Below are 267,670 nucleotides of genomic sequence, written 5' to 3'. Positions count from 1 at the left end.
GGAGCGAGTGAGAGGAAACCTCGGGGTTCAGCCCGCAACTGCCTCCTCGCCGGTTCCTGGGGCTCCTCCGTACCTCCCTCCTCAAGCGAGAGCGGCCTCTCTCCCGGCCGACGAGGCCTCGCCTTCCCCGGCCCTCCGGACCCACCCGCGTGTTCCCTGGCGCCGCCCATCGTGTTCCTGTCCCGCTAAACTATTTGGGAGAACCCAGTTTGAAGGGATTCCCAGTTTGAACCCGGCGGTTACGGGCAGGGCTGGGCCCGAGGCCAAGGCTAAGAGTGGATTGCGACTAACAGTGAAGCCACACAAGGGAGGGAGAGGAGAGAGGGAGGGATACCACATGCCCAGGCCTGTGACATCATTTTAGTTACAAATAAAAATGAAATAAACAGGAGTAAGATCTGACGAAATAGGGTGGAAGGCCCATGGTGCTTATTTGAGGCAATGTCGCCTGAGCTCTTTTACCTCGGTGGAGGTTGCCTTGGGGTCAGTGTGTGGCCAAGGCTGTCATGGGGGTTGTTTTGTGAGGGCTGTTTTTTTGCGTTTTTTAAAATAATAATAATAATTGCACGGGTATTTTTATTTTTCCGTGAATGTGAATCTATTGTATTATATGTATGTTTTAAATATGCTGCGGAAACCTTCCCCCCCAACAAACAGTTAAGGAATATAATAATCTTAAGAGGTGAAACGTGCAACTGAAGCATAATTTGCTGCTTTTCTCTCTTGTCAGAGAGAGAGAGATCAGTCCAGAACAAGTCACTATGCTACTTATTGTGTAAGAGTCCTGAGTCCTTACTGTTAGGCCAAGCAAGGCAGCCGCAGGAAGCCCAATTTTGCCTGTCATGAAATGACAGCAACTTTTTAGTTATTATTGTATTTTTACTTTGTGGGATGTTCTCCTGGTGCCAAAATAACTTGGCTAGCTACTATTGGCTTTGACATGAGGGTAGCAAAACGGTCTTTTGCACCAACCTGTAATGTTAAAAAATGTGAATAACCATATCTTCCTTTTTTTAAGGGCGGAAAGCAGTTCATTTCTTTAAAAAGAGAGAGAGAGAGGTGCTCTTCAGAGGCAGGGCACTGCTCAGCTAGGACCTTCTTTCCATTATCTACTGTACATAGCACATGTGAGGTTTTTTCCTTCCATCAAGGAACCCAAGATGGCATATCGTTTCCAGTCCACACATTGACCAGACCAGACTCAGACTTTCAACTAGATTTACATGCCTTAAGTTAAGACTTTACTCCCTCTCCAAGGGAGAGGTGTAGAGCAGTGTTTCCCAACCTTTTTTGGGCAAAGGCACACTTGTTTCATGAAAAAAATCTCGAGGCACACCACCATGCCAGATGGGGAAAGGTCACTTTTTACTTATGTAAAAAAAAAAAAAAATAGTAACAGCATAGAAGGTAATGGTTAGGCTAGCATCCCTCTTCCAAATATGCTAGGTTTTTATTTGCAGGGACTGTTCTACATGGGAAAGCATTCAGCACTGTCATTCTCCCATCTGCCATCTGAATTGGTACTATTCTGGGTCAACTTACTCTGCTGCATGTGTAGATGAAAATGGCACCAAGTGTGGGGGAGGGGGCAGAACAGGTTTCAGATACAGGATATTAAGCATACACGTACTTCAGATTGAACTGGTTGCTTGCTTTGCAAGTTTTCATTTCCCAAATGTCTGCCTTGACAAGCGCAATACCTACCAGGCTCAACGCCGGTCTCGCGCTGCTGCTTCCCGCGCTCTCAAGGACCCGGGAGGAGGAAGGCATGAAGGGAATCCCGAAGGCGCGAAAACCTCGCGCATGTGCAGGCCTTCCGCCTGCGACAGTCCAGTAGGCCGGCCGAAGCGAGTGGCGATGGGATGTGGGAGGGAGCTCGCTCGCCGCCCCGCGTGTGCCTATGTGGGGCACGTTACAGCCCCGTGACGTCAGCGCCACGCAGGCAGCCAGGCAGGCAGACGGCGAGAGCCCCGCGCTGGGCGGCCTCTCCTCACCGCCGCCGCCCCGCCTCTCGCCGCCCGACTCGCCCGCCTCCCTCCCACGGCACACCAGGCAACGTCTCGCGGCACACTAGTGTGCCGCGGAACACCGGTTGGGAAACACTGGTGTAGAGGATAGTCACACAAGAACAGGCCTTTTCAGTGGTGGCTTCCCATCTGTGGAAGCACACTACTGTCTCTTGGCAGGAACCCAAGCAGAAACATTTTTATTTATGCAGGTTTATGTGTGTTTTTTAATTGGGAAGGTAGTTAGACATGACTGTATCCTTTGTTGCACTCATCCTTTAACAGAGGTGGGGTTCAGACTTGTTCCTTTTAAATGCAGTAATATTGTTGTATGAGTATTTCTGGTTTTATCTGCTTTTGATACCTTTTTAATTTTAGTTTTACTGTGTAAATCATTTTAGGCACTAGAGTGCAAAAATGTGACTAATACCCTGGGATCACAATCATAAAAAAGACTGTCTCTAAATATGTGTAGTCTTGACTTCCCCCTCAAGTACTAAGTGACCAAAACAACTCTCAGACTCAGGCTACTTGGGAAAAGGTTGGCATGACTTCATTAGTGCTCATGTTCGGATGTGTCTTCCTTCCAAGATTTAAGCACTTGTCAAGGGACAAGCCTGCCTTGAGGGCACTGCCCAGATGACCCTTATCTGCATCAACACCCCTGAAGTCTTTTTATTTTACAAAAAAAGTCAGGAGAGCAATTTGGTTGAGGGCATAAACTTTCACCTCTTCAGTTTCCCTGCTCAACCTCCCTCCCTCTTAACTTCCCGTTTCTGGAACAAAGCGCTGCTAGGGAATTCACCTGGAAAATTGTGTGTGAAGGCTTAAGAAAACATCTGCCACATCGTCTACACCACATCCCAATCCAACAAAAGAAAAAGACATGGGAAGTCCCAATCAGGAAACCCAACAGTCACAATTCTTTGTCCCTAATGCTCCAATCCTATCTCCACTTACTGTGGGGGAAATTCCAACGAACTCTATGGGACATACTCCTAACATAAACATATCTAAGGCTATGTTGTAATTCTGTGCTTAACAGGCTTTCAGTCTTTTAAGATGGAAAATATTGCAACCATCTTCACATTTGTATGGCCGAACAGGCAGAAAGAGGATTTGCTTATCGATGTTTTATTTTTTGGAAAGCGGTTTGCAATCCTTTTTTCATTCATTTTCACAACATTTCCAGTGAGTGGTGCTTGCTGGAGACGGGCTTGCTGGAGACGGGCCACATCTCCATGGAAGAGTACATGTATTGCATGCGGAAAGTCCCAAGTTCAGCTCCTGACATTGCTGGCTTAAAAAGGATTACTAGGAGCAGAGCTAAGATATGGAGCTTTAATAATAGTGAGCCAATATAGGCTGTCGTCCTGTCATGTAGAATCCATCACTACCCTAAATTAACACTGTGGCTGCTGCTTTACATCATGGTGTGTGCCAACAATTTACCCATTCAATTGCTTCAAGCAAGTTAAAGCTACACAACACTACAAATAACCTAAACACTACATATGACCAACACCCAACAAGTTTGGAAGCCTACTAACATACTAACAAGGGACGCGGGTGGCACTGTGGGTTAAACCACAGAGCCTAGAACTTGCCGATCAGAAGGTCGGCGGTTCGAATCCCCGCGATGGGGTGAGCGCCCATTGCTCAGTCCCTGCTCCTGCCAACATAGCAGTTTGAAAGCATGTCAGTGCAAGTAGATGAATAGGTACCACACTAGCGGGAAGGTAAACGGTGTTTCCGTGCGCTGCTCTGGTTCGCCAGAAGCGGCTTAGTCATGCTTGCCACATGACCCGGAAGCTGTATGCCAGCTCCCTCGGCCAATAAAGCAAGATGAGCGCCGCAACCCCAGAGCCGGCCACGACTGGACCTAATGGTCAGGGGTCCCTTTACCTAACATACTAACAATGTAAAGCAGTCACATGTGCCCAGGATTTGCGTGAAACACCTCCAAAGAAGTAAGTGCATGTCTGTATGGAACATTTACTTTCTTAAAGGGGAGGAGTGGGTTCTGAAGAGCTAATTTACATTTTGTATTTCTTACAACTTTCATAATAGCCCTCACAATAGTATTGGGGTGCATAAAATGACTGAAATTGATATGAAGTAGGATGCTATGCAATTTAAAGGCCCACACATGAAGGCAACATTGCCTAGCTTTTGTTCATTCATCTGAGATTTGCTCAAGACATCTTCACAGTTGACAGTTGCTAATTGTATGGGTTCTTTGTTGCAATTCAAGAAAGCAACTCATTTGCCACAAAGCGAAATTCAAAAACTTACTATTTTAATCCAGGGGTCAGCAAACTTTCAGCAGGGGGCCGGTCCACTGTCTCTCAGACCGGACTATATATTTTGCGGGGGGGGGGGATGAACGAATCCCTATTCCCCACAAATAACCCAGAGATGCATTTTAAATAAAAGCACACATTCTACTCATGTAAAAACACCAGGCAGACCCCACAAATAACCCAGAGATGCATTTTAAATAAAAGGACACATTCTACTAATGAAAAAACATGCTGATTCCCGGACCGTCTGCAGGCCGGATTTAGAAGGCAATTGAGCTGGATCTTAGGGGGCGATTGGGCCTTAATTTGCCTACCCATGTTTTAATCAATTTCTCTGTTTACTGCTGTCTTTCCCTGGGGGCAGGGAAAAACAGAATGAACTCAATGTCTTCTATATGTATCTTCTTTTTTCAGATGAACACTCATATCTTAGCTTGCAGAGTTTCCTGTATGAATCTTGGATGATAAAAATGTGTTTCCCCAAGATACCAAGTAAACTGCATACTGTAATTTCAGGGGAAAGTCCTAGACATGACTGTATGCAACCAAGCAGAATTCTAGAGCTCACTTAAAAACAACTATAGGAAAAGCCAGGGGAGGGGGGTGGAAGTGTTTGGTGCTGCTCTCTGAAGGCACTTGAACACCACCTGCTCCCCTTTGCTTCAGAGCTCCAACCATCCAACATGTACAGAGACAGAAAAGCCAAATAATTTTAAAGTGGGAAAATGTTTCGGGCCAAGAAACAGCAACAGCCATCCGGAGATGGAGATGGTTAAACGTACCACAAAATACTGTGAGCGTTATTCTTAAGGAAAACTGTTTTTTAAGTGGTATTTTACTTTTATTCAACTGCTACAAGCTGGCGGGTATACCAGTTCTGTTTGGGATATATGCCAAACAGTTGGAATTATCATTGCTAGCAAAATGAGAACATTAAATGGTAAAGGGCTTTATTCAACAGGATCACACTTCAATTTTCCGTGCAGCATTTGGAAGCATACATTAGGGCAATGAAAGGGTAGCTGAAAGGACTTCAGGAAAGTATATATGGAGTCTTGGATAAATGGTGTGGTGAGACAGATATGCATTTCTACTAAATAGACTTCCATTTAAAAATGAGCACTTATATCCATTTACATTGTTTTTGGTCTGTTCCATTATCCTAATTACAATGCAGGGAACAAAATATAATATCCCTTTGCCCAAGCTTTAAAATTATGTTCTAAATAAGAGCAAATATTTGAAGTCATTCCACTCACTGCTTATGCATGGGCATAATGCAACACGGATATATGAAAAAATGAGATTAATAAATAATTTGCTAAGAAATGCAGGTTAAAGTCTCTCGTGCCATGGTCTCAATCTGCTTAGGACCTCCCACACAAGCTATTTGATTTTTTAAGAAAACAAACTACACTATAAAAGTCATAGTTTGAGCCTGTGCAAGATATATTCCAATTTATGGTCTGCCTCCCTGCTACAGAGCAGGACAAAATCGCAATACTTCCTTCCTGTTACTGTTTCTTTATCATTCTACAACAGAACACCACAATCAACAGAGAGAAACTTCAGTAGGAGATAAGTTGTTTTTCCATTTAGGATGAATAAAGCATGCAAGCTGTGAATCAGGGTTTCTTGTCCACTATGCTTCTTAACATTTCCATGAAACCAGTGAGGAATATCATTTGGGAATTTAAAGTGTGGTGCCATTAGAATGCTGATCACACCCAGTTCTCTCTCTTTTTCACCACCAAGCTCAGCAAAACAAAAAACCACAATGATAACACAAAATGAAACAGCTAAACGACAAAATTGAAAATATAGTCTTAAGGCTGCAAATGTTTCAATGGCCTTACTTAATGGTGGTTTGACAGATGAGGTGTACCTCTCTTTGGCCACTGAAAGCAGGGGTTCAAAGCTGAAATAAGACTGTATTGGGTAAGTTCACACCTAGTAAACTGATGGAACCAATTAAAAAGTTTCACCAGCAGCCTCTTGAATCTCTGTTGGCTTGAATGCGTTTGAGGGATGAGGGTGCTGATGGCTTGAGTCTTTCTCCCAAGGAGGTGGAGAAAATCTTTGTCTTCACCCAAAAGGAAAGCCCAACCTGGTGTTAACAAAATAAATGATATAAGGAGGGAGCTGCAGCCCCAATATAGGGAAAGAGGTAGTAAGGGAACACCTAGCTACTTTAAATGAATTCAGAACTCCAGGGCCTGATGAGCTGCATCCAAGGGTTCTAAATGAGCTAACAGATGTAATTTCAGAACCTTTGTCTATGATCTTTGAAAAAATCTTGGAGAACAAGTGAGGTCCCTACAGACTGGAGGCATGCAAATGTTGTTCCCCATCTTCAAAAGTAGGAAACAGGAAGACCCAGGTACATGGGTGTGGCCAGAATTTTTGTTATGGGGGGCAGGCTTTTGTTGGGAGGGCAGAACCAGATTTGTATTGGTTTTGATTGAATTGGGTGGTCAGCTGCCCCCTGCCCCCCCCCTTGGCTACACCCATGCCCAGGTAACTACCGACTGGTGAGCTTGACATTGATACCAGGGAAGGTGCTAGAACAGATAATTCTACAGTTGGTCTGTGAGCATTTAGAAAAGGATAATGTGATTACTAAGACCTAGCATGGGTTTCTCAAAAAATAAGTCATGCCAGACCAGTCTGATTTCTTTGTTTTATGGAATTACAAACTTGAAGGATCAGGAAAATGCTGTGGACATAGTGTATAGTGTCCAGAAGTATAGTGTCCAGATCAAGGGAAGTAGTAAAGGGACCCCTGACCATTAGGTCCAGTCGTGACCGACTCTGGGGCTGCGGCGCTCATCTCGCTTTAATGGCCAAGGGAGCCGGAGTACAGCTTCCGGGTCATGTGGCCAGCATGACTAAGCCGCTTCTGGCGAACCAGAGCAGCGCACTGAAACGCTGCTTACCTTCCCGCCGGAGCGGTACCTATTTATCTACTTACACTTTGACGTGCTTTCGAACTGCTAGGTTGGCAGGAGCAGGGACCGAGCAACGGGAGCTCACCCCGTCACGGGGATTCGAACCGCAGACCTTCTGATCGGCAAGTCCTAGGCTCTGGTTTAACCCACAGCGCCACCCGCGTCCCTAAGGGAAGTAATAGTCCCATTCTATTCTGCCTTGATCAAACCACACCTGGAATCCAGTTCTGGGCACCACAATTTAAGAAGGATGTTGACAAGCTGGAACGTGTGCAGAGGAGGACAACTAAGATGATCAAGGGTCTGGAAACTAAGCCTTATGAGGAGCACTTGAAGGAGCTGGGTATGTTTAGCCTGGAAAAGAGGAGAGTGAGAGGAGATATGATAGCCATCTTCAAATATCTTAAGGTCCATCACATGGAAGAGGGAGCATGCTTGTTTTATCCTGCTCTGGAGGGTAGGACTCGAACCAATGGCTTCAAGTTACAAGAAAGGAGATTCCAACTAAACAAACATAAAAACAGTAAGAGCTGTTTGGCAGTGGAACAAACTCCCTCCCAAGGGTGGTGGACTCTCCTTCCTTGGAGGTTTGTAAACAGAGGTTTGCATCTGTCATGGATGCTTTAGTTGAGATTCCTGCATTACAGGGAGTTGAATTACAGAAGAAGAAGAAGAAGAAGAAGAAGAAGAAGAAGAAGAAGAAGAAGAAGAAGAAATTTATACCCCCACCCATCTGGCTGGGCTTCCCCAGCCACTCTGGGCGGCTTCCACCAAAATATTAAAATACCGTAATGCATCAAACATTAAAAGCTTCCCTAAACAGGGAAGATGTTTTCTAAAAATCTGGTAGTTGTTCTCTTTGACATCTGGTGGGGGGGGGGGGGTTGCTACTACCAAGAAGGCCCTCTGCCTGGTTCCCTGTAACTTGACTTCTCGCAGTGAGGGAACCGCCAGAAGGCCCTCGGCGCTGGCCCTCAGTGTCCAGGTAGAACAATGTGGGTGGAGACTCTCCTTCAGATATACTGGGTCCCTTCCATCTCTAAGATTCTGTGATTCTGTGAATCTAAGTAGTGTAGCAGCACACCCAGCTTTATGGCAGAGGCTTCATGGAGCTCGAGGAATGCAAGGGAATCATTCATTGCTCGAGTGGTTGATAGCAGCTTGCCTGATGTTTGGGGGAAGATAGCTGAGATGGAGATTGAGGACAGCAAAGTTTAAGCTGTGTCAGATAGGGAGGGGTAGCGGGAATGCCCTCCAGGAGGTTTCCTGAAAATGAATATGGTGTGTGACTTCGTGCTAGCACTAAGGGAGAGGCTATGGCTAAGGAGCCTAATGTGCTCTGGTTAAAATTGTGGAAAAACTTGCTCGGAGAGAAGCAGTATGTTACAAAGACCCTGTGCCTTCTGCTCCCCTCTCCGCTGAAGAGGGGGATGATGTCCCAGCTTTTTCACTAAGAAGCTGTATCCAGCATTAAGGCATGAGCAGTAAAGCTGTTTTGCGGGAAGTGTAATTGCCTCCACTTGTGTTGTAGCAACCAGCAGTATCAGTTGCCAGAGGGGCAAGGTGACATTTCCCAAAGTGTAGATGAATTAGCTAATGTCTTTTAAAATATTAAATATTGCCCTTGAGTCACAAGACCATTTTTTTTTTCTTGGCAGGGGACACAAGGGATGTACTAAACTCAATGTTTTTTTTTCCTTTCCTTTTCTTATTGTATTCAATCGAATGAATATCATATTAATTTCTGGTGCTTTATCTTCTTTGGAGTGGTGTGTTCAAGATTTGCTAAACCATCTGCAGTGCCAAATGGCTGGGCAGTAAATCCTGCCAAAGTTCAATGACAGGCAATAGAAGTTGAGGTTTCTAGGCATGACATGGTCAGGTAAAAAGTATACAGCTCTTTGAAGGAACCAATACCTGCAAGATAGCAGACAGGTGTTGTGTATCATGCATTGAAGCCACAAAATGCATTAATGGATTACTGGAATAGTAAATCCAAATTGTGAGTCACCCAAATCCCATAGGACCCCTATGCTGGAAGATGCATTCCAGCTGCCAAACAACAGGCAGATTGGAAAGGTATTCCCTGTGGAAGAGCAAAAGGCAGGATAATGGGTGCTTCTCCAGTACTTTGAGTGTGAAAAGTGCACCCGGCTGTATGGTTGCCAACACAAGCCTCAAAAGGTTCTACAGTGGTGCCCCGCAAGACGAATGCCTCGCAAGACGAAAAACCCGCTAGACGAAAGGGTTTTCTGCTTTTCAATGCGCTTCGCAAGACGAATTTCCCTATGGGCTTGCTTCGCAAGACGAAAACGTCTTGCGAGTCTTGCGATTTTTTTCGCTCCCCCCCTTTTTCTAAGCCGCTAATAGCCTTTAAGCCGCTAAGCCACTAAGCCTTTAATAGCCGCTAAACCGCTAATAGCGCTAATCCGCTAAGCCGCTAATAGGGTTGCTTTGCAAGACGAAAAAACCACTAGACGAAGAGACTCGCGGAACGGATTATTTTCGTCTTGCGAGGCACCACTGTATAGGGGTGGATTGATGTGCCTTGAGTGAAGGAGTGATAGGCACAGCTCCTACTCCTACTGACACTTATGGAAAATAGCCCCAAGATCTGGGTGGACCCTGGAACGAGTTGCAAGTTCTCAGGGTTGTGATAGACTCCAACTACCAAGGAGAAGTAAAAATGGTGCTTCAGGCCCTGTGGGAATTACCCTACCAAGCAGGGGAAAGGTTGGTTCAGCTGGAGAAAGTTGCCTACAGTTGAACAGAGAGACCCTAACCCTATGGAAAAACAAAGGGTTTGGGCTCAAGAGGAGCTTCTGTTTGGTGACAGGAGCCCTCTAGCTAACTGCAGGCAGCTGAAGTGCTGAGCCCGGCTGAGACAGCTACTAGTACAATGTTGGTGCAAAGCGAAGATGTGCCCAGAATTGTGCCTAACTGATATCAGTTCGCTGACTAATAGGCTGCCACCCGAGAGGATTGTGGCAGTCGCAGTTATCATGGTCCTAAGCTTCCTCTACTGACTATATCCATCCAACTATCTGTAAGACCTGGGTACAGTGGTACCTCAGGTTACATACGCTTCAGGTTACAGACTCCGCTAACCCAGAAATAGTGCTTCAGGTTAAGAACTTTGCTTCAGGATGAGAACAGAAATCGGGCTCCGGCGGCGCGGTAGCAGCGGGAGGCCCCATTAGCTAAAGTGGTGCTTCAGGCTAAGAACAGTTTCAGGTTAAGTACGGACCTCTGGAACGAATTAAGTACTTAACCTGAGGTACCACTGTATTTGTCCTAGACAAAGTGACATATGCTGCTTTGTGTATAAAGACACTTGCTTGTTTGTAAAAAAGCCATCTCTTTGGTATGGTGTTCATCCCACATACGCAAAGGCTAGGAAACCTGCCAGGCTGCTTTACTGTAAGTCTACACTTTTCTTTAATAAAGCATTAGAACTGATCATTCCAATGTTTTTGACATCATTCTTTGGTATCCCTACACAAAACCACTCCCACGAACCCTTGTTTGGGCCTGTGGTTCAGAACAATATCCACCGGTTATATTGCAATGCTGAATGATAGATATAGCTAGTAGATAAATGTATAGCAGTGTGAGATAGCCTCTCCTGAGAAATGGTGCCATTTTTCTCTTCTCAGTATGAGTCACATGAGGTGTGAATGAACATCTGTGCCATTCCCAAATCCCAGTTATTATTTAGTAATTCCACTCAGTTCAGCTGGACCTTGGTTGAAGGACTAATAGTTATGCACAAGATATTACTAGATGGTGTCTGCCCAACCTCATAGAAGAGAATGCCACATCCTTCCTGTAGGAAGTTTCATAGAAGATAAAAAGTTGGGTCACTTCTCCAGAACTGCCACCTAGGTCTTCCATTCAGTGATATGGATCTGTTCCCATCCTAAATGAATATGGTTTTCACGCATCACACTTAAACAGGGTAGGAACTGGATTGTGAAATGTAAGACATACACACTGTAAGCATTCATTGTGGATCCCCTAGAGATGGAATGAGTCTTGGTTATATAATTTAGAAAAACAAACTATTAACATGAATTATTTTTTGTTTGTTTTTTTAGATCTGCCAACTTAAAACTTAACAGAAGCATCAAACTGTATCAGCATTTTTGCTCGCCTTGTTCTTTCGTTGTTCCCATTTTTTTGGTACTCCACTCACTCCAAAACTTCGAGTCATCATGAGCGCACCGAACATCAACAGTATAGGTTGTACAATCCCACAGATTAGTGAGTTCAATTGTTGCGCTGTCTTCTTCCATGAAGTAATCTTTCTGGAAATTGGACAGAATAACAGTTTTCCTTCAAAGAACACAGCAAATATCATAGGAGGCAAAATATAAATACTGTGGTCTCTCTTGCTATCACTTGCATCCATATTCTTACATTCCTCACCCCACACCCCAAGTGTGGCTCAGATGGTAAATTCTGCTTGCCCAAAATTGGCATGCATTCTTGGCTCCTTCAATAAAATAACTGCTTACCAAAAGACAGGGCACGCACGCACGCACACACACACACTTATGGCAAGTACATGGAGAATGGAGAATGTGGAAATGGAAAAGGTTCAGAAAAGGGCAACCCAATTTATTAAGTGGATGGAGAAACTCTCCTTTGAGGAAAAGTTAAAGCATTTGGCACTTCTTAGTTTAGAGAAAAGGCAAGTAAGAAGAGATGTGATGAAAGTGAATGTTCCAGCCAAAAGTTGGAAGATTCAAGATGGAGAAAAGGAAAGGGAAAGGGAAAGGGAAAGGGAGAGGGAAGGGAAGGGAAGGGAAGGGTAGGAACTATGGAACTCGCTGTTACAGGCAGTATGTCTCAGAATATCTGTTGCAGTGATTCACAAGTTGGGAGGGTAGTGTGGCATTCAAGTTCTGTTTTGGGACTTCCCATAGGCTTCTGGTTGATGGACTACTCTGAGAAGGAGGATACTGGACTGGATGGGCCCCTTTGGCCTCATCCAGCAGAGCCCCTCTCATTTTCTTAGCTATTCTTACTCTTCTCACAAAAACTGACTTATCTGCCTTTCACCTGGAACTCCAAGAAGGACTTATTCACCAGGAATCAGAATAACAAAATGTCACAAAGGACCTGGGGATGTGGCAGTCATGCCTTTGACTGACTTTGAAGCTGTGAGACACCAGACAAAATAGGGGCACAATTGACAGCTTAAGAATACAGTCAGAATGTCACCCAGATAAGGATGAGCATCTACATTCCACTACCTCGGTAAACTACTAGCTGATACTATGAGGATCAGACTGAGAAGTTGAGGCCAACATGGACAGCAACACCGTGTGGTGGCCTCCCATGCTGTTTTTGAGATGAGTGTGGGAAGTGTTCTAACTGTGTGTGCAGAATGAGGCAAACAATTTTATGATAGAATACATAAAAAGATTCATTAGAGGTCTTGCCCACTGCCTGTAGTTATATGAGCTGGAAAAATTGCTACTCACTTACAATTCAACTTACCATGCCCTTTTCCTTTATGGATTTATAACGAATTTGGCACCTCGTATTGTTCTCGGCACTTGGTGGCATTCGAGATTTTTTCCAATGAACTCTTAGCTTTGGCGGCATCCCTGGAACTGTTTCTATTTTAGTTATCTGAGGAGGATCAGCCTTCACTGGAATTGAGAAAGAAAGCTCTCATGCTTTCAATGCTAACGATTTTACAACCAATCCTACCGGAATGGAATGGAGAGTGGGGTAGGCTGCACACTTGAACCCCATTGCAGAATTTATATTTCATTTCTAAGCACAGCTATAAAATGATAATTAATTTACTTATTTTCGATGGAGGGGGACTGATGAACCAGATCAATGTGATGCAACACTAGTGTTTTCATTAAACGTTTTTTGCTTGCGGAGAGGTTCAACAGGCAGTCTTATAGCTGATTAGCTGTAATATATTGTAATATATTGAAGTGAATAAAATGAAGCAGGGGGATTGGAAGTGCTTTTACCTTTGCTGTTAAGATTACGGTGTTCTCTGTTTGCTGTGGTTTTAAGCAGTTTTAAATGTTGTAAGCACTGAACTGTGGCTAATATAGGCCACACCTCATTTATGTGTGGTTTACGTTCTGGACCTCTGCATCCGTCAGCAAAATGCACATAAATGGAGAGTCCTAATGGCTTGCAAGGAGACTCTCTTCTGGCTCTGGGGAGGGTCTATTTGCAAGCCAGGAGGACTCTCCAGAGTGCTCCCCACTTCTGGGTTCTGGGCACCATGTGTGTGTGCGGTCACACAAAGATAGAGCATACACAAACGGGGCACTGCTTGTACATCTAATACAAATATTGCCTCTCTAGGGTCTGAGGCAAAGGTCTTCTACATCATTTGCTACCTGATCCTTCCACAGGAGATCTGAAGGATCAAGCCTGGGACCTGCATACCAAATATGTACTCTGTCACCAATCTAATGACTTTCCAAGACAAAACCATTTGACCTTCAACAAGCTGATACTCTAGTGTAAGATGTGCCATCACAAAACGTCACTAACCAAAGCCAGAGTACATATTGAACCCCTAATCCTAACAGCCATACAGCAGGTATTGCAGTCACCATGAGTTCTGAGGCTGTTCAATCACAGAGATCTCAGCCATCTGTCATGGATGCTTTAGCAGAGTGTCCTGCATTGCAGGGGGTTGGACTAGATAACCCTTGGGTCCCTTCCAACTCTAAGATTCTGTGAATGTTGGAATTTCCCACTCATTCAAGTTGGGGGGTTGGAATTGGCTTGACACCTTGATTGCGTAGCGGAAAACCTCATTAGTTTTCTGTGCCCTTCTACCTTCAGCCTCCCTCCTTGTATCCTACCCTCTAGCAGTTTTAAGAGCTGTTTGAAAGGCCTTATGCATACATCAGAGCTGGACTACAAAACAGTTTTTTAATTCAGGAAAAAAATAACCACGCCAAGTAGACATGAAAGTGACAAGTAGGCTTGCCTCCTTCAAAAGGCAACTGATTTGTACTGCTAAAGGAAGAAGCGAGATAATGTGGAAATGTAGCTATGCATTATATTATGGCACTGCTTATGAGCCATATTGCAGGAAACTATGGACCACTTAGAAACAAAAAGCTGAATTTGTCCAAAGTGGTAATGCATATAAATGAAAGCATGGAAAGATTTCCAAGAGATGAAGCTTTTCAAAATCCACATAGGAATGTAGATTTATGCAAAATATAATTCTTCAGCAGGGTGCTGTCAGTGTACCAGAGAGACTGGGCTGGTACCCTAAATGTTCCTGGTAACTTAAGAGTATTAAAGTATTAATGCCTGCTGCCTCCTTCTCAAAGCCTAGGAAGCTTCTGCTCTGCTTATGGAGGGAGGTGCAATGCTCCAAGGGGGTCCAAGAGCCCTTCTACCATCTTCCTTAAGCCCACTCGGCTTTGAGAAGGAGGCAGCAGGGCTCCAGTATCCTGTCAGAGGCTGACAACTCCTTCCCAAAGCCCGGGAAGCTTCTTCCCAGCTTAGAGAGGGAGGCACAACATTCATGCGCATGGCGTTGTCCTGTCCCAATCACACTTGGAAGCTGGCACCTCTGGCGCTAAATGTTATCCTACGAAAATGTTCACTGCATGCCACTGGAATTCTTTTATCTCTGCAGTAGCAAAAGATGTATTGCATAAGAACTGATTGTTCAAACACAGTCTATGTTTCTCATATTTTAAATTGCTTATGAACTTACAAATTGTTACAGAAATTATGCAAACAGGCTCTGAGGTTGCTTTCCCCATGCTATTTCTTGCCGTCACCTGGACACGATATTCCCGAGCAGAAATTGGTTGATTGAATATTGTACACAAAGCACTTTTGGTTGAGCAGCTTTGTATCTTATCGCCTAATAATGTTGAAGCCCCTTTCATTGAGCAGTTTTCTTCCTCATTCGGTGCTAACATCCTGTTTGTGAAAAATGCAGGCGGTGGGAAAAAGAAGAAAATTAGTAAATATTTTTTGGGGAAGAAGTGGTTAAGAAGCTCACTTTAGAATCAAATCCAGGACTGAAATATGTTGAGCACAATTTAGAAAAGAACAGCAAAAGGTGAATTATGCTTTTAATAATGACAACCGAAAGTTGAGAACATTCAAGTGCCACAGATTTCAACAGAAGGAATTTAAAGCATGGGTTTTTCCTCCCATAGAAATTAATAGGATGAAAATATCCTGCAGCCAACCTAGATGCAATACGAGATTCTTGATTAAGATCTTACACGCGTATTTATTTTATTTTATTTTTAAAAATATCTTTGTATGCATTGGTAACCACACACAGCTACTTTGAAGATTAAAAAAAAGTGTTCTGGGACAGTAAGTTAAACTTTTTCCTCTCTTACCCCTCTCCCACAGAGCTATTAGTTCTACAGGTGAAAAATCAGACATGGGTGGGAGTTAATTTAGATCAAAGAAAGGGCAAAGGAGAAAATGATAAACTTGCTCTCCCAGTAGCCATCTAAGGCTGCTAACCTGAGAGAGGGCGTGCTAAAAAAGAAAAAGAAAACAACCCTATGGGAGATCTACATCACAGATGTCCCATGTATCGTCTGAAGTCTCGTTAGGCCTGGGTCACCACCATAAAAGTGCCCAGCTGTATACCAGCCAGAAAACCCAACGTCCCTACCACTCACCCTGCTAAGGACATGGAGGTACCTTGTGCTTAGCAGCTGGAGCTGAGTATTGCCTCTTACTGCATCTTCCTGACCACATATCCCCAATTAATAACAAAAATTATTATTTGCATTGTCAGTGTGGAAACACTACGGATAGTAATAAAGTTCTAGGCTGGATATAGTCAAGGGTTTTTATAAGCAGTACAGGTGGCAAAGAGAGAAGCACAATTCCTTTCCCTATAGATATGAGTTAAGGCTGTACCACCATTGTCATTTGTCAAGCACATATGGCCGTTTTTGGAAGCCTTATTAAAAACAAACAAACCTCAGAACAAAAGCTGACTTTGAGATACATATGGAACAAATATTATTTCTTTCCCACTCTGAAAAAATGTTATCGCAGTGAATAGATATTGAAAAGAATACAGTGAATGCACATGGATGAAGACTTTTTGTGGGCTGTATCCATCCTTTGTTATAACTACAGACCCATTGAAATTAATAGACATAAATGGATAGATATATGACACATATGAGTGCAAAGAGGGGCAGAAAGTAAAACTTTATGGTACAGGCCACCCCCAAGCCCTGCCAAGCTTGTGCATGGGATTCCAAGGGTCTTGGTCCTCAACCATGGTATGTGCTCCTTTGGAGAATTGAATGTGTAGCAGAGACTGTCATAGCTTTAATAAATATGATTTATTCACATATTAACACCAGAGTTTGGAAGGAAGGAGTGCAGCACTTGAGCCCAAGGCATCTCTCCCAGCCTGCTTTCAGCCAACCTGCCCAAGATGGATCTCAGTCTTTTCCCCCCTCACCCTTCTTCTTCCCAGCACACCTTGCTCTTTTCCTGTCACCTCTCTCACACACAGTTACGCTGGCAGCCTTTGTCTGCCCAGGCCCAAGGATTCCTCTTAGATGGGTAGTCAACACTCTGCCATGTTAACAGTTTTGCTCTTCACTAGCTTGGCCAGGCTGACTGCATAAACCAGCATAGGAATTCTTTGTCTAACGCAGTTCTGCAGCTTGTATTTTCATTCATATCTCAAATAATCAAAATCCTACCATTTATAGGGTTTAGGGCAGTCCCCGCCTAAACTTCCAGCTATATATAGATATATATATCTATGCAGGTTTTGGTGTCTTCGGGTGTCTTCCCGTGTAAGAGTCGGGGTGTCTGGGCGACGTTTCGACGAGGTCTCACTCGTCATCTTCAGGCTGGTGCTTTCGGCTTCTTGTTACTGGAACAGAGCAGAATCTGGTGTTTGAGTTCCTATAAATACTGTTGAGGGGTGTGGTGTATAGCCTCCAACGTTCTGGGCAGAGAGGAAGTTCCTAGATTAGTGTGCCTTTTCTTCTTTTGTTCCTTAATTACCTTGAGGGATATCTTGAGTGATTTCATGAGTGATATTCTGAATACCACTGGGTGGGTCATTAAGTGTAGATTAGTTGCTAAAGCTTTCGTGTCTTGACCTCTTGAGCTTGTGAAGAGTTTTTCTGAGAAGATGGCTGTGCTGCATTTAGTTGTGCTCTGGCTTGGCTTCGTGTATAGGGGCGAGCTGTGATTTTGTGCCTTGTGCCAGCCATATCCCTGTGTAGGGATTGCAGGGGGGTGCAGCATCCGGAGGTGCCACTATAGTTTGGCTACTGGATGGAGTCTGTAATATGTCTGTGGAGAGGGTCTGGGTTTGGGTCTGGTGTGGTTGATTGGTGACGGCGTTCTGTGTGCCTCTGGTTCTGGTGTCGGTTTTTGTGGGGAGGGCTAATTTCCAGATGTCTGGCAGGCGGGACGTGTCGTCACGCTTGTTCATGTTGTGAGGGTGTTTCTCTATCTCGATGGCTTCCATGATTATTCTCTTGTGGTGATGTTCCATGTTAAAGAGCAATTTGGAATCTGCAAAATTAATTTCGTAATTAAATTCGCGAGCAAATTAATTTTGCTCTTTAACATGGAACATCACCACAAGAGAATAATCATGGAAGCCATCGAGATAGAGAAACACCCTCACAACATGAACAAGCGTGACGACACGTCCCGCCTGCCAGACATCTGGAAATTAGCCCTCCCCACAAAAACCGACACCAGAACCAGAGGCACACAGAACGCCGTCACCAATCAACCACACCAGACCCAAACCCAGACCCTCTCCACAGACATATTACAGACTCCATCCAGTAGCCAAACTATAGTGGCACCTCCGGATGCTGCACCCCCCTGCAATCCCTACACAGATATGGCTGGCACAAGGCACAAAATCACAGCTCGCCCCTATACACGAAGCCAAGCCAGAGCACAACTAAATGCAGCACAGCCATCTTCTCAGAAAAACTCTTCACAAGCTCAAGAGGTCAAGACACGAAAGCTTTAGCAACTAATCTACACTTAATGACCCACCCAGTGGTATTCAGAATATCACTCATGAAATCACTCAAGATATCCCTCAAGGTAATTAAGGAACAAAAGAAGAAAAGGCACACTAATCTAGGAACTTCCTCTCTGCCCAGAACGTTGGAGGCTATACACCACACCCCTCAACAGTATTTATAGGAACTCAAACACCAGATTCTGCTCTGTTCCAGTAACAAGAAGCCGAAAGCACCAGCCTGAAGATGACGAGTGAGACCTCGTCGAAACGTCGCCCAGACACCCCGACTCTTACACGGGAAGACACCCGAAGACACCAAAACCTGCATTCCTGTACCCGTGAAAATCTACGAAAGCATATATATCTATATATATATATATATATATGTAGATATATATAGATAGCTGTTGTAGAGGTATTTTTTAGCAGGTTGTATGGCTTTATTCCTCTTAATCTCACAGTATTTCTGAAAATTTAATTATATTGGTGTACAACCCTGGAATTCATTTTTGGATAAAATGCATTTTGTGTTCTGCCACATCCCCCATGGAAGCCATTTTGTACTGTGCCACAACATACCCATAGCAACCACTTCGTGACTCTTAGCACTTACTGTTTAGTGAGAGTATAGACTGTTTCAGGGTCCCTATCATATGTCCAGACGCAAGTAAGAGTTGAACCACTTTTGTAATAAAATAAGCAGGCAATAATTTCAGGAGGCGGGGGAGGAGCTGCAAGCAAGAAAGGAAAAACAACAGATTTCTCAGGCATTTGAATGACCAGTTTCGTTTGGTAAAAAGACTTTAAACTACTTGGCATCAGTAAAATCTTACAATTTATATCTTTTAAAATATTACCCCCACTAGGATCCCATTCTGCATAAATATTGTCAAAAATTTCAAGTATCGTCTTCATCTATTTTTAAAGAAAAATCATTTAGATCAGATATACTAACAGCAAAACACAAAACAACACAATAGTGATGGAAAAATGAACAAAGAAGGGTTCTACCTCGTCCCTTTAACATATTCATACTCCTCAGACTTGACATACACATTTTTTCTTTAAAAAGTAATTCTTATTAAAGATTTTCTTGGTTTACAAAAGTATGTGCATTGTCTCTTTTTTCAGGTTGTAAAGTCTTTTCTACAGATCAGTTACATTTCTTATGAGACATTAGTGTTGAGTACAGTATAAGGTTGGGGAAGAAGTGAGGGGCAGGGGTGATGGTGAAATTTATATTTTATTTTTGGGGGGGTATGTGTGGGGTTTTGTGTCAGCATCAACTGGATAACATGTTTTAATTCCCCACATAGTTTTTCATAATATGGCATCTTGGACTTTTTGCCATTATACAATGACTGTGGAGCCAGTTTAGACTTCATACATTTGACAGCTTTCTTTGTGCCACTCGGGCCAAACTAGACTCAGCGCTAAACAAGTCAGTGGGAATCACATCAGTGTGCATTTTTCTTTTTGAAAAGCAGATATGGTTTTGGACAGCAGCACACAAGGAATGCTCACTCCCAACTGTGGTATCAACAGCTTGCCTAAACCACCTATTTGGCCCTAGGAGGAAGTTCTCTTATTTGGAGTTTAGTCCAGTTAAATTAGATGTTTTAAACTGTTTATAGTGTATATAGATCGCCCACCTTCATTCAAGTCAGCAGGAGGAAGTTGATATTATTGATTTCAATAAAAAAAATTCTGTAGGCTTAGGATTGCAGTCTAATAATAAGTGCAGAAAAGGTTCAACTTACCTAGGGAACAGAATCCACAAGGCATGATCAAGATCCAAAGTGAGGCTTGGAAGATTTTATTTACAATCATTGTGTGGGCGCAGAAAACACTGTAACAAAATTAAGATTGTTTTCTCCGTTCAGGTCTGGAGCACTCCTGAATTATATAGTACAGGCATCATTCCTCCTGCCCCCCCCCCCACTTACACATGTTTCACTTGCGCATGACCACAAGTCTGCACCGTACCGGGAAAGAAAGGAAGGAAGGAAGGAAGGAAGGAAGGAAGGAAGGAAGGAAGGATAAACTCATACCAGGAAATGGCAGGTGAGAGCTGGAGAGTCCTTGTGGCTTACAAGAAGACCCTCCCCAGAGCCCAAAGAAGCACCAGTATGGGTGGGAGGAAGCCTTGAAAAGACCTAAGGTGCACTGAGGGCTTTGTTTAGGCTACTAGCCAGCAGCCTCCAGCCGGAGACTCTAGATATTTTGGTCTGGATTGGAGAGATGGTGGGAGAGAGAGCCTGGAGAACAGGGGGAAATAGACATTTAGGGGCTTTTTAAAGAAGTGCCCCCCACTTTATGTAATTTCACTTATGCATGTGGGGCCCCGGAATGTAACCGGGGTGGGATGTGCATGGATATGCTGTAGTGAAATTAAGATTTTTATTCTCCAACCAAGTCAGAAATGCTCCTGCATTATATAGCATATATTTCTATCTGGTGAGCAAACAGTATAGTTTATAATGAAAATAAAATTGTTTGACATATCTTCCCTCAGCTAAATTTCCAAAGGAACCAGAAACCATCATTCTACTATTACTTCACACATTTCAGAGTTGACTCCTGAAAATAGATTTCAGAGCTGAATTTTTTTGCTCTTTTGTTTTTTGAGAGTCCTATTGCTGTAACACAGAACTTGTGAAGCGGGCTTCCTCTTTATTGGGATCAAATGATTTAGGAAAAACCCGCAAACCACAAAGCAGTATTGCCACCAGTGCCACTCCCCACAATCTCAGTGATCATAGCCAGTTTTTCAACAGTAATGCATGTATAGTATAGTATAGTATAGTATAGTATAGTATAGTATAGTATAGTATAGTATAGTATACAGTGGTGCCTCGCAAGACGAAAATAATCCGTTCCGCGATTCTCTTCGTCTAGCGGTTTTTTCGTCTTGTGAAGCAACCCTATTAGCGGCTTAGCGGATTAGCACTATTAGCGGCTATTAAAGGCTTAGCGGATTAGTGGCTAAAAGGCTATTAGCGGCTTAGCGGCTTAGAAAAAGGGGGGAAAGCGAAAAAAAATCGCAAGACTTGCAAGACGTTTTTGTCTTGCGAAGCAAGCCCATTGGGAAATTCGTCTTGTGAAGCGCATTGAAAAACGGAAAACCCTTTCGTCTAGCGGGTTTTTCGTCTTGCGAGGCATTCGTCTTGCGGGGCACCACTGTAGTCTAGTCTAGTCCCTGGGATCTTAGTGGTTATAATGGTTGTTCCCTCACCTGTTGCTATTCAGCTGCCACATCCCATTGGCCCCTCCTGCCTATGTTACACGACGTTAGTAGGATCTACTATGAAACGTAGTTCTTGACAAATGATGCACACTTCTTTCCAACTCTCTTTCCAGGATATAGCTCAGTAGGTAGAAGTTGAGACTCTGAATCTCAGAGTGATGGGTTTGAACCCCACGTTGGGCAAAAGATTCCCACAAAGTTTCTGTCTGAACATAACATTACAGTTTAAAATAAGCTTTCTTTTTGCTCCCTCGGGAAGCACTGGGGCAAGAAAAAAAGTATCCGCTGCCAACACTGCCCTACATTTGGCACCAGCATGGATGCAGGAGTTGCTAGGAGGCATACAACATGCCATCCTTAAGGACTCTACTCCAGATTTGTTAAATCCATTATGGGGAATGGAAAAATCAGGTTGCTACCTCCGTGTATAGGGCGGTATATAAATTTACTAAATAATAATAATATTTTTTCCAGCTCATTGTTAATTCATGAGTCAATTGCTTCCATTCTATGATGTTCACTATTTGTAGGAATAATAGAATCATAGAATTGTAGAGTTGGAAGGGATTCTACAGTTCATCTAGTCCAATCCCTTGCAATACAGGAATCTCAGCTAAAATGGCCATCCAAGCTCTGCTTAAGAACCTCCAAGGAAGGAGAGTCCACAACCTTCTGAGGGAGACTTCTCCACCATTGAACAGCTCTTACTGTCAGAAAGGTTTCCTGAAGTTTTGTCAGAATCTCCTTTCTTGTAACTTGCAGGATTTAATTTTCTTTTCTTTTATACTATCTAATGCAAAAAAACCCCAACCCCTTATAATTAAAGAAATCCCAATCCAGGACTAAAAACTGAATGAAGCTTACTTTTGGTTACTCCAAGCTTTGATCATGACAATCACGAGGTGGTGAAAGGCATCCTTTTGTTGCTGTTGTTAAAAAATCAGTCAGGAACACTTCACCTACTGCAAAGCTTCAACAGACTTACCAGTAGAACTCGACCTACTATCTGCCTACTCCTGGTAGAAGACAAATTCCAGTGTGGAACAGGCTGCCTACACATCCCCCCTTCAAGACAACTTTGCTTTGTTAAGGGTTGCCGGGAACTGGGATAAACTTCGGTGCCCAAAATTCTTAGGTGGGAAATATGTTCTTCAAATGTACTTTAAAGATATTGCACATCAAGTTGAGAGTTATTGAAAGATAAACAACATGTGCACATGGGTCAGACCAAAACCCTTTAAAGCCACACCTGTCCAAAAGTTCTTAAAGATAATTTATGTCCTGTTTTGAGGGTCTGGGGGTCAGGAATCCGAAGTTGTGAAGGACGAAACGAAGCATCTTCTCTACCATAGCTGTCAACGTTTCCCTGTTTTTTAAAGGAAATTCCCTTATTCTGAATAGGATTCCTTGCAAGAAAAAAGAAAAGTTGACAGCTATGTTCTCTACCCAATGGATCTTACAAGTCGTCCACTGGAACTGTTAATATCAACAGCACAAAGCAAACAAAAAACCCCGCTGAGTTTGGGCACTGTGAAAACAGCCTTTGAAATAAATAAATAAATAAATAAATAAATCTGGGGAAGTGCAGGAGGCGGGGGTGGAAAGAAGTGTACAATGATGGGGAGTGGGAGAATGAAAAAGGAAATGTGGCGCTCGAAGCCAAAGGACTATTGATGGCGTAAGTTGAGTAAGAAGCTGCCATTGTGCAATAAAAGATGATGAAGAAGAAGAGTTTGGATTTGATATCCCGCCTTTCACTCCCCTTCAGGAGTCTCAAAGCGGCTAACATTCTCCTTTCCCTTCCTCCCCCACAACAAACACTCTGTGAGGTGAGTGAGGCTGAGAGACTTCAGAGAAGTGTGACTGGCCCAAGGTCACCCAGCAGCTGCATGTGGAGGAGCGGAGACGCGAACCCGGTTCCCCAGATTACGAGACTACCGCTCTTAACCACTACACCACACTGGCTCCTGCAGGAAAGGAAGAAAGGGAAGTGAGAGGAGCATCTTTTCGGTTGCAACAACTGCCTAGAAGCAAGGCGGGGAAGGGTCAGTCGAGCCAGGGAAAGGAGTGTGTGAAGAGGGGGAAACCTTGGGGCACAGTCCACTCACTGCTCCTGGGGCTCCCCTACTTCCTCAAGCTACAGCAGCCTGCCACGTGGTCCACTCACTTGGGGCACAGTCCACTCACTGCTCCTGGGGCTCCCCTACTTCCTCAAGCTACAGCAGCCTGCCACGTGGTCTCTGCCAGAGGCTGAGGCTGAGCTTTATATGTCTTCCCTGCCCACCATGTTCCTTCTCTCCCTCTAGGTGGGCCTCATCGGCCTCCAAACTGGGAGAATAGTTGCGGAGACTTCCAGTTCTAACCCACGCAGAGCCCAGCTGAAATTATTGAAAAGCACTAAAAATGTACTCAATGAACTGAGGTTCTGCTCCCCACCCACCCCGTAATGTCCTTTTTTCAAGGAGATGAAAAGATGGGCTAGAATGCATTGCGCCTAAAAGTGTATCTACTTAAGGAGAGGGAGCGAGGAACACCACCACATGTGCAGATGTGGAATTATTTTGTTATAAAGTAGAGTTGTGCCCATCACCTCAGACAAAATGGAGTGGAATGCCACATAGACTGAACTCCTAACTACAGAGGGCATGCCGATTAATCCTTGGTGGACTTATAAATGATGTTGCCTTCCCGTTTTGGGAGTTTGTAAAAACATTAATTGCATAGCCTTGTTTGGTTTTTGGTGAATGTGCTTCTATTGTATTATATGTCTATTTTTAAATATGCTGTGAAGACTTTTCCCCTAGTAAATCATGGTCGTCTAAAGAGGTGAATGATGCGACTGAGGCGTTATTTACGGCTTTTTGCTGTCATGTTCTTTCAGAAAGAGAAATTCATCCGTAACAAAATTGCTATGTTGCTTCTTGTGAAAACAGTCCTGAAAGTCCTCCTTGTGAAAGTCCCCTGAGGGCTAGTCTTACTACAGTATTGGGCCAAGCGAGGCAACCACAGGACACATGCAAGGACCTCAAATTCTTAGTTATTATTGTATTTTTACTGTGAGGGGAAAGACAGTTGTCTTTTGCACCAGCCTGAAATAATAATAAGTGTCAAGAGCCACATCCACCTATTTTTTTAGAGCACAAAGCAGTTCATTTCTTTATAAAGAGATGCTTTTCAGAGACAGGGCACTGCTCAGCCAAGAACTTAAACATATTATTGTGTGAGAAATTTAGTTATATTCAGGGATGCCAACTTGAATAAAATATTGGGGGGGAGGCCCACCCCACATAATCAAGCACAAGACATGGCACATGAACCCCATCCGAATGGCAATGCCGATCAACTTTTGGCTGGCAGCCCCCTCACATATTTCAGCTGGGATGAAGGGACCTTGGCCCTTAGGAGTTGGCTCCTATGGTTACTTTGTTGGTTTTCTCTGATTTTAGTATCTTCTGAATAAGTTCTGAAGGGCTAATTTATTTTATGTAGTTCTTACAACTTTCATAATGGCCCTCACAATAGTACTGGGGTGCATAAAATGACTAATGGATATGAAGTGAATTACTATGCAATTTACAGGCATGCACAAGCATCTTACATGAGGTTAACATTTGTTCATTCCCCCAAGATTTGCGCTCAGGAAAACTTCAGTGTTGACTGTGCTAACTGTATGGATGCTTTGCTGCAATTCAGGAAAGCAAGCTGTATTTCCTTGAGAGCAAGGGAAAACAGAAGGAATTCAATTGTTTGCTTCTGTATTTTTAAAATGAGCAATCGTACCTTAGCTTGCAGTGTTTCCTATAAGAACCTTGGATGGTATGTTTCCCTAAGATACCAAGTAAACTGCATAATTTCAGAAAAAGGTCCTAGACATGACTACATGCAACCAAGCAGACTATAGGAAAGGCCGGGTGGTTGAGTAGGAGTATTTGGTGCTGCTCTCTGAAGGCACTTGAACAGCACCTGCTCCCCTGTAAATTAAAGTGGGGAAATGATTTGGGCCAAGAAATACCAACAGCCGTCTGGGGAGGAATCATGGCGGGCTAGAAGTTCCCTGTTGACAGCTCATCAGCAGAGATAATTATGTGGTGATTAATGATAACCAAGCCATAAATCATGGTTATCACATTATCTCTGGAGAAAAGGGCTGCTTTTCCATGGCAGGGACTGAGAAACTTTCCAGGGACCCATACGTGGGGCGGTGAGTTGACCAACAGCGGAAGAAAAACAATTTGTCTAAATGCTACATGCTAGTCCTAGGGGTTCTTCCAAATGTTAAAAAAGGAAATGAAAGTTGTACTTAATCCAATCTATTATAATATCAACAGTTGCAACTCATTCAATGGGGGGGGGGTTACTGCAAAATGCAACTATTGACACATCATTCCGCTTTATTTGTGTAACTAGTTTTATGAGTATCAAAGAAAAATGGGTGAACATCAAGAACTGAACTTAACTGCAGCTTACAGCCACTCTGACCATTACTGAATTTCAAGCAAGTTTCTTTTTTCACATCCTCAATCATGGTCAGAGTGTTTGCTGCTGAAAGTGTCACTTTCAGGCTGTACTTATGTATTTTTTATTAGATACAATTACTGAAAATGTCAAAATTTTGTCAAGCTCACCTGTATGTTCTCACATCCAAGTGTGACAAAACCATACATGTTTTGTGAAACTTTTGCTCTGGGCACCAGCTCAATATGCTAAGGAAACAGGGTGATGTGTATATGCAATGTCATCAAAGGGAAATGCCTGCACAGTAGCAGCTGCAGTTGTGTACAGTACTAGATGAAAGTTTTAATTCCAATGTACTTTCAATGTAAGAGGGCGAAAAGAACACTGTGCAGCAGGGGAGAACAGAAAATACAGGGTGTATTGCCAACATTGACGCCAATGTACAAAAGTCCACTTTGATCATGAATATTGTTTGCAGTCAATTCGTAACCATCATACAAGCCATGATGGTACTATTTTTTGAAAGGTTTGAGGGAATTAGGGAAAAGCAGGAAGTGTTAAGCTTTCTCCTTGCCTTAATACCTGAATGTCAAAAAGCACAGGGCGGTGTGATTATTATGTACTGCACAGAACATGATCCTAAGTTTTTATTTAGTGTTTTTACAATAATTTACAACAGTTCCTTGTGGCAAACTGGTGTTATTTCACACAACCATTGAACAGATCAGAAAAATAAGTAATTCAAAAACAAATTAAAACTCCTGTATGCTTATCCCAATCACCTTTCCTGAACAATAGGGAACAGAACATTAACAATTTCTTGAACATTTTAAAGTCACAATCCTAAGCACATTTACTTAGAAGCAAGTCGCACTGAAATCACAGGGATTTAATAAAATAAATTTTAGAAACCAGCCAGTTTCACACATGACCATCTTGTTCGGAAGATTTAGCATGGTAAATTAAGAACGTTGTTCCATGACAGATGGTAGCCTCAATCCCATGACTCATCAGGTGCACTTATATTTGATGCTGTAAATCCTCCACCTCCTCCGCTGTGGTGATTCTCTTTGCCATGGTAAACCTACATTAAATCAAAGTTGAGCAGATTTTCAAAACTATATATTGCAATGAGAAGGTATGCAACAGGATTACTTTTCTTCTTGAAGTACCTGCCATATTCTGGCTGCCCAGAGATCAGAAAACCTATAGCCATCAGTACTGAACACCAAATATTCTGAAATAAATGAGCTCTATAGTTCACTTCCACATTTGTGGTCAGAAGGACCAGGTGCGCAGCCTGGGAGTCATTTTGGACTTGCATCCATGGAGGTGCAGTTTAATTCTGTGTCCAGGGCGGCTGTCTACCAGCTCCTTCTGGGACGCAGTGCCTGCGGACTGTCTCGCCAGAGTGGTGCATGCTCTAGTTATCTCCTGCTTGGACTACTGCAATGCGCTCTACGTGGGGCTACCTTTGAAGGTGACCCGAAAACTGCAATTAATCCAGAATGTGGCAGCTAGACTGGTGACTGGGAGTGGCCGCCGGTCCTGAGAGATCTGCATTGGCTCCCAGTACGTTTCCTAGCACAATTCAAAGTGTTGGTGCTGACCTTTAAAGCTTTAAACAGCCTTGGTCCTGTATACCTGAAGGAGTCTCCTTCCCCATCGTTCAGCCCAGACACTGAGATCCAGCGCTGAGGGCCTTCTGGCGGTTCCCTCATTGCGAGAAGTGAGGGAACCAGAGGGCCTTCTCGGTAGTGGCGCCCACCCTGTGGAACGCCCTCCTATCAGATGTCAAGGAAATAAGCAGCTATCCTATTTTTAAAAGACATTTAGGGAAGTTTGTAATATTTAATGCTGTATTGTTTTTAACACTCGATTGGGAGCCGCCCAGAGTGGCTGGGGAAACTCAGCCAGATGGGTGGGATATAAATAATAATAAATTATTATGATGATGATGATCACAATTTATCTGTTTAATCTGTATTCAGAGATATACAACATTACAAACTGGTCTTGTGCACAATAGCCCTAAGAAAATGACAAACTATGCCACAACTCAACCAATACCAATACCATTGATACTTTCATTTGGTAAGTTGTCAGATACAAATTTACTTACTATACTTGCAAATACTTGTTACCCTCTTGACTGATGTAACTGCAGCATGTTTATGTCTATAGAGAACCTGAACCTATGGACTGTTGCCATTGCACAGAGTGCTCATATCATATCACCAAGAAAGTCCTGTAACAATATGAAGGCTCTCTATGCTCCACTCAAGATATTACATTACTGCTGAGAGATTGAAAACTGGCAACACAGGCTTTTTGCGGTAGCTGCCACAGAGAAATCTTAACACAAAACTAGTTTTTAACACCACATTAAAGGGAGTTAATTCCCGTTCCCACTGCTAGTTTTAGCATCTCTACGCAAGCGAGAACCTTGTTTAAACTTGCATTATTAAACCAGAGCCATGAGAAAATAGCATCTGTATACAGAAAACGCCTGAGCCCCTGCCCCACTCTGGCAAATGTGATGAGCTCCCACCCACCCCTGATCTAGAACCTGAAGTGGTAACAGTGGATTGCTTCTAACCTCACAGGAAACAGCAGAAAAGCACTGTCTGCTTGCTTTTGCTGCATATGCATATTCCCTGGGAAGAGGTGTCTGCAGAGAAAGCAAACAATGTCTTTTCCCCTTGCATCCCCGGGGTAGAAGAATCGCTTAAGGAAGGCTGATCCTTGGAAAATGGGTTATTTCCCCCCACCCCCTGGAAGCACATGCTGAGCAGGGGTTAAACTTGGCTCAGGTTTGCTGAATGCAGCTCTCAGGGGGGATAAAAAAGCAAGTTTTTGAAAGGATGGGCTTTCCTGTTTTCCCTCTTTTCTAGGAAGCACCACTTACTTGTGCAGCAGCTGAAGCAACCTTTAGCAGAGGGGCCCTTCAGAGAGCAGTTTGGCTCTCTGATGCACCTTCCACTCACCATCAAACCTCCCTGGGGCTACCTTTAATAAAGGTGGTACTGCAGAGAGTGGCTGGGTAAACTGCTCCCTGAAGCACTCCCCCCCCCCCTTTATTAAAGCTTCCTGGAGTGAGAAGTTAAAATGGGGAGAGGGGGCTGAGGAGCTTCAGAGAGCAGCTTGTTTAAAAGTGTTCTTCAAGACTCTAAAAACTTTCAAGATTATCCAAAATAAAGTTTTTGGATCAATCATTATCAGTGGTTCTGCTTAAGATTTACCTTTCGAGAGTCAACAGATGCAAACATGTTTCCCCTTGGATTGCTAAAACCAATTCCACCAGAAGTACAAGCAATCTCTTCTAGCCACACTGGCACTTCTTGCTGAGCCTTCAAAGAAATGTGATAGTGTGTCATTTGTTTTGTGACTTTCAGTTTAGTAGTAATAATAAAAGCAAATTTCCAGAACAAAACACTTACATCTGCAAGTACTTTGACTAGAGGCTGTGCAATAGGACTGTCTGAATTAGCATCAAAGAAAGAAGTTGCTTTGCCAATATTACCACAACGCCCAGTTCGTCCAATCCTATGAACATACTCATCAATTGTGGAAGGGAGATCAAAATTTATGACATGTTGAACGTTTTCAATATCCAGACCTCTTGCTGCCACTGATGTAGCAACAAGAACAGGGCATTTTCCAGAACGAAAATAATAAAGAGCTTCTTCTCGCTCTCTCTGTTCCCGATCACTGTAAATAGAAAAATAATTACATCTCTTTCAAACGTGAGTGAAGTTCAGCGATTCTAATACACAAGCAAACAACACCAGGAATATTCTTATTCAAATGCATATTTGCCAAGTTAAACATGTAACTAAAAGCTAATATGTAATGTTAAATGGCAGGAGAGGCCAGCTTTGCAGATATTTAGGGTCATTCAAAGTTAGCAGCATATACGGCATGGCAAAACACATTTCATTTGTTCTGAGCATAAGTTAACATATATTCTATTACAATTTTATTGTTACAAAACTTTACAGCTAATGGCTTTGGGGGGCATTTCTTACTGTTTATCATAAAGTTTAATTCTTGTCTCAAATAGTTGTGTGTTTCTACAGAGCTCAGAGAAATAAAGCAGTCTATGAAAAGAGGAAAAATCTAAAGAGTGTCTATCAGCTCATATCATGACTACTTCAAAAGTCATTCCATGAAATATTTATTCCAACTTTTAGAATCCTCTATATGGTAAGTTCCAGCTTGTAAGAGGCTGGGAAACAAGTACATGAAACTTACTCTTCAGCTGTAGTTACCATAAACATATTGACAGTTATTAATAATATACAATAGTTATTTAATTAAACAAAAGCATATCTCATCTTTCAAAAAACAATGTTTTATTGACTTTGTATCAAAATACACAAATAAAATAAAAGTTAAAACCATTTAGAAGATCATAATCACTTCAATTCAGAGACCAGCCAAGATTTATACTCCAAACATCCCTATGTATTCTCTGATGCTTTGGAGGCCTTTGGGTACAAGAGCAATCCTCCAGACTCTTCACTAGCTTCAAACTGGGTGGGGAGCTGTGGCACTCCTCTCTGTCAAGCTCTCTGTTGAACAACTGGAAATATTCAGGGCAGCAGGAACCTCACTACTTTTAGAATTTTGGAGAAGCTAAAAACATTATCGGGGGCGGGCGGGGGGGGGAGAACACCTACCCTTTTTCCAAGCTCAAAAGTGTATGAACCTCCACTAGGTTTGAAAGTGGTAAATGTGTATTAATATGCATGTAACCTGCTGGTGATTTTGCTTCGTGTACCAAGCTGGGAGCAAAGAGTACATTGTAAAAAAGCAGCTGAAGTCCAGTATCATGCCACACTTTTGAGTTTCTGCTCAGATACAGCACAACCCACTGTTGCTTGTGCACTTGTGGCAATGTTGCCTTACAAGAAAAACAGGCATGCACAACTGTTTAACAAGTCTTTTGCTACCAACCTTTATGCATGGGAAGTAGCCATACATCCAAAATAAAACAGGAAGTAAATTCAGGAAGAAAGAAATGAAACCAACTGAGAACGTAGGTTTGGATTAGTATAAAGACCATAGAGTTAAAAGTCCAGATCCGACTGCAATCTAAAATGTTGAAAGCAATAGGGAGAGAAACAGGAAAACAAACAGTTGTAAAGAAGATACCTTGTGTAAGTTGCTTGTGTCATGTGCTCTAGCCTATGTACTGTTGAAAAGATTTCCTTTGCGTCTTTGGGCTGGTTTGGTACATAATACCCATAGAAGTTTGGCCAACACTCTTGGCTAACATTCAGGGTTTGTTCTTGGGTTTGCTTTTGCAACCTGTGTCTACTCTATATCCATTTTTTTGCAGGTAGGGGGAAGCAAAACCTCCTCAGAGCAAGTCTTTCACATAGGAGAAAAGGAGAATTGTACCCACAGTGTGACATCCACTCCAACAATATTTGATTAAGCGAGGCATTCTATCCATGTCACATGTACCAATGACTTATGATATGGTGCTATATGGATGAGCCTTAACTAGCTTCCCTCCCCTTCCACAACCAGGAGGTGGCATACTGCTGAAATAAGTTTCACTTTAAAGAAACTTATTTCAGTATTATGTTCAAACCAGAGATGACAGTTCTGTAACTCATGGCATGAAGCTTGTTTTAAACAAGCACCTCTGATGGGAGCATAATTCTAAGCTAAATTACTTAAAAAGTAAAAATAATATCAGAAGCCCTTCTCCTTACTGTACGGGAGGAAGTGGAAGTGTGCACGTCAGACTTTTTTTGCTCAGGGTTTTGAGCACATAGCTGTCAACTTTCAGATTTGAAAATAAGGGATCAGCAGCCTCACCTGTCCCAGGGACAGTCTACGGGATGTCTAACAATCCGGGATAGCAGCAGGAAACAGAGTTGGAATAAGGGAATTTCCCACAAAAAAGGGAAGGTTGACAGCTATGGATGAGCACACTCCAATAATCCATGGTATGGTACAAGGTGCAAATGCAGTTTTCAAGTCATCTAGATACAAAGAAAATTCTGCATTGCATCCTACTATGGAATGGTGCACTTACCAAGTTATGCAAGCCCAGACGTTTGAAACAATGCCTGAATGTTTTTCTGTGTTTGAAAAAGACCACTTTAGAATTGACAAAGAAATGATATGTCATGATACCTTTTTATTGTATGGAATAGCACACTAGTTGTACTGATAAATATATCCTCGTATGTTTACCGTGAAGCTGAGAAAGAACACTATTCCAAATAAGCTGAAGCCACCAGTCTCATACCTTACAAAGCCCCTCCTGAACATAAAAAAGCTACCTCAAGTGCAATAAAGACATGCTGCTGCTTCATTAAGACAGTATACTTCTGAAACCAATACTTTTATATAGTGTGCTGAGGCTATACTGAACTGGCATCTCCTTACTAAAGAATGGTAGGATAGATTGAAAATAAGGGCAAAGTACAAATTGCTGGTTAGGATAATTAAGAACAGACATACCATATAATGGGGCAAGTAAAGAACCATCTTGCCCCCATGGAAGGAAAGAACTTTCTCTCTCTCTCTCTTTTAAAAAATCAATGCAGTTAGCTATTTGAATGTCACCAGCTTATAGGGTGCTTTAAAAGTAATTGAATCATGATTTACTATGAATATATACTTACCCATGAATACTTGTTGTTGCTATGTTTTCTTGGCAAAGGAATGTTGCAATAAAGTCTGCTTTTTTCTTAGTTTCCACAAACACCATGGTTCGCTTATCACCTTTACAAAGGCAGATATAATGTTAAGATATATCTATTCAAATAAAATAGTAAATCAATAGTTTTCAAGTGCCAGTAGTAATTCTGATGCCCATATTAGTAAGATTGTTAAAAATCTAGTTTCTTTGCTTTTCAGTATTTTACGTTAAGCTACCAGACATTTACTCATCCCAGCTTTTCTCAAGTAACCCTCCTTAAAATATCATCTTTAGCTTCAGATTGAGAGGACTGCTTTATTTTTAGCTTTCTGGAGAATGGTTTAGTAATTTTAGGCATTTTATGAGTAGCAGTTATTAATAGTACTTCACCATATAACTTTCTACCATTTAGCACAGAGTATGCTTGGAATGAAGCCAGTAGTTTCTAGTAATTCCCACACTATATTAAGGAAAGTCCAGCTAGATCTGGTTAAGGGTCCATCTAGTCCAGCATCTCACAGAGGCCAACCAGATTACTCTGGGAAGCCAAGCAATCCATGAAGGCACATACACTCTCACTCTCTCCTGTTCTGGCTCCCCAGCAACTGGTACTGAGAAGCATGCTGCCTCTGAAATCTTCAGACAGTAACTACTAGTCATGGTAAGATGCAAAAGCAAGACTTGTAGCCTATACAAATAGGTTTTAAGGGACACACAGCAACAATCTTAAACGTTAACCAGTATAAAGTCAAATAAAAGCATAGAAAAAAATACAAAATTCCAAATTGCACTTCCAATTAATTCTGTAATAGCTAGACAGAGAATGGATATTAGAATGATTGGCAGTAATTAAGGAAAGGACAATATTTTTGTCTGAGATCAAGGTGTTGCGAAACCCTAAAACCCAAGGCGAAATTGAAAATTAAAACACCTCTCTCGTTAACTTCCTAAATACAGCAATCTGGATTAAGCAACATTACACTTGGAACTGGGCAATATAGTGGGGTTTTTTTTAATGTACTATGTGGAATGTGTAGATGAGATCATTAGAGAGATAAGGATAGCCTGGTCCAAAAAAGTTTGGTTTGACCAACAAGCAGGCTATCCTTATCTCTCTAATGATCTCATCTACACATTCCACATAGTACATTAAAAAAACCCCCACTATATTGCCCAGTTCCACAACTTTTTGGTTTCAAGGGGCTTAAGAGTTGACAACTAAAGTGTAACAAAATTCTGTGTCGATTGGTTACATTTCATTATCTTTCTAAGAGAAGAGACCAGTTACATGGTAGTTACCTGTGCCATTGAGAATCTCAACAAGCTTCTCTCTCTTGTCATACTGATTCACTTTAAGTATTGTCTGCTGAACATCACTGCAGGCTCCACCTACTTGTCCAACAACAACAAATAAGTACTCTGTCTTCAAGAATTCTCCAGCTAGCCTTTAAAATGAACAAATAAATCAAGTTAACTTGGAAGTAACAGTTAAGTTGAGGAGAATCAGATAAATAGCTTGGATAGTAAGGTGTATATGCAAGAAAGTGTATATGCAAGAAAGTGTATATGCAAGAAAGCAGAAGTTAACTATCAGTCAGCTAGTTCTACAAAACACATTCATATGTTCATATTACATATAGTGCATGCATTTTCCAATACTGTGTTCCAAAACATAACCAACCTGCACAATTGACAGTGACTCTTCATATGTGTAACAGTTAGATAAATAAATGCCTCTCGTATTAAATGTGCAGGTGTGGACCTTTTGGAAAAACTCATGTTGAAATGTTCCCACTCTTATTAGTAATTTAAAATTTAGGATTCATGTTTTTAAAAAGAACATACCCACTGGCAGAGGAAGAGGAGCGCGGGGGGAGCGCACTGCCTGCAGCAGCGCAATCCCAGTAGGGTGCCATTGCGGCTGCCCCCACCACCAGGTGCTCCACCCCCCAGTGCTGGAGCATGAAGCTCTGCCACTGAACATACCTCTGGATTTCTTCAGGGAAAGTGGCACTAAACATTAGTGTTTGGCGGTTTTCCTTTGATGGCATGCCTGGAGATGAAATTAATTTCTTCATATCTGGGCCAAATCCCATATCCAGCATACGATCTGCTTCATCTAACACCAAATATTGTAGCTTCCTCAGCCCAATCTAAAGAAATTTAAAGTTAACCCAAAAATGAAGAAAACTGACTTCCATTGTATGTGACAGCTATACAAACTTAACATGGTACAGTATTAAAAAAACACATCTGCAACGCTTTTCATCCTACTCCCTTCGCTATAATGCTCAGCATAATTAAACTCCAGATGAAAGTATACATTAACTTCTACAACATGGTTGCCACCTAGCGGCAGCAGTAGATTCCAGGTGTCAGGCTGCTACATTTAGACAGGAACTGGTTCACTTCACGCACAGTACAGCTACATCAGTGTTACCCGCAGAAAACTCCTCTAGTTACTCCACTAGAGTTCTACGACAGCAGGTGCTTCTGCAACAGCACACTGACTCAAGAGATTACAGCTAACACATGCACATTTCAGCATCAACCTTGGTAAGCATTTTATTTTATCACAGGTAACCAGGTTGCAAACAGCATCTGTATACTGTACATTGCCAACATAGATAATTTAGTAATGTAATACAGTAAAAGCACAGCACTTGTTCTTCTGCCTAGGTCAGTGCTAGGCCACCCTTAACAAAATATTTTATATTTTTTTGTGTCTATGTCTGAGCGCTTGTAGTAAACCAGTGCCATAAAGACAATTAAAATGTATTTCCATAATACTTAGTTGATGGGTCCCCAATTGTAAATTTTCTGTGTTTTGTTCTAAATATTACTATAAACCACTTGGATTTTTTAATTATATAGTGGATTATCAATATTTGTTGTAATGAGAAAACACTTCAATTTATTGGGGGGGGGGATTAGCACACAGATCTCACCTTTTCTCTGCCTATGAAATCCAAAAGCCTTCCAGGGGTAGCACACAATATATTACAACCTTGCATTATCTGACGAAGTGAATGACCTGTTTGTGTTCCTCCGTAAGTCACAACTGGTCTTATACAAGTTCTAGGCACAAGAAAATATATTGCATTTCTCATTTAGTGATAATAGTGAACACATTTCAATGTCTCAATACCCACTTACATATTGACATAACACCATGGCCTTAACAAAGCTACATTATCTTCTTTTTATTTTATATTAAGTGTTATCTCCTGTACTACAAATTTAATATATCAAATATAAAATCCACTGAACAACCACATGCCCTTTGTGCATTTTAACAGGGCTTGAATTCCACATGATGAGGAAAACTCACTGAAAATGCATGGAGACTGTACTGCAGGAGTGTTTGATGGATTGAACCCAAAGTTACATGATCACATTTTAAACTCCCCCTGAATTTGCAAAAAGCATTTTGCTAATCAGATTTTGGAATCAAGTAGGCTATTTACTCTTAAAAACACAGCTATCAATATTTGAACACTATTCAATTTTAACAGAGACTGTTGAATCATTTCTGAAAAAAACAAATAAATATAAAAAAATACAACACAATAGCTGTTCCCTCAAGACTGAATTCCAGAAGAGCATTAAGATATATTGCATGGTAAAGATAACACTGTCACTCTAATAAGATGTTAACCATTTTAAGTACTGCTTATAGAACAGGGGTTCGGCTATATAGGAATTGAATCTGGGATATCTAAAGATATCCAATATTAATTTATACCGGAGTCAGTATATTTCTCTCCAACTCAATTTCCTGAAGGTATGAATTAAGAGTTCCTGAATGGTTATTACTTTTACACATCAGTATGATGTAGCTGCTGTGGGGTCACCTGTGGTTTGTTTGGGAGAAACAAACCACAAGCTCTAGTGTGCACATCAATGCTAAGCCAATGCTCTGCTTTGTTTTTCTCTTATGAAATACCAGAGGAGGGTTTGACGAATGAGCAGTATGCATCAGCATATATCTGCAATAAAACAGACCATGACTTTCCTACAGATCATGCCTCAATGCTTTCAATACTACTTTATTTCTGATGAGAAGTTTCAGGTGTTTACATTGCCTTCCATAGACCAATGCAAACAGGCCTAGTAAGTGCATTCTTATAAGGTCAGATCCATCATTTAACATGCAGCTTGTGGAAGCTATTCGCTATGATGTTTAATCTTCAAGAACACATTCAGAGTCATGCAAAGCTGGTAATAGGCCCAGGCTAAATGGGAAATGTAGGTCCCATTTAACCAAAGCCCCCCACCCCATTGCCTCTACCAGGGGTACTCGGGAGTAGGCCTCCTCAAAATCATGGGCCTATGCCAACCGGCCCACCTATCTCCCCCTCTGGTTTTTGCCCTCACATGTTTATCATCAAATTCCCCTTTTCAGTACAGTATACGTATTTATGAAGCAAGCATTTTGCTCATGTCAGAGTAATAAAAGTCAGAATACATTTGGCAATTTGCTTCACCAAACAGGTTCACATTTCACCACACCAACTTTGCAGGGGTTCCTTAATTACACAAACAGCACTTTTACAACCAAAATTCACTTACTAAACACACACTACTATCTTTGAGATTTAGCTTGTTCAAACACTTACCCATGTGCAAATTTTCTTGATTCCAGAAAGATCTGGTTTATCAGTTCTCTAGTTGGAGCTACAATTATACATTCTGGTTGTTGCTGTTGTTCAAATTGAGTGGCAGTAACTCCATCACGCATCATATGAGCCAAAATTGGTATAAGAAAAGCTGCCTAAAGGGCAAATATATTATAGTTGACAAGTTTCTCACCCCCCAAAAAAGGAAAACCCCAGGATGTGTTCTCTAATCTCAGTATAAAGAAGCCCACAGAAAGGAAAATTAGCAGAACACGTTCAAAAATAACTAGGTGACTATGGTCCATCATCTTTCTTTTCCCTCCTTCCTATCAATAAATAAATACATTTCTGAGAGGCAAATTTAGGATAATTCTTGCTTGAATCTTTGTTCCAAGTCCCATAATGAGTAGATCAAAGCACAATACACTAATACGCCAAAAGATAAGGCTGTTTATTCACTTCAGATGGAACTAAAGTATAGACCTAAAGGCAGCAGCAGCAAAGGAGATGTATTAAAATATTCAACCAGTATACCAAATATGCACATTTTGACAACAAATTAAGATATTCACAGAGCACCTGTACTGGGAAATATGAACCATTGCACCAGTGGACATGACAGGATTCCCCCTTATTTTCCTTCTCCTAACGCTCCAGAACAGATTTTGGGAGGGAAGCAGAGGGTAAGAGTACCAGTAAGTGCTATGTGCCCAAGCAAGGCACCACAACTGAATTTTTTAATGCTATCTGTAACATGCTTAAAGTAGGAAAAACCCAATTTAGCCTGATGAAGTGTTTGTTAAGTGAAAGCAACTCTTTTCACAATGAATATAGTTTCTAGTATTTCTAGAAAGTGAAACATATTTTCTTATGTTTGTACGAAGCGAACTTTTTTCTAACAGGTTTTCATAATATAAATTAAGATGAGTTATAGGCACTTCAAAAATATGTTTTTCAAAGACAAAACCAAAATGGGATTTTGGTTGGGACCCAAACGTAACATTCACAGAGAACTTATTTTTGTTGACCCACCATTTAAGACTCTCACAGTTCATTAATGGATCCCTACCAGTGATTCAGAAATCACCGCTTCAAGTCCATCTTGGGAATGGATTGAAGTGCCAAGACAGACTCACCCACTGGGCAAAGTAAATAACCTGGAAATTAAATGCTTAAAAACCAAGTGTCAGATTATTATTGCGGCCCCAAATCCTCCACCTCAAATAGCAGAATCCATCATTTATACTTACTGTTTTTCCAGATCCTGTCTGGGCACATGCCATTAAATCACGCCCTGCCATTATAACAGGAATACTGTATTTCTGCACTGGAGTAAGTTTAAGATATCCAGTTCTAGCAATGTTCTTCATCAATGTTGGACATAGATTAGCTTCTTCAAAGGTCTAAGAACAGAATGGACATGTTAAAAGCAAATAAAATTGAGAAAGCTAAGCAAATCAATACTAGCATCAAAAAAGCACAAAAAGAACATAAAGTAGCATTTTCTTGTTATCCCTAGCAACAAATAAGTAGAAATTAAGTGAATCAGTAGGTCCTTAAGTACTGTCCTTGAAGTACAGAAATATTTTTAAAATAAAAAGGCAGTTCAAAAGTTTTGCACTGTCTCTGGAATAGCAAGGCAGAGGCTAAAAAACATCTTTTCTAGGAGAAAGAGTACCATAACCTAGGGGTTACCACTAGCTCTCCTTATGTGCTCTTATATTTTTAACACAACCTGCAACCTCAAAACTGAGCAGGTGGCCAGACTTAATGATACCTCTAAACCAAGGACTTTTGGATGAATCCATTCTCTTTCTTAAAATAGCAAAGTATTTGTAAACTGTAACCATTCACTGCAGTTTGCAAGACAGGAGGCCTCCTGCAGATAACATCTCTCCAGGAGGTCCATTCTGTATTATGTAGGAAGCAGACCTTTAGCAGGGCAGCACAAACTCTTTGGAACTCCTCCTTGTTACACACAACAGCTGCAATCTCAATGCCTACTGAAGACCTCCCTTTTTCAACAAGCCTTTTCAGTGAAAAAGTCTATCCCAGTCTGTATCAGCTTTGAAACGGTTTACATATGCCTTATTGTTTATGTTTTTATTGTTCAGATGTTTTGAAGCATTTCATAGGATGTAATTCATAAATAAAACAAAATAAATTTAAAGTATGTTACTGAGGGCTTCCCTAAGCATCTTTTGTATCTACACAGTCCAGACAGTAATATAAATGTAGGTTGAGCTAATCAGTTACAGGAACTAATTAACACTCTAGGTCTTACAGATTCTTTTTTGTATAACTATTTTTGAAGCTTATAGGATCAAGTGGGGCTGGGCAGACTAGGGCATGGATCCACTTTTTAAAAATAAAACAAAATCACTTATGTCACTATATTTCTGAAATCAGCAAAGGAGAAAATAGGTTGCTGGTACATGAAATTTCTCTTCAAATCTGCAGAGTCTGGCAAAAAGAGAACTGTACACACAAAGTGGTTTCTTTATATGGCATCGCTGAGCATTTAAAAATGAGATGGCAGAAAACGGTAAACATAGCACAGGACACACTAGTAGTTACCATTTTTCTTTTAACCTTGTAACATAAAACCAACTGCGAGTACAGCTGTTACCAATCAAAAGCATTCAGTCTGAAAGGTACCTTACAATGGACTTTCTCCACGTTAATATGAGATAAAAGGATTACAGTTCTAAAGGAGTTCAAGAAGAAAATCTTGACCTGCTAACGTCTTTAAGATCAAGAAAAAACAAAAGTCAAGCTGAATTGAGGAGTCAAAGCAGCAAGTGAGCCTATGACTATAGTCCAATATTTTAAGTAAGTAGATCGGTATCAAACAACCCAAAACTTGGTGACTTTGCACAACTGTTCAGTCTCTTGAGGCTAACGAAGTTACTTGTTAGAAATATTTAAAGCAGCAGCACTAACCAGTATTGCTGGTGGGGGGTCATGTCCTGAAACTTCCACAAGAATGTTATCGTATTTGTCAAAGTTTATCCCTGTCTGGTAATGTGCAAAGATGGCTTCTTCTTCTTCTGGTGGTGGTGGTGGTACGTATGTCACCTTTGGACCTGCAAACACAAGAGTATATGTTAGATTTAATCCTTAAGAAGCAAGTGTGCTAGCTATACAAAATTTCTCCATTTCGTTATGTTTTGGGCAACATGGTGCACTGGAAATCTGCTTGCAGAATGCAACTTCCAGTTTCAATTCTCCCCCTTCAACCCCCACACTCTGCTCTAGAGTGTCTCCCAAACTCTGGAACAGATTTTGGGGGCACATTATGAGCTGCAGGGAGAATAGGAGATGAAGGATAAGCCCCACTGTGCCAGTACATGTCTACAAGCATTAAGTTGGATGCCACCATCTGAGCACAGAATTTCTAGTAACATACATTTTGGGTACAACACAACCATATCTTCATTTTCACAACCACCACAATCATTTTGTGACAATGCTTTTCAGATTGTTTTACTTGCATTAATTTTTTTTCCTCACTAAAAAACTTTAGTGACAAAATCAAGATTGTGTTTTTTTCTAAAATAAAATAGCCAGTGGATTCCTTGAATCCTATGAGCTTCTGGCAAGAAACAATATGGATAATAACATGTACTAGTACACTCTAGTCTTCTTCCTTTTATAATACATACATCTCCAATTATATGCACTATTTTAAATGTATGCATGACAAGGAAACAGTATTGAATACTGGCTGTAGTAGCAAAACTTATCAGGAAAGAGTGAGAATAATTGGTGATTTGAGAATGGACTCACAAAACTAAGTAATTAAATATATTACTTATCATTTTTAAGTACTATTATATTTAAAACCTTTTTCTGTGAAAAAGCAAGAAACGAAATAGCCACCTGGAAGTGTGACATCTGGATGTAATCGTAGCCATTTCATTTTTATTCCCAAGGGTAGGTAGAAATGCTCTAGATATTTCCGTCTTAATGTGCCATTAGGTATTTTAAAAGTTAAAAGTGTGAGCTGTCTTTACGTTCATGAACATCAATAATCAATCAATTTTCTTAGTATCTCTTGCCACTTAATTTGCTCTAATTTAACGTACCAGCGCCATCACCTGCTTCTGAATCACCATCCGATTTCCACATACCTTAAGCGAAATGAACGTTTGGAAGAAAACACTATCAGTAATAATAATAAATTTTTATTTATACCCCGCCCTTCCTGGTTCAGAAAACCAGGTTCAGGGTGGCTAACAACAAATTTAAACCACTTAATTGATGCAACAAAAAACAGCATAAAATACAGTATAAAACGTGAATAACAATAAATTCAGAATTCAAAAATCAATTTTTTTGGGGGGGGGGGATCCATCCAATAAACATTAGATGATCACCAGGGCTAGCTGGCTAAATTAGTCCTACTTGGGCCAGCGAGGAGACCAGGGGAGAATTGGCTGTGGGATCCAAGAGCAGGTAATCTTCATAAAAAGGGGAGGGGGAGGGGAGGAAGGGGAATAAAAGATCAGACTAAGTTCAAATTGAAAGCCAGGCAGAATAGCTCTGTCTTACAGGCCCTGCGGAAGGAAGTTAAATCCTGCAGGGCACTGGTCTCATGGAACAGAGAATTCCACCAGGTCGGAGCCATCACTGAGAAGGTCCTGGGCCCTGGTGGAGGATAATCTGACTTCCTTAGGGCCCGGGACCTCTAAACTATGATTATTCATGGACCTTAAAGTCCTCTGCGGGGCATACTAGAAGCGGCGGTCCCGTAAATACGAGGGCCCTAAGCCACAAAGGGCTTTAAAGGTCAAAACCAGCACCTTAAACCTGACCCGATACTCTACTGGGAGACAGTGCAACTGGTAAAGCACTGGGTGAATATGCTCCCATGGCAGGGACCCCGTGAGGAGCCTCGCTGCAGCATTCTGCACCCGCTGGAGTTTCTGGGACAGTTTCAAGGGCAGCCCCACGTAGAGCGAATTACAGTGGTCAAGCCTGGAGGTGGCCATCGCATCCATCGCAGGGATCACTGTGGGCAGATCAGGGCCGGAGAGGTAAGGGACCAACTGCTTAATGCGGCGAAGGTGGAGGAAGGAAACAGCCAGATTTTTTTTAAGTTGCTTATATCTAAATAATTATTATTGCAACGTGCATACTGTTTTTCATTCAGAAAATACAGAACACTTTACACAACAATTAAAAAGTACAACACAAACAATTAATATTCCAGAAAGCCATTATCACTAAATTCAAAACTGAAGAACTAGCATTAGCAACTAGGAAAATACCACAGTGAAGAGTCTTTAATCGTTAGTGAAAGCATGTAACAGTTTATTGCCACCTCTCCACAGGGAATAGATAGTTGCTGCCACAGGGAATTCCTGCTGATATAAAGCAGGTCATAGCACAGCCAACAGGCCATCTCCATAGACCTTAGTGACCAGATGGGAAAAAGTAATTTGAGTAACCTAGTCCTGAGCTGAACCTGTTAAAAGGAAATCCCACACAATACATTACACTAGTTGAATCATCCAGTTACCAATCCATGGATCAAGCTATTTCTGTTCAGTAACTGGGCACAGTGATCAAAATCAGTAGGTGCTCCTAGTTACTGAGGTCACCTGGGCCTCTAGTGACAATGATGTCGCAAGGACCACCCCTAGAATGCAGGCCCCTCCCTTCTTTCCCATCCAAAACAAACAAGTTCCCACTTGCTCACAGGGTCTCCATCTTATCAGGATTCCCTTTGAGTTTATTGGCCCTCATCCAGGTACCAGCTCAGGTACCAGCATGGTTCCTCTAAACTTAGATGTGATAGAGAAATAGAGCTGTGTGTTGTTAGCATACTGGTGCCTCAAATGTCCTCAGGTTCACTTTCAATGACTTTATATAGATGTTAAATAGTATTGGACACAATGTAGTATCTTGTCACCCCCACCCCCATATTACTTTCTGGAACCCAACATGCAGGAAGGAAATGAACCACTAATACAGTACAGTGACTCCAACACCCCATTATCAGAGAGTCAGTCATGGACGATACCATGGCTGAAGGTCTCAAAAGCTGTTGAGAAATCAATCAAAAGTAGATGATCCAGTAGCTAAGGAATCAGGAACCTAATAGGACAGCCAGAAGAGGGAATGGCCTGCACACATATATACCCTCTACACTCACAGTGACCTCCTTCAAGCACCATATATTTCTTTGCCCGTCGTGACTGTAACAGGGACACCGTACCCATTCTCCCCCTGCTCACCTTGCCCTGGTATATCCCAATCCAGAATCCCAGCCTGTGAACACCCAACCACACACACCAACAATGCTACACTTCACACACCCAAATATATACCTAAAACTCAATCGCACCAGACACATACCTCTTCCAAAACCTCCAATTACTTCTTCGTTGCTTCCTTTGTAGCCACCTGTTTAAAATGTTGAAAGGAATTGTTAAAAATAAAAGCAGTTTTAACAACACAATTAGAAAGGATCAGGCAATTATAATGCAGATCCTTATGCTAGGAATTCAAAGTGAACAGATATGGGACTTGGCCAGATTGAGACAAATTATCAGGCACCAAGGTTAGTAATAAACAAAATAGTTATGCTTAGAGACAAAAAAAAGTCAAAATAGAAATGTTTTATGTGAACAATGGATTCTTACCTCTGCCTCCTCTGCCTCTATTTTCAGAGTCACCTGAAAAACAAATGCATAATTGGAAGAATGTGGTTACAAATGAAGCGCAATGTAAAACCAATCACCAGTCAATTTATTGGTTTCTAGATTGTGCATGTCTATAATCTATTATTTTAGTCACATCAACTGTCAACAATTCCATGCAATTTTCAAATCCATACCACCACAGAGACAAAGGGAATAAAGCCAACTATATATATCAAATTTCACTTTTAACTCTTACCAGTTGAAGCACCAAACCCTCCTCTTTTGGAACCAAATCCACCAAAAGTCTGTCTTCTATCTTGTTTCTCTGTTTCATCATCTGTTATAATTGAACCCAAACATAAGGATTTCTTCTGTTTTACAAGATGAAAAGGTTTTCATGCAATGGTAGAATATAAATATTTTAAATGTTAAAAGCAACTTTTCTAAAATAGCACTCTCCAGCCCACATGAACTACTAGTATTTAAAAAGCAAATACTGTATTAGCATTAAAAAATACATCTTACCAAGTAAACGAATTATAATACAGACTGATATTAAATGAATAAAAACTTAAATCATACCTACTTCACTCAAATACTGAAAAAGTGTATTTTTGAATGTGTTGAGTTCCATCGTTCACCTTACATTAATTACCAGGGATAGATCAATTTGAAATAAACTTGTACTGTGATTCTTTTTTTATTCTTATAAAATGCATGGGTTTAAGTAATTAAGAAACACTGCCACATTTTCTTCATACCACTCATTTGTAGGTGAGTTCTCTCCTAGATGTGCACTGAGATATTTTCCCCTATATCTTATGCTCATTTCACCATGTATCCCTTATCCTCTTCTGGTCCAACATTACAATTTAAAAAGTTTATATACATCTGGGATAAAAACAAATATTGGTCTTAATCTGTTGGTAACTAATGACTCTTCAAGACAGTGAGTCCATTTAAAGGTTTTTTTCCTCCCCAAATAAGTGTTTGTGTAAGTTATCAAAAACAAAATCTTAACCACAAAACCTATCTGAGATATTTTCATTTCTAGACTCTCTAGGCTAGACTGAATAATTACATTTTACTTGGTTACTAACACAATTAAAAACTATAGAGCTTACTTCCAAATCGCCCAAATCCTCCTCTGCCAGATCCTCTTCCACCCCTATTGCCACCAGCAATCATTCCTTGAGAACAAAGATACAACAGTATTTGATCAATAATTTTCTGGTCTTAAAAGAACTTATGTTCCAAAACCAGCAAGGAAGAAAACGCAAGCATGGGAATTCTAAGGTTTGTTGTTTTTAGGGCTTTACCTCCTCTCCTAGGAACTTCTCTGTTTGGCTGGCTTTCTTGGTCATCATCAACTACTTCTATGACAAAAATAAAATAAGGAATAAAAAATTCTCAGTTCTGCAGATACTTAAAAGTTATCTTAAGGATGTAAGCAAAGCTCACATTTATCTTTCAATTTATTAAAAAACAGGTGTTTTTTATTATTATTAAATTTGTACACCGCCCTTCATCAGACAATCACAACTTATTTCTCTATACCAAACATGTGCAAATATTATTGTACTATTGCTGGGGTTGTACATTTCCTCACAAAAGCAACAGCACGCTGAGGTCCTGAGCTGTATAATGCTATATGGTCAAAACTAGCACTTTGAACTGAGCCTGGAAAATGATAGGCAAGCAGGCATGTCAGAATTGCTATTTTATGTTCAGACCGTCCTGCCACAATCAACAATCTGGCCAAATTCTGCATTTTCCAAACCATCTTCAAGGGCAGCCCCATGTATAATACTGTACACTGAGGCTGCATTTTAATGTTTCAATATCTTAATGTTGTATTTTAATCTTGTTTTTAAGTTGTATTCATTCAACTTGTTTTTATTATTGCTTGTTAGCCGCCCTGAGCCTGGCCTTAGCTGGGGAGGGCAGGGTATAAATAACAACAACAACAACAATTACATTGCAGTAATCAAACCTAGATTTCCAGAGTTTAGCCATCTAGAAAAGTATCATGGTCAATTTTATCAAAAGTTACTGAAAACTCAAGGAGAAATAACAGGGGTGCACTTCTCCTGTCCCTCTCCCAACAGAGGTAATAATACCAGGCAGCCAAGGCAGTTTCCATGGTAAAACGGGGCTATACAGTACATTATAACTGTCTTGCTTTGTATTTAGTCTAGAACATATATTTTAATGGTATTTTAAAGTATATCAACAGATGGAGGACTCTGGGGAGGTTTGCAACCGTACCTCTATCAAAGCTTGAAAACTTCCTTTCTTCAAATCTATTTCCAGATGTAGCTGTAGAAAGCAAGAGAAAGGCAAGTGTTCTACAAGTTCATTCACTCACATTTCAAAGCACACATGAACATTTTAAGTAGCCCTGAGGAACATTAGCATTTATTCCCAGAATTTCTATCCCTCACTAGTGCCTGTCCTTCCCTCTTCTTGGCCCATTGTCTTCACTGGCCGCCTATAATTAATACATATTTAATATGGCAGAGAAACAGGTAAAGTCACATGACTATATTGCATGCCAAAAGTAAACTGCTTATTTTCTACTTTTTGATACATTTTTAGCACAATCCAATGCAAATCAACTTAGAAGTAAGCCCTACTGGATTCAGTGGGGCAACTCCCAGGTAAATGTCCATAGGGCTATAACCTCAAATTGATATTTCCCTCCCCCTTCCCTGCAAAAAAGATCCTACAATACAATGCAATGGTTCCCAAAATGTGGTCCGAAGAAGAAGAAGAAGAAGAAGAAGAAGAAGAAGAAGAGTAGTAGTAGTAGTAGTAGTAGTAGTAGTAGTTTGGATTTGATATCCCGCTTTATCACTACCCGAAGGAGTCTCAAAGCGGCTAACATTCTCCTTTGCCCTTCCTCCCCCATAACAAACACTCTGTGAGGTGAGTGGGGCTGAGAGACTTCAAAAAAGTGTGACTAGCCCAAGGTCACCCAGCAGCTGCATGTGGAGGAGCGGAGACGCAAACCTGGTTCCCCAGATTACGAGTCCACTGCTCCTAACCACTACACCACACTGGCTCTCCATAGACCACTAGAGGTCTACGAGCTTCATCCTGGTGATCTGCAGCATGTCTGCATTAAATATTTATGTTGATTTTAACTGTATCTTTGTTTTTATTTTATTACAAGAAATAAAAGCAGCAATAAAAATTAAATTAAATTAAATTGACACAATGTATTACAATTGCTACAACTGGCAGAAAAATCATTAAGTGGTTCAACAAGAACCTCAGCAATTTTCCAGCACTCCGTAGAGGGAAAGGTTTGGAACCATAGGTAAAAAGATATAGACACACACGTTTCAGTTGAACCAGAATGAATACTCGAAGCATCCTCATATTAAACATTACACTGATTTCAATTATCATGATTTACATTTACCATTAAGAATATTTTTTTATCAAATTACACTATCAGCTCTCTCACAAAATGCCTTAATTTTTATCAAATAACTTTATGCACACTAGAGCTTTTTCAAAGTTACTGAAGCAGTTAGAACTGTTTGACCAAGTTAGTTCAACATTTAAAAGCGTGGTTAGGATTAAGATAAAATTGCAGATGCCAGCAACAACCAGCACCTGCATGTGACAAACACAAGTTTGACCAAACAATCTACCTCGGTTTCCAAAAGTCCTTCCACTTCCAAATCCACCTGCTGGTTTGTCTTCTCCATTTGGCTTTCCACCAACACCTAACAAATGTCAAAAGATTTGTTTACCACAGACGATTACTTTCTTTACTTTGTTTAGATATACAGTGGTACCTTGGTTTAAGAACAGCCCTGCTTACGAACTAGTTGGTTTACAAACTCCGCAAAACCGGAAGTAGTGTCCCGTTTGCGAACTTTACCTCAGTCTAAGAATGGAAGAGCGCTGGCGGCAGGTGGCTTTATTAGGGAAAGTGCACCTAGGTTTAAGAACGGTTTCGGTTTAAGAACGGACGTCCGGAATGGATTAAGTTCGTAGACCACTGTATTGAAGACTGTTCAGTATGAACTAGTTTGCATAAGATGGTATGCCAATGTGCAGGCTCCCAGAGGGCCCTGCAGTCACTTTGCTCTTCAGTTGTCTTTTTCACTGTCAAGCTGTGTTGAACTCAACTAAGACAAGGTTTACAGCTTGTGGTTAGCAAGAAGGGAACTATGAACTCTAGCTTTAGCTCAGCACAGCACAGCAGAAAGGACTAGTGAAGAGCAACGCTGCTACAATCTCCTATGAGAGTCCAGACATTGGTGTGACCTCAACAAGAAATAGTTGGGCCTACTGTGTGTTGCAAGCCTGCTGTATGGCTCAGTTCAGACATTGATGCAAAACAATTTCTGTACTCACCTCACTGCAATGCTTCCTTATTACAACATATTGCTAAACTTTGATCTAGTACTGATCTAGTACTAATAGCAGAGATTAGCAACCAACTTGTGTGCCTGTCTACCCTTGCACTGCCCAAATACTTCCATCCTTTGCTTAGTGGGAAACTTGCTTGTACTTCTGATAATTATTTAATGTTATTTCTGAATGCAGTCAATGGCTGCATTTAGTTAGGCCTTATCTTGACTTAATACAGCCATTTTTCTCTTCCCTTTACATAACCCAGGAATTTCTTTTACAGGCAACACTGCAATCCTAATGTTTGCCTTCTCAGAATGCCTACTGAATGCAATGGGGCTTACCCACAGGTATATGGAGCTAGGATTGTAGCCCAGGTTTCCCTTCAAACTATGATGAATGGCTTCCAGACAAGCCAAACTATGAAGCCAGAGCCTAAAACTGGCTTTATATTCTTGCTTGTTTGAAGTAAGGAACAGTGAGCTTCCAAATTAACTAATGACTTCTTGGCTCACCTGTGCAGTTGTTCAAAGGTATATGTGTGCACACCTGGCTCACAACACAATGAAAGAACTCACTAAGTGATGTTACCCGCCCTGAGCCCGGTCTTGGCTGGGGAGGGTGGGATATAAATAAAAAAATTACTTACTTACTATTTACTAAGTATCTCCTATGCCCTTTCCCGTACAAAGCCATCTATGTAAATGCTCTGACCCACATACCAAAGGGATCTCATCTCCATATCTGGCCAGCAGTCATTCTCGCAACAGCCAAAATTAGGCTTCATAAAACTCACCTAGTACTGCTGATCAGAGGCTTTTTTCTAAACTAAACACTGCATGGGCAGCCATTTCAGGGGAAGGGTCACAGCTGAGATGGTGATGGATGAAAATGTTAATCTTCTTTCACCCTGTACTGTGACTTCCGTCTCCCAAAAATAGGCACCCCTGTTAAGCTTGTATTGGCTCCAATAAGAACACCTTTTCCTAACCTAATTGTAGCAGAAAAGGGAAATTAATGGGCAATACTGGATGTGTGTGTGCATGCATGCTACGTGTGTTTGCATGTGTAACACAATGTAGGGTGGCCCCACCCATGTTAATTTAGACCATGCCAGCACTGGCATATGGCCCCCAGAAAGCTGGTCTTTGGGGAATGCAGCCTTCAGGCTGAAAAAGGCTCCCCACCCCTCCAACAGGCAAAAAGAATTTTTAATTTTAAAGTGTTCAGGGAAGTATCATAGCATCAATCATGGACACAACTGTTTTCCAAAACCACTATACATACAGTGAAGACACATACCAACATTAAGTTACATTACTGTGCCCAATGAAAAGCAAAAGGTGTGAATGCACAACATTAAGAGACATATTTAGAGAGCCCGATATGATTTATATTTCCTAGAACACAAATGGGAATATACAGAAATATATACCTCCAAACGTACGACCCCAAGGAGCTGCATTTTCAGTGGAACCACGTCCTAAAAAGAAGTTATTACGTTGGACATTTTGAAGATGTTCATAAGGTACATGTTCAGAAGTACAGTTAAATATTAACAGATCTGCTGAAAAGTCAAATACTTATGAAAATGTAAGCATAAAACTATTAACAAGCTGGCAGTGCTTCAATGCACAAACTTTCAAATGACAAAATATAATAAATTATAATGATGACAGAACCTTCTGGCTTTGCATACTAAGTATCTTAAAGCATAAATACCCAACAAAACATCTATTTACCTTTACCCACTTTGCCAATATTCTTGGGGGGTTAATTTAGCTATTACCTGTATTCTTCTATTGTGCTGAGTATTTAAATATTAAATATTCATGCAATTAAACATCTTGGAAACTAAATTCACATTGGTTGCAATAAACACAAGTAATTATCCGTAAACTGCTATAATGGGGGAAGGAGGGAATCCTTAAGAATTACTCAGCATTCTCGACAAAAGTTATAAATATCTGACTCTCCATTCAAGGAAAAAATCCTAGATGAATGGACTTTTTAGGACCAACAAAAAATCAATGTGCAGACTACTTCACAAAGTCCGTTTGTTCTCCAGGTGCAGTCTAACTCAGTATGCAGCACACTTCTATACAGGTTTCCTTAGAAGTGTTCAATGACGCTTTGGACTGTAGCTCAAGTCCACAAACTATGTCTACATTGTTAAAAAGTGCCAATTCATGTAACCGTGCAAATAGGGGCTGGTACTAAATAAATAATAACTCACTTCTTACAGAACACAGAGGGAGAAAACTGAGTTTCGTAAGTCTGATCTTTTTAAGAAGCAAACATAATTTATTCAAAACGTACATTTCATCAATCTAGATCAGGCATAGGCAAACTCCGGCCCTCCAGATGTTTTGGAACTACAATTCCCATTATCCCTAGCTTACAGGACTAGTGGTCAGGGATGAAGGGGATTGTAGTCCCAAACATCTGGAGAGTCAGTGTTTGCCTATGCCTGGTCTAGATGGTAGCACTGATTGTAGGTAGCTGGCTACAGTGTTCCAGATTAATCAGAAAGTAGTTCTTAATGACTTATTTTTCTCCTTAATAGAAGCAATCAAAGTAATATAGGTAGCAGACTTGGTACTGTAGAAGAGGAATTAATTTACCCTTTCTAACAGCAGGAAAATTGCCTCCAATATATTTCCTGCTGCAAATAAGTTTCCTCTCTTAAAAAGTAAAAAATGTTTTCTTCACCATTACTGTTTTATTCAATTGCAAATTTATGCAGATCAATTAAAAAGGATCAACAACTTATATTTAGCCCAATTCACTCTACAGCCCAGCTGTAGGGCTTTCAAACCCCTCAGGTGAACTTAATTTCAACAATACCATAATTAAACTCATAGCTGATCTCATACAAGACTTCATAGTCAACCCAATTTAACAGGCTTCAACTGTTAGGAACACTTGACTACAAAGTTTTTGGTACCAGCTTTTTTCTAGACAGAATATTCCTTTTTAAAGTCTTATCACATACCTGGGGGGGTTGCATTCTGATTGAAATTGCATGAGGTTTCATTTGCTCCTGTAGACAAGCTGCCCTACAATAAAATAAAAATAATTTTACTATTTGTACCTCACCCATTTGACTGGGTTGCGTGAAGAGTTAAGACCATGCTGGAACTATTATACCAGCCATTCCCCCCGCCCCAAGTATAGTCTACTAGAGCCTTGCTTTTAACCACTCAACTGTTCACCAGAGGATTTCAGAGTCACATTTTTTAAAAAAATTGGTAGAAGGATAGTGTGTCCAAGCCTTACTCAAGCAACCCACAATGTGTCTATGTTTGGCATGGAGAAAGACACTTTTCCTACTCCCTGCTTAATATAGCAGCGATGGAAAACTTCTGTAGAAAGGGATGGAGCATTTGATGCCTCCAGCTGTCTATTGTGTTTTTATATTTTTAGATTTCTTTAATCAATTGATATCCCACTCTTCCTCCTAGTGGAGTCCAAAGTGGTAAGACTCCTCATAAGCATCCAGCGGGCAAACCTTCTGCATGAATAGCAGAAAAACAAGGCATGCTAGTAAAGATGGGGCAAAGCCACCTGTGCATTTGACACCAACCTAAGCATCTATGCTAGAAGCATGCAAGGCACAGCAGCCCCCTGCACATCCAGCCCAAGTACAAGCAGAATGACTTGCAGCAGAGACACAAATCACATCATTTCTCCACTGCACTTCTACACTGCACATGTAGAAAAATGAGGCCTCTTCCTGCATGCTCAGCATATAAACATAGAAGAGCTGCTCACATGGATAGTATAGTACTGGATCAAATATGAAAAAATATCCCCTTCTATTCCATGAACGTTCAAGCCACCATCCACATAACAGATGCTTGGGGCAGGGGGAGAGAGAAGAGGAAGAAAATAAACCAAGGTGACAGCGAAGTTCAGCGACAAAATAAGGCAATAACTCAATCCTCTGCATGCTTGCTTCTAACAAAGTCAAACTCAAATAAAAGTGTCGCATTCTTAAGTTAACTCTGTATAGAAGTGCATCCTAAAGCTGCATCCAAAGAGCAGCTTCCGATCGTGATTATTGCTCCAAAAAGCAAAGCGAAAGTACCTAAGAATTAGGCTTTGTCTACATATGTGTAGCATGAAGTAGGACTGAAGTACAAAAGTAGAATAGCCTGTGCCACTTCAAAAAAAAACCCCTTTCCAGCTAATAATAAGATGACTAGGCCAGAATATCTCTCCTTAATGTACACTACTTTACTTCCAGGGGAGATCAGTTCATATTACAGTCAAGCAGTATCTAAATGTTATCAAAACAAAGCCAATAAATAAAAACACGGCACTCTCAAGTGGGTCTTAAAAAGTCCTGGAGCTCAATCAATAAAGTTGCCACGCGCCCAGGTTTTCCCAGAAATAGCCAATCGGCTGTTGGAAGCAGTGTCTGGGCACAATTCGCTGAAACTTCTGGGAAAATCTGCATGTATGATAACCAATGTCGACAGTGTCATTTTTGGCAATTTTTCTTTAAAATTTAAAATCTCTCAAAAACTTCAAAAAAATAAAATAAAAAGCTCAAAAACTTTTCCGTCTGGATTTTCACTTTTTGAAATATGGCAACCCACTGGAATCTCCCCTCCCATTTTTCCACCAACCCACTCACACCCAAAGAGACACATTTACAGGACTACAATGCAATGGGTATGTTGGCCAGAGATGAGGAGGAACCTCTTCACTCATCCTGATTTGTGGATTCCCTGGGCAACCCACCAGCTTTTCGAAGCTGGGCTGAAAGAGGGGCAAAGCAGTCCTTCCACCTCCGCCCGTGGTACTGCTCCTGTTGTCATCTGTGATCTCCTCGTCCCAGTCTTCCTCCTCCATAGTGGTACCCTCAGATATAACCTACTCCGAATCGGCCCTGTGATTTGGGAGAGGGGAGGGGGAACCAAGAACACGTGAAACAAGAACAGAGGAAGAAGCGGCCTCTCTTGAACCCCAACGCCACGTTCGCATCACCTCAGACTGAACTACTGGCTGCAGTCCCGTCCCCCCATGGGCGTAGTCAAGGGGGGCAAGTGCCCCCCGGAATACTTAATTAACCAATTACATCGGTCCTGCTACGCCCATACCCACCCCGTCCAAAGCCTGCCTCACCCCGCAGTTCTTCTCCCCACACCTGTCCCAGGCCAACGCCCCTTTTCTCTGCCTTCTCACGCCGGCTTCAAGCAGCCCGCCACGAGGCGGGGCCCCGGCGACGGACCTGCTCCCGCCCAAAGCGCGGCTCACCCGCTACCGCTACCCGTCTTTCTCCCCCTGTCGGAAGGGGAGAAGGGAGGCCAGACCGTTAACCCCGCCCGCGCGACGGCTCTATTAACGCCTCCCCTGACGCGAACGGAACGCCTCGTCACCTACAGCACGTGCCGCAGCTGCCGCCGCCGCCGCGGCTCTCGCTGCTATTGCCGCTTGCCCTCCTCAGCCCCTCCCCCCTCCGTGCGCGCGCGCGCACTCGCCCTCGCCGCTGCTCCAGCCCCTTGCCGGGGCTCCGGTCACGTGCCGCTTTCTCCTTCGCTGCCTTCCTCACCTCCCTGCAACACCCCCGCCAATAGCAGGGCCGCTGGGGCTCAGGAGAGCTGCTCAAGGCGCGGGAGAGGGGAGGTTAGGGCAGTAGCGTAAAAAAAAAAAAAAGGAGCTCCCAGCCTGCGCTTCTGACGTAGCGCACTTCACCCCCGTTCCTTTTTTTTTTTTCCTGCGAGAGTTGCGGTTTGTCGCCGCCGCCGCGCGCGCGCATTCGGGGGGGTGGGGAGACGAAGACTTTGCCCTCAGGGCGTTTCCTAGAAAACTTTGTTTGTTTGCTTGCTTGCTTGCCTAGGACGCAAAGCGTTCTCAAGACGATCAAAACACACGTGTGCTTTATTTGGAAATCAAGCCCCGTCGAGTTAAGTTGGACTTGGTGCATCCGCTCTTAGTTAAGTGTCCGTAGCACAGCAAAGCCTTTGTACTTTTGCCACCTTTCCTGCTACTGCTGGTGGTTTTGGTTTCGTTTCTTTTATTCCTGGAAAAACGAAAGTCTCGCTGTGTCTGAAGTTTCGTTACTGGACTTCGTTACTCCCCACAGGCTTCTGGTTCATGCTATAAAAACTTGGGAGTTCATTCCGCCCCATTGCAGGAAGGGCGTGCGTGGCCGTCTGAGGCAACAGGAGGGGACAGCTTAGTGCTAGTTAATTATTTCCAAGACTCTGAAAAGTTCCAACTTTCTTGGCTTCAGTTCTACTTCACCTTTAAAAAACAAACCCCAAACCTGCTGCCACAATAGGGCTTGTTTGTTTTAATTTTTGGAACCTGCCAGGTGGTATTAGTCGACGTCTCAGAAGGAAGTCCCTCTTTAGTTGCTCCCAAGTTACGCACAGGATGGTAGCTTCAACAAGATAAGACCTGCTGAGAAGTGAAGTGGGAGACATGGTGTGCTATTGAAGACAAGCTGGGCTCAGCTACATCTGGTACAGTATTCCCAAATCGGCCCCAAAGTTGTGAAAGGCACATTTGTTATGGGAATTCTAAGGTCTTTTATTTATATATAAAAAATAAATGTTCATTACAAGGCAAACACATACATAAGTATATAAGCCATAGTACAGAAATAGTACAGGAGAACAATCCTGAAGCCATTTTGACTCTCCCAAATTGACCTCAAATGTTTCTCTGCAAGGAGGAAGGAAATGGGAAAAGCTTTCCAGTTATATTTGAATTGTAGGGGCTTACACCTCCCTGTGGTGGGACGCGGGTGGCGCTGTGGGTAAAACCTCAGTGCCTAGGGCTTGCCGATCGCATGGTCGGCCGTTCGAATCCCCGCGGCGGGGTGAGCTCCCGTCTTTCGGCCCCAGCTCCTGCCCACCTAGCAGTTCGAAAGCACCCTTAGGTGCAAGTAGATAAATAGGTACCGCTTTATAGCGGGAAGGTAAACGGCGTTTCCGTGTGCTGCGCTGGTGCCGGCTCGCCAGAGCAGCTTCATCACGCTGGCCACGTGACCCGGAAGTGTCTCCGGACAGCGCTGGCCCCCGGCCGCTTAAGTGAGATGGGCGCACAACCCTAGAGTCGGACTCGACTGGCCCTTAGGGCAGGGGTACCTTTACCTTTTTACACCTCCCTGTAAATAGTCTGGCAAGTATCTGTTAAGCTGAGCACACTATCAATATCCGTAAAGGATTCAGGAACTAAGTATTTACCATCTCAAAGGAATGGCCAGGATGCCCAGAAAAGGCAATCTGATAAGGCATTATAAGGTATCCTGGCAGACAGGAAAGAAGCTACACTCTTTCCTGCTGGGGACCACCTCTTCCTGTGATGTATGTATGATGTTTTGGGGAATGGTCTTGAGCTACAAGGTAGGCAATTTCAAAAGTCTATATAAGAGTGGGGGATCCTGTTTCAGTTTAATAAAGATAATACTTACTAGCTGCTTTGCTTCTCAATATTCTCTGGTTGGCCTGTTATTTTCTCCTACCGATAGAAAATCTACATAAGGACTCTATTCAGGCTCTTGGATACCATAAGGGATAAAGGAGCAGTTTTTCCTTATAACACACTAAAACCGCAGTTTAAAGCAGAGGCAGAGGAAACAGCAGGAGCAAACGTGAAAAAAGTGAAAATATAAAAAGGACCAATGTGCAAGATCTGATCTACTGTATAACAGGGAAGGCTCATGAGTGTGCTTGTACCCCACCACTTCCTGTTGTGTGAAGGCTCGCTGCAGACGTGTAAAGTCACTATGCCAATAAACGCAACTTCTGGTGAAGGGAACAAGATAAGACTTGCTACTAGGTGCAAAAATGAGGTGTTCCTTTGTCCTAACAACCCTCAGCGCAACCTGAAATAGTTTGGGAGCTGGGCTTAATGCTGCCAGACACCTGCGTGCACTTCATTAATAATACAAACTATAAATGTTGGAACTTTGACATGCCCAGGTTTCCATCTCCCCCCTTCATCTTTGATTTACCTATAATGTAGGTAGTTAGGAGGTCTGGAGCATTCAAAAGCTTGTTATTTTGTGATACTTTGGTTGAACCTAATGAAGGTATTGCTTTACAATGGTTTTTTAAATTATTTCTACTGGACTAGCACAACTCCTTTTGATTCTCCGCCATCCACCCTTCCCTTCTTAGGCCTTAGCTTGGGGTGGGAGGGTATTCGTGAGGAAATTCATGGGGGAATTCTTGGACTTATCTTATTGAAGTTAGGCTTAAAGGAGTTCAGCGGTTTCCTCAGCTTCTTTGGCTGTGTCCGGGAGCCCCAAGGTTATGAGTCAGTGTAGCTGTATCAATAAGCAGTGCAACGGTAGACGGGAGAACAATAAAGGTAGAACAATAAAGCAATAAAAGGATAAGCTAGTTAAAACAAGGCGACAAGACAGACCGCCGATAGTCCTTAAGGTCCTTGAGGTGTAGTTTTGAGGTCTTGAAGAGGCTAAAACTGATAAAACTAATAAAAATGCTTAATTGAAGTCGGAGGCTCTAATTAGGCTGCTACCTCCGTCGCCATCTTTGCTTGATCAAATACCACCTTGCAAAATAGTTTTTACCTGTCTTCCACAAAAGCCAGATGCACTGCAGGGCCATATTTTGCCAGTAATAAAGGCGCTGGCCACGTTTGTTGGCAGACTGAGCGTGTGCCTTGGAACTGCAACTGCTTTGCTAAGGAGGAAGTTATATTTTGGGAAGGTTTGTCTTCTATAAGTTCTAAGCAACCTGAGTTCCCCAGAACTCAGTTTGAAGAAGTTTGTATAAACTTCTTTGAACCGCCCTGAAATCTTGTGATGAAGGGCGGCATGTAAATTAATTGATTAAATAAAATTATTAATAATACTACTACTAAATTTAATAAATAAATAATACAGGGGTGAAAGTATACCTAGAGCATTTATTGTTAGGAGTGCCACCTCTTTCAGGTAGGAGAGCATTTCAAATTCAAGCTACTACGTAAAAAACGTTCTGCTGGTTAAGCATTTATTTTACTTTTAGTACATGTTCAAAGGCATATGACTCATTCCAGGAAAATGTGACAATCCCCTCTATGCCTATTGAGATGTCAGCTTTTCAAGCTGGACTCCCAGGAAGCATTTTCTAGTTAAGTTCTTTGGCAGGAAAATCTTCACCTCACAGACTGCCACTTGAAGGGGTGAGAATCCTGCCAATAAAAAGATTGGTAAGCCTAGGGGTAAAATGGGTGGGGTGCCTATGGTTATAGCTTCAATCAACCTTTGTCAAACATGTGAAAGTTCATATATTGAGGGAGGATATGTGTCATGATAATGTCCCTGGACAGATGTTGCAAAAGATTGCGGAAAATAATTTTGCAGTGTTAAAGAGTCTTTTACTGTAGCACATGACACATTTAAGAATTGCTGACACGGATGTAATTTCCTCCTAATCACAAAAACATGTTCAGAACTATAGTTAGTATTGCAGACTTTAGCAAATGGAGCCCTAGAGCCTAGAACAGTGGTTCCAAAACTGGTCTGGGAACCATGGTTTGTGAGCTTCAATCATGGGATCTGTAAATAACAGTTACAATATTGAATTACAGTGGTACCTCAGGTTAAGTACTTAATTTGTTCCAGAGGTCAGTTCTTAACCTGAAATTGTTCTTAACCTAAAGCACCACTTTAGGTGGAGCATGATTTCTGTTCTCATCATGAAGCAAAGTTCTTAACCTGAAGCACTATTTCTGGATTAGCGGAGTCTGTAACCTGAAGCGTATGTAACCTGAAGCGTATGTGACCCGAGGTACCACTGCATATGGAATTTAAAGTATAATACAATAAAATGCAATTTTAACAAATAAAAGAAGCAATTAAAATCATCGTACATCTAGCACAGGCATACATAGGCAAACTCCGGCCCTCCAGATGTTTTGAGACTACAAGTCCCATCATCCCTGACCACTAGTCCTGTTAGCTACGGATGATGGGAATTGTAGTTCGAAAACATCTGGAGGGCTAGAGTTTGCCTATGCCTGATCTAGCACATTGAATGACAATTGCTACAACGGGAGAAAAACCGTTTGGTGGTCTGCCAAGTGGCCCAGATCAGTTGAGAGTTTTGGCAGACTATTTCATGATATTTTCCTGTTTGTTGTAATGTGCTGTGCTTGATGCTATATGATTTTTACTCATATTTTTACACTAAATTTTCTGGTTTAAGCTACTAATGAATATGCAGTCTTAATCACCACCATCCTGATTATAGCTGGTTTCAGCCAGACAGCAGAAGTTGATGGCTGCCATAGAATTCAAAGCACAATTTTACAAAGCAGTTTAGGCAGCTCAAATTAAATATAAGACCTATTAAATGACCCAAGGTAAACTATTCAGTTCTGATATTTGACAAATCTGTTCTTTATAAAATGCTTTAAAAATGTCTCTGGCTTTGCAGGAGTGGCTGCATATATGTGTGGTATGGATCTCTTCAGCAATTCAGTGCTCTCTATTACTACTTTGTCTCTGGCCATCTGCTGCTTTTACTCACTTTTGGTTCTGACTGGCTTCTTTTGCCAGCTAATTGGCAGGAAACAATTCAACTGGCCAAGGTAGCAGTACTGTGATGGGAAAGCATGCACAGTTGAATTTCTGCCAGTCATGCAAAACTTAAAGCTGGAGATGATGATGATGATGTACGCATAAACACCCACTGCTTATATGCCAAAATGGCTTCTAAGCAGTTTACAACAATAAAACCAGATCCTCAGGTGGGGGTGTTATCATTTATTGCATTTATATACCAACTTTCTGCCAAGGTGATGTACAGTTTTGTACTAAAACAAAACATATAAATATAGCCTGGGGCTGAGGGTGCAAACAGCTCAACTAAAGCAGACCCTGACACTGTATTGTCTTTACCTTTCTGCCTCACTCTCTTCTACTTACATTGCAAGCATATTTGTATGTGGCACCCAGGGGAGAAAAAAGCATGACTGCTTCTTGCACGCAGCTAAAAGTGCTCTTCACCAAGAAGGATTGTGCTTCACTTGAAAAAAATCATTGGTTGCATAACAGATTCACCATGGCAATTCTCCACAAGAAGCAAAAGCAATGTGCAAGTTTGCTTTTCAGCTCTTAAATCTGGAGTATATACTAGAGTCTGTACTTTTAGTATATTCAAGTGTCAGCTCAGCTGAATGGTGGCGGTTAGTCTATAAAAAACATGTGTATGAGTGTGCTGCATAATTTATTGATTTATTAAATTTGTATACAGCCCTTTATCTACAGATCTCAGGGTAGCCGGCAATATAAAAATACAAAATACATAATAAAAGCAAGAATTAAAACGACAACAACCTCCTCTCCCGCATCCTACATTTAAAATGGGTATCGGATAGTAATCAGCCAAAGGCCTGGCTGAAGAGGAATGCTTTCATCTGGCATCTAAAGGTATATAATGAAGTGTCAGCCAAACTTTCCTGGGGAGAGCATTCCACAAGTGGGGCGCCACTGCAGAAAAGGCCTGGTCTCATGTTGCCACCTTCCAGAACTCTCGTGGAGGCATGTGAAGAAGGGCCTCTGAATATGATTGCAGGGTCTGGGTTGGTTCACCTGAGCCATTTAAGGCTTTATAGGTCAAAACCTGCACTTTGAATTGAACCCAGAAGCTAATTGCCAGTCAATTATAAAATGCATGTTGCTGTTACAAATAGGTCAAATAAAATTAATTCAACTGAAAACAATAAAACAGCAAAGAAGACATTGTAGTGGTGGCTTGGTTCACCAAGCACTGTAAACCAGACTAGCTGCCTGGGGCCATGTATGGGGTCCTAGAGAGGAACCTTCAGCTGATTTGTTTTCTTCTCCCTGGTCTTTTTAAAAAAATGAACCTTGGCTCAGTGTGGTTGCAAGTACAAAAAGGTCCAGGGAGAAACAAAGCAGCCATGAGTTCCTTCCTGGGAGCTCACATTTTCACATAGTTCCAGTAAGTCAAAGTTTGACTTCCCTTGTTGTACAAAACAGGCCAGTATAGCTCTTCCTTTCCGGTGTTGGTCGCTGCCTGCAGAGACGGGCGAAAATGGCACCTCGTAAGGGCAAGGAAAAGAAGGAAGAACAGGTTATCAGTCTGGGACCACAGGTGGCTGAAGGAGAGAATGTGTTTGGAGTCTGCCACATCTTCGCTTCCTTCAATGACACTTTTGTCCATGTAACTAACCTGTCTGGCAAGGAAACAATCTGCCGAGTACCTGGTGGCATGAAAGTGAAGGCTGACAAGGATGAGTCTTCTCCTTACGCTGCTTTGTTGGCTGCCCAGGATGTAGCTCAGAGATGCAAGGAGCTGGGAATCACTGCCCTTCACAGTGGCTACAGGTGGAAATAGAACAAAGACTCCTGGGCCTGGAGCCCAGTCAGCCCTCAGAGCTCAATCTGGCATGAAGATAGGGTGCATTGAGGATGTCACCCCTATCCCTTCAGACAGCACTCACAGAAAGAGTGGTCGCCGTCTGTAAACAGTAGCTGTTATCTTTCATCATTAAAGCTTTCCAATATTATTATTAATTAAAATAGGCCAGCCAGTACATATAAAAAAAGATTAAAATACAGAAACCCCAAGGCCAGAAATAACATAGAACATAGGACACTTATTTCTGTAATTTAACATAATGTAACATAGGACAATTATTTCTGTAATTTAGAAACTTAACAGGAATCCCTCCAGACAGAAATAATGCAATAACACGGGGAAGGCTTTGCAGAACAACTAATAAAACAGACTGATGTGCTGGCAATTATAAATCCACCACCAATGCGCTATTAATGTATCAATGACATGCTGCAGAATACACCAGCCAAAGCAAAATAAACAGTCTGGAGGGATCCTGTGTAGAAATCCACGAAGATTTTATTGCAGTTATTTGCAAGGAGCACATTTACCCACAGACTCCTCAAAAAGTAGAAGCAAAACAGAAGTCTGCTTGTGTGGAAAAAAGGTGAGGTTTTAAAGTTCTTTTAATTTGTGAATGCTTCCTGTGCTAGAAGGTAGAGTCCTTAAGTAGGTTCTTTATCGGTAGGAGAAAATAACAGAGGCCAACCAGAGAATATTGAGAAGCAAAGCAGCTAGTAAGCATAAACTTTATTAAACTGTTGCAACAGGGTCCCCTGCTCACCCCACATGGGGAGGGAGGAGAGGAACCTAGAACAATGGTATGAAAGCTCTTATATAAACATTTGAAAATTGCCTCCCTTGTAGCTCAAGACCACCCCCCAAAACATACATACATACATCACTGAGGCCTACAGCAGAAAACCTGTCTGACAGGATACCTAATAATGATCACTGATTGCTTTTACCTGGGCATCCTGGCCATTCCTTTGAGATGGTAAATACTTAGTTCTTGAATCCCATACGCATATTGATAGTGTGCTCAGCTTAACAGATACTTGCCAGACTGTATTTACAGGGAGGTGTAAGCCCCTACAATGCAAAGACAATTGGAAAGCTTTTCCCATTTCCTTCCTCCTTGCAGAGAAATATTTGAGGTCAATTTGGGAGAGTCAAAATGGCCTCAGGATTGTTTTCCTGTACTATTTCAGACACGTGGTTTATATACTTACCGGTATATATGAGACCTTAGAATTCCTATAACAATATTATGCCTATACAGTGGTGCCCCGCAAGACGAATGCCTCGCAAGACGAAAAACTCGCTAGACGAAAGGGTTTTTCGGTTTTGCTTTGCTTCGCTAGACGAATTTCCCTATGGGCTTGCTTCGCAACACGAAAACGTCTTGCGCTTTTTTCTTAAAGCCGCTTGAAGAGGCGCAGTTGTGACGGACCGTGCTTCGCAAGACGGAAAACATCGCAAGACGAAAAGACTCTCAGAACGAATTATTTTCGTCTTGCGAGGCACCACTGTATCGCAAGGGTGGGAATTAACAGTGGCATATAAAAACCCTGCAACATTGTTTGGCATTGTCATCTCCTTATTGCAAGCTGAATGGGGTGGAGGCTGTGTCACATAAGAATAGCCTTGAAATACTGTATTCCACTTTCTATCTTAATTTTTAAGATGGTGGGGGCACTGACAGATAGCTGCTTACATTAAATACCTGTTAATGTAACAGAGTTTTTAATATCTTAGTGAAGATTGGGAGAGGGGATGCAATCATCTAGTATTGGGGTGGGGGGGTTGAAGTAGATAAGCTGACAACTCGGGGTGGGTGTGGGTGGGGAGAGTCTTTTCAGAAATGTCTGACCTGTATAGGTGAAATACATCTCCACAACCGGTCTCCAGTACAACCCTGCACATTTCCCACATTATCAGGATTTCTTTCAGTGTTGTAGTTGCATTTGGGAGCCTTGTGGCACCTAACAGATTTCCTTGCGCAAGCTTTCGAGGATATCGCAGGCCACTTCCGTGGTGATGTCCCAACCTGTGTGTGTATGTCCACAATTCACATTGTGTGTGTGTGTGTCAAACTTGGGTCTTTGATCTGGGTGAAATAAAGCCTAGCTTCGCCAGTGTCTCCTGAAATCACCGCACAGGTGGTACATGCATTGAAACCAGAGAACACGTCAGAAGAGGGTTTTTTGAACATAGGAACGGACCAGGCAAAATAAATGACCAATTTCTGAAGCAGAAATTACAATTTGGCTGGTGCCATTATGAAACTGCTGGCATTTTATCATGTTCTTAACATAATATTGCCTGTCTATTGATGTCAGAAGAGATTCCCTTCCAAAACAACTCCAGATGGCACATCTGGCAAGTCACCTTTGTAAGGAAAGGACTGGAAAATGCTAATCACTGTATCTGCCATCTCCCTCTCAAAATGAACGGGTTGCACACGCTTCGCACCTTACACAGGCGCGCCGCCCTGCGCTTCCACCCCTCCTAGCGGTGGGAAATAAGAGACCTTAAACTCGAAAAGGGAAGCGGGCGTGTGTCACTCTTGAGATGTTATATCTCTGCGGCTGGCTTAGCTCTATGGGCGCAGAGTGGGAGCCGCTCTATGTCGACATCTCTATGGTGGATCCCATGCTTCAGATCCCGTTCGTTTGGATGGCGGATGTGCCGATGGAGGACTGAGGGAGTCCGCTCTATCGGTGCTGAGAGCAGCAAAAGTTCTTCCTGTTTACAGCTTTCGACTGGAAATGACTCAAGCGAGGCAGCAGCCTCGTACCGGTGAATGGTGGCAGACTGAGATCAGGCGGAGCGGAGTCCAGGTACAGAATCTGCATTAGATTTCAATTAAACTTGTGTTAAATATATATATATAATAATAACACACACACACCGATCACCAGCCTTTAGACTGCAGTCCCTGTGCATCCTTACCTAGGAGCAAGGTCCGCGGAACTCAGCGAGACTTGCTACTGAGTAAGGGGTCAGTTGCTCGTGTGGTCAAGTGCCTGCTCTAATATAGCAGACATTTGCAAATAAATGGGTTATCGGTTGTCAGAAGAAGGCAACGGCGTCATTTAGCTGGAGAAAACAGGAGTCCGTCTCTTTCTTGCTCTCTCCTCAGTCAGATCTCAAGTTAAAAGAGATCTTCGGGATTTTGGTAGCGCAACAGAGGTTTTTTTTTTTTTTAATCGCTCCTTTATTTGGATGGGTGAAGGAAAAGAATCCAAGTTTGAAATCTCAAGTTCTGTTTGTGGTAAATGCTCCACAGTAGCGACAACGTCAGCCTGTTGGCGCTGATGAGATTTAAAGTTTTATCAAGGGAACTGAAAACTCTGCCTATGGTGTAGCCAGAAGTAAAGAATCTTTAAGTCCCACTAATTTCGGGAGAATGTTAAATATATCCCACGCTGCCCCATTGAAATAAATGGAACTTAAGCATCTTTTGTTTGGATAATCGTCCTTTAACAAGGCTGGTTTGATTCTTCTCGCTGCCAGTTCCTTAGATGCTTTACCCCACTGCAGGGTCTTTGTACCCAGAAATAAGCTTTGGGAACCCCCAGATCTTCAACTGCTGCCGCTCTGCATGTTTTGGGGAACAAAACTCCATATGAGGGTCTTCATGTCTGAAATGCATTGTAAGGAATAGGTTTTAAAAGCTTTGGCACAGGGTAAATGTGGCCCTCTGTCCACCCCCCCCCAAAAAAAAAAGCTGAGAGATCTTTTAGGGACAGCCTTCCAGCCAGGGGAATAGATGATCTGGGCAGGGGTAAGCATTTGTTTTTGGTCAAAGGCTACATTATATCAAGAGTAATCTGGCTCCTACAGATTAGAATTTCTGATTCTATGCAGGTTTGCTCAGAATTAAACCCTATTGTGCTTGATGAGGTTACCCTCAAGTAAACAGAGAATATTGTTTAAAATATATACAAAAAAGCAGAGCAGCTACTGTTCTGGAAATCAAATAAAAATAATTCCATGTTGTCTTTAGTGTGTTGCACATACAGATTATTAATTTATGAAAATAATCATGAATCACCTTTCACTCCAGAAGGGGGCACCAAGGTAATTTAAAATTTACAGAAGCCTACCCATTTGTTTTCAGACACCTATTGGTTTGGAGGGATATTTCTCCCAAAGCCATACAACTATGGAAAGAGTGTTTTTAAAATATTTTAATCAAATAAAATACTGTTATTTCCAATTGTTCTGAAGCTATATAGAAAGAGAACGAAAGCACTGTTAAGTATAAAATTACAGGGGAAACAGACAGGGGTGGAAAGCATGGGGCAGTTTTAGATGGAATCAGGGTCGTCTGCCTGTGATTTAGGGTGTTCCAAAGCTTATTTTGAAGAGCAGATATTTGCAAATGTGTTTATTCAGATCGCTTACACACATCCGGTGTTGAACCAAGCAGCAACTTCCTCTTTATTTGAAACAACTGAGATTTTTCCAACTCAGATGTTGACCTCAGTTTTATGGGTTATGTCAGTTAAACTTTCAGATACTATTGTGAAGATTATGTACTAACATACTTAACATAGTAGAGGATTAGAATGTATTCAAAGTGAACATTATTAAATGCAAATCAGGAACAGACCTACAGGATATTGCAGCTAACAAGCTTTGAACTTGCAACTCCAAAATAACTCTACGCCTCCTCTCAATGAGATTTCCCAGAAAAAACTACTACTATACATTTTTATAGCTTTATACAATCAGCTCAAGATAATATAGCTTCCTAAATTCTGTGACTGGTAAACATCAGACCAGTAGTTGCTTTGTTATCTTTTAACTTCCCATGACTCTATTGAATCAGCTAGTTTCTGGGGGAGAGGTTTCTTATCAGTTAAAAATATGCTGGGCTTTCTCTGGAACATGGATTTCTATTTCCAGTCTTCCACTTCTCCTGTAAAAACAATACACTGAGACCTAACCTCTCCTGATAGTATGTTAAATTTTCCACACTGTTTTTCAGTCATTGTCCCACTTGAACATTTTACTACTTAGGCTACGATCCTGTGCACTCTTACCTGGGTGCCATTGATCTCCGTGTGACCTACTTCTGTGTAATCATGCACAGCATTGTTCGTCCAGAACTTCTGTGGTTTAATTTTTGAATGAAAAATAAACCAGTGTATTTTAAAGCCCAGCCAACGGGGAACAGTCATATAAATTGTTCATTTAAAGCAGGCATGGGGAATCTCAGGCCTTCTAGTTGTTGCTGGACTTCCAGTTTACATCAGCCCCAGGCAGCCTAGCCAATGGTCAGGATAATGGGGTTTGTAATCCAACTCCTTCTGGTGGACTACAGTTTCCCCACCCCCAATTTAAAGCATTTTGCCAAATAAATGTCAAAACATAAATCTTAGATGCTTATTGAAAGGTTATATAGTTAGGCAATTTTAGACTCAGAGCTTAATAAAGTTAAGGGAGGTCCTGTCTTCCTGAAGAAATAATATTTTGAGGAAATGTAGTGATGATCACTTGCAGTAACTTACTTATTTCACTTTCTTTAAGGTTATAATAATTTACTACATTTGGTAGAAGATCGTTCTCCAGATATGGAAGAAGATACTAGTCCTCTTCTGGTCCCTGTTGGAGGTGATGAAAATGACATTGGAGCCCTTAATATTCAGTTTAACCCAGAAGACTTTAAATACAAAAGGTGAGAGGAAATAAATACTTAAGATCTCTTTTACTTAGTATTTTTGGTCTGGCTTCATATTTTCTTCATTTTGATGCTACTTCCTGCAATTTATCCTCCAGCTCAGTAACCTCTTAACTTGAATGTTACTTGTAGAATGGCTATGACACTTGTGTTGCATCAGGATATCTGCTGGATTTAGGTAAAATGTATTATGATTTGAACTGAATAGGTGTCTTGCTGCTGTCCTCTGTAATCTAAACGAGTTCCTGAGTTTCCCACATGCTGTAGCAGTAGCATTGATTGGGAAAAAGTCGAAAGGCATGTTTGAATATTTGCCTGAAGACACAAATGCTAAACTTGTCCATAGAGACGGGGGCAAGCTCCATCTCCTATTACAATAATCTTTATTGTCACTGTCCGATACAGAACAACGAAATTGAAAAAAATCTACATTAGACATTCAAAAAACAACAAGCCTGATATCCTAGCTATCCCAGCCCCCTAAAAACACTGATAAAAGGTAAAGGGACCCCTGACCATTAGGTCCAGTCGTGGCCGACTCTGGGGTTGCGGAGCTCATCTCGCTTTATTGGCCGAGGGAGCCGGCGTACAGCTTCCGGGTCATGTGGCCAGCATGACTAAGCCGCTTCTGGCGAACCAGAGCAGTGCACGGAAACACTGTTTACCTTCCCGTTGGAGCGGTACCTATTTATCTACTTGCACTTTGCGTGCTTTCGAACTGCTAGGTTGGCAGGAGCAGGGACTGAGCAACGAGAGCTCACCCCGTCGTAGCGATTCGAACCGCCGACCATCTGATCGGCAAGCCCTAGGCTCTGTGGTTTAACCCGCAGCTGATACCCCATAATTAAATACAATATACTCCCATAGAGACTACCTTACACTGCATTTAAAACCAAAATCACATTTGGATAAAAAAATTCCTTCCAGTAGCACCTTAAAGACCAACTAAGTTAGTTCTTGGTATGAGCTTTCATTTGCATGCGCACGAAAGCTCATACCAAGAACTAACTTAGTTGGTCTTTAAGGTGCTACTGGAAGGATTTTTTTTATTTTGACTATGGCAGACCGACACGGCTACCTATCTGAAACTGGAACCACATTTGGATAGAAACTGTTTCTCAGGTGGCTAGTCCTAGTCTTTATAACCCCGTACCTTCTTCCAGAAGGCAGAAGCTGAAAGAGATCATTTTCCTGGTATATGTTTCCTGACTGCTCAGGCAGGCAGGAGTACTTTGAGCAGGAGAGGTCTGCAGGTGTTTTTTTTTACTCTCATTCATCTGAACATGAGTAAAACCCTTTGTGTTATCAGTGATCCTGACAAAGCAGGCTCCCCTGATCTACTCACATTCAAGCAAACTCCCCCACAGACCTTTATTGCTCAACACAGACAAGGTCAGGGGATGGGGCTTGCATGCATGTCCCCACCCCCACCCCCCTTACACAGATTCAAGCAAACACACCTAAAGCTTAGGAGCACTGAACATGCCCTTAAGTTAAGTGGCATTGTGTACAGTGGTGCCTCGCAAGACGAAATTAATCCGTTCCGAGAGTCTCTTCATCTAGCGGTTTTTTCGTCTTGCGAAGCAACCCTATTAGCGGATTAGCGCTATTAGCGGTTTAGCGGCTATTAAAGGCTTAGCGGCTATTAAAGGATTAGCAGATTAGTGGCTAAAAGGCTATTAGCGGCTTAGAAAAAGGGGGGGAGCGGGAAAAACGGAACACTTGCAAGACGTTTTCGTCTTGCAAAGCAAGCCCATAGGGAAAATCGTCTTGCGAAGCAGCTCAGAAACGGAAAACCCTTTCGTCTAGCGGGTTTTCCGTCTTGCGAGGCATTCATCTTGCGGGGCACCACTGTACTGTTCCAATCACAGCTTGCAGATGCAATTTGCAAAGTGCAATATAAAGGCATGTTGACCCTTCACAGGGTCAAGCTCCACAAAGAAGACTTTGCGATCAGCTGTGATTTGGGATGGCTTGATGCGAAGAGAAGGCAGTGCTCCTGCACCTTTAATCCTTGTGTAGAAGAGGGAATTTAGGCAGGTGTAGCTTGTCACAGGACCTGATAAATTATGTGTGTGAATCAGCTCTAAAAAGCAGCAGAGGTGGGGAATATAATTTTGCAGTAATAATTAGTTAGCAGTGTGTTTTTGGAAAGTTAGGAAGCTTGTGGCCCACCAGCTAATACTTTTTGAGAATACTTGTTCTTGTAGCCTTAGATTGACGTGTGCTTGGGGGGTAATTTGCTATATGTTAAAAGGGCATACAGTCAGGTAATAGAAGTCTGCATGGGAGCCACTTAGTGCTGTCTCAGTTTGGGAGGTCTTCAAGGTAATGTTTAATCCATATTGTTCAAATGTTGATACTGTTCCCTTGGTTTCCTTAAGTAGAAGCTGCTCGAGTATATGTAAATTGCTGTTTTGGGGGACAGTTTCATTGGTATTTAGTTAGCTGGCGTGACACTGTTGTGGCTAAAAGAAAAAGTGTGTGTGGTTTTTGTGGTTCTTTCCTTCCATAATTGATCTTTGTGGTTATGATGTGGACCCATGCAACAAATGATACAGAGCAAGTGAGATTGTATCTTTTCAAATAGGCCAGTTGATTTCTAAACATATGAGTCACCTCTTGTACTCTTTGTGTCTTTTAAAAAACTATTATGATTTTTAATGTGATTTGTAAGCGATGTTGAAGTTTCCAGTCAGTGTTGCTATCTTTTAGGCAGGATTCAAGCCTAGCCACCTCCCTGACATTTTTCTGTATAGAGGAAATCTTTTCATACAGAGCCTGTGAAAACTTAGGCCTTAGTAAATTTGTTAGGTGCTACAGAACTCTGTTATATTTGTATGAAGGGAATATTCAGCCATGTGAACCCCATCTGCATTCCCTCTAAATAAGCACGTGGCTGAGAGTCCACCTGGATCCATCATTGCTGCTGGAGGTCTAAGTGACCCCTGCAGCTAAGAGTGTCTTTTACTAGCTTTTACACTTGAGAGCCAGTGTGGTGTAGTGGTTAAGAGCAGTAGACTCGTAATCTGGGGAACCGGGTTCGTGTCCCTGCTCCTCCACATGCAGCTGCTGGGTGACCTTGGGCTGGTCACACTTCTCTGAAGTCTCTCAGCCCCACTCACCTCACAGAGTGTTTGTTGTGGGGGAGGAAGGAAAAGGAGAATGTTAGCCGCTTTGAGACTCTTTCGGGTAGTGATAAAGCGGGATATCAAATCCAAACTCCTTCTCCTTCTCCTCCTCCTCCTCCTCTTCTTCTTCTTCTTCTTCTTCTTCTTCTTCTTCTTCTTCTTCTTCTTCTTTAGCTGGTGCACCAGCTGTAGTCATTCCAGGCCATGGATAGTGTGGCTATAATGACTCATGCATTGGATTACTGCAATGTGCTCTAAGGGGCTGCCCTCAAAGCTGCTTTGGAAGTTGCAGCTAGTGCAGAATGGCAGCTAGATTGCTGAGGAGGAGAGAATTTGCAGAGTAGGAGAGAGTTTCATCATCATACAACATCAATTTTGATGGGAATGCTCTGGCTGCCTGGGTGCTGGCAAGCAAAATTTAAGGTGTTTTGGTTAACCTAAAAGGCTCCATTCAGCTTTAAGCAACTACTCTCCCAAACAGACCTGCTCACAAATTGAGATCTTCAGCAGAGGCCCAGCAGCCAGCTAAGGTTCATTATGGCATCAGCCTGAGCTTTCTTTGTGATGACACCTAAATTGTGCTTCCAGTATTAAAGGCAGTGTACTGGGGGACATGAGCAAGAAAATGCTACTTTACTCATATCTGACTCACAGGCTTTTGATAAGCATCTGGTTGGGCATTGTGGGAATCAAATGCTGGACTATTTTGTTCCATTATCAACCTCTAATGTTAGTCTTCTGTTGATTATGGCTTTAAAGACTATTATGTTTTTTATTTCTCTTCCAGGCCATTCCATATAGAACCTACAAATATTGTTACTGTGAATGATGATACGCAGAGAATTACAGATGAAGCTTCAGCAATGAATAAGCGGATTCATTACTACAGCAGGCTTGCGTCGCCCTCAGATAGAGCACTGGTAAGCAAAAGACAAGTTATTGCAAAACTCCCAGGTGTGGGAGCACCAAACAAACTATGAGGTGTAACCAAGGTTTGCTCGTCTTACCACTCATTGCTTGTTTGGCCAAGACAAACCCCAAGTTCAGGTTCACATAAAACACTAAGCTGGAGTAAGTCCCAGTACTTAGTCCCCAGTAGTGCAGCAGGATGGGGAGAGAAGCGAAGAGGTAGCAGCTTTTGTAACAGTACATCAGCCCACTTACTCATTCACACTCAACCATGGTTTGGCTTATCACTGGGCTGATTAACACCATCCATTCAAAGCACATGGTGTCCTCCCCAAAAAATAATTATGGGGACTGTAGTTCAAGACTGCTGTGAATTGTAGTTCTGTGAGGGGGTAAACTACAGTACCCAAGCTGCTTTAAGGAGAAACCATGTGCCTTAATTGTATAATATGGGAATGAGTCAATTGTCTTATTATATTTTATAGCTTGGGCTACCATATTATGGACGCTCACCTTAATTCATTTGGATTTACAGTACTTTTAGGATTGTAAGTGTTGGACAGCAGACATAGGCACTTAACATTTCTCTTTTTTTCATTATTTTACTTTTGCCAGGTTTTTTTCCCTTTCAGTTTTTAAAAGCTCCCCTCCCACACAACATAGAAGCTCAAATATTAAATAACATTTGCACTGTTGCATTTCAAGTAAGCTTTGTTGAATTCAATGGGCAGAACTTGCTTAAAACTGGGATTGAAGTGCCTTCTTGAATTCTTCTGCGAATACAGGAGTACTGCATTGCAGCACCAGAGACTTACACTGTCACTAAGGCCTTGTGTTCTCATCTTTTGTTAGGTGGCTCCTGATCACGTACTTCCTGCTCCAGAAGAAATCTACGTGTATAGTCCATTAGGAACGGCTTACAAAATAGATGGCTGTACAGATGGTTACGGCAAAAACTCAAGCATAGTAACTATGTATGTGAAATGCTTTCCAAGCATGGTAGATATGAAGTACATTATTTGTCACAAATTCATGATACGTAGAAAAAGCTTCCACGATCAGTTTTAGTTTCTCATATTTTTACGTGTGCATGTTTTCTCCCCTCAGATTTATGATCTGGAATACAATGATGGGTACATCTATATTAAGTATTCCCTGGGGAATAAAACAGGTAAGGCAACTTACAGGTGTGTCAAGGTCAATCTTAATGCAGCAATGTGTGGGTGTAATTTAATTTGCATCAATGTCACAATATGCTAATCCTTTTTTTTCATTTTAAAAAACAGGCTGGATTTACCTCTGGAATTGTTATTATTTTGTTAATGGGAGTATTGACACTTTACTGTTGCTACAGAGTTGTGAAATCGAGGACAATGATACGTAAGTATGAGTTTCAGTACTATTTATCTGTGTGATTGTGGTGTTCTGCTACAGGGACTTATTTCCACATTGATTTTTGCAGTGTAGGCAGTCGGACATGTTCTATAGCGCATGCTCAGTTCTCATGATGCACCGATCCTAGAGCTATTTCGCCTAGGTGTGTATAACTGAAAGTGTGCATTAAAACACCCAATTCCACTGTGGCTGTACACAGCCAGGGAAGACTGCTCACTGCTTCTAGTGCTCTTTCAATAAGAGAAACATTCCTGCTATCCTGGAGTAGCTCTTAAACAGGCCTGGCATTGGCACATGACCCTCTTGGGCAGCTGCTGGCTTCTCAGCAGGGCCCACCATCAAGGCCCTAGAACCTGCCCTTGTATCCTCTCTGGGAGCCACCATCTTAATGTATTGCTGCGCCCTGGAGTTGAAGACATTGTAGTTCTACAATACTCATACTTACGGGACCGCCTCTCCTGGTATGTCCTGCAGAGGACCCTAAGGTCCATGAATAATAATAGCTCAAAGGTCCCGTGCCCTAAGGAAGCTACACTATCCTCCACCAGGGCCAGGGCTTTTTCAGTGACAGCTCCGACCTGGTGGAATGCTCTGTCCCACAAGACTAGGGCCCTGCAGGGCCTGTAAGGCAGAGCTATTCTGCCTTCAATTTGAATTAGCCTGATCCTCTATTCCCTTGTCCCTTTCCTCTTCTATGAAAAAACCCTTTCTGGGGCCCCACATTTAAATTCTTCCCTGGTTTCCTTGCTGGCCTTAGTAGGACCAACTTGGCCTGTTAGCCCTTGTGATCGTTCGATGTCTACTGACTGGTCCCCCCCCCCCGAAGTTTTGAATTTTATTGATATTGATGCTGCATTTTTGTTGTATTTTATGCTGTTTTAAGTTGCATTTTAATCAATGTTTTATATTTGATATTAGCTGCCCCGAGCCTGGTTTTTAAACCAGGAAGAGTGGGGTATAAATGTTAAAAAATTGTATTTATTTATTTATAAAATAGTGACCCTAAGCTATTCCTGCCTGTTGTAGGGTGGGTTCCATCTGAGAACTCCTTTTCATCAGGAGCAGTTCCAGCTGAATCTGCTTGATAATGGAACACTTGCTCTGTGCAATTCCACTTTGTTCTGAAAGCAAGCTATTAACCTTTTGCCATAAATGGCAATGAATAAGGGCTACTGCATGTGAGCAGGCTGTGTGGCAGGGACGCAGGAGTCTAATGCAACAGTGAGGAACCTTTGGCGCTCTAGGTGTTGCTGGACTCCAATTCCCATCAACACCAGCCAGCATTGTCAATGGCTAGGGTTGATGGGAATTGTAGTCCATCAAATGTTTGGAAGCCCACAGGTTCCCCAATTGTGGTTTCGTAGACCTACACAGAGTCACATTTCCTGTAACGCTGGCCAAAGGTTTTTGGTTTCCCTTTTCTTGTCACATACTGCAGTGACAGGAAAAGCCACAACTGATCTCACTGTTGTATCTGCCCACCTTATTACTGTTAGTTCCTTACTGTTACTTTTTAAAGATATAGCCTCCCTCTTGTGTGTGGGTGCGCCGTTTTTACTACAAAAGGATCCCCAGTCAGAGACTTAGGGTTGTATCCATGAGTAACTTAGGTCCATTAATTCCAGTACTATGCCTGCTCATCAGTTGGATACACTCATCAAGTTTGCTATTGATACAAAGCTTTAACTTAATGCAATGTTTACGAGGTCTCTGGCGCTTAATACAGTGGTGCCTCACAAGACGAAATTAATTCGTTCCGCAAGTTTTTTCTTCTTGCGAGTTTTTCGTCTTGCGAAGCACGGTTTCCCATAGGAATGCATTGAAAATCAATCAATGCGTTCCTGTGGAAACAGCCTTCAGACCAGGTCCGGGGACAGTCTGTCCCCCGACCTCTTCTGAAGGCTGGGGGGGGGGGACAAGGGCTTTTCTTCCCACCCCCAGCATTTTAAAAAACCCCGGGACAGCGGAGGACTTCTCCGCTGTCCGGGGCGATCTTAAAATGCTGGCGGGCGGCATTTTAAAATCGCCCCGGGACAGCGGAGGACTTCTCCGCTGTCCGGGGTGATTTAAAAGCCCCTGGGAAGGCAGGCAGGGGGGACAAAGACTTTTGCCCCCCGCCGGCCTTCAGAAGAGGTCCTGGACCTCTTCTGAAGGCGGGCGGGGGGCGAAAGTCTTTGCTCCCCCCCCCCGCCTGCCTTCAAAAGCCGTCCGGGATAGCGGGAAGCGCTTCCCTGCTATCCTGGACTGCTTTTAAAATGCTGGCGGTGGGGAGCAAAGCCTTTCGGCCCCCGCCGGCCTTCCTGGACCTCTTCTGAAGGCCGGAGGGGGGGGAGGCTTTGCTCCCCACTGCCAGCATTTAAAAGAGGTCCCCGGAGATTTTCCTATGGGCTTGCTTCTTGGGAAATTCGTCTTGCGAAGCAACTCGCAAACGGAAAACCCTTTCGTCTTGCGGGTTTTCCGTCTTGCGAGGCATTCGTCTTGCGGGGTACCACTGTAATTATTAACTTAGCAGAAATCTGACTTCATGTTTTTCTGTACCATTCCTGCAACCTTCACTTGGCAATCCTATGCGCAGTCCACCCAATATCTTAAAATCAAATTTATAAAGCCCATCTATACACAAGGTTCAGTTCAGGCCTTTTCTGGGGCCTTTTCTGGGCAAAATTTTCTCACCATGGGCAAACAGATGCTTGTGGGAAGCCTGCAAACTGACCATGAGCACAACAGTGCACTGCCCACCTGCGATTTCCTGCAGCTGGTATTCGGAAAGACATTACTCATCTCCCTTGTTTTTAGAAGGCAAGTGAAAACATGCCTTCTAATACGTCAACAACCCTTCTTCTGCTTGCTGCTTGGTGGTTGCTTTAAATGCTATAATTGTATTTTAGATATTTTTGTTGCTATTTTAAAAACGTACGCTACCTTTATTTTTGCAAATAACTTTAAAAGCAATAGGCTTTTATTTCACTTTGTTAGGATGTTCAGCATCAATTGTTGAGAATCTGTGATATCTTAATGTTTAGGAATCTTCAGAATGCAAAGTATGTGTAAGCAGTAATGATTAGATTATTGAATTCTAGTATTAACTCTATGCTTAATGTGTCCCGTCCCCCCCAGCTTTAATAGATACCTCAACTTGGGAATTCCCAGATGTTTGCAAGTATTACTTTGGATCATTCGGTCAGTGGTCTAGCCTTTTGTTTTCGTTGTTATCTCTTATTGGAGCCATGGTGGTTTACTGGGTCCTCATGTCCAATTTCCTTTACAACACGGGGATATTTATTTATAGTAAGTGTGAACTTTTCTTTTCATTCCTTGCAGCTGGGCCTTGGTTTTTCCTACCTGGCAAATAATATGTAATAGTTCATAGCAGAACTCATGGCTGCATCTGTTAAAAGCTGTTTTGGTCTATGTTTCAGTGTGTGTAATTATGTGAGTGTTTATTGCAAGCCACTTTAGACACCGTCTGCTGTAGAAAAGTGTCATATACATAAAATAACTTGCAGTGCAATCCTGCACATGTCTTCTCGGGAGGAAGACTATGAGTTTTCTTCTTACTATTTTTTGTACTGGCCTTGCTTGCACGTCGCTTTGAACAACAGCTGCCACATTGCCAGGTGCTCGGCTATGATTTGGCTTAGCGTTGTGTCTGAAACCAGACTTGTGGTTTGTCTCTCTCCAAGCAAAGCATGAGTGGGCCAAGAACATAATCTGGTTGCAGCTCATGGTTTGTCCGAAGAGAGACAAACCATGAGCTCAGGTGTGGATGTAACGCTAAGCCAAACCATGCTTTACCTTGAAGTAGCATGGCATCACGACAAATGAAGCAGCTGTGATTGTTTTCCTGTGCCCCAGAATGCTGTGCATTCCCCTTTAAATCATAGTTAAGGTTAACTGTGGTTTAAAATGACTTGTAAACCAAACCATCGTTGTTCATTTTTATAATCATCCTGAGAATATACTCAAAGGGCACTATAAAAATACTCTAAATAAATTCGCCCTTTAGAAAACCTGCTTATAAAACTCAAATATCACACTGAATAGACTGTTACAGTGTGCGTACTAAGATCTCTGAGAAAACAAACTTCTCTGTATAAACAAATGCACAATATTTGAAATAAATTATTATAGTAGTGCCCTTTATTAAGCATGCCGATTCCTAGGAATCTCTTCAACATTGCACATTGTGGTGCCCTGGAACTAATTTAAATGTTATGAAAACATGCAGGTCCTTATATTTTTTGGCTATCTTTTGAGATCTGAGCATCATTCTCAGGTGAGCTTCCCTCACCTAGTGCTCTCCAGATGTTTTGGGTTACAGACTGACTTGGGTTACAGTCCAAAACATCTGAAGGGCAGCAGTTTGGGGAGGCTGTTCAATGTTAACATTTTAATTTAAATATATCTTACATATATGCTTCTATATACATCTTAAATATGTTTCCATACTATCTCAGATGCATCATAGGAGTATATTTTAGAAGGCTGTTTAAATGGGTTTGGTGTTTGCACTAATCCTAAACATGTAAGCAAGTCTTAATTTGGCTTTTAGTAAATCGGAGTAGGCATAATTGGCTGGTGTTTTAAAGTGGGCCACAGTCTTTCTTCATTGTGGAAACAGCAGGTGTTTTAAGCCATTTATCCAGCAGATGGCAATGTAGTTCACTATAGAAAGAAAAGTTAGCCCAGGCTAAGTTGCAGAATCACAGGTTTTTGGTTTTTAAAAAATGCTCCTTGTACTCTTGTAAGTATCTTTAAATAGATTACGCTGTTGTTGTTTTTTAAAAGTTCTTGCTGCCTAATGATTGCAGAGATATTCTGGACAAAGTAATGACAAAAACACAAAAGGGTTTGGAACAGGCTTGCAAGTGAGCAGAGGTCTAGACATAATAAGAGCCAGGATTGCAGCAAGATCAGGCTCTTGTCCAGGTCCCACTGATCTGGTGCAAACCTGATAGAAATTCCTTACTGCTTTCCTGAAACTTGGGAGACAAGCAAGGAAGGATGAATTGAGGGTAATGGAACTGATGCAAATGACATATTCTCATTGCCTGGACACAATTTTACTCTGAAAACACCAGATCCAGAAATTTTGCAGAGTGCTTGTAAGCATTAATTCTTTGGCTAGTTTATAATTTAAAAGTTGTATTTGATGTGAGACTTTAATGTGGTATTACAGTATAAGGTTAGGAGAGAAGAGGTGGGGAGAGAGAAGGAGGGGTAGTAAACTTACTACCGTATTTTTCGCTCTATAGGATGCACCCGACCATAAGACGCACCTAGTTTTCGAGGGGGAGAACAAGAAAAAAAATTCTCTCCCTCTCTGCCCAGCGCCCCTTCAGCGAAGCGGCAGGAGAAGCGGAGCCCCTTCCATTTCTCCTCCTGCTTCACTGAAGGGGTGCTGCGCAGAGAGGGAAAGCTGTGCAGCGCCTCTCCAGCAAAGCGAAGCCAGGAGAGCAAGAGGGATCGGTGTGCACTGATTCCTCTTGCTCTCCTGAGGCTTCGGGCGGCTATCCCTGAAGTCACGAGAGCAAGGGGATCGGTGTGCTGCGCTCCGGAGGCTTTGCGTTGCTTTTGCCGAAGCCATGGAGCCTGCATTCGCTCCATAAGATGCACACACATTTCCCCTTAATTTTTGGAGGGGGAAAAGTGCATCTTATAGAGCGAAAAGTATGGTAGTTTCCATTGGCATTGAGAGAGGTTGTGGAGGCCCAGGGCATGGTTGGTTGCCTTCAGTGGACTGCAGTGAGTTTTGTTTGCTTTTCATCACTCCGCCCCACTGGCTTACAATCCCAGGTCTAACCTGGGTGCCCTTTTTCCTGACCTGGAAGCTGCCTCTCCCAATTATTTTGTTGTGCTTACGCAGAAGCAAGTGGGAGTTGCTGTGCATGTGAACCTCTCACTTCATATGCCCAAGGGCATTGTAAACAAGGTCCAGTGGTGGTGGTGAACATTGGCACAAATTCAGTGCTGTAGATCAGGGATGGGGAAGCCAGTGCCCTCCAGATGTTGTTGAATTGATTGGGCTTGATGGGAGTTGGGAGTTTACCAACATCTGGAGGAGTAGAACAGAACTGTGGGAAGGTTGTTTTTTGTTGTTAAAACCTAAAACGAGACTGCAGCTTCAGAAATAGTAGTCCACTGGATGTTGCTTTCAGCATGCATCCTGTTTGTTCCAATATACACCTCGGAAGAAACTAGCTGCAGGGCTGAGATGTTCCTAAGTTGTTTGTCTTCCTTTCCCTCTTTAGATTATGCTCATCATATTAATGTAACGGATATTGTTCCTGGTACAAATGGGAGCACTAAAGGTAAGTTTCCAATCCCCCTCCCCTAATTCTCTCTCTCTCTTTCAATAAATAGTATTTATACTAAGATTCAAAGCATCTTTCTGTATTTTAAAAACATTATTTTGGAATATAAAGTAATGAAAGCAAACTGCTTAAAAGTGATAGATAAAATACTTTTAGAATCAGAGGGATGCATCTCCAAGAGATTTTATGCAGTAGTTAGGTCTATCCTGAATGACTAACATTAACCAAAAATAAAATTGGCTGAAAATAGTAAAATATTGCAGAAGTTTCTTTCCCAGGTTTATTTAAAAACCACATTAATAACAATCCTGATTGCAAATAGTAACTTCCAAAAACATAATTTATAAGGTTCTGTGTTTGCGTCAAAAGCTGTGTGAAAAATAATAATCGGTTTGTCACTCCCTTCCCCCTCAATCCAGAAAAGAGTTTCATGTGAATTACTGCAGTACTGTCAACTTTCTCTCAAAACAGTAACTATTATGCAGACAATGGAGAGTAAACAGACTTGCAAAAATAACGCTGATGACTCGGTCGTGTCCATTGGCTTTTCTGAAACATGACCAACTGCTTTGTGCTTAAGGGCATTGTAACCGGCTTGGCATGCAGCCAGTGCGGGATGAAAAGATTTGCTCTAGGAAAATTCCACAGAATACTTAGTTAGACCATGCTCTGCCCATAAATCACAGCTGTTTACTAATGACAGCTGCTTGCATCAGACCCCAGAAATGGTAATCTTGTACTTCACAGGTCACTGACGAAGGTCACATGACAATAGCAGGTTAGAGTGCTTTAACCTGAATCTGAATCAATCACATCTAAAGTGGGTGGGGACAGATTGAATGAGTAAAAGGAATTTGCAGGTGAGCCGTACTGAAATCCCTCCTTGCTGTTTACCTCTCTATTGTCGGCATCCTTCTGTTTGAAGAGAGGGGTGTGCCTCCGGGGGAGAAGTCAAACCGCTGCATTAGCAGCACTGATGTGACCTCCCTGGGCATAGCCTCACATAAAGCACAACCTGTTCAGGGTATCTGTTGGGCCAGCAACTTAATTAAAAGAGGCCCTTAAACTGTGTGTTGGCTGCTTTGTTTGGCATGTTCTCATGTCAGCAATCCATAGTCCAGGAAGAAATTACACTGACATGGTGAACGCTGTATACCAATAGTTGCCAACATTTTTGGGTTCAGGGGCACATGTGGAATTTTGAGAATGGCGGATGTTGGGGGTGCAGTGGTGTAGCGTGGGGGGCAGGGGGGCAGCCGCACCGGGCGCAACATCTGGGGGGGATGCACTCGCAGCTCTCTGTCCCTATGGGTTAGGGGGCGCAAATTACTTGCCTTGCCCCGGATGCTGACAACCCACGCTATGCCACTGCGGGGGTGTAGCTTAATGCAGTGGCATGCGGTCAGTGGGCTAGGCGGACCAGGCTAATTTACTCCTGGTAAATTAGAGCAGAGGTCAGCAAACTTTTTCAGCAGGGGCCAGTCCACTGTCCCTCAGACCTTGTGGGGGGGCCATACTATATTTTGAAATAAAAATAAAAATGAACAAATTCCTATGCCCCACAAATAACCCAGAGATGCATTTTAAATAAAAGGGCACATTCTACTCATGTAAAAACACGCTGATTCCCAGACCGTCTGTGGGCTGGATTTAGAAGGCGATTGGGCCAGATCTGGCCCCCGGGTCTTAGTTTGCCTACCCATGAATCAGAGTATTAAAGCCTCATTCTTCTCAAAGCCCAGGTGGCATCTGGCTGGCTTAGGGAGGCAGATGCGATGCTCAGGTGCGCAACTTTGGAATGTCGCAATGTCACACGTGAGACGTCGCGCCATCTCAAGTTGGCACCTCTGGCCCTAACTGTTCCCTTATGAAAAAATTCACTGCATGCTACTGGTTTAATGCAAAATGGCTGCCCCCTGCAGAAGAGGAGACTTTCTCTGTCTTCTTAAGAGAAGCAAATTCCATAGATATTCCTTATATTGTTTTCTGCAAAGTGGGTGAGGGTTGTGGGTGAGCGTGAAGAGACAACATACAGGTATTCAGCAGCCAAAGCGGTCAGCTGTTTCCCTAAATTACGGACGTGGAATCTGACTCTCTAAATCCTGTTGGACTCATGTTCCCATCAGCCCCAGGTAGCATAACCAGTGGTCCAGGATGATGGGAACTGCAGTCCAAGATCTGGAGAGCCACTGGCTGCCTTAAATGGAGAACCCAAGTGGGTTGCTCTGTTTATCGCTAAGTCACACCACAGTAGGCATCTTACTCATTTTGATGTTTCGGCTCTGATTTCTCCTCCTTGTTATGCTTTCCTTGAAGTAAACCACTGCTTGTTTCCCTTTTGGTTCTACAGTAATCTGCCCAGGTGATGCAGGCAAGGAAGTCCCAGGAAACAGAACCTGGGCGCTTTCTTCTACCGGTGATTCAGGATTTGAGGAATTTGAACGGCTATGGAGCAAATCGAAAACTGTTCCTCTTTACTTGAGCATCCTTGTTCTGCTATTGAATTTCAAGTCTCCCTCTTTCTTTGCCAAATTCAACGTCTTAGGTAGGCAATGCTTTGACTGGAGAATGTACAGTCTGTATTGGGGCAGAATGCCCCACATTTACCACAAGACCTGAAATGTTTCCCCATTGGATATCCACTGTTTTCACTTAATCGGTTAGTCAATATTGCATCATTTTCCCTGAACTGAGGGCCAGGCTACACTTTACACAACAGATCTGTGATCAGATCTCTCCCAATGTCTTTTGTAAAGCTTAAAACATGGGTGGGCAATCTTTTTTTCTGTTAAGGGCTGCTTTCTGTCAGGGATTGCATACTCATGGTGGGCAAGACTGAAGCCAGCAGTGGGCGGAGCCAGTGCCAAAAGTAGGTGGGGTCACTCCTTCTCTTCGACCTGCCCTGCTAAATAGGCTGTTGGAAGATGGGCACATCGCTCTTCCAGTACCTTTTTAATACAAGAAGCTTGTGTTAAAAGGCAACCAGTTCTTTTTATTTATCCTTTGCTCTTCAGTAAATTCATTTCCCAGAACCTCAGGGTTTATAAATTTCATTCAGGAATTTTGTTATTTTCTCTCCCTCTTTCCCCCACCCTTTTACAAATTTCTTAGATTTAGAGCAGCCAATAATAATAATAATAATAATAATAATAATACTAATAATAATAATTTATTATTTATACCCCGCCCATCTGGCTGGGGTTCCCCAGCCACTTTGGGCGGCTTCCAACAAAATATTAAAATACAGTAATGCTTCAAACATTAAAGGCTTCCCTAAACAGGGCTGCCTTCAGATGTCTTCTAAAAGTCTGGTAGCTGTTGTTCTCTTTGACATCAAGTAAACTTGCATTAACATGATTTTCTGACCCCTCTCCATGTGTTCTCTTGTTCGAACCTGGCTGAATAAGATGCAAAATAATTTTATCTCAGTTGCATTAATCTCAAAGCTGATTTGCAAATGAAAAACAAAACACAGAAAAGGGCAAGTGAAGAGGGAAGGATCGGAGGCAGGGAAGCTGGTTTGGGTTGGTCCAAGCTAGAGATCAAAAAGCAACACTTCTGCTCCTACTTAATTTAAATGTATCTGAGTGACTTGTGGTTTTCCCTCTTCCCTTATTGCAGGTACCGTTTCAGTCATCTACCTAGTTATCCTCGTTACTGTGAAAGCTGCTCTCTTGGGATTCCATTTAGAATTTGACTGGTTTAAATCAACCACATATTTTGTTCCAGGTAAACTTTATATATATATATAAAACAGCCATCAGTATTGACTTTAAAACACTCCATTTTAATCATCTGATAAGATGAAAGTGGTTTCGAAAGTATTCTTCAGCCCCTGTATGTAATTCCTTTTGAATTGGTTACCAGTACAGTTCAGGCTACTATATCACTATTGGAATTAATTGCAAGAAACGTAGATTGAGTTGGAACAGTAGGGTGTAGGAGACCATTTATACACTGGTCATTTGCAATTTATAAGAGCCATTAACCAAGGAGCGAAATGCTCAAGCATGCCATGCAGTTTTAAATGAGGCCTTTAAAGAAAATGGGGATTTTCCAGGTGTTGTCGGACTCCAACTCACAACATTCAGGCCCTTGGCCATAGTGGCTGGAGCAGATGGGAACTGGAGTGCAGCAGTAGCTAGGGGACCACAGCTTTCCCATCCCTGATTATAATTTATTGGACCCAATATCATTCTGTGGTGGCTAATCTCAATAATAACAGTAGTACTTAAGAAAAAGAAATTACCGTATTTTTCGCTCCATAAGACACACTTTTCCCCTCCTAAAAAGTAAGGGGAAATGTGTGTGTGTCTCATGGAGCGAAAGCAGGTGGGAGGCTCTGCTCAGCACTCCCTTTAAAGAGCTGCGCCTAGCGTGTGTGCGGCTCTTGGGGGCTTTTCCGCGAGGTGGGAGAAGGGACTGACAGACTGCCCTCTGTCCCTTCCCACACCTCCCAGAAAAGCCAGCAAGAGCCGCTGCCGGGTTCTGCTAAGCGCTCCCTTGTAAGGGCTCCCTTCGTCGCTCCTCCCGCTTTGCTGGGAAGCCAGCAGAACAAGAGGTACTGTGCAGCTATCGCTCTTGCTCTGCTGGCTTCAGCGAGAGCTGCGCAGTTTGCTCTGCTGGCTTCTCAGTGAAGCGGGAGGGGCGACGGAAGGGTTTAAAGCAAGAAAAGCGAGCGCCGCTTACATGCTCTGCGCAGAATTTTTTTTTTCTTGCTTTCCCCCTCTAAGAACTAGGTGCGTCTCATGGTCAGGTGCATCTTATGGAGCGAAAAATATGGTACATTAGTACCTAGTGCAATTCTTGTTGCATAATCCTTACAACGAGCCTGTCAGGAGGGCTGGTATGTTCACCCTCTATTACAGGTGCAATAATTTTAGTAGTAGATAGGTAGCTGTGTTGGTCTGCCATAGTCAAAATAAAAAAATTCCTTCCAGTAGCACCTTAAAGACCAACTAAGTTAGTTCTTGGTATGAGCTTTCGTGTGCATGCACACTTCTTCAGATACCAATCAGATATCAGATATCAGATACGTATCTGAAGAAGTGTGCATGCACACGAAAGCTCATACCAAGAACTAACTTAGTTGGTCTTTAAGGTGCTACTGGAAGGAATTTTTTTATTTTAATAATTTTAGTGTAAGCAATTGAGGTTTGACTAAGGCCACCAAGCAAGTTTCATGACTGAACTGATTTCCCCTTCCGCCATCAAGTTGCTCTTTCATTTATGCTCTTAAGCACTTTGCTGGCACCAGCCCTGCAAACATCAGGCCACCAGAATTCCCCCACACACCAGGGCCCCATCTGCTTTGCTCTCACACCTGCATCCATATATGGCTTTTCCTCTCCTTCAGCTTCTCAGTTCTGCCAAAGGAGATGGAGGGGAGAGGGATTGACTACGGTATTTGAATGGGTAGAGAATTCCTTTCCTCATTTGACACAGTCTCAATCCAGGAAGGGCATCAGGTGGAACAAGGGCTGTCCTCTTCCCCCCTTTTCTGCGATCCAGGCCTCTAGCTGTGTGGGACCAACTAGCCCTATTAACCTTCTTGCCCATAGTGATGCCTAGGATGATCAGTGTGGGGAGGAAGGAGAAGAGCTCCATCCAAGACTTGGCAACACTTTCAGGGTCTCCCCCATGCAGCTGAATCTACTCAGATGTGGGGAAATGGTTGCATAAGAAGCACATCCAGGTCTGACAATTCCAGAGTGATTTCAGCACAGCATGATGGTTGGGTTTTCTGGCCAGAGGCTGTGGGTGGGTTGACTTTTCCAGCTTGCTAGCACCTGGAGCTTGCATTGGCACTAGTCAAAATGCTCTTGAGGCTATTAGCCTCTTTTTCTTCCTCCAGAAGGCTTGTAATGAGGCATCAGGGACCTTCACTAGGAGTCTCATTCTGCTGCCAAAAAAAAAAGAGCTCTGAAGAACTTGCTTTCTTCATGTGGTGTCTGATTAGAATTAGGTACTCTTTTCACCTGGGGAATCGTTATGTCAGTTGCTAACATTTAATTAATTCTTGCTGGGGGAAGTAGAAACACCCTTTCTGCCCACTCCCCAGTGAATTTCAGAGGGGTTCAGCCCCACCCTACCCTGGTAATTCATTTGCTTTAGAGAACAGTTCATCTGTTCTCCAAGTCACAATAGATCAGTTGTCATAAACCCAAAGAGAACTTCTGGCGACTGTTCCAAACACAGCTTTCCTCCACAGAAGAACACATGTGGAAAATATTGTACAGTGGTACCTCTGGTTGCATACTTAATTGGTTCCGGAGGTCCGTTCTTAACCTGAAACTGTTCTTAACCTGAGACACCACTTTAGCTAATGGGGCCTCCTGCTGCCGCTGCAATGCCGGAGCACGATTTCTGTTCTCATCCTGAAGCAAAGTTCTTAACCCGAGGTACTATTTCTGGGTTAGCGGAGTCTGTAACCTGAAGCGTCTGTAACCTGAAGCATATGTAACCCGAGGTACTACTGTATAAGAAGTCCCTGTCCATATTGTAGTGAATGGAACTAATTCTATTCCAACATCGTCTTCCTGCAAATGCCATTGTCATAAGTTTGTTTATCTGTAAAACTTGCATCCTGTACTTCTGTCAGAAAACCCCAGAACACCTGCTGCAAATACATACATAAAGCACAATAATAATAAAGCACCACATAGGTTGTCTTTTCACTGCAGAGGCTAATATTGCCGTCTTAAAAGCCTGCACAAAAAGCAGGTCTTCAGGGAACGCTAAAAGCTATGCTGCGCCAAATCACAGTGAAGGGAAGGGCCATAGCTCAGTGAGAGAGAGAATCTGCTTTGAATGCAGAAGGTCCCTGGTTGAGTCTGTGGCATTTCCAGGTAGGGATAGGAATGTCCCCTATCTGAAACCCTGGAAAGCTGCTGCTAGTCAGTGTAGACCAGGCTTCCTCAACCTCGGCCCTCCAGATGTTTTGAGATTACAATTCCCAGCATCCCGGACCAATGGTCCTGCTAGCTAGGGATCATGGGAGTTGTAGGCCAAAAACATCTGGAGGGCCAAGGTTGAGGAAGCCTAGTGTAGACATTACTAAGCTACATGGACCAGTCATCTGCCTTGGTTTGAGGAAGCTGGTACCCTTCTAGTTTTCAGAGGAAGGGCATACCACAACTGAGGTGCTCTTGCTAAGAAGGCCATCTGATGGGCAGTTGATGCTGAGATTTCACCTAAGGAACTTAAGGAACTACCAGCAGGATATCAAGTCATGGGTTAGATTATGTGTTTGGTTGAGGGGGTGCATTTCAACAGATTTGAGGGTCCCCCCCCCCTTAGAATTAGCAGTATAAAAATTTTATGAGGTAAATAGCAGAGTTCCTCTACGGAAGGGAAGAAAAAAGCTGTGTTAAATTGAAAGGTATTACAGGAAGAAATGTTTTGAATGGGGCAATTGAGGAAAACCAGACTGTAGGTGCGGCTGGTTGTGAGCAAGGAGAGTTTCTTTCTCATCTTAAGTGTGAGCCCCACACAAAACATCACATGAAATCTCGAGTCTCGAGATAGCAAAGCGTACCTATCCACCAGCTATCTCCTCCTCCTACCTGTTTGCAGTTATTCATTAATTTATATTTATGTCCTGCTCTTCTACCAAGGAACTCGGGGTGGCATATATGGTTCCCCCCCCCCACAAATGCCTTTTTATCCTCAAAACACACCTGCAAGTTAGGTTAGTCTGAGGGATGGTGACTGGCCCATGCTCACCTGGTAGGCTTCATGGCTGAGTGGGAATTTGAAGTTGTTTCCTCTGGTCCTATAATCCATTCCTCTGGTCCTATAATCTGCCCAATCATACTACTCTGGGTCTCTCAGCTGGCTTGCCCCATAACAAGATTGGCAGGAAGTGGATCGGAGAAAAGCCCTTTCCCCCTCTCAATCCACTCCGTGGTGGGACGGAATACGTGAAGGAAATACCGTATTTTTCGCTCCATAAGACGCACCAGACCACAAGACGCACCTAGTTTTTGGAGCAGGAAAACAAGAAAAAAAAAAATCTGAATCTCAGAAGCCAGAATAGCAAGAGGGATCACTGCGCAGTGAAAGCAGCAATCCCTCTTGCTGTTCTGGCTTCTGTGATAGGTGCGCAGCCTGCATTCGCTCCATAAGATGCACACACATTTCCCCATACTTTTTAGGAGGGAAAAAGTGAGTCTTATAGAGCAAAAAATACAGTAATTCTCTTATATTCCCAGGTTGATTTTTCTTATCTCTCTCACACACATAATAATAATAATAATAATAATAATAATAATAATAATAATAATTTTATTTCAGTGTTCTAAAGAGGGTAAAAATTAGTATATGAACATGTTCCGCAAGTTATTTTTCTGGAGTCCTCCCACTCAGTTTACTTGGAGAGCGAGCCAGGACAGAAGCAGACTAGCCCAACTCCCTGAAGGCCACAGGGCTGCAGCTGTTGAGGAGAGAGAGGAAGCACTGCATGCCTTTGTTCTATTATGTATAAACTTTAGCGCAGTTAAAATACTATTTAACAAATGCTTTCTCTAATCTACTTTCAGTATTCTTGTTTCCCGCCTTTCTGTCTTGTGTGTCTCTCTCAATAGAGGAAGGAATGCTAAGGGGCTGTCTTCATGCAGGCAGTTGCCCCATGGTGCCAATTCAGAGGCAACCGTGTGCACATAGCAAAGTTAAATATGTGACATTTATATTATCCCACCAATACAACCACCTCCTTTTTGTGGTTTCAGTTGATAGGGAGGCAGTTGGAATGCAAGAAAGCTGGCTTGTGCCGTTGTCTGTCACAATCGTTGTCTGTTAGGCTGTGCACTTGCAAGAGCTGATGTAATTTAGTGACCACATAGTTTGAGCTCCCAACTCAGATGCTATGAACTCCCTAAGCAACTTGCTCTCTTTCAGCCCCTCCCATTGAAATGGAAAATTAAACTTCCAGTTTATGATAAACTGCTTCCCCCCCTTTGCGAAGCTCAGGGTGCAGCATAAATTAACCTGTCAAAAATACTTTCGCCTTTTCAGGAGAAACTTGAAATACTGATTTCTTGAGCTTACCATGTAGAAAAAAGGAGTTACAGTGACCCATTTTTTTTGTCAGTCATGTCCTGCTTTATAATTTAAGTTGTACAATTTTGTAACATACCACCATTTAGAGAAATAGAGTATTACAAAACTGGGCCAGATTTATTACTGTCCCATGTAACGGTAAGTGCCGCAGCTTTAAGTGCTTCAATACAGATGGCAGAACCTAATATGGTTCTGTGTTCCTTTTTTTGTATATTTTTTATAGGCGATGGACAAAATTCATAAAACTAAGGTCATTTCTCATTAAGAGCAAAAAGAGTTGCTGCTTGCTATAATGCAAAACATATGTAACTTTGACGAATTTGTAAGGAGTCCATGCCGAGATTCCGGATTTGCGGTTTGGAAAATGTTTCTCCCCTCTTCTCCCATCCCCTATAATAGTGTAAATAATGGCGCTAAAAAGGTTTCCTAGTCAATGGCTGACCTTTGCGGTAAACATCATTTCCCATCCAAACAATGAAATATGGAGTGATTGAGCTTTAGTTTGACAGCAGGGATAGGAAAAACCATTTGCGCTGCTAGAGAGATGCGCACTTCTCTTAGTCCTCCTTGGTAAAGATCCAAATAGAAAAGATGCCTCAGGGACAAAACAAGAACAGTTGCAGACAAATAGCTTGTGTGGGCCACAGTGGCATGCAAACTCCATGGAGATGGTCCAGTTTGTGCCATGTGCATATTCATACCTGAGAGAGTTCATTTTACCTGCGACTGCAGTTGCATCGATTTCAGCTTAGCTTGATTTACAATGCAGCACAGAGCTGTTCCCTGACAGCCCTCCAGATGTCCTTCGTCAGAAAACACTGCTCAGATTTTGCTGTTTACTGGCACACTTAATCTGTGAATGTTTATAGTCTGCATGGTTATCCAAACAGAGCAGGGTAGCGGGTGGAGGGAAGAGGGCTGGAGAATGATGCAGCTTTGATGAATTGTTTGTGAATTGGAACAGATGTCAAGCCAAGCAAACTGCATTTTGGTGAATCCAGATTTTTTTAACTTTAATCAGACCAGTCCTACAAACTTTGCAAGTTCACCCCTGGCATTCTGTTAGATCGTGGGTGGGCAAGTTGTCTCATCTTTCAACAGCCATCCCTGAATCTGAAGCAGGCAGGGCAGTCACCCCATGTTTCTACCCATTTTTATGAAACGGAAAGAGCACACTGGACACAATCTGCACAGCCACTAGGCTAGGGCAACAGTAAAAAGAAAAGGGTGGTGGTGTTTAGAATAGTAGTCTTGGTGGCAGATTGGTGCATTATTCTGCATAAATTTCCTAGGTTGTTGTTGTTGCTGTTGTTTTCCAAAATACAGGCATTTTGTCAGACAGTCTTTTAAAAATCGTTTTTCTGGGGGTTTTTAAATAAAAAAAAGTATTAAACCATTTATTTATTTAAATAACCCTGTAACCCATGATACATCATTTTCACAATACAAATGTAGGGGGAGAGCAATCTTGGTTCATTTCATGAGTAGAAAAACAATGCCTCTTAATTATCCCAGCAGGATCAGTCCACAGAGTCCTATGGGTGGATGGTGGAATCCCACAACCACCTTGTCCATTGAATAAAAGTATACCATTGAGCTCATGGTCCTCATACTGAGCTATTCTCAAAGCTCGGCTTGTTTAGTTAGTATTTCTGGCAAAATGCTTTGCCAGATGTAATAACACTCCCCCCCCCCAAGCAAGCCTGCAAAATGGTTGTGGCATTTGTTGAAGGAGCTAGATGAGCACTCCAACACCCAACTGGTACAGCAAGGAAACGTTTAGCCACAAAATTACATTTCTGTTACTCAGCAGTAAAAAACATAATTTTTAAAAGGTATGTAATATGAATTGGGTGGTGAGAAGAAGAAACTGGTTGGTGTTTTTGGCTGTTAAATGAGAAATGGAAAGGTGGCACTCACCAAGAAGCACAAAAAACAGGGGGATTAAGATTATTGATGGTTAAAACATGAAACAGAACTTCTAGACGTTAAAAATCCTTGTTTAAAAATACATGTTGGGGTTTTTTGTTGTTGTTTTTTTTTAAAAAAGGTTGATAAATTTGTGGCTGTTCAAGTGTTTAAAGCGAGGGTCAGCAAACTTTTTCAGCGGGGGGCCAGTCCACTGTCCCTCAGACCTTGTGGAGTGCTAGACTATATTTTGGGGGGGAATGAACAAATTCCTGTTCCCCACAAATAACCCAGAGTTGCATTTTAAATAAAAGGACACATTCTACTCATGTAAAAACGCGCTGATTCCAGGAATGTCCGCAGACCGGATTTAGAAGGTGATTGGGCTGGATCCGGCCCCCGGGCCTTAGTTTGTCTACGCATGGCTTAAAAGTTTAGTGAACCTGTTGACATCTTTTCTCCATTGATCAGCATCCCCCTCTCAAAGCTTGCATTGGCTGTCACTAACCACTATGCCTGACACTAAGGCAGTCAAATTTCAAATAACAACCATAACCATAGCAGAACACTCTTGCGGGGATGGAATCATATTTTCCCAACATGCAAACTGGGTTTTCCTGGGGGAAAGCTATTTCCTTGTGATAGAAGTGCTTTGTTTAAAAAAAAAAAAAAGAATTGTGCAGCAACTACATAATAATTTTGTTCCTCCCATCCTCCATAGAGACCCTTACACTCAGGGTTAGTGTTTTGCTGCTGCCTACCAATTTCTGAACTTCAAAATTCCCATGCCTGAATTAGTGTCATTTTGCAGGCGGTATAGTGGGGCGGAATAATATGATGCAGACCGTAATGAGTGGTTACGAATCCATTTGGATGATTCTTACTTTTAGGACAGAAAAGCTGAATTTAAAGTAGGCTAAACAAAACGTATTTTCCCCATGCATGTGTTTGTTGGTAATCAAGAAGAGAAAACTTCCAAGGGCAATTAGGAATACAGTATCCTGGAGACAGATGTGCATTGTATTGTGTTAAGAGGAGCCATCTCCTTGCAGTAATAAGTGCCAGGACAGAGCTTTATCGCATTTGAGCAAGGGCAGAGAAACAGCAGGAACTCTGAAACAAATGACCTTCTGCAGCTGACATCAAAAGCAGCAAACTAATCCAATATAGAGCACAAATGCTTATTGGAAGGCATTTCTCTGGCTCCTCTCCCATTTGCCAAAACTGATTATATCCCACCCTGAACCCATTTGTTCCATCATGTAGATTGAACGGTGTGTTCAGAGTGGTAAATAGAACAGAGACAGTTAAAGGGAGTTACACTGAATATATGTGTCAGGGAACTGCCATCAGTACTGGAGGGGGAGCGCAAAAGCCAGAGGGATTCCAGAGAGCGTCCAGGGATCGGGAGGAGCAGCCCATCTTCTGGGGAAGAGAATCAGCGTAGCACCAGTGGAGAAGGGGGGCAGGTGGGGGAAGCGGCGAGGCGGTCCCATGACTCCTTGCCTGGGACCAGCGGGGAGAGTAGGGGTCCTCCGTTGCCCACGCCCTCCCTGCGCAGAAGGCTTTCGCGCAGAGATGGTAGGCGGAGACTAGGCGTCAAAGAACTTCTTTGCTGGAAGAAGTTTAAGAAACGCCCACTCACGGATTCTGCCCGCGATTGAGTCAGCCACGGGTGAGTGGCTGTCCGGACAGAAGAGGTTCACTTTGGCTGCCCGGCCAGGTGTTTGCACCCAGCCAGGGAGATAGGCACCTGCTTTTAAAAAAATGCTGCCTTGGACCTCCATATTGGAGGAAGAATGTAAGTTAGACATTCTGCTAATAAAAGGAATACAGGATTTATATTTAAAATATACAAGGTGTCAGGTCCATAAGTAATTCCCTGTTTCCCGTCACTAATTTCATAGAATCATAGAATTGTAGAGCTGGAAGGGACCACGACCCTGAGATTAATAGTCTCATGTTGTACGGACTATGCTATCAGTTTGATGTTAATTACCAACACGTTGTTGCAATGTGAGTGGATGGTATTCAAACCGGGGGGTGGGGGGTGGATATTAAACACAAAAGTTCCTCCCTCCTCTGCCCAAGATCAGGAATTGATGTTGGTTCAATGCATTCTCTCCTCATTCGTGTTCCCTTCATAACATACAGAAGTGTTTCCCAGAGTTTTTGAAAGTAACCCAGGATATCAAATCACTTTTCTCTAGTGGTTTCAGTATTCAGAAGGACATATGAGAAAACATGTTTACCCAAGAACCATTCTTGATCTCATGGCACAGGATTAAAGAATTCAGTTTTCTGACATCCTTCAAGCCTTTGTTGCAATTCTAAAAATTAGAACGCTTTCAAGACTTTGTGCCAATACTGCTGCTTCTTTTTTGTAACATCTGAGCAGTATACCCAATAAAAACAGTCATGTTGGAGCACTGGTATTGCACATGTGCTATACTACACACACACACCCCATTCATAAAATTTTGTGAGACCTGACAATAAGCTTTCAAGTTGAAAAGAAGTGCTTTAATCCCTGCTTCAGTAGTTCCTTATTTACTTCCTGCGCTACTGAATTCGGTATTTAATTTTTCACGATAGATAACTTTATTTTAGATTTTCTCAACTGTCAGAGGAGATTCAGGCCTTGGTCAGATGCAACAACAAAGCAGGGTTTGTTTTGAGCCTTAAGGCCGGATGCTTCCTTCCCTACTCCTAAAATAATTAAAGTACAGTGGTGCCTCGCAAGACGAAAAGAATCCGTTCTGTGATTCTCTTTGTCTAGTGGTTTTTTCGTCTTGCGAAGCAAGCCCATTGACGGATTAGCGCTTTTAGCGGCTTTTAGCGGCTTTTAGCGGCTTTTAGCGGCTTATTGGCTTATCGGATCAGTTGATAAGCGGCTTAGCGGCTTAGAAAAGGGGGGGGGAGGAAAAAAAACCTGCAGGAACTTGCAAGACATTTTCGTCTTGCGAAGCAAGCCCATAGGAGATTCGTTTTGCGAAGCACCTCCAAAACGGAAAACCCTTTCGTCTAGCGAGTTTTCCGTCTTGCGAGGCATTCGTCTTGCAGGGCAGCACTGTACAGACATACCTTGGAGGTTGAAGGAATCTGTTCCAGAAGTCCATTCAACTTCCAAAACGGTCAACTTCCAAGGCGTTGGTTCTGATTGGCTGCAGGAGCGTCCTGCAGCCAATTGGAAGCTGCGCCAGACGTGTGTCTTCTGAAAATCGTTTGAAAACTGGCACAATCACTTCCGGCTTTCTATCGTCCAGGAGCCAAAACGTTCAAGATGTAGAGGTGTCTGGCTTCCAAGTTTACACTATTCATTTCTGCCAATGAGCTGCATCAGCACTCAGCAAATGGGTGGTTTGCTCAAATTTGTTAACAAAGCAATTGGTAAAGCTGCTTGTTTGATATGTGTTTGGCTACTACTGTTCCTCTTCCTTTTACCATGCTTCCCCCTTCAAGAAATTATTGGCGTTTCTCCTATATGGCGCAGCTGGAGCCTTAAAATTGGCCACAGAACCAGGCCCAGGAATCAGTAAAGTGGGAGAGCAGTGGTACCTATTATAGTGGTGTTGGCAGCCATTTTTGTTAATTGTAATTTATTTTTGTTTCTCCAGAGTTCAGGACTCTGTTTCCTCAGCTTACAGGGGTGCTGACTCTGGCCTTCTTTATTCATAATTGTGTAATTACACTGCTTAAGAACAACAAGAACCAGGAAAGCAATGTAAGTACAGCACGAGGGATTTGTATCTACATATAATGAACCATTCTTGTATGAGGTGCTTTTGCATACTAGATGTGATGTGCACAGATATAAAAGAACTTGCATTCTTGGTCCTTTCCCCAAGATTCTGCCCTGCTCCTTTATGCTGCATCGCTTGTGCGTATCTTAACCGTTGGCTGGGTGAATTGGTGGGGAGGTACACACAGGAACAACCTGTGCATACAGCAATTGGCTACTGTTGGGGTTAGATCCACATCTGAATCCTGAAGTTAGAGCCATAAGACAGGGAGTGGCAGCATGCATATTATGTAGGTGAACGGAATGCCTCAAAAGAATTTGAAACGTAGATGGAACGTGTTTTCTTTTCACATGTTCTCTCGAACAGACAAAATGGCAGCCCCCAAACTAAAATGCATGAACTAAAATGGGTTGCAAACCTTCGCCAGGGTTTAACATGGGTGGCCGACTTATTTTGCTCTGAGGGCTACTCTTAATTTGTTCATTTGCATGAAACAAAGACATCCTGCATATCGTTTTCCTGAGCATGCTAGATAACTAATCTCCCCTAATGCGTGTGCAGTCTTCTCATTCTGAAATTATTATCCTCAAGTCTGGGAAAGTTAGCATCACTTCTAAAGATAAGCTGATATAAACAGCCAAAGAGTTGAAAAAAGCATTAGGAAATGGGGCTTTACTGCACTGGCCTTTTCCATACTTCAAGCGTATTTGTCATTACGACTCTAAGCTTTTTTCTACAACCTTGAGTTTTAGACCATGGAGGGGAGGATTAAATTGGAGGCTCCAGTAAGATGCACAAAAATCTCTCAGAAGGTCCAGGTTGCCTGCAGTGGTAGATCTGGTCTCCATTGTGAGCTACATGATCTTTGAGCTGAAATCTCTGGCTCAGATCTCAGCTCAGCCATAAGGTCACCGTATGACTTTATTAAAGCCTGCGTCTCTCAATCTGCCTCAAGCCCCCGCCCCTGCCCCAGTCTGTAATGTGGGGATAATATTACTGCTTAGTGCTTACAGCACTTGACGTTGCTGTGTGTGACCTAATGTGAGCCACTAGTTTGAAACCACCCTTCCCACCATCATCAGTAACACGTAGATAATAATACTAGCTTGAGGTTGTTATGAAGGCAGCAAAAGATAGTAGCTGAGATAAGTGTGGAACATTTACTGATCAGGCAGGGTTCTTTTTCGCCCGTGATGAAGTATGTTTGGTTTTTATCATTTATATTCTGAGCAAGCACCTGTTCTGATAAGTTAATTATGACCCTGGTTCCATTTGTTTTTGGTAATGCCCAATTCAATTTCCCACAAAAATTAGCATGTTGGGGAAATGCTAGGTTTCTTCTCCTGGACATCTTTGTGTAAGAATTATATTTTTTTAGTTGTATGAAGAAGTACTCAATTGCATGAGTTGCCACCTGAAGTCTTAAGTGGAAAGTCAGATCACTTATTCTATTGTTTGCAAGAATTAGGCTGTTAGATGCTTCAGGTCTGTCCATCCCACGCCCCACGCCCCTGGTAACATGTTTAAACCATGTCTTTGACACAGATAAAATCTCTACCTTGTTATCCAAGGTCTCGTATGGAGGGTTTATTTAGCAAACTGAGCCATAAGATAGCCTTTCTTTATCATCCTTCTCTGTGTGGGGTGAGTGGGGAAAGATTAATCAATATAACAACTGGAAGAGTATCCCGTTAACATGCTGCAGGTTTGATAAGTGAAAATCATAGGCGTGCTCTGAAGTTGCACTTTTATACAGTTTCGTACAAGAGGATTTTATAACAATGATTTTGCTCTGTGCCAGTTTCTATGACATCATAATGCCTCTTGAGGACTGGAACTGGAAAAATGATTGAACTGAGCAACAAAAATAAGCAGGAGTATAGAATGCCTTCCATACGTGGAGAAGCAAAAAAACCACTGGGGTCCTTGAACTTAGAAAACGAATGACTAAGAAGGGATTTGATAGAAGCATATAAACCCACAAATAGGTTGAAATGGATAAATAGGGAATGCAAGAGTTTTTTTCCCTTTGCTTTGCTTCATACTAGAATTAAAAGGCACCAAATGAGATTTATATGCCGCCAGTTCCAACTTCTCCATGCTTTGACCACACTGGCGCTTCTAACACTTTCATAAACTAATACTAACAATCAAATGACACAGTTCATAATCTGTGACACGGTTCTAATTAAGCTAGTGTGGGACAATGGTGAGAGTTTTGGAATAAGACTAGTGAGACCCAGGTTCAGATCGAGCAATGAAGATTACTGGGTGACCTTGATGAAGCGTTCTGGGTGACTTGGTGTAATCTGCTTCAAAGGGTTGTTTTGAAGATCAAATTAGATAGGAGCATGCCATATATTCTGGCTTCTCCTGCCTTCCCTCCATGGAGTTCATAAATATAATAAAACAAGCAAGCAGGCCCAAGCCGGTTTCCTCTGTCTGTTCCTTACATTCTTTCATACTCTTTAGTAATTTTGGCCAAATCCTGGAAGTCGTTAGTTTACATCTAGTGCTGTGAAGCTCTTCCGGTCAGAGTTTCCGACTGTGTCCACCTCTGAGGAAAACCTGTGTGGCTCATGCCAATTTTCCTCAGTTGTACTTGTCATGGGGATTACAAACAGTGACTCACAGACTTTTACCAGCTACTTATTTCTTCTTCTCCTCCTCCTTCCTTGATAATATATTCTCCATCTTATATCAAGACAATACCTTCACGCTCCCTCTTCCTGCCAGGCCCAAGAGCCCTGTTTGTGGGGAAGGCATTAGGAGAATGTGTTCCATAACCACTGCAGGGATTAAGTGGGAATCCTGCGTTTTAAGGCTGCCTATGTATTCTTCACATTTTTATTCTCTTCCCCCTTCCCTTGATTCCATCTCCCAAGGAATGCTTACACAATGTCTTGGGCCAAAGCCAGCGCTTTATGATGTGTTTGTACAGTTCTTTGCATGGTGGGCTGCTGATCTGTGTCTGGCGTTCTAGACGGTGACACAATACATTGTAATAACAACAGTCAAGGTCTGGTCACTCGGCAGGTTGACTCCTGTATCCTCCATCAGCCTTGTAATTTTAAACAGTTGCCCGTGGTGAAGAACAATGGCCTCCAGGCAATGAGGCACAGGCGCTCTTGCTTTCTCCACCCTGCCACATGTTTCCCACCTGCATTTCTTTCTTGTTTCTCCCACTGTTCAGCTGGTAACACAATGCTTGGGTGGCTTCAAGAGAGGTTTGGACAAATTCATGGAGGATAAGGGTGATCAATGGCTGCTAGCCCCAGCGGTGATGCTTGGTCAGAGGCAGTACAGTGGTACCTCTGGTTATGAACTTAATTTGTTCCTGAGGTCTGTTCTTAACCTGAAACCATTCTTAACCTAAGGTACCACTTTAGCTAATGGAGCCTCCTGCTGCCACCACCATGTGATTTCTGTTCTCATCCTGAGGTAAAGTTCTTAACCCGAGGTACTACTTCTGGGTTAGCGGAGTCTGTAACCTGAAGTGTTCATAACCCGAGGTGTTTGTAAGCCGAGGTACCACTATAATGCTTCTGAGTACCAGTTGCTGGAAACCACAAGAGGGAAGAGTGCTCTTGCACTCAGATCTCGCTTTTGAGGGTTTCCCGTAGGCAGCTAAGTGGTCACTGTAAGAACAGGATGCTGGACTAAATAGGTCATTGGCCTGATCTTGTTGTGTTCTTAATGTCAAGAGAGGAAAAGAATGCTCTGGGATTAGATATGTGCAGATTTTATTTTTTTAAAAAATCAATTTCAGTTTATAATGTATATATTTTCTTACTGTTGATCTTATTCATACTTTTTTTAAAAAAATGCTTATTTTAGCCTTGACCTTTATTAACTATCACATTTTTCGCCCCATAGGACGCACCGGCCCATAGGACGCACCTAGTTTTTTTTGGGAAAATAAAGAAAAAAAATTATTCCCCCCCCCCAGGTGCGGGGCTGGGGCGGGGGAAGCCCGAGCTTCCCCCGACCCCAGCCCCCAGAACAGGCTGCTATCTGCTAGCTGTGGGAGAGCCGCGTGACTTCGCACGGCTCTCCCACGGGTAGCGGAGCGCTGCGCGAAGCCCGAAGCTTGGGGCGTGCTGAGCTCAGCGCGCCCCAAGCTTCTGGGTGCAGGCAAGCTCTCCGCTAGCTGTGGGAGAGCCGCACGACTGCGCTGCGTCTCCCACGGCTAGCGGATAGCTTCCTGAAGCCTGCATTTGCCCCATAGGACGCACACACATTTCCCCTTCATTTTTGGAGGGGAAAAAGTGCGTCCGATAGGGTGAAAAATACGGTATTTAATGGGTATTTTAAATGTTTTGTAAATTCTGGAAAAAGAAATGTTTTATGACCCATCCTGTTCTTCTGAATTGTTTTTTAGCTAATTTTAATATTGTATTTTTGTATTGTTTTGACCAGCCCATAGTGAAGGGTGGATAAGAAATCCAGTGAATAGTAGGAATAATATTTAGTAGAGCTGGTGGTAGGCAATCATACCTCTGAAAATATATTCACTAAGCAGGAAATGTACTGTGATTGTCTTGTCAAGAGTGCAGGCCCATAGCTTCAGCTCCGTGTTCAGAAGGACTGAGGTGTCTCTAGTTAAAGGAACTCGGGTATCAGGACTCAGAATGACCCAGGATCAATTACTGAATGGACAATATCAGGCTAAATGGACTTGGTCTAAGCCCGCTTCACTTACGTCCATAAACATGCTTACATAGTCAGGGCTGCTAACTGAAAAACGTGTCTGAGGGTGAACTTCGACAGAATTTGACAGCTTTTACCAGACACTAACAGACCCTGCTATCTTGTTTGATCTTTTGTTTAGTTTCTAGCTCTCATCATTGCAGAGGTATATTTAAAAACACGTAGGTGATGTTTAAAAAGGCATTTCTGTTTGGGGTTTTGAGGATGTATGCCATCTGTGGCTGTATATGTTTGTTCCTTGCTCACAGCTGCTAGTCAGTTTTTCCTAACTGTATACTCCTCTTCCCCATTACTGATCTGTGTTTTCTCTTGCTACTACCCATTGCTACAATAGCAAAATCCACAATAAATGAAGCATTGAATACAGTTGGACTGGACTTCCAATTAAACATGCATGGGATTGTGGCCTCTGTATGTATCCATCTCTATCAAATGTAAAATAAGCACATTTGCTGCTATGAGGGTAGTTTTTTAAAAAAATGATTAAAATGCACTATTTGACTCCATCCAAAGAGGTTTTTGTGGCAAGATCTGTTTGTGTGGTGGGTGCTTTTAACTTATTTTGTTTTGTTTCCTGCACAGCAACTCTCTTGTGCTCCTTGTACAACTGGGGAGCTCTCTCTCTGTGTTTTAGTGTTAGAAACAGCTTCCAATAGGTTTAATATAAAAGTACAGACTTTTTTTTTTTACTTTCAATACAACTCCTCCCATCATGGTTTAATTATTCTGTTAACATTTACCATTTCTTGTGGAGCTGTGTTCCTATTCTACATATTACTGGAAAATGTTCTTTTCTCAAAGTACCGTCATTGCATTGTATCCTCATAATACTTAAAATTAAGATGGAAAACAATAAGTTCTGGTCTCATTTACCCGAATGGAAATAGGGATATTCAAATCATATGCTTTCATTAACTTTGGTGGTGGTGGGGATAGTTAATTTGAGAAAGGAGCTTCATATGACTAAAGTTCTGCCAAATTACGCAGTTTTGTCTTGGCTGATTTCCCCCCCTGCTTTGTTTTCTTTAACTGCAGGTCAGAGATCTTTCCATTGCCTATTTTCTGGTGGGTTTAACTTACCTCTATGTTGGGATATTAATCTTTGCTGCCTTTCCATCTCCACCATTATCTAAAGAATGCATAGAACAGGTAAGGAGGAACTTTATTGTATACTGACAGTATTGTAAGGTGCATAGAATGGATATTGCTGCTTTTCTTGTTCTTTTTAGTTCCCTCTCTCTTTTCAGTTGATTCCAATCTCCCTGTCATAAACACTGCACACATTTGATGGCACTAAGCCAGAATTGTGGACACGGGCACACATAAAGCAACACTGGGTTTGTCTAGCTAAGGCGGGAAAACACGTTTGTGCGGAAACAACACTGGGTTAGTTTCTTTAACTGTGAACTGATTCTGGTGATTACATCTTGGCTTAAGAAGCTGATATATGAACAAGCCTTTTCCTGGCGTGCGGTTAGTTACCAGCTTCAGAGAAGCCACAATCTTTTTAAATCTTTTTTTAGTTATTTTTTCTTTGGTTTTTAAACAACAAAAACAAACTTCAGAACAGACATTCAATATTTTACTCTGATTAGCCTGCCAAAAATCCAGATTATAGCCCACATTCTAGGCAAGCCAGGGACTTAAACCACAGTCTGAAGTTTGTTTAAGTTCCCAGTTCAGATGAAATGGGACAGCGTGGCACATTAAAGCCTTTGGTTTAATTGTGGCTCATGGGAAGGGGAGGCAAGCATGGGCAAAATATTCATTACATGTCTCTGCCTGTTCAGGTGAGATATGATTGTCCAAAGTGGCTCACTGTCTAAAGTGAGACAAGAGTTCCTAGCAGTAGGTTGAGTTTTATATGGGCACCTGCAGCTGCATATCCAGGAACAAATCAAATAATCATAGAATTGGTAGGTACCACAAGGGTTGTCTAGTCCAACCGCCTGCAATGCAGGAATCCAAAACAATACTGTCTCTGAAAATGAAAAAGTCAACAGAGGGAATATTAAGGGGAAGTTCAAAATAGGAGGACTAGTCACTATGTGATTTGCCTTAGCCAAGAAAATCCCTCTTCCTTCCTCTAAACCAAGTGTAAGACCTGAAGTCTGTAGCCTGCAGAAAATAAAGGGACCAAAATTCACTTGCGTGGAGTTAGCATAATCTAGCCAGACATTGTTGGACTCCAGCTCCCATCAGCCCTAGTCAGCATGGCCAGTGGCCAAGGATGATGGTACTTGTAGTCCAAAATGTTTGCATGGCTTCAAACAAATATCTGAGGTGGTCAGGAATGGTCAGTTTGCTTTGGCATGGCTGCCGTTGTGTAAGCAAGACCATAACTTTCTGGCTTGTACCACATTTACAAGAAATTTCAAAGCAGGCAATAGATAAGGATCTTGCCTCTTGTTTTGAGTTAGAACAGCCTATTCTCAGTAACACTCGCGGTGCCAAACAAATGGTCCCCAAAATAGCTATTTATTTGAATTCCCCTGCCATCTAGAAAAAAAATAAAGCGGCAATTTTCACTTTGTTTTTATTCATATGAAGTTGTGATGCATGTATAGAGAAGATGCAAGAAGATACACTGGAATGGTTTTGTCAATGTCTATATGCTGTTTCTAATTCGATCCTGATTTGTGTGTTGGGAGCTAAAATGGCAACACCACTACATATCTAAGTGCACTACATATGCCTCTTTAGCAGTTTAGTCATGCCAGCCACATGACCCAGAAAACTGGACAGATGCCAGCTCCTTCGGCCTGAAAAGCAAGATGAGTGCCTCACCCCATAATTGCCTTTGACTGGACTTAACCATCCAGGGGTCCTTTACTTTTTTTAAAAAAAGTACATATGTACTGCTAGTATAGCGTATGATACACCACTAGGACATCTATGGGCCTCGGAGTATAAGAATTTGCCCCAGGTAGTAACTGGATATTATGACCTTCTTATATATGGGCTTTATATTCACTTTTTAAATTCCGGTCCGCCAGAAGCGGCTTAGTCATGCTGGCCACATCACCCGGAAGCTGTCTGCGGACAAACACCGGCTCCCTCGGCCTATAGAGCGAGATGATCGCACAACCCCAGAGTCGGCCACGACTGGACCTAATGGTCAGGGGTACCTTTACCTTTTTATATTCACTTTTTAAATTCAGGGAACTAAACTACTGTGACTAATTGGGTTATGTTTGGGGTGTATGCGAGTTCTGTTTGAGAGAGAGGGTTTTAGCTGGGGCATAAGCATCTCCAGTACAGGAAACCTAACAAATATGGATGACGATTGTAGCATAGCCTGTACAAATTGTATACATGAGAATGACTGCTGTTGATTTAGAAAATCTGCATTTGCATAATTGTGGAAGCAGGAGAAGGTACACACTATAACTGTTATTGTTGCTATCTCATTAGCCATTTTTTCTGTCAGAACTTTTTAGACAACTTCCCCAGTAATGACATCATGTCATTTCTGGCAAGAATATTCCTGCTGTTCCAGATGGTGACTGTGTATCCACTGCTTGGATACTTGGCACGAGTTCAGCTATTTGGACACCTCTTTGGAAATGTTTACCCAAGGTAAAGACAGCTCTCTTTGCATGCATCTGCCTTCTGCTTGACCACGATCACTGCTGTTCCTGGACACATCGCTGCTTCTCACTTGCATCCATCCAGGCAATCATTTGGTATTGAGTAATAGTACCTTCCTATTTTAGTATATGTGCTGCCGAAGCGAGCACGAGTAATAGTAGCTTCCTACTTGCAATCCTTCTGCAGCCCAGGATGCGAGTGGCACTGTGGGTTAAACCACAGAGCCTAGGGCTTACTGATCAGAAGGTCAGCGGTTTGAATCCCCGCAACGGGGTGAGCTCCCATTGCTTGGTTGCTTGGTCCCTGCTCCTGCCAACCTAGCAGTTTGAAAGCATGAAGTGCAAGTAGATAAATAGGTACCACTCTGGCGGGAAGGTAAACCCTGCTCTGGTTCGCCAGAAGCAGCTTAGTCATGCTGGCCACATGATCCAGAAGCTGTACACCGGCTGCCTCGGCCAGTAAAGCAAGATGCGCGCTGCAACCCCAGAGTCGGCCACGACTGGACCTAATGGTCAGGGGTCCCTTTACCTAATAGTAGCTTCCTACTTGAAATCCTTCTGCAGCCCAGGAGCTGCATCATGTTATGCAGGAATTCAAAAGAAGTAATCTGGTACCTATTTAACATTATCAGTGGCTGCTTTTGAGTCACCTTTCAGACACTTTAAGAGTGTCAAGTGACTGGCATCTAAACCTCCCTGGTACAATAAGATGCAGTTCCCTCTTTCAGAGACTGAAGCTGTTCAGTGTGGGGCAGTCCTTGGTCCTACCCTACCCCGTCTGTCAAGTCTGCTTTAAAACGATGCACCCATCTTCAGACTTCATTTGCTTGCCTTCAATGTTATGTCACGCAATGGACTCCGTAGTACATTTTCCTATCTTCATCTTTGAACTCCAGCATACTTCCTGCAGGACAGTCTGCCCTGATTTTCATAGTCTTTGCAATTCAGAACCAACGTTTTCTTTTAAGTCCCAGAACTTGCAGATGTGGAAACTGCTGTTTTATAGCTGCTGGCAACAGAACTCTAGAAAAGATGTATGAAAAGCAGATAACTGCAATTTTGGAGTTAAAATGCAGTTTTTTAACTACCCCTATTTGGCAATAAGTTCAGAACCCATCTTAGTTATATCTAAGGAAGAATTAAGCAGTTTATCCACTGCTCAGTAACACATTACTGACAATTTAGTTTTGTTTAGAAACACATTGTTCCTGGTCTGATTCCTAAGTGGGGTCTGTCAACTGTCCAAACGTTTCAGCTTTATCGGATGCCAAATATAAGCGTCTACTTCCTGATGGGGATGGGATAACTGGAGTATATTACACCCATGTTTTGGCATCTATACAGGCATTGTAATGGTCTTCAGACTCAACTTAGACTAATGGGTATGGAGGCTTTAATGGCTTGGGCTCCTCTACGTCCTAACCTAAATGCTAAGGTCTACCTAGTGTATGCTTACAACCAGGCATCCTGAAGGTGCCCCAGTCCCCTACTGTAGCATAATAACTAACTCATAATTAGCTACCCTTACATGGCACCCAATATCTGTTGCTCGAGGCAGTCACAGTCAATGATGTGGTGCTATGGTTGGAGTGTAGGGGCAGTATTTATCTAAATAGTTGTGCTACTGCAAGGATTAGGGCTAGTGCAATAGGATGTCCCCCTCTCCCTCTGCGCTCACCCCACACCACCTCCCAAGAACCAGAGACTACCTTTGCATTTTAAGATGGGAACAGGGGAGGGAGTCTGATTCTTTCTAAGTCTTAATACAGTGCAATATTCCAAAAAAGTGAAATTAACACCTTGGGAGGAAAGGTTTTTAAAGGATATGTTTCTCATGTTCTGAATTTGCAGAGACTTAGGAAGCAACCTAGTAGATTTTATATATAAAGGTTTTTATCTTTTATTTAAATATCAAAACATTCAATTTTTAAGCACATGTCATTCTAGGTTTCCTAGAAGTTTCTGAATCAGTATTTAAACAAGTTCATTGCTTTGCTTGCATTCAGAGATTGTTCTTGTTGAGAATGTGAAAATTCTTTCTAGTTAGAAAAAAAAATATCTTTCCAGTTAAAGAATTCAGAGGAGTACAATAAACCTTCCCATTTGTACCATAAGAGATCTAGTTTAATGAACATTGTTCCTAGTCATGAACCTTGAAAAGCCAAACATTTATTTAATCTAAGAAAAAATGCTCAAGATCTGCTTGTGTAGTTGCATTTAGTGTAATGCTTTCCACTCTTCCGAAGATTCTTCCTCTGGTACTCATTAGTCTGCTTGCTCAGCTCAAATCATTTCCTGGATCGAAAGCACTGCTTTTCATGTGGGAGTTCTGTTCTAGAGTCTTTGGGTTTGGAGTAGTTGCGGGGATTGTTTTCATGTTTTGCTTTTTTTATATTAAAAAAAACCTGCGTTCAAAAAAACAAAACCAAAAACCCACCACCGAACCCTTGGGGTGCTGCATATTCCACAAGCTACATTGTTTTCAGAAGAATTGCCAAATCATACATACCCTATTTGGGAATGAGCTGGCAAGTCCAAGCATTCAAGAGAACTTTTTAGGATCTGGCACTTGGTGGCTTCAGTAGATGTCAGGCTTGTTGCGGGTAAAATTAATTGCCTTTAGCATATGAGTCATAGAAATGGAAAGACTTTCACAAGCTTACTGAAGCGAGTAAAGAATGTTGTTCTTGCAGCAACACACAATGTAGATGACTTGATTTTCCTCTTCTCTTGCAGTTTCCTACACGTGCTGGTTTTGAATATAGCCATGGTAGGAGTTGGAGTCGCGATGGCTGTGTTTTACCCAAACATAGGAGGAATCATAAGGTACTCCTGTATTTTGCATTTGGTCATTATGCCATGCAAATGGCTTCCTGAAGGCAGGTACAGACTGCTGTTCAAAGTGCAGATTGTAAGTTTGTAATAGCAGCAGGCAAAGTCAGCATTTGTTCAGGGAAGCCTAAGAAAACAAAGAATCATCATGTCCTGTCGTCAAATGCAGTAGAACGAGAAGGCAGAATTTTTAAGTACTAGAGTAAACTGTACAATTTCAGTCCATTGGGGGATGGGGGTGCCACTTTTAATGAGCGAATTCCTATGCCCCACCAATAATCCAGAGATGCATTTTAAATAAAAGCACACATTCTGCTCTTGTATAAACACCAGGCCGGCCCCACCAATAATCCAGAAATGCATTTTAAATAAAAGGACACATTCCACTCATGTAAAAACATACTGATTCCCTGAGGGTCCACATGCCAGATTTAGAAGGCAATTGGGCTGGATCCGGCCCCCGGGTCTTAGTTTGCCTACCCAACGTACAGACCATTCTGTCACCTCAGAACTCCATTTTCTTATTCCTCCCTAATTCAGCTGCATGCATAGACGAAGCATCACATTGCAACCATCACTTAGAAGAGATTCACCGTGAAGCCCGTAAAGACAACCATACTAGCTGGAGCCGGGCAACTCTTTTGCCCTGGTATAGTTTGGTCAGCTACATAATCCTCCCCAGTGGCCAGGTGGCTTTTGCCACACATCTGCTTTTGCTGTATAGTAAAATATATGGTAGGACGTGTGATAAAATGGTAATCTGCATGTTACTGGGGTGGCCCATTGGCACACTAGCATCAAAAGGTGAGCAGGTGAGGAGAGTCTCCCAAAAACTAGTACAGTAAGCCTGCAACATATGTGGGGGATTGTGTTCCGGGGATGGTGGCTAAACTGAATGCACACAAGTTACAAGAGCTTCCTGTTCTTTGTAGCTTATTTCCTTAGATCTTGGCCAAGCCTTTACAGAATCACTATTGAATAAAATGGAGTTCACACGAGTAGAGTTACAGTTCAAAACCAGCGGCCTTTTCCACATTTTCCCAGTTGCATAAGGCAGGGGTGGGGAACTGCAGGCCTTGGAGCCGAATGCAACCCTCTAGGCCAGTGGTGGAGCAAGCTGATCTGGTGCCTGAGGCAGGGCTGGCCGGGATAGGACTCTCTGCGGGGCCTCTGAGGAGTCTGCCTGCCTCCTCCCACTCAGCCACCCTACAGCTGAGGGGGAGGCAGCGGGGGGACTGTTTGGGGCAGCGCAGAGCCTGCGGACGCCCAAGCCACCATGTATTCCCAGAAGAGCCGCGTGGCTTGCGTGTGCTGCAGGCCCTGCGGTGAGTGCTGCCCGGCATTTTGTCACCCCCCCCAGTGGTGACACCCGGGGCGTCCCACCCCCACCACACACCCCTTCCTCCGCTCCTTTTGTAGGCCTCTCTGCCTGCTCTCGGCCCTCCCCAGACCACACCCCTCACTGACCCTGCTCAGCACTCCCTCCCTGAGTGTTTTTGCCTGGCTGGAATGTGTCCCTTAACTCTGATAATCCCTCTTCCTAGTTACAATGGACTGTGTCGAAACTAGCCTACCCTACAAAGGTACAATTTTACTTTAATTGTCCCACCCATTTTTGGCTCTGGCTCGGCCCACCACTGGCATCTGGCCCTCAGATGATTTCACAGGGGTGAATGTGGCCCTCTCTCTGAAAAACGTTCCTCACCCCTGCTGCAAGGAAAGAGAGGGGCAGCTGAGAAGAGGAAACTGAAAGGATTTTGCTATATTGTTCTGCCCATAGCAGCCATTTAATATTTAGCCATACTTCAACTGCTTCTCCTCTCATTGTGGACTGAGGGCTGGGTTTTTTCCCCTACAATAAAATTTCTAAGGCAGAAATCCTGTGCCCACTTACATGGGAATAAACCCCCGTAAACTGAGGGGAATTTACTTCTGAACAGACATCTAAAGGGTTGCACTGTAAAAAGGTTAAGATCAAACTTTGGGTTTTTCCCCCCTCCTCAGGTATTCTGGAGCAGCTTGCGGCTTGGCCTTTGTATTTGTGTATCCATCACTCATCTACATGATCTCTTTGCATCGGGAAAATCGGCTGACGTGGTTGGCTATAGTTGTCCATAGTACGATAATCCTTCTGGGAGTGGCTAACTTAATTGCACAGTTCCTAATGTGAACATAAATCTTAAGGTCAGTTTCTTTTTCAAGAGAAGATTCAATAGGTTACCTTGAGCAACAGCATTGTAAAAGCTGTGGACTGCCTATCAGTGGGGGCCGAATTCTTCCAAAGAAAAGCTGTACTTTAAAACAAAACGTCTCTTCAAGAAATGGATGGTATACATTGGAACACATAGTACAGCGTGGCAAACTGATCAGCCCCAGTGAATTTCTGATGAAACATCAAGTAGAAGTGCAATTGGGATTAAGTTTAAGTTCTTAGGTAAATGCATATATTTTTTTCAAAGGGAAAAAGGCACATGATAAACTTTATATATAGAAACGGTTGGTTGACTTTTCTTGCAGCATAATAGAATTAAGGGACTCTGCTGATCTTAAAAATTATATATCATATTTCACACAGTGGTGACATCAGTATTATATGTCGAAACAAGTGGTTTGAAATCCTTTGCAAGTGAAATGTAGCACAGATCAAATTGAAGAACATAACTTTTTAAAAAGCTGTAACTGTTGCCTTTTAGAAAATGTAATGTACATGGTTCTTGAAAATGGACTGTTGCTGTACTATACCTGGATATGCATAAGAATTCTTTTTTTCAAGCCAAGTAGAAATATGTTTTACCTTTCCAACCTGGAAGGGATTATTTGTAAAACTCTCTAGTGTTTGTGATTAGTACTTGAAGGCCGTTTCTAGGAAAGTTGACCTTTCTGAGCCAAAATCTGGGAGGGGATGGTAAGATTGGCATGCATGCATGCACAAAGATTGGTCACAATGCTCTTCGTACATTTCCAGCCACAGTTCAGAGAACTAGCTTGACTTTTTAAAAACCTGTGCAATCCAATAGTTACCATACACTGAATCAAGAGATCTGCTGGCAGAATGGCCACTGCACTCCCAGTTTGCTCAGCCCAGTAGGGGAGGAAGTAAATACAGAAGAAGAAGAATCTATATGAAAACAATTGAAATTGGCATACACAGTTGTACCAATCCCAGAAGCCTAACTGCAGCCTACACCACCACTTGCATGCTGCCTATACTCAGAGGTTGCCAAAGAACCTGCCGTGATCAGGGTGGATGTCATCAGCCTGCCTCCCAGCATCACAGCACTCAACACCAGAAGGCACCTACTCCAGTAGCCCTAGTGACTCATTGCCTAAGGCACGGGTTTGGGAAGCAGGAGATGGGAGTTTGAGCCTCAACAGGAGCTGACATTCCCCTGTTCACCTCTTGCACACCTGGGGTGGGGTGGGGAGAACCAAAGCAAATGTCAGGGGCAAAAGAGAGGGAGCTGTTGTGCAAGGAGCTGGGCACTCCGCTCACCCTTCTAATAGTGGCTAACGGGGAAGGAGCCCCATACAGCTGCTGCACAGTCCAGCTACTGGATTCCTCTGCCGAAGTGCCCTAAGAAGCTTATGCACCTTGTCCTGCTGTCCAGGGCAGCAGATGATCAGCCCAGGGAGCTCACAGAGAGGTGGGCAGGCTCCTAGGAGCCAGAGCGAAGAGGCACAATTTTTGTACCTCCTGGACCTGCACCCCCCGCGGGGGCCAATCTAACCAACCCCTGCCTGGGGACAACCCTATTCTAGGAAGGGAAAAGGCCTAGCCTACCGTATCTCAACCAATCACCAAGAGTGTTGCATGAGCCAATAGCCTGCTCCTAGATGGGCCAACCAGCCTTTCTAGCCCACCCTCAGCAAGCCATGTGACTAATCCACTCTCAACACATGATGGCTGAATAGGAAAGCCATGCCAGGTAACATCCCAGCAGGGACTCTTCCTCTTCATACAAAGTTTGGGGAATGAAAGAGTCTCTACCCCGATAGCCCATGAAGTTCCCTGCCCTCCCCAAGTCCCAGCCTGAGACCAGCTGATGCCAGGGTGAATTGCTTCCTAAACAGGGTCTCTTCCCCCCTCTATCTCTTGAGGCTCTTCTATATTGACTATTGATAGACGGTGAGAGGGGAGGGGTAGTTGTGCCTGGCAACCAACCAGAAAGGACCTTGTACTTTTCTCTCTGTTCCTCTACTGTGGGGCAGAATGGCTGGCAGCTGACATACAACCTTCACTGCCAAGAAGAGATGCTGATGAAGGCCACTAACGACAGATCACTTTAGGAATGGATACAAATTAATGGAGAGAGAGAGTGTGGCTCTTTGTCATGATGACTACATGCAACTTTCAGGTTAACTGCTGGAGGGTAGGAGCAGGAGAGAACTGTTGGAGTCGTGTTCTGCTCATGGGGCTCCAGGAGGCTGCTGATGTGGCCACACTGGGGAACAGAATGCTGATGATATTTTGGTTCTGATCCAACAGGACTGTTTATGATTATCTTATACTCTTAACAGCAGCAAGGTATGCTCAAAGTAACAAGAATTGGCTGCAGTTATACTTCATATCTAGATTCCTCTTTCACAAAATCCATTATTTAAAGGACTCTGCTGGCGGAGGCCTTGTTAGTTTCAATACACTCTGCACCAGTTTGATGTTTTCAGGGTCCACATGCCTGTCTTCTGGAGTAAATGTCAATGTGATTATTTTTTCCCCATAAGATCCGGACTTTTTAAAGTGTGCTTATGTTGGACACTTGTTGTGACATGATAGCATTGATGCACATCCTGGAAAAGTTCCAAGATTTCCTAGATCAGGAAATTCCCTAAAGTTGGGAAACTGCTTTTGTCACCACTCTATCCTCTATCTATGCACTCTATTTAAACGTAATAGAACTCACATATACGTAGGTGGAAACTTGGGACAGAAGGTGTGTGAACAAGTGCCAGGTGGGTTTTTTTGCTGGCACAATCTGCTGTGCTGCACTCAGGAGGCAGTTGCTGCAACCTGGGATCTTTTCCTCTAGTCCTCAAGGAGGCCTTCAATAGAAACAGGGAGCAAATTAGCCAGATTATTGCATAGCCTTGTATGCGCTAATCCAGGATTCTTAGGCATTGCCAACAGATGGAGACAAACTCCCTAGTGCAGGCATCCCCAAACTCGGCCCTCCCAGCTATTTTGGGACTACAATTCCCATCATCCCTGACCACTGGTCCTATTAGCTAGGGGTGATGGGAATTGTTGTCCCAAAACAGCTGGGGAGGCTAAGTTTGGGGATGCCTGCCATAGTGCCACTGCTGTTTGGTTCCTTGGTTTGGCATTGGTGTCTCTTCAAAGAAATGACATGAAACAAGAATATGAGAAACTGTAAAGAAACAGACAATAAAATAAACTGGTGCTATTTTAATGGTTTAAAAGTGTACTTTTATCTTGTGTGCAGAATACAGTTTTGATTTATGTCATGTAGAATGGAAGATGGATAACCTGCACCCTGTTGTTACATGTGCCAGCAAAAGATAAGAATACCTGGGTGGTCATGTGTACTTTGCCATTGTTGGAACACATTTTACGCATGTGCGTTTTGAGAAGTTTGGTTTGCTAAGCTACAAAAATTAATAATGAGGTTCTGTCTCTTGAGAACTGTACTGAAGTCTCAGCACAGCTGGGACAAACCATAATTAAAGGTTATCAGATTTTGGAGGATGCTCTTTCCATTTAAGTTAACGGCTCCTGAGTCATTTTAGTGGGAGGGGGAAGTGCCCTCAAACTTTGCCTATGTCTCCCACCCAAAGCTCTAATAATTGCCCTATTATAATTCCCTGAAAGGGGCATTTATTGCAAGTAATTAAACAGCAACCTCTAGGTTATAGATGTAAGCAAGCTGAGCAAAAAAAAAACCCATTGATGCTATTCCAGCCAGTCCTTTTACTGCAGCTTCTTTGTGATAGAGCTAAATGCTTTGCATCTTAATTTGACTGGGATAACCAAATCAGTTGTACTTTGGGCTTAAGAATATGATCTACTGCCTGTTTTGTTTAAGAGGTTCCATCTGCTGCTAAAACCATGTGTCTTTTGTGCCCTTTTCTGATTCTCTCAATGACTGGTGTTTCCTCAAAATTTGACTGACAAATACCGGTACATGAATGTGGGAGAAGGCCATCTACTGTATATTTTGGGAAGTTGTTCGCTGTACATTTGGAGACCTCTTAAGATAATTGTAACCAAGTTTGAATGGCTCCTCCCAAGACTGAAGAGCAGGTTTTTGTCCATTTGGTTAACGTTGGATGCCACTTCAAATCAAAATGGCAAACTGAGTCCTTCAGAACTGCACTGCATTTTGTTGGTTTCTTAAAATTGCTGGTCAGTGTTGTACACAAGGCTGCTGGCTGACTATAAACTGAAGCATAATGCTGCTTGCTTCTTATGCTGTAAATGTGCACACGTAAAATATATATATATATATATATATATATATATGCAGGTTTTGGTGTCTTCGGGTGTCTTCCCGTGTAAGAGTCGGGGTGTCTGTGCGACGTTTCGACGAGGTCTCACTCGTCATCTTCAGGCTGGTGCTACGAAATCTACGAAAGCATATATATATATATATATATATATATATATATATATATATGCTTTCGTAGATTTTCACGGGTACAGGAATGCAGGTTTTGGTGTCTTCGGGTGTCTTCCCGTGTAAGAGTCGGGGTGTCTGTGCGACGTTTCGACGAGGTCTCACTCGTCATCTTCAGGCTGGTGCTTTCGGCTTCTTGTTACTGGAACAGAGCAGAGTCTGGTGTTTGAGTTCCTATAAATACTGTTGAGGGGTGTGGTGTATAGCCTCCAACGTTCTGGGCAGAGAGGAAGTTCCTAGATTAGTGTGCCTTTTCTTCTTTTGTTCCTTAATTACTTGAGGGATATCTTGGGTGATTTCATGAGTGATATTCTGAATACCACTGGGTGGGTCATTAAGTGTAGATTAGTTGCTAAAGCTTTCGTGTCTTGACCTCTTGAGCTTGTGAAGAGTTTTTCTGAGAAGATGGCTGTGCTGCATTTAGTTGTGCTCTGGCTTGGCTTCGTGTATAGGGGCGAGCTGTGGTTTTGTGCCTTGTGCCAGCCAGATCTGTGTAGGGATTGCAGGGGGGTGCAGCATCCGGAGGTGCCACTATAGTTTGGCTACTGGATGGAGTCTGTAATATGTCTGTGGAGAGGGTCTGGGTTTGGGTCTGGTGTGGTTGATTGGTGACGGCGTTCTGTGTGCCTCTGGTTCTGGTGTCGGTTTTTGTGGGGAGGGCTAATTTCCAGATGTCTGGCAGGCGGGACGTGTCGTCACGTTTGTTCATGTTGTGAGGGTGTTTCTCTATCTCGATGGCTTCCATGATTATTCTCTTGTGGTGATGTTCCATGTTAAAGAGCAATTTGGAATCTGCAAAATTAATTTCGTGTCCTGTTTCTTTCATGTGTTGGAAAAGAGAGGAAGTTTTTTCTTCTTTTTTGACGGCATTCTTGTGTTCTGCGATACGTGCATTTATTCGTCTGTTTGTTTGTCCAATGTACGTGGCTGGGCAGACTTTGCAGGGTATTTCATAGACCCCTTGGTTTTCCAGCTGGATTTTGTCTTTTGGGTTTCTGAGGATATTGGCTATTTTTTGGTTGGTGCATATCAGGGGATGATTAGCTGCTTGTGCTTAAAATAGTGCCCCTTCAGAGTTTGTGCGACCCCACAAACCTCTGTGTGTGACAGAGCTCCTCAGACATGTCTGCTCTAGTCACTTGTAGAGTCCGACAGTGGCTGTCTGCGGAAGCGCTTCCAGCAAAGAAGTTCCTTAACGGAAACGCGTCTCCTGGACTCACGACGTGACAGCTTCCGGCGAAGCATAGGTCTCCCTGCAGTTGCTTCTGACACCTCCCCGCTATTTTCGCTCGAAGTGTCTCTCACCCCTTTCTCTCCCCTGCTGCTTCCTGCCTGGGCTGCTGCGTCTCTCTCAGCATTACTGAGATCCTCCTCCAGAGACCCCGCGCTCCCCCTGCTGGTCCCTGCTTTGGCTGTTGACTCTCTCCCAGTCTCTGGGAGCCCTACCACTTCCCTTTCCTCCGATGTCAGTTCCCTGACATCCACCTCCCCTCCAGGGCCCCCCTCTCCCCCGCCCCTACTCTCTCCTCTGGGCGGTGAGGAGCTGAAACCCCTAAAAGAATCCTCTTCATCTTCCGACGTCTCGAACATCTCCCTCCATCGGTCTTCGTTCCGACTCGCTGAATCCTCCTCCACCTCGGAATCAGCGAACCCCTCCAACTCTTCTTCTTCGTCGGTGGTGGCGAAGTATTCCCTCCGGAACCTCGCCACTGGCTGGGGTTTCCGAGGGAATCTCTGATGAAAAGTTTCAATCAAAACCTCGTCATCTACATCCTCTGCCCTGACCCAGGTGTTTTCCGACTCCGGCTCCCCTTCCCACATTACCAAATACTCTACTTGCTCTCCCCTCCACCTGGAATCGAGAATCTCCGCTACATGGTAGCTGTGTTCTTTTTCCTCCATAGCTGGTCCCCTATTGACCCTCCCCTCTCTGTCCCCTATATACGGTGACAGCAATGATCTGTGGAACACTGGGTGCAACTTCATGTGGTTCGGTAACCGGAGTCTGAAAGCCACTGGGTTGACCTGTTGCGTGACTTCAAATAGGCCCAGCCTTTTGGGTCTTAACTTCTTACAACCTCCTTTAAATGGTAACCCTTGGGTGGACAACCACACCTGGTCCCCCACCCTAATGCTTTCTCCTTCCCTTCTGGTTTTGTCTGCCTGCCTCTTATATTCCTCCTTCGCCCTGTTTAAATTAAGTTGGAGCTGGCGATGGATCGCTTCCATTTCTTCAACGAACTGTTCTGCGGCTGGAACGCTCCAGTTCTCCCCCTCCCCCCCTGGGAAGGCTCGGGGATGACACCCGTGATTGGCCAAAAAAGGGCTCATTCCCGTGGACACGTTCTCCGCATTGTTATAGGCAAATTCTGCCAACGCCAGCTTCTCCACCCAATCATTCTCTCTGTCATTCACATAACACCTCAAATATTGCTGGAGGACACCATTAGCTCTTTCCGCCTGCCCGTTGGTTTCTGGATGGCGGGCAGTGGAAAAATTCACCTCTACATGCAATAAGCTCATGAGCTTCCTCCAGAACCTGGAAGTAAATTGTTTCCCTCGGTCCGAAACCACCCTCAAGGGGGCCCCATGCAATCTAAACACATTTTCCACAAACAATTTAGCGGTTTCTTCTGCTGTGACCGCATGTGAGCAGGCTATAAAGTGGGCCATCTTGGTTAACAGGTCTACCACAACCATAATGGCTGTCTTCCCTTTGGACCTGGGCAGATCAGTCATAAAATCTATTGCCACTGCCTCCCATGGTCTTTCCGGCGTGGGTAGTGGTTCTAATAAACCTGCCGGTGCCCGCCTCTCCCCCTTGGCTCGTTGACATCGGTCACACCCTCTCACATACTCCCTCACATCTTCCCTGACCTTGGGCCACCAGAATTCCCTGGTAACCAGCCACATGGTTTTGTGTTGCCCAAAATGCCCTGCTGTGGGGCTATCGTGCAGTTGCTTGAGTACCTTTTCCCTCAATTCTCCTTCAGGTACGTATAACGCTCCCTTGTAGTACAACGCCCCGTTTCTCTCCTCAAAACCCCCGGGTTTGTCTCCCTCCCTCCTGAGACCCCTGAGTTTGTCCTGGGCATATTCATCCTGCACCGTTCCCTCTATCAGTTCCCTTAGCCCCACCAATGCCGCCCCACACACCCAGCGGTCCTCGGGAATGACATGGGTCTCTTCGGGTGCACCCTCTCCCTCCAAATATTCAGGTTTGCGTGAGAGAGCGTCCGCCCTAACGTTCTCCGGGCCTGGTACGTAACAAATCTCAAAGTTAAATTTGGAGAACTCCTGGGCCCATCTCAACTGCCGTTGGTTGAGCACTCGCGCAGTTCTCCAATACTCTAGATTCTTATGGTCCGTGCGCACTTGCACCTTCTGTTGTGCACCAATTAGTAGGTGCCTCCATCTCCGGAAGGCCTCATAAATCGCAAGAAGTTCCCGGTCGTACACCGTGTAGTTCCTCTCAGATTTGTTCAGCTTTCGCGAAAAGAAGGCACACGGTCGCCACTCGGACCCCTCCTTCCCCGGCTGCAGAAGAAGCACCGCCCCTATGGCTCTGTCAGAAGCGTCTGTTTCGACCCTCAGCTTTTTTTGTAAATCCACATGTAGAAGTTGTTCGTCAGAGGCGAAGGCCTTTTTCAGTTCCTCAAACGCTCGCTCCGCCTCCCCCGTCCAAACAAACTTCTTTTTGCTGCTGAGACAGTCCGTGATGGGCGCCGTCAGGTGAGCGAAGTTTCGGATGAACTTACGATAAAAGTTTCCAAACCCTAGGAACCTCTGCACATCCTTCTTAGTCTTGGGTGTTTTCCATTCCAGCACCGCTTGAACCTTGCCGGGGTCCATGGCCAACCCCTTGTCTGACAAGCGGTACCCCAGGAATTCCACCTCCTTGGTATGAAACTGACACTTCTCCAGTTTCACCCACAGTCTGTTGGCTTGCAGCCTGCTCAACACTTCTCTGACGTCTCTCACATGTTGCTCCTCATTCTCCGAATACACCAACACGTCATCTAAGAAGGCCACGCAATTCTTGTAGAGCAAAGGCCCCAGTACATGGTTCATAAAGGCTTGAAAACACGCGGAGCCTGCTTGTAATCCAAAAGGCATAACGAGATATTCAAATGCCCCCAAAGGGGTGAACATGGTGGTCTTCCATTCATCCCCTTTCCTTATACGTATCAGGTTGTACGCCCCCCTTAGGTCCAGCTTTGTAAAAATCTTTCCTTTTCGCACCCTGGTCAAAATATCATCAATCCTGGGCATAGGAAAAGCCACCGGCTCTGTCACTGCATTTAGGGCCCGAAAGTCACATACCAGCCTCGGCTTGTCCGTGTTTTTTTTATCCACAAAAAACACTGGGCTACCCCCCGCTGCCTTGGACTCTCTGATGAAGCCTCTCTTCAGGTTTTGTCAATGAACGCTCGCAACTCCTGCATCTCCCTGTCTGACATGGCATACAACCTGCCTACAGGAAGCTGTGCTCCAGGGAGTAAATTGATCTGGCAATCAAAGGGCCTATGCGGGGGTAGTTGGTCAGCTTCCTTCTCGCTGAACACGTCGCTGAGATCAGCATACTGTGATGGCACCTTCCCCTTCTCCATCACTTCCGTCCCTGCTAGGGTGGCTTGGGCCCCTGCTGACCCCTTTTCCCCCCTGCAGTGTTCTAAGCAATGTGCGGAACCGAAGGAAACCACTCTTTGATGCCAGCCCACCAGCGGATCATGTAGGGCTAGCCAGCTCATTCCCAAAATAATGGGAGCGCCTCCCAAGGTGGCCACATTAAACGCTATCAGTTCTGTGTGCCTTGCCACCCTCATTATCATTGGGATGGTCTGCAAGCTGACGCCTCCTCCCAACAGTTCTCTGCCATCGATCGTGGTCACCTGCAGGGGGTTGCTTAAGGGGATAGTCTGTATCTGGTGTTCAGCAGCAAACTCCTTGCTCATGAAATTGCAGGAGCTGCCTGAGTCCAACAGCGCCTTTATTTTTAGGGGGTGTCCATTTTGCAACTCTAGCGACACTTCAATCACTAGAGCAGGTCGAGGAGCTTCTGGCACTGGCACTTGGGGAAGGGGCACTTTCACTGCTCTTTGGCCTGGCTGCAGTGCCCTGCTGGCAACCAGGCGTTGGCTTTTACCTGCTCCGTTTCTCCCTGCTCTTCCCCCTCAACAGTTCCCACCATCCCTTGCCATTCCTTCCTCTGGGGGCAGACCCTGGCAAAGTGGCCTGGCTGTTGGCAGAGATAGCATTTCCGGGGTCCCCTTCCCTCCTTCTTCGCCCCCTCACTGGGCTTTGAAACTGCGCGCGCGCGGGCTGTTCCGATTTCCATCGGCTCTGCCGGCGGGAAAGCTGGCTCAGGAATGTCTGGAATGCGTAACTCCTTCCAACATTCCCCTCTCCCTTCCCGCCTCTCCAAGGCTCTTGCCTCCTGGCGCGCTCCAATGGTCAGCGCAGATTTGGTCAGCTGATCCATAGACACCGCCCTGGGGCTCCTGGCCAGCTCGTCTTTCACAGCTGAAGAAAGACCTTCTTCAAATAGCATCTGAATGGGTGCTGCCGATAAATCCCACCCCAATCTGTGAATCAGCATGGTAAATTCAGTCCAGTACTCACGGACAGATCTGCTTCCCTGCTTGCAAGCCATTAGCTGTCTGCGCACTACCCCCTCCTCAATATCGCTGGAGAACATGATATCCATTGCACAAAAGAATTTCATAGTGTCCTTCAGGATATCGTTGTGCGTTGCCATCAGGGGTCGAACCCAATCTCGCGCCCCCTTCTCAAGATGCCCAATTACGAAAGCAACTCGGGATTCCTCATCAGGGAACTCATCAAACTGCACATTCAGGGCATATTGCATTTCAGTCCTAAAGGCATGGTAATCCTTGGGGTCCCCCCCAAACTTCTGCACTAATCCTGGTACCTTTCTGGGGAACTGAGTGGTTCTCCCCTTCTTGTCTGCATCTTGAGCCCTCCTCTCCTCGAGCCTCGCCGTCTGCAGCGCAAGTTGGACCTCCAATGCTCGGTATCTGTCTTCCAAGCTTGGACCAGCTCCACCCCCTGCGGCTCCGGCTCCTGCTGGGTCGCTCATGATGCCTTCTCCTGCACAGGCAGCGTACAGAGACTGTCGGACTGCTATCAGGGGATGATTAGCTGCTTGTGCTTAAAATAGTGCCCCTTCAGAGTTTGTGCGACCCCACAAACCTCTGTGTGTGACAGAGCTCCTCAGACATGTCTGCTCTAGTCACTTGTAGAGTCCGACAGTGGCTGTCTGCGGAAGCGCTTCCAGCAAAGAAGTTCCTTAACGGAAACGCGTCTCCTGGACTCACGACGTGACAGCTTCCGGCGAAGCATAGGTCTCCCTGCAGTTGCTTCTGACACCTCCCCGCTATTTTCGCTCGAAGTGTCTCTCACCCCTTTCTCTCCCCTGCTGCTTCCTGCCTGGGCTGCTGCGTCTCTCTCAGCATTACTGAGATCCTCCTCCAGAGACCCCGCGCTCCCCCTGCTGGTCCCTGCTTTGGCTGTTGACTCTCTCCCAGTCTCTGGGAGCCCTACCACTTCCCTTTCCTCCGATGTCAGTTCCCTGACAGTGCAGAAGGCTGTTTTGATATTGTGTTTATGGAGGATTTTGCTGATTTTGTCTGTAGTGCCCTTGATATAAGGAAGGAGGGCCATGCCATTGTTTTCTTCTGTGTCTTGGTTTTTGGGGGGTGTTTCTTTTTGGATTAGCTTCGTAACCCTGTTTTTCTGGTATCCATTGGCGATTAACACATTTGAGAGATTCTGTAACTCAGTTGTCAAGTGGTCTTTGTCAGCCAGGCGTTTGGTTCTGGAGATGAGAGTCTTGGCTACGGAGTTTATTTGTGCAGGGTACACCCCAGCCTACACCCCAAAATACAATTCACTATGGAAATAGAAGACAACAACCAACTCCCCTTTCTTGACGTCCTAATCTACAAAAAACCTGATGGCTCCCTAGGACACACTATCTACCGGAAAAAAACACACACCAACCGCTACTTACATGCACAATCACACCACCACCCTGCACAAATAAACTCCGTAGCCAAGACTCTCATCTCCAGAACCAAACGCCTGGCTGACAAAGACCACTTGACAACTGAGTTACAGAATCTCTCAAATGTGTTAATCGCCAATGGATACCAGAAAAACAGGGTTACGAAGCTAATCCAAAAAGAAACACCCCCCAAAAACCAAGACACAGAAGAAAACAATGGCATGGCCCTCCTTCCTTATATCAAGGGCACTACAGACAAAATCAGCAAAATCCTCCATAAACACAATATCAAAACAGCCTTCTGCACCAACCAAAAAATAGCCAATATCCTCAGAAACCCAAAAGACAAAATCCAGCTGGAAAACCAAGGGGTCTATGAAATACCCTGCAAAGTCTGCCCAGCCACGTACATTGGACAAACAAACAGACGAATAAATGCACGTATCGCAGAACACAAGAATGCCGTCAAAAAAGAAGAAAAAACTTCCTCTCTTTTCCAACACATGAAAGAAACAGGACACGAAATTAATTTTGCAGATTCCAAATTGCTCTTTAACATGGAACATCACCACAAGAGAATAATCATGGAAGCCATCGAGATAGAGAAACACCCTCACAACATGAACAAACGTGACGACACGTCCCGCCTGCCAGACATCTGGAAATTAGCCCTCCCCACAAAAACCGACACCAGAACCAGAGGCACACAGAACGCCGTCACCAATCAACCACACCAGACCCAAACCCAGACCCTCTCCACAGACATATTACAGACTCCATCCAGTAGCCAAACTATAGTGGCACCTCCGGATGCTGCACCCCCCTGCAATCCCTACACAGATCTGGCTGGCACAAGGCACAAAACCACAGCTCGCCCCTATACACGAAGCCAAGCCAGAGCACAACTAAATGCAGCACAGCCATCTTCTCAGAAAAACTCTTCACAAGCTCAAGAGGTCAAGACACGAAAGCTTTAGCAACTAATCTACACTTAATGACCCACCCAGTGGTATTCAGAATATCACTCATGAAATCACCCAAGATATCCCTCAAGTAATTAAGGAACAAAAGAAGAAAAGGCACACTAATCTAGGAACTTCCTCTCTGCCCAGAACGTTGGAGGCTATACACCACACCCCTCAACAGTATTTATAGGAACTCAAACACCAGACTCTGCTCTGTTCCAGTAACAAGAAGCCGAAAGCACCAGCCTGAAGATGACGAGTGAGACCTCGTCGAAACGTCGCACAGACACCCCGACTCTTACACGGGAAGACACCCGAAGACACCAAAACCTGCATTCCTGTACCCGTGAAAATCTACGAAAGCATATATATATATATATATATATATATATATATATATATATATATAACAAAATAAAGTAAATCAAAAGTTCATAAAGAGAAAAAAGTAAAAAAAACCAACCTAGGTTTATTATATCCCAAACAAATACAATTCCACATATATGTTTGTCTAGTATATGTGTATATAAGTGTTATTATCATCCCAATACATATATGGTAATTTATACCCTACTTTTTTTTAATAATCGCATTCCAAATACAGTCGTAACTTGGAAGTCGAATGGAAGTCGAACAAAATGAAATCTGTTCTGGAAGTCTGTTCGATTTCCAAAACGTTCGGAAACCAAAGCGCAGCTTCTGGCCACAGAAGCCCCATTGGACATTTGGCATCCAAAAGAATGTTAAAAAACCGGAACACTCATTTCCGGGTTTTGATCGTTCGGGAGCCAAGATGTTTGAGATCCAAGGTACGACTGTATCATCATACTTCTCGATACAAAGTCTACGATTGTAAGCAATCTGTTCATAAGTTGCAAGTGTTGTCATATCTTCAATCCATTGACTCAAGAGGGCCATAGATTTATCTTTCCAGTGCATTAATATCAGTATTTTGGCTGCAGTAAAGGCACGAAGGATCCATTTATGTTGTACCATTGTCAGATCCTATGTAGTAGGTACGTAAGAGAGAGATGTGAAGTGGGAGGAGCAGAGACAGCTGCACCAGCAGAGTCTCATATTGCTTGAGAAGGACGCGGGAGATGAGAAGGCATAGGCAGCTGTGGGAAGCTGGGAACCTTCAGTTCCAACTGTCATAGGAGCAAGACCTGTGCTGCTTAGGCCTGGCACTACCGAGCAGCCTTGTTTCTTCTAATAAAGAGTTCACTTGCTCCGTGTGATTTATTGCTGACCTGCTGCTGGCACCAATATTGCAGGATCAGGACTGTGTCTGAGAGAACGAGCGATGCCAGCCTTGAAAGCAGCTGCATGTTATATTCCTTTTTTCTGGGGAGAGAGGTACAGTGGTGCCTCGCAAGATGAAAAGAATCCGTTCTGTGATTCTTTTCGTCTAGCGGTTTTTTCATCTTGCGAAGCAAGCCCATTGACGGATTAGCAGATTAGCGCTATTAGCGGCTTTTAGTGGCTTATCTGCTGATCGGATCAGCTGATAAGCGGCTTAGCGGCTTAGAAAAAGGGGGGAAGGAAAAAAAACCCGCAGGAACTCGCAAGACATTGTCGTCTTGCGAAGCAAGCCCATAGGAAATTCGTTTTGCGAAGCACCTCCAAAACGGAAAACTCTTTCGTCTAGCGAGTTTTCCGTCTTGCGAGGCATTCGTCTTGCGGGGCACCACTGTAGTATATGACAACTTTTAGTTTAAAAGTTCCTTGATGGATGATGGCTTATCTATTAATCAGCATTGTTAGTTTCCTTAGCCTTACTCCAGCCTTCACCGAAGCCCATAACTTTTCCTTGGGCAACTCCAGTGGATCGTGTCCCAGCTTGTCTTCTACCAACATGTCACATGAGTTCTTTAGTTGGAGGGTTTTTCTCTCCTGAGAACCAAATTACTGCCTTATTTTTAAAAATAAGCCTACAGAAAATGAAGTAGAGAGCTTGCACTGAAAAAAAAGAAAATCATATGCATACAGGGCAACTGAATGCTCCCATCAGATGCAAACGCCTGCTAACTAATGCAGGTTACTTTGGCCTTATGAAAACAAACAGAACAAGAATGGACCCAGAGCTGATGTGACATTTTCATTGTAAGTGGGGTTTGGCATAATTAAGAAAATGGTGGTGATTAGAAGCTTTCTTGGCAGAAAGCTCCTGCTTCTTGCCATGTCAGAAGCCTTCAAAGTGCTAATAGTTAAACAGAAAATGTCTGTAGTGAGGTATTTATATCTGCATGTTATTTCTTATTTATATCTGTATGTTACTTCTTGGCTATGCACAGGAAAAAAGCATACACATCATGCACACAATGGCCTAATTCAGTAAAATAAAAATGTGTAACAGATTGCTCAGTTTGCTCAAGAAAAGCTTTGAGACAGCTGCTGCAATGAAGAGGTTTAAATAACACTGCTGTCTGTTTTTTAATTTGACAGGCCCTGAAGGGGTGCATAAACAAACCTGTCCCTTTATTTTTGCAGTTTCCTCCAGATACCCATGGAAAGTCTACAGCCAGTGGTATCTCCCTCGGCAACAAATCTCCATGTCTGAGAGAGTGTAGTACAACTGGGAATTTTTTGAACAGGTAGTGACACAGGGTTGGTTTGGGGAATCAGTTGATTCTTTAAACCTGGAAGCACCTGGATTGTGGTGTTTGTAGCACCTTGGCTTAAACTGCCTATAGTTCCCTCCTCAGCCCACTAGTCCCAAAGAGATGGAGCCAGTGCCTGACTCAACAGTGCTCTCGTTTTTGAACGCCATGACCCGCAACACATATGCATAACTGGATCAAGGTGACCAGGTTTAGATAATTAACTTAAAACCTATCACAAGGTCTTCAAATGCGTATGTTTCAGAGTTGATTGTTCTAGGATAGAAAACAGTTTATACTTGATAAAGCAGTGTGCATTTGCATTCTCCCTATATCAAAGGGGTAAATGAGAGACAATGTGCCCACTCATTGGAGAATGATGGTCAGTCTCTTCCCCCGGCCTCCTAGAAATACCAGCTGCTGGTGCAGGACTTACTGTACTTATGCACACCTTAGCAGCCTGACTTGCACACAGTTCTCTTGAGTATAGAATAATTAAGCATGTTTTGGGGATGGTGCACATAGCTGTTTGTGAGTTATGGGCAGGGAGACCAAATCCCAATGCATTCATAAAGCTCACTGTGTAATATTGGGCCAGTCACACACCACTTCAGCCTAACCTTCCTCATAGGCTTGTTGTGAAGATAAAGTAGGCAAGAGCTATGCACACCATCTTGAGTTCCTTGAAGGACAGGTAGAACGTACATGTAAAAAATGTATTTTAAAAAATCACAGAGAGCAGCAAGCCAGGCAAAGCAGCATCCTTGCAGTTTCACATAAGCCTTGTGCCAGCAGCCCAATACAATAAGACACATTCTGTCATTTCATATTGTTGAAGCAGGGAGAAGAGCTGCCAAGACAGGTTTTCTGTACCTCCATTTCTGAGTGGGATATACTGGCCGACAGGTGAGAGCTTTGGATTTCAGCAACAGTAAACTTCAGGTTTTGCAACCATTCTTTAAAAAATGATTTTAAACTCTTAAAAGCAATGTCCAGGTTAAGTGCCTTCTTGACCATAACTCTTGGCCACCGTATGCCCTTCAACAACAGGCTCAAACCATGTATCCATCCACTTTGCAACAGATGATAATGATGGATTTCACAGAGTTAAAAGCAGACCGCTGTTGCGAAACCCATTTATAACTAATTTATTGCAGTCGCAACGATGTGGACAAATTTAAAATGTTTCAAGCAGTGGGACTGAAAGCAATACATGTGATTCAGCTATGGTTTTGGTTTGGAACCAGAGATGGGATTTAATCCTTTATTGTCTGTGTGTCTTGTCCCCCCCGCCAATCCTCTTGCCAAATCTTATTTTGCCTGATCAAAATATCCAGAATAGGGTGTATTTTGAAGCTGTAGTATCTGATATACAAAACAACCATGATATTTGGTGAAACTCTGAACTTGCTTTGCCAACCAGGTGCTGTCCAGATGTTGACATGGCCATGCTGACTAGGGCTGATAGGAGTGGTGTAATCTAAAACATCCGGAGGTCACCAGTTTGGTGAAGGGTAAAGTTCTAGGATCAAGGATATCTTAGTAAAATAAGGGACATGTGCCTAACGTGCAAGTTATTCCCTGGACTGCTATGTCCTTTTATGATTTTTTTTTAAAAAAAAACAATTTACAGCTTTTGGGAAGAACAAGTAGTTCCAGCAATTAATGAACTCTCTGCCTGTTTTTTATTAACACAATGGGCTGCAAACTAGGTGACTAGTGGTAGATTTTTCATAATAATAATAATAATAAATACCAGCCTTGTAAAGCCCAGAGCGAAGGAGGAGGAAATAGATCCAAACATAGTTGGAAATCCAAGGAAAGGAAAAATGCCATCAATAATACACCCTTAAGAGAAGACCACCTCTGCTTCTGTCCTAAGGCTAAGTGACCCTGCATGTAAGTGACTTTATTCCTCCTTTTTACAGGCATATCAGCCTCTCTAGAGAGGCAGGCAGTTTGCTGCTATTCCCTTTTACAGCATACAAAAGATACTCCTCTCTCCTGGCCAGAGCTGAAATAAGGGCATCCAGGAGCAGTTTTGTACTCTCACTGGCTTACCCCCCATCTTCTAGTTGTATGACGGGGGGAGGAAGGATTGCCATTTAACCAAAGAAAGACCCTGGAGCTTAGACAGGTTTTGTTTAGGCCAATTTTCAGAAATGTAAGGCTGACTTCTCATTTGCCAGTCATTTTATTTTCTTAAAGCTGTATATACTGTAGAGATTGTAGCTTCTGAACTGGACTTTACACCTAAACCCACCTGAAACTGCTAGGCTCTGCTTCCTGGCCCTGGCCTGGTGTTAGGTTGACTGATGTCATCTGCTAGCAGTCCCAGGACTAGTGATGGTGATACAGGCTTAGTTCATGGGGAAGCAGTTTGCACAATCAAATCGGATGCATAAAAGCATTGGGGCTCTGATTTTTTTCTTTTAATTCTTGGCGTAAGTTAATCCATATGCAAATATCCCCTCGACGGCCAGCTGGCTAATTGTTAAGATGCTTTTGTTTTGTTTTGCTACTATCTGTTTTGTGTTTCCATTAGGACAATCCCTTAAGACTAGTTAATGAGCAATTTAAAATGTGTAATGGCCTAAAATTAATTGGCATAAGCCCATGATCAACACCCACCCTGAAGAAGGAGATACCGCAAGCTGATTAATTTACTCTGTAAATTGGCTCAAAAGCAACTAGATCTCCTTCTTCCTAGTTTTTATTCTCGATGTTTCATCTCTTCCCCCACCTTCCAGTCAGCATCAAATGTCACACACTGTTCCTAGTTTCCCTTCTATAAGCTGCAACCATTTACAGAAAAGCAAGGGAGAAAATAAGTGATTCTTTAAATATACTATATATGTTGCTTCTGTCGACCAAAGATGCAACATCTGAAGCCAGCATGAAGTGCTGTAAGCCTTGGAAGCAACGTTGGGAGGCCAAGGACCATGTGGACATGGAACCGTTTCTTTCTCCAAGAGCCACAGATGTGGAGCCTGCTAGACAGATGGGAGAGGGATGTGTTGTTGAACATTTATCTACTCACACAAAAGTCCCAAGGCAACACAGGCACTTGGGATCATAATGAGGATTTGGAAAAAATGTTGGAATACTTGGATTGCATGAAGGGGGAGGGGGAATAGTTTGACAGTTAGCGACATACACAATCCAGCATTAGTTCCAAGAGAGAGAAAATTGGCTTTGCAAGGAGTCGGTCCCACCGAGCCAAGATCCTTCCTGCATCCACAACTGCTGCTGCTCTAGCCAGACTATATATAAAGGCTTAAAATCCCTAGTTTGAGTTTTTAGGAAACTTCTTCAGATGTAACCATCAGCAACCACCATTCTTTATGGCTTTGTAATTCTCTTGAGGGACAGGTGTGCCTGAGATGGCTGCTTGCAAAATTAAGTTCATATTGCACAAGGAATGCTTTATCTAGAAACTACGATAAGACACAGATCACTGTATTTGGGAAGCGCCCTAAAAAGCATGTTTGGCACCTGGATGAACACATCATAAACCAAGTAAATACGTTTAAATATCTGGGATTGATTTATTCAGAAACGGCATCTTGGAATACACAGCTATCCAACAATAAATTGCAAGCCTTTTCTCTCTTTTTCGGTTGGGGAAACTTCTCCTTGTTTTCTCCCCACGGCAACGCTATGCCTGCTAGTAAACGCTACAGGGACCCAGAGGATGTAGCTCTCTCACGGGTTTCCAAACAATCTAAAATAGAGGACTTTTTAAACAAATCTGCTTTTATAGTTCCAACAAAAAAGGTTTTCTCCCCTTGAAGATGATTGTGAGTGTGGGAAGAGCATTCAAGGTGAGAGCGTAGAACTGGATCCAGCAATGGGGCAAGTTGATCCTGTGCCGCTAAGAGATGAAGGAATAACAAGTAGGGAGAGCACCCAATTAACTCTAATTGCAAGAACGGTTGAGCATATCTTCCAACAAATTAGAGGTATTGCCTCTCAAATAACACAATTATCCAAAGAGGTCCACAGTTTATCAGTTAATAACAAGCAGGCATTAACAGAACATCATAGTACCAAAGTGAATTGGCAACAACCAGAGCAGACCCCTAAGCTTGACATAGAATGTGCAGAGGCTCTTAAAACAAACTCTTTTTATTTAACCTTCCAACCAAAAAAGATCTGCATGACAATTTGTGGAAGGCCAGATCAAACTCCTAACTGGAAAGGTGCCCAGCGTTCCAAACGACATTTATCAGACTTACTTGGCATTGGACTTACAGAGATCGACTTAGTTAGGACTTAACCATGAATACCACAAATCAAAATCAAAAAATTTTGTTAACTTTTTCCTCTACTAGACTGCCCTCACTGATTCACAAGCTAAAATTCAGATTGTCAAGCAGAGGAGTTTTTCCAACCCGGGTATTTCGCAATTCTATTGTTGCACCCTTATGTAAGATGAGGACTGGTGCTTCAGAGGGGTCCACAAAACCAAAGCCTGGATCCCCAATGGAAGTAATGACATCACACAAAAAACTTGACAGGTGGGGAGGAAACAGACATGCCTGAGTTGAATTCGCAGGATCATGCCCAACATCAAAATAACCAGGTTAGCCAAAAGGAACAGCCGATCCCTCTAGACAATCATCTTCAGGAATCTGAGCACTCTGTAAATCCTTTGGAAGAGGATTTTCTCAGCTCATATATGTTATATGTTGCATGTTGTCGACATGCAAATGGCTTGGTTACAATCTACTGTTTCTAGGGCAGCAAGGTAGGAAATCACCACACAGATGCTACAGGAAAGGGCATCACAAACAAGTTTCTCTAACACACTTGCAAAGGTGCCATTTAATAGCCCTTCACATTGTCCGCTGTTGCCAGCAGCAGTCAGGCACATACGGTGAGGACATAGCTACTTGCTACATGAGGTAAGAGCATCTGAATGTTACGGCTTTTTCGGAGGTGAGGAAATCTCCACAAGGATCCTGCTTTGGGCAAGGGTAGCACGTACACCAGCTTTGTGTTCTGTTGCATTCAGCAGGGCTTCCTTCTGAGTACATCTGTGTTGGATCAGGGTGTAATTTCAAAAGCAGAAAAAAATGCATGCCAAAAACTCATTTTGCAGCCAAGATTCGTAAGGTATAGATTTCCTATCTTTGCAACTTCGAAGGTGGCCAGATGCAAACGAGAGATGCAAGCCTGGAGAAGAGGAGGTTAAGGGGTGATATGATAGCCATGTTCAAATATATAAAAGGATGTCACATAGAGGAGGGAGAAAGGTTGTTTTCTGCTGCTCCGGAGAAGCGGACACGGAGCAATGGATCCAAACTACAAGAAAGAAGATTCCACCTAAACATTAGGAAGAACTTCCTGACAGTAAGAGCTGTTCGACAGTGGAATTTGCTGCCAAGGAGTGTGGTGGAGTCTCCTACTTTGGAGGTCTTTAAGCAGAGGCTTGACAACCATATGTCAGGAGTGCTCTGATGGTGTTTCCTGCTTGGCAGGGGGTTGGACTCGATGGCCCTTGGGGTCTCTTCCAACTCTATGATTCTATGATTCTATGAGAGCACGGCTCCTGTACTTTTAAGAGTTGTGCAGAAGAGAGGATTTCAGAATTTGTAGATGGCAAGTGTCACCTGCTGATAAAGGTGCAGGGACCCTCTAACCTTTTGCATCTTACTTCCATTGCACTTCAGACTGTACCTTTCATTCTCCCACAGGCAAACTCCCTATGGTGCCTCTTATCCATGCTAAAAACAACGAGGCAGCAACAGCTGCCTGTTAAAAACTAGCATAGATGAACATAAGGGGTCTTTTCTACATGGAGGCATTATGGCATAGGAACTGGCTGTCATGTCTGGAAGGCTCTCAGGCAGAGCCAAGCGGCACTCCTGTTGAAACATCCGCCTTCTGAGGCTCAACACTTGGTAAGTGGAGGAAAGGCAAAGTCCTGCATGCTATGTCTGCTGAAATTCTCTCTTCTACACAGCACTTAAAGGTGCAGGAGCACAGTTCTCTTTTGCACCTGGGCATGCTATACAGAAGGCACACAATCCAGCATCTAATCAGAGGCAGATTTAGGGCAGTGCTACCGGTTCTGCCTTTTATGGAGCTGGAGGAGACTCTTGAGAGTCCCATGGACTGCAAGAAGATCAAACCTCTCCATTCTTAAGGAAATCAGCCCTGAGTGCTCACTGGAAGGATAGATCCTGAAGCTGAGGCTCCAATACTTTGGCCACCTCATGAGGTTGGTAGTTCATAAGAGAAGACTCCCTGGAAAAGACCCTGATGCTGGGAAAAATTGAGGGCACAAGGAGAAGGGGACGACAGAGGACAAGATGGTTGGACAGTGTTCTTGAAACTACCAACTTGAGTTTGACCAAGCTGCGGGAGGCAGTGGAAGACAGGAGTGCCTGGCGTGCTCTGGTCCATGGGGTCACAAAGAGTCAGACACGACTAAACAACAACAACTGATTCTGCCGCACTGAGTGCCGAATCGAGGGGGCACTGCAGGGCATCGCAACTATGGCATAGTGAATTGAACAGAACAGAATGCTAGAGGTGTGGGGCACCAAATTTTGGCCTTGCACAGGGTGCCACAAAAATTTGGAAGACCAAAGTCTGCCCCTGATCTGTAGTTCCAGCTGGAAACGGACCTCTGGCCCAGGGATTTTGTCTGAGCAATAATGCAAAGCAGCAGCTGATGATTCCTGTCTTCTGCTAAAGAGAGTTCAGTGTGGAAAGCAAGGAACTTGGCTGCTGAAAGGTGACATGTAGCGTTTGGGAGCAAGTCCAGCAATGACTTTTTCATGGTGAACTTGGATTAGTTGAGTGGAGGTGTTAAGAACATGAGGCTAAGGCAAAAAAATTCAATGAGCTAGTGTTAGGGTTGCCACCTTTTTTATTTTTCTGGCAAGGTTTCTGTGCCTTTGAGCAGCTGCATGGACAGGAAAGAATTCAACATGGACTGTTTCCCCCCACACCCAGCATGGAGAGGCCGAATTGAGCTTTTTAAATTATTATTATTCATTAATTTCATGCTGGTGTCAAACAGAGTCAAACAACGTCTGAAAAGCCACAGGTTCCTCATCCTCTCTCTTAGGTGAAGGGCTGTAGCTGAGTGACAGAGGACATGTTTGAGTAATTCCATGAATTCGTCAACCTACAGATCTATTTTTCATTTTCATATATATAGTTAACATGTTTTACGTCATTTTAAAGATAATTTTTCAATGTTTTGTGATCCGGCAACAGTTTTTCCAAAATGGAATTTTAGACATGAATAAAACAACCAAAAGCATGACATGCAAGATGATTCAGAATTCTTCATTTCCCACCCCACTAAAGTTCTGTTAAAGACCTCTCCAAAAAATAGACAAAATGTTAATGACTTTGTTGCATTGATCATTTTGCTTTCTCAATTGATGAACTGACAAAATATGTTAGGATCAAAATCAGATGAGCTCACATTGGCTGATTATGTAACATAGGTCACAAACCACACACAAATGAAAAATCTATATCTTTTTAACTTCATTCTCTTCTTTGATGTTCTTAGCATTAAGAAAATGCGATGTTACCTGAAATGTGTTTAATGGCAACATTTCTTCTGACCAATGTAACACCATTTTACATAGCATCAATGTGCTGTCATGTGTGCCATTTCAATCTCTTGCTAGCTAGGGCTGTCATAATTCATTCCTGAGAATATTGTGATTCTTAGGCCTTATTATTTTTACCATACCATCAGATGTAGGGTATTTTATGGAGTTTCACAAAAATAAATAGGTGTGAGTAATCAAGAGGCTTAAAATATTACTAAACCAAATAATGGTAAGGCTGTACAGTATGTAGCTACTAGCTGCATTGACTACAGTGGTACCTCAGGTTACATATGCTTCAGGATACATACGCTTCAGGTTACAGACTCTGCTAACCCAGAAATAGTGCTTCAGGTTAAGAACTTTGCTTCAGGATGAGAACAGAAATCGTGCTCCGGCGGCGTGGCAGCAGCAGGAGGCCCCATTAGCTAAAGTGGTGCTTCAGGTTAAGAACAGTTACAGGTTAAGTACAGCTATCCGGAACGAATTAAGTACTTAACCCGAGGTACCACTGTACTGTATATTCTGCCTTCACAGCCGGAGACGGTATATATGCTCCTGAATTCCAAGTTGATGAAAATCACAGAAATTAGACTGCTGTTGTGCTCAGATTCTACTTGCAGGCTTCTCATGTGTGAGAACAGGATGCTGGACTAGATCGGCATTGGCCTGATCCAGCAGGATTCTTCTTATATTTTTATGTTCTGTAAGAACTAAAGTACAGTACTGTCCTTTGCTTCTTTTGTTTAGGTTTTGAACTTCACATGCTTTCACGATAACATAAAGTATGCTAACATTTTCAGTATAGTTCTGCTCCCAATTAGCAAGAAAATCCAGTACAGCAATACAGCCAGGATTTCCCCCACTTCTCAGCTCATCAGGTTTGTTTCAGTTATGCTGAATGTAATATAAAGACAAGTACTGCAGAATGTAATATAAAGACAAGTACTGCAGAATGTAATATAAAGACAAGTACTGCAGTGCAGACTATGGGTAGCTGAGCTTTCAGGACCAATTCAAAAGGCAATTTGCAAAACTGATTTACAAAAATGGCTTGAGCATTCATCCTTATTGCCAAAGGATGTGCAAAAGAGATCAAGTCATTGCAAGGCAAATGTAATATTTCTGTGCCATCTTATGCAACATTGTATATGTAGTGCAACTGGCAAGGAAGTAAAGATTGCAGCTCAAGATTAATAAGGAATCCATCAGGAAATGACTACCGGTAGCTACGTTAACGGAGTTCAGGTCTGCTGAATTACGGTACTTCCTAGGGAACAAAAAAAATAAAAAATATCTTGCTATCAGAACCTTTTGAGAAATCTTAGAAAGCAGATAAGGTGTTACAGAGCTGGAGACAGACAGATGTCTCAATCTTCAAGAAAAGGTGATCCCAGGGAACTTGAGACCAGTCAGTTTGTCTCTGAAAACAAGGAAGATACTAGGAACAGATGACAAAGAAGTCAATTTGTAAGCATCTTATTAGTGGAGTGATTAGCAGGAGTCAGCATGGATTTGTTAAGAAGAAATCTTGACAGATGAATCTTATCTCTCTCTCTCTCTTTTTAAGAGTGCTTATTAATGGTGGTTCATCAACATGGAGGAAACACAATAGTCTTCAGTGTTTTTATCAATGACAGCACATTTCACACCCACATCCCGAGAATTCTGGTTCGTTGTACAGTAGTACAATTCTCAGCAACCCTTAACAAACTACAACATGGAAATGGCTTATTGAATACTTACAAATACACTGTAAACAGATAAGAATATTAGCAGGATTATTGTAATAACCTGCAGTTTTATAAGAGTATATATTTAAAGTAGATGAATAAATGAGCAAATTAAGTTAATTTGGATATGCAGAAAATATTAAAAATAAATTTAAGGAACTGTGGAAAGGGGGAACTAAGTCGAGTTTTGAAATGTTAAATTGATTGTAACATTATTGAAATGTATAAAACTCAAAATAATAATAATAATAATAATAATTAATTAATAAAAAAGAGGTGGTTTAACAACAACTCTCATCATCTTTGATCATTGGCTAAACTGACTAGGAAGTATAGGAGTTCTAGTCCACATCTGGGGTCCCAAGATAAAAGAAAAATAACACTGCCTAGAGGAGTGGTGGGCGCTCCTTCACTTGAGGTCTTCAGGAAGAGGCTGGATGGCCATCTGATGGGGACAGTAGCACCCTTGCGATGGGGCAGAGCTCCTCACACTGGCAATGCTGCAACTTGTCTGGATGGCGATGTGGCAGGGTAGAACAAGGTTGATGAATGGGTGCACCGAAGGAAGTACCAGATTGTCTCAGCCAACTCACCCACTCAGCTCTGACGTCCTGCCCTGCCCCACCTATGTAAGCTGCAGTCACTTTGGTGTCATGATGACATCTCTGCCCCACTCCACAGCCTGCTACCTGTTTTGGAGTGCTCTCACTTTGGACATGAGTGGGAGGTTGGGTTAGGTGACCCACAAAACACCCTCCAACTTCTGTCTTAAGTCCCAGTGGGGGAAGTTCCTGATCCCAAGAGGAGCTTCATATGCTCGGTGATTCACATCCTCAGTGTGATTGTGTAGGCTGGTTCCCACAATAACTACATTTGGCTGAAAGTGGATTTGCACTTTTTTTGTAATGTAAATGCTTTGGCATGTGACCCTTAAAGTAGTTTCCGAACAAACCGTAGTGGCTGATCCAACAGAGGACTGTGAGAATCACATTGTGAAGTCTGTTTTTAACTTAATCTTGTGGGTTTCCTCCCCCACTGCATCCCGTGACGTCAATTTTTATTTTGATATTGTAACAAAATTCAGCGAGTGCTGGGAGTTGTATGTCCACATATGAGAAGTTTGAGTTTGGTTCAATGGACTTTTATTAGTGTTTTAAAATGAAAACTGTTGTGAACTAATGAGTTCCCTTGGTACAGCTGGCAATGGGAAAAAAATATTGTTATGTTTATGGCTCAACACAAAGCATTGCTGACCTCTGTGAGCACAGATGAATAGTATTATTAGAAGCTCTGAAAATCCTGCCCTACAGAGATGCTTCCCATAAATTTTAAGGCTGTATTTATCAAAGTATAGTATATGCTTCATCCGTACTTGTTGCAGTTCTCTAGGATCTTACAGATGCTGGGTTGCGTTTGTTTTGCAGATATACATATGCTAATTCAGTGAGTGTAATCCAGATGTCATCCTCTCCATAAATACTTCCACTCCAGGAGAATGGCAGTTTCCCAGCACCAAATGTTTGCGGGAAACAATGGACCATATTCAACTATATAGTTTTGCTAGTGGGAGCCTGTGCAAGAAGTTCTACTAGGGCAATTGGCGCTTTCTTTCTCTCCTTCTACCAGGTACACCCCCCCCCCCATCATCTCTGTGGGGTTGGGAGATTCCCCCCAGAGCACTGTCAGGGAGGAGGAGAAGGGAGATTGTGAAAATACTTGTTCTGGTGGAGCAGATGCAATACTGCAACATTTACATAATCTCACCTACAGATTCTTGCTACGGTAAACACAACAAAATTGTTAGTATTGAAGCAGTGGAATAGCACTTGTGTCCTAGCCTCTTATCAGGCAGTGCCTCTGACATCACTGCAAGAAGCATCATAAGCCTTCTTACTGGAGCCATTTTAAAAAACGCATCATCATTTCAGAACACATCATCATTTCAGAACACATTTTTGCTTCCCCCTCGCTACTCTTACCACTCAAGGATCTGTGCCTAGAGTTTAGACCTATCTTTTATGCAGGTTTAGAAGCCCCTCTCAAAGTGATTTCTTGTTTTGCCTTATGAGCAGTGTAATTTTAAAAGCTTTTAAGTATTTGAATCTGTGATAACTTGTAATAGAGTAGAGTGTTAGACTGTCCTATATTCTTCAAATAAATAAATAAATTCATGTTTTGTAATATTTGTATTATTTACTCTTTTGTAAGTAGTCTTGGGAATGTCAAGTGGCCCTTGAAGGGTGAGATATAAATGTCAGAAATAACTAAAGTGTGATTAGACAAATCTACCTGGGACTAAGTGTAGTTACCCAGAACTCATGAATCGAAATAAAGATTGCAAGCACTTAATAGTTTAACTCCAGCAATCTTATTGTAATAGTATGCACATTGCATAAACTTCTTAATTATTATTTTTTTACAATCCAAAGTGATTCTTGTAATGTCCACTAGATTGTATGCCATGATACTGACTCATTATCTGAGTGCCTGTATAGCTAAAACATCCTTGCACAAGAGTGGAAGTATCAGCAGGTTTATTAAAATGGAGAAGTGGAGGGGAATGGTAATGGAATGACTGGTTTAGTTGGATGCAGGAGCACTCCGCACTGCAACATTTTGTTCTACGGCCCACTAGTGACTAGTCATTTAGATATCACATATAAGGAAAGGCAGAAGAGAAACTCGGCTTTGTAGAAAGTGCTTGAACAATCATTTCTGTAATTTTATTTGCATTTATTTATTTATTTATTTATTTATTTATTTATTTGCATGGAGACCTATAGTTGTTGTTAAATTCTTTTTACTGTTAACCCATGTCTCTATTGTGTCATCCTAGTTTACCACCTTGCCAACTGAGCTCCATTTTCACAGCGCATGAGGCCATTTTCACTTAAACTAGATTCCCCCCACATATAATTCAACTGCAAAATGTTGGTTATTGCTAGAATGCAATTTCAGTCATGTAATATTGTAATTTTTTTTGCTTTCTATGCCTTACTAACAATATTAACAAGTAGCATATTCCAGACTAAAAAGCGTTCTTAATGACACACTATGGAAAATGTCCTGAACCTGAACTCAAAGGATCAGGAAACAATACAAGGAATCTTTAATATTTATAATTCGAGAACTTGTCAGTCTGCTAAATCCTGTTTGACATTGCTCTGTTGCCTTGTAGGTTGACAATCTATTGCTCAACTATTTCTTGTAAGTGTCAGTGAGGTTGTAAGGTGAAATAGTTTGGACATGATGCTTGAATGCTGAGAATGTTGCATTGAGTAGTTTTGTTGTAGCACAGGGGTTGGCAAAGTACGGTTCGTGGGCTGGATCAGGCCCGCGAGGGTCGTTAACTCGGCCTGGCCGCTGTCTGAGCTCCTTGGGAAAAAAGACAAAAAAGAGTGAAGCTGCCATGCGTTTTCACACGAAGCCCTCCTTCAGGAGGTGCAGGAGGAGGAAAAGGAGGCAGAGTTGCCCCTGGCGGGAAAAGAGGCACCATCCAGGGTGGGGGAGGAGGCGATTTATGGGGGGAGGGAAAAGAGAGAGGGTGGGGAGAACAGGCAGGAGCTCTCCCTGCTGGCTGCGTGGTGGTGATCCGGCCTCCACTGCTGGCAGGAGGGCCCCCATCCCACCCCCGAAGTGTGGAAGTGGTGCCAGCAGCAGGAGGCCCAGCAGGCCACAACACAGCACCAAACCCAGGTGATGACCCTCCCCCCATTCAAACAATGACTATCATCAGTGCAGGTAAGAAAAAAATTACAGTGGTGCCTCGCAAGATGAAAAGAATCCGTTCTGTGAGTCTCTTCGTCTAGCGGTTTTTTCGTCTTGCGAAGCAAGCCCATTGACAGATTAGCGGATTAGCGCTATTAGCGGCTTTTAGCGGCTTAGCGGATAAGCGGCTTAGAAAAAGGGGGGGGAAGGGAAAAAAACCCGCAGGAACTCGCAAAGCATTGTCGTCTTGCGAAGCAAGCCCATAGGAGATTCATTTTGCGAAGCACCTCCAAAACGGAAAACTCTTTCATCTAGCGAGTTTTCCGTCTTGCGAGGCATTCGTCTTGCGGGGCACCACTGTATTTTTAATTTTTATCATCTACAATACTGCCTGGCCTGCCTGGTGCTCTTGCATGGAATGTGTCCTTTTAAAATGCATCTATGGGTTATTTGTGGGGCCTGCCTGGTGTCGATATTGTGCATAGGAATTCGTTCATTCCCCCCCTTCCAAGAAATATAGTCCGGCCCCCTACAAGGTCTTAGGGACAGTGGGCCGGCCCCCTGCTGAAAAAGTTTGCTGACCCATGTTGTAGCATCAAAGGACTAAGTGGTAGTTTTGAAATGCCAGTAATAAATACATACTCAGAAATATAGAATAATGGAAAAGATTGAGATTATTATTATTATTAAGAATTTTATTTAAATTTTTAAAACCAGTTACCAAACAGAGTGTTGTCTTCCAATACAAATACATATTCAGGTGTTAAGTCCTGTATGCAGTCAATTCTATATGTTACATAACCATATTCTGTATAACAATTGCAGTGGAAGCTTCAAACTGGGCCAGGGGGTAAAATTTTGGGGCAAAATATCATTTTTTTATGTTGACAACAACCACAGCAACAACACCCTTCCTTAGGGAAAAACATAGTTCCCCTGATATAGTCATTGAATTGGTGTGTATGGAACAGCCTTCCTTTCAGCTAAAATGCAGTATTTCCAGATTGTACAGTGTTAGGTCTGTTATTATCAGTGAGTGAATCACTGATCTCTTGGTTTTATAACTGATTTGCATACTACAATCTCTTGCATTCAAAACAGATAATTAAGATGTCAAGGCATGGGTTGCAAATCATTTTAATATGGGTAATCAACTTATTTCCACATCCCACACACTTTTCCAATAAGGTTTTAGACAATAAAATCAGAGAGCCAACACTTCCTGGAATTTGAAAGCACATTTGAAATATAATTCCTTTTGTTATATATAACAAATTCAGAGTTGCATACACATTTCGGACTCTTCTGCTGTCCCACTATGTCAGTGGAGCAATTTGTGTATTTTATATCTTATTACAACCTTATTACAATATAGGTTGAGATATAAAAGTTCAGCTAGTAAGTTCCAGGGCTTTACAGTGATTCAGAGTCAACGTTTCTGACTAAGACCCGTCGCAATCCATTGCAGCTGGGACTCCCCAGGACATGTTGGGTTTTATTTAATGCAAGTGTAGCTTATATAGACAGATGTAATGGAAAACACGTGTCCAATCTCTCCCTTGCATAATTTTATCACAATTAAACCACCTCCCTGAATTTTATTGTTATTTTTTTTTAAAAAAATACTTCTTTCATTTGTATTTTTAAGAACTGACAGACAGGGCGAGGCGAGGGGAGTGAAGAGAGCAAAAATCACATCTCCTCCTTTAAATGCCCATGACCGCTTCCGGCAAACTGTGAGGAGAAAAACCGCGCGCGCGCGCGCGCCCATCTGGAAAGCGTAGGGGGCGGGAAATGAAGGGCGATTGCCAGCCTCCTGGTGGAGAAACGTACTTGAAACGTCGGAAAGAGAGCTCTGATTGGCCGCGTCGGAAGTCAACAAAAAAGAAAGATTGGTAGGATGAAGGGCATTGACGGGGGTGGGAGAGAATCGCTCGGCGGCGTCGCCGCGAGCCGGAGCACGCCGGCGGTGTGGGCGGAGCCTGCGCGAACCCCGCCTTCCCCCTCCCTTGGTCGCTCCCCTCCCCTCCCTTAAAGCACCAGCCCGTCGTCCGCGAGGGCCGCATAATAGTGGCGGCGCCTCAGGAGGCGCTTTGTGGTGCCGTCGGGGAGAGAGGGAGCGTGCTCTGCGAAACCCGCCACCCCCTCTCTCCTCCTCCTCCTCCTCGTTTCCTCCCTCGTCGCCTCAGCCGGCCCTGTGGCTGGATGCGGCTGAGCTCGGGCTCCCAGCCTCCGCGCCCCTGCCGCTGTTCGTGAGCCCGGCGCGGTCCAGACGGAGTCCCGGGCGCCGCCGCCGCGATGTTTGACAAGACGAGGCTCCCTTATGTGGCGCTGGATTTGGTGTGCCTGATACTGGGTACGTCCCGGCCGGCCGGCCGCCCTGAGGGGAAAGGGGAGGAGGGAGGCGGCTGCGGGGAAAGGGAGGCTTGACGCCGGGGATGCTCCTTCGCTACGCGCTTCTTTTCCCTCTCCCGTCCCCCCCCCCTTCACACAACACCCTTGTTTCGCGGGGCGGGCGCTGCTTTTTTGCGAGCTGCTTCGCGAACTACGCCTGAGAGCAGCATTCGCATATGTACATATATATCCCGTACCTATATTGATATCCGGTGTGTGGAGTTTCACATGCGGTAGAAAAAAAAAACTCGCGTTTAATACGCGCTTGAAATATGGGTGCGTGTGAACATACATACATATGCGATACGTGTGTCCTGGTCTGCTTGGCTTCCACTGCATGTCAAGGGGCTAAACTTCGCTTTTCCCACCTCCCGCCGCCAAGGCTGTGAGGAAGGCTTGGAAAAAGAGGGCGGTGGGGCAGTGGGCTGCAAATACCATACTTGCTTCCCCCATGTGCTCTGCCATCTTCCCCGCTTGCCATCACATTTTATTGTCACTGCTCTTTTCTCTGTGCTTCTTCCATCCCTAAACTCACCTAAATTCGGAGGTCCACCCCCAATTGTCTCACCTGAAGAAACTTGGTCACTGCAGCTTCTTCTGTCCATAGCAGGATTGTGTAGAGTGGACTGATGTAAGAATTGGTTTGAATCACTAGTGTACACCGAAAATTAAGAAACCTGCCTCTGTACACTGATAGTAGGTAGGACAGCGCTGGTAGGGTTTGTTGTCATGAAGCTGAAGTTTACTGAAAAACTGGTGATATCATTTCCCTCCTATCTGGACAGGCTTGTATTTTTTTAAAAAAAGGAATAGCCGTGAACGGTTGTTCAGGTTGTTGATGTAAAAAAATGCAGATTTCCTTGGTAACCGCGTCCAGCTTTCTTTGTCTATAGCTGCTGTTTGTCATCCTTACAAGCTGTGAAGAAATAGGTCTTCCCATTTTGGTCACAAGATGTGAACACTCATTTCTAGGCTTTATTTTCTGAATATTATTTTCCCTTTTTCTGATCAAATGAGGAAATGAATATCCATTAGAGAGCTAACTGGGAAAAAGTGAGTAGTGTGCAGGTTTTCTTTTCTCAAGAATGGTAAGATTTCTTATCCTTTTGCATTAGGCAGTTTTATGTTGTGTGGCCTTAGAGAGCCTTGTTATGATAAGGATTGTGACTTAAATGTAATTTTGGTACTAAATGATCAATTGCCTTTATAACTAAATGTTTAGAGACTTTTCCTTGGCGAGTGGTACTTTTAGTTTGCTAGACACTCATCATTTAATTACTAGGAATGATGACTGATATCTATAGTTGATGAGTACTGGCAGTTTGACCAATGCTAAACATTACAGATTAAAGTACAGTAGTTGAAAATTTGTCACAATGCAAGAAGAGTGAGTGAGGGAACTTCTTGCTGTGTCTATTCTGGCATTTAAATAGAAAGAATGAGGGAATTTCTGTGCAATTGTCTTCTGTCAAAGTTAACGTAAGATCTTGAGCTATGTCTTACCTTATCTATTTGAAATCCTTTCCAATTCTGACAGCAAGCAGCAAAGAGGCAACAGGCCAATTTCAGTGTGACCATTTTTCTGCATGGGAGAATATATGAGAAAAATCTGTACCTCTGAATACTGTAAACGAAAAACCTGCAAAGAGGAGTGAACAGGAAACTAGTATCCTGTTTGTGGCATGCTGTTATAAAATCCATGCAGGTTTCTTTCTTTTGCTAATAAATTATATTGCTAGTGGTTATGCATTTGAAAGGCCTTGGTTTTTACCATGAACCCAGTAGCGGGCTTAAGGCTAGTTTGTACACCGCTTAGGTAGTGGTTTATAAATCTTCTAAATAAAAATTCAATCTCAGATCTCCATCTTTTTTATATTGACCTACTTTACAGGGTTACTGTAATACTTTCAAGTTCATGTATATGTGAAGCTTCTTGAATTAAGTGCTATACAAATGCTTTATAGTAATAATGATATACATTTCTCCCAATGGAGAAAAGTTTCTGGAACTGGTTTTATATCTGCCAGCTAATGCATCTGAATAAAAAAAGGATGCATGCAGCATTTTTTATTTTTATTTTTAGTACATGCTCCTTACTTGAATACAGTGTATAGTTCATGGATGACCATTTAACTGAAAAAGGGAGAGTTCATGAGTGGTTTTCTTCAGGTTCAGTGGCGTTCAACATTTGGATGAAATAGTTGATACTTCCAGAAGCTCAATTCAGATATGTCAAGCCATGTTTAAGCAAGTTGAACAATTGTTGGCAGGGCATAAGCAATGGCTTCTGATGAGCTAGCAAACCAGAACTGGGAAACATGGAAAACATGAACCAGGGTTTGTGATAACGAAGATTGCATTTCCCCAAATATAGCCAAAGAGAAGCCCCAGCAGCAAAGAGTGGGCAGAAGGTAATACAGTAATTCTTTGCAAGCTGCAAACCTGAGATTCCAAGGGATTATATTAATAATTTACCTATGTATACTTGAGGTTACGGTGGGTGATTTGATAATTATATCTCAAGCGGTGATGTCAGTTGTATCTTGCATCATTCTGTTTCAAGCATCAAAGGTGGTTACAGTGCTGTAGATGATCTCTCATGTCTTACGAAGTGAAATGGTAGCTCCTATTGGGTGGCACCACTATACAGGTGACACCCAGCTGTATTTCTTCTTGTCATCAGAATCAGGTGAGGTCATGCAGGTGCTGGACTAGTCTCTGATCACTGTAATAGGTTGGTTGAGGGTGTATAAATTAAAACGGAATCCTGATAATACAGATGCTTTAGTTTGGTGGTTCCTGGCTCCAGGAGTTATGTGAATGACCTGTTCTTGACAGTGCTTCTTTCTGCTTGAAAGAACAAGTGTGTAGGTTGGGAGTGTGTGTGCCTGCGCACTGTTGGATTCTACCACGTGACACTACATTGCAGCAGCAGCATGGAATGCTTTCCCCCAGCTATGGCTGTTTCTGCATAGGGATACTCTGGCCACAGTAATCTATGCTGTTAATAATGTCTCATTTGGATTACTATAATGCTGTCTACTTGGGGCTGTTCTTGAAGATGACCTGGAAACTCCAAGTAGTGCAAAATGAAGTGGCTTGGCTTCTGAGTGGAGTTCCCACATCTGTTTTTAAAAGATTTGCACAGGCTGCCAATACATTCCCAGTCTCAATTTTAAGGTGTTACAGATGACTCATAAAGCCCTGAACGGTTTGGTATCTAAATACTTGAAAAAGAACTTCTCCCTATTTAGTCCTAATTTACCAGGGTTGCTCTCCTTATCGTCCTTATTGTGGGAGCTTTATAACTGGAGCTGACTTGAGGTGGTTCCCCTGCCTTGGAACTCTTTGCTTTATGAAATCTTGCTAGAACATGCACTGCTGTTATTTCAGTCTGAGCTTAAAACCTGATATATTTGGATTTCTGATCTTTAAAAATTGAATTTTTACCTTCTTTTGTGATTTTATTGATGCTGATAGGGTTATTTGGCTGAATTTGGTGTTACCCTGTCCTGAGATATTCAGATTAAGGGCAGGATATAAATAGCCTAGCTATGGGTCTAATACCTGACCTGCTTCTTACATTACTTAATTTCAGAGACATGAAATAGCAGGATACCTATTTCTGTGTGCTCGAGAATACTGAATGATTTTTTGTTTTTGTTTTTACAAGAGTGGTTATGATGTTAATTCAAGAGAGTGGTAAGAGACAAAGAGCATAATAACATAAGAAGTGTTTGTTGAATCAGATCAAACCTACCTCATCCTGCATCCTGGTCCTCATAGTTGCCAGTCGCCCTGTGGCATGCCTTTCATGTAGTAGCTTGTAGGGTGATCTGATGTTTGCATGAAATTCTTGTTGCTTGTCTGCCAGGCTCTCTATATTTTGGCTGCTGCCAGCAGGAATCTGATAGGGTGAAACCAGTGGGAGATCTGTGGTTGGTTTCTGTTGGAGCGCTTTGCACAGCAGTCCAAAAGGAAAGATTTTTAAAGACAGGATTGGTTAAATCACTTAGAGATTTTTGTGTTCTACGGGTGTTAGCCTCAGTCTTTAAACATTGTGGGTATTTTGTATTGCAATCTCAGATTCTAAGTGTAGAAGTAATGTAGGGCAGGCTCCAGCAAGAATTAATCCAATTAAAGACTGATTATGATAGGATTGCTTTTATTTTGTGTAGTTCTCAGTTAAAGGAGACCTTTGCCTAAAAAATATTCTGGTGGGTTGTGCTCCATGTTCTGTCACCCAACACCCAATCACAATGTATTTTCCTTTCTGGAGATTTCCCCCCAAACTAGAACTTTCAAGATCCACCAACCACAGCCAAGCGCTAGGTAATGGGTTGTGTTGTGTTGTGTGTGTGGACATATATTTATGGCGGAAAGCCTTTTAGTTGTTGTGGGTGTTGTTGTTTTTAAAAAATACTGGGACTCGTTAGAAACCCTTGCTGATCTTACTGATAATCACTCATAGATCTACCAGTACATGCTGAACTGCCTTTTGATTACCCCTGGTCTGAGTAATCAAAAATCGATGCTGCTTATTCTGTGTTTTTAAATGGTATGTTCTTAATTGGAACATGTGGAAGTGGCTAATAACATTTGTGTGGATATCACCCATTAGGGCCATGTGTTAGGAAAGCTGTTTGATCAGCTTCAGTATCTCTACCTTGAAGTCTGGCCCTTTGGATTAGTCAAAGTGCATGCACAGTGTGTTATCTGCTGCCTTGTGGGGCATCTTTGGGAGAAGAAAAGGCTAAGAGTAAACTCTACAGAAATCCGGAGTAGAGTTTTTAAGGCAGTTGGATGTCTTGTACGCCTCCTTCCGGCAACTCCTGCAGCCAAGCTGGTGCCAAATGTATTGCTTTGCTTTGTTTTGGACCACATCGGCAAGGCTGAGGGGGGGGGCAATCTTGGAGTCTGGGTAACCTAGGACTTCCATACACACAGCCCAGGCCTCTGCTTCACAGAGGAGATGCACTCCATTGTCTCTCAAGACAGACAGGTGCCAACAACAGTGTGAAGTGTCTTGAACATTCAAAATGCTAAGAATTATAAACTCTTAATTTATTGCTGAAAGACCATATTTATTTTTAGCTGAAGTCCCATGTTACATATGTTGTTCAGTAGGGAAGTTATGAATCCAGGATTTTGAAGGATACAAGTAGAATAATCCTATGTGCCATTTTCTAGAAAACACAAAGACTCACACTATATTTAGCAATTGGGGCTATAGTTCTACCCTATAGAAACACTTGGCTCTAGGTGCAATGAGGAAATGCATTTTTCCTATTTCCTGTCAATGACTCTAAATTACTGCTCTCCTAATACAGCTGATGAAACAATTCTGGTGTTTAATTTACATTTGGCTTTAATTATGATGTTTGCTTCCAAAGCTGTGAGTAATTTAAGTTCCGCTGCACTTCAGGTTTGCTTGCCTACTTTCTGTAAAAATGCTGCTGCAGGGTGACTAAGGCTGCGGTCCTATACCCATTCACCTGGAAGTAAGCCATACTGAGATCAATGGGACTTCTGAGTAGACATGTCTAGTGTTGTATTGTGGAATACTGCTGATGGGGCCCAAAAAACAGGTTGTAACCAAATGTGTGTTACGGCTGCCTGATTATCCTTTCAAGGGGGTACAGTAAAGGAGAAGCAGTGGGGAGGGGCATCTAATCCTTTTCCAGCTAGTTGTTTCCCTTATTCTGCCCCCCCCCCCCCGGTAACTTCTCCCATAGTGTGTTAAGTGTGTATGCCCCTTCCCATTTAAAATTGTGGCAAAAAACCAGGAGGTAGCAAAATTTAGTTGCCCCCACTTTCTGCTGCATTTCCACTCCCCAGCACTGCAACAAAAAGTGATTTCCTTCCTTTATCTGAACAAGAGCAATGTGTAGTTTAGGTCTCTGGCATAAACATTACTTTTAGTTAGTTTGATCCTCCAGTCATTTGACTTCTTTTCTCTGTAGGTAGAAGGTTACAGCTTCAATACAGATCTGAGATTGCTCCAGTTCTCTGTGCTCCTGCCAACGTAGCAGTCTGAAAGCATACCAGTGCATGTAGATAAATAGGTGCTGCTTCGGTGGGAAGGTAAATGGTGTTTCCGTGCACTCTGTCACTCATCATGGTGTCCCACTGTGCCAGAAGTGGTTTAGTCATGATGGCCACATGACCCGGAAAGCTGTCTGCGGATAAATGTCCACTCCTTTGACCTGGAACGAGATGAGTGCCACATCCCATAGCTGCTTTTGACTGGACTTAACTGTCCAGGGGCCTTTTACCTTTTTACTGTGACCAGTTCTCTGTGGGCCTGTAGACCAGTCTGCATTGCTTGAGTATTACCACTCTCCTTGTTCACTGTGAGTCCCAAGGTTCTGTGTAATACCACTTATCATACCATCACAGGGATAATAGACTTCTGAGGCAGAAAATGTTGCTTTCTTTTCTCTCTGAGCCTTTATAGATACACCAGATGACAGAACTCTAGATGTCTAGTGGTAGAACTCTAGATTTCTAGGTGTAGAAGCTGATGGCAGTGCCAGCAGTTTCTAAGGCTTCTAAGAAGTTCTCTCTTTTGGGTCAGAAAGAAGAGCATAAATGGGCCGTATAAAAGGTTGCCATTTCTCTTCTGACAGGGTTTCTTCTAACAGATACGTAACACACAGAAATGTTACGTTTAAATGCTGGGGGAAACGACAGCACTTAAGACATAAGGTGCATGCCTAATAAAGGTGGCAAACTAATTGTGCTGTTGCCCATGTGCCTTGTCATTCTTCTGCTGTCTAATGCTTTAGGCAGCCATTGTTTGTAGGATGCATTCTTGATACAGAAGATATCATAAACATGCTTTCAATGGACTGAAATCAATGGGAAAGCTTCTTGGTAAATGTGTTGGTGATTGTTGTACAGTTTTTTAAAGATGGGGAGTGATCTTAAATTGGAAAGGCTTACTTTCAAAATATTGTTGTAAATATTCCCTAAGTTCCCCAAGGTATTAAAAGATCACATTTTATTGTGGAACAAAGCAGAAGGGCTTAAATTGCAAAATCGCCCGCCCCCCCTGGTCTGGCATAGTTTCTCAGTGGTTGGTCATGCCTGTGATACTCTTGCTGCCAAGAACAGCACTGGGGAGCGCTGTCATTGTGTAGCATAATGGCAGTCTACCATACCCAGGCCCAGAGGCAGTTAACCTTCATCATAATTCTGTTTGCTGCAGAGGAAGTGAAAGAAACCAAACTATGCTTTTACTAAGCCAGAGTTGGTTTTGGGCATCACACTAGTTGTTTTCTTTTGAAAGCAGGGCAATAAGACAGTTTAGCCTGAAGTCATCAAAGCCTATCTTACCACCAATTAATTATAACAGTTTTCTATCTAATAGGAAGTTGTACAACTATACTTGAGGGGTTTGTAGCTTTTATTCCCATCTGTAAATCATGCATTAAATTGTTAAGGACTTAACAACTGGGGCTTCTGTTCTGGCTTTTTGTGTAGATACTCAGATTGCTGTGCTAGACAGTCCAGTTGTTCTGTAGACAAATTTGCCCCTTTTATGGAGAAACAGCCCATAAATATGGCTTGGAGAAGAGCTGGAGGTAAGGGCAACTGAAACATGTTCTCAGAGTTGTTGTTGAGAAGCACTTTTACAATTGGTTGACTAAGGAACATATTTTCAATTGGCTTGACCATGTGGGAAGTATAGAAATTGCTTTGCCTCTTGCATAGTTTTATATACCCAAATCTGTTATCATGCAGTCTGGCATTTTTCTCTTGACAGCAATTATTTCAACCATATGAAACCTTCTTTGTATTTGCGTGTGTGTTAAAAAGTGTAAAACAATAAATAAATAGCAACAAAAACAATGATATTTCCCCCTTCCCCCAATTTTCCCCATATGGACCAAATCTGGATGACTCTTGATGCCAGAACATATTGGTGGAATAAACTTTGAATATGTAGTGAAGATTTAAATCCCAGTAACTAATGTTGTATGTTTACAAGTAAAACAAAATGGGCGTTTTAAACCAGTTTAAACAATGACCATCAAGTGATGTGACAAACTGATGAATTGTGTGATACAACACTTTTTAGTGCAATTAAACTGGCATTTGACAGTTAAGTGGTATGTTTGGGTCTGTGAATTAGGAGACAGTAAATAAGAAACACTGTATGGAACAATTTTGTCTGCTTTGTATAGTCTTCCTAGTATTCTCTTAAAATATGAATAAAATCAGAAATAACTTGTGCCTATTCCAAATTTCGAAGGTTTAGAGAGAACTGTGATTTAAATAGTTCTCTGATAAGCCTAATGCCATGCTTTGTATGCACATGTGTCTAATAAGACCTCACAAACTGGTTGCTTCTGTTATGTTTTCTTGTAATACTGATAGTCCATCCTTGGACCATCTGGGAATCTCCTGGCTTTACCTTGGAAACAACAGCTTTTGTCATCTTTGTATTTAGTGGGTGTGTCTCTTCTTGGGAATGATTGAATGAGTCTCAAGGTGGTATTACTGTGAAAAAAATAAAACTCCAAAATGCCCCTTGACTCTTTAATTGACCTATAATTGATAGGATTTTCTGCATGAGCAGGCCTGTAGTAGTTTAGCTACATGTGTTGCCAAATGGCTGCAGTTAACTCTCATAAAATATAGTTGTACTGTCCTGAGCAGCGTCCTTATGATTATACTAGTATTTGCTACTATATTAGATCAGTTAGATAAGCTGACAGCAAAGATTGACAGTAATCCCTCATCTATGCATCAAGCCCAATTCCATATACATGGAAATCATATATAATCAAACCTTTGGAGCTACCCTGCAGTTAGCAGGTGTGTGGGGTGGGGGAGAGAAAGAGCATCCCTAGCACGCCCAGATCCAGTGCACTGCGTGGGCCTGTGAATGGGCTTTTTGAAAAGTAAGAGAAAACCTGGATGAAGTCTCCATCTTCCACACTTGTTGCAAAAATTAAAGGGTACTTTGACTGGCATAGTCAAATGTTTTTTAGGGAATTTTCCATACTCCATGAAATGATGGTTTGGATTGTTACATAGGAACTTATTGCTTAGCGTATATTCACACTTACGGCATAACTTCAGAAGTGAAGCTTCTCAAGGAGAATTACCATGTCCTTCAAAATACAGAAAGATTTTTATTCTGCAGGAGATTCCTCTCCCTTCAAGAGTTGCTTGCATTTGCTTTGGCCAGAGCTGTGGCTTTTTTAAAAAAGAAAATTTTATAATGGTTATTCTCACATTTTGCTGGAAAGGATGAAGGGTTAGTTTTCCACCCAAGAAAAATCCCAAACTGCCCTTCACATTTGTTAAAACGTGTGTGTGTGTGTGCGCGCGCGTGTGTGTACACACACACACACACATTTTAGGATGCCCATTACTGGAGCTCTTTGCTACCTTAGAAATATGAGCACCTATATATATTCTATTAAAATATTTTACTACTTAAAACATACATTGCAATTTGGTTTATGTCCCACAATATAAAAATGACATGGTTTTAAAGTAAGTTCTGGAAATGTTTCCAGTCTTGCATGCTATGGAAACTCCAGTGTGCCAAGGGAAAGGATGGTTCCCATTATATCCAGAAGGGCTTTATGTTTAGTACTTTTGTTTCACGGTGCGCTTCATGTAGTACGAGGTGATAGTCTAGTCTAGTTCAGTATTGTGCCAACTCTGGCTTATGTTATACAATAATGTGGTTATGAAATGGCTATTAGTTTGTCTGTCCCCAGTTTCCCACTCCCATAGTCCTATTGAAAGAAGAAGCGTATACTGGAAGGAGAAGTATTTGAATGTTCTTCCTGTTACTCAGATGCTGTGTACAAAGTTCATGGTCATTCACTCCCTTTTACTTCTGCTTACGCAAAAGTGACAGTAGTGTAATACTTTCCATTAGGTACCATCAAAATTTACAAAGTAGTGCACAAGCTTTCAAGTTCAGCTTTTCAGTAGTTGCTCAGTATTTTGTGATTTTTGTGATGCTTTAAACACTCCTCTTTGCTTTGGATTTTCTCTGATGGACTGGCATAGTTACCAGTTTCTTTTTCTTTTTCATTTAGTGTGTGCACACCAGTTTAGGGTGGAGACAGGTTTTAAATAATTGGCTGATTTTACAGGCTTTATATGGAATAGAAAAATGCTAGATTATAAAAAGAAGTCTTTCTCATGTGAGAAAGTATGCCTAATACTTGCTTGTCAACATAAAGTGTTGCTTAATAAACCTAGTGACAATCTGTTAAACTTTCCAGTGTGAAGATTAAATTGTCCAGCATAAAATGAAATGTGCTTTTTAAAAGGCCTCATTTATACCTGTACTCTAGATGAAACCATGATGTGTGACTGATTCTGAAGTGCTTTGTAAAGGGGCGCTCTCCTTCTCCAGTATTTGTAAAAAATATTTCCCCACTCCACAGTATCTGGTATTCTGTAACTGATTTTTGCATTGGTTTTTCTGCCATGGGATGTTCTGCCATAAAATGTTCTATATAATCTAGAGGCAGCCTTCTCTGAAGCCGCCTTATGAAGCTTTGTTTTCCCATCTTGCCCTTTTATTTATTTTCTTTGCACGGTTGATAAGACTTTAAATAGCCATGGTGAAAGTGCACAAGATCAAAGTAATTTTAAGCAAACAGACCTGAGATCCACGTTGCAATAGGGGAGGAAGTTGGCTGACCCTCTGAACTATTGCATTGAGAGAGGGTTGACATGTAAGTCCTAGGTTCAGCACCTATCATCTTGAAGAAAAAGGTATCTGGTTGAAGAGTAAGGAAGAGTTGCTTTCTGTGAACTTTGAGACCTGCTGCAAAGCTTGGTAGATAATACTGGACTGAATAGACCAGTGGTCTGATGTTTTATAAAGGCAAAAATGTCTGTTCCAGGTGTGGGGAACCTTTGGCATTGCACTGTTGTTGTATTACAACTCCTGTCAGTCCCAGCAAACATAGCCAGTGGCCAAGGGTGTTGGGAGTTGTAGGTCAGCAACATGTGGAAGACCAGAAGTCCCCCATACATGTTTTATTCCCATAGTACTTAGGTAGTAACTTATTTCTTTGCACTGGGGCCCAGTCCAAGGGTTGTATTCAATGCTGTCAGTCCGCTGACTCAAAGGCCCTTGTGCTAGTGATGGATTCCTGTGTTGCACAGCATTGAGAAATACCGGTAAACCAGCACAATAGGTCTGCTGGTGAAACCAATGATTTGATTAATTTATGTTGCATATACTGTAGTACTTAATAAAAGCAATCTAAGTGGTTTGCAAAGAAACCTACAGAGATACCCAATAAATATTTAATCAAAGACCTATGTAATTCAACCAAATTAGAAAGTGAAATAATTAAAATTGCACTAGTGGAAAGGGCTCATCAACCTTGGGAAGGTAGCTTATCTAGGAGAAGGAAACCTCTGCTACTGGAAGAAGTGCTAAGGAGTAAACCCTAGACAAATCTGGAGTGGAATTCCTAAGATGGTTGGATGGTGCCTTGTATGCCTCATTTTGGCAACTTCAGCAAATTTTTTGCTCTGCTTTCCTTTGGACACATCAGTGAGACCAAGAGAGGGTTCTTGTCGTCTGGGCAGCCCAGGACCTCTATACACACTGCCCAAGCTTGTGCCCCAGGGATGTCACTTCAGTGCAGCTAACACAGCGGTTTGACTTCACCCCTGGAGATGTACTCCATTGTCTCTCAAGACAGACAGATGCCAACTACTACTACTACAACTACTACTACTAGTGGAAATATTGTGAAGCTATTTTTTATTTTACTGCCCTGTATGAATTATACATGCAAATGCAAGATTTTGGGAGAAGTCCTGTTGTGCAGTTGGGAAACAATGCTAAGATTGTATATTTATTATTATTTCACAGTGTTTATGTACCATGTGATTGTAATAAAACCTCATAAACTGAACTATAATACAGGATTGCTATTTTAACCTACAGATAAAGCAATTAAATACTTAGGAATTATTTTTTTGTGAAGGATCGCTTTAATTGATGGTACTGAGAACACACATGATTATTATTTTTGAGACTATTTTGTTTCTGGTTTGTTATATCTGAGAATGAAATAAAATATGAAAGATGGCTTTATTAACATTACCGTGTGCATGCTTCAGTATCTTTTAAAAAACCTTTTATTAAGAAAGCTGGAATATACAATTTATTTAAATCCAACAATTAATTAGTTGTGATCACCTTTTAAAAAAAAAAAATCTGTTCACAACCTTCTTATGTTTGGTTTTTGATTGCCTCTGCTGTGCTGCTGCTGTAATCTAACTTCTTGCTTCCTTTAGTGATTTGAACTACAGAATACTGTTTACCAGGAAAATATTTCTGAAACCAAAGCTCTCTTTGTATCTATTCAAAACAAAAGAAAATGCTTGAATCTGTGAGCAAAGTTGGAGGGGGCTCTATTGCTAGAGCCTGATGCTGTTCCTGCCAAATAGCATTTATGGCTTCTGTCTGTGTTCTGCAGTAGCTCTTTTCTATGGCAAAGGATACCAAGCTTCCTGCTAGAAAGCCACATAGCTGCATGCAAATTCTCTTAAATTCAGGAATACTCCCTGTGCACCCTTTGTACTTTCCTCTGTGGTTAAAAGCGGAAATGTGAGCTGATTTCACCATTGAAATGCCAACTGTTAATCAGTATCATGACAGAAAAAATATAGCATGGATCAATGTGGTGGTTTCAGCTATGAAGTTGGCTTTTGTATTTGCTGCATATGCAAGAGATCGTTGAGGGACATCATGTTATGTTAACAGAACATCTTGTTATGCTAATCGGGCATGGTTGGGCTATTTTTGCTGTGTGTGGTGCTTTTCCAGGGCTTATAAAAACTTCAATCTTAGCTGGAATATTTTCCTAATGTAAACCGATTAATTAAAAAACCAGGCATATTTTTGCCAAGGGAAGCACATTTTTCAACTTTGGATATTAACATGTTGGCACTCCTTTTCCTGTGGACTTTAACTTTCAGAACGGAGGATTTCCTTTTGGTTCCCCCGCCCTGCTTGTGTTTCCTTCCCTAAAGGCTTCTAAGCCAGGACAATTGTGTCCAATTCTCCCAACTGAAATGCTTGGCTTTTTGGCTAGCGGATGCTGTGGTTAGATAAACTGGTGTTAATTGACCGAAAGTTCACATTTGTGTTGGATACAATTCCAAAAGTTTTAATTCTGTAATTTATTTTTAATCTTGTCATTTGGTACTTTGAAAAGGATTATGATAATTTTTATTTATGTATATTAAGGTATTTTATATGGCTTTTCAGGACTGTGTGACCCTCTCAGGGTGGTTCACTTAATAAAATAATAGATCTCTCCATATAGCAGCAGTGAATAAATTACTTTTTAAAGCCTGGACTAGCCTCAAATAGGTTAAAAGTGAATGTAATGCAGCCAATTTCTTTAAAAGCCACTAATGAAAAGAGCAAAGAGCACTTCTGTGGGAGGGAGTTCCATAATGAGGATAACAAATGCCCCAAAATTAGGCTGGAAAACAGATTAGAATTGAACTACTGTAAACAATCAGTATCTTAGAGCAGTGTTTTTCAACCACTGTTCCGCGGCACACTAGTGTGCCACGAGATGTTGCCTGGTGTGCCGTGGGAAAAATTGAAAAATTTGAATTTTTTTTTTTAAGTCAATTTTTCACCCACTAGGCGGGCGCCGGACTGTGTCCACCCTATTTTCCATCCGTCCTGGGTGGGGATCAGATCGGATGGGATCGGATGAGAGCGGACAGGCGGTCCGCTCTCATCCGATTCCCCATAGAGAGCAGCGGGGCTCTGACATCTCCCTCTCCGCACACAGTGGTGGTGTGCCTCGTGATTTTTTTCATGAAACAAGTGTGCCTTTGCTCAAAAAAGCTTGAAAAACACTGTCTTAGAGAAACACCTGGAACCATGAAACCACCCTTTCCAGTATCTTATTGAAGAGTGGAACGTGAGATACTGGCTAATAGTTATTAATAGCCAGAGGGTCCACATTTCCATATTTATTTTTTTTTGGAACAGGTGTCTAACCATTGCTTCTCTGAGATCAGTAAGCATTGCACTCTCAGAGAAGCATGAACTGCCACCAAGGTAAAGGTGATAAGCCCTAACCTGGCAGATTTTAATAATTAGGTAGAGTAAGGATCCATAGGCAGATGATAGGCCTTAATTCTCAACTCTCCAATACATTTGTCCACGTCACCAACTGGCATAAGCTGCAAAGCAGCCAGACCACCTCTGTGACTCTTCCTGTAAGCTCAGACAAGGAGATTGTTAATCAGCAGGGCAGGTGGTACAGCAGCAGAATCCAAGGCTTATCTCTAGTCCTTGACACCATGTAGAGAGACTGAGAGCTAGCTGTCTGGACACACATTTGCTTTCCAGCCATGTTTCAGTAATGCAGCAAGAAGTTAACAACTTCCCATTAGTTGATCTAACATTCACAAAAAGCACCTTGAAATTGTGGGTGCCTACAGAATGGAGAGGGAGCACAGATACCTGGCTCCCTTTCATCTACCACGTCTACTTCTCACATGCCATAGCATCCTCCGCTCCTTAAAATCCAAATGGTGGCCTCTTCTTCCTGCCCCCACTTCATTCCTTATCCCTAAATTCATTTTAGCTCCAACTGACCTAAAATTCATTGATAGAACAGAGCCACCAATTCCAATTAAATATAATTATATCGTTAACGTAGGTGAGAAGAGAAATATTTTCTTTGGCTTTGTGGAAGAAAAATGATAAAGTTGGTGCACCATCTTGCATTTGTGATTCTTCTCTCTTGTTGAGTGCCGGAGCGGTTAAGATATAGCACTCCACCTGGCCAGGGTATAGTCCCTTTAACCCAGAGCCTTCCAAACTGTGTGTTGCAATACAGTGTGTAGGTGTGTCGCATGAACACTTCCTGCATGCCTCCCAGGGCTAGAAAGGGGTTAGTTTAACCTCTGGTTTGCTAGTAAAACTGAATTACTTGTTTCACAAAATGATGCATGTCTAAAAACTGTGCCACCAATATGAAAGGTTTGGAAAGCTCTGCTTTAACCCAATCTGCTTTGACTGACAGCAGTTGTTTAGGGTTTACTTATCCTTTGAGTTGGGGATGACAAGGTGAAGACCTTCCTGAATCCAGAAAGTATGCCATATCATAGGAATCTTGTCTTAGTTTAGACAAGATGAATCATGAGCCTGATGAAAATAGGTAACAGCTTCCTTGTCCTTTTATTTGTCAGGTTTAATCAGACCACAAGGATTAGATCTGTACCTCAAGGCTTGTGACTTCTAGTCTCAGAACTGATTGTATGCTTGTAATTTGGTTGTGAGCATTATTGACGTCTCCCCTATAGGTTGTGCCTCCATTCCTGAGAAATCAACAAAATTGCCTCCTTCTCCATCACTGTTGAGATTGTTCATGAGCATTAGTGGCTGTGTCATAGAATGGTAGCTGTGAATCGCAGACAAGAGCTACAGTTGTCCTTACTGAATGTCTGCACAATATTTGGTGTATTTTAAAATATTGTATTTATGCCCCCTCTCCTCATAAAGGCTGCTTGAGGCAAATGCAGGGTGTTGATGTTTTTTAAATTCTGGTTTCCATGATTAGTGCTTCCTGCTGTATCACATAAGTAAGGGGCGTGAAACCTTTTTCAGTCTGAGGACTACATTCCCTTACTGGCAACCTTCCAGAGGCCACATGAGTAATGGGTAGACAAGTGGATGTAAATTTTACCTTCATACAATAGACTGATTTCTATTCACTGTCTCACACCCCTCTCTATCTTATATCCAGGCAAAGAAGATTTAATACCACTTCAAGGACAAATTCCAGCCAGACAAAAACACTCAGAGGCCTAGCTCCACAACCTCCTTTAAGGAGTGTGGCCTGTGGAGAGCCGAAAGGGCCAGACAGAAAGGCCTGGAGGGCCACATTAGGTTCCCCTTTCTTGACTTAAGTGATATTGTATCTTTCCTTTTTTTAAAATGGTAAATGAGGTCAAGATTCCTTCTCTCCCAGATCAATGTTCTCTTGTTTCCAGTATCTCATATGGTCTTTATTTTTTAATAGCTCCACAGCCACTCCCAGTTCATATTTCTGAAATGTTATGAATGCTAATATAGGACACACTAGAACTTGCAATGACTTGTTTGTAATTGCTGCTGCTTCTAGTTGCATATTGTTGAGAGTGAGCAATGTTCAATTTATAGGACCTGTCTCACCAAGCTCCTTTAGCAGTTCTATTTTCCTAATGTAAGATAGGCTTTTTATTTGGTAATTTAGGAGGGGCAAATAAGGCACACCTTCTAGTAATTCATTGGCTTGCATCCAGAGATGTTTTCTGATAGTTGAAAGGCACTTCCATGTGCACAAAGCAGCCCTGCTGAATTCTCCTGATTCCCCGTCCCATTGCAGCTCTTCATGTCCCATCAACCCCTGTTCCAGATGGTCCCTGAAGCTTCTGAAGTGGCTATTTGGGGAGGCCCCCAGCTTGTAGTGGAAGAGATCAGCAAGGTCCTCTTGTGCTAATGGAGTTTCACTTATCCAGCTCTGGCTCCAACACTTTATATGAAGTCTATTTTACAGTTTCCCCCCTCTGATTTAGTCTGTTTTATCTTGCTCAAGATCACCGAGTATATGGGCAAGCTGGGGTTGCAAACTTGAAGTTGCACCTGCTGCTTGAATGGAGCTCTGTTCACATAGGATTTCCCTTTCCTTTTCACCTCGCTGTACACCCCCCTCTAAATCTCCTCTGAAGAATCCCTCAGCCCTCTGGAATAGTTGTTGAGGGTGGGCTTTAGGGGAGAGGAGGAAGTTCCATTGTGCAAGTGGAAGTCTGTTACATGAGTGGAATGGTAGTGTTGGATACCACTTTACATCTTGCACAGATCAACCATTCAGTCTGTTGGACTAGCTCTTATGGTACCCTAACAATCTATAACTTAAATTTAATAAATTTTGTCCATAAACTTTTAAAAAACTTATTTAAAAATCTAATACAATTTTTAAAATCATGGTTTTTTAGAGAAAACCTAAGAAGAAGAAAAATTAAGCATAGGGATATGGAGTAAAGAGCTGTTGAGTTGCCTTACTTAAGGCCATTAAGGTCATACATGCCACTTTAGAGCACTTCTGCAGGTATGTATTTATGTCTTGCCCTTCTGTTAAAATGTAATCAAAGGTACAATAAAGGTAAAAGAAAAAAGTAGCAGAAGTTTTAAAACAACACATGAAAGCTGGCAAGGAGAAGAGGAGATGTTGGGAAACCCGTGAAAGTTCAGCAAAAGGAAAGCAACTGAGCCTGTCAGTGTTTTAAAAAGGCATTTGTGCATACCATCATTGGAATGTGTACTGGTATTTTAAGGTTTTTGAACTGGCATGGAACAGTAGAGGTGCAAATGACAATACTAGTTGCCTGCTAAGTAGGTAATGTAAAGAGGCTGCAGTATGCAGTGCTTCAGTTCACGCATCACACCAGCTATGGTTTTGCAACCAACAGTTCTGAGCTTGCAGACTTACAGCAGGTAAACTATGGTTTAGGCCTGTTTGTTTGTTTTCATTTCTTATCTGCTTAGCACTCCAGGCTCACTCCCATCTTCATGGTTCACTCCCCGCATTGGCAGGAAAGACTGCCTGAGACCCTGAGAGACACTCTATTCCATACCCTCCAACATTTCTCTGATGAAAATAGGGACACCCCATTCCATAATGATGATTTTACTATTTATACCTCACATATCTTACTGGGTAACCCCAGCTACTCTGGGCAGCTTCCAACATATATAAAAACCACAATAAAACATTAAAAAACTTCCCTATACAGGATTGCCTTTAGGGGTCATATAACCCCATACCCTCCAACATTGCTCCAAAGAAAATAGGGACATCCTAAGGAAAACTGGGGCATTCTGGGATCAAATCAGAAACCGGGACAGCTTCTCTAAATCAGGGATGTTCCTGGAAAATAGGGACACTTGGAGGCTCTGCTATTCATATTTCTCTCAACATTTCCCCCTTCCATTTACCGGGGGGGGGGGGGGAGACATAATCAAATAGTTCTTTTGAGGTGTATGTTTTGAGGCAATGTTTTATTTGTATTTTCTTTTCTTTTTGTGTGTTGCCCTGGAAGCTGTGCTGAAGGGTAGTATAGAAATCATTTAAACAATTAACAAACAATTCCCATGGGCCTTGACGTATTTGCAGTAATCTGTTAAAATTGAAGGTGTGCCTGAGTCCCATGGAAATTAATGGGACACAAGCACAATGTTAAACACTTGAACCCAATGACTTCAATAGAGCTTTTGTTACACTTGAGAAGAACAGTCTGGCTGGATCAGATATCCTTCAGTCATCATTTGGTTTCCATTAGGGAGCCAGCTAAATACAGAGAGATCACAAAGATGATAGCCAGCACTCACTCTGACCCAGTATGTAGTATTGCTAAGAGAAGCATACTGTTTCTCTATATGAAGATTCATTTAGCTGTCATAGTTAATTGCTTTTGATGGTTTTATAGCCATTAAAGCTAGTGGCCATCATCACATCTTGCGGCAGTGAATTCCGCAAGTTAATATATCTGTCAGTATGTTTTTATATGCAGGATCCTACTTACAGAATTGGTATAATTATTCTCTCCTGAGTGAATCTTTCTCCGTGACTGTCAATGACCCTGGTTTCTATTCTGTAATTTAGCCAAATATGAAGGGGGAACTTTCCAAGGCTGCTAAAAATGAAAGTGCAAGAGAAGAGGTTACCCTTGAGAAGGAACATGGCAAGGCAAAATGCTACTGATAAAAGCTTACTCCTAACCATAAAGTGAGTGAGTGTGGATGGTAAAAACAAAAATGTTTTAATACTACCCAAGTTAGAATTGTTATCCTGCACAGAGTTGAATGGTAGCCAGAGTCTTGTCCCTCCTTTGTCACCTTGGCATTATTTCTTTTCTGAATTGCCTTGGGGGAATCAAGTTACCCTCCCTATCTAATTTTATAGACTACTGTTAACATTTCTAAACTTGCCATGTATGCTTAATAGAAACCAGACATCCTCATTACTGAGTTTTTGCTGTTGTAGCAAAAAGTACTTTTTTGCCCTTGGAAGACAGTGGAAAAAATGGTTGCGAAAAGCTAGGAACCCTGGCAGGGGCAGTTTGGCAAGGAGTGTGGGGACATCATTCAACAGAACTTTGAGTTGACTGGTAAGGGTGTTGTGGAAATTAAATGTGGGGCATCTGTGGAGCAGTTGGCATAGTGAAAGACTGAGTATACATATTGAAAAACGGTGCCATGTTTTGAATAAACCTGTAACAATTTATGTGCATGTCCATCAAATAGCAAATTCAGGTTGTTCACTTTTCCCTGAATAAGCACTGACTATACTAACCCATAAGACAATTAAAATGGAGCATTTGCATATAAGCCAAGTTAGTGGCACTTTATGCATTCATGGGGCTGCAGTCCTATGTTCACGTGAGAAGTAAGCCCCATCTAACCCTGTCGGAACTCCTTCTGAGTAAATATAAGCAGGTTCAGGTTGTATATCTGCAGAAGTCATTCAGCAGAAATAGTGTTAAATCTAAGCTTGGATTAGAGTGTGAACCATGCTGCCAGATCCTGTACTTCTAGGTAGTTACAGCTATAATTAGAGTAGCTTTGAACCAATGCTTGAAAGGGCACAGAGAACCTTTTATTTTTTTAACTATCCAGGAATTGGTATAGGTGAAGATTCATATTCTAAAGCAAGGTAGAATAACAAACACTTGTGTAAGATTATTTCTTTTACTAACTTGGTTCTCTCTCCACCCCTCAAAAACTGCTAAATAAGTTGCTGGATAAAATGAGATACCACTATGCTTAAGACTTGACATGGGCTGCTTTCCATGTTAATGTTATGAGAATTGCTTTGAGTTTGCCACACCCACGACTTTCCGTTCTTAAAGTTCTGGTAAGCTGCAGGTTCGCCTCTGTTCATTTCATCCACACTGCTTTGGCACCCTGACCTGTCTTATTTTACTCTCAGACCCTTTATCCCTCCACTCTGTTCGCAGAAATGGTTATCTAGGATTATTATTTTTTAAAAAAGGTTGGTGTTTCGATCAAAATGTACAATTGAATGAGCAGAAGGCTATTTTATTATTTTTACTCATTAAATTTGTATACTGCCCTTTACCTGCAGTTCTCAGGGTGTTTACAACATACAGTGGTGCCCCGCAAGACGAATGCCTCACAAGACGGAAAACTCGCTAGACGAAATAGTTTTCCGTTTTGGAGGTGCTTCGCAAAACGAATCTCCTATGGGCTTGCTTCGCAAGACGAAAATGTCTTGTGAGTTCCTGCGGGTTTTTTTCCCCTTTCCCCCCTTTTTCTAAGCCGCTAAGCCGCTTATCAGCTGATCCGCTAAGCTGATAAGCCGCTAAAAGCCGCTAATAGCTCTAATAGCGCTAATCCGTCAATGGGCTTGCTTTGCAAGACGAAAAAACCGCTAGACGAAGAGAATCACAGAATGGATTCTTTTCGTCTTGCGAGGCACCACTGTAAAATCACAATATAAAACACCAAATGCACAATAAAATTGAAAACCAAAATAACCCAATAACCCCCATTCCCTTTCTGCTAGTGCAACACCCTGCACTGTATCCCTTACTATTCTGTAGCCCGCCCAACTAATTATAACCAAGGGTAATCTAATCTCATTATAATCAGGGGTAATCAGTAGTTTTACTCTTAGGAGTAATACTCCCCATATATTACATTGCAAGGTGCTGAAGGCCTGCGAGAATTTATTTACCCTTTCCTTTCAAAGGAGTGTATGTGGTTTCTCCAGCCAAATTCTACCTTTAAGAGTAGCCCTGTGAGGTAAATAAAGATGAAAGATAGTGACTAACCCAAGGTCACTCAGTGAGCTTCATGGCTGAGTGTGGAGAACTTGGGTCTCCCTGGTCTTAGTTCAGCACTCTCACCACTGCACCACACTGGCTTTCGTGGGTCATGTAGGCTTTTGACGTAATCTTGAACCAAAAAGCAAGAATGGTTTTTATTTCTGTGGTTAGTATGACATTTGCAGTAGTGCTAATCCTGGGATTCTGTCTCTGGATAATGAATGGTAAGCAGCTTTGCTGCGGAAGTGATGGTTTCACTGTGGTATCCTGTAAATATGTGGTTGTGATTGTGGGGAAGGGGGATGGGGAGAGCAAAGAGACTGAAGAAGTAATGTCCTATGGAGAGAGGGTTTTACCTCACTTACCTCACTACTATTCACAATTTTTTTAAAAAAGTTGGTTAGGGTTATTCCTCACTTAAAAAAAAAGTTGGAAGAGACCTTTTTTGTACATCTCTTTTTGCTTTGGGTGCTTTTCTCATTTTGGAATTTACCTTGAGATTAGAGTCTGGTTCAAGCAGTCATCAAATGATAGGCTAGGATACTACAGTGATTCAATAGACACAGTTAGTTCAAATTGTCCTTCTAGTCTGTAACTTCATTAATAACCAGTGTTCTTCATCAAGCTTTCAGAAAATTCTTCCGTTTTTTCCTGGCTTCAGAAAACATTGTCTCATAAAAATAAGCCCTACATTCCTTGCAGTCATTCCAGTTCTTATTTATATTCTGTCCAAGTTTCAAATTCTTTCCCTTTTGATTATTTCCATTCCCACGTTATCAATCCAAATAAACATAGCAGCTAAATAATTTGCCTCATAACTTGCCTTATGTGGAAAGCATCATTCTGGTATCTGAACTCTGCACTATTCTCACTTCTGCAGTTGGCAGGCCTGGTTGCTGGTATCTATGGGACAGATAGGTAAATGGGGCTTGGAAGTCTAGGCAGTTTGTGTGCACTGCATGATACTGAATACGCTACACTCTTGAGTTTTGCATGTTGCTTAGTAGTTTCGTCCATGCTTGATAATACGTATAGATAAATATTTAACTGTGTATCTTTTTTTCCCTTCCCCCAACAGCTGGCTTACCCCTTGCTGTTCTAAACTTGGCAAAAATAAAGCCGTATCAGAGGGGCTTTTTCTGTAATGATGACAGCATCAAGTATCCGTTCCATGACAGTACCATCACATCCACTGTCCTCTACGCAGTGGGGTTCACACTGCCCATTTCCTCTGTAAGTAGCTGGCAGCTGTGTGGGGAGAGTCTGAAGTGTGTGCTGAGAGCTCATTATTTGACCAAGTCTTTGAGAAAAGAAAAGGAAAAGGCTTGGCTTAAATGTACTTGGCTGACTAAACATTTGTAGTAACAGAACGAGAAGCCTCTGTGAAACGCATTAATAAAGCAGGGATGGTGAGCCTGCCCCATCGCCCCATTTCATTAGCCCCAGTCAGGGATGATTGGAGCTGTATTCCAAAACTTCTGAAGGACACTAGGTTGGGGAAGTTGCTCTGTTTAGTTGTAAGGTAAAGGTAAAGGGACCCATGACCATTAGGTCCAGTTGTGGCCGACTCTGGGGTTGCGCACTCCTCTCGCTTTATTGGCCGAGGGAGCTGGCATACAGCTTCCGGGTCATGTGGCCAGCATGACTAAGTCGCTTCTGGCAAACCAGAGCAGCACACAGAAACACCGTTTACCTTCCCGCCGGAGTAGTACCTATTTATCTACTTGCACTTTGACGTGCTTTCAAACTGCTAGGTTGGCAGGAGCAGGGACTAAGCAACGGGAGCTCACCCCGTCGCGGGGATTCGAACCGCCGACCTTCTGATCGGCAAGTCCTACGCTCTGTGGTGTAACCCACAGTGCCACCGTGTCCCCTATTTAGTTGTAAATCAATATAATTGTTGGCACAATTAGTATGCACTGTTAATATGTATGCTTCCTTGGGAAATGTGTGCATTTCAAAATGGGAAGCCACTTTAATCGCTTATTTGAATATTGTTGGGAAATTTAAATTGGTTATGTTATTTAAATTTTCTTAATTGTCTTGATTTAAAGCAATTCACCTTGGAACCAATTAAGAATTTCTGCTTTGGTGTTGAAGGGACTGCTGGGTGAATGAATGAATGAAGTGAGTTTAGAAAAATGTGTTCAATTAAATAGGTTAGCTTGTCTTTGTATTTAAAATTATGCTGAATTAAGAATGTCTGTATGAGGTACGCTCAGTTAAAATGACCATTTGAGAGCCTCAATACTTCCTTAATTTAAATGTAAGATGTTTAGCATGACCCCTTTGATATAAGATTCACTGAATTAAGTTGTGTTTACTCCTAAATAACTGTATATGGGATTTTATCCTTGGGATCATGGGGGTGTTTGTGAGAGATCCAAATCCATTTTTTACTCATGCACAACCTTTTATCGTTGAAATACTGAGCTACATCTATTGGAATTGCTCATTAAAGGCTCTTGCAAATATAGCAAAGTGTGTTTTAAGAGTCTTGCTGTTAAAATAAAATGAGGACCACCATTGAAATACCTTGAGCAGTTGAAATATGCCTAACTGCTAAGATCACACTAATTTGTTATAGTAAACCTCTTCTTGGAAGTAATATTTCATTTTCAGTCTACACTACCCAAAGTCAATAGTGCTCATATGTTTGCTCTTTACTTCAGACACATAACATTACAGTGTTAATACTCCAGATCTCTCTAAAAGCAAATAAAATTCTTGCCTCTTAAGCTTGTACATGCTGCTGACACTTAATGCCCAAATAGTTTACTTCAGCTGAAAAATGCTGTTGGGATATAGGAATGTCATTTGCTTTCTTGTATAAAGAAAACCACTTCGGTTTAAACTGTACATTAATGTACAGTCTTGCCAACATTATTGTGTATAAATACACACCTCTTGTCATATGTAAACCTAGAAAGTAAGAAAATGATTTCATCTTTGTCAAGAACATAGAAAATATCATTTAGTTTCAGTACAGCATATTTGGAAAACAAGATTATGCGCTGAAAGGATTATGCGCTGTGAGGAGAACTAGATGCAATGTCATGTATGGGTCATTCCATGTCATGTCAACGTGGTCATGTCACCCACCATCTTGGATTTTGATGAAACTTGATGTACATCCTTCCCTTATGGTTGAAAGAAACCCCCTTAAATTTCCCCCCTTCATCTCAAATGGTTTTAATTTTATAGCACTTACATTTTCATGAAATCTGAGTTGTCTGTCCCTCTTGAGACCCTTGGCACATGCACATTTTATGTTTTTTCTCCATAAACAATGATCAGATCTCTCTGAAATTTTACACAGAGCTCAATAAGAGGATGAGGATTTCAGGAAAAAATACACCAGCACTCAAAAGATTTTACAAATGCCTATTTTATATATATATAAATGTACTTTCTTTAGTGGAAAACCTCGGTTTAGAAAACCTCAATTTTCAGCTTGTGGGCATGCATGATGGAACCCCAAGTTTTTGATGTTGAAAATTATTGCACAAACATGCTCTTTCTCGACAAAGAATGAAATTTATGGGTGTTTTATTCCTTGTAATGATTTTTTTTTGCTTTTTGGACATTGTGGGGAAAAATGGCTATTGGGTACAACTTTCCTACAACCCACAGCTGTAATAGAAAAAAATAATGAAAGCAAGTTGTTCATTATAGAAATTAACATAATATTGGTTATTATAAGTTTTTTTTTTAAAAAAAACCTTGTTTTTTGCGTTGATTTGATGTGGAATGACCCCATGGATAAATTTGCTACATTATGTAGCGTAATAGAAAATGGATCTAAATTATGCAATTCAAGGATTCTGAGAAGATAAAACTTAGCTAAAAACATCAGCAGCTGTCGTCCTTCAAAATATTAGCAAGTGTCTCTAGGTTCTGGATAGGCTTGAGCTCTGAAACAGAAGGCTTTCTGCAGTGGTTTACATTATAGTTGCTGTGACTTCTGAATGAGAATTGATATCGTTCAGCTCCTCACCTAATCTAAGGTATTATCCAAACCATATATTTAAAGCACTCTTATACCACTTCAGCAGATATGTCTTCCCCCAAAGGACTCTGGGAACTGCAGTTTACCCCTCACAGAACTGCAGTTCTGAGCACTCTTAGCTACTTTGGGGGGAAAGCTATGACTGTTAAAGTAGTACATGAATGCTTTAAATGTATGGTGTGAATGTGACATAAGATTCCCCCACCTCTTCCAAGGTAATGGAGAATAACGTCTGTGAATGTGTGGTTATGGTTTCTTAGCAATTCAGTTTAGAAAACAACACCAATGAGTGACTTGGATAACACAACATGTTTCAGATACTCGCCTATATACCACATGGTTAATAACTCTGCCTTGTTCAAGAGCACCATTAACTTTTCCCGAAGGGTATCCAACTTGGTCTGTTGTAGCATAAAACAAGAGTCAAGAGCCATAAGAAATGTGTTAGTTTTTAAGGTGCCACAGGATTTTTGTTTCTTTATCATCTTTAAGCTAATCTGACGTTGTGGGTTAGGTTTTCCATCAAGACTAATCTCCAAACACGATCATACCAGTTAGTTACTGTAAATGCCAGGGACATTTTCCATCCTCCCGCTACTGTCATTCTGGCAGCTACTAATAAAAGAATAATGAAGTCTTTATAGAGCACTTTGGAAAGGGAGAGTAAGGCTAATCTAGGCACAGTGTGATTCGTGAATATTGGAAAGGTGATTAAATCTTGGATCCCAAAACCAATATCAATCGGGTATCCTGATTAAGCTAGAAATGAATAAAGATCAAATAGCAAAATTAGTCTCTGTGTTAAATAAAGAAACTTGGCATTTGCCTATTGAGCCATTGGCCAGTCTTTTTCACTATTCTGCCAGCTTTGATTGTAAAGCCATTCTCAGGTGCTGCTGAATCAGAATCTCTGGTGCTGAACAACTTGGAAAGCTCTTGATTATTGTTTAGCTAATACCTTGAGGGCCTGGGTTTAGAATGCACTGCACATGAAAGTACATTCTGCAGAAAGGGGGGGGGGGGGAAGCATGGCGAAAGGGAAGGGAAGGGAAGGACCAGTGATTTCCCTGGGGCTGCTGCTCTTTTGACTCTCGTACAATTCAAAATGAGTCACTTTGCTATTATTCATTAAGAATTTGAACAGCTGAAACCATCTGTTTAAAATGCACAAACATGGAACATTAAATTGCATGTTGTGAGCCAGTATAACTTGATGTTGATGTCTAGATGAGCCCATTTGAATGCTGTGGAGTAAACGCCCTCCTGAGCTAACTATGACTTTATGTTGAACTAACCTTTACGTTAGACACACAATAGTGTGTGTAAATGATTAAAGGTAGCATTTTTTCCTATAGCAACCTGGCAAGAACAAAACTGAACAAACATAATATCCTACCATTTTGCTTCTTCTTCTTCTTTTAAAGTTACTTCATAAAAAGAAGGCCTTTGTAAAACTTTATGGGTGTAATCTGTATATTGGGTGTATTCTGTCTTGTTCTTTATTTTGTTCATTATTATTCATCTGTGTATAATGAAAGGTTTTATGTTCTGAGGCTAAAAAAGCTTCAGAGGAATGACTATGTTTGGGAAGGGCTATTCCCCTCCCGGCCCCACGCTTGTGGTCCCAATCCTTCTTCCTGCCTAAGATAAATAGTGCCCCCTAAATCCTTCCTGTGTTAATTCCTTACGCACAAGTAACATGTCTAGTTGCTGTCTATGTTCAGTGCTAAGATAACTAATTCCAGGGACAGTACTTGTATGTACATGTACATGTGTGACCTGCAGTAAAATGTAAGAGTGTACGTTTGCACCATAAGAGGAGTGCCGCTCCCTTAGCAGGCATCCCATCCCTCCTGATTCCTCCGCCCGCCCCCATAGGAATGTTGACTGTTGCAGGTCTAGGATCAGGTTGAAACTAGGAAAGTAGCTTATGGTAACCCTGCAATGTTGTCTGTTGCTTTTATCCCCTTTGGAGGCTGAACCAAGTGAGTAGTATACAGCAGCCTTCACCAACCTGGTGTTCTCCCAATGGTTTGGACTACAACTTCCATCAGCCCCTGCCAGCATGGCTGTGCTGACGGGGGCTTATGGGAGTTGTAGTTCCAAACCATTTGGAGGGCACCAGGGTGGCAAAGACTGGTATAGAGCAACCCTCTGCATTGTAGTTTGCTGTTATGCACCTATTGTTCATTGGGCTGTTCTGAGACTGTAGCTTACGGCAGCCCTCAAATGTATTCCATAGTTAATACTGGAGATCAGGGGCAGGCCTAACACTGGTTCAGAATCACAGTCAAAGCTCCCTCATGCCTCTCAGTTTCCAGCAAGTCAAATCTATTTAAATTGCCCTCTCAGATTTTTTAGCATGCCAAATCCAGCACTCAGTTGTGTGCAGAAGCCTCACCCATCAATGACTTACAAGCAGACTAATTGCAGTTTTAATGTCCCAAAATGAAACATACAATAATTTTTTTGCACATGAAGTAGAATCTGAGTTAGAGCAGAGTGCCTGAGTTTGTTGTTAACTTTTGTTTTCTCAACCCCCTCAACCACAGGCTCAGGAAACACACACATCGCAGATACACTGCAACATTTTGTTGCAAGACCGCACTTGTATATACTAAAAATAAACTCATTCCCACAGTGCCTGCCCTTATGTGGCAAAATTGCATCGCCCACGAATAGGAGGGAAGCATTGGCATGCGTGGGTGAACCCCAAGGTTTGCAGAGGTACGAAAAATCTTTAGAAAAAACTCAAAAGGGGGCTGCCTCCCCCCATGGTTTGTCAGTGATTGATTTCTCTCCCTCCCTCTTAAAGAGTAATTACATTTGCTCTGCCTGTGGCAATAAAGATGTCTACTATTCTGGGACTTGCTTTAATTTATGAACTCTCATTCCTGTATATAAGATGTATGCTCACAAAATTGAATGTGCACATTACAAACCTCCCTTGTGCAGCCTTTTCCTAAGGAATTTAGGCTGTGCCTTTAGAACCTGTTTCAGGGCTGTGCCAGGATGTAAACATTACTGCAAGTGGAAGTAGACTGGGTTTCACAGGTGTAAGAGCAGGTTTTGTGGGAGTGGTGAAAACAAGATACATCTTGGTAACATGACTGGCTTAAAAAAAATTACCTCTATTTTCTATTCCTTTAAGTAACTTCCTGTTGTTGTTGACCATAATGAGCTTGTGGCAGGCAGTGTAGCCCAATGCATAGAATAATGGTCTTGGATCTGAAATATTTCTTCATATTTGAACTTAGCTGTAATCTGCCTTGTGTTAGTAATACGTATCTTTCTTTTCCTCCCCATCTCCCCCCACCCCAAAGGTATTAACATCTTTAAAGTATCAAATAGGATTTAAGGCTGCTCCACAGATTGCAAAGTGTGAATTCGGTACATATGGGTGATATCCAACTAAGTTATACTTGGAGTAGACCCGCTGCAGTCAATAAATTTAAATAACTTATTCAGCTATGACTAATGCATCTGGAAGCAAGGATTGGCTTTAGCTCCCTCACTAGGTGTCAAACCCACGTTTGCCTTTAATGTGCGAAGCTGTTATTATTGTAAGGATAGTCCAGACAAGATTGTGTTTTGGCACATTATTTATTTTTCATTTTAAAAGTGCTATATAAATGATCTCAAAGCAGGCCTTGAAACACTTGTTTAGGCAGCAATGTTGAAAAACAAGTTTGAGAAGTTTAGATAATTAATGTGGTTAGCCAGATGGGCAGTATTGTGCACTTGTTATTGTTGGGTTTGCATGTGGCACACAAACCTAGGTTCAAACTCCTGCCTCCCATTCATGAGTGACCATACTTGAGTGTCTTTAGGTAAGTTACAATCATTAAGCTCACTATAGGCTTGTTTGTGAGGCTAAAACACTGTCTTCAAACTCCTGCCTCCCATTCATGAGTGACCATACTTGAGTGTCTTTAGGTAAGTTACAATCATTAAGCTCACTATAGGCTTGTTTGTGAGGCTAAAACACTGTCTTGAGCAGAGAGTGGAATGCAAATGCAAAAAATAAATCAATTAACATTTCCTGTCAAAACATTTCTTAATTAAGGAGTAAAGACTAATGCAAACAGACTTAAGCCTTACGTTTGAACTCCCTTTAAAATCTTTGCCAAACTAATTCAGTTACTGATTTGACCAGCCTGATCCTCAAAAGGGCTTGTTCAAATAGAGCTTGTTGCAACCTGAACTGAAGATGGAGCATGCACAAAACATTGAAGTGCAAATAGAAAATGAATATGAAAGAAGCTGGAGGTACATTTGCCATGCCGAGTATTCCAGTACTACTTCTGAACTAGTTTATTTTGTTCTGTGCTATCTGCACTTGGGATTTTTAATTCATTCTACTGCTCCCTCCTCCATGATGAAGACAATAAAGTTTTCTATATCTAGGGTCTGGAAAATTATGCAGAGATCACAGAAAATATCAGTTTGTAATTGAGTCCAAAGTTTGGCATGAAAATCTAAACTCTAATTTAAAACAAACAAACAAACAAACAAACAAACAGGAAAGATAAGTTTTAAAGTGTATGAATAATGTACTTTAAACTAGGTGGTCACTGTAAGATTGATAGTGATCAGGATGGGTAGGTTTTGCATAGCACTTTGTTCCTTATCCACCCCCATGCGTGGCTGCATCACAAAGCTGCTTCTGAGAATTTCATGAGTAGTTTTCATTGTGTAGTGTGTATGTATGTGGGTACTGTGCATTCTCAGACATCTCTTAGGGCAAAACTATACAAGGAATTAACATTACTTCATCTCTTTCCTTCTGTTCTTCATAATGTCTAAATCTGTCAACATAGAATTAACATATGTGATAGGATTATTTATTTTGTGGTTTTATATTCTGATTTTACACTGTGAACCACCCTGAGACCTGCGGGTATAGGACACTATATAAATTCCATAAATAAATTCATAAATAAATAAAAATAGGATGTGATTTGACATTGTGTGTCTTGCTCTGTCTCATCTTATTGACTGGTGGCACAGTGTCTGATGGGATGTTGTAATGTCATGAATTGGCTTGAATTTAGGCATTATGAGGAAGAGAAGGACAGAGGCTGGTCCCAGCTGAGAGGAGAGTCTCATCTAACTCCTTTTTCTTCCATAAGGTCTTCCTGAATAATGGCTATTGAGAAGTTACTGACAAATTCCTACCCTGGGTAGATTGATTAATTCTGCCCATCTTCATTGGCAGGCCAGCTTTCAGCATTTTGGACAGAGGGAACATGAGTAAAATAACAGTTATTGGAAGATTTGGTACCATGCTGGAATATTTTCAGTGTTAGATTAGAACTGGAAATGTGCAAATCTCTTTTAAAGGCATACTGATTAAAAACTTTGTGTGACTATGCCTGGAAAAATTAGAAACAAATGACCTTGTTCCCAAGTTCTTGGGCGTTCAGTTGAAATATGCAGATTATGACAGGAGACAAGAAAGAGATAACAGCAAAAAGAGCAGACGGTTCTTAGACTGCAAAGCTCCTCAATGTGAATTTGCAGAGCTCCTATTTGTATTAGTGAAGTTTACTTATTGCTTGGACTTTGTGCATGCCATACCACAGAAAGTTTGGCATGCAACATGGAGCTGTCTTCCTGAGACTGTTTTTGTTTTATAAAAGTGTAGAAAAATTATAATCTTAAGAAACATGGAACAGTTTTGAAATCTCTGTACATTGTTTGCTGAACTGCTATGATTGATATAGTGGTGTGTGCAAGGGAGGCAGCAGGTTTAGTCTTCTGTGCCTACTTGTCTCTCCATCCTCCATTAGCATTATAAATGGGAAGATTCCCTGATATAATTATTAAAGTAGATTAAAAGTGTTAGGCTTCCATGGCAGAGATTTTTGTTGTAGAATACGTATATGTACCTCAGTTCATTGTTTCTCTGCTTACATTTGAGCTCTGTACTTTGTTTGCTATGGACAGTTGATATTGGGCAGATTTCCTTTATTGGCAACCTTTTAATGTTTATTTTTTTGTTGATGAACAAAATAGGTTTCAGCTACTAATTAGGACTTTTTTATCAATTTACCCCACCCTCTTTACTGAGGTGTTTAAAAAGTCCTGTTGAATAGGGGCCACAACCTCCAGCATTCCTGAAAGGACATATATTAATCCCTATATATTTCTGACCACTATGGAATTTTGCAATTGAGGGTTTCTGAGGGCTGATCTGAGCTCATAGCGCTCCCAATTCTGGAATTAGTTTTATCCAGTGTTTTTTTTTTCTGAAAAAAGGTTTTGGGGTACTCTCATTTTCCTACTCATATTGATATACTGCCCCTCAATGAGGCCAAACTTAAATTCGCAAAATGTTTAGGGTTATGCGTACTCCTACACCCTCCCAAAGCACTGATTTTATCCAATCTCATCGCATTACGTTCATTTCTAGAAATAAGTTGCAAGCCTAGATGTACTTAACTGACTATGTGGTCTTACCTGCCAGCTTCATGGCAAATTATGCCTCCTCTGAGGTAGTATCTGTAGGTTGAGCAGGTCACAATGTGATTCTCGTCACTACCCCTCCCTCAGATTCCAGCTGCAGCAATGAAGTGTGGAGCATCCCAAAGTTTATAAGATTAAGGGACTAGAAGGAGTTGAAGCCTGTGTGTCCTTTTCATTCCTACATTTCTTTTGCTTATCATTCCTAAAATAATTGTCTTCTGATCTGTTGTTTGGATTTAAACCTGAGTTTGCTTACTTACATCATTTGACAGTCTTGAGCCTGCCTCAACTAAAAATAAGTTAAAATGTATTCTAGCTTAGGCTTTGAAATTCTGCTTTATTTTCATTGATGGATATTTATGGATTCTTGTGGTGAAGATATTTTCATATAAGGTGAGTGTGTAGAAGGCAGAGTTTGAGGCAGAAGTCAGCGATAATGCTGGATGCTTTACAGAACAAGCAGTGACCAAGTTATACCAGGTTCCTCTACATTGTCTCCTCCTGCTTTGGCATCACTTATCATTCCATTTCACAAGTGTCCCTGTGTAGAAAAGTTGTCCTGGGATGAAGTTGCAAATCTGGTCTGCTTATGGGCAACAAGCTAACACTGAGGGCACTGGAGTTGCCATAAAACTATCTTGAAGAGCGCAAATTTTACAAATTGAATGTGCACTTACCACACTTGTGTGGGTGGAGAGATGCTGGAAAGCTCTTCCTGTTCCCTTTGTAAAAAATTTATTCTTCTAAAAGCCTTTAATGCATCCATTAAATCAGCATGTAAAGGTGAAGTACTATTTGCTGCATGTCTCCTTCACGCTCTTGCTTCCTGCTCTGGATGGAAAGTGCTTGGGGTTAAACCTTTTTGAAATACCCTGTGTAAAATAATTATCTTATTCTTTTTGCTAGTTGGCTTGCCTTTTGCAATTCTGACTGCGAGGAATACTCCCTTCAAACGAGGAGTGTTCTGTAATGATGAATCCATCCAGTATCCTTACAAAGAAGACACCATTTCATATGAATTATTAGCGGGGATAATTGTTCCCTTGGATTTAATTGTTGTAAGTTTCCAGCTCATTTTCCTCCATTACATTGCATTTTGAAAAGTTGTCATACCTTGTTTGCTATTGGATAACATGATGTCAAAGGAGAGCACTCTTCCTGACCTGGAAGAAAGAAGTTTCAGTTCTCAGTGAAAGCGAAACTGAGCAATAATACTGTAATGACATTGCTCCATGGCTAAGCATTTATTTAGAAAAAATTGCCTAATGTTAAGGTGGGTTGACATTCATCTTCAGACATTGAAAAACAATGTTTATTAATGCTTTTTATCTTACTCATTTGCATGTAAAGCCTGCTCCATTCTAAAACCTCAGAGCAGCTAATTCAATATTTAAGCACCCACTCACATATAGATACATACACTATCTACTTTCTTTAGACTCCAAATGGAAGAATTGAAAATCTAGACCCACTGCTTGCTCTTAAAAGTCAGCTGAAATAGGATAATCCTGCTGTGTTTTCAAAGCATGGGTAAGGGAAGAAGTTCTAAAGTTCTGAGACATCTGGGGAAACAAAAACAGCCTCATGATAAGAACATGTTAAAACTGGATCCAACTAAAGAGAACAAAAATGAACCTTGAATATTTTGCTTTTTATTTAATATTTGATTGGTAGTCTTGAGCTTGATACAAACATTTTTTATCTATGCAGCCGTCCACCCTAATTCCATAACATTTCCATTAACTAATATATCCATCCCAACCTATCTTCCTATGGCTCCACACAGGCATGAGGAGAATAGTTTAAGCCCCCTAATGGTCACTAAAAGGCAGTTTTATGCTTTTAGATGGTGCCCTTAGGCCAGTGGTGGCCAAACTTGGCCCTCCAGCTGTTTTGCGACTACAATTCCCATCATCCCTGACCACTGGTCCTGTTAGCTAGGGATAATGGGAGTTGTAGTCCAAAAACATCTGGAGACCCAAGTTTGGCCACCACTGCCTTAGGCAGTTTGATTCTATCTATCTTGCTCAGGGCTACAGAGCAGTAAAACAATTGAGATAAGGTGAACTTTCTGCAGGAACCTAGATGATATATGTGCTTTCTTTCTGGGGCACCTCAATTTTACATGGTATGGATTTACCTTGTATGCTCCCCCAAAGGTCCGTTCCCCCACTCAAAAGGCCAGTTTGCCCACAGGTGTCAAGCCTTCTGTTGACAGGCTGCTTTCCTGATCTAAATCACTACCCAAAGCTGCTGTTCCCACTGCAGATGAAAAAATGCAGGGATAGCACTTCAACTAGTGTTCTCTACATCCCTATAAAGCTAATACTGTTCATGTGATTTTATTTCAGGAAAAATGGCATAGAGGAAGGGTTAAACACGCCCCCCCACCAAGCAATTCATCAGGGTCCTCATGATTGCCTTTTTTTAAAAAAAATGGACATCTTATCACATTTTTTACATGTCATATATGTTTGCTATAGACGAAGCTATTTCTAGTGAAGTTTTTCCTTTACTGGGAAATTGATTGTGCTATACTTAGCTAGAATGTGGTCATTTGCTCAGGTGTACTGAGCAGTCAGTGCTAACTTGCAAAAGTAGAGCCAAAGTTGCTATTTAGACAAATTACTAACTTGGTTGCAACACAGATGAGAAGGTGAGTTTGTAATTCTTATTTTTCTCTCTCTCTCCCTGCCCCTCAGTTCAAGCAAAAATAAACTTGTCTGCAGCCTTCTTTGTTCAGAGAACTCATTTCCTTCCAGTGTCTCTAGTTATTTTTAATGCTCCCTGTTCTAAAAGCAGTTTCAAAACTTTTCAGCCAAGGATGATCAGTGCTCCATGGGCATGATCAAGAGTAAAGGCAGTGTCTGGTTATTTCTTGCTTATGCTAGACAATTAAAGAAACAAACCTGATGGATTTCTAGCCTTTTTTTGAAAAAATAAATGAAGTTTTTACACTTATCTTATGGAAAGCCAGTTACTTTCAATATGATGCTATTATAACAAAACAACAACAGAAATGTGCATGCAAGCCATAGATGCAGGGAGTACTTAACACTCTAAAAGTGCATTGAAATGTGTCAAGCCCTGATGACTTGTTTCGATCCACATGTGTTGGAGGGAGAAAACCCAGAGAGAGAGAGAGAGAGAGAGAATATTCTATCCAGCTCTTCATTGCAAGCAATTTCAGAGCCGGTGAAAAATTAAAAACCTAAAACACCTGCATAAAGCACTATAACAACAGAGCCAAGCAAATAATAGCCAAAATCATTTTTTGATGGAGGTGTGCAGCTGGTTCTGGATAGAGCTACACTCCCCCTGAAGAGTCAAGTACACCACCTGGGACTTCTCCCAGACTCACTGCCTTCTGTTTAAGAAAGTACAGGTGACATTGGTGGTACTTCTTACAAGCTTAGTGCTGCACCTGTCAAATCCATGGATTTAGCCGCAGTGACATACGTCTTGGTTATGCCCAGGCTAGATTGCTGCAATGAACTCTTGAATACTGTTTGGAAATAGCACAGAATGTGGGAGCCAAGCGTTTGGATTATATTACACCAATTCTGTTCTGGTTACAATATGATGTAGCTCTGACTCATTCAGTTGGCTGCATCTTTCAGGTATTCTAGAATGAGTGATACAACTACTAGGGCTTGCGTATAATACACACGCAGGTTTAGTCGTTTGAGGACTATCCCTCCCTCCGGGTCTGGTCTTGACCGGACGGATACTGGAATCAGCAAGAGATACCCACATGACCTGAAGGTGCTGCTGTGCAATGCCAGGTCAGTGATTCAAAAGACCACTGCTATCCATGACTTGATTGTGGATGGAGGACTTGACCTGGCATGTGTAACAGAAACTTGGTTGGATGAAGCAGATGGGCCTGTCTTTGCCGCTGCTTGTCCACTAGGTTTCTCTTGCGCACAGCAACCCAGGCCTTGTGGGCGGGGAGGGGGGGGGTTACAGTGATTTTTAGGAAGTCATTAGTTTGCACCAGGCATCCTATTGGGAAGACCCAGTTCTCTGAGTGCATGTTCTGAAAGTTGGGCAATAGGGGCAGTACAGGATTCCTTTTGGTGTACCGACCTCCCCGCTGCACCAAGGATTCGCTGCCCAAGCTGCTTCAGGTTGTGGCGGATGTTCTCCTGGAGACACCTAGTTTGGTTGTCCTAGGGGATTTTAACATCCATGCTGACACAACCTTACAAGGGGCCACTCGGGACTTCGTGGAAAGTATGGCCTCCATGGGGCTGTCCCTGAATAAGTCTGGCCCAACTCATGCCTTGGACCTGGTGTTCACCTCTATGGATGTTGGTGATCTGACACTAAGTAAAAGCGAGACTAAAGAAGTGCCATGGTCAGATCACTTCCTGGTGCAACTGGACTTCTCCGTGACCCTTCCCCTCTGCAGGGTGGTGGGACCAATTCGGATGGTCTGCCCCTGCCACTTAATGGATCCAAATGGTTTCCAGAGAGTGGTAGGGGATGCTTTATCCCATGTTGATGACCTTTCAGCTGATTCCCTGGTGGCCTGCTGGAATGTGGAGTTAACCAGGGCTATTGACTGTTTGGCTCCAAAGCACCCTCTCCGATTGCATGGAGCTTGGACAGCCCCGTGGTTTTCCACAGATCTGTGGGCAATGAAACAATTGCTGAGACGGCTAGAGCGCCGGTGGCAGATAACTCATTCTGAAGCTGACCAGACACGGGTTAGAGCTCAATGCCAAGCCTACCAAGTGGCGGTAGCTACGGTGAAGAACACTTTCTTCACTGCTTCTATTGCATCTGCAGAAAACAGCAGCAGGAGACTCTTTCAGGTGGTTCACAATTTAGCAGAATCACCTGCTCCATCAGGGCCCATATGGACCACATGATCTCCTGCAATGATTTTGCAAAGATTTTTTGCAGATAAAATCACTCAGTTTTGGGAAGAGGTAGACTCCACCGTGGGAGCAGGACCAGGGCGGGATAGTGCTAGAGTTCTGTCTAGTCAAGTTGAGTGGGATCAATTCCAATCTGTTACCTCCGAGGATGTGGACAGGCTACTTGGACGAGTGAAATCAACCACCTGTCTCTTTGATCCTTGCCCATCCTGGCTTATAAAAGCTAGCAGGGAAAGGCTGGGCTATGGGCTTTGCGGGGTGGTGAATGCTCCACTCTGTGAGGGAGCCTTCCCAGACCCACTGAAAGAGGTGGTTATCAAACCGCTTCTTAAAAAAACATCTTTAGATGCGGCCAATATGACCAACTATCATCCAGTCACAAATCTTCCATTCTTGGGCAAGGTGATTGAACGAGTGGTTGCTGAACAACTCAAGGCACGCCTGGAAGAACCATTTGGATCCCTTCCAGTCGGGATTCAGGCCTCATCATGGGACTGAAACTGCCTTGGTCGCACTGGTCAATTATCTCCGGCAAGCTAGGGGCAAAGGTGAGAGCTGTTTCCTAGTTCTGCTGGATCTTTCAGCGGCTTTTGACGCCATGGTCCAGAAGGATGTTATGGTCAGTCTAGAGGGGCTAGGAGCTGGGGGCACTGTTATACAGTGGTTCCGCTCCTTCCTCCTGGGCTGTGTTCAGAAAGTGGTGGTGGGGGATGAGTGTTCAGACCCCTGGGCTCTCACTTGTGCGGTGCCTCAGGGTTCTGTCCTCTCCACCATGCTTTTCAACATCTACATGCAGCCACTGGGAGAGATCATCAGGGTGTTTGGGTTGGGTGTTCATCCGTATGCGGATGATACCCAGCTCTACCTCTCTTTCAAATCAGAACCAGTGAAGGCGGTGAAGGTCCTGTGTGAGTGCCTGGAGGCGGTTGGAGAATGGATGGCGGCTAACAATTGAGGTTGTATCCTGACAAGACAGAAGTACTGTTTTTGGGGGACAGGAGGTGGGCATGTGTGGAGGACTTCCTGGTCCTGAATGGGGTAACTTTGCTCCTGAAGGACCAGGTGCGCAGCCTGGGAGTCATTTTGGACTCACAGGTGTCCATGGAGGCGCAGGTCAATTCTGTGTCCAGGGCAGCTGTTTATCAGCTCCATCTGGTACGCAGGCTGAGACCCTACCTGCCCGCGGACTGTCTCGCCAGAGTAGTGCATGCTCTAGTTCTCTCTCGCTTGGACTACTGCAATGCGCAGTGTGGGGCTACCTTTGAAGGTGACCCAGAAACTACAACTAATCCAGAATGTGGCAGCTAGATTGGTGACTGGGAGCGGCCGCCAAGACCATATAACACCAGTCTTGAAAGACCTACATTGGCTCCCAGTATGTTTCCAAGCACAATTCAAAATGTTGGTGCTGACCTTTAAAGCCTTAAACGGCTTTGGTCCAGTATACCTCAAGGAGCGTCTCCACCCCCATCGTTCTGCCCGGACACTGAGGTCCAGCACCGAGGGCCTTCTGGCGGTACCCTCGCTGCGAGAAGCCAAGTTACAGGGAACCAGGAAGAGGGCCTACTCGGTAGTGGCACCCATCCTGTGGAATGCCCTCCCACCAGATGTCAAAGAGAAAAACAACTGCCTCATTTTTAGAAGACATCTGAAGGCAGCCCTGTTTAGGGAAGCTTTTAATATTTTAATATTCTGTTGGAAGCCGCTTAGAGTGGCTGGGGAAACCCAGCCAGATGGGCGGGGTATAAATAATAAATTATTATTATTATGCACATAATCCCCGTAGCAGAGGTTGCCAACATAATGCCTACAAATGCCAGTGTGCTCGCTAGTACCTTCTGCGGTGCCTGCAAAAGGGCTTCGTAAATATCTCCCGAACACTTTACAATACATGACTGTTAATTCAGTTCCTGTTTGTGCTTGCTCAGCCTCTCCTGCATTGAACATGTCTTCTTAAACATGTCCACATTTTATTACATACCACCAGCTTGTCCTATGCGATGTCCCTTCAGCAGCCATTTTCTTAATGGTGCCCAGGACACTTTATCAAAATTTCAAATGGACTTACTGGCACAAAAAGCTGGCAACCGGTATCTTACAGCCTGCTATTCAAAACTGAGAACATGAAAACATTAAGGCACATGGCATCTTAAAGCTTTTAAGAACTGAGGCTCCAATTCTGTAGAGCCACCATTATCATTAGCATCACTTGTTGCCTTTTAAGTCCAGTATAATTAGGCTTGCCATTGGGGCTGGCCTTACCATTGGGTGGAGTGAGGCCACTGCCTGGGGTGGTAGGGAGTGGCGGTGAGATGTTGGAGGACAGGTGTGTGGGCCACATTCATTGTCTTCTGTGGTGGCGCCCGCCCTGTGGAATGCCCTCCCATTGGATGTCAAGGTGATGAACAACTACCTGACATTCAGAAGACATCTTAAGGCGGCCCTATTCAGGGAAGCTTTTAATGTATGATATTTTAGTGTTTTTTGGTTTCTGTGGAAGCCGCCCAGAGTGGCTGGGGAAACCCAGCCAGATGGGCGGGGTACAAATAATAAATTATTATTATTATTATTATTATTATTATTATTATTATTATTATTATTGCCTCAGCGAACCTGCTGCACTCAAGTATCATCATCAGTGTTGGAGTAAAATTCAACAACCACCAGTTATTTTCTGTATATGGAGTTTGTTGGGGTGCCATTCAGTCCCTGAGATACCAAAAATACAGTGGAACCTTGGTTGTCGAACGTAATCCATTCTGGAAGACCGTTCGACTTCCGAAATGGTCAGCAATTTCAATGGAGAAAATTGAGAAATTTGCCTTGGAAGCTGTTCAACTTCCAAGGCGTGTTCGAAAATGGAAGCAATTACTTTCGGGTTTTCGGCGTTTGTAACCTGAGATGTTTGTAACTTGAGGTACCACTGTGTTTACTAGGATTTATTTTAGAAAAGCTAGATCTCTGACTACCCCCTTTTTCCTTTAACAAAGGTGACATTAATACACTTTGTGTTGAGAAATGTACCAGTACAATGGTATGTGCCCTTACCAAGCAAATATTTGCTGGTTTGACATTTGTTTTCAGCCCATGTCTTTAGCTTCCTTAAATCCACTAACTTACCTGAACTGCAGTAGGGTATGAGCCAAATATATTAGGGAATCTGCCTGGTAAGGAGGCAAAGCTCAGAAGCCCCCTAAGATTTGAAAATAGCTATTGGTGACCACAGTATGTGGAAGGGTAGAGATTTAACTCTTGTCATAAGTCTGCATAATTACATTGAAATTAAATGTTTATACAGCTACAAAACAATGGAGTGGCTCTGGTGTTAACTATTAGATAAGCACCTGCCCTGAAACTCTCTCAAGGTGGTAACCAAGCAACACCCAATAAATGTGACCAAGCACCTGAAACCAATCTCAGGTCAAGCACCTTGCCAGCTGCATTAAAGTCAGTGAGGTCATTGTATGTCATCAGTTTCTGAGAGGAGGCATCACCCAAGAACACATTGGAATTTCTTGGAGCAAATGTCCTAGGGCACCTCCTAAACCAGCTTCCAAGAATTCTGTCTCGGATGACTGGTATGCATGTTACTGGAAGGTCTGTATACAAATGAGTTACCACCTGTGGGGCTGATGGAAGCACAGAAAGCAGCCGTGCTCAAATATATAACTGTTCTCAGGTGGATTTTCTGGCATGTTACATAGCATATCACACCATGTTTTGCATAAATTTATCATTGAGAACGCTGCTCCTGACTAATTTTTAAAGACTCTGGGAGGCCTGGGGGGCTTATTTCTCACTGCAACAGTCAGTTTTTCTCAGTGTTGTTGTGGTTACCTTCTTGTATGAGGCTTGGAATAAGTGCTTCCATTGCTCACCCACCCCTCCGAAAGAAAGGAAAGCAAAACCGGTGAATAACCTTGCCTTTACAGAACCTATGGTATTCATCCAGGTCCTAGTTACACATGTAAGGTCTGTCGGATGCTCCATCCACAGAGATTTAAGTACAAATGGAAAACATTTATTCCCGTTTATGCCCTTATAAATGCAATAAATGTTATTCTTGGGCGGTGGTGGTGATACTTAAAATCAAATTCTATGGGACAGAGGTGCTATGTGGACAATGTTCTGGATGTTGGTGTATAACCCACTGTTCCCTATATTCTGTTTCAGGCTCCTAAATATTTATTTAATCATATGCTATCCGCAAGCTTTTGGATATCTTAAAGGCCTAGTAAACATTCGTGATCCTATTGTATATGATGCCCTACTGATTCACTTGCAGCATATTGATATGTTAGTGACGGATGGCTAACCAATGTGCATATCCAACATTGCCACAGTAGGAATTGTATTCATTTTTGTAGAAGTAGATTTTTGTCATTTAGCCTTGGCTAGAGATTTTCATTAAGGGGAAAATCTTCTAACCACCTTAACTTCAGTCAGGTACTTATAGTCCATGTTGTTAGCCTCCAATTCACATAATCTCTGACACTGGCTAAACTGGCTGGGGCTGTTGGGAATTGCAGTTGAATTCCCACAGTTTCCCCATCCCTGCCTTAACTGGAAATTACCCACCCTTGTGATTCTCTAACCTTGCTTGTGGACCAACTACTGTTTAGAATTGTTTCCTATTCTGTTGTGCACAGACTTCTATTTTAAGAGGAGAAACTAAAATTAGTCCCAGTTATGAAACAACAAGCATAAATGCTTCTCATGCAACCAACTTGCTTAAACTTGAACATCACCTCCCCCATAACAGTCAAGTTACAAAGCTGTATCTTCCTGTAGATTTCCAAATCTAGCACTTTTATTATTGTTTCAGTAAAGCTTCACATCCTGGAGGAAGGATGCTCTTTTAAAATATTCCATTTTGCTGAAACATGGGAGGTTCCCATGTTAAAATCTGGCCTTTAGCAACCCTGGCAAATGTGCTCTCGTCTAACCCTTTAACTTGGTTCCTGAGTTTCCAGAATGATCACGTTCTTGGCAAAGAAACTATTTCTTTTGAGTAGAAGGTTAAGAATGAGTGGAAACTTGATGAGGAATAAAATGTGCTGTGTGCTGCGGGTGCTACTACTGGGTCTTTTGTGAAGTAGTGTGGGAAAGGTGGTTATCTCTGGAAAAAAAGGTGAAGGGTTGCCTTCCATTCATTCATTAAACCTTTGCTTCATAATCAAATGAGAAAAAACACAGAAGTTCCTGTTTACTTCAGTGATTTTTGGCTCAGCCATTCGAACCAGACATCCAAATGATTTCCAGAAATTGTTTGTTCTTTTTATCATTACTTAAATTTCACATAGTCAAAAATCAAATTTACCTATCTTGAAAATCAATAAAATGAACTAAGAAACCCCGCCATATTTACCCATGTACGGAGCAACTTTTATATCAGATATAACATTTTAATGGTGTTTCTTTAACTCATGTCTTTCTGGTTTCTTTTTTTCTGTTTCAGATAATCATAGGAGAGGCACTTTCTGTGTATTACAACCGCTTGCACTCCAATTCATTTGTGCGGAACAACTATATTGCCGCTCTTTACAAAGCCATTGGGACATTCATTTTTGGCGCAGCTATTAGCCAGTCTCTTACGGACATTGCCAAATACTCTATAGGTAGACTGAGGCCTCACTTTCTGGACATATGTGTACCAGATTGGCCACGGATCAACTGCAGTGCAGGTTACATTGAAAACTTCAAATGCCTTGGAAACAAAGCAAAGATTAATGAGGCGAGGTGAGTCTGTTAATTTAAGATATTTTGGCATGAAGACTTGTATGATGAAATTTCCTGGCAGAAGTGGAAATTCTAACTACTTTCTAAGTGGGGTACTGATCCCAGCAGAAGTGAGTTTTGTGGTGATGATGTACTTGAAGTATAGCTCAGTGTATGAACTCATATTTGTCTACTGTCAGCACGCAGAATGTATTGCTGAGGTAAGTGCTTCCATGAACGAAAAACGCATTTTCCTGAATTCATTGTGTTAATTGATTTCAAATAATTACAAGCTGCTGTAGTTGCTGTTAGTCCACATATTAAGATTTCAGTGATGCAGTACTCTCAGCTGTGCAAAGAGTGGGAAGCAAATCCTGTAACATTATTAAGGCTTTCATCAGTATTTTGGTCACAAGTTGTTCCTTTTGATGTAATGGCATTATCAAGAGCAGGATGGCACAGGTAAGTATAGGATAAGCTGTTACAGATCCTGATGAAGGACACTGAAGAATTATGCAGATGTTTTCATGTATCCAAGAGAACATTTTGAGTCATTTGTAGACCAACACTGTTCTCCTCCACACTCCTAGTGCCATGCGGCAAAACAAGTTTGAAAAATGAGAGGACAGAAGTTTGGACAGAAGATTTGTGCCAAAAGTACTTCTTTGGATTACAGTTTTTGAAACTAGAATGGAGTTGGTTATATTTAATCTGGACAATTAGGAGGTGATATGATAGCCAAATGATATGATAGCCATATTTAAATGTTTGAAGAGGTATCATGTAGATTGTGGAACTTTTTTTTTCTTTAGCAGGCTCAAATGAGTAGAAAGGGGATTTTGACTAAGCCTCAGGAAGACTAAAGCTGTTTGACTGTGGAAAATCATCAGAAGGTGGTGTCTACTCTTTCATTAGCAATTTTTAAGCAGAGGCTGGAAAGCCACCTTTGAGGGATGATTTGCAGCAGTTTTTTCTGCATTAACAAAGGGGGTATATGATCTTTGAGGTGCATTCCAACTGTATGGGAGATTTCCACCATTAGTTAAAGTTGACCTATTGAAAGCAATAGACTTAACTTAAAACATTGGTTTACATTAGGTAAGGCTTTGCAGTCCACAAGTCTCTGGATTCTTAGGAGGATGTAGTCAGCAACTGTAATGTCTTAGTAAATAAAGATCAGCATAATTTTTAATAATAAATATTGGCAAGTAAAATGAAGTTCATTCTAAAACAGGCAGGGGTTTCATGGTATAAAACTGAATTGAAATGGTGGCAGCACATCAGTTGGGGGTTGGCAACCTGCAGAATAGCTGCGCTTGTGGGAACTGTTGGTTTCCTGTTAAACCCCAGCCAGCAGCCAAGGCATTCAAGTAGTAAAAACTTAATCATTGTGTTAAATGTTTTCTTCAGGTTAGACATATAATTAAATTAGCGGAACTATATGATTAGAAAGGTATGTGTACTCATGTACCATTAGAAAAATGAGTTCGGATTTGGAAGAATATTATTTGACTTAACTCTCTGTCTGAATTTTAAGGATCACACACACACACACACACACACACACACACACACACACACTGAAGGGAACACGACTGGTTTGCCTGCACATGGCACCAAGTTTTGAGGGCACTGCAGCAGTGACTTAGAACAGAAGGCAAGTGGTGGGGTGTGTGCTGAATACCACTGGTGAAGTTTGAAAGCCCAGAGTCCACTGCTGCACCTAATGCATACTGGCTGCAACCATTTTGTGCAGAGGTTCCGTTTCTGGCCCCCACACGCATAATCTCATTCTGCCCCCAGTACATTCTGTCCCGTTCTGCCCTCCTCTAGGTCCAAAAGAACCCACACATTGGTGGTTGTGTGTCAGTTGGATGCACGCTGCCTGTATATATTTCATTTAATGTGAGTACGTTATAATTAGGACTTTCAGGGAATCTGAACTGAGAGACGTAATGAGCCTTTAGAATCTTGTCTTTCTAAGGGACCTTTTGTAGCAATATTTTATATTTTAAGGGCATCATACCAGAGGAAGACTTTGAACTGATAGCTCACCTATTAAAAGCAGCTTAAAAGGTGATTTGTCAAAACTGGAAAAGCTCTATGTCACCTTCAATCTTATCTAATTTGGGAGATAATTATATTGGGTCTTTTTTGGACTAGTGGATATATATTTGGAGTGTTGTGTGCCCCAGTCATACAATGGCTGCTATTGTGGAGAAGGGATGTACTGGCAGAAAACAAAATTAGAGTGATTTCATTGTTCTCCACCCCCATCCCTGGGCAACCTCAGGGTTACCACAGGAAGTCAGCAGTTAAAGGCTTAACAACACTGTTTTTGCCAAAGCCAATCCTAAGCCAAAGGCTAGGCTGCCATCTTGTACAAAGACACTTATGAAGTAGCTATGTTTACCATTGCACTGTAAGTAACTATGCAGTTAATTCTTAATGAATACCCAGACATCAGCTCCTGTACAATAGGAGACATGTCCCAACTTCTTTGCAAAATTTTTGCACTGGCCATTTGAGGAGAGGGTTCTTTCACATTCATCCATGCTTACTGTGTAAGTAGTTTCCTCTGTAGTGGAAAAGCACATTTCCCCCAGCTTTATAAAAACACATGAGATCCAAATGTCATTCTTACACATGAAGGAAGCAGCTTTGCAGTGTACAATAGTGGATGGGAACCAAATGCTATTGGCTTCCAACTGTCATTAGCCCCAGCCGTCAGGGCCAGTTCACAGCAGATGGAATTTGTAGTCTATCAACACCACAGGTTCCTCATCACTTTAAATCAGTTACATATAGGGCACTCACTACAGCTACAGAGATTAGCATAAACTAAATCACATTCTCTTTTTAAAAAGAAAGAAAAAGGAGAGGTTTAATTCATGAGTATCTGGAAAGAGAATCATAAAACCAAGTGCTCAACCTGTAAAAGCTTCTGTGATTTCTCTTATCCAGGCAAGATAGTCCTCTGTGAGAAGAGTATAGATACCAGGGTAGCGTTGATTTCCACATTCTGATTTAGCACCAAAGGAGACAATGCCTCTTTGCTTCCCATTGCATATCAAAGGACCACCAGAGTCACCCTGGGAAAAGATTAAACGGAGACATGTTACCATTTTGAAAAATCCAGCTCTTGCATTTATTGAGTCTAAAAGAGTAGTTCAGTTCAGCATAATGTTATATGTAGTGATGCATTCAACATTCACATTTTTGAATATGTGAAACAAATGAGAAGACTTCTATGAAACGGTTAGAAGTAAAAAAATGTAATCCAACATAATCATGTCCACGTTTGCCTTGAAGTGAGTTCCACTGAATTTAGTGTGGTTGGCTCTTAGTAAGTGTGGATAGGGGTGCAGCAGGATATAATAATCACATGCATATTTAATCAAAACTGTTTGCCTAACTTCAAATTTAGTTTGGAAATTCTTGAGTAGGGATCTGCTTTTTGCTTTCCTCCTATTCACGAGTTTTTGTTCATTAACTTTTAGAATTGCAACCCTAAATATACATTCCTACAAGTAAGCATCTCATAATATATTGGAACCTATTTCCATGTAAACATGTGGATTGCACTGCAGTTTATTGTACACTTTTTTCAATATCTCATAGACACACATGTGACTTTGATTAAATACAAATTTATTTATCTGTCAAACAGTGGATAGGTAGATGGTTAAGTTCTTTAATCAGTTGATAGCTTTTTTAAGGAAGACAGAAAGGGTAAATAAAAACACTCTTACCACACAAGCATCTTTTCCTCCCTTGTCATCTCCTGCACACAACATGTTACTTGTCACATACATCAAATGCTTATCGTGATTCTCATCATTGCAGACACTTCTCTGAATAACAGTGACATTAACTTCACGAAGCATAGTGGATATATTCCTGCTTTTGTTATCAGTAATTCCCCACCCAGCTACTAGACACTGTGTTCCTGCCTCAACATAATTGGAAGTGCTAGGAAGCTCAATGCATTTGACATGTTGGTCAGTCTTCGCACTTTTCTCCATCTTAAAAGAATAATAAAGGGAAATAGTACTTATAAACAGAGCACAATTGAATAATCTCATTTTAGACTTCCTTTTATTTTATAGTACATTGTAAGACCTATAACATATTTGTAATATAATGTACAACATTTGTTTCTCCTAACGATTCAGTGACAAACAGGTAGCGTTACTACAGATGATCAAAGAATCAGGAATTAACAGTTCCAAGATCAGAAAGCCCTACCTGCTTAACTACACACCCGCACCTGCACAATATTACTATTATACTATATGATAATGAGTTATCTAAATGATTCAGCCTTCAGCTACTTAAAAAAATAATCTGTAGGAGAAACCAATCATCAGTCTGTAATGACATGTCAGTGGCGCCCATTGGGCTTGGTAGAGCTAAGGGCTGGGAGACCAATAGTAGGTGGAGCCAATGACAAGCAGAGCCAACTAATTCTATTTTTGGATCCATCCTTATTGCTGAGTTCTACAAGGGCAATATTGAGACTAAAGAGGAGGAAGCTCTGCTTTATGCTTCTTGTAGAAGTTGCTTAAGCTCAGGCTTTGGCAAGTCTCCCAGGAAAACTCATATAACTAGGCAGGCTGAATAAGAACAGCCAGATGATGATCACTAATTTTGCCAAAGAATAACACCTACACTTTCCTATGCTTTCTAGTTGAATAACCAACTAAGGCTGTATTATGTTTCCCATTGAATTCTGTGGGGCTTACCTCTGAGTAGACATGTGCATTGATTGCACTGTTGCCTATTTAAAATTTAAGGCATCCAATTCACTTGACAAGAAAGATACTTAGAAAGATAAGTATAAAATTTATTTTTTTTAGCCCCAGAATATTCACATTCCATTTAAAAGTACCTTCAAAAGCATAACGTCATTTTCCATCGTCTTTTCATTATATTGTGGGTGACCATATCTTCCAATAATTTTAATGCGTTGTTGTTGTTTTCCAGTTAGTGAATGAGCACCAAGAAAAACTATTGCTTGTGGAATTGATTTTTTCCTTTCTTTTCTGAAAAGATAAAAAAGATCAAAGATTTGATCAACATTTGCTTCTAGCAAGTGCATTAATATTTGTTTTGCACTCTCCTGTGTTTTTGGCTTTACACAATGTTCTTGAGTCTGTGCTGTCATACAGTACATTTCACACTCTGCATACTGCATACTTAGGCTGCAGTCTGAAACATACTTAGGAATAAGCCCCACTAGACACAATGGCCCTTCTGAATAAACATGTAAGATTTTGCTGTTTTTTTATCCATTTTGAACTTAATTGTCTATATAAACAGTACAGGATATAATACCCCATTGTTTACTGTGTGGTTGAGAAGCCAAAGTCTACTGGGCATTGCACAGAAAGGTATGAATGGAAAGCCAGCGTCTGTTTCCTGATACAGAATACATCATAATATCTGAAAGACTGCCTCCTTCCCAACAGATGCTCTTGGCTGTTAAGATCAGCAGAGATTCCTCTTGGTAGTGCTGCTGCCCTTGGAAGTTCAGCGGATGGCTACCCAGAAGATGGTATTCTTTGTAGGAGACCCTAAGCCAGAGCTTTTCAACCTTTCTGAGTCCACGGCTTCCTTGAACAACTACATTCTTTCTGCAGCACCCCTGTGGGGCTCAGGAGCCCAGTTATGTCACCCTTGCCTGCAGAGCTGGCAGCCTCTCATCCTTTGTCAAATACACTCCCTTGTGGAATGTTTCCTCAGCCGCCTCCTCCCCTCTCCTTGGGAGTCCTCTGGGCAGCCACAGTTGCTGTCCCTGGTCTCTTAGCTGCTGCCCCCTGCCTCAAAGATAGCTGCCTCCTGACACTGCCCCACAGGGGCCTGGGAAGTGCCCCCTGGCCAGCCCCAGAGGCATCATTCACCGGGGGAGCTTGTAGCCAGGGCTGCTGCAACGAACAGCTATGCAAGCCTTTGGGAGGCAGAGACTCAAGAGGGCATCAGAAGAGGAAGGGAAGAGGAACAGAAGCCCACAGCAACCCTGACCATCATTCAAGGCACCCCAGGGTGCCACAGCACACTGGTTGAAAACCACTGCCCTAAGCTGTGTAATCCCCCCCCCCTCAAACAGAGGTGCATCTGACTCCTTCATTGAATAGCTTTGGCCTTTGAATTGACCTGAAAAGATTTTTCACCTGGGGCCCTCTTGGAATATCTTGGGGGGGGGGCATATGGCCCCCATCTGGAAACATTGCTCTACACCTATCAAGTTAAGACTTCTAGAAGTTAAAAACAGCTACATTCACTCTATATTTTTATAAAGTAGTTCATTAAATCTTCTCCACTGTTTTAACACTATGAACTTGGGTCCATAAAAGGTTCTGTTCCCCCGTCCTTGAAGTCAAGCTCGAGGAACTCTGGAGAAGTTATTTTCAGGAGTTTGCTGGCTGATAAAACACCTTCACCACTTCTCTTGTAAAATAGCTGCCACAGCTTTGTACCAGTAAATTACCTACAGGTTTCAGTATATTGACTAGCACAATAACCAAGCAGGGGGAGGGGGATGTTACATTCCTACTGGAATCATCATCTTCGATCATAATGAAGTGTTGACTTGCACATGTGATGTGAGCCATTACAGATTAAACACCACAGATAAAGTGTACACATTGAGCTGTGAGTTATCAAGTTAATCCTTCAAGCACTGGAAAATCAAATTTATGTGCATGCCTTTGTGAATCAGCCACAAATACTAAGTAGTCAAGTGACATGCAATTGTGTGTCCTTTGTAAAAGTGTTAACTTCATAATAATCTGCACTGCTTTGAACTTGGGACCACAAAATGAAATGTTACCCAGATTTTCAACCCACACTGCAATATCATATTGCACGTAAGTTACGAATCCATGATTTACTGCAGAGTGGCTAATGCTAACCTGTGGCCTTTTGGATGTTGCTGGATTACAACTCCCATCATTACTGGCCATGCTGGCTGAGGCTGATGAAAATTGAAGTCCTGCAACATCTAGTCTTGAGTACCACAAGTTGCCCAACCCTGATCTACTGGTTTTTCTTGCCATTCTCATCTTCTTGGATCTTACAGCAGGCAGCTACTACTAGCAGCTCATACTAGGAGGCAAAGGCTGTGACCTGACAGAATAACAACTAAAGGGCTTGCCTAAAGGGCCATGCAAAACTGATACCAGGAAGAACTTTGAAGAATAGACATACTTCTCTATACTTACAGAAAACAATGAGCTGCTGTTAACAACCAGTTCCTTTTAATCAAAGTACCTCCGCATAAGGATGTGTTACCTTCAACACATATAATGAGGGCAGCCATATAAGGTCTTGAGTGTGGAACTGATTCTTCGCCCCCAATTATATCTGCAGAGTGACCTAAGTAGAAATAAGACACACTAATCAAATTGTGTTATATATGCTGTTCTTCAGGTTAGAGAAAGGATAATGTGTTAAAGCACATGCTGATAGGCACGTCAATGGAATTTTATGTCGATTCAATGGCATGCTGAACATTAGGACATCAGTTAATGCTCCTGAAGCCTAATTCAAACACTTTTGGCATAGTTGCTGCTCAAAACTGCAGTGGTGTGATCTGCATGGGCATGCAAACATTTAAATGCTGTTCCCACAAAAGTTGATGACAGATAGCCTGCAACGATTATGAGCCTGCATCACATCCATGCAGTGGCCCAGAAGTAATCACTCCTGTGGGATTGGGAGACCCACAATTGCAGTCAACCAACTGTTACTCAGGGTAGACCCATTGGAATTAAGTGACTGAAGTTAATTGCCATTAATTTCAATGGATTTCCTTTTGAGTAAAAACCCCAGCATGGAAAAAGGTTTTATTTTTCATCCCAGCTACATGGGACTTTAGCCATATGATTGAAAATAGAACATTGACATAGAACTGATAATTCTTTTCTGTGGTGTTATACTTTCCAGATGCTAGAAACAAAATGTTGGGTGGGCCCAAGTCCCATTAAAATAACAGAAATTAAGTAAATAGTAAGTACCTAAATCTTGGGATGCGGGTGGCGCTGTGGGTAAAACCTCAGCGCCTAGGGCTTGCCGATCGCATGGTTGGCGGTTCGAATCTCCCTGGCGGGGTGAGCTCCCGTCTTCTGTCCCAGCTCCTGCCCACCTAGCAGTTCGAAAGCACCCCTAAAGTGCAAGTAGATAAATAGGTACCACTTTCTAGCGGTGCCGGCTCGCCAGAGCAGCTTCGTCACGCTGGCCACGTGACCCAGAAGTGTCTCCGGACAGCGCTGGCCCTCGGCCTCTTAAGTGAGATGGGCGCACAACCCTAGAGTCGGACACGACTGGCCCGTACGGGCAGTGGGGGTACCTAAGTACCTAAATAGCAATAGTTTACATGGCATTTATGTATGCTTAAACCTTGTTCAATCTGCTTGTTTTCTCATTCTCTTTTTGTCTAGCTTTACAGATGCAGCAGAATGAAGTGGGGGAAAGTGGGTAATCTGTAACATTTCAGATGGAAGAGGTGATCACATTTTTAAAATTCCTCTGACATACTGTACTTCAAAAGCTCCCTGCAAGTAGAATGCTAGCATGGCAGAGGTAGTGCTGGGCTAAAACCTCTCTGCCTGATGTGCTTATTTTCTTCTTGCAGGGTAGCTTTTCAGATAACACCCATTCCCCAGCAACTGGAAGTAGCTCTGTCCCTTCTGTCTTGAATTTATTATAGTCAATTTAATACAGGTGCCAGGCAATAAAAATTCCCATTTTCATAGGCTTTCAGAACTGCTAATTTTTAATTTAGAATAATTATGAGTTTGCAGTCTAATTGAATGGACTCTTCCTGTTTTCCTTTGTATCCTTTATTTCATTTTTTAAAAAGTATTGCACATTTATTCTATTATGCTACTTCATTAGCTGCCCTGGAAACATACATTTCTGCTGCAAGTGTGGGATATAAATTATGTAGAGCAGTCCTAACTAGTGGCTTGAAGGTGCCTCCTGTCAGCCACAGTGTAAGGTGGGCAGCTTCTGCAATTTTTTATTTTTTATTTTTTGGCTGTACTAGCTCCAGAGGCGCCCAGATCAGACATTCTCCAGAAGCTGGATCCGTGGCTGGCCTAGCTGTCACACAGCTGCCATGACATCCCTTTTTGGGGCACACTGTTGGCAGTAGCATTGCCTCTGCTGCAACACTTTCTGTGGCCATATTTGCCCCTTTCAATGCATGTTCTGAACTTACCAACATGCCAACTTATCTGCCTGAATTTGAAATCTTTTAACAGCAGCAAAGATTCTACCTACTTGGCATTAGCAATCAGTGGTAAGTCCTTCAAATGGGGAATGGCTGGACAGCCAGGTTTTGCAAACTTGTCAAGAGGGAGGCTGGGTGGGTATCGAGGGATATCAGAAATCCCATGAATCTGAAGCCAGCCCTGTTTTCCTTACACTGAATGTGTTGGGGAGGGAAGACAAAACAGACGTAGAACTAACTTACCAGTCTGAATTTTGAAGAGAAAATAAGACGCCGAGAAGGACAAAACCAAGAAAAGCCCCATGGTTTGGTAGCTGCTTTGAGTCCCCTTCAGAACATGTGCCTGCTATATATAGGTTGACTATCTGAAGGAAGTGAGCTGTCGGTTTTTTTCTTTCTTTCTTTCTCCTTGCCTTTCCCCCCTCAAATTATTCTACCTTTTGCCCCTCCCCTAGCCAAGATCAATAATAGCAAAAGTATCACGCACAGGTGTGTGTGTGTGTGTGTGTGTGTGGCATTGTCCCCTGGGTTATATGGACAAATAGAGAAATTTGAGAAGGTTAAGGGAAAGGCAGACAAAAATATTATAAATTAACTGGAAAAACTGAGTCTGTTTTTCCTCTACTGAAGTAACAAAGTATATGCTAGGGGACATATCGCAATATTTGTTGATAATATAAATAAACAACTTTTATTACTCATGTTCCAATAAGGTGTTTATATTTCTGTGGCCCAAAATAGCATTTATAAATAATGACATAATATTCACATATACAGTTCTGTAAATTTTGTTTGATGTTATAATTGTGTATCCAATTACCTTATATCTGCATTTTGTTTTATTTTTCTATTGTTCGTAGCATTATTTGTAATATATAAAAATTTAATAATAACAAAATGGGGAAAATGGGAGGTTTCCAAGTGCAATGGGGAAAGCAACGGGGATTCTTTCCCTGTGGGTGCCACATCCATTCTGAGCATCTTGACTAAACCTTACTTACATTAAAAGCAGTACAGGTGTACAGCTAGCAATTGAAATGCCATGCCAGTTAAGACAAATATGTGACTTGCTGCTGTGAGTCTCAGCAGCTGTTAATTTTAGAAGTGTCTGACCTGTGTTGCTTCACAAAAACATGGGAGGCAGGGGGAAACAGCAAAGCACCTGGGTTTTTGCAGTGCCACATACTTCTACTCCTCCATCCATCTAGACTTGGCTGCCCATTAAAGTCCTGTGAACAAGAGCTGGTTGACATCTGTTGTTGGTGAGAAGCTCATTGAAAGGTGCTAAGGGCTTTGCAAGTGTGATTTTAACGTTTTGCAACAGATGCCAAAATATCCAAGACCAGCACTGGCACTCTGCTACTGTGAACATGTGGATATGCCCACAGATGTCCAGGTAAATGAAACTTAACAGATGCTGGCACTTTAATGATTGCATTAGTTCTTCATGGACTCTAGTTCATAAGTGGTGTATGTGTGTTTTATAAGATTATATTTACACATTATTTACAGTTGAGTTTGTCCCTAATGCAACTGTGGGGATCACACAGGGTCCCCAGACGTTTAACGGTCTATTGATCCCTGTGATACCACTGTACTCGCTTCCCCGCTGCCACCAACCAGTTACTCTCTGGTAAAACACTGAGTCCAGACAGTTGTTAAAAGTGAACCAAAAAAACCCCAAGTTTATTTTACAGACATTAACAAGTTTATGGTTTCCCCGATAATATTCCTGTCAGTATCTTAATTTTAGTTTCTTTACCAGCCTATACCTTCCTAATACCTTCTGACTGATGATCTCAACTGTTTGACTGACTCCTCTTAACAAATTCTCTTACTGTCTCCCACCAGACTAGCCCAACCCACAGACTTATCTTATCTGTCTCTTCTAAGTCCAGACTGTCTTCTCCATTACCCTAACTCTAACTCTCCCCTCCCCCCCAAAAACCCCCCAAATTATAGACAGTTAAATCTGCCCCCTGGGTTCCCATTGGTTAGTCATTTTACAATTAGTTAACCCTTTCCCTATGAACCCAGTATGATGTCACACACCTAGGAGGGCAAACGCCACAGCAACCTTCAAAGCCGTTTCCCTCAAAGAGCATTATCCAATGAAAGTTAAGTTAAAGTCCAGTTTTCTGTTAATAGGATAGATTTGCAGCATAGTCTGAAGCATCTTTGGCCAACACTAAGTCCTATTCAGTAGAATTTACTCTCTAGAAAGTGCATAGGATTACAACCACATTTTTAATTCTTGTCCACTGAAATCAATGCGGAGAGTGCTTAACTGGCTGGATTGTGTCCAGAGTTACGATTCCTATGGGAGAAGCTGGATTGCTCTGTAAAAGTGAGAAGTTTTATTTGGGCTGTTTGCTTGTGCTGTTTCAGCAGCAGCTTTATGAGCACGTTGAGTGGCCAGAATATCTTAAAATTGTTACTTAAAGTAAGAAGCTGTTTTTATATGTCCTTATAACACCAACTAAATGTTGGTGTCAGTTTTCATTTTACTCAAATCATTGGTCTATATTTTTTTATGTCGCTGTGCTAACATGAGCTGTCTTACTGCAATTAACATACAACTTTAAACCTTACTGAAAGAGTGATTCCCACAACTGCACATAAATATGCACATCTAAATTTAAATTGCCTTTGTCTGGCCTAAGGAAGGGCACTTGGTATTTTTAAACTAAAAAAAAAAAAAAAAGCATCTAGGGAGCAAAGTAAGGTTATTTTGAAATCAGCCTTCAACAAATGTGTCAGTAAAATATAAATAGATTACATGTTAATAACATTTTCCCAGGGTTGCAGTTTACCTGATTTAAAGAAAAATAACTGTGTTGCTACCTTCAGATTCAGAACAAGTTGTCTAGTTTTTGTCTGTGCACAAGCTGCCTTTAACTCCCTGTTCCCCCGCGAGAGGTTCCGTTAAGCTGGTTTCTCATCCGGTGTATATCTCAATATAATAAAAAATAATTTGTTATTCAAAGTGGCACTATAGTTGCGTTCATTCTAACAGTAAGAGCAGATGGCTGAATCCAACAGTGGTTGGATGAACTGTATATTTGCCTCTCTTCAATGGATCTTCCACAATACTGATAGCCTTGTCTTTTTTTATATAAAAAAAAGTATTTTGGTTTGTTACTTTTTAATAGGGCATGTGCTGTACTTTCAAATTGGAGAAAGGAAATGTTAAAGCAATGTGTGGTAATATTTGTTAAATCATATACTGCCTTATATTTCAGAGAAGCCATTGGTTTTCTCAAAGTCGTTTTCCAGGAGGAGAGGCAGCATATAACATATATTCAGATTAAAGCACCAAATAGTTAATTTACTAAAATATTTAAATGGCTGAAATCACTAATAAGGGTGCAACACTAAAACAACCACTTATTTTAGCCATAGCACAATACACCCATTTGGACTGGTGGTGCATGATGGCTGTGCTTTTTCTTTCTTTCTTTCCCCCTTTTTCTCTGTACCCATGGCAGGGAAGGGTCATGTGTGAAATGGCCATAAGCAAATGCAGGTATAAACATATATTTTTAGCATAAGGTGCCCATCTGTTCATAATGTGTCTTTTAAGTTATTACAGGAGGTAGAGCAACAAAAGTTTAACCAGGGGGAAACTTTTCTATTTGTAGGTGAGGTTAGAGTGCTAACATCAAAACTGGAAGGAAGCTAAAATAACTCTGGCGTACGTGCTACATACACCTTAAAATATTTTTAGGATTTAATATGGGATTTGTATTGCCAATTGTATACGTTTTCATAGTGGAAAATGATATGCCCCGGTTCTTTTGTAGAAAGGTCAGGTATATTAAGATGAGCATTCCTTGACTTGCTGATCCAACTTCTCAGCATAGTAACTATAACACTGAAGGAAAGCAGAGCAGAAGCACTAGACTTGACCTTGTGTACTTGTTTTTACCATGAATAGTCAGCTGGCAAACAAAAGAGCTCTGTGTGAGGGGGCACTAGTTGAAATTTACCCTACTTTTTTCTTATTTATCTTGTTGCACGTGCTTCCTAAGAAACAAACAAAAAATCACTGGGTGACATTCAAATGTGTCAGCCCATTTGCACAATGGAATTCTGCCTGTGCCAATGACATTTCCCCTTCCTTTCCTTTCCCCTGCTGCCCCCTCCCCCAAAAAACCCTTCATTAAAATATGTCAATCCCTTCACATAAGGACACAGGAATCTACCTTATACTGAGTCAGGCAGTTGGTTCATCTGCTTCAGTTTTGTCTACACTAGGGGTAGCCAACATGGTTGTATCCAACATGGTTGTAATCCAGAAGTTGTGGACTTCAACTCCCATCAGCCCCAGCCTACATGGCTATGACCAGTAATGATGGGAGTTGTAGTTGTCATTGGCCTTTATTGGCATAAATTTAAACAACAAAATCATAAAATCATACAAATACATTAATAATCCAAACACATACAATATATAAAAGACTAGATAGCCACAATTGAGTAAATCAGGCAACTTTAGATTTAGCTTTAAAAATCTCAGCTAAATACAATCTTGGTAGTTTCGGGAGTATTATCCCTCAACAAATATTGGATTACAGACTCTTTGTAAATCAATATTTTAAGTTGTAAGGGAGTCACTAGGAGATCTCTGCAAAGGGTGTCAAGAAGAGGGCAATCCAAAATTATGTGATTTATTGTATTTGGTGTTTTCTTATTACAGGAGTAGGATCTGTTCTGGAAGGGGATTTTTTGTAGTTCCAGAATATCTGGACACAATCATGTTGACTACTTGTATCTCTGGTTTACATGGATGGTTTTTCAGACTGGAGTCTTTACCAAGCCCTATCTGGAGTAGTCAAGGGTTGAAGTGGGACCTTCTGCATTCAAAGTATCTGTTCTACCAGTGAATTATGGACTCTCCTACTTCACAGCTAACTCTTCAGTAACAAATGCTTGCTGACAGTTTCACAGGGATTCTAGCATTTTGGAAGGCTTTTATGCCACATATCTCAAAACTATCCTCTTAGATGAATGTACTTAACTTTTTGCAGGATGAAACACTTGAGATTCCAAAGGATTATATTACAACAAATTTAATAACTTACCCATGCAGAATTGAGGTTACAGTGAGTAAATCAAATGGTAATGTCAGTTGCTGTATCTTATAGTGTCCTGTTCTGGGTGTCATGGACGGTTAAAGTGGTATAGATTATCTCTCAGTTCTCAGAAGTGAAACTGTAGGTTAATAACTGTCAGGCACGCAAATTTGGTAGCATATTGGGTGCTACCACTATACTGATGACACCCTGCTCTATTTCTTGTCATCTTAATCGGGTGAGGACATTCTGGTCCAGTGTCTGGTAACTGCTATGAGTTGGACGTGGGTGTCTAAATTCAATACAGATGCTGTGTTATCCTGGGTCCAGGAATTAAGTGTTTTTAACAGGGTTGCATTATGCCTGAAATAACATGCATATCCTGGGGGCTAGATTCCACCTTTTGACTGAAACCCTTGTGTCATCAGTGGCAAGGCATGCTTATCCCCAACTATGGTTGCTGTTGGACGGAGATAGTCTGGGCACAGTAACCCATTCTCAAATAACTTTTTATTTAAATCCATTCCAATCCGTCTTCAGGCCTGGCCATGGGACTGAGAGTGAGACAGGGTGTGTGCTGCCTAGCTGCTGCTGCTGCTTCAGCTTCTTGATCTCTCTGCAGATTTCAGTACCATGGTATCCTTCTGGAAATTGAGCACACTATGCTACAGTTGTCCTACCTAACCCACAGGCCCTTAACAGCTGGGGACCAGTTTACTTGCAGGATCACCTTATCTCATTTGACTGCTTTGATCTGCGGACCTGGCACTGTTACAGGTGCCACATGTGCCACATAAAACTACTTTTGCAGTTGTAAGAAATTGATCTTATAGTGTGGGAGCAGCACCATTTTGAAACTTCCTTAGCTATTGACACTAGGCAGACATCTTTTTTCAGCACCTGCTTAAAACATTTTTGATCAGGCAAGCCTCTCCAGACACATACATGTTGACGTGTTGTAATTTTTTACTGTGAATTTTATTTTAATTTAATTTAATCTTTTAAATGTTTTTAATTACTTGTTTTAAAACGATAATTTAATATCTCTTGCAAACTACTTGGAGGTTTTATTACAGTTCATGTGTTTGTGTGTGTGTGTGTATAGTTGAAATAAAATGCTGTATATTATAGAATAATATGTATCATTAACATTTAAAGGAGGAATGTAAATAGGAGAGGAATATGAAGGAAGAGGAGAGAGAAGAAGATTAACGAAAATTGAGGGGTAGGTTAGAGGTTTATTGGAAAAGAGGAAGAGCATGATGAATAGGGTGAGTGAGGAGGAACATTTCAAGTGGAAGGAGAGCTGGGGCAGTGGGAAATGAAGAAATCCTGGGGTTTGACAAGGAGGAAAAAATAGAAGGAATGGAATGCGCTCTCTCTCTCTCTCTCTCTCTCTCTCTCTCTGTGTGTGTGTATAAGTGTAAAATCTTCTCCTGAGTCTTATATACCCGAATAACTCAAAATGTAATTCTGAAGGTTTTCAGAAAAAGAAGCCGGGGTATGGCTAGGGCCCTATCAAACTAGGCAGCCAGGGAGTCCTTTGGAGCCAGGGAACTGAGCTGTGCTGGGAAGCCTGGGTGGGGGCCAGCATTCAGCAGGCAGCTGGAGTCAGCCAGGAGTTTCATTGCTCAGCCATGTTCTCTCTGGCTCTGCTCCCCGGCCTGATTGCCAATCTCTGCAATGACCTTTGCTCGTGTGCTGCTTACACGCCAGTGTGTGCTAATGCTGCAGTTTGGTTTCCAGCTTGGAACCACTTGTGCTGCTTGCACGAAATGCCTCCGTTACTTCATTGTTTAAGAGGGATGATCCTGTCCAGCCTCCTTGAACTGCACAAGAGATTAACTCTCCTTTTGGTTTGAATCCAAGTCTCTTCTAGGGGAAAATGTGTTTGATTATCCATCTCTTCATCGAGTTAGGAAAATGTCCTTTTCCATTAAGTCTCTTGCCTCATTTTGGCTAGTTTGACTATTCTTAGGTCTCACCTAATCCCCTCCCCCCTCCAAATTATTCAAAGCTGTCTTGCTTTTAATTCCAACTAATGTTACTTTTAGTAATTACTTTATGGGCTAAAACTCCATTTACAAGGAACAGTTTGAGATTATTTAAATTAAAGCTAAACTCGATAACAATTTGCTAACTGACTGATTATAGATAGATGCTTCTACGTGTGTGTGTGTGTGTGTGTGTGTGTATATATATATATATATATATATATATATATATATATATATATGCTTTCGTAGATTTTCACGGGTACAGGAATGCAGGTTTTGGTGTCTTCGGGTGTCTTCCCGTGTAAGACACCAAAACCTGCATATATATATATATATATATATATATATATATATATATATATATATAGGGTGCTTAATGTTAAACTTGACTGTTCCAGTTTTAAACATGGACAAAATGTACATATTCAAAATAAAATTAATATGTAGTTGCATATATGGAAAAAGTGCTCCAAAGGGAGGCTTTGCTACTTCAGACAAGTTACAATTAAAGCATCCCCCCCACTTTTTGTTTTGTTTTCTAGAATGCATTTTTGAAGTTGGCTGTAGAGTAATGATACATTTCCTTATACACTTCCCCTAATTTAATTGTCATCCAAATATTTATTTTTCCCGCTTTGTTCAACAATGTATCTACCTCACTTGAGGTCTTATTTATTTATTTAATAATATATCAAATTTAAAAATAACCTACTTTTCTAAACATGCTATATATAACTCAATATAGTTCCCAATTTAAAAACTTGATAAAAGGACACACAGTGCAACTTTAAAAGATTATCATTTTCAGCTAACAGCAGAGTAAATTTCTCTCCTCTAATAGTATTCCAGCTGGGTGTGTGAATATATAGCCCTCTTCATAGTGGCAATACACCATCCTGTGCAACATATTTAAAAACAACAACAACATATTTTCAAAAGATGAGAGAGTTAAAAAGGACACAGATTTCTAAGATGCATAAAGATTTGTTAACTTACTTAATTTTATTATTTTTTTCTTTCCTTTTATATTGTTCAATAGAACCATGTAATACTTAAAAAGACTGTCATTGTTTTGAATATCGTGTACTGTCAACCCCTCAATTCAAAAGCAAACATTGTGCGGTAGGTTAAGTTAAGAAACAATGACTGGCCCAAGGTTACCCAGGGAGCTTCATAACTGGAACCCTGGTCCCCCAATTCTTAATCCAGCACTTGAACCACTCCACTGCACTGGCTGTCTTGGATTACTTTATTTAAAGCAATCTGTTACTTTGAGTTCTCCACATTGTCTGTGACTTTAGTAGTGGTCTTGCATGAGAGTGATATCCATGCTGACATTTTCTCAGAAATTGTAACAGAAATCTTGGCTCCTAACAGCAGGAATTGCTGGACGCCCACTCTCCTATAATATGCCAAAGTTCCACTTGAACTTGTGGCATGGTTTCAACCAGCACCTTGCAGATCTGATTTATGGTTGAATTTTGTGTATGGGAGTCTTTGAGGTGAGCGCTGCATATTCATATATACCATGGGTGGAAGTTAGTATCGTTTGTGCAGGATACAATTTCACGGCCTACAATAGAAGGGAGCTCTGTCTTTCTCATCAAATGAACCCTGCAAAGGTTTTGCTATTGAGGTAATACATCTCTGTATTTTGGAAACTATTTTCAGGCGCAAGCCAGGATAGGGATAGAGTTTCTCTTTATACGGAGCACTGAAATAAGATCTTCAGATGTTTTCAAATTTGCTGTCTTTAAGTTGGAGAACAGAAAACATCACTTCAGTTTTTAGGTTATATATGTTCAAAAGCAAAACAATCTGTGTAGTGGGAGGCTTGATTAATTGGTTTCTTTGCATTTAGTGCAATTGAGGCAGTACTTGGCAATCAAGCATAAAAATGGAGTTTACAATCCTGATCCAGCCTGACAGACTCTTAATTGCAGCATGCATCAAAAAGTTTCTCCAGAGATAGCTCTGCAGAGTTGTTTAACCAGGTGTTTGGATCAGTTTTGACTAGGAAGATGAATTGGTGGGTAGCTCATAACATTTTGCAAATATTTCAATTTGATAAAGGGTTTGCCTGTAACTTCAGAGGACTTGCTGCATAGGAAATGGTGCCTTCAGAAGCATGAAGGGTGGTTTTCTTCCAGCTCTTCTGGAATCACAAATGACAGGAATGGAACGCAAGTTTTTGAAACTGATGTTTTTAATAGAGGAGAACTCATATTGGTTACTGGAAGCAGCCAGTGCTGTATACCTGTTTCTTTGAGGCCCAAGTAAGAAATTTTGAATGATCACCAGTAACATTCCCATTGAAGGTGGCAATATTGTCAAAGTCAATTCTGAATAATAGAATCATAGAATTGTAGAGTTGGAAAGGACCCTGAGGGTCATCTGGTCTAAATGCTCCCCCCCCCCCTGCCCAATTTCAGTTGCTGGATTGCATTTCCTAAAACTGAAAAGACATTGCAATGGTCATTAGTATGATATGGAATGTTGTGATGCCCTATATATTGTAGATGGCTTTTAAGAAATAATAGGCCATTTGCCAGTGTCTGCTGAAGACAGGAGTGCTGGGATAGATAGATTGTGGGCTGATCCATCAGATATGGTCATTACTCAGAGCAAGCTGTTGTTTAATGCTGGCTCTTTAAAATAGAAACAGAAAAATGCTCACTTAAGTCAGCTTTCTGAAATAATGCTTTTGGGGGGGAAATCCATGGTTTGTGTCTTCCGTTAGCTTGGATTGTGGTTATAGTTCTGGGGTTAGAACTACAGGCTTGCTCTAATATTCATGTAGTACATTTCTTATACTCTTTAATTTATCATGCACATGCTCAGAGGTGCTCTTTGTAGCAGAAATGTCATTTTAAAATAGATTCCACATGAGTTGTGGTTCAAATGTAAACCTTGGAAAGAGTACAAACTTCTCATATTTAGTAGTCCCATTGTTGATAAGCCACAGTACTTCCGTTTTATTTTAGCAGCTAATGGCAGTTGTGCCAAAATGAGTGCATGATGTACACTGAATTATAAACCCCTTGGGTTCTTAAAAATACCAATTAATCTTACTTTTACTGGGAAAATGTGAAAATAGTTTTATGCTTAGCAGGTTAGCACATTATTGAGAAAATTAGCATTTGCAGTCCAGCAGACCCCTGGCAACCAGCTGAACACAGCTTCTGGATGTGGTTGACACAGGAATCTTAAGGGGAATCCCACAGATGGGCATTTGTAGGAGCTCTATGCTGCTGAAGCAAAATGTTCTGAAATGCTGTGACCAAATACCTAAACTGTGCTTAAACTGTCCATGTTGCATATAAACAGTCCCGTTAATGCAATCTGTAAGTTTTGTAAGAATTCTGTCTTCTGGATCCAGTTACCTATATTCTTCCTCTTCTCATTGAGGGTGAGGTGGGGAACTCTGCTAGAAAGCTATTTATGGAAAGAAAACAAACTCCGTTGGCCATGTTTGCATAGGACATTAAACCAGACTTTCTGCTTTGTTATGATTTATTGAGAACAAGGAGCATGCAAGTACAATTGTTCCCACTTACCGTAACTCCTCCCTTAATGTGAGGAGCAGAAACAAACTAGGACGCATGGGCTTCATGTTACCTCCTAACCAGGGATTGTATTTTGTTGTTCCCTAACAAGCTACAATCAGCAACACAACAACAAACTATTGCTCCATGTTGGCTAGCAATCTTGACTTGCTAGGGAGAAACAAACCATGATCCTGGTCCAGATGTAACTTCCTGGGGTTTTTGATTGTTTGCTTGTTTTGCTCAAGGTAAAATCATTGCTTGATGTCAGTAAACTATGATAAGCCAGAAAGGCTGACTTCTCATTTATGTTTGATACGACCATTGTGTTCTAACCTTTGCTTCATTGTAGTCTCTGTGTCCTTGGAAAAGTCATTTCTGCATTAAGACACAGAGGAGGATGGGAAGTCTATTTTCCACCCCAGAAAAGAATTGGCAGTGTTTTCTCTTGTATCATGTATTGCTCTGATAAAAGTCACTACATCAGGAGATAGTGGGTGATTAGCTTGTTTTCTCTTAATGTATCTTAGAATACAGTTATAGAGAAACACTTTCATTTTTTGTACACAAACAGCAATTGCAAATCTTGAACTCACTGTGATACTCTGGTTATTTACAAATGTAAGTCAATACACAGAACATGAATTGAGAGTGGTTGCTATAGCTCTTCTCCGGAATCTGCACTTGTACTTTGAGCATAAGATGGCCTGTCCTAATGATTTAAGAAGAGAATATGCTGTGCAGTTTGTTCTTTTTAAGAATGCATAACTATTTAAATCATGTTGTGACTCTGAAAACTTGAAGAATAAGAAACACACATCTTGCATGTTTGGCTTTTTAAAAAGGAATTCATACTCCATTCCTGTTGAACAAATTATTCCTGGTATTCTGTGGTACTATACTTTCAGTAAGTTGCAGAGATAGTCTGTCTCAATATAAGGACAACAATAATTCCAAGAGGCACAGTAAGCAGTGAACAAAACAATAGTTGTGTTGGTTAAGTTTCAGGAAGGATTACAGTTTGGCCTGTATGTTATAGCAACTGATGCCCACTAGATCTTGTGGGGCCACAAAGAGGTCACAGGGTTGTGACCAAGTTCTGGTTCCCCCCCACACACACACCCTCCCTTGCAAAGATGCTATAGTAGACATTTAAGCATAGCTATTTTACAAACAGTTAACACCTTACTAAACTGAAAAAAAAATATGTTTTATTTTGGTTCAGAAAGGGTCTGTGCTGCCACAATTGCTTCTCTGCTGGGATGAAAAACCAAGGTTCCTTTTCACCTATTCTGGTTCTTTTCCTATCCTACTCCTTTGCAAAGAAATAGTGGACACTTAAACATTACAATTCTGTGAATACTTAGCACTAAGGGTCTGTCTTCAGAAGGAGTCCTTGCTTTCACAATTTGTAGTGTGTATTCATGCCACAATAACTGTACATTACTCAGAGGGTAAGGCCCTCTGAATTCCATGGGGATTCAGTCCCCCCTGGTATATACAGGATTGCAGCCCAAATGAGTTAATCTTAAAGGTACCACACAGGACTGGTAATAAGGGACTCCAGGCTGTGGAATAAAATCCAGGAATATTAAGTGGACTAGGAACTGGTACTAGCAGTGAGGGTTATCAATTGAAGTTGGAACATTCAGGATAAAAGGGAGTACTTATTCACACAGTAAATGGACTTTGCTATTACAATGGTGCCCCGCAAGACAAATGCCTCGCAAGGCGGAAAACTCGCTAGACGAAAGAGTTTTCCGTTTTGGAGGTGCTTCGCAAAACGAATCTCCTATGGGCTTGCTTCGCAAGACAAAAATGTATTGCGAGTTCCTGCGGGGTTTTTTTCCTCCCCCCCCCTTTTCTAAGACGTTAAGCTGATCGGATCAGCTGAGCCGATAAGCCGCTAATAGCGCTAATCCGCTAATCCGTCAATGGGCTTGCTTCGCAAGACGAAAAAATCGCTAGACGAAGAGAATCACAGAACGGATTCTTTTCGTCTTGCGAGGCACCACTGTATAAGGATGTAGAAATGGTTGCCAATTTAGATTGCTTTCAAAGTGGATTAGACAAGATCATGATGAGATGGCCATCATTAGCTGCTTATAATCAGTATCAGAGGCAGCATGCTTCTGAATACCAGTTTCTGGGGATCATGAGTTGGAGATTACTGGATAGCTCAGTTGGTTAGAGTGTGGTGCTGATAACTCCCAAGGTTGCAGGTTCGATCCCCATAGGGGACAGCTGCATACTGCTGCAGGAAGTTGGACTAGGGTCCCTTCCAATTCTATGATTCTGTTAAAAACTGTTTTTCACATGCCCTACCTATGGACTTCTCATATACATCTGTTTGGCTACTGTGACAACATGGAATGTTCATTTGTGGCAAACGTAGATTTATTGCAGCATAATATGACAGGTGGTCACTTGCTCACCTGCCCCGTCTCACTATTCTGGAAACAGCTTGGAAGATCCACCAAAAATGTTTCTAATGTTGTTCCATCTGTTCCAGTCCTCTCACTTTCATGCTCTTTCTCCCTGCCCTGGATTCAACCTCTGCTCTCTTCTAATTGTGTGAAATGTGAGTTTGTAGTAACAGGCTGAAATGCTTAACATAATTGGGTCACATTATTATTATGTGGAACGTAAAGCTGTCAAACTCAGGTTATTTAAACAGAAAGCACATGACATTTATGAAATGTCTGCAGAGCTTCTTCAGGGGATACAGAGTTTTACAGTAAAAACATACATACCCCAGAACTACAAAATCCAGTGTGCAGACTATGTCAAGGTATTAAAATCCTAACTTCCCACTGTCTTGATGGTGCTTTTCAGATGGATCCCAGTAGATGTTTTTCAACATGTATATATGCATGGGAAGAATCCATGCTAGATTATTTCCTGCTTAGTGGCCCCACAAATAGGTTTTGGTGGAAGTCATCCTTGTGTTAGAGGCTCCTTCACAGCCCTAAATAGCTTATTCTAAAAAGAAGTGTCAACATTAGACTTAATGAGCCAGAGTGAGAAGTCAAAATAAAATATGCACTCTTGGTTTGTATTATCTGACTTGTTGAAATAAACCCTTCCAAGAGAAAAATATGTGAAGCCAGTTGTCATGAAACAATAATATACATCCTGACAGCTCTGGAGGCCTGATGTATGGCTGCTACTGGGATGATTTAAGTCTTTTAAGAATGTGATGAAGGAGAGGGGAGAGAGACAATAAAGTCAGGGCTTGATGTTTCCACCAGTGGGGTACTTTCACTTTGGGGAATGCTTATTTATCCAGTGGTGGGGTTGGGGACGGGTGGGTGGGAAAGGTGGCAGGGTGGAGACCAAGGGAGTTTACGCTCACCAGCACTGGAGTGGAGTCTGGAACGAATGTTCAGGCTCTTGGCTGGCCGGGGAGACGGAATGTTCCGAGTCAGAGCGGCTTTTGGAAGAAGGGGGTTAGCTGCCTGCAAAGGAATGTTTAGCAGGCCTTTCTATTGTCTGCTTCTCCATCCCTCTGCCTCCCTCTGTTTAATGTATTAAAACTGTGGGGCAGGAGGAGGGAAGAGAGAAAACAAATGTGTGTGCAGCTGACAGGTTAATAAGTGACAGATACTATTTCCAGCTGGGATCTGGATGCCGTAGTAGGTAACTTTTGCTGAAGCTGCACTGAGGGATATCGTTTTGGTCATAGTAGTCTGTGTGCCGGGACGAGCGTGATGTGTGTGTGTGTGTGTGCGATATGAATAAACTGAAGCACAAACATGGGAGCCCCTATAATGTAGTCAACACATAGATATTTATAAAGCAGAATGCCATTTCTCAGTCGTGGCAAACTTGTATCCAAGAACAGAAAACTAATCAAGATGGTCCCCAATTTTAGGGTTAGCTCTGTCGTGAATTTTCCTAGGCAAGCTGTTTGCCCTCTGCCAATCCCACCCCACCCCTCCACCAGTATTGCAAGGATAGTAAGACCAAGCCTTACCACAGAGGTGGGGAACCTCCAGACCACAGGTCCAGTTTGGCCAGCCAGGGGTCCCAGTTTCTCCCATCAGGCTACTTCTAGGAAACCACACCCACCTGCTCCACACCTGATGTCATATGTGGCATCATGTGTAGCGCAGGTACTAACATGGCCTCAAAGGAAAAGTTGGAAGCTTTAAATTGATATTTTCATGTTACAGGAACCATACTTTAGAGCTCCCAGGTGGGCACATTCACTGAATCTTTTCTGTGCCTGCTAAAAACATCTCTACCCAGCCTTTCTAAAAGCCCACTCAGATGTGCAAAATATTTCCCTGTGTTTTTAATCTGCCATTAATTTTAATTATTTTTTTTCCAATGCTTTAATCGGTGTTTCTCAAACTTGGGTCCCCAGGTGTTGTTGGACTACAACTCCCATCATCCCTAGATAGCAGCACTAGTGGTCAGGGATGATGGGAGTTGTAGTCCAACAAACACCTGGGGACCCAAGTTTGAGAAATAACTGCTTTAAATAGTTGTTTTTACTGATAACCTGATTGTGTCATTCTTTTTGGAAATTGACTTGAGGTGTTTTGTTTTTAACAGTCAAACAGTATATACATTTTAGGGGGAGGAAGTAAGAGTGAGTTTCCGACTATTCCTTTGCTGGATAGTGGCACACTTCCACTGCCCACCACTTTATCCTAAAGGGCATTGAGACCATGTCTTGCTCTAGGATCAGGAAAGGGCTTGTATTGAAGCCCCTTTTAAAATGGTTCCTCAGTTGATGCAACAGGCAGAGAAATCATTAAACCATCATCCATTACCCTCAACAATTTTCAGGTGCTCTGTTGGGGGCAGTGGGGGGGGGAGTTTGGGAATCACGGGTGCAGACATACTGAGCTTGATGTACTAGTGCCCTAACTCAGTATAAAGGAGCTTCCTGTGTGAGCTTTGCTGAAACTTTATTTTGCAAATCAAAGGTGAACTTTGTTATACAATTGTAGAGTGACGTATGTATAAATTGTAATAAGTATGTGGGCATTCTCTTGTTTTTCAGACTGTCGTTTTACTCTGGACATTCTTCGTTTTCCATGTATTGCTTGCTCTTCCTAGCAGTAAGTATACTTTTTAGCAGCCAGTTATGATGGGTTGTGTTTTTTTTTTGTTTTGCTTAAAAAATCTGTTTATGTTGCATAGCATGAAGCTGAAACATTTGCTGAATCAGCATTTCATTTGGGCTGTTTGTGCAGAGGAAGCATTAAAATGAAAAAGGCTGGGCTGGGGTGGATCTTTGCTCTGAGATCTTTTCACTTGACGGATGGAATATTTGGCCACTTCGTGTTAGGTAGGCTTTTCCCTAAAGTGTCCAGGGAGTCTTTGTGTGAAGGCCAGTTCAAGCTCTTTTTTTGCTACCCTAGGTGGAAGTCTCGGAAAGTGCATCCCAGGACCACCTGTGACATTACAGAGGGTACCAGGACGCTTTCAGTTAGTGTCAGCTATCAGCCACACCAGCAGTGATTCAAGACCCGGGACTAATGCACAGCTTCTGATATGGAAGGCACCTTTGAAGTGTGACACCCCAGGCAGCTGTCTAGTCTGCCTGTATGGCTGAGCCTATCCTGAAAAGTGAGCAGCTCGTAAAATGCAGCAGCCGCCATTTATCTCAAGCTTAGGCACTTCAATAAGCAGCATGGCCAGGCTCGCTTTGCAGGGGGAGAGTCTCTTTTTCCCTTTCTACCTCTGGCAAACTAAGCTTGTCAGGAGCAGTAAGGACTCTTTCTAACCGAGAGTCCTAAGCATTCTTTTTGTAACTTCATGCTTTGCTCTGGGTGATTTGGGTAGGCTTAGCATGAGGCAGGGAGTGTGATGCAGATGATGGTCTATCTAGCGCAACCAGTCTCTACTTTAAGCAAACAAAGCAAGGAAGGAAGCAGGGGATGGGAATCCGCCCATCAAATGTTTTACAGGCTTCAGCAACATAAATACTGTACTAATTTGTGACTGCCACCCAGTCTTGATAAGCTACATTCTAGCTGTTTGTTGCTCTTTGTTTTTGGCCAGGAGAGAGGTAACTACCAAAGCAGATGGGACAATCTAGTCAAAATGGAGATTTTAGCTTTATGTCTGTGTATTTAAGCAAACAAAACGAATACAAAAAATGTCCACACTTTTTCAGTGGGGTGTGTAGGAATGAATATTGCAAGTTATTCCCAGCATGGTTCTGTGGACATGTAAATTTATCAGAACCTGGAAAACTAAAACTGTTAAAAACAATGCTTTTAAATTTTACGTAGAGAGGTTTCTTGCTGTAGGATTGTTCTCAGGAGGAAAATATTTGTGTTTTTTTAAGAGCACTTAATTTGCAGTGTTTGTTTTATTATTTCTCTGAAGCATTTCAAAGCTGCTTCAACTCCCAACAGAATGACAAGCCTGATTATCTAGCCTGTGGTGACATTAATAAAAATACCTCCTTTTTTTTTGGTTGGGAGCCATAGTTAAGCATTGACTGATTCTTTCCTGAAATCAGACCTCTTATTTTTGTTGTTGTTCTTGGAGCCTATAAATTGTAGGCTTCCAAGTCAACCTTCTTTACAGTATATGGAATAAAATTATCCAGTCATGGACAGTGGCAGTACTACTGACAGTGGTGTCTTAAAAGTCTCTGCTAGCTCTGCCCGATTTGAGCTGTGCTATAGAACTGTCCTGTGTCCAGCTGCTCTGCCTGGCAGCTGCAGGGAAATTTTCTGGCACTGCTACTGAAAAATCCATCAGCTGGAGATGTTTGGTACTGAAACCAGAGCCTTATGCGTGCAACGCATGTGCTCCAACACTGTCATTTCAATGCAAAGAACATTGATGCTTCAAATGCTTATATCTGTCCAAGGGTGTATTGATTATTATTTAGTCTTAGAAAGTTGAGGAGTCAGCCCAAAATCAGAGGGATGAGTGACTCTCATGATCAATTTTGCATGGCAAAGTGAACAGACTTCACACTTTTAGGAGACTTTGGTGTGCTGAGCTAGTCTTGCGAATGCCTCCATGCATGCCCAGATCACAGCTAGCCACATAAAACATTCTACAGAAAAATAGGTTGAATTGAGATGTACTAAGCTGTGTGTGGTATGTGCTGGACAATTCTGAAGACTGGTTTAGTTGTTCAGCATAACAGAAGTCTATCTTAGGTTGACTTTGGCACATTGGCGGGGGAAATGCTACGTTTACAAGCAGATCAATCTAATCCTTGACATCTTTATCATGTATTCTAGTGATGGTGAAGTAAATGGGTCTCTCCTACCCCACGGGTATTAACCAGGATGAGCTAAAGAGAGCCTTGAGAATTTATATGGAACTTCTCCCTGTTTGGAATGCTCTCAATCCTTAATGAGTTAGTGGCTATGTATTGTGCAATAAGAAAGGGCTTACCCCAAGGCTGGTTCTGCCTATTATTGCAATTTGCTGCTTACAAGATACAGATGTGATCCTCTTTCCCTCTACGTAGACATTTCACGGCTCCTAACTTTTCCATGCGGCAACACAGAGTTCTGCCAGTGGCCCCATGTCAAGTCTTATGCATCTGATAACCCTCCCCCCCAAAAAAGTACTTTCTGACCAGCTTCAACTTGCCATTTACATGCTTGACTCCAGCTGCAGTTGTGTGCTGCTCGTGACTCCCCAGTTCCTAACATGTGGCATTACTCACAGCCTGGGTTAATCATAACCAGACGCCTGAAATTTCAGCCTCCTGAGGGCTGGAGGAATCTGACTTATGTTAGTGTGACTGTCTACACACACACACACACACACACACACACGAAAACAAAACCCAACCAAAAAGGCTATGATAGTACAGCCACCACATTGGCAACTAGATTACAGCTCTGCCAGGATGACTGGTGGAACCAATAGAATTTCCCTAGACTCTCCTCAGCTCATTGCCATTCACTTCAAACTACCATATATCCATTAACTTCTTCCAGAATGCAGTAAGTTGCAGCTTCTTTTCTGTGGGAGTGTCTGCTCTGGCCTTCAGGTAGATCCCACAGTTTGTCAGTTACTTAAATCAGCTTGCTGAGCCACAAGCCCAGGATTGTAACGGCCACAGTCTGTGTCAGAGTGTTAATTCCTTTTGCCCCTCCCTTTCCAGTAACACTGATGCTGCTGTAACAGGCAATTTAGATTTGAATTGTGGTCTTAGAAAAGCATTTAAGACCTTCTTTTTTTTTTTTACACCTGGAGGTGGTCATTAGGGTGATAGGTTTTGACAGCAACAGTGGGGACACACCCACACATGTCCCTTGCATGTTTGCTTGCTTACTTCTATTCATTAGAAATATCTGGAGATGTGTCAGTTGAGCTGAAGAAGTTTCATTTTCTGTAGTGTCCCCTTTTCAAGGGAGGTGACATGCTAGGATAAATGTGTTCACAACTAGGAGTAATCTCTGCCTGGAGAGGCTGAGCTGTTTAATCCTCTGCTCTTCCCTTCCACTGTTGGCTGATATATCCCAAGTTATTTATGTGTGACCAAGCAATGCCACAGCTTGCTTAGCTGATGTACTTGTGTGTTTCTGTCAATTCGTAGGTTTTCTAAAATGCTTTGGATGTTCACAATAGGAAAAAGATAAGAGTGGAGTCCTTCCTCCCTTAATTAATCAGTTAATTCAGTTGAGACTTGTAACCTTAATAATATATTGTGTGTGCAAATATCCATGGCTAGCAATATCTGTAGCTCCAGTAATGTGGTTTCAGCAGTGAGTGGACCCATCTGTCAATTTTCACATGCACACATGTCACTCACTACTAACATTCCTGCTTTGCAGGGGGTTGGACTAGACTCTTGATTCTAACAAAATTCTCTATGATTCTATGATTCTAACTCTATGATTCTAACAAAATTCGCTTGCTTTCTACATGAAAGTGACATTTTTGTAGCAACGTAGTCGTGTGCAAAGTAATCCTTGGGAAGTGGGCCGCGGGGGGGGGGGGACAGAGGGAACTCAGACCAACCCTCTCCTTTTCAACTCCCTCCCATAGGGTTTGGACTTGAGTCATTTTGAAAGGGTCTCAGCCAGGTCAATCTGTTTGGTAGACTGGTGAGGAGCTAAGCGGCAAAGTGAGGGAACTAGCAAAGACGCTTATGGGCTGGTTTTTATTTTGGCTATTGAATGTTCGCAGATATTCTGTTATCAGTTATCTGGAAAGAATTTATAAAATTGCATGCTAGAATGCCTTGAGAATACTGAAGGCTGACAACTAATGAGTGAAGGTTGCTTTAATGGAGTGAGCTAATGATAGTCCATTTCCCTCCCCTTTGCTTCCTTACAGGGCACAACTGGCTGACGGCAAGGGGTTGCATCTATTTAGAGAGAACTGAATGAAGGGAATGATTCATTCCCTTGTGGACAGTTGAGAGAATGTAGTCTATTCTTTGACTGGCATAATGGGGGCAACAAGTGAAGAATAAAATGCAAAATTGACCTAAAAAAAAAAGATTAAAAAAAAATCTAATTTCTGAAGAAACGCTTTTAAAGGGGAAACATTAGCAAGATTTTAAGGTAAATAAAGTTGGTTTTATGATGTGGATTTTGATCCCTTCCCCGTTCTTGTTTGGAATCTAACTTCTGGTTAGCTGGGCAGCTGCCCTGAATCTTACTGACTCAGGAGTGGAAAGATTTACTTGACGTGGAAATTGGACTTGTTCTTTGCCTATGAAAATGCAGCTGTTGTCGTGTCTTTTAGCATTTGCGTTTATTGAAAATGGCCTATCCCTCCCCCAACCCAGCCAAAGCGCGGAAAAATAAAAATCCTATATAGAGGTGATTCATGACTTGCTGTCCTTGTAGGGGTATCCCAGGAGACAGGGCTACATGGTCTTGTATAGTTCATGAAGAAGGTAGCAGTCAGCAAATAAACTGTACCTGGAATACGAGACTCATGTTGGACCAAATACGTTCACAGGCAGTTGTCTGCATATAAGCTGTTTGCTGGGTTTTGGAGCAGATATTTACATGGAGCTTAACCGTAATCTGTGCCATTTGCATTGTGTTGACATGATCCCTTTGCTACAGAATTGCTTACAGACTTAAACTATGTTTAAGTCTCCTTTAAACTTGTTGCCTAGCAATTTAAATAAATACTCCTATTACACACCCAATGGATACTATATGGCAGCATGTTATCGGGAAGGTTGGTAGATAACCCTGTTTTATCATTGAGATTGTTTATATATATGTCTTAAGATAAGCAAAACAACATTGCTCTGAGCTGCCATGAACCCTTAACTTACAAATAAAGCAATAAGAGAAAGGGGAGGGGATGCAAATCTCCCAGCTGCCCAAGGAAGCCAGTAAGACAGAGCAAATGTGTTGCTGTCCCATGTCTTGCCAGGGTCTTGAAGATTTGGGCCATACATGCACCTTTTAGTCCAAAGGTTGCTATGCCATATTTTGTAGCAAGTTTTAACATACATACTGATGAAGTAATTTGCAGTATGTCAGCGCCTGGGTGGGGGAACTGAGGAGAAGAAGAAAAAAGAACCCATTATCCATACTTATCCACCCAAACCTCCCTCCTTTGCCTGACTGGCAGCAATTCTTGCTCTCCATAAGTAAGCTGCAAGCCAGGTTCGATCTTTTTTCAGACAGATACATCTGTTCTCTGTTGCTAATGGGACTCTGTAAACAGATCCTTGAGGTTAATTTGGGAGTTAGCATGGAGGATACATGTTAGGAAAAGGTTGTCACTTTTATGTCCTACTTGCTGAGTACACAGAAGCATCTGGCTGGCTGATGCTGGCAATAGAATGTCGAACCAGGTAGGTCTTCAGTCTGACCCAGCAAAACATTTTTGGGTGGGGGTTGATCCATCATTTGGGCCTAGTGAGCAGTACTAATGCTTCAACGATGCATGTTTTCTCTAAACTGAGGTCCTCTCCTGTCAACTACATACACAAGACATGAGCCGAAATCTTTGGGGAGCATAAAACCAGCCAAAGTCTTTGGGATTATATGCCCTGATGGAGACTCGCTTTCCACTGTATTACTTTATTTATTTCATTAAATTGACATACTACTTGATTGTAAAAAAACAACAACCTCAAAGCAGTTGGCTTATTGGAAGGACAGGCCTACATTGTGCCTCCAGTCAATGAAGTTTAATTTCCCAGTACAGTGGTACCTCAGGTTAAGTACTTAATTCATTCCGGAGGTCCGTTCTTAACCTGAAACTGTTCTTAACCTGAAGCACCACTTTAGCTAATGGGGCCTCTTGCTGCTGCCGCACCGCCGGAGCACGATTTCTGTTCTCATCCTGAAGCAAAGTTCTTAACCCGAGGTAATATTTCTGGGTTAGCAGAGTCTGTAACCTGAAGCGTATGTAACCCGAGGTACCACTGTATCTGTTAAATGGGATGCTGGGTTTTTGTGCTCTTTCTTTGTTACTCCTCCACCAAATAGTTGCTCTAGACTCATGCAGGTGTAATTTCATGGGTTCCTGGGATTTCCATTTGTGGCTTTCTGAGTTCCTTAGAGGACGTGGAAGACTGTACTTGGAGCATACAATAAAGAGCAACCAGATTTCTGTATCAGAAATAGCTTGTGAGTTGTTTAGGGTTGCCATACATCCAGAATTTCCCAGAATACTGCAGTCGGAAGCAGTGTCCAGGCATAAATCGGCAAAATGCCCAGGAAAATCCAGATGTATGGCAACCCATGTGGGCAGTCTCTTTTTTAAAACAAAAGCTCAACAAGCTTTGTGTCCGGATTTTCACTTTTTGAAATATGGCAACCCTAAATTATGCAAATTTACATACCGTACATGGTGAATTTTAATAATTTTGTTTTTCCTGCACATGGGAGGGGGGGGAATAAGCTCTATGGGGCACCAGTGCCTCATCTCCTGTTGTGTAATGATTCCTACTGGAATATTAGTAAATTAAAAAACTTAGCATTTTTGAACCATTTAGATAAATTGTGTGAAGGAGCCCAGTTTGCTTCCCCACCATGGCATGTAAATCAGTGTTCTTGGAAAGAAGAAGCAGGACTGAGTAGAGAAATCTCTCCTCTCTTCTGAGAGCTAAAAAGGAAGTATATAAGGTTATACTGTGTGGCTTCTTCCCTTTTTTCACATGCTACCCACAAACTCAATATAAGTGGAACATGCAACAAAATGCCACAAGCTGCATCAAAAGTGGCCTTTCCCCTCACTGTTCCCAGTATATTGAAGAGAAACAGAGGTGAAGCATTTGCTGAAATGAGCTGTTAGTGGATTTGATCTGCACAAGAGGCAAATGACATTTTTTATATAGGATGTGGCAATCTTTAATTTAATCCACGCATTAGTTGGAATTTTACACCTTTATCTATGGTCTTGTGCTTGTAACATGTGCCAAAATATTAACATGATGCTGGCAATCCAGGCACCCATTGTGTCCCTAGTTGGTGCAGAAAGAAGCCATCTTATTTGCTAATGGGGATTCCTCCGAACCCCAAAACCAGCTCTGGTGTAATTCTATCAATCTTCAGCTGCCCCTTCAATTTAGATGCTCGAAGATTGACAGGTTTGCTATTAATCTGAAGGCATGGAAGTTGCCAAAGAGATAGATGGCCACATCTTTCTAGGCTGTCTAGGTTTCTTTTTCCTTGAATGAAAGAATATATTTCCCCCATCCTTCTCAAAAGTAAGATGTAACAGTAGCTTGTGGGGCATTTTAAACAAAACTGAAAACCACCTCCCCAAGCACAACTTCTCTGAGTGAAATTGAGCCCCAAGCAGCTGCTTTTAAGTGTTCCTTTAAAAGAGAGAGATGCAATCATGGCTCTGCCGTGTCATGTCTCTTTTGGCCCTAAGTGAAACAGAGATCTATATCTATTTCCGTACTGTAATCTTTGTCTAATGGTAATAACCATTACTTATTAGAGCCTATAAAACATGTTTTAGTCTTATTTGAAGTGCTTGAGGAGGCAACTCTGAATAATGATCATTTACTACTTCCACATGCATAAAATATATCACAGTGGTTACATTCTGTCTAATTGCTGGTTCAAAGCCAATCACTGAGCAACACAAGACCTAGTTTTTGCACTGATTTATAAAGAGTACATAAATATTCTAGGTCTTCGTTTTCTGCATGATGACTTGTGTAGGAAAACCATGTACAAATTGTGCATGTAACTGCACATGTAACATTTTTGCTATCCTTTTCTTTGTGTGAGGCACCAGGCGAAAACATTTTTCTATAGCCAGGCCTTTGGCGGATTGAATATTCTATGGCAGGGGTCAGCAAACTTTTTCAGCAGGGGGCCGGTCCACTGTCCCTCAGACCTTGTGGGGGTCGGACTATATTTTTTTTGTTGGGGGGGAGGGGGAATGAACGAATTCCTATGCCCCACAAATAACCCAGAGATGCATTTTAAATAAAAGCACATATTCTACTCATGTAAAAACACACTGATTCCCATACTGTCCGCGGGCCAGATTCAGAAAGCGATTGGGCCGGATCCGGCCCCTGGGCCTTAGTTTGCCTACCCATGTTCTATGGCCTTTTAAAAGTGTTTGTGGGAAGGGGGTTATTGGTTTGTGTTTGTGTTTTATTATTATATTTTATGTCCTTATCTTGTATTTTTATGTTGTGATCTGCCCTGTGATCTTCAGATAAAGGGTAGTATACGACTTAATAATAGTAATAATAATCTGTTTTCATGTGTGACTGATGGACAGCGCACGGAAAGCTTTTTCATTTTCCTCGTTTGTACTTTCCCTAGCAGAAAATAGCTTATGATGCTGTCCCATGGTGCCTTAGGAGTCTGCCTTGTTTCAACCTGAAGGCCATAGTTTCCAAGTCACAGGAAGTAGAAGTTCTACTTTATTCTGCATCAGTCAGACGTCCTCTGGAGTACTGTATCCAGTTCTGGGCCCTGCACTTTAAAAATGGGATATTTCAATTAGGAATAGGTTCAGGAAATGGCAACAAAGATATTCAGGGGTGTGGAAAGTAAGTCCTATAAGGAAATGTTTAAGGAACTGGGCATGTTTTGTCTTGAGAAGGCTATGGAGTGGGGCTGTGGAAGACCCAAAGGGTTATCACATAAAATAGGTGCCCCAGATGGCAGAACTTGATCTAATAGGCATGGCCAAACTTGGACCTCCAGCTGTTTTGGGACTACAATTCCCATCATCCCTGACCACTGGTTCTGTTAGCTAGGGATGATGGGAGTTGTAGTCCTAAAACAGCTGGAAGGCCAAGTTTGGCCATGCCTGGGCTTAAGCTACAGGAGCCGTTCAGTAGTGGAACCAGTTGCCTAGAGGGCTGGTGGGCTGCCCCTCACTCAAGGTCTTCAAGCAGAGGCTGGATAACAATTGTAGTTCTGGATTTCCTGTGTCAATATAGGATGAACCTATTTTCTTCTGGAATTAGAAGTCTTGGTGCTAGAGGTGGAGAGCTGACCTGTTGTATTATTGTAACTGAAAGCAATTTTGGTGTGCTATATCCAGCTCTCTCCCAAAGAACTATGTGGTCTGAGAGACACAGCCTCTTCATCTTTGCAGAAAATGCTCTTAAAACTACAGTTTTCTTGCTGTTAATAATTACAAATAAGAAACATAAGGCCACTTTTAATACCGCTTGCAGTCATTTTTGCAGTTTAAGGGAACAGCACCCCACACATGCATTTATTTCTACTCAGAGCTGAGGGAATGAAAACCGAATGTTTTCCTTTTCAGGCAAGTTGGGAACCTTTTTCAAACACAGAGCTGTATTCCCTCATGGGAAGCTTTCTGGGGGCCAGAGGCAAAAGTGGGTGGAGCAGTGGTTATTTATTCACTACATTTATATCTCACCTTTCCTAAATCTGTCTACTCCAAGGAAAAATCAGTTGAATACAATCCATTATAACCTGTCACTGCAGCTATCTTTGATTTTAAATAGAGAAGAGTAGGCAGCAGTTGCGTATGCTCTCTTGGATGGGTGGATCTTGGCCTAAATATTTTAAACTCTTAAAAAACACGCTTATAAATACCTTTGCAACCCTGCTAGCAGCAGTTTTTGTCTTTTGGGAAAGGAAGCAGTTTCTAACATTTTTGCTTCATTCTTCTTTGGCCAGTCAAATAGCAGTGGCAAGCTTTTATTTTACTCAATTGCCCACATTATAATTTGAATTGCTCTATCTGCACAGCTTCCTAATAAAAGCATTTAGCAATTATGTTAATATTTTATTAGCTGCCCCAAGAGTTACTGTTAAATGTAAGCATATAAATTGTAAAATAAACTAAATAAATATGTCGTGTAAATGTAGGATGTTTTATATTAGAGTGAGAGAACAGTGTGTGAAAGACTCACTCACCTGCCCTATAGGTCCCATCATCCTTGACCATTGTTTATGCTGGCTGGGGCTGATGGGAATTGTAGTCCAACAGCCTTTGGTGGGCCATAGGTTTCTACCCTTGTCCTAAAATGAGGTGAAGTGTATGTAACTGACAATGAATACTCATCTTACTCTTCAAAGCAATGGCATGAAGCTCTTAGATTCAGTTCTGCACTAAGTGTGTTTCTGGACCTAATTCATGAAGTGGCTTTGCATTATCTTTATCACGCTGCCTGGAGTGCCCCATGAGTTCTTTAGCACACTACAGCCTATGTGCAGTGCTACAGCAGCTGCAGTTGGGTATACAGGCTGACAATGACTGTGTACACACAACGCCTATTCATTTCAACACTACCGTATTTTTCGCTCTATAACACGAACAGACATTTCCCCTTACTTTTTAGGAGGAAAAAAGTGAGTGTTATGGTGCAAAAAATACGGTAATTATACTTAAGCAAAATTACCTACCATGGTTGTCATTGCAAAATACATGCTTATGAAATAATAATAATAATACGGTGGTACCTCGGGTTACATACGCCTCAGGTTACAGACTCCGCTAACCCAGAAATAGTGCCTCGGGTTAAGAACTTTGCTTCAGGATGAGAACAGAAATCATGTTCCGGCGGTGCGGCAGCAGTGGGAGGCCCCATTAGCTAAAGTGGTGCTTCAGGTTAAGAACAGACCTCCGGAACGAATTATGTGCTTAACCTGAGGTACCACTGTAATAATTAATTTATTATTTATACCCCACCCATCTGCCTGGGTTTCCGCAGCTGCTCTGGGCGGCTTCCAACAAAATATTAAAATACAATAGTCCTTCAGATATTAAAAGCTTCCCTAAAAAGCTTCCCTAAAATATATGACCTCTTCAAGTTAAATATATATATATAAAGGATTAATGGTTCTCCAGAGTCTTGGCTGTAAACAGCAGGCATAGTCTGACACACTGTCTCCAGTAGTTCTGCTTTTGGTTTGTTTGTAACCCCTATGGTGCTATAGAGAAGGGCCTAAAACCACAATGGATTAATTCTTAAGGAAAGCTTGAAAGCTAAAACATTATCTTGTACACCCCTTAATCTGGGCCCAGTCCCCTACACACATTCATTTTCTCCCCAAAGTTCTGCCTTTCACTCAATCCCCTTCAGAAAAGAGTTTTGGAAAACCTAAACTTAACAATGTTAAGTTCACACTGAGATCCAGTTTTATAAGCAGATGATAAACTGCCCCCTTTCCTACCTTCATGTAAGAGACTCATGAGAACATATCTCAGGGTTTGTTCAAAATATTTGTATACCACCCTTCATCCTGTAGATTCCATAGATTAGCTTACTTTATTCCTGTACAATCAGACTGGATGAGATGCTAGAAAAATAGGGTCCCTAGCACTGGAGAGAAGGTGCTTCCTTTGTGAATTAGACACATGTAGAGCAAAGGAATCTCTAGAGGCCAAGTCACCAGAATTTGCTGTAAGGCAGGTTTGGGTTGGGTTAGGTCTGTTGAGGGCAGTGGACATAGGTAGAGCCAAAATGGTGCAGGGCACCTCCTTTGCTATTGAACACTTCCTCCCTCTAGCTTTCCCCATTTCTTCCCTCCTTGTCACCCACATGAAATTACTGATCGCCCTCCATCACATTGCATGATGTAGACTGTGACAAAGGAACATTTGAGGAGGGGGGAATAACACTCCCCTCGTCATGGCTGGAAAGAATTACTTGCTTACTACTGTTCCTCTTGTGATCAGATCTTCTAGAGTATTAACAGTGACTCCCAAAATCCATTTGACTGCAAGCTCTGCTTGCTGCAACATTTGTAAATGCCTTTCCAAAAGCAGTTCATTCTCTGCTTCCACTTGGGTCTGTGGCTTCTTCTAAAAGGTGGTGCATGTGGGAGAAGTGGAGCATTTCACCAGAGAGTGGGAGGAACACTGCGCTCAGGATGTATGTGGTGAAGAGGCTGTGTTTTCATTATGAGTGAAAGCTTAACCACATTCTATAAACACATCTCGAAGGGAGCTGTGGGGGTATTCTAATTTAACAAATTAAAGGCACTTTTAAGCGGAGACCACCAAAGGTAAAAAGCATCTGACACCTAAGGAAACGGCAGCCTTCAGAGAAGGACAAAAATGATAGTGGAGAAATTCAACTGCCATGCTGCTAATTTATGAATGTTCCTCCCTTTGCTCAGGGCCAGGCTGCATGTTACAGGGGCCTTGGCATTTGCATCTCTACGGCAGGCACTGCTGTAAGCACTTTCCATTTGTAGTAATTTGTGTCATCACTTTTCTGCTAGCAGGCTAGAAACGCATCACATTATTACTTCAGTTCATAAGACAAGTGCCTCAACTTGTGAGACCCAATGTGGGACCTTGTTAACATCACAGGCTGGAGTTTCTCTTTGAAACTGGGATCGCCGGGCTCCAGTCCTGTTTGCTACAGCTGCTCCCAAGAATTTTCTTGCATCAAAGATATATGACAATATATCATTAATTATAGTATTGTACTTATTTTGATGATTCTGGAGTACCGCTTGTATGTACTACATGCCTTGTAATAGCGGGTACATTGTGACTAATACAATCCGTTGTACTTTGCTTGCTATGTATTGTCTTTGTATGCTGGCCTGGACCTGTTTTTTCTATTTGTGTCTGCTGTTATACAGCGGGTTCCTTATTTTTGTGCTCAGTTGTCACCCCGGCAACCTCAGATTAGAAGACCCAATCTTTTAGCAGGCCTACTCTGAAGGAAGCCCCATGGGTTTTAAAGCATTACTGTTGAAGTACACAAATACTTTTTTTAGTACAACAAAGCAGTGTAGCTATTATTTTACTGGAAAGCAAGTGTATTTACACATGCCCTACCAGTTTGTTCTGGGATTGTGGGAATGGGTTTTCTCATCTCCAAACCTAGGGAATAGGTTGCTCTATTCATGTTGGGGCACTTACTGCTTGAAGTGGTGTCCATCCTGAAACTTCAGTCTGTTGGTTTAATGAATAGCTTGGCAGGGGGCAGGGAGAGGCAAAACGGGTGACTTAATGGAGGCTACAGGACTGTTTGTTGTTGTGTCAAAATGGGCACATAACTAGAACTAGTTAGCTGTCTTTATGACTTGAAGCTGCCAGATCACTTGTGTAAACAATAATAAGAGAAAAGGGCTGCCAATTAATGAATTGGTTGCGTGCATGTCATCCTCCATGCATAAGTGGGTGTTTGTTTCATAGAATGCAGGGAGGGAGCGGCTGCTGTTGCTCTTTGTGATGACAAGGTAGGGGCCAGCCAAGCTCAAGCTCTTTATTTAAATTCAGAGAAGGAAGCAGTTAACCTGTCCTATCAGCTAACAGGCATGTAAAATGAAAGTATGCATGTGCAACAAACAGCAGCAGCTGCTGCTGTTAAAGGGAAATCGTCAGTTATTTGAAGTGACAGTGTTTGGTGTAGACGGCTCTGGAAGGCTCTTGTTGGCATTTGTCTGTCTCAAGAGACAATGGGGTGTGCCTCTGGGGGTGAAGTCAAAACTGCTGGAGAATCACAGCACCTGCTGTGACTGCAGAGACCAGTAATTGCATTAGCAGCAACAAAGTGATTTCTCTGGGGCTGCCCAGATAACAAAACACCCTCTGTCAGCCTCGCTGATGTGGTCCAAAGGAAAGCAGAGCAATACATTTGGCACCAGCATGGCTGTGGGAGTGGCTGGAAGGGGGCATACAAGACACCATCCAACCGTCTTAGGGATTCCACTCCAGAATTGTGTAGGGCTTACTCCTTAGCCTTCTGAAGATGTCCCGCAAGGCAGTGGGTATGGATTTCTACTCAGGGTTTACTCCCAGTCTCCCAAATGAGTACAGTCATAAGGCAGTGGAGGTTTAGGATCAGTTTCCTTCTCCTCAATTGGCTACCTTCCCAGGTTGACAGGCTCCATCTGCCCCTCACTTCCCTCTACAGTACAAGCAGAAACTGCTTCTTGGCTGTATAGAGTTACTAGTTCTTAGCCAGCTGCTTCATACAGCACTTGAGATTGACTGAGGTGCTTATACAACTTGAAAACCCACTGATCTGAACTGTCACCAGCAGAAGAGGTGGGCATTTGGATCCTCTTTTTCTTTTGGACTTGTACATCAGCTGCTTTTATTGTTGGTAGAATGAACAGCCCAACCTGTGCCTCCTGTCTCATTGCAGCCTAGCTCCACATCTTAAATAGCTGTGGCCCAAGTAGCTACTTTCCTAAAGTCCATGAATAAACATTAAATCCGAGTTTCCTGTTTTGCCATCTCAGCCTAGTTTTGTAGATACATTTCTGTTTTGGGGACAGCATTTTAATCATCAGTTCAGTTTTGACAGCTTGGCAAATAGCACGAAATCCTGCCACCTAGATTTGTGTCCCGGGCCCTCAAATCTCTTTGCTTATGGACCACAATCTTCTAAGGGACTGTCTTAGGTCCCACCTTCTCTCCCACTCATAACCACATATACCACCTTCCCTCTTATGTGTATAATGTTCCTCTGCCAACTACAGCAATTGCTTGCGTGTGGAAAAACCTTATTAGCAAAGGAATGCATTTTTCAATGTCTTCAGTGGAATTCCTAAGCTGGAAAGAAGGAAGTATGCCAGCTCTGTACTGCCAGCCTGCTCTTTTCAGACCACCGGCATGACTGCTGTCTCAAGTTCTCACTGGGACTAAATGATTTACATTGCTGTAGAAGTTAGTCTCAAAAACAAGCCTTGAGGAAACACAGCATTAGCCTTGTAAACTGTACTGTGTAATTTTGCTATGTTGGACTTCAGCAGCAGCAGGAATTACCTACCTTTGCTGTTGATAGTGAACACGCATGTATACATTTTTGAAAAATATGCCTGCAGACTGTCTTAGAAACTTCAGTTTTCTGTCAACAAAACATAGCTGGAATACAACTTCGGTCTGTGGAAAAACCTTTATATGGTTTTCTAAACATTGCTCCATGCAGCTTTAAACTTCAGCTTTTTTTTTTTAAACCAGCAGAATGAAAGATTTGGATGCCAAAACTATGATGTAATAGCTGCTTTGAAAAACCGATTAGGCATTCCCCAAATATTTAACTTTGGAAAGTAGCACCTACTGCTCACATAGAGCATGCTCTGTGTATATATGCATTTACACAACCATAATGGTTCTAACAGGTTCAAGGAATGGTTGAAGTTGTCTGTGGGAGTGCTAGCCACAACCTGCATCCCATCAAGTCCAGTTACTGCCTGTTTTAGAAAAGGTTATGCCTTTGTTACAGGTCAGACTGTGGATTATCCAAAGCTTGATCTAGTCCGGTTTCATGGATTTGTTTTATTTTGAGTTTCTGCAGCATGAGGCAAATAGATAAGGTACTTGGCTAAGCGCAGCCTCCTGTCGGTATTGTGGCTCATAACATCAAGCAGGGAGGAATTGACCAGTTGAATCCAGGGTGTAGTTCTGCAGGTGTCATCAGTGTGGTGTCCTTCAGATGTCCTCTACTTAACTCCCATCAACTGCAGCCAGCCTTGCCAGTGGTCAGGAGTGATGGGAAGACACCTCGGCGCTTCTCCTCACCACCATCATCACCAGCTACAGCTGCTGCTCTTCTTCCACCTTACTACCATCTGCTTGCTTGCAAAACAGGGAGCCAAAAAGGAAGCAGGCAGTGGCATTTGCTCCTTTGTTCTCTGGGCCAGAGCAAGAGGCAAGTGAACAGAAGGAGCAGGTCCACAGAGCTCTTGGCAGGGGGCTCCTTGCTAGACTATAGCCCATGGTAGATGCTAACCTGTGATGGCTCTGGAAATAATGAATTGGTGTCTGGCATTAGTAATGGACTGTAAGGGATAAAAAACAAAACTCATTTCAGATCAGAAGGATATACTATTGATCCCAGTGCTGACAGACCATTTGTCTGCCTGGGAAAATGACTTGAGCAGGCTGAGTTTGGGGATAAACTTGAGCGGCTTTGTCATACTAGCTGAGGCTGGTGTGCCAGCCGTGACTTGTCTCAGACAGACAGCTTGGCCATTGTTATCTATGCTCCAGTAACCTCCATTTTTGATGAATGCATTGTAAGTGGAGTTGCTTTCTAAGACTATAGAAACTTCTGTTAGTTCAAATTCAGCTGCTCTGTTGCTGACTGACAGCAGGCAATGGTAAAGGTAATCCAAGTTCTTAAACAAGTGTACTGGCTCCCAGTGTATTTCTACCCACACCTTAGGAGGGCCGATTCTTGCCCTCAGCATCTCTGAGATCTTGCTTGGAGGCTTTCCTGAAGGAGTCTTGGCCATCAGAGATGAGGCAGTGGTGACTTGAGGGGCAATGGGACTTCTCAGTGGAGGCACTGTGGTTGTGGAATTTTCTCTGGAGAGAGCATTAGCTTGTACCAACTCTACCACTTTGGCAGTAGACAAATAACTTTTTTATTTTTCCAAGCCCTTTAACTCCATTTCACCTGTATGGGTTTATGCTGGGGGTTTAGGCCATTCATTTTATTCTGTATTTTACTTTGTATTTTTATTTGTAATCCACCTTGAACATTTTTATTGAAGGGAAAGTATACAAATTATTTAAATATGAATTCATTTCCCATCTAGGCATTTGAATACCTGCCTGTGTTTAGCAAGGATCTCCCTACTCACAGCTACTATTGAAGTAATGAATGGTTCCTTTAGTGTTATAGCTGATAATTAAGGAGAATATGCCTCACATATTATGAAACATTGTGCAGCTTGAATCAAAAGGTGGATAATATGCAATACACAATATGATCCAATTTGCAAGCTCCATAGAAAGGGTATGTGTAAAATTAGGCCACAACTCAGCACAATGTTCATTATGGTACAAAAGTATTGCACTTAATGTTGTCCCTAGCAAATCAACAGAGTATCAAGTTAGAACTACTGTATTAAAAAAAGACCCATTCTATTTCTGCCCACCCTGTTAACTAGCTAGACTTCTGTATTTCTAAACTTTTGTCCCTTTGGTTTTAGCTTTATCTTCAGGCCAGAATGAAAGGCGATTGGGCAAGACTTGTGCGTCCTACGGCTCAGTTCGGTCTTATTGCAGCATCCATCTACGTGGGCCTCTCCCGTATTTCTGATTACAAACATCATTGGAGTGATGTGTTGACCGGACTTATCCAGGGAGCACTGGTAGCTATACTTATTGTAAGTCCATGCAAAGTTACTCTACCATTTGATCAATATAGCTTTTTGGCAAAACTACTTTTGCTGACTTGATGATGAAACGGGGTGGAGGGAGGATGCCTGGACAGTGGTGAGATGGGGAAAAGGTAGTATATTCACTACGCCCAGTGTCAACATTTCTTTTTCCACTCCTCCTTTAGAAACCATGATGAATGGGTCGGTTAGGGTACATCTCTCTTCCCAAAACTATTTACAAAAGTGAAAGCCTTTCCAATTGGGACTAGCATGCATAGATTATTGGCACTTGCCCCACTTCCCTTTCTGACAACAAAGATGAAAGAAGCCTGAAGTGCGTATAAACATGCTGCAGAAGTTAGGCATTAGGACTGGGAAATATGTGGTTTTTGAGTACTTCACCCCCACTCCTGGGAGCATCGTGATATATTGTCAACATCATGATACATCAGCATATCTCAGCTGCTGCTTCCTCCCCACCTCAGGGATGAAGATTCAACCAAGATACATTGCCCTAGAGTGCTGGGTGCCTCTGCGTGTATGGAGGCTTGATCAGCTGCGGGGTGGGCAGCCTCCCACCCATTCCTCAGCTGATTAAGCACCCACCCTCTGGCTCACGTGAACCAGAGGCAGCCCTGCAGATGAAGTGTGAGAAGGTTGTAGGCAATCACCTTCTCAAGCTCTGTCTACCTCTCTGTCTGAAAGGCAGGCAATTTGAGCTAGTCAGTACCTGTTTTCCAACACTGTAATATACCACCAACTAAACTTCCTGATATGGTGGTATGTTACGATGTTGGAAAGGAGGAAGGGAGGAAAAAGGCAATTACTGGCCACGGAGACGATTATTGTCATGGTGTGCAGCTTCTGCCTCTTCCTGTCGGCGTTGGATGGGAAAAACTGCTTCCTCCTCCAACGCCTGGAGGAAGGAGTCCTGGCTCCACCTGTGCTAAGGCAGCCCTGTGAACACTTGCCCCGGCAAGAGGTAGCCCACCCACACCCCTGTGCAAAGGCGGTTCAGATGCACAGCTTCTTTAAAATGCTCTGCTGAGGGAGCGCACAGCTGAGCCCCCACTCTGGCTTGTGGGGATGGTTTAAGGAAGCCTGCTTCTCAGCTGAATAAGCCATCCACTTCCAGCTCGTGGGAGCGTGGAGAAGTTTAAAAAAACTATTTGTTGTATGGTAGCAGAGGGACTCAGGAGCAGTGGCTGCTTCACCTGCGATATACCACCAGGTGAAGCTACCATTGTGCTGTGGCCCTCAGCTCCCCAATCACCACAATGTATTGCCAGCTCAAAATGTTTGAAACCAGTATGGCAATCTGCCCAAACCTATTAGGCATATTTAAAGAATCATTTTGTTGTACTCTCTCTCTCTGACAGCTGTCTCACTGCCTAATGTGTTTAATTTGTTTATCCAGGTTGTGTATGTATCTGATTTCTTCAAAGACAGAGGTCGTACATTTAAACAGAAGGAGGAAGAAGATTCACACACAACCTTACACGAGACACCTACCAGTGGAAATCACTATGGCAGTAATCACCAGCCATGATAAAGTCAACAGCTATTACCCTGTGGAATCTCCCCTTCTATAAAAAGAAAATTTCAAGCATTTCTGACCTATGTAAAGAAATAAATTAAATGCCTCTTGAAGGGACTGCTGCTGCTATACTTCTTGGATGCTCACTTTACATGTATATAGTAACACTTAGGTATCTAAACTTTAAATCTCTATTGGTTCAAGCTTTTGCTTTAAACACACAGTATTCTGGCTGTTGTTTTTTTAATTAAAAATAATGTGGTAACACTTATGTACAAACAGCAATGGTATGTAATATGCTTGCTAGCATGAGGCTTATGGTGAAATACATACAATAATGTTAAGCATCTCTCCTGCTTGGGAAGAATTGGCAGATTCTGTCGCTAACTTTACACTTCTGCCTCTGAAGAATAATTAGTGATGTTCAAACGCCGTGCCAGGACAATACTTATAGGTAAAGACTTGCAGCAAATACAATATCTCTCTTGATTTTGGTAATGCCTGTTAAGGGAAGAAAATAATATGATGTCATAAGAGTAGCTGTACCTATTGCTGATACTAGCAGCAGGGGATATATTAACAATGCACCTGAGTTGAAGCTCAGTATCAATTTCAAACTGAGTATCATTTCCCCAGTTTCCATCTCAAATGTGTGTATAACTAGTTTGAGGGGGCTGTGGAGACATCAAGGGCTTTCCAAGTTACCTGCTCCATAAAGAATTGGATCACAGCAGATAAAGGATACATGGAACCTACCATTAATACATTAGGGACACTCTGACTTGTTTAAGAAATTTAAAATTGCCTGTGAAAAGACTCTACATTTCAAGATGCATGCAATTTATAAGAAGCTGAACATACAGACCTTCTGCAAATTTGTTTTCCAGTTCTGTGTTTCCAATGGCCTTTGCTGCTTGACACATCTGTCGAAGCAATTCTTCTAGCCGCCTCATACAGCGTATTATGCTCCCTGCATGAGCAAAAAAGGGCTTGCAGTAAAAGCAGACATTTTCTAATGAGGAATAGCAGATCCTTTTCTACCAGGTAGTTGTAAAGCTGTCTACTTAAGCAGGACTGAAACATCTCAGTCCTCTAGTTTCCCCCCAAACAGATAATCATAAGGTCATGAATATTAATTTTCCCAACTTGTGTTATCAGAAAGGATGGGTTCCAACTAACGTTATCACCTATAAGTCAACCTAAGGCAATGGTTTTGACTTCTTCTTCTTGCACAGACTTCTCATTGCAGCTCTCAGGCTACCCTATCATAAGAAGCAGGGTACCAAGCTTCCTTCTTCCTAACCTCCTGCATATTTTTGTAGTGTGTACATGAAGGAAATGAATGGCTTCATTTCAAAGATTATGGGATACATTTAGATACATGGTGGAGCAGCTATAAGGTGTGGAAATCTATAGGCTAGGAATGTGTGTTCTTCTCAGTTTGTAAGTTAAAAAGAAATGAAATCAAAGTTTTATCAGCCAGTCTCAGCAAGAGATTAAATTTAATCATTTGATTCCGGATCCAGCAACTCTAGTAAAAAGCCACCTGGAGTCAATTACCAAAAAGACAGAAGTCTGAGCCAAAAGAAGCTGGGATATATCCTCCAAGGGTTTGCTGCATGCTGTATTCTGAGCAAACCATCACTTTGGTTGTATAGACTGACTTCTCTTACAGGGCTCATTATGAAAATGCAACCAAGAACACTTTTACATCCACAGAAGCATTTTTGTATGGTTAAAACAGAGGATGTGTGTATGGAGTAAAGGACATTTAAATATACTCCATCTGCCTTTCTGCTAGACATACTGAACTATATGAACTTTCTACTTTCCAGTCTCAACCACAACATGATCTGCATGGCCACTGAAATTTCACTTAAGATGGACTTTGTCATGACAAAGAGAAAAAGTGCCTTTCTCTCAGTATTTACTCCTTCTTCTGTTAAAGGGATTGCTTATCTGCCATATGGAAACAAGAATGTGCCATTTACTCTGCGTTTGCAAAAATGGGTGTGATGGTGGTTTGGGGTTATGCTACTATGGTCAGTGCCTTGTCTGTGTTTTATATAATTTCTACCCTACCAATGAAAATTGCTACTGTGGGCAGCTTACAAAGCTTAATTATCCCACCCTGCCTGATGCTGCATGTCAAACTTGGCCCATCAAGCAAGTCTCCGTCTCCAGCTAGCAGCAAAAAGTTCACTTATTGGGCAAGACTTATGGCTACTACCTATCTGCATGGGAAAGGAGGGTGGGGGACATTTTTATATGGCATTTGCAAATGCAACCATCCACAGAATTGATTGCCTGCTTCACTGCAACCAAATAAATTGTGTATATGACACAAGTGACTTCAAGCCTCTCTTATTCTTTACCCCCAATAACATTTCTGCTGCCTCCAAAGTGATGACTGCTACAGCACACAATCCATGCCATCATTGCAAAGATAACAGAAATGGCTAGTGGCTGGGAAGCAATCAAAGCACCTGGGACAAGGTGCAACAACAACTTCTCATTCTCCCTCTTGTACCAACAACACAAGGTTAAAAGACAGCTTTGATCCTATGCATAGTTGACATTTGAGTAGGCTTCACTGAATTCAATGGAACCAAGGATCAGGCTGTCTACATTTATGCACATTGAGAGATACAGAAGACAAGGGACACACTGGGGAGAAAGAGAAAAAAGAATAGGAGCAGAAAGCATGCCATGTGGAGGAGAGACAAGAGCGAAAGATTCTCCCACAGGCTGCTGATTAGGAGGCCTCAGTGGAGGGGACTGTTGTCATGCAAACAACTGTACTATCCTACCATCCCACACCTCTGATGCATTAGTAGTAATACAAGTGCACGCACCTTCAAAGACATCTGTCATTTTGCATATGTGAGCAAACGTTGCTCCATTGGCCCACGTGTGCACGACATCCATCAAGTTTGGCCTAAACGAATTCAGGTAGTTTTCCTCATCAATTTCCAATTTAGCTTCTGCTGACACTTTAGCGATTCTTTTTGCACATTCCTTTAAAGAGGATTTTGAAAATTTGAGACAAACCAAATAAAAGTTATCTTCCTGAAATATGCACGCCAGACAATTGACTGTTAACAAGCTGAGATTATTATTTTCAGCAGCAGCAGTGCTAGATTTATATGGCCCACTCGTTCCGTAGGTAGCTTACAAAAGAACAAGAAAATGCAATGTTCAAAAACAAGATTAAAAACATCATTTCTGATAAGGGAAAACACAACTGACAAGAAGCTCAATTTGAAAAATAAAGCAACTTGCACAGAAAGCTAAGACTCCGTTGACAAATTAGTTGTATAAAAAGCATGGAGAAATACAAAGGTCTGGCACTAAAAAGTCCATAGAGCCAGGAGAGCTGCTCCATGGAGTCAACTTCCCAGTCAGGGTGCCATGGGCAAGAAGCTGCACTTCCTAGCAGCCACCCACTTCCCAGGGCCACCTGGGCCAAAGTCTCTGTCGAGTAACTTAAGGCCCACGCAGGTACATGAAGGGAAATGAACTGTGTTGCCTCATACATACCTGCTTCACTCCTCCCTTCAAACAAGTGAGCAAGCCAGGAACACATCAGATAGTGATCATTTTCCTTTACATCTAAACTAGGAAGTTTTGACTAACGGCATCCAAACAAGTCAAGACATTAAGACAAATTTAAATCACCTTGGTTTGTTCATTTATCATACCTTCCAGTTTGGATGTAATAGGAAACTAGTTAACTGGAGTTTTCCTGGCTCCTGATGAGAGGAGCAGAGCAGCTGTGTGTGAGATGTATGAGGGATAATTGTTTTGCAACATTTATAGACTGATTTCTGATTAAAAATCTCCAGGCAGTTTACAAAGCAGTATCTTGGTTTGTTAATCTAAATACAGCCACTGAGGAAGTGGAGACTGCCAGGCAGATGTCTTCATGGGCCTTCATAAGTAAACACAGAGGAAAATGCTAGTTTAACAGGCTCATGTAGCTCACTGGTATGCAAAAACCATATTGGATAAGTCACTAGTATGCAAAAACCCTCATTGGATAAAATATTCCAAAAGCCCTCCCCTCACCCTCAAGCTATCTTAATGGTATTAAAATTTAAAGACAAACTTTAAAAGATATCAAGAAAGATTTTGGATTATATCATCCCAAACACACTATAAAATTTAATTTTTAAATGTACGAAGCTAGCACAATGTGTAGGCATATCAAGAGCTGTGCCGGTGCAATATCTCAAAGATATACTATGGTGTATGTTTAGGTTACAGAGCAGGAAAGGGAAGGTAATTGACTTTTAATGGCTTGTAAAACCATTTAGTAATGAATGCGGCATTTCCTAGGCCAGAAAAATCATCTGAAGTTTACCTGCATTTGGCGAAGGGGGCCTGCCAACTGTTCTGTTAGTTTGGGCATTTCACTAGACTGAAAAAAAGATGAAGAAAGCATCAATATCCATTCATTTGGCATTATTTAAATTAATTTATAATTTTTTCTCTAAAGACCACAAGTTATGTAGCTGGTGCACAAAGTCTGAAACAAGCAGAGAACCTGTGGGATAAATGCTTGGTGGATTGTGCTCATCAATCCTTTAACACTCCTAAGAAAGCTTCTTTTACAGAAAATAGACCAATAATAAGAGTAGTGCCAAACTTCAGTCCAGAATACGGGCCTCTGGACTTCTTTTCAGTGAAATATTATCCCAATGCCAATATATTACAACACATCAACTTGGAACAAAAATAAACCTTGAGATTACCACTGAACCACAGAATTTCAAAAATGCTCTTTAGATATTTGACATAGAAGCCAGTGATTACAAATAATTTATCACTGAAAAATGCAACTGAATGACGAGGGGAAAGAAATACTGAACACTGGCATGCAAAAGTAGAACAGCCTTCACCTTCCTCTTCTATGCAGCCTGCCACATGCCCTCAGTACCTGCTCCAGATGATTAGGGGATCCCTCCAGAGCCGATTCTGGGGGGTGCGTAGGGGGCTGGAGTGAGAGGAGAGGAAAGCGAAGTCACACTGTGAGAGGAAGTCCACCTGCACAACAGTGGATTCCACCTAAGTTTCTGATACTTATTTATTTGGCATTTTCATTTCCGCCTTTCAGAGAAGTGTCTTTTTCCTCTCTACTGAATATATGCAATAAACTTTGGGTGTTTCATGTGCACATCCACTTCCGCTTATGTTATTCAGAGGGGCAGGGGCTCCTTTGGCAGCAATATGGGATGCAATGCAGGACAACACAGTTTTAGGGTGTGGGGGAGAACAGAAACCAGAAACTTCTTTGGGAATGTACAGAACTGCTTTCTTCTCATCCATAAAACTTTCTGGATCCTGACATGACACTTTTGGAATGCACTTTACAATATAGGAAAATTAAAATAAAAACAGCTAGGGAAATTAAAATAAAAACAACCAGGTTTTTAAAAATTCATTTTGAGACAAGGAACTCAGTAGGAGATGTCTTGATTGTTGTGGGTGCCATTTAAACTCTTTTTTTCTCTGCTCTGGTTCTGTCTGCTTGACTCTGTTTCCAGCTTCCTCTGGTGTTACTTATCAGGAGGAAATCTCAACCCAGTGAAAGTCCAGGACCCTCCTGCTCTCCCTGCACGGTAGTGTCTGATCCTGCATGTACCATGCCCATTTTTTTAGCTTAATGAATCTTGAATCTAGCATTGTATATTAGTTTTACAAATGCTTTTTAGCCCCCTTTTCTGACTAGAAAGCAAGGTAGAACAAAACATTCATTTAGATATAAATTACGGCTAATCAAATTTAGGTTTTTCTGGTTATGCAAACTTAACTTACATTTTCTTGAAATACAAAGCAGCTTAGTAAAGCAGTTGCTTGCTCTGCAGATAAGTCATTGAAAAGTCCATTGAACATCATTTCCGTCAGCAACAGCTCATCAGCACTGGAAGAGGAAATGCAATCGACAGTGTTAGATATTTCTTCGTCCTTTTATACATTTGAAAGCAATTTTCTGGAAAACTGATCAGTAGCTTCTGTTCAAAAGGCAGAAGAATTAATAATAAAGACATTTAATTCAGAAAGTGCCCTTCCACTACCAATGAGAAAAAGAGAGGGAGCAAGCAAGCAAGCAAGCGAAGAATCTGGATGTCGTCATAACTTTTACAGATGGCATACCAGAAAACTACAGGGGTCCTGAGAAACAAAATTTGGAAACAAAGGTCAGGATGGATTAGCATGTCATGTAGTGTTCAGAAGCTGAAACTGGACTTGCCGGAGGAGATTAAGCCAGAAGAGCAGAATCTACACTGCACTTTGATGCCAGAACTATGGGGTAAGGGTTTTGGCTTGCCAGATGGATCGATCCCTGCTAGCCTCCTCCCATGTGCTCTTCTGGAGATTCACCCAGCCCCCAAGCCAACGTCTGGGGGTGCTTGGGGGAAGAGGAAGGGGCCAGTGCATGAGCAGAAGCCGTGGTGCAGGGCCTCCACTAACAACTCACCAGCTGAATCCTGCCCAGTGTATTTTATGAGACTGAAGGGAATAAACAAACTTGGCTAAGCATGTTTATTTGGAGAGAAAGAACAAAATTTAAAAAGGACCATATACCAAGCGTCCAAATAATTTTCTATGCTCTAATGGTTACTATTACAAATTCACAATATATATTGGGTTAATTCTGCCAAGCTAAACCAAGACACCTCTTATTTTCAGATGTAACATTAGCAAGTTAATATACAATCATAGAATCATAGAGTTGGGTCATCTAGTCCCACCCCCTGCAATGTAGGAATCTCAGTGAAAGCATCCATGACAGATGGACACCCAAGCTCTGCTTAAGAACCTCCAAGGAAGGAGAGAGTCCACCTCCTATAATGGAACACTCTGCAGAATCTAAACACTGAACATAAAGAAGTCGCATAAAGCTTCAGATTTCATATTCTTGTTCTGGGTTTGCAGCTTTTTTGTACCAATCAATAGTGTTGAATATTCAAAATATGTTAAGGTGTTGCTATCAGAAAGTGGGTGCCACTTCTAGATGATTTACACAAACACCATAATATTTGTTTTCTAAACTAATATAGGGATCTAAAAAGTAGATACCATGTATCTTTGACATCACATTTCAAAGTAGGATCCAGACAGTGGTTTGAAGTATGCTCACAAACTGGGCCCACCCAATACAATTTTTGACTTTACTTCCTTTGAGCAGGAGATAACTGGTGCCACCCTGATAAATGGTAGGGTAAAAGTATTTTAAATAAACTGCTTCTGAAAGGACCTGCAATTTCCAAAGTAGTTTGCTTAAGTGGCTATGTGGGGGCTGCTGTTTAGAAGAACACAAACCAAAGCCCTGCTGGGTTCATGGCGTTCTCTGGATCCCAGCCTCACTGTGCTTTTCTGTCCTTCAAACTTACCCTGTGTTTTACTTTCAATAACCTAGGATCACTTCAATACTGCCCCCCATATGTTTTAACATGAGATTTTTCCTTAGCGTCAGAATGTCCCACTGTATTACACAAAGATAAGAGGAAAACTGCATACAAACATCTGTTCGCCTGTCTTTTCTACAACAGTAACATACGTTACCTGCTGATTTCACAAGCAACTCGGCCTTTCATCTCTATGACGTCTGAGGAGGTTGCAAAACCCAACCTTCTCAAAACACGTTTACGACACTTGAGCTCATCCATTTGTAAAACAGTCCTGGCTTTCTTCAGTTCTCGTTTTGCTGCTTTAATGTCTACAGCGATCTGAAGTTAAACACAAGCAAAGAGGTGTTAGGAGGAATCAGGCATTAAGACACTTTTGACCCTGTCTCCTGGAAAAAACCCAAAGTTTTACTGTGAATGTAAAACTTCAATCTCCACAGGCCACATATCTACCCATACATCTGCGAAGCAAAGGGAGAAACAGATTTGTGAGCAAGAAAACAAAAAAAGTTAAGAATTTTCTATGGCAATAATGCATTACTATTGTAACTATTGATAAGATTTCTAGCCCACCCTTCCCCATAACGTCCCAGGGCAGGTTACAACAGTGTGAAAATACAATATTAAAATCAGTTAGAACAGCTTACAATCAATATTTCCCAGATGTCAATGTCAGAGTAAAGAGGTGGGTCTTAAGCATCATATAATGAAAACAAGAGACTAAAAGGGCCAGGCACCACTCTGTGAGGAGGGAATTCAGAGCTTAGGGGCTGTCTTCTCCTGGGCAACCCCCCCCCCCGGAACTTCAATGGGTGGCAAAATTACCTAAAGGGCCCCATCTGCTAATCTCAATCCCTGACAGAGTATGTAAAAAAGTAGGTGGTCTTTCAGATATTTGGACCTAAGTTATTTAGGGCTTTGAACGCTGATGTGAGCACTCTGGACTGGTCCCTGAAACAAACTGGTAACAAGCACAGCTGTTTTAAAGCAGAGGTTAAATGAGTTCTAAATGATGCATTTTGGACCAGTTAAAGTTTCCAAGGGGAACCCTACATGGAATGTGTTGCAATAATCCAACCTGGAAGTTACCAGAGCATGGAGCAGAGTGACCAAGTCATTTCTGTTGAAAAGGGGGCATATAGCTGCTTGAGCCTCCAGTGATAATGCTGGATCCAGTAGTACCCCCAAGAGGTCCCTTTCAACATTGTCCAGAACAGGCCATCTCCCCACCTACCAGGGAACTCAGGACACATAACACCCATGTTGTATTAGGATTCAGCTTCCACTTATTGGCTCACAACCAGCACATCGCTGCTTCTAAGCATTGGTCCACCCAACCCCCTCTCTCAATTCTGATGGGATGGAGCAAGAGATGTATGCTCAAGTATAAGACTACGATTTGAGAAAAAACAAAACAACCCCAGCTGGAATTCTTAGCCCTGTAAAGACTAATTGACACTATCCAGACCACAGGAGGCACTACACCAAGATGCCTGCAGACACACTTCCATCAAGGGCAAGAGCCAAGTCGAGGGCCTTGGGGGAAAAGACAGTCACCACCAGCCCGAAAACCCTAAGCCTCCCCAATTCTTTATGCCAATCTGATCTGGAAGAATATCAAATACAGCAATTTCTCAGAGCAGCTCTTATGATAATGTTTATACAACTGGTTCTTGTACTCAAATGCAATATTCACATACATGCTTGTAATTACCAAACATACACACAGACATAAATTGTGTCTTTTGCTTTTAATGTTACTCAGAGGTGGCATCGCCCTGCCTGCAAGCATTCTGAAGGAAAAAGTCATGGTGTAGACATGTGAGCACCCTTCATATTAGATGAGATGCATATGTTTTGCTCTCGTTTTAGAGTAAGACTACACAGGGAATCTGCCTTGAGCTTCTGGGTATGAAAGGAAAATCTACCATTTCCAATTCACAAAAGTGCTTCAGCAATGTGTTTCCAAGAGATATTCCACCCTCAAATTATCTGGAACTACTACCAATTTACCTGTGTACTTATGTGGCCCATTGCTTGAAGGCTAATGGAATGATTGACAGGACTGATACCTGGACAGATTCTTTGATCACCTAGTGCAATATTATCTACTACCTGTCAACAGATTGGCCAGATGTCTCTCTCTTCACCCACCACCTTTTTTAAACTAGAGGTGCTGGGGACTGAGTCTGGGATCACCTGTATGCAAAATGAGTATCACCCAATTATTGTCCCTCCAAAATAAGATGCACTTGAAAAGCTTTTCCTCACCTGTGCTTTTCTCTCACAAAGTTTGTACACAGTTTCCAAATTAGAATCATTGTGAAGTGGGTGAGAATACATCCTGTGCTCAAACGCTTCTATTTTTTGGATTACTTTCTTCAGGCCTGGATCTTTAATGCCCATGTCATCAATAGGATCCAGCAAAGGAACACCGTCAGGGAACCGTTTCTGCACTTCCTTTAAAAAAAGACAGATAAAAGCATTTTTTTTAAAAAAAAAGTGTTTAAAAGTATGATCTCTATTTCATCATGGCATGAAGATGTTTTCCGATCTCTGAGAGTTGATATCATGTATTGGTTAACAGACTGGGCTACAAATAATGAACGATCGAGTTCGAATCTCACCTGTGCCATGAACTTCACAGTGGTCTTAGGTATCTGATATGGGCAATAACAACACTGACTTATCTTACAAGAAGGGTAACAACTAGATCATGAATGTGAAGTACTTTGTTTCTGGAAAAGAAGTGCTATGCACTTTCAGCTTTTCAAAGTTACAGTACCTGTATTGACTTCAGTACGCTCTGCCTGTTATCAAGAGGCCTCAGGTCTTTGGGTATATATAGGCGAACACTGCTGATTGCTGACAGAAGATGCACCAAAACAGGAACAACCTATTAAAACATATGGTGATGGATGAACTAAAAATGCATATTAATCTCAGTTTGCCAAGCAGTTATATTGTTTTGTGCACAGCATACATTGAGCATAGCCTAGACTTCTCTTACTTAATACATGTAGTTTTCAGAGATCATGCTACACATGTATTTAAATAGTGCCTGTTGCACGCGTTAAGAACTACAGCATTCATTTGAGCATTGATTTCCTACATAGTCTGTTCAATTGGCTTCACAAGTAGTTTTCCTGAAGAGGGGAGGGGGAAAGGCAAGCTCCAAAAATAATAAATTCCATTTTAAGATATATTGGAAAATGATGACATCTGAATGATTTTATATTTACAACTCTGCCTGACAGGAGAACGTCTCCAACTGACCCAAATGGAGTCACTACAATTATCTTCTAACAATGCTCAGTGACAGAATGTGCCTAGCTTGGGGCCAACTGGAATAGTTTCATTATGGCAAAGGCACTTTTTTCTTCTTCTTAAAGTCCACAAAATAAATTGTCAACTCTGTGTTGGAATGAAGTGAAGGAAAAATGTCTTTAATGTTTAATGGCTGCATGAAAAAGGGAACTTTTCTCCTGTCAAGCCAACAAATAGTTTAACAGACTCTCAGAGCCCGCCTAATTTTTTTTAAAAAAAGTCAACAGAATATTAAGGGGCAGAAGAAGAAGAAGAGTTTGGATTTGATATCTCGCCTTTCACTCCCCTTCAGGAGTCTCAAAGCAGCTAACAATCTCCTTTTCCCTTCCTCCCCCACAACAAACACTCTGTGAGGTGAGTGGGGCTGAGAGACTTCAGAGAAGTGTGACTAGCCCAAGGTCACCCAGCAGCTGCATGTGGAGGAGCGGAGACGCGAACCCGGTTCCCTAGATTACGAGACTACCGCTCTTAACCACTACACCACACTGGCTCTCGCAGATCTTGGGATTTACCACTGAAGCCTGCTATAAGCTTGAATAATCTTTTTTTTTTTTCAGGGCAGGGGGAGATGGGAGTTGAAGTAACTTTGCTACGGTTGCTTTAGCCGAAGAGTTCTAAATCATTGTTATGCATCCTCTGTTCTATGTAAACTCACTGTTATGCTGTCAGAGAATGGTTGAAGCACAGAAAAAGGAAGGAAGACAAGCTATGGATGTAAAAGAATCCATCTAGCTACCTAATAGTTCATGCAATATTTCTAAGTCTTGGGATAAAATACATAGACTATAAATTATAGGCCATTTCCCGTTTTTACGAATCACTTGTGAATATAGCTATGTACATTTGAAAGGTAACCCCAAATGATTGGGGGGGGGGAATTAACAAATGAAAATGCAACAGTTTTTCATCCCTTCTTGGCTACATGTATTATTAGCCAGGCAAGGAATTGCATATAAGATGGGGGGGGGGGAGTTATTTGGGTTTTTTTAAAATCCCAAACAAAAACCAATGCATTACATTGCAGAACTGTATGATCAACTCAAATCTAGTTACCAACTGCCTCTTGGAGGGTTAGGGGACTGAATTTGGAATCAGAAGAGTCTGTCAACACTTTTGTGCTGTTTTATAGTATTGTTTTAACGTCTGCTACTTACTGCACATGGCCTCGGGCCGTTCTTTAGAAAGACGGCTGGGATATTTTCAGAACAAGCTGAGCAGCTCAACCCTCATGGATAATAGCTGGGTTTATCTTAACCTTTTTCCATTTGGTTGTACACCTATTGCATTTATTGTACACAGCCGCATCCCTTCCTACTTTAGGGACGACCCTTATAGTTATGTGAATAACTTGATCACCCATCTACCCAGCAGGGAATGCTGCAAGATGCAATTTCATCGAGTTAGACTTTCACAACCCATAGACCACTGCACCATCTTTTACATCAAAACCACTTCTGTGATTTCCACTGAGAAGCAAACCACTCTTCAGCAAACGTTTGAGTCCACACTTATCCCCAGGCAGTGACATGGGACCTACTTGTTATTATCAATGTAAGTCTATCGTTCTTCCATACTCAGGGTTGCCACATTTCAAAAAGTGAAAAGCCATACAATTGCTGTTTTAATTACTTTATGGGGGGGAAATCTCACCTGCATCTCCCCTTTTTCATCGGGTTTTGCTGGTTTTGCAGCTTCAGTTGCAGAGTTTTTTAAGCTTTCTTTGCTACAGTGCAGGAGGACTTCAGCAACATAGAGTGGGTCCAGCTCACCAGAGTTAGGCTACAGTGGTAGCAAGAAACCAAGTTAGTATGAATAAGGAGATATTCTTTAACACTAGTAAAAGAAGTGTGAGAAACAAGAATGTTTCCATTAGTTAAGTTCTAAATATTCTTTGACTAATATCAAATTATATAGCTCCACATGTTGTTATTCTATATAAACCTGAGAATATTGATATAAATCCAGAATAGCTCCTTGGCTGAGGTGGACTATAAGGTTCTTGATCAAATGAAGTCAATCTTTGCTATGGCAGGTTGTTAAGAATTACCGTATTTTTCGCTCTATAACACGCACCTGACCATAACACGCACATCGTTTTTAGAGGAGGAAAACAAGGGGAAAAACATTCTGAATGAAACAGTGGATGTATCATTTTTGTGCTTCATGCTGTGGCCACAGACATGTGATCTGATGGTGAATTTGGGGTAACCCAATGCAAAAATCCTGAGAATCCATGTGGATCCATGCTTTTTAACCACATTTTTGCACCACTGCAGCCCCAGGCAACAGTGGGTGCATGATTTTTGGGGGGCAGGCTGTAGCCATGGACATGCTATGTGCTCTGATGGTGAATTTGGGGTGACCCAATGCAAAGATCCTGAGGTCCATGCTTTGTAACCACATTTTAAGTGGGGAGGGAAGGAAAAACACAGAAGGGACAAGGAGCACGAGAGGGGTGTGCAGAGAAGCAGCTGACTAAGAATGCAGGAGAGGGATATAACGGGAGGGAGGAAAGGAAGGCAAAAGTTCCCCCCCACCCAAGCACCCAAGCCAGCCAGCTCGCTCGCTCTCTCTCTCTCCCACCTGCATGTTTTCAGCAGCACCGGAGCACAGAGAGGAAGGAACGACACTCTGCTTTCCCCTCTGCTTGCCTGGAGGGGAGGGGCTTTCCCTGCTCTTTGTTCCGTTTGAGCAAACACAGTAACAAACAGAAGCGGGTGGGCAGTAAGACCCTGAGGCAGAATGCAGGAAAGCAGCAGCTTCCTCTTTTCAGGTTTCCCTTCTCCTAGACGCGCGATTTGATTTTTGCCTGATTTTTCGGCTCCAAGGACCACACATTCGCTCAATAACACGCACAGACATTTCCCCTTCCTTTTTAGGAGAAAAAAATCTGCGTGTTATAGAGAGAAAAATACGGTATTAGCTTTTGCTTGCGAGCCTCTTTCGATCCATAGCTACACAGATCACTCAGTCTATGGCTCTCTGCCATAATTTGACAGGAAATCTGAAGAGGGTCAAAACTCCAGAAAGCTTGAGAATTATTCAAAATCACAACAGAAGCTCAGTTAGTATACTGAAGATCATGAAATGGTCTAAAAGGGTACTAGCACAGAGAACAGAGTCAAAGAAGCTCTTAGCGGCAAGAAGGTTTCCTTCATAAAACGTATAAAAGCTTAATGAATTATTTGCAACTTTCTTCACTGCGGAAATGGAGGGCAAATTATATAACTGCCAAAATGCTTTTTCCAAGAAGGGAATCTGAAGAACTGAGGATAGCAGTTTGTGACAAGAGCTGAAGTTCTAGAGCTAGAGCCTTATTGACAAACCTAAAACTGACAAATCACCAGGTCTAAATATTATCCACCCAGGAGTTTTTAAAGGATTAATATACAAAACTGCTAAACTTCTAACAAAAATTATGGATAAGGAAGGACAAAATCCAGTAAAGCAGATTGTTTTAGCAAGTCTAATATGTAGCAACATTGCTGCTTCTCCTAAAGTGACCTGAGTTGTAGATTTGGGCCAACTATTATTTGTGGTAACAGCTGATTTTTGCTTCCCTGCCTCCCAAATTGACTGGCATGTGCAGAAGGCTCAAGAGATGACCTGGCCTCTCTTCCCACACTGTTTGAGGCACTCATGAACAGTAAGAATCTTTCACAGTATCTTGGAAGAGGTTCTTGGAAGACCTCCTCCTTCCCCCAACTTCTAATCCTAAGAACTTGAGAGATGGGCAACTGTTGTCTCTCTCAAGTCCTAACCAGCAGCAGAGTTCTCCCTGATGCAAAGAAAACTTGGAAGAGGCGGGGTATTTCACTTTATGCTAGGAGGCAACCAGGGGCAGGTATTTGCCAGAAAGGGATCTGTGGTTACTGTTGCTCACCTAGACCACAATTTAGTTGCCAATGGCTGCGTTTCAAGTATTTGTATATAAAAGACAGATACAGCAAAAGCCTGTTGGCAAAGGATCAAATCAGAGGGCAAGAAGTGAAACACCTCATCATACAGCGTGCTATGGATATTTGCATCTCACTTCCTTTTGAGAAAAGAAAAGAGGCTTTGCTTGACAGGGGATAGCATGTGAAGAGGACTATCAGAAGACATTGGAAGAATTTCACACTGTATCACAGATAGCTTTAAAACGGCCAGTTGTAAACAGAAACACATGATTTGTTCCACTATTAGATTACCCAATAATCAAAGTATTTATTCATAAATCCAGTTGTGGATAATACCATCCTAGTTCGTACAAAAGATATTTACAGCAGCTGTTTTAATTTTGGTTTAAAGAGCTCTGTTTACTTGTGTCATCTGAACTGCATTTGAAAATGCAACCCATATGTGGAAAAGCAGCTTTAAGCCAACATGTTAAAACATGTGCTGTTTACTCAAACTTGGAACAGGCTGACATATGCATAAAATACTCTAAGGGCACACAAAACAACCAATACCCGGTTACATCATCAGTACTGGCTGCACTTTAAAACAGGTAGCCAAGTATGTCATGCAGAAAACTCCAAAAGGGAGTCTTTTTAAATTCTGCTGGTAACATACAGCGTGCGTTACACAGAGAAAAAGAGAAAGATGCAAGTTAAAATAATACCAACAAGACAAAGTTAGCCTAATAAATCCAAATTATCTGGGCACCATCAATATCTTAAAAATTAATCAAAACAGTGAGTGAGAGTAGGCAGCGCTAGGAAATAGGACATTATTCGTATTTTAAAGCAACAAAGAGTTTATATGGCATCTTAATATGAAAAGTCGTTCTAATACTGGCAATAAATAAAAAAAGCACAGGGAAATACAGGATTCCTTGAGCAGATGGCAGCATATTAGTTATGAACTCTGAAGTGTCATTTTAAAATATGGCTTTTTCCTAGTCAGGTATATATTTATCTACCAGTTTTACCTTCACATTTGATTTCTTGGAGAAGTTCACCACCACGCCCCAGCCAAAGTCATCATCTTCATTTTTTACCTAAAATCAAAATCAAGCTAGTATATAAAGCTGCATCTGAAACAATAACTTACAACACATTCTGACCTTAAGGGAAATTACTTCATTTGTAATACAGACGGTTGTAAACGATCAAGTCCAGAAGTGAATCTGGAAAGAAAGTTGGTAATTATATTGTTCACTTCAAGGACAGCTGAGAAATCAAGTGAAAATTGCACATGTCTGCCCCTCTCCCCGCTCCAGCAGAAGCCCTTCTGTTTGTGGGGTGGCAAATGTGGATCCAAGCCAAGAAAATTAACAATCAATAAATGTAACAGCTACATGTGTAAACAGCTGCCAAACAGCAATATGCTGGTCATTGGGGCTGGATTCAAGTAACCAATCCTGTTAGTGGATGTCAGCTACTGCAACAGGGCTTTCCTTGCTTCTTTTCTCTGCCCCACAACCCATTTGGCTGTGGAGGGGGAGGATAACCCCACAAATAGTGGGCAGTTGGGTGGGATCATTTCATTATCAGTTCTCAAGATATATCGTATTAATCCCCTATGTAGTGCAATGCCTAGTATTAGAGAGGCAGCAATATGACTAGACTGGAGCTAGCTGTGCATGGGTGACAGTAGGAAGGTATTTTCTTTATAAACAAGACTAGAATTGACTTTTCCAATTTCAGGGGGGAAATGACGAACTAAGATTTAGAAATAATATTTTTCCCCCTAATCATGCTAAATGTCCCAAAACAAACAGATAAAGCAAATACCGCACATAAAGCAAAACTCTCAGAAACATACTCCTAACAAAACATAAAATTTATATGAATGAGGGAGGGAGGAGGAAACTCTAGATAAAACCAGAACAGAACAAAACACAAATAAATACAAAATTTACAATGTGAACTTCCGAGATAATTCTTCTTTCCTGTGGATATTTTTCTCAGTATGATGACATGTTTTGCTATTGTCAATATTTTATTATGCTGCACTGTTTCTGAAATGTTTCATTATATAGTAGTTATTACTATTACTTATTGTTAATAAATGTATCTTGTGCGTCTCATTAATGGAGTGTTAAGACCCACAGGTGCAAACCTCCAACATTATGATGGCACAGGAGCCTCATAGAAGAACTGGATGGTAACATGCTTCTGTTTCTACTTTAGCAGAATGCACATTACAAAAAACATAGACGTGGGGGAGGGAAACAACTTACTTTTACCAGCCTCCCTGGCTGTAAAAATGGCAAGCAGTACTTTGGCTTGTGAATGTACTCTTCTATTTCTTTACCCAGTTTAGCCAGCTGTTGTCTGATTTTATAGTAAATGACCACATTTTCCTCATTTGGAATTTTAATCTCATTGTACTGCTGTTCCAACTTACTGACCTCTGCAAATAAATATTGTAAAATATACAGATTATATGAAGCGCACAATATTGTAGCAAACCATGGGCAAGAGTATTCCTCAAGGAAACACACTATCCCTATGTAGAAGAATCCCCCACAGAGCATCTTCTTTCCCCTCCATTTCCTTCCTCTTCCTGGCAGGGGCCCTCAACACCCCAGGGTGTTACAGGGAATAACCTGGTGCAGTGCCAGCATACCAACTGGGGGGTGGGGGGTGGGACGGGGACAGTGAAAGAGCATTCTTCCAACTTCTGTGGGTGCCTCTGGGTACTGGCTTACTATTAAAAATTATTTTGTTGGAGAATATTCGATGATCACTTCCAAGGACTTCTTTACAATTTAAGTGCACACTCAAGATATGCTAGAAAATATAATACACAAAGTGTGAATGCAACAGAATTGTGCCAGCAAACAGATGCACTGTATAGGGATGCTTGTCAGAAAGTTGCATTCGCAGCATTCAGCACTTGGTTTGTTAAAGATTTGAACATCTGAAACCTTCCTTCAGCTGTACTCAGTGGCTGGGGATCTGACAAGCAGGCAATGAGTCCTATATATCCAAGGAGACTCTGGGCTTGTGTTCATTCAACAACAATGTCCTGCCTCCACCCACTCCAGGTGCAAGATGGCAAATTCCTTTCGAAAGGGAGGTCACTTGCAGCTTATGATTTGGCAAAGGCATCTGTTATTAAAAGCAAGTAAGACAGAAAAATCCACAGAACATTCCCAAGCGCTTAGGATCCTGGCAACTGGGGCGAATAATGGTTCTTGTCAACTAATTTCATATTAATTAGTAACATGTTAACTGGCTCTGTGGTGAATACTGTGCAGGTAAGCCCATGGAATATAAATCACGGTCTGCAAATTGACGAAACAATTAAGTATTTCACATAGCTTACTTTCAACTACTCCTGGAATAGCTCTGTAATGTTGGAACTGGTAAAAAGATTTCTCTAACATGTATTCCGGGTTAATTTCTTCCACACGCAGCAAATTTAATACCATGTTGTATGTCAAATGGAAAGCACTGTTTAGAGGGTCAGCAGATCCCTAAAATAGAGAAATAAGATGAGCAAAAGCAGGCAGCATTCATGTTTAAAACATTTTATCTTGGGAATACAAATGGAAGCCTGACATTTCAAATCCCCAAATTATTCTTTTCAGTATGTTCACATGCAATTTATATATTGCAAGAATCATGCAAGTGTTCCAGGATGCTATTTCAAGGTAAGCATTACAGAGAGACAGACAAACCTAGTGGATCTCTGTAACCCTTACCTGGGAATGGCAGGGAGTGTGTTGCCTATGGAGCAGCTGCCATTCCCATAAATGGGAGAAATTCACGTGCAAAGAAAAGTTACTGGACTAGGGCCTATGGCTGCAGTGTTCCTTTCGCACTTGAGAGGCCATGTTAATCCATCTAAGAAAAGCTGAGAAAAGTCTCACAAAGAGTAAGAATGTCATCCTAACACATACAAAGAGAAAACTACATCTGAACTTGAAGTCAGTCTTTCACTTGCATTATTTAATAATGATTCCACCCTCTTAAAATATCAACTTAAATATCTGATATGTATCCAACTAACAGAACAGAAAGGAACCATTATGAATAATCTGGATAATCTCTAAGGAAATTAAAAAACACACAATGCAAAGGTTGAATGTATAGCTTCAACTTTAGGTGACTGTATTCATTTTTTGAAGGCAGGGGGGAGACAACAAAATAGAAGAATGTAGGATTACGAACCAGGTAAGATTTAAAAAAACAAAACAAATTTAAAAACTAACCCACCAAAGACGCTTGCTATATTGGTATAAAAAGAAAATTTTAGTAGCTAGGTTAAAGCTAATTTAGCAGCTATTATAAATTATGAATGACCGGTTCAGAACAACTTTTGATTTGAGGGACCAAACATTAAGCATATTTCTGCTTCCAATAATGGCAGCTGTACAGAGAAGCTAACCAGTCCTTATGATGGAAAGCTGCTGCTACAAGGAGAAATTGTGAGCTTCTACTCAGCATTATTTTTACCAAGAGGCATATTGTAAATGGATCAAGTGTGGAAGATTTAGCAATATTGGCTCCACCCCCTGACACAGGCAAAGGGCTCTTTAACCCACTGCTCCTCAGGGTGATCAGCAAAAGAGGCCTGGGAAGAGCTATCCCCTTACAAACTTCAACTGCCCCAGGGTACTGAGCTGCTGAAATGGTCTTTTATCATTGCTTGCACTGTATTGCATGCAATAACCTAGTTTGACCTTTCTGTGTTATCTGTAACTTCCCAATTGTAAGTCTGGTACTGCAGAAATGGTGGTTTCAGATCCTAGTTAAGAAACCAAGATTACAGTACAGTTCACACATTTGGAACTAACAGGAAACTGTGGTTTTAACAAACCATGATAGAAACAATGAACTTAAGCACACATTGGAAAGAGGGGAGAAGATGAGGGTCAATGATAGCTCTCAGCTTAATATTGGTAAAAGTCGTTCTTTTCTTCCTTGAGGGTGAAAGACCTTCCCATTGATGTAGAATGGAATACCAATCACTGTCAGCTAGTTATTTTGTAATGCTCTAAGAAGGGTGTTTATTTTGAGGCAATTTATTTATTAAATCCCATGTTTCCTCAAGGCACTCAAGACGTTCACATTGTTCTCTCTTCTGTCTATCCTCATAGCAGGCCTATGACGCACTTTACAATGAGAGTATAGGGCTGGCTCAAAGTCACCTAGCACCATTGCCAAGCAAGGATATCTGAACCTACACCCCCACAGTCCTATACTCCAACTATTCAACGAAGGTTGGACCATACGTCAAAGATTTGCTGGTACTCAACAAAAGACAAAGCTGGTTCAAGACATAAGTCAAGGGTGGCTGTGTTGGGACTGAGGTGGAAGAAGCCTCAAGTTTGTGTATTTACCAGTGGCGTAGCGTGGGTTGTCAGCACCCGGGGCAAGGCAAGTAATTTGCGCCCCCTAACCCGTGGATTTGCGCCCCCTAACCCTAACCCCCAGATGTTGCGCCCGGTGCGGACGGCCCCCCCTGCACCCCCCACGCTACACCACTGATATTTACTCCTTCCCTCTGGGGTGGATATGAGATGGAAATCATTCCAACCTCATAAAACTGTGGTTAAACTTCACTATGGTTTGTGTCAGGGAACTGACATCGGAGGAAAGGGAAGTGGTAAGGCTCCCAGAGACTGGGAGAGAGTCAACAGCCAAAGCAGGGACCAGCAGGGGGAGCGCGGGGTCTCTGGAGGAGGATCTCAGTAATGCTGAGAGAGACGCAGCAGCCCAGGCAGGAAGCAGCAGGGGAGAGAAAGGGGTGAGAGACACTTCGAGCGAAAATAGCGGGGAGGTGTCAGAAGCAACTGCAGGGAGACCCATACTTCGCCGGAAGCTGCCACGTCGTGAGTCCAGGAGACGCGTTTCCGTTAAGGAACTTCTTTGCTGGAAGCGCTTCCGCAGACAGCCACTGTCAGACTCTACTAGTGACTAGAGCAGACATGTCTGAGGAGCTCTGTCACACACAGAGGTTTGTGGGGTCGCACAAACTCTGAAGGGGCACAATTTTAAGCACAAGCAGCTAACCATCCCCTGACAGTTTGTTTGAAACAAGTCCAACTTGTTTCATTTCATGGGTTATGAAGTTGGTTTGTTTGAAACAAACCATAGCCAAGATTAACCAAGGTTGAAATATAACACTAAATTGCAGTTAATAAAAAATGGAAGCAAAAGCTTCTCCTCACAACTGTGCTGCGGGAAGGTGACACAAAGGCTTATTGCAACTTGTTTCTGTCATGATAAACCAGGAGGTTTACCATAAGGACTGAACTGGCCCAAAGTTATATCAAAACACTTGTCCCACCCCCTTTGTATGGCTGTAGGATGGCAATTACAAAAGGTTATTGCAAATTGCAGGAGATGGATAGAATCAGATTGCCAAGTGTAGTTTGTGACTTCAAGGAACCTGTCAGTGAAGGAAGAAAAATAAAGACTTGAATTCAGGGCTGTGAGATGTGTTTTATTCAATGTGTGCATACTGCATTAAAACCCCAAACTGATGACAGCTTCCTAGGAAGTTTCCCATTTTCGCACACACTACTTGTTGTTATGGCCTTAATGGCTAAAATAATAAACATTTAACTAACACTTTTACTTTAACATCCTTCCCACCCAGTTTTGTTTTCATTTTTTTAACTGAAAAGCACACCATAAAATACTGCACTATGACCAATTTGGCAAACACAAAGCAGTTGCCAAGTAACTTTATTTGGGCAATAAAGCAATCTGGCACCTGCAGAGTGGGCAAAGAAAAAGGGGAAATACTAACAGCTCAACATTTTCCAGAGATGGAAAAGCACATCAAACATAGCTATGCAGGCTTCAAACTATATGACACAGGGTGGACCAATGTCTATCTTGCATGGTCTGTTTCTTCTTCTTCTTCTTTACAGGAATCCCTGTATTTCGCTGCTGGGCTTTAAATTTTCAGAGGAAGAGTGAATTGCTCAGGAACGCCAAACCTGCTCCCCACCGACCACTTGAAAATTGCTAGGGAACTTAATTCTGCCTGTTGTTCAGCAACTGTAATGAACTGTGCTAAAAGCTACAGTGCTTTTTAAAAGACAGATGGAATTCAAATACAGTAAGAAATAAAAGAAGCAATAAAATACAATTAAAACCGAGTATGAATAGTACACAGGGACATGTGAGAAGAGCCAGCTGGATCAGGCCAATGGGCCATCCAGATCTCACAATGGCCAGATAGATGCCTGTGGCAAACCTGCAACCAGGGTCCAAACACAAGAGCACTCTCCCCTTCTGTGGCTTCCAGCAACTAGCATTCAAAAGTGTACTGCCTCTGAGTGGGAAGGCAGAGCTTCTGACATGGAGGCAGAGAGGTTATTGCCCCCTCTCCACTCACCACATGACTGACCTGAGGAGCAGACCATTTGCTTTGTCCTCATCATGATGCTGGGCAATGGTCGAAACCTCTGCACCCTGAAAATCACCCACTCCAAACAGACACAACCCTAGCATCTGATGAGCAGGAAGAGAGTAATGAGAAGTGCTTGGATACAGGGAAGATACTGAAGAAACCCCAGGAAACCAGATGCTGGCATAGCCACCCCTCAAGTTCCCTGGCACCACTGCTCACATGTGCTGCGTTCCAGACATTTCCTCCCACTGCAGCCACCTTCTCTATAAGACTTGGAGCCAACATGTGCTTCATCCGCCTCCCAGCCCTAATCCTCAATGTGGAAGAGGACATAAGGACATGTGTGCACTTAAGCAGGCCTACTCAGACATAAGTTCTCGGGGCACAGTGTTGTCACTATTCTGAAGCCCAGAACTGCATTTATTACCCACCCTTCCTCTTTTACTTCCAAACTCTTACAGGAACGGCTGGTTATCACCACTACAACACCTAACTGCAGTTTGTGTGAAAGAGAAGGCAGATGCAACCTCTTTCAGTGAAGTTTCCCAGAAGCTGCAAATGGTAGCAGCTCTAGTAATGCTGGTTATAGCACCTCAGCCAATTCCACTGCGATTGGCAAAATGAGGGTTGGGGGGTTGGCAGATCCAGCCCACCCTTTGCCACCACTGTTCTAGAAGCACTGAATAACTTGCTGTCACTTCTTCTGCCTGAGGTGAACAACACTGCCTGATGTGTTTCTTTAGGAGCAACACTGATTGCAAATAATTGCAAAAATTTGGTAACAAAAACAACCTATAAGATACCATTGTCAGAAAGCATGTAATTCTACTAGATAGAGGAACTACATACAGATTTAAGGACGTGATACTGTAGTTTCCTGAAATGCAAGTCCGTGATATGCTGCCTAGTAGATTTAAGCCTAATGTAAAAATAAGCCTGCCTGGAACAAACGTTTAAAAATGGGTTTGAATTGAAATTATTCTAGCTGCTGTGCTCTGAGTAGCAAAGCATTGAACATACTGACTGCTGCTGCTGCTGAACTGCCCTGGCTATTCATCCATGCCAGGCTCTGGGCTGGCAGGTCACATCCCTTGGCAAACTGAGGTCAGTTAAGTTTTCAAAGCCTGCCCACACATGGAGATGCTTGGAAACATATGCGAATGAGCTTGATGCAAAACCAGACAAGCCTGCAATTAAGTCTGTGTGTTCAGCTGATGTTTACACATGGGCTCTACACAGCTGGACAGATTCCACTGACAGCAGCTTGAAGGTTTGTGTCTCTGTCTTGTCATAAACACAGAGATCAGGAGACGATTTCCAACAAGAGATTAGCTTTGGGGGTCGACTGTAAAATATAGGCTCCTCCAGGAAGAAATAATATGAAAGAAAACTGCATGGGAATGAATACAACAGAGCAGCAGGGGTGGCTAACCTGTGGACCTCCTGGTGATGTGGGACTCCCAACTCCCTCCAGCCACTGCCAGAATAGCCAATAGCAAGGGCGGTGAGATATGTAGTTTCGCAACTGGTTAGTAACCCTGTGTTTGAGAGGTGCTTTCGTCATGAAGTATCCACAGCATTCTTCACAAGGGCAGCCAGTTATTTAAGAGGGAGCATCTGGCAGACCGAAGCGTGGGAAGTGCCACTAGCTGTGAGCCAAAGAGGTCACAGAATCATGTTCAACTCCCACAGGTTTCAACAGATTAAAAAGACATATGTTCAGGATTCCAGCCTAGGTAAATTATATTTCCAAATGAATTGTCATTTTATAAAACTAAGCTGCTACAAATGAAAAGCCTGCAAAAAAAACCCCAATCATGGGAAGGTTTACCAATTACTGCATGGAGTCAAGGCAGTGCACAGACATCTGCATGTGTACTAGAGCTCTTCAGGACTGCTCTTCTTACTTGTGTCCCCTGAAAAATCACTCCTCAAGCTTAGGGGGGACTTTTGGGAGAACTGTTCTGAGGCACGAGGCACCATGACCTTCTGAAAAGCAGGATCTCCCACCCTTCATGGAAACACTTTGCAGGCAGGCAGGCAGGCACGGGCCTCTTGGGATCCCAGTCTATAAAATGAGCAATTTAGAGAACCAGGCTTTCTTTCATTTTGCCAAACTTCTTAGGACTCAAACCTGCATTGCAAATTAAGCTTTCCAGCTGAACTTTCTTGAAAGAGTCTGTTAATTGAATGGAAGTAAGATAATACTGCTCTGTTTTCCCCAATCTGGAATACATTAGCCACATGGTATGGTAAGATTAACCATAAAAGTTTGTTGTACTATAGGATAAAGTATTGGCCCTTAATACAGTTTGCTATCTAAACCAGCATACACATACAACTTGCTCAATTTTACTTAATGTACCATATTTTTCCGTCTATAAGATGCCCCCATGCATAAGACGCCCCCTATTTTGGGGGCTCCGGTTTAAGAATATGGGGGGGAGATGGCCCCCATGTATAATATGCCCCCCAATATTGGACATTATTTTTAAGGGAAAAAACCTAGTCTTATAAATGGAAAAATATGGTAGTTTAAATTTGGAATTGCCCCCATAACCACACCCTTCTGTGCTCACTGTCACGAAGCCTTTAGAAGCAATGCACCTCATGGATTCCAAGGACAGGGGAAATGCCATTTTCTGACAGTTTCCCACTACAACAATAGTTCCAAATAGTGGTTCAAATCTGTTAGTTATTTTAAGCATGAGCACTACAGAGATTAATAGAACAGTATTACTGGCATCTTCCAATGAAAGCAACTAGAGTATACAAGGTGCTCATTTTCTGCCCTACAAGGAAGCACAAAATGCTGCAATTAACATGGGTTTGCCACCAAAGATGGCAGGCCAGTGTAAAGTTCCTCCTCCTTCATAACACGAAGTGCAGATTATTCCATTTCCCAGCACCTTACTATGAATTTCCTCACATCACACTTGCTGCCGCTGGTGTAGAAATACAGTGGACAAAGGGTCAGTTGTATTACAGATGTGGAACTGCAATGTGTACTGAGGTAACTGGGAAACTAACATTCTCTTTTGCGCAATGCATTCTCCGCCCTAGGGAGAACGTTAAAAACCCAAAACCAAACACTCACCACATTATGCACAAAATGGGCCACATCACTCTACTCTGAATTCACTCTTATCTATAGCAAGAAGTTACTAAACACCTGCTTTGTTATCAAATCTGGAACCCTCCGGTTATGAAAAACCGAAGTCTAATGCCAGCTTCTGATTCACATAAAGATTACAGGTTAAGATCTGTACTTCAGTTGAATGGAGGATGGGGGACCAATGCAAAAACCAACCAACAGCATAACCTTGCACAACTATTATCCTAAATGAAATACAGGATTAATATATCACTACAGTAACTACTGTTGGAGGAAAGTTAAAATTAAAGAGCAGTATTTCACATTATGCTCTTTATACACCTTTAGCAATATTCTTGTCAGAGATCAAGATACCTTAAGAAGTTGTTTTCCAATTGTTGGGCTCATCTTTTCATCCACCATCAGAATAACTATTCCCCTATCATCCATGCCTCGACGTCCAGCACGACCAGACATCTGAATATATTCACCTGAGGTGATCTGAAAGAATAACAGAATTAGACAAATAGGCATATGTGCAAAAAGAAGTCAAGGCTCTCAGTCCAAATGGGAGGGAAGCTACATGAGGGATGAGGCAGGAGGAGGGGATACAAAGGCTGAGTAAGAAGCTATATTTTTAAAGCATGTTTTACATACAGGAAGTGACTGCGCCAACAGTATTTCAGTATTCCAAAAGTAAGGTTACTAACAGAGAGAAGGGAGAAAACAACAGAAAACTGAAGCAGCAGTCTTAAGGTTTGTGAAGTAACAAAGAACTGGTGAAACAAAGCGTGTGTATAAAAAAATAAACGGAAGGCAAAATCCAAGCAACAACATAAATGTTTGGAGACAATGCCTTTAGAATCAGCAACAAAGGAAACCCTAAAATTAAGCTCAGCATGCTAATGGTTGCTTTCTGTACTCAGACTGATGGGTCATAAACTTAAGTGACTTCAACTACAGTGGTACCTCGCAAGACGAATGCCTCGCAAGACGAAAAACGCGCAAGACGAAAGAGTTTTCCGTTTTTTGAGTTTTTTGAATTTCCCTATGGGCTTGCTTTGCAAGACGAAACGTCTTGAGAGTTCTTGCAAGTTTGTTTCCTTTTTCTTAAAGCCCCTAAGCCGCTAATAGCCGCTAAGCCGTTAATAGCTGCTAAGCCGCTAATAGCCGTGCTTCGCAAGACGAAAAAACCGCAAGACAAAGAGACTCGCGGAATGGATTAATTTCGTCTTGCGAGGCACCACTGTATGTGTTGCAGCATCTTGCTTATCCAGAATGTTGTATCTGCTTACCCATCGGAAATCCTTCCCATCAAACTTTCGGGCACTTGTGAACAGCACTGTTCTTGCCGGCATGTTTATTCCCATAGCAAAAGTCTCAGTTGCAAATAAGGCCTACGGAAGCAAAGCAATGAATAAGAACAAAGTAACTCTGTTTTGGAACATGAGATGAAGAAGACTGAACTAAATTTCCCTGCATTTGGATGGTCTATAACCCAAATTCAGAATAAAGCTAGGCAACTGAAGTTTCAGGGGCACCTGGCTACCAGATGCTTACTACCTGACCAATGTACTACCTCTGATCCCAAGGATATATCTTTATTTGCCATGCGCTTCTGTATCAGAACAGTAACAGGCAGTGAGCTCTTTAAGCTATTCTGTAGCATGGGCAACAAAGAAAGAGAGAGGTGTCTGTTAGTGAGCAGCTGGCTTGAATGTGAGAAAGTTGCAAAAATTAAGTGAAAGGATCTGTCAAAATTCTCTTGCTCTTCACGTCAAGGAGGAAGTTGTAGAAAAACACTTGATTCTTACAGTGTTCGTCAGCAAGAATGTTCCTCCAGCTCTCGCTCAACTCACGCCTTTGGCCCCTTTGCAATATTTGTTGCTGAGTAGGACCTTACAATATTGCACATTAGTTCAGTTCAGAGATAAATGCCCTGTCCATAAGACTGAATGACAAAACCCAGCAATTAACAGCTATAAAGCTTCTAAAAAGCAATTTATGAAGGAATTTGCTGTGGTTTTTAATTTATAATCTGGTGTTTCATGGTCCATTCTGTGGTGACAAAGATCCAATGTGTAAGGACACTCATAAGTGAAGGGAATTACCAATACATGCCTAATAGTACATACCTTGATCAATCCTTCAGAGAAAAGTATTTCTATGGTTTCCTTTAGAATAGGAAGCAACCCCCCATGGTGGATTCCAATGCCTCGCTTCAAAAGTGGAAGAACATGCTCAACCTGAGAACAAATATGGATCACATATTTCACTCGCAAAAGAAGGGATCAAGATTTACAGAGATTTATCAGGCTTGTAAGTAGTCACTTGCCTAACTGCTTGTTGTAAGTAAGTATTTTCTCCAGGCTAACCGAAAGAAGGATTTACAAAGACTGTCTTTTTTTTTTTTTAGTCCACAGGTCACTAATTTAGGCATGTGTGGCTACATGAAATTCAATTTCAGTGAGCTAATGTATTCATGGATTTCCTTGTAAGTCTAAAAGAGAGCAATCTAAGAGTCAACTCTTACATCCGTTGAACACATCATCAGAACTTTGCTTTTCAAAGCAACATAGTTTTGTCTACATTGCCTAGGATTACAGTTAGGCCATTCAACATGATAGAGAGCTTTATTTTTCTAAACTCATTTATGTATGCTAAGATGGAAACAGATGTTGGACATTACTTTTTGGTGGCCATGTAGCATAAACTCACTTTAACGTCCCACTTTCAAAATGCACAATAATGGTCTGAGAATTCTGAACAGTCTTAATTATCCTTAAGCACTCACTTGAGGAAGTTTTTTGTCTTCATCAGACAAACAGTCAATTGCATTATTAAACACTTCTTCAACCATCCTTTTTTCTTCATCTGAAAAAAGGAAAAATTTCTGCATAAATATTTTTGTTCTATATATAAAAAAATCATGCTTGTAACCCAAAGGATATAAAAGTACCATCAAAAAGCCCACTAAAAAAAGGTCCTATGTACAAAATAACTTGACTCATAAATAGTAATGGGGATGTGGGATAAATTGGTAAGATGTTTCTCTTGCCATGTTACACAGCTCAGAGGCCTCTCTGGGTTCTTTAAAGAACCCTCAACACCACACCCATTATAGAATTGTAAATACAGGCAACATAAATAAGTCAGATTCTGGCACTTTTAATAAATTTATATAAGAATTCATTAAATGTTAATTATACGTAACAAGAACATACAAAAATTCTGGGATCGACCATTTTTTTTCATCTGTCAAACAATGAAATGTTGGAGAAATCATTAAAGAATTGGCAGATTATTTTTCTCTTCTGCAGTCCAGAGTTTGGTGACAAAAGAGCTCTCCTGGGAGCATGACACATATAACATACTGTGGAAAAAGGGCTCAGCAGGAGTGTGCTCTCGCAATGCTCCAAGCACACAAAGAGATTCAAACTGTAATTAGTTTATTTAAATAAAATTTTACGAGTAACGTGCATAAATTAAAAAGACAATTTTATTTTGCAAACTGTACTACTGTGAAAACAGACACAGAGTTCTTGCACGTTGCATGCCAAAATCCACAGTAACATGATCCAAACTCTGTGAGTCAAGGGGAATAGTTTCTGTCTTAAACAGCAGTTCCATATTCTACAAAGCAAACTGCTTTCGAATCAGAGGAAGTCTCAAAAGCCATGTTTTTTTTTTAAAAAAAGAGTTAGCATACTTGAGACTAAGTGTTGTGTCCAACTAAGTTATACTCAGAAGAGACCTACTGAAATGAATGAACCGATGTTTATAATAGACATTCATTTTAATGAGTCCATTCTAAGAGGAATTTAGTTGAATACAACCATAAGCAGCTTAGATCTTGGTCGTTGTTAAGTAAACCATCTATTAGAAGTATATGCAGGAAGAAGTTAGTACACACCTGTATTGAAGTCCAGTTTTGTCATTTGAAGAGCATATGCTTCACAATCTTTCTTACTGAAACTGAATATAATTACTGGTTGAAAGTTTCTTTCCATTATCATCTTTACAATCTTAAAAACATTTGACGGACCTACGAAGACAGCACAGTCAGAAATAAGTATAAATGTTGTGGAAGGATAGGAGGCAGAATATATTAATTTTCACTGCTGTTTATCTCACAACACATTTTACACTGAAATGTTTATACCCACCTTTTGTTCCTCCTTTTCTACCTTTTTGGTCCCCTTTAGCTAAGTCACCTGCATCTCGAAGGACTTGCATGGCCGTGTTAAAATTATCTTCTCTAAAATCACCCTGGGGGAGGGAAAGTGAACTTTATTGACATGTAAACACTACCATCCAAATGCAAGAGAGGTGTCACCAGGTTCATAGAAATCCCAAGGTTTGCAGAAGTACAAAAAAAACCCCACCTCAGAAAAAAGCCCACGGACAGGGGAACAACATAAAAAAGCCCATTGAGCACTGAGCATGTGCAGTAGCCACCGTATCCCAAGAGGCTGTTGGAAGAGAAAGGTGGAAATCCTCATCCCACAGAAACTAGAAAACCCTGTATTTTAAAAATCACAGCATAACTTACACAACAGCACAGCTCCCTAGAGCAGTGTTCCCCAACCTGTGAGTTATTAACTGCAAGCAGGATTCAGGCTTTATAAGGAAATCCAACATAATGACTGCTTTTAGTCCTTAATGTCCTTAAATGTCATGATGATACAACTTGGTTTTGATGGCACATTATAATGTGCTGTTGATGCTTGTAAAGTTGCTCTCTGGCAACACATCCAGTGACAGTTCACTGTGCGAGGGCCTTGTGGCAAACCGAGTTAGTTAATAGCTTAATCAAGGATGATTTGAAGTTTGTTTAGTCAAAATTTGTCCAATGCTTTTCTGCGGAGAAGCTTGAGTGGGTGTGAAACCCATTTGCAACTGATGTTACAAAGTGGTCTTTATAAAAAGAACAACTCATTGAGCTGTCATGTGATAGGACCCTCAATTAATTTTTTTTAGATGTGAGGTTATAAATAATACTGAGCCATCAGGCTGGGTTTCCCCAGCCACTCTGAGCAGCTGAATTATCTGAATTTTGGCTTCATGTTAACAAAACTACTGAATACCCTGATCTTGCTGATGGAGCAACACCTGTGATGCTGCCATTTGGTAGTGCATATCTTTGCAAAGCAGGGTTTCCAGCAATGACTACTATGAGGATGAAATACAGTAGCAGGCTATGTGTTAATAATGATCTGAGGCTCTGTCTGACAATCATCTAACCCCATATTGACCTACTCATTGGCAAAATGCAAGCTCAGCCATGCTACTCATGCATGCCAAAATAGCCCATTCAGTTTGTTATAACGAACGCTGTTTGTGAAACTCTTACGTTTTTGGAATAAAATCTTAATAGCTGATGCAATCAATGATTGGTGTTCCTACATTCCCATAAAAACTGCGATTGACTTTGCAAGTACTATCATCTTTCAACAAAATTCCACATTAATATGGGTGCTAAGTAAAGTTTTGCTTGTGTTACTCAAGTAATGGTTATAAAATAGGCAAGCTTGTCATTAAAATACATGAAACTGATGGTTGTCGAAGACCCTAGCTCGAAAATTCATGTGACTATAAATCAATGGGGAACTATTCCAAGTAAATTTGGACTTGTGGTCACCATACTGAAAAGGTTCAGAACTGTTGCCCTCGAGACCCAGGGCAGTTACAATGAAAATGTATCATACACGCAAGAGGCTGAAACACTATCATTTTATGTAAACAACAACAACAAAAAACCCTTAACAAAGAATTAAGCCTTAATAAGAAAATATGATCTAATATTAAAGGAGCCCCACACTGTAGGATTATTTGATACAAAAAATACCAAACTAAACCAAAGACTCTTGCTATATCTTAATAGAGGAAGTCCTTTTCCTAGCGCTGATCCCTACTAACCAGGCAGAAGAGGGAGTTATTAGCAAGCCTGGAGGAATCTCAAGATTTCCAAACACAAAAATATTTTCAGCTTTCTGTTCTTCTATGCTGCGTGGCAAATCATTTTGGAAACTAGGAGGGGTACTCAAAAGCAGACTTTGCTATGACACAAGATTTATGTGCCATAGATGCACATATGGCACAAGCTTATGCTTATGGATCAGTAGCTGCTGTTCAATTTAAAAAGTATCAAATATCGTAGTGGGCTTTCACAAACCCTTGGATGTGCCTACTGGCCCTTATTCTTCACCCCACATCTTTCATTTTTGCATTTTACATTACAAGTACAGGCATCACCAAAATCAATCAAACAATTCCTTACATTTTCATCAACTACAAGATGGAGTCCATCTCCCCCTGCTGGGAAGATATAATGTTGCAGCGGAGTGGGTCGATAATCTGTGTAAATCACATGACAAGGCTGGAAGAGAGAAACCCATTATTTACAAAATTTATAGCGCCTTTATAAGCAGTACACAGTGTATTTGACATGTTCAACTTCTATATTACAACCAGCTGAGCTAGGTTATCAATACAGGCTTCTCAACAAGATGAATGACTCCCTTCCTGTGAAGGCAAGCTCAGTCACAGGATCTGCCCATTACTTGAAGTTAGGGACAATTCCTGGTTCAGACATTACGTAAAAGTGAAATAAAAGGCTTCTGAACTCCTCCAAGGGGGCAGGGGGTGATGAATGCAAGCCAGGAGAAGGTTGGGCTCATTCACATAGCCCAAACCACAGTTTAACATCCAAACGAAGTCACTGAATTAACTAGAAACTTCTGAGGCATCATTCTCTAGAAATCACTGCCTTCTAATGCAGTATAATTCCAAAAGTTATTTCACATATAGAACTTTACCTGTTTGTGAAGATGGCATATCCATTCAGCAAACTGGCGTGCATTTGGAATAGTGGCAGAAAGGAACACATAGTGAACGTTGTCTGGGAGTAAAATGATGGTTTCCTCCCATACCACACCACGCTCTAGAAACAGGAAACCCACAGGAAACGTTATAAGACACATTATTTCCATCTGATTTCTGCATGCATGAATCCATACACAATTAGCAAAAATGCAATACCTGAATCCCTCATGTAATGAATTTCATCAAATATAACCCAAGCAACTTCACGCATGACCTCAGAACCTCTGTAAAGCATACTTCTCAAAATCTAAAAAGAAAAAGAAATTTCAATTAGGAAAGAAGACTGTGACATGGCCACTGCCATAATTCACCTTCAGCCCACAGAACAATGCATTACAAACAGGAATAAATACATTGGCCAAAATCTAAGCCCTATTTACAAATAACACTGTGATGCAAGATTTCTTTAAGGCCCAGGCTCTAAAGTGAAATTTCATGAATCCTTTACTTATAAAGGATTGCAACTGCTGTGAGTGCTGGAAGGAAGCCTGCTCCCTCCTGCAAGTCCCATTTCCACCTGGCCTAGGAGGCGGGGCCCAGACTCACAGCCACTGGGACACTGCTGGAACAACTCTTGGGTTGGGGCAACCAGCTAAAAAGGTTTAAAATGTTTTAAATGGTTCTAATTTTGGCTCCTATGTTTTGTTTTTGTCAGGTTGGGGTTGATTAAATGTTTAGTTGGGGCTGACGGTTATTTTAAGTTGGGTATAACTGTAAACTGTTATTATTATTATCATTACCATCGACTTTTATTGCGCTAGCCATAGGCCATGGCATCATTCAGAAAAATAACAAAAGGAAAAACAGCAATAACCATGAAAATCATCAGGCACCACACATACAGTATACACCACGGTCACAACTACTAAGATTCTTTGTTGCATGAAATAGAATAGCAGAAGATTCTCTAGTAAAATGTGCCAAATTAAATATCCAAATCCCTTTTGCAGTTGACTGCTATTTTATCTAGTTCTTTCCTCCTGATCTTCTTAGCTGCCAACACATAGAGTGCTGCTTTACAAGTTACAAAGTCATCAGTATTGCTCAGCAGCCAATTCACCCTTTCCACCCTATTCAAGTGAGTTCCATTCGGAAACAGGGGTTTTATGAATCAGTCTTTTGGGTCTATATATAATAGGCACTGCAATAAATAGTGGCACAAGTACTCCACACAGGGTTGCCCATACAGACAAAGTCTCTCTTCATAATGTATTTAATTTTTATTAATTAAATTTTTATTATTATTGTTGTAATTATTATTATTGGTTTCTACTGATTTGTCACTTGTATAGGATATTCTCTTTTTTATGTTTTGTTGTCGAACATTTTGGGAGTCATGGATTACGTTCGAGAACCAAGGTTCCGCTGTATAATAAAAAAATTGTTGCTATATGGGAACTATATGGGAGTACAGACAAGGAAAGGTGCAATGACAGAGGGAAGTTAAAATGGTTCAGCATAGTATATTGACTTTTCATAGTTATTTTTGCTATAGACAACTATTTGTTTTATCCTCAATAACACAAATTGGGTATTGCACACTGTAATCCTAAACGCACTTACTAAAGGGTAAGCCCCATTGAACACAGTGGGACTGACTTCTTCGTAAACATAAATATGAGCCACCAACACTCCAGCAGAGAAAACCAGTGTCAGGACAGGGTAACTCCTAGACAAACTTACCTCCGTTGTCATTACAAGACAAGATGCTGTCGGATTGATGGTGACATCCCCTGTCATCAGACCAACATCTTGAAATTCTTCATACATCTCACGATATTTTTGGTTACTGAGAGCTTTGATGGGACTAGTAAATATCACACGCTGTTTTTCCCTTAAAGCTAAAGCGATGGCATACCTGCAGGGCATATGCGATTGAGCATTCATTAAAAGCAAAGATACTTCAAAACACTTTTCATTGCTATTGGATCTATCAATAGATTTGTAAAGGAGACACATTTAGAAACAAGCTACAGGCTGAAAACCAATAAATCAAATAGTAGTCCAGTCAATGTAAAACAGGAGAATGGATGAGAAAATCTCAAGCATTCAAATTCCATACTCTGCCCCAAACACTTAACAGCCTAAGAACTGCAGATCTATAAAAATAAACAAGAGACACAAAGGATCAGATCCAGACTTTACCATCAGTGAACAGAAAGTTGTCTTCTGTCCACAGAAAGCTTTTGACCCAGTAGAGGGATCCTGCTGGTGCCGATGGGGAATTCTGTGATTCCCCCTCCCTCTACAACCTCCAATGCCACCCCCAGCCCTCCAAAACAGTGTGGGAGGTGATACTAGGGACTGGCAAAAATCACTTTCCCCTTCCTTCTACTGGCAGCCTTCCAAGAAAAAATCTTTTGGAAAACCGAATTAAGCTTTTCCAAGTGGTACAGCAAAACTAGTCATGCCAATAAACAGTCAAGACACTGCCAACACCTAACCTCTCTAGACTCTCCCCTACATCCTGATTCTCCCACACCTATTCATGTAGAGCAACCTTTCTCAACCTCTGGGTCCTCAAATGTTGTTGGACTACAACTCCCATCACCTCTAGCTAGCAAGGCCAGAGCTCAGGGATGATGGGAGTTGTAGTCCAACAACATCTGGGGACCCACAGGTTGAGAACCGCTGAAATGCAACTGCCAACACCGTGAGCAACAAAACTGGAGAGGTGATATACATATTTAAAAAGCAGTCCAAGATCACCTGGTTATCTGCAAGTGATTTTTTACTTTCCACCACTGAGTATTTTGGGATAACTTACAATAAGCCCCCCCCCCGGCATTTATTTTTAAATTCATCTCAGAATTACTTACTCTGCACACACTGTTTTCCCTGCTGATGTATGAGCAGACACCAGCACCGACTGATTGTTATCCACACACAGAATAGCTTCTCTTTGAAAAGCATCAAGAATGAATGGATATTCCTGGGGGGATAAAATGAACACATATACCTTAATTTTTGTCAAGTATCTTCGCAGAATGTAACTTTGTATTAAAATTTTAGAACAACTGATCATAAATCACTCCAATGTTTCTCCTGAATTCATTATAGAGTGGAGCCTTATTTTTATTATTATTAGAAAAGGCTTTTCACGTATGTACTTCAAACCCCGAAACATAGGAAACTGCACTCCTGATACTAATCCCCACAAGCTGGCACATTTCTGCAAGCTGTCTTGACATTATAAACACTGTACATCTCTTGGGATACTGAAATGAATGCAACTGCTAAACTATGGAAACTGATATCCCCATGTATGATGGAAATTACACTTAAAAGACCACTGTGAAGAGAGCTTTGTCATCTTGCTTGTCTACATGGAATTTATGACTAGCTCAAATTGAAAAATAGAGCACTTTTGATAAACACATTATCACTGCCTAAAAACCACCATCCTAAGACTGTTGTCTGCTAACCTTCTTCTAAGAAGCTGCATTAATAGATTTTGCTATACTTTGTGTTAATGAAGAACCACACAACAAGAATGTGAATAAAAACCTTCACCCAACCCATAAGCAAAAGAAATACCCCAATGCTAGAATGAGCTTGAGTCCCAGCTAATAATATTATTGCTATTCTAATTCCAATGTTAAACTGAGCTTTCCAACCAATTTTAACAAAAAGGCTGGTCAAGTGAAAAGTCATAGGAAGCTGCCTTATACTGAGTAAGACCACTGGCCAATCTAGCTCCATACTGTCTACTCTGACTGGCAGCAGCTCTCCAGGGTTTCTTAGCCCTATTTGCAGATGCCAGAGATTGAAACAAGGACCTTTACAAAGAACTCTGGATAATGCTTTTGTCCAAAGTGCCTTGAGCAAACAGAGTGATTCATTGCATCATCTTTCTGCAACACTCAAAGAGTATCAAACCAAATATATGTTTAAGGCCACACAAGTAATCCCCACAGGATATCTGGGGTGCAGTCATGTTATTAAATGTTAACCTGCTTGAACTACTTATATACCCAGCAGTTCCAGCCAGATATCCCTCCTGCATGTGCTGTAACATTCAAAACACAAACCTTTGCAGCTTTTCCAGTTCTTGGCTTCAGGGCTATAAAATCTTCGTCTGCAGGAAGAGCAACCTAAAGAAAAAATGTTTTAAATATTTACATTAGTAGATGAAATTGATTAACTTCCTGCACATTTGCAGCTACCTTTCAAACCTGTACTCCTCTCCCACCACTGATCTTCTAAGACATTTTACAATTAGCAGAAAAAGCAAAGAATTGAATGAAGACACTGCTAAAACATTGCTCAGAAAGTATGTTAGATTCTCCCTCAGTAACAAAGCTCCCAATGCCTTTGTATCCAACAAAGTGGTTTAGTGCAATGAGAACTCCTCTCCAACTTCTCTCCCCCACACCCCTCCCAAACAGAATAGAGAAGCACAGGAAGAGAAGATGAAGTCCCAGTGTGCAGGTGTAAGTCCTTGTTCTAATGGGACAGCTTTGTTGCATACAACCCTTTATTTCAGAAGCAAACCTGTCTCAAACCATTTATTCATCAATAAATGCTACCACTAGCAATTGGCTCTATCCAATGCTAGTGCAATACCTCTTCTATTTAAAAAATAATAATTAACTTGTTATTTAACATCCTAGTTACTCCAGGTACATTTCAAATAAAAATGGTAACAATTATGATATTGTTTGAAGCTAAAATGTGACAACTGACTCTAATGGAGAGGCAGAGAAAAAACATTGAAATGTTGCATTTTTAGCCCTATGAACATTGTCCTGTCAATTGGGGTTTGACAGATTTGCTGCAGCAAATTAGAACGGTGAGATTTATGGGTGCATTTTTTAAAAAGGCAAGTGAGATAAAACTTTAAAACTTTGCCCATTTCCCCCCCTGTTTAACTATTAATATCTAAAACAGCCCCCAACATCAATTATATGTATATCAACTATTTACTTTCTGTTCTCCAGCATATTCTAGTTTAGCCAATAAAGGAAACAAGGACACAAATATATAGATGAAGACTGGGGGGTATGAAGACAAAGGGCAGCTCAATTGTTTTCATTTTCCGACACTTAACATCAAGGAGCACACATCACTGAGACAAAGATAGCCCTCATTGCAAAGGCGTCCAACTATATCCTCCTTTAATTTTCTCCAATGTACGTGAATGATTTGCAATACTTCATTTTAAAATGTAACATCAAAACATTACTAAAAGCAGAGTTTTTAAAGTATCTACTATAAGAGCCAGGAAATTCAAACAAGTAGTAGCATATACAACAAAATATAACAACCACCGACATTAAACTCACCTCATGTGTACAACCTTCAACAGTTTCAACTGCTTGTACCTTTATTTTTGGCATGAGGTCTGCCAAACTGAAAGGAAAAGTGCAAATTAATACTAGCAATCATTAACAAAATACCCCATACATTTATGAAGGTTGTTGGTTTAATTAATTATCATGATATCCCGACTAAGCACTATGAAAAAACAATGCTTGTCAGTCCCTTAGCTAGTACAATCATTATTACACATTTCCCACAATATGCCAATTCCAGAGCCAGCTTAAAAAACTGCAAGACAATTTGCTACTCATCTTGTCACCTGGGGCAAGTAATGAATGCCCCAGGCTCAAAGCACCATAAAAAACTGCTACACGCCTGCATGTTCTCTGCTGTTCCCTCCCCCACTATCATCATAGTAGTGTCCCAGTTATCTGCCCTAGCCTATTAAAGATGGGTAAACATTTGTTAATTATTCCAATGTACACCCTGACCCTCAAGCATTTTCTCGGAGAGGCTAATCACATAATGTTAAGAACATTTAAACTTAAACAGTAAATCTTTAAAAGCAGCAAGAATATCAAAATGTTCAGAATAAAGCAAACTAATCACCCTGGTCTTCAAGGAAACAACAGTACAGAGTCTTACTCACTTTCCCCTCATCTTTAAAGGACTGGGGTAACAGTCTATGATAGTTCAGGGAAGAGGAAAGCCAAGAAGAGAAGTGGGCAGAGGCCCATGCAATAATTATTCATAGGGCTAATGTTAGGAGACTGGAAATTTAGTTGTGGTAAAGACTGCACTATAAGTAGCCTGTCTGCTTTAGATCAGCCAGGACAGGAGAACTCCCTTCAAATATTTATTAATGCAATTGATTCATAATTAGGAGGCTACATCACATATTCATTTACTTAGTTCAAATTTATCAGAAAACAATTATACTTATTTGGCATTTAAGGGGGGAAATGATATGTTTGAGTATCAGCAACAAATACTAATTCATGAGTACCTAGCCAAAATATTAAACAGACAAAGACAAAAGAAGCCTCAACCAGAGAACTTGTGCCATCACAAGTTTGCAAGAAAGGTGATTATATAAATGCAAGAGATAAAAACTCAATTTGTTAGTCAATAAAACACAACAGAAAAAGTATATCCCAGCACTCAACAGAAGCAGTTTCAACTCCAAAGTCCTAAAATTCCAAGCTGTGTCTTTCCTTTAGGTTAAGCAAGAGGGCAAGTATTCATGGCACAAAGTTTTCAAACATGCTTTCCTTCATATGATTATTTATGGCAGAATAATGTGATATAAGCAAATGTTTACAAAACACTTATGAAAACTCAATTATGGTGCTTGTTGTAATCTTTGCTGGCCAGTTATCATGCAACCATTCAAGCCTCTAACATGCTTACCTGAGATCTTCTGTGGTGGTATCTTCCAACTTTTGCTTCTTTTCAAAAACTGGAATGTCTGTGCTATCGACCTCTGCATCTCGTTTAGTTTTTGTTGGAAATTTAGAGGATGCTGCAGATTTGCCATCTGATTGTTTCCTGAAATACAAATCAACAAAAAGGGTAATTGTTAGTAAACTCTCAAAATCTAAACAAAGCTCAACAGATTTCCAACAGGATATGAAATGTTACATCCCCATTTCTTTAAATGATGCTTCATGGTGAGATTCAGATACGAAGTTCTCTCTGTAATAACCACTGACTTTCGCAAATGGTAAAATTCATGTGGAAGGAAGGAAGCTGGCAGATGAGGCCATGACCTGGTGGAGTTTACATGCACTACTCACAGAACAAGCAGCAAAAACCCAGCATCTCCAAAGCTGGTTGGCTGTGGGCCCATCACTTATCTGACACTACTAGAGGCAACAGGGCCAGTTGCTGTTTTAAAAAAAAAATTAAAAAAAATGTTTTTCTATGTATACATCTTCTAACAATATTTCTCTAACAATTTGCCATATTTCCCTCCCTCCTCTCCTGGACTTCCCTCATACTCCCAGGGCCAGTTGTTATCATCACTAGCCTCTCCATCAGAAGGAAATGTCTCATCTGTTATCCCATAGTGAGGGGATTGCATAAACCTTTCAAATATGCACAGAATTCATTCAAAATTTGCTGTTATTTGCTGCAAGCAACACAATCTGAAATACTGTGGGGACAGAGAAGCTAACCCTGCAGGTGTCAACCTTCAAGTGAGGCTTCAGAGATTATTGTGGGGGAAAGGGAATGGCTTCCACATGTGGGAAGCTCCGCTGGCGCCATCATATATTCCCTCTATAACCAGGCCTGTGGCCTTTTAGAAATTTGTGGGATATTTTTAATGTATTTCTTCCCCCCGCCCCCCGGCTGTAATGTATGGATGTGGGGTTTGTTTCTAAGTCGCTTTGGGGTGATGTGTGGTGCTCCCAAAACTTTATCCAGTTTGCAAAGAAAGTTAGCGATCCCCTATCACGGAGACTTCGAGGGCGTCCAACCACCCGCGAAACTGCAGCCATCTCCATAGGGACGGTCGAACTTCGCCCTTCCGCCTCTCCTTCTCAAGCTCTCCCTGGATCCTCACCCGGCCTTGCCTACAGCAGCGGCAGCGGCAGTCGCCTCAGCTGCCCCCTTCGCCTTCTTCGAGCCGGAAGCGGCGGCAGGGTCTTCTTCGAACACGCTGAACAGCTCGTCCCCAAAGGCGTCCGCCATCTTTCCCACTCCCCGGCAAACACACGCGAGAGGCACTCCCGCCACGCACCGCGCGCAGGACGATAGTGTCGCGCGCCCTAGAGCGGCCTTTTAGGCTGAACTTCCGGCGGACTTTGAAAGAGGCCCCATGATCCTCAGAGATAAAAAAATTGAGGCACGCAGGGCCACTTGAAGGGAGCTGAGTTATTCTGTTACACCAAAAGCAACAAAAAGGGGTTTTTTTACGCCTTTTAATTTATACCTAAAGGGTATAAATAATAAAAGTTTTAATATTATTTTATTTGGCTACGTTTGCACACATTCTTATCTCTAGCTGAACTGTCACCGTCTGCCCTTCTTGCCTGGGGTTGCCTAAAGTATACCTTTAAAGCACATTTTAAACACAACCCATGAAAGAATTATGGGCACTGCAGCTGAGAAGCTGGGAACTGTATTAAGTGAAGGGTTGCTGAGAATTCTAGCTCTATGAGGAGCAAACAACAGTACGCAGATGCTTTTGAGCGAAAAAATGAGCTTCGAATATACCGTATGGTGTTGTTGCTCAGCCTTATTCATTTTCCTTGCACGCCTCTGTTAACACCACAACCACCTTTAAATCCAGTGGGGATAGGATCACAACTACTTTAGAATGTCTCCGTTTATTTCTACGAGCAGCTCTCCCATTCCGCCTCGCGGGACATTTAAAAATATTACAGTACTTCCATAGCTGTCAACCCTCCCTTTTTTTTGCGGGAAATTCCCTTATTCCAGCGCCGTTTCCCACTGCTTCCCGCTGCTATCCCGGATTGTTAGATACTGTATAATAATAATATAATAATAATTTATTATTTATACCCCGCCCATCTGGCTGGGTTTCCCCAGCCACTCTGGGCGGCTTCCAAAAGAATATTAAAATACTATGATACATCAAACATTAAAAGCTTCCCTAAACAGGGCTGCCTTCAGATGTCTTCTAAAAGTCTGGTAGTTGTTGTTCTCTCTGACATCTGGTGGGAGGGCGTTCCGCAGGGAGGGTGCCACTACCGAGAAGGCCCTCTGCCTGGTTCCCTGTAACTTGGCTTCTCACAGTGAGGGAACCGCCAGAAGGCCCTCGGTGCTGGACCTCAGTGTCCGGGTGGAACGATGGAGGTGGAGACGCTCCTTCAGGTATCCTGGACCGAGGCCGTTTAGGGCTTTAAAGGTCAGCACCAACACTTTGAATTGTGCTCGGAAACGTACTGGGAGCCAATGTAGGTCTTTCAAGACCGGTGTTATATGGTCTCGGCGGCCGTTCCCAGTCACCAGTCTGGTTGCTGCATTCTGGATTAGTTGTAGTTTCCGGGTCACCTTCAAAGGTAGCCCCACGTAGAGCGCATTGCAGTAGTCCAAGCGGGAGATAACCAGAGCATGCACCACTCTGGCGAGGCAGTCCGCGGGCAGATAGGGTCTCAGCCTATGTACCAGATGGAGCTGGTACACAGCTGCCCTGGACACGGATTTAACCTGTGCCTCCATGGACAGCTGTGAGTCCAAAATGACTCCCAGGCTGCGCACCTGGTCCTTCAGGGGCACGGTTACCCCATTCAGGACCAGGGAATCCCCCACACCTGCCCGCCTCCTGTCCCCCAGAAAGGGTCTGAACACTCATCCCCCACCACCACTTTCTGAACACGGCCCAGGAGGAAGGAGCGGAACCACTGTATGACAGTGCCCCCAGCTCCCGTAGACTGTCCCCGGGACAGGTGAGGCTGCTGATCCCTTATTTTCAAATCTGGAAGTTGACAGCTATGAATATTTCTTCTTTTTATGTCAAAGTTAACATCCACCTTTCTTCCCCCAAGGGATCCTAGTGCGACTCCCACGTTACAAGAACTGCGACACGAGAACCAGAGAACCGCCTTACAAAGACTCTTCACTTTTTATGTCTCTGTGCTGTGAGCGTAGAGACAGAAAAGTGTTGTTGGTGGGGGTTTTTTTTAAAGCGGAAGAGGAGCTGGGAAGGTGGGGAAGAGAGCAACCGGAAGTTCTCTTAGAAAACGGCAGGAAGTGGCGTACACCTTTGGGCGGAAGTGCCCGTAAACACGAGTCAAAAGCTTAGGACGTGCCCGTAGCTGCCTGCGGCCCAATCAGAGCGGCTGTCCCTGCGGGAGGCTTGCCGAGCCCGGATGCCAGCGGAGCCGGCGCGAGGTCTTTGTGCGGGTTCCGCGGCGGAGAGGGGCGCGCGCGGGCGTCGGGCATGGGCGGCAAGAACAAAAAGCACAAGGGCGGCAGCGGCGCCGCGGGGGCTGGGGCGGTCCATCCCGCCGCGGTAGCCGCAGCCCGGGCCAAAGCGGTGGGCGCCGGCGCGACCGAGTCCGGAGCCGCCGGCGAAGCTGCCGGCAAGAGAACCTCGGCGCCCCGCCCGAGCCCCGCTGGCAAGGACCCGCGCCTGAAGCAAGGTACCCGCCTTCGGGAGGGTGCAGGGATCTCCGCACGCCTGCTCGGAAGCCAGCCCCGTTGCGTGCCGTGGAGGATTTCAGTGGGCATTCATTAAGCTTCCCCTCTGCTCGTTTAAGGCAGAAACCCGACAGGTGAAGCGCTTTCCGTTGCTGCCTCCCCAGGCTGCAAGGAAGGTTGGGACTAGCCGCGATGGCTACTGTTCTCCCTCCGCTGCCTCTGAAGGCTGGTTGCTGGGAGTCACAAATGGGGAGATTGCTGTGGGGCTTGGGTCCCTCCTGAGAGCTTCCCCAAGGAGCTTGTTTGGCCGTTGTGAGGATGAAATGCTGGACCAGATCAGTCTTGAGTCTGATCATCTTACCATATTGCTTCTTGTAACCTGATTTTATACTAAGGATCCAGGCCATTTGAAAGCCCATATGTTTGGATTGCTGTCATGAGCTGTAGGTGGAGCTGCCACTGAAAAGTGCTCAGAAACTTCAGCAGGGCGCAAAGAACAGCAGTTGGGTGGTTGACCCAGGCTGGTTCTAGGCAGCAGGTGGCTCCCTTCTTAACAACAGCTCCACTAGCTACGGGTCTGACTCCAGGCACAGTTCATAGTGCCTATACAGCAACCGAGATCCGGGCTATCTGAAATACCACATTCCCACATACAAACCTGCCCAGGTTTTGAGATCTTTAGGGAAGGTCCTTCTCTCTGTCCCACCACCCACACAGGCACGCTTGGTAGGGTAATGGAAGAGGGCCTTCTTGGTAGATGCTCCCAGATTCTGGCTCCCTCTCTGTTATCCTTCCACCAGCAGGTGAAAACCTTCTTATTCCAACAGGTTTTGGGGAACTGACTGCTTTTAATAAAAGGGTTGGTGCTTTGCTGTTTTTATTATAATTATCTATGTTTTTAATCATATACATTAATTTTACTTATATTAATGTTTTCTAATGATTCGTGGAAAAGCTGGAGTATAAAGAAATATATAATAATTAATTACCCATGTAAGCTTTCCATATGTGATTCTAGCCATGTTTAAGCTTCATGTCCGCTAGACTATTCATGTGTTGTTGGCATGATGTCAATGATATTTCTGCCCATGCCATCGCTTGCTTGTGCTCTAACTCCAGCATGGTCTAGTATATGTAAAAGGAGTACACTGATAACAAACAAGTATTCCAGTTACTTATATCAGGAAAGCAGTGTTTTGTCTGTCAGTTTTGCCTCTGTATGATATTACTCAAATAATTTTTGTTTGGCTACACAGGTCCAAAAACCTACAGCTTTGGTTCATCATCTGACTCTGGTGCTTCCGCAAATGCAGATAAATCTATTCTTAAGGTAAGGGCATCTGTTAGAAGGGAAAGACTCATGTTTTGTTATGTTAGACTAATCTGAAGTGAAAATATTCTACATAAGTAATATTGAGCATTCCTTCACCTTTAAAGCATCACACGCTATTAAGTAATTTCCTTACATAGATGCGTATTTAGTGCATCAATCTTTTCATGTAGTAATCTGAACAATTCATGCCACAGTGTATATTCTGTTTCAATGGGCTTGCAATTGTGCTCAGCTATTAATGCACTGCAGCTAACAGTTTGCAAGAACTTGTTCTGGTTGTAACAATTTTTTTCCTTCACAGGTAGTGATTAACAGTAACTTGGAAAAAAGAATTATTGGTGTAATCAATGAGCATAAGAAACAAAGCGGTGAACAGGGAATGATTTCTAGAAGACTTACAGCAAAGAAATTACAGGTGAAGTATGAGAAACAAACGTAGTAAATGTTTGGGAACGGGAGTCACTGAAAAGGTTTAATCATAATTCAAGTTAGTTTGATTTTTATAGCTCCATGTGTCTTTTTTAAAAAAAAAATCTTCATTGAAATTGATAGTGAAGACTTTTTCGTTGTGTTCAGCCTTGTCCTACTGTTCATCAGCAAACAAGGAAGAAAAGAAACCGGCCTTAAACTAGGTCAGAACATTGGCCTATCTAGTTCAGTATTCTGTACATTAACTGGCAGCAGTTCTCCAGGGTTTTAGGTAGGGACCCCCCCAGCCCTACCTGGAGATGCTGAGCATTGAACCTTACACTTCCTACATGCACTGAGCTATGGATTTATTTTGAAAGATATGTGCAAGAATATATTTGTGGTTGAACTCAGTTTCTTTCTCAAGCACACATTGCCAAACCATTTCCAACCTTAACCATGGACAATATAAACTAAGATTCTAGATCAATTTTTGAAATCAGAATTTGAAGCTGGCTTGAGAAGGCCTTGCTTGAGAAGGGAACACAGTTAATGTTAACCATAGTTTCTCAGTGTTGGCATTGCCCTTAAGCCTGGTATGGGTAATTTGTGGTTGAGGGTAGATGGGTGGGGGGAAGGAGTACATGATCTCACAGTTCACTCCAATCCCTATAACATAATTAAAACGTTGGGTAGGGTTGCCATGCGTCTGGAATTTCCCAGACATAGCTGGAATACGGCAGTTGGAAACAGTGTCTGGGTGGAAATAGCTGAAACATCCAGAAAAATCATGACACATGGCAACGGAAGTCTAGATTTTGGAGAACCTCTTAAAAATAGACCCAAAACTTCAAAGATCAACAACTTTGGGCAAAACTAAAAAAAAAAAAAGCTTACCAACCGCCACCCCACCCAAAAAAAATTTGTATTCAGATTTTCACTTTCTGAAATATGGTAACCCTAATGTTGGGTTCCTCTGTAACATCTCAATACTAGCTGACTACCTCTTTGAACTGTTAACTTAGCATATTATACAAAGCTTTTGGGACTGATCCCAAGGACCTCTGATTGACACACACATGTAGCTTCCAGTGAGTATGGATTTCCTCATGCCCTACACATTGGGAACAGCACTACACTTCCAGTGGGATAAAACAACTATGTAATAACAGTAAAGGGAGATTGCTTTTTCAAGTGTTTCCAAGATAA

At 42.0% G+C, this 267,670-nt stretch overlaps 5 protein-coding genes, 2 long non-coding RNA genes and 1 pseudogene across 20 annotated transcripts in view; 5 read left to right on the top strand and 3 right to left on the bottom strand.

Moving 5' to 3' along the window:
• Positions 1-9,789: 9,789 nt before the first annotated feature.
• On the bottom strand, positions 9,790-22,980 carry LOC309514253. Of its 2 annotated transcripts, XR_014211833.1 has the most exons (6): positions 22,383-22,980; positions 20,032-20,120; positions 18,885-19,002; positions 14,984-15,195; positions 12,763-12,917; positions 9,790-11,564 (listed from the first exon to the last, which is right to left on the bottom strand). It is a non-coding gene; the product is annotated as an uncharacterized lncRNA (long non-coding RNA). The 2 variants fall into 2 exon arrangements; XR_014211834.1 differs by lacking the exon at positions 22,383-22,980 and having other exon boundaries at positions 20,032-20,154.
• A 3,625-nt stretch (positions 22,981-26,605) lies between these two features.
• DDX4 (DEAD-box helicase 4) lies at positions 26,606-53,859 on the bottom strand. Of its 10 annotated transcripts, none has more exons than XM_082241930.1 (22): positions 53,838-53,859; positions 52,985-53,174; positions 51,273-51,336; positions 49,713-49,760; positions 47,569-47,643; positions 46,175-46,225; positions 45,226-45,282; positions 45,031-45,096; positions 44,163-44,243; positions 43,907-43,939; positions 43,620-43,667; positions 41,345-41,389; positions 40,200-40,342; positions 38,507-38,659; positions 37,257-37,411; positions 35,586-35,715; positions 34,624-34,790; positions 33,937-34,082; positions 32,621-32,720; positions 29,414-29,684; positions 29,216-29,323; positions 26,606-27,057 (listed from the first exon to the last, which is right to left on the bottom strand). In XM_082241930.1, the coding sequence occupies exons 2-22, from the start codon at positions 53,135-53,137 to the stop codon at positions 26,968-26,970; spliced, it is 2,184 nt and encodes a 727-aa protein (XP_082098056.1). In that variant the 5' UTR covers positions 53,138-53,174; positions 53,838-53,859; the 3' UTR covers positions 26,606-26,967. The 10 variants fall into 10 exon arrangements, with proteins under 10 accessions (XP_082098056.1, XP_082098053.1, XP_082098055.1 ...); XM_082241927.1 differs by lacking the exon at positions 53,838-53,859 and adding an exon at positions 53,669-53,776; XM_082241929.1 differs by lacking the exon at positions 53,838-53,859 and adding an exon at positions 53,665-53,687.
• A 6,384-nt stretch (positions 53,860-60,243) lies between these two features.
• Positions 60,244-60,778, top strand: LOC309514533 (small ribosomal subunit protein uS11 pseudogene; annotated as a pseudogene). Its single transcript has one exon. The product of its transcript is annotated as a small ribosomal subunit protein uS11 pseudogene (transcript).
• Positions 60,779-63,202: 2,424 nt separating this feature from the next.
• SLC38A9 (solute carrier family 38 member 9) lies at positions 63,203-109,611 on the top strand. Of its 2 annotated transcripts, XM_082242005.1 has the most exons (15): positions 63,212-63,455; positions 66,154-66,301; positions 70,223-70,355; positions 71,197-71,318; positions 71,452-71,515; positions 71,631-71,724; positions 74,857-75,027; positions 77,991-78,050; positions 80,404-80,598; positions 81,675-81,782; positions 92,639-92,745; positions 98,510-98,623; positions 100,905-101,053; positions 103,801-103,890; positions 105,901-109,611. In XM_082242005.1, exons 2-15 carry the CDS (start codon positions 66,198-66,200, stop codon positions 106,064-106,066), a joined length of 1,677 nt encoding a protein of 558 aa, XP_082098131.1. In that variant the 5' UTR covers positions 63,212-63,455; positions 66,154-66,197; the 3' UTR covers positions 106,067-109,611. The 2 variants fall into 2 exon arrangements, with proteins under 2 accessions (XP_082098132.1, XP_082098131.1); XM_082242006.1 differs by lacking the exon at positions 100,905-101,053 and having other exon boundaries at positions 63,203-63,455.
• A 10,608-nt stretch (positions 109,612-120,219) lies between these two features.
• Positions 120,220-125,378, top strand: LOC309514634. Its single transcript, XR_014212098.1, has 3 exons — positions 120,220-121,084; positions 121,966-122,026; positions 122,880-125,378. It is a non-coding gene; the product is annotated as an uncharacterized lncRNA (long non-coding RNA).
• A 10,818-nt stretch (positions 125,379-136,196) lies between these two features.
• PLPP1 (phospholipid phosphatase 1) lies at positions 136,197-222,443 on the top strand. Of its 2 annotated transcripts, none has more exons than XM_082242223.1 (6): positions 136,197-136,497; positions 168,787-168,938; positions 178,225-178,505; positions 203,351-203,408; positions 220,623-220,799; positions 222,211-222,443. In XM_082242223.1, exons 1-6 carry the CDS (start codon positions 136,440-136,442, stop codon positions 222,340-222,342), a joined length of 858 nt encoding a protein of 285 aa, XP_082098349.1. In that variant the 5' UTR covers positions 136,197-136,439; the 3' UTR covers positions 222,343-222,443. The 2 variants fall into 2 exon arrangements, with proteins under 2 accessions (XP_082098349.1, XP_082098348.1); XM_082242222.1 differs by lacking the exon at positions 168,787-168,938 and adding an exon at positions 158,482-158,636 and having other exon boundaries at positions 136,198-136,497.
• Positions 222,444-222,556: 113 nt separating this feature from the next.
• MTREX (Mtr4 exosome RNA helicase) lies at positions 222,557-262,348 on the bottom strand. The gene is made up of 27 exons (XM_082241837.1): positions 262,178-262,348; positions 261,022-261,159; positions 259,635-259,701; positions 258,381-258,443; positions 257,169-257,281; positions 256,033-256,207; positions 254,506-254,596; positions 254,283-254,407; positions 253,745-253,843; positions 251,631-251,733; positions 251,378-251,509; positions 250,259-250,338; positions 249,600-249,710; positions 248,760-248,861; positions 247,840-247,965; positions 240,327-240,477; positions 239,236-239,408; positions 237,982-238,050; positions 234,720-234,848; positions 232,528-232,638; positions 232,014-232,202; positions 229,900-230,063; positions 228,148-228,253; positions 226,694-226,750; positions 225,186-225,348; positions 223,196-223,300; positions 222,557-222,831 (listed from the first exon to the last, which is right to left on the bottom strand). The coding sequence occupies exons 1-27, from the start codon at positions 262,303-262,305 to the stop codon at positions 222,779-222,781; spliced, it is 3,123 nt and encodes a 1,040-aa protein (XP_082097963.1). The 5' UTR covers positions 262,306-262,348; the 3' UTR covers positions 222,557-222,778.
• Positions 262,349-264,391: 2,043 nt separating this feature from the next.
• DHX29 (DExH-box helicase 29) overlaps positions 264,392-267,670 on the top strand; it is a 25,670-nt gene continuing 22,391 nt past the window's right edge. Inside the window, exons 1-3 of the mRNA XM_082241778.1 lie at positions 264,392-264,722; positions 265,977-266,050; positions 266,355-266,468. Coding sequence (XP_082097904.1) covers positions 264,521-264,722; positions 265,977-266,050; positions 266,355-266,468 — 390 coding nt within the window. The 5' untranslated portion in view covers positions 264,392-264,520. The remainder of the gene's footprint in view (positions 264,723-265,976; positions 266,051-266,354; positions 266,469-267,670) is intronic.

Source organism: Podarcis vaucheri (genome assembly GCF_965113315.1).
Source record: "Podarcis vaucheri genome assembly, chromosome: 11".
Classification (NCBI taxonomy): domain Eukaryota; kingdom Metazoa; phylum Chordata; class Lepidosauria; order Squamata; family Lacertidae; genus Podarcis; species Podarcis vaucheri.
Note: the sequence above shows the minus strand (reverse complement) of the source record. Positions and strands in the feature narration are given on the sequence as shown.

Coding starts and splice junctions, on each gene's coding strand:
- MTREX (XM_082241837.1), bottom strand. CDS start 262,305: ATGGCGGACGCCTTTGGGGACGAGCTGTTCAGCGTGTTCGAAGAAGAC. Junction 254,408..254,505: donor TCATTACATGAGGGATTCAG/GTATTGCATTTT, acceptor TCCTGTTTCTAG/AGCGTGGTGTGGTATGGGAG. Junction 247,966..248,759: donor ATGGGAAGGATTTCCGATGG/GTAAGCAGATAC, acceptor TTATTCTTTCAG/ATCACCTCAGGTGAATATAT.
- SLC38A9 (XM_082242005.1), top strand. CDS start 66,198: ATGGAAGAAGATACTAGTCCTCTTCTGGTCCCTGTTGGAGGTGATGAA. Junction 71,319..71,451: donor AACTCAAGCATAGTAACTAT/GTATGTGAAATG, acceptor TTCTCCCCTCAG/ATTTATGATCTGGAATACAA. Junction 81,783..92,638: donor AACCACATATTTTGTTCCAG/GTAAACTTTATA, acceptor TTGTTTCTCCAG/AGTTCAGGACTCTGTTTCCT.
- PLPP1 (XM_082242222.1), top strand. CDS start 136,440: ATGTTTGACAAGACGAGGCTCCCTTATGTGGCGCTGGATTTGGTGTGC. Junction 158,637..178,224: donor TCACACTGCCCATTTCCTCT/GTAAGTAGCTGG, acceptor TTTCTGTTTCAG/ATAATCATAGGAGAGGCACT. Junction 178,506..203,350: donor GCAAAGATTAATGAGGCGAG/GTGAGTCTGTTA, acceptor CTTGTTTTTCAG/ACTGTCGTTTTACTCTGGAC.
- DDX4 (XM_082241930.1), bottom strand. CDS start 53,137: ATGGAGGAGGAAGACTGGGACGAGGAGATCACAGATGACAACAGGAGC. Junction 47,644..49,712: donor TTGGGGTCGTACGTTTGGAG/GTATATATTTCT, acceptor GACATTTGTTAG/GTGTTGGTGGAAAGCCAAAT. Junction 43,668..43,906: donor TAGAGGCAGAGGAGGCAGAG/GTAAGAATCCAT, acceptor CATTTTAAACAG/GTGGCTACAAAGGAAGCAAC.